The 288,358-nt window shown below is 43.7% G+C and overlaps 4 protein-coding genes across 6 annotated transcripts; 3 read left to right on the top strand and 1 right to left on the bottom strand.

Moving 5' to 3' along the window:
* The first annotated feature begins 48,981 nt into the window (after positions 1-48,981).
* On the top strand, positions 48,982-54,135 carry LOC121460057 (speedy protein E4-like). The gene is made up of 9 exons (XM_041670170.1): positions 48,982-49,072; positions 49,249-49,359; positions 50,072-50,188; positions 51,093-51,209; positions 51,387-51,593; positions 52,968-53,026; positions 53,346-53,431; positions 53,799-53,973; positions 54,076-54,135. The coding sequence occupies exons 1-9, from the start codon at positions 48,982-48,984 to the stop codon at positions 54,133-54,135; spliced, it is 1,023 nt and encodes a 340-aa protein (XP_041526104.1).
* A 17,307-nt stretch (positions 54,136-71,442) lies between these two features.
* On the top strand, positions 71,443-75,868 carry LOC121460017 (speedy protein E4-like). Its single transcript, XM_041670110.1, has 8 exons — positions 71,443-71,551; positions 72,273-72,389; positions 72,819-72,935; positions 73,104-73,310; positions 74,728-74,786; positions 75,107-75,192; positions 75,532-75,706; positions 75,809-75,868. The coding sequence occupies exons 1-8, from the start codon at positions 71,443-71,445 to the stop codon at positions 75,866-75,868; spliced, it is 930 nt and encodes a 309-aa protein (XP_041526044.1).
* Positions 75,869-92,999: 17,131 nt separating this feature from the next.
* On the bottom strand, positions 93,000-167,659 carry Anapc1 (anaphase promoting complex subunit 1). The gene is made up of 48 exons (XM_041670188.1): positions 167,399-167,659; positions 166,077-166,313; positions 164,548-164,709; positions 161,285-161,336; positions 160,996-161,096; positions 159,956-160,038; positions 158,628-158,701; positions 156,369-156,514; positions 156,025-156,236; positions 154,724-154,933; positions 152,302-152,397; positions 150,113-150,203; positions 149,953-150,018; positions 148,668-148,802; positions 147,161-147,304; positions 146,197-146,257; positions 144,906-145,093; positions 143,425-143,499; positions 142,096-142,364; positions 141,147-141,238; positions 140,076-140,224; positions 136,192-136,270; positions 135,684-135,720; positions 135,526-135,596; positions 133,656-133,834; positions 131,042-131,256; positions 128,081-128,199; positions 125,379-125,650; positions 124,230-124,464; positions 120,547-120,638; positions 117,756-117,890; positions 117,506-117,588; positions 116,479-116,557; positions 115,762-115,836; positions 112,616-112,692; positions 111,932-112,022; positions 111,769-111,822; positions 110,296-110,489; positions 108,898-108,984; positions 106,297-106,414; positions 104,997-105,074; positions 104,616-104,683; positions 103,587-103,725; positions 101,015-101,101; positions 99,672-99,767; positions 97,988-98,183; positions 96,197-96,331; positions 93,000-93,880 (listed from the first exon to the last, which is right to left on the bottom strand). The coding sequence occupies exons 2-48, from the start codon at positions 166,287-166,289 to the stop codon at positions 93,765-93,767; spliced, it is 5,826 nt and encodes a 1,941-aa protein (XP_041526122.1). The 5' UTR covers positions 166,290-166,313; positions 167,399-167,659; the 3' UTR covers positions 93,000-93,764.
* A 16,468-nt stretch (positions 167,660-184,127) lies between these two features.
* On the top strand, positions 184,128-285,647 carry Mertk (MER proto-oncogene, tyrosine kinase). 3 transcript variants are annotated; one of them, XM_041670410.1, is made up of 19 exons: positions 184,128-184,252; positions 206,328-206,715; positions 213,070-213,170; positions 214,952-215,125; positions 231,004-231,090; positions 232,883-232,998; positions 241,002-241,185; positions 247,467-247,618; positions 256,261-256,414; positions 259,135-259,288; positions 261,433-261,518; positions 263,278-263,373; positions 264,133-264,213; positions 266,544-266,636; positions 268,240-268,358; positions 273,270-273,379; positions 276,289-276,448; positions 277,713-277,849; positions 284,289-285,646. In XM_041670410.1, the coding sequence occupies exons 1-19, from the start codon at positions 184,198-184,200 to the stop codon at positions 284,800-284,802; spliced, it is 2,961 nt and encodes a 986-aa protein (XP_041526344.1). In that variant the 5' UTR covers positions 184,128-184,197; the 3' UTR covers positions 284,803-285,646. The 3 variants fall into 3 exon arrangements, with proteins under 3 accessions (XP_041526344.1, XP_041526345.1, XP_041526346.1); XM_041670411.1 differs by lacking the exon at positions 231,004-231,090 and having other exon boundaries at positions 284,289-285,647; XM_041670412.1 differs by lacking the exons at positions 241,002-241,185; positions 247,467-247,618.
* The last annotated feature ends 2,711 nt before the right edge of the window (positions 285,648-288,358 follow it).

Below are 288,358 nucleotides of genomic sequence, written 5' to 3'. Positions count from 1 at the left end.
AGTGACTGAAACAGTGAATATCTATCTCATAGACACAAGACACTATCTGCCCAGAAACTTACAACTTACATACACACACACACACACACACAGAGAGAGAGAGAGAGAGAGAGAGAGAGAGAGAGAGAGCACTGCACTTGTTAAAACCAAACCCAGATAATACAGTGGATGATTTAAGAAACTGGTACATAGGGTCTTCAGAGACCGTATGATTCTGTGTGTTTAACACACAGAAGATAGTGAACATTCACAGAACTGCACTGTCCAATTCGGTGAGCTCGGTCTTCAGCTTGTTTGATATGTCCAGGGTCCCAGTACAACTCAGCGAACACAACGTGACTTGCAGCAGTAAATGTTAGACCTTGGCCAGCAGCTTGAATGCTCAGGATAGCCACACGAGTATTGGGGTCCTTCTGAAACTGATTAACCAGGTGAATCCTTTCTGAAGATGGAACACTTCCATCTATCCTGATGTAACGAGCCTTGTTTTCGATGACTTCTTCTGTGCAAGCTTGGAGCATAGTTAAATGGTGAGCAAAGACCAGAAATTTAAGTGACTCGTTCTGGAGCAGCATCTTAATATAGTCCTTCACTGCACCTGCAGGCCAGCCAGCCTGGCATAAGCACCAGTGAACAAGAGACCCTGTCTCAAACAAGGCAGAAGACAGGGACTGACACTTGAGGTTTTCCTCTGACATGTGTATGTGCGCCATGCACCCCCATGCTGCCGCTCATAAATGAGTACCCGTCCCTAGTTTTGGTTGCTTGGCTATGCCAGTTCTCAGCAATCTCTGTGGGTGTGCACAAATTGTTTCATCCACTGGAACTGTACTCCACCAGCCCCTCACGTTTTCTTTTTGCCTGGCTACATCTACTTACACATTCCTCAGGGCATCTTTTCCGTACCCTTCTCCTGGGTGCTTCCACTGCATCTTGGCAATCGCAGTCTTTTTAAACTTTTAAGAAAAAGCTCTCATGTGGAGGGGCTGTCCCAGACTTCACAGGTCACACTGGAAGACCAGAAAAGGCTGTTAGGAGTGTCTGAATAATTCTCCTTAGGGGAATCAGCCATTTTTCTAACATGGCCTTCCCATGAGTCAGTCACATGTACTCCGCGGAAGACAGTCTTCTTTACCCAGATCTGTTGACCTAACGGCACTCTCACTCCAGGTCCCTTACACAAACATCTAGAAAGTTGGGGGAGTGAAAGGCCTGCACACCTAACACTGAGGAGGCTGAGGCAGGAGGAATCATGAAATCTAGGCTAACCCGGGGTAACAATGAGACCCATACTCCAAAGAGAAAAGTGGGGGGTAGGTGAGGAAGGGAAGCAGGGATGAGGCAGGGGTGAGGGCTGGGTAAGGCAAGGTGGACCAAATATCCAGTATTATGACCTGCAGTTTGGCCTATAAAATTAGCTACCACAAGGAGTTCTACTCAGTGATAAAATAAATTAAAAAAAAAAAAAGGCTGAGTACACACACCAAACTGGTCAGGACTCAAGGCAATTCTGCTGAGTGAAAACCAGCCAGTCTCAAAAGGTCACACACCACACGATTCCATATATGTGACATTTGAAGAATAACAAAACTACAGACATGGAAAAGATCAGTGGTTGCTGGAGGCGTGGGTGAAGGGCGCATCCACAGGGGCGGGAAGTGTCTGTGGGGATGGACTCCGTCTTGACTACAGTGGCAGTCTGGGGACTACGTGCTGTAATAACATGCCACTAAGCCTCACACACGAGATACCCGTGACAGGCCCTGGTTTGGACACTGTGCTGTGATTATGCTGGAACCAGGATAACCTGGGTGGGAGGTGGCCAACCCTCTGCACCAAGTCTGCAACTTTGTGAGAACCTTGGATTATTTCAGAACAGATGATGGAGGGGGAGAGGAGAAATTATTCCAAAGAGCCCACATGGCGACTCAGCAATGAACACAGATATCTGTTGAAACAATATGCATGTTCTCAACTTTTTTCCTTGTGTGTATGTATGTATGTGTGTGTATTTGTGTGTATGTGTGTGTATTTGTGTGTATGTGTGTGTATTTGTGTGTATGTGTGTATTTGTGTGTATTTGTATGTGTGTATGTGTGTGCATGTGTGTATTTGTATGTGTACATGTGTGTGCACGCATGTGTATTTGTATGTGTGCATGCATGTGTGTGTATTTGTATGTGTGTGTGCATGTGTGTGTATTTGTATGTGTGTGTGCATGTGTGTGCGTATTTATATGTGTGTATGTGTATGATCACACTGATGTCACAGCATACATATGGAGCCCAGAGTATGAGGATGGTCTGTGGGAGCCAATTTTTTTCTTTCCCTCACGCAGATCCCAGGGATGAAATCCAGGTGATCCAGCTCAGCTCAGCAGCCAGGGCGTCTACTCTCGGAACCATCTCACTGGCTCCTTTTCCTCTCTCATGTAAAGGGAAAACCACAATTTTTTTAAAAAAAAATGTAGACAAAAGCCTGTCTATTAAAAATGGATGCCTAGAGTCAGGTGCGGTGCCACATGTCTGGAACCCTAGACTTGAGAGGTGGGTTCGGGAGGAGCAGGAATTCAAGGCTAGCCTTGGCTACATTTTAAATTTGAACCTAGGTTGGAGCCAAATGATACTCTATCTCAAAAAAAACAAACAAACAAACAAACAAACCAATAACAACAACAACCTGGTGCCTAGCTAGGTGTGGTGGCACACACCTTCAATCCCAGCACACAGGATCCAGCTGAGGCAGGAAGACCTAGGGCATAAGGCCAATCTGAGTGACACAGAGACCCCGTAACTACTCAGGGACTAACAACTGCAGCCCCGTGGTGGAGCACAAGCAAGCATGCATGCAACCCTGGGAGTAAGTCCCTAGCAAATTACCTGCTAGAACAAGGTGGAAAGGCTGGGCCAAGTCAGATCACCTTCCACCCCATGTCAAACCACCCCTAGGGTGGCCAAGCCCCAGGAACCCAGGTCCCTGGCGGAGGCTAAAGCCCTTGCTGGTCCCTTATCCCCCTCCTCTTCACGGATCCTGAACCAGTGGAGCAGCAACTGCAGCTCACCGCATGTGGAAATCGGTTGCTTTGGAACCCAAACTTAGTTTCCATTCCCTCCTCTTCTGACAAGTTCATCTCCATCAGTACCAGCAGCCGAAGGGGAAAAAGCCCTCACTGCAAAGGTCACGGAAATCTGCACAGCCGCCCTTCACAGGAACACACTAGACCGCAGAGGTGGACAAACCCTCCTAAGCAGGTTCTTTATCTCAGACTTAATTCATTTCTATTTACAGCTACTGCTGTAATAGAAAGCCACAAACTGAACTACATAGAAACAACAGAAGACTCTTGGCTCATGGTTCTGCGGGCTGAGACGTCCAAGGCTGAGAGACCTCATCTGGGGAGAGCCTTGGTGCTGTATCATAACATGGCAAAATGATCAGTGGGAGGTGAGGTGGGGGCACAGTGAACAAGGGGAACCAAAGCCCAATCAACCAACCATACCGGTCTCACTCTGTAGCCCAGGCTGGCCTTGAACAACTCTCTGTCTTGCCACCTTCTTCTCCCAAGTGCTGAATTTACAGACATGAACCCCAATACCTGACTCTGCCCAATGGCAATTACATTTTTGGTGGGAACAGTTTGACTAGAGCGGAAACAGTTAGCAATAGTAACCGAAGAAGGGGTCAGAGCGACTGTTGAAGCTACATAGATCCATTCAATCTGGCTTTCCAGATGCAATATTCAACTTGCCTTTTAAACAGTTTTCTAGGATAAAAATAAGAACCCTGTAGACATGACCTTAGGGGACCTAAAGAATTGGCAGCCAACCGCCTTTAGCAGGATTGTTAGACAGGACAGGGCTGGCTCGTGGAAATAAAATAGTGATCCATGCTACCGAACTTCACCAGTGATGCTCCTTGGTCCTTTCCCTAGCAACCTCGCCTCCTTCTTGCTTTTCACATCTCCTTCCTCCAACCAGGGTGCTGGGAGGAAGGGGTTAACTAACCACTCTGGGGCTGGCACCTCCTGTTGGTACTTCCTCCATCGCCCTCTTGGGGTAGTAACCCTGGCTCCTTTCCTGCCTGTGGTTGTTCATGCTGACTCAGAGCGCCTGGGCACAGTCTGCAGCTCTGATGGAGCAGGCTTCACATTAGATCGTATTTCCCACTGTCATTAAATATTCCTGGAAAACAGGAGGATGTTCAGCAGTGCAAATGCCGCCAAGGCCATCTGTGTGGTTGACGCTCATCTTGAGCAAGACAGACCTCTTTGCCTTGCCCATGGAGTGGAAAAAGTATGTCTGCACCTGGCCACTGGCTGGCAGTGGGCTACTCACTGCTTCCCCAGCAAAAACACTGCTTTGAGTGTCCATTTAAACCACAGAACATGATAACTACAAGTAAATCATACATGAATAAACCCTATAGCAAAAGTTCTTGAGGCCCTGCAGCCACCTGACCGAGGGGAAATACAAACTTTCCCACATGCGCACTGAAGGATACTAGACTTACAGATTTAAAAAGACGATATCAAAGGGTCTTTGGATCATAAATCTTTTTTGCTTGTTTGCTGACTTGTTTTGTTTTTTTGAGACAGGGTTTCTCTGTGTAACCACCCTGGTTGTCCTGGAACTTGAACTCATAGAGACCCTACTGTCTCTGACTTCCAAGTGTTGGTATTAAAGGCGTGTACCACTGCTGCCCAGCTCCATAAAAATTCCTAAATAATTATTTCCATCACACAAAAGACTTCTCAAATCCACAGTTTAAAACTGCTGCGTATCTAGTGGGCAGTAGTTAATGCAGACACTCAGAACTGGTTAAAGGGCCAAGAATTAGCGAGGATAATGCCGGGCAGTGGTGGCGCACACCTTTAATTCCAGAACTCAAGAGGCAGAGACAGGCAGATCTTTGTGAGTTTAAGACCAGCCTGGTTTGCAAAGCAAGTTCCAGGACAGGCTCCAAAGCTAAACAGAGATACCCTCTCTTGAAAAACAAAAATAAATAAATAAAATAAAATAAAATGAAAATAAAAATTTAAAAAAAAAGTGAGGCTGAAGTAGTTGGCCCTAAATGGCAACTCTGTCAACCAGGCCAAGGCTCAGGGGCTATTGCAAAAGAGAAAGCAAAAGGAACGTAAGAGCTAAAGGATGGCAAATGCAACACAAAAAGACATCTTCTGGACATGACGTAGCCATCAATTCACTGCAGGTACGATTACCTGCACAAGATTAGTCTTGTCAACATTTCATCATGGGTGAGAGAGGGACCCATAAGGTCCTACTCCTCCTTGAGGGATTACTGGTAGGTGACAGTTGCTAGGGGAGGGGAATTCTTCAGTGTTGTAGTCACCAGTAAATTATCCTCACTCCCAGCAAATAATCCCTGTTCCCGCCATGTTCAAGCAAGCAACTTTGATTAAACTCAGAGAGATGTTGTGGAATACTACTTTTGCTGTGTAAAGATGAGTTATATTTGTTCATGCTGCATTTGTTTCACAATGTATAGACGCGTTGCTTTCCTGCCTAAGGAACCTGGTTAGTCTACTAAAAAGCTGAGCAGTCAATAGCTAGGCAGTAGAGGGATAGGCAGGGCTGACGGGCAGAGAGAGTAAGTGGGAGGAATAGAGGCTCGAGAGTGAAGAGAGAATGAGAGAGGAAGCGAGATGTCTGGGACCGGTCAGCCAGACACGAACAGCAGGAAAGCAGGGCACACAGAATCAAAGAAAGGTAAAAAGTTATGAGAGCTGGCAAGAAAGGAGCCTAAGCTAAGGCTGAGCATTCATAACTAATAATAAGTCTCTGTGGATCTTTATTTGGGAGCTGGTTGGAGGCCCCCCCCTCCCCAAGAAAAAGCCTGTTACAGTGAGGCTCACATAGAAATAAGACAGGAAGTGGAGGGGACCTTGGAAGAAGGGTTCCGGCTAGAGGGGGAAGGGTTAAGCGAGGGGAATAAAGGCGAAAACAACTGAAACCCATTGCGTGCATGTGTGACCTGTCACAGAATTTTAAAAACCTACTAACCATATAAAATATTTTAAAGAAGGCAGTTTTCTTCTGTATGCTGTGATGTTTAAAATAATTTACCTCGAGTGGCTCACCTTCTAGGAACGTGAGCTGGTGTGAGGCAGTTTCTAAATCCACAGGGCAGTAGTCAGGTAGGAACCTTCACACAGTCCATCTTTAGGTTGAAAAGGTACAAAAACGCCCTGTTCTGACCCTGTACCCAACACTCAGCCAGTCAAGGTCCGACAAGCACTAGCCTTGTTTAAATAGTGCATATTCAATCCCAGAACTGCAACAGGCACTTTTCTGGAAAAATTTCAATGACTCATTCCTTCATGTTGGTAACTGGGGGTTGAACCCAGGACTCGCAGATTGGCAAACCCATGGTCCACCACTGAGTACCACTTCTAAACACAATGCCAATGTTTTTTGCTTCAAACAACAAAATGAAAGTCACCTCACAGATAAATCTCAGCACTCTGGTTGAAGTCCAGAGCAACAAGTATTTCAAACTGAAGGTCCCAGAGTCCCCTGGCCCTACATGGGTGTCTCCTGGTCAGCTACCCTAAGGCCTTCATGTTGAGAAAGCCAAGATTACGTGTAGGCATTCTGGTCTACGAAAGTTCTATCTGATAGCTGTTGGGGGCGATCACCCATAGAGTTTGACCTCAGTTTGGAGGGTGGAGTCTACATTCAGCTTGCTGGGGTAAACCAAAGAGTTTCCTGGTAGATTCAGAGGGAATTAAAAGGGCACATGGAAGAGGAAGAAGAGGAACCAAGGGGTTGTGCACCCTTTCAATTCAGAAAGGGGAGAGGGGAACAGGATCATGTCTAGGTCACTCTGTGGATCTCTCAAGTCTATTCCCTATTAATTATACCTGAGTTTGATTTTTTTTTAAACGCTAAAAGGAATGAATCACGATAGGTAGCATCGACTGCCTCAGACACAAGTGAACCTTGGGAAGATTCTAAGTCTCGATGTTTGCATCATAACCTTGAGAAGCCCCAGACACCATCAGTAGAGACTGTTCAAGAAGGCTAGTACAGCTCACAATGTCACACCATATCAAGGACAACAGCAGCAAGTTTGTCAATGAGTGTTGTCGATTCTAAGAAATTTGTTATTGTTCAGGATTTATGTAAGAAAACATGCATTCCCCTGAAAACGAAGAACTTACACATGGAAGATACTTGTCAAAAATATGGACTAAATGACTCAAAGTTTGCAAATATCACAGCTCCTTAAAAAGGCTCGGTAACAGAATTTGGTTCTTCAGGCTCTACTGGAGGTTCCCAGCATCACCCCCATGCCAAGCTTTTGAAACTTCCAGAGGGGAGACCAGAGTCTTAAGTCCTGCTTGGGAAGCCATGCCTGCCCCACAGTAATGACAGGAAGAATGGGCTGTCAGGAGGAGACTGTTGGGAAGGTAGGATAGGTAGGGGCAGAAAAGGTGACTAGTGTGTGATGTAAGGAGAATTTCTAATGTCTCAAAGCACTGATGGGTGACTATGACTGATAACTGTATACAAAAGTAAATAGAAGAGAGGACTTTCATATTCCTAATGCCAAAAAAAACATGGCTAAGTGTTTGGGGTTATGCGCATGCCAGTGTCCTCGATTTTTACACATTGTATACATGCATTGAAGTGTCACTGTGTGTGTGTGTGTGTGTGTGTATGTGTGTGTATATATATATATATATATATATATATATATAGTTGGATTCAGCTATCAATCTGACAAACCTACAATCACCTATGAACAGACTCATTTGAAGAATTTCCCAGATGAGATGCCACTGACATGGCACACTTTATTCTGTGGGCATACACCCTCGATCCTGAGGACATTTGGTAGAGAATCACCAAAAATGGCTCCTTGCCAGAGCCGGTTACATAATGACTTATACAACCATCATATTTAGCACTTACTGTGGTTGCCCGCATATCTGGTAATGGTCATCTTAATTAAGTTGTTCCAGATGTCCACACTGGTGCCATGTTGTCTAAACCTTAGATTCTTTCCCTTTAGACACTGGATCCCATAAACATGCATAATTATTAGGTGCCAATCAAAGGCTCCATGCAGTTAGGGGGTGTATATTCATGGTTCTTTTTTAAGAGCCAAATAGTCCTGTTCCAGGTGTGTCCTTGTAAGAAAGAAAACAGAGACAAAAGCCCTGGCCCTTCTTCCCAGTGTCAAGATTTCTGTCACTGTGCACAGCGGCCAGAATGAGGGCCACTGCACAGGGCATGGTGATGCTTATGTCTCCTGTGTTCCCAATCAAACAAGACAGGGTTCTTCACTGGGCAGGTCAGTCAATTGCCTGAAAAAAACTGTAGTGTTGACCCCAAGGGCAGCTGCCTTAGACAAAGCTTCCTCTCAATGTGGACTTGGGAACAGAAAGAAAAATCCCACATAAGCCTGGATGAGAGAGTGGGGGATGCAGTGGGCTCACTCCCTCTCCCCTTTCACCTTGTGTCCTCTCCCAGGAGAATAGCCTGATCCACTGGGGCAATGAAAGTTGTTTCCTTCCATGGGCACAACTGCAGGAGTTGCCCTAAGAGAGGTTCTTGGTTCACAAAGTGTTCACAGAAGTGAAGACGCTCTGACACTCAAGCCTGGCTTTTCTCCTCCTGGCACCTTGGTACTTTCCAAGTACCATAGAGAACTCACTTGGTGAAGAGACGGCCTTGGAGGAAGCAGAGAGGAGAGAAACAGGACATATCATTGGATACCAGGAGAATGACTGGAAGGCCCTGAGAAACTCGCCCCAGGCATATCTTGGTTTCCATGGCAGCCAGAGGATGAGCAGGTACCAGGATGCTTCGTGGAGTCTCCCATCTCTCTGTCCCTCTTCTGAACACCAACTGCCATGACGTATTTACAAATCGAAGTGTCAGGAAGACAGCCACACGGATGCCTGGCAGCACCCTTAGCTGACTGTGTATCCTGTAGCCAAGCAGAAAAGCAAACACCATGACTATATATATAAAGACTATTTATATAAAGAACTGACCCCATCCTTCCCTCCATTCCCTAGAGCACTGTAGGCCCTGTGGAACACAGCGTTCTGTTTAGATACCTCCTCTCTTCTACCATTAGTTCAGATCCATCCTTTTGAACCTAGAAGACTTCCCTGGATGGCAGGGTGGACCAGCCTCAGGTGTGATGCAGAATGTCCTTCTGTATTCTCTGAATATGTGTTTCTCTCATTGATTGATAGATCAATCTATTTGGACCAATGGCCAGACAGAACATAGCTAGGCAGGAAACCCAAACAGAAATACAGAGAGAAAGAAGACAGAGTCCGGGAGGTTCCATGTAGCTGCAGGAGTAACACACCAGGGCATCACTGGTAAGCCATGGCCATGTGACGGTACACAGATTAGTAGAAATGGGTTAATTTAATTGGAAGAGTTAGTCAGTAATATGCCTAAGCCATTGGCCAAACAATTATAATTAATATTAAGCCTGTGAGTGGTTATTTTATAAGCAGCTGCGGGGACCAGGCAAGACAGAGAAAAGTCTCCATTTACACAGGCATTCAATAAATACTAGTGAAATACTAAGAGGGAAACCTTAAAAGTGGCTTGTATGGGTTTTAAAGTCCTTAATGCCCTCTGAGCATCAGTCCCTTGGGTCTCAGGACGTCCATGGTTCCTGTCTGCACAACAAACATAACAACAATACAAGCCCACTGGGTTAGGAGCCATCCCATGCTCCCCCCATAGGTCCCTGAGGATCAATCCAACCCATGTGTGGGAATGAAGAGACTAAGAATCTCTCATCAGCCTCAATAGCAGTATCTGGTCCAGACGAGGGCTTCATCCTGACCCAGCCCCACCCCAACCCCCACCAGCAAAAATGCAATGCAGTACATCACTGATCCACAAGCCACACTGTTGGTCATCTACAGTGGCTTCCCCCACCGAGCTCAGGCTCTGCAGCCCCCCAATGAGAGGCCCAGTCTCTCAGGCCCAATGTACTCATGAAAACAAGCCCCACTGCCTGTCATCTTCCTCCTATACCATCCCATGTGCCTTCTACAATTGCTCATGGGAAGAAGAAAGAAAACAGTCGCTAACACAGACCACGATGCACTAATTGATGTCCCTTCATGACAGGCCTGGTAAGAAAACTGCAGGACTGGGGCCCAGTTGCTTGACCACTTGCCTTAGCGTGCCTGAGGCTGTGGGCTTAATTCCCAGTACTACATAAGCCAAATGCTGTTACTCGTAACTGTAATTCTGGAAATCAGCAAATGGAGGCAAGAAGATCAGGAAGAACTCCATCCTTGCCTAGATAGGGAGTTCAAGACCCAACAAATTTTAATTTGAAAAATGCAGAGAGTCGAGCATAGTGACAGTCACCAATAATCCCAAAACTTGAGAGTCTAAGACAGGAAGATCAGGAGTTTACAGCCAGAACTTCATAGCAATGCCCTGTCTCAAAACCAAATGGACTAAGCTAGGTCTGAAGGCACAAATTCATAATCCCAGCTGCTTGGGAGGCTGAGGCAGGAGGAGGAGGCTGAGGCCAGTATGGGCTATGGTACAAGTTCCAAACCACATAGGCAGTTTAATAAGGGTGTCATCTCAGTTGGCTGGTGGTGGCCCAAACCTTTAATCCCAACACTCAGGAGGCAGAGGCAGGTGGATCTCTGTGAGTTCGAGGCCAGCCTGGTCTACAAGGGCTAGTTACAGGACAGTCACCAAAGCTACACAAAGAAATCCTGTCTCAAAAAACACAACAAAACAAGAGTGCCATCTCAAAATAACAAATATTTATTCTCAATAGAAGAATATCAAATGGCCAAGATACACTTAACATCCTTAGCCATCAGGGAAATGCAAGTCAAAACTCTGAGGTTCTATCTTATACCAGTCAGAATGGCTAAGATCAAAAATACCAATGATAGCTTATGCTGGAGAGGACACGGAGCAAGGAGAACATTCCTCCACTGCCAATGGGAGTGTAAACTTGTACAGCCACTTTGGAAATCAATATAGCAGTTTCTCAGAAAATTGGAAATAAACCTATTTCAGGACCCAGTTATACCACTCTTGGGCATATACCCAAAAGATGTTCAATCATACCACAGGGACACTTGCACAGCTGTTATGTTTATAGCAGAATCTGGAAACATTCTAGATGCCCCTCAACTGAAGAATGGATAAATAAAATGTGGTATGTTTATACAACAGAGTATTACTCAGCTGTTAAAAACAATGACATCAGAAAACTTGCGGGCAAATGGATGGAACTAGAAAAAAAATTATCCTGAGTGAGGTAACCCAGGTCCAGAAAGACAAACCTGGTATGTACTCACTTATAACTAGATATTAGCTGTAAAGTAAAGGATAACAGTAGCGCCCGCCTGTCCTGTACTATGTAACAGTACGGTACTACTCCTGTATTATGACGCCTGCACTACAGGACCATTCACGAGTCAGGCAAGGGCCTGGATATTAAACATACAAAGACACACATCCTTGAAACAAGAATGCCCCCTTTATTGTGCCCAGGGGCAGCTTATATAGGGATCCTTAACTGATAGCCACGGCCCAGTCAGACCCACCAGAAACCACTCCTCTGCCATCAGGAATTCCTGAGGGTCTCGTGCTCAGAGCACGAGGAAGACAAGTTGTTTATAAGAAATTCAGGATCTGGGGGTTCACAGCTCCCAACAGATAACCATGCTACAATCCACAGCCTCAGAGAGGCTGGATAACAAAGAGGGCCCAAAGAGGGATGCATGGATTTCCCTAGGAAGGGGAAAGAAACAGAAGAGATCTCCTGGGTAAGCTGGGGCTGGGTTGGGATGGGAACATGAGGGATGAGGCTGAAGGGTGGACAGATGGGGAGAATGAAAGAGATGACTTGATGGAGTGGCATTTCTGGGTCATGCAATGGAAACTCCCACAAATCTACAAGGATGACCCCAGCTAAGACTCCCAGAAATGGTGGATAGCCAGCCTGAAATGACCATCTCCTGTAATCAGATTAGGAACTACCTGCAATTGCCACTGGAGAGTCTTCATCCAGTAACTGATGGAAACAGATGCCGAGATCCACAGCCAAGCGCTGGGCTGAGCCCAGGGAATCCTCTTGAGAGGGAAGAAGGACTGGATGAGTGGGGGGGGGGGTCAGGCTCATCATAATGAAACTGACAGAAGCAACTGACCTGCTCATGGGAGCTCAGACTATGGACCAACAGCTAGGGAGCCTGCCTGGGACTGGCCTAGGCCCTCTACATATGTGTGACAGCTGTGTGGCTTGGTCTACTTGTAGGACTCCTGGCAGTGGGATGGGGGCCTGTGTCTAACACTTTTGCTGGCTTCCAGGAACCTATTCCCCATGCTGGGTTGCCTTGCCCAGCCTTAATACAAGGAGAGGAGTTCAGTCCGACTTCAACTTAACATGTCACGCTTTGTTGGAACCTATGGGAGGCCTGCCCCTTTCTGAACAGGGGTGGAGGAGGAGTAGATTCGGGGAGGAGTGTAGAGCGGAAGCTGGGGAGGAAATGGGAGGAGAGAGTGGACACTGTGGTTGGGGTGTAAAGTAAATGAGAAAATTAAATAAAAAATAATTGCTTTAAAAGGTTGTAGGACCAACAAGATGGCTCAACAGTCAACCACTCTGCTTGACAACCTAAATTTGACCCCTGGGTTCCACATGTTAGAGGGAGAGAACCAACTCTGCAAAGTTGTCCTCCAACCTCCATGGACATGTCATGGCACACTTGACCTCCATAGACATGTCATGGCACACTTGACCTCCATAGACACGCCATGGAACACTTGACCTCCTCCATAGACACGCCATGGCACACTTGACCTCCATGGACACGCCATGGAACACTTGACCTCCTCCATAGACACGCCATGGCACACTTGACCTCCTCCATAGACACGCCATGGCACACTTGACCTCCATAGACACGCCATGGCACACTTGACCTCCATAGACACGCCATGGCACACTTGACCTCCATAGACACGCCATGGCACACTTGACCTCCATAGACACGCCATGGCACACTTGACCTCCATAGACACGTCATGGCACACTTGACCTCCATAGACACGCCATGGCACACTTGACCTCCATAGACACGCCATGGCACACTTGACCTCCATAGACACGCCATGGCACACTTGACCTCCATAGACACGCCATGGCACACTTGACCTCCATAGACACGCCATGGCACACTTGACCTCCATAGACACGCCATGGCACACTTGACCTCCATAGACACGCCATGGCACACTTGACCTCCATAGACACGCCATGGCACACTTGACCTCCATAGACACGCCATGGCACACTTGACCTCCATAGATGCATCATGGCACACTGAGTGTGCACATACACACAGGCAGATCAATGAATAAATAATAAAGTTAAAAGGTTAGACACAGTTCAGGGAGAGACCACTTCCTAGAATCATCATGTATAAAGGATCCTGGGTTCACTGTCTAGTACCAAAGACTAAGTAATGGCTGAGCTTGCTCCTTCCAGGTGCTAGGATGCAACAGGGCAGGGACAAAGCATGCCTGGAGCTCTGCTCTTCTGGCTCAATGGACTCGGCAGAGCCCTGCTGCCCCTCTCCCTGGGAGTACACTCCATGACATTTGTCTCTAATAACACCTGGTGCAGAGTCATCCAGGCCTGGACCGAGAAGTCACTGTTTATATCAGTTTATAATATATTATATTACTTTGTTCCAGGCTTTTTTTTTTTTTTTTAGGTCACTAACCAATTCTCAGTCATGACACAGGGCTGTATTATTAGCTTTGAATGCTAGGCCTATCTTAGTCTTGTTTCTGGCTAGCTCTTTCAACTTAAGCTAACCTGTTTCTCTTTATCTACCTTTTGCCTCAGGGCTTACTACCTTTCTTCCTTCTGTATATCTTACTTCCACTACTTCTCACGTCTAGCTAGCTAGCAGCCGCTGCCTAACTCCTTGCCCCTGGCATGTCCCTCATTCCTCCTTCTCTTCATTCTTCCTTTTTCTTAACTCAAGCCTAGATTTCTCCTCCTATTTATTTTCTCACTCTGCTAGTCCCACCTATCCTTTCTCCTGCCTAGCTATTGGCCGTTCAGCTATTTATCAGACCAATCAGATGCCTTAGGCAGGCAAGATGAAACAGATGCAACATATCCTTACGTAATTAAACACACATCCTTATATTGTTAAACAAATGCAGCATAAACAAAAGTGACACACCTTTACACAGTCAAAGTCGTATTCTACAGCCTAAACAAAAGCAACACATCTTTACCCAGTCAAAGTTAATATTCCACAACATTGCTTTTGTTTTGTTTTTACTTCTTTTGTTTTGAGACAGTGTTTCTCTGTGTAGCCCTGGCTTTCCTGTAGACCAGGCCAGTCTCAGACTCAGATATCCACCCGCTTCTGCCTCCTGAATAGTGGGATTAAAGGTGTGCACCACTACAACCAGCTTTAGTTACTTTTATTGCTGTGACTCCATACTTGAAAGTGGAAGGATTGACTTTGGCTTACCATGTAAGAATCAGTATAGCCCATCACGGCAGAGAAAGCATGGCAGTGGGAGAGGAAAGCATAGTCACACTGTGCTTGAAGGGAGCAGAGAGCCGACCAGAAGTGGGCCTGGCTATAGAAGATTAAGACAAGCCTCTAGAAACCCACTTCCTCCAGCAAGGATCTGCCTCCTAGAGGTTTTGTAATCTTTCAGAACAGCTCCACCAGCTGGGGACAAGTGTTTAGCATGCCATCTTTAAAGAAGAACACTATTAGATGGCATTCTAACCCACATATGGTCCAAGTGACAGACTAAAACCTACAGAGCTCATCGTCTACACTCACAGATAAACTGAGGCAGGTACAGTGAGAATGGTGGTCTGTGGGCCAGCTTTAAATCACAGTTTGGCTCCTGTTCTGTTTTACTAGCAAATGGCAACCACTCGGAGACCCACAGTAAGGGGCCCAAGCTGGAGTCTCCCTTCTTTTTCCCTCCGTATGGAGCAGAGAAACCTCAGCTAGCATTTCAAAGGAAAGTTTGAAAGATCTCACTGAGACCTGGCAACCAAGAGAAGCAGTAGGCACCGGTGACTCCGTAGACAGTAGTTCTCAACAGTCTGTTAGTGTTGGCAACAGGAGCGTGTGCATTTAGTAAAATCAGCTGCCCAGTGTCTGAATGTCTGAGCAGATAGAAAGAAACCCAGCACAGACTTTGGACAGATACTCTAACTGTAAAGCAACAGGTTTTAAGGCGAGAGATGTTGGTTCCTGTAAGCAAGCAAAGCCATAATGAGCATGCTTGCTCACTTCTGAGGCAGGGATTTGCTTCCAGAGGCCTGAGAGGCTCCTGAGGACTGGTACAGTAAAATAGGTAATTCGGATTAATGTCTTGATCTCTTGATGCGAGCTCAATTGAGCACCACAGAAGCCTTGTTCGGTGTCTGTGCTCAGGGGTACCCCACTCCTTATCTAGGACTCATACTGGCTCCATGAGAGACTTGCCAGGTCTGGAGTTCGTGTATCTTCTCCCCACCAAACTGGGGCGGCCCCAGCACTTACGGAGACTTAGGCAGTGCTGGTTCAGACACCCAAACATCTGTTGTTCTTGCTAAGTAAAAACAAGTGACTAGTCACAGCAAAACCATGAAAGAAAACCACAAGTGACCTAAGGGTTTCTGACTCACCCTTCAACCTGGGTACTTTGTGACATTCCGCCCAGAGCTCTCAGCCACCTGCAGCAGAGCTGAGACCTGCAGCTTTGTCTCCCTGGCTCGGGGTAATCGCCCTGCCCCCAGATGCCTTTTGCCTTCAGAACAAAATAAAGAGAAACCACCTTCCCTCCCTAAGCCCAAGTGACTAAGAAAAGCTGGCAGGGACCCTCCCTCAGACCATAATTGTGGGAACCTCTTGCAAAACAATTTTCATTGCCAGATAAACTGTGTCTTTTTCCCAGCAGCCAAGTGCCACACCTCAGAGACGGGGGTGAGAGATTTCCTTTAAGATACCACTGAGCAGCTGTGAAGGGCGGGGCTCTTCTGCCCACTAGGGGGAGCTGTGCAGAGTGGCATCCAGAGCGAGGCTCCATAACAGCCTCAGTGTGTGCATGGCACCGGGGCTGCTCTAGCCAACAGCGTGCTGGAGCTCAGGCATCAGCAGCCTTTAGCTGGCACAGGGTTCGCATCGGTTGCCACTCAAGACCCTTTCTCTGCAGGATGGACGGCTGTGAGTCCCAGCTGTCCAAGGGAATATAGGAGCCAGGTGAGCGCCATCTTCACCTTAGAAACCGGGCCAGAGTGCTTTGTCGTGTTCTGCAACACACAGCACAGGTCTTTTGGGTCACATCTGACAGGACTGGGACCAGACCTCGAGCCAAATACAGTCTTTATAGATTGGATTGCATGGCTAGCTGCTCCCCAACACTACCCAATGTGGGTGACCTGTGGAGAACTGGGAACCCTGTCTCTGTCAGAATCTCCTTCACAGCAGGGACAGGAAAAAACACACTGGGCCTTCCATCACCTGAGCAGCTGGTTTCCAGAGCTCAGTTACCACAAGTGTCAGGCTGCCAACAGAATATCTCTGCTTCCTAAACACCAGCCAACGGGTGCAGTGTTAAAGGCCTCAATGCCGGGGCAGCAGCTGGCAATGCAGAGAAGAAACACAGGCGGTGGTTTGAAGGATTTGCCTCGACAGCGGAGTAAGAGGAGATGATTCCGAGCTCCGTGAGGAAGAGCAGCCAACGCCATGATCAGTGACTGGTCACCCTCTCAGGGCATCAGGAACCCTCACTGAACAAGAACAGTATCTCCACGGAGGTCTCCTCCACAGACTGAAATCCTCCATCACAGTCTCACTTCCGCTATGTTCTTTCAGTACATGATCACAGCCCTCTTAGATGCTGATGGTACTCTCAGCCCATCTTTGGAAATGTATTTCTACATGTAGGACTGTTTTGCCTGCATGTATGTCTGTGGACCACATGCATGCAGTGTCCTTGGAGACCAGAAGAGGGCATAAGAGCTCCTGGGGCTGGCATTAAAGACAGTTGTGAGCTGCCGTGCGGGTGCTGGACACTGAACACAGCTCCTCTGCAAGAGCAGTCAGTGCTCTTAACCACTGAACCATTTGTCCAGCACCTCTTAGGCTAAGAGGAACTAAATATAGTTGACCTCACAGAGCTCCAGTTCAGTCCTATGGGCATCAGACACTACATATAGCTCTTTGCTCTACTGCGCCCCCTACCTGCCTGCAGCAGAACAAGTTCTTCTCTTTCCTGAGGAGGCAGGAGAGTCCAATGTTTACCCCCAACCTCAGGGTGTTCTGGGCCTCGGACACCTCAGGAGAAGGGCTCTCACGGGATTTTCTACTCCCTGAAGAGCGATCCTTCCCACAGCCTCCTCCGTCGCTTCATTTAGGCATCACGGGCGCTGGCCCGGTGTATCCTGGCTGCAAGCATCAGGTTTTCAGTTAAAATGTTTTTATGTCAGTAAATCTTTTAAAGAGTTCTTTAAGATAAGTAAATGTGACATTTGAGGATCACAGCCTTCTGCAACACTCCAAGTCATCCTTGTGATTCCCAACTCAGAAGTCAGCAGAGGTTGGGGGGGAGTCTGAGCCTGCAGGAAAGAGAAAAATCACTTCAAGAAGCCAACACTCCCTAAGGATAGCTCCCTCAGAGTCTGTGTACTGAGAAGTGTGTGTAAGGGACAATTCTGACATTTCTCAGAGGGCGTGTCCAGCCTGGGCCTGGCTGTTCCCAAGAATCTGCTAGCTATAGATGTGATAGAGAGACAAGCCAGAAGTGACAGTGGCTGGTGTCCAGCGGCTCTGCATAGCCCCTGGGCACCACCGCTGACCACACTTGAGTGATTTATTCCCATGACTTTACCTAGTGCGTTACACCTTTGCAAACTGAATAGCCTAAAGGTGAAAACAATAAAGACTTGACTAGAAATGTTGATAAGTCAAGGAGTATGCAATGTTCTAGAAAGAGCTCCTTCCCAGGCATCTATAATTATTATTATTTCCACAAGCTAAGTCCTGAACATTCATTCATTGCCTTCCTCCTCTTCTGGCTTGGAGCTCCTTGGAGAACAAGTCCGGTCTTGAGCTCCCTCCTCACATCACGAACCAGGGGCTGTGAAAGAGGAGGGGAAGCTCCTCACCTCCACAGGCCCCAGCTGAGGCTGCTTTCTGTCTCTGGAAGAAAGATTTTGCAGAGCGATTTGGCAGTGTGGGTTAGGAGCCTGAAAACAGTTTGCATCCTTCCACCTGGCAATAGCCCGGGTCTGGAAAACCGCTGGAAGGAGTCAGTCAGAAACTTGGACTGTCTTCCAAAGAGGGTTCAATGAAGCTTTATATATAGCCGTTAAAAGCTGGCAACACCGTGTCTGCCTGTCTCACCTTATGGGAATGGTTAAGTAATTACGGGGCGTCCAGAAGATGAGATACGCTTCACGGTTTCAAGATGGCGCCTGCAAGACTATTTAACGATGTGGAGACATAGGAGAGTTTCCATGGTGTTAAGTGGGAATCTATAACACAAAGTCAAATACACGGAACAATAAAAGGACCTATGTGTGAGCACAGACAGAGACCTGGACGGAAATATAAACTGTCAAAGGGACTTGCTCTGGGTGGTAAGATTACAGCTCATTTTTCATGCTGTCCTTTGTTACGGTCTATATGCTGCCTTTATAGGTTTTTTAAGGGACTGAGGAGAAATTTCTAGCAAGAGAGGAAAAAGAATCCCTGGCTGAGATTAATAGCTTTTCTGTGTGGAAGAGCAGTTTAACATTTCGGTGAGGATCCTAAGCCCCTACCCTGGCCTGATGACTTTGCTTTGTGGAATTGAACTTGGTGTTCAGTTTCCAAGAGCACAGCGGAGCAAGAACCCCCAAAGTCTGCGGTAACAGTCAACACAAACCGCGTCAGCACCCCTCATTTTAAAAACACCGTAAAGGCAGCAAGAGGTTCTGCAACTACGGTATTTACACTGGGGGATTGCTTTTCATATGACGCCAGGTATCGGCATAGGGCAGAAGGTGCTGAAGATGGGCATCCGCCTCAGCATTGGCCGTGAGGAAGGCAGCACCTTCCACTCCATGACACAGCTCCGCCTACCTAGAGTGCTGATGCTTTGGGAGGACAGCCTGCACTGCCTGGTGTGTCCCTGGTGGTCACACACAGGCAGCACATGTAGGCGTGCCTTCCTCAGACCTGAAGACTTGTCTTCCTGCTGCCTTCGACTGCCCTCCTGCTTTCTCCCCCAGGCCTCCATGTTTAGATAACACAGGGTGCTTCTCCAATACCGTCAAAGAAGCTCGCTGCTATACACTAACATCTAGAACACAACCCACTGTTCCTCCTTTAAAAAGGGAAGCCAAACCTGGGGTGGTGACACACATCAATAATCCCGCTGCTCAAGAGGCCAAAACGGCAAGATCCCAAGTTCCAGGCCAACCTGGGCTTCTAACAAGAGCCTATCTAAAAAGAAAAGAAAAGGGAGAGAGAAGGAAAGAGATGAGGGAGAGAAAGAAAAAAGGAGACGGAGGAGGAAGGAGGAACGAGAAAGAGAAAGAGAAAAAAGATGACAAGGGAGAGGGGAATGAGGGGGAAGGGAGGGACTTACCTGATGTCACACACTTGCTGAAGTCAGAGGCTGCCCCTTCCCCTGTGCCCAGGTGACCCAGCCCAATCATGTTCCTCCTAACAGCACTAAAGATCCAGCCCTAGGAGGGTGAGGGTCCGCTTTGGAACAGCAGCGTGTGTCTCTGGGCACGTAGCAGTCACATGCGGCCTGGCCTCATGCTAGCTCAGCCTAGCGATGATTTATGTCATGGCTTGGTCTGCCATGGAGCTGACAGAACAAGACTCTCATCCAAACCATGCACTTAGAAACCGCTGCAAACTCAGCAGCCACCCCACTGGGATGTGGATGAGTGGCCTCCCACTGGGGTTCAAGACCAGCGGTGAACCCTGGAAGACAGTGTTTGATTTAACTCCCTCACAGGACGCCTGGCGAATGTAACATTTTTTTAAAGCCTATCTGGGTGCAGCTGACATATCACACAGCCTCTCCTTTCCCCAATCTTGGTTCTCTCTACCAGCAACCAGAGCGAGCGGTGTTTATGTCTTGCATAGCAGAAAACGTCCAAGCTTCTCGCAGCTCCCACGGCAGTTCTCGGACTCCAGACAGCTGCGTAAGAAATGAGGAGCCCGAGCAGCAGAGGGGGGACCAGAGGCTTGCTGAGCCGAAGCCAAGGATAGTGCAGCAGGAAGAGAGATGCGGCCAGGAAGTACCTGCCACCCAAGAAGCCCAGGCTCCATGTCTGCCTGGGACTTCTCCACTGGCCAACTGAGGCTGAGCAGGGGGAGAGAAGGATGCCTAGAGAAAGCCATCCCGCAGCACTCCCGGTGTGCGGTGGAGGTGGAAATGTCTGTGTGCATTAGGAGATCACAGGAAAGCAGGCCACTGCTCCCCAGAGCCTCCCAGGCTGGCTTGAGATGCCTTTCCTTGAAACTGTCGGGATAGCTCAACAGTCGACCTGAGCTGACTTCTCCCATTAGTAGGTGTGTGTTACCCGTGGGAACATTACTATGGCCCTTATTCCTTAGATCCCTGGCCTGTCAGGTTCATGGTCAGTACCTCTCACCAAGTGCTCACCACAGGCCCACTACTGCTTAAAATACAATCCATACCATATGATAGCGCCCGGCAGTCAAACACAGTGTCCTTACTTTGGGAACCGCTAAGCAAGTTCACTTCCAATGAGCTCACCACCCAAAGTGATTATTACGTGAGGTCATGCCTGTGTTAATTAGCCTTTCCACGGTGTATGCATACTGTAAAACAGGGCACACATGATAAATATGTACAATTTTGTCAGTTTAAAAAATAAAATTAAAAGACTTCTATAATCATCATTTAACCATGGGACATGTTGTCAATTCTGTCACTATTCAGAAGTGTATTTAGATGATATTTTTAGTACACACCTACACGGTATGTCATGAATTGACAAGCACAATCCACCAAAGACTGACCTTGTACAGATGTAAGGGACGGGTCCCATTATAAACTCCATCTCTGTCGGAGCCCGTGCGACACATCTCAGAGATGGAGAAACTGAGGCACTGGAATCTAAAATCCTTTCTCAGGGCCAGTCAGGAAAGGCAGGCTTCAAATCCAGTTTGGCTATTGAACAAGTGTTGCTAAAGATGTATCATTCTGTTTCCCTAGAAATGCTTGCTGAATAATTAATCAAGGCCATCAATCAGAGGTCCTTAGGGAACTGTATTTCTTCCTAACAGTCTAGTAAAAATGTGTCCTCGGGGCTTGTGGGTGTAGCTAGTGATAGAAATACTTGCTTGACTTCCTTGAGGCCCTGGGTTTAGTACCAGTGCCAGAAAAACAAAACAGAAAACAAATGAAAAACAGTTGGCCCAGGGCTAGGAAGATAAGAAGTGGGAGAAGAACCTGCACGGTGTGATGCTGTCAGTACCCACGATAGAGACGGCTGTTTCACCATCCCAGACAGGCGGACCTCACACCATCCCAGACAGGCGGACCTCACCAGGTGTGCAATACACTGTCAGTGGGGGGAGGGGGGCTGAATGTCAGTGTTTCTTCCTTGTGTTTCCCACATTGGATACAGTTTAACTTAATTTTGCCTTTACCAAAAAAAAAAAAAAAAAAAAAAACCTTGAAAAAATCCAAGTCTAATCCCACTCCCTCACTCCCTAGGGGTCCACCATCTTCAGTCACACAATGTGTCCAGAGCTAATGTGATGGAAAAAGGAAAGAGCCCGCCCTGAGCAGTCCAGAGTTGGCAAGTGCTTGGGCTGAAAGAGATGCAGAGAACAGGGACTAGGAGCCTGGTTTGCAGGACAGAGGTTACAAATGGACCTTACCGGCTGAGCTCAAGGTTTCTGAAAGTCTCTAGAAGGTGCGCTAAGTGAAAGGTTGGTTTGGGTGTGTCGTTTTTGTTGAACTCAAAATGGACACAGGGGCACATCACTGTTTCTTTTCTCATGAGCTAGAAAATTGCATGGTGTGTGCTTGCAATGTTTCCTGGGAAGGTCTGGATGTGGTAACAGGGGCGAGGCCAGGCTTGGCTCAGCCGTGGGAAGAAGCAAGGTGCACACATGACTCCCTCAACCAAAACACAGCCCAAGAGGTTCTGGGAACAAAAGCCACAGGTGAGTCAGCACATGCGAGAGGGGGCAGGACAGGGCACGTGGGTAAAGCCTCATCCCGTCCCAGAACCTGAGAATGTTCCAAGTGGAAGGAGGGGGAAGCTCTCCATCCCAGGTAGGAGGCAGAGGGCCAGGTCACAAGAACCCTTAGGTGAGTCCTAACTAGTACTGACCCACCCCCAAGGCTGCACAGCTCAGGCCTCAATCCTGAAGCCTGTTAGGACTTGAATTTCAAATGTCCCACACAGGCTCAACTGTTTGAACACTTGATCCCCATCTGGTAGCATTGTTCTGGAAGGTTGTGGCGTCTGGGAGGTAGACTTTCCAGGGGAAGTGGGCCACCGGTGGTGGGCCCCACTCTCTTCCAGACTGCCCTCTGCTCCCTGATCGCCAGGACAAAGAGATCCACCTCCTCAGGTGCCTGTCCCACCATGAGGGGCTGTGTCCCTCATTAAACCACGAACCACAACAAACACTTCCCTCCTTTATCTGCCTTGCCAAGTCTTTTGTCAGGGCAATAACTACGCTGGGCACAAGCTGGCCTCCTTTAGGGCTCTGAAATATCTGACCCTTCCCCCAAACAGAACCAGCCAGTGGAGGCCCCTCCCCCAGCAGCTCAATAAACAGACACATCTATCATCAATGGGTTTGGGGAGTCCAGTGACTTAGAAACAGTTCCCTCAGAGTCTGGCGCTCAGCTAATCCTGCAAGAATGAGTTCATTTTGTACCCAGCAACCTTGTCACTGGCTTCCTATTGTTATCCCGGCTGAGAAGCCGAAGCGTCAGAAAGGTTTAGAGCTTGGCTGGTGGCCACTCATGGCTAAATGGCCCAGCTAGAACCTGAGCCCAGGCAGCTCACTTAGGCTTTTTCACAACTCTGCTGTCCTGAAATGTCTCAGTAGGCTGTCACACCCTAACATCCGGGGAATTCCGTAAGGGTTGGGACCCTGGACTGAACACAGAGTCATCCGAGTTGGAGCAGCATCTCAACATTCTAAGACGTTGGGGGCATCATTCTTCGGCTCTCCCTGCCAACATGCCAACAAAGGCAGCTTCATGCAGGTTTGGTTAAAGACAGAATCAGTGTTTTCCACATCTCCAGCAAGGCAACAGCAGCTTAGACAGGATCTAAGGGGTAGGTAGGACATGGGACGGCAAGGGTGGGGCACACTGTCTCCCACTGCATGGCCAACAGTGCACTGACTAGATGCCGCTTTGTTTGGACAGTGGAGCCGAAATGACAAGTAGATGTTAAGAAATGCCAGGGTGCCCCGGCCCCCACCTCTGCCCTGAACCTCACAGCCTGTGATGAGGCAGCCTCACAGAGACCTGCAAGCAGCAGCCTTCTGGGGCCCCAACTGCTTTGGGAGCCTGGAATTGTCCCCCTTTGCCCTGGAGTTAATAACACTAAAGTCTCCTGCTGAGGATTCATAGCTCCGAGTCTCTAGAGTAAGTAGAGGGCAGGCACCAGGCACTTCCCTCAGCCAGGGGCTCTTGACCTAGATTGACAGGCCCTTTGCAGGTTCTGTAGTCCACTCATTTTCATTGATAGGCATGATACTCATCCTGGGTTTCAGAGCAGCCATTTCTGGCTTGGCACATGAGTATGAAAGGAAGGAGAAAGGCTGTTTGGTTTCAGCTCCTTCTTGCTCTCCAGAAGAGGGGAAAACAGCAGCCACAGTCACAGTGAACAGTGAGCAGCAACCTGTGGGCAGCTGTGAGCTTGTTCTAGGCAGTTTCTGGTGTAGGGGCCATCACCGGTGACATGACAGGGGGACATCGCTGACGACAGGGCCAGGCTCTCAGAGGCACCCTCCTCAGGGGGACACAGGCATACACTGGCCTGCTGCTGACTGTATTTTTATATTCATACTTCTGATTTTCTTTTCTAAATTCCGTAAGTATTCAAGCGAAAGGTAGGTCTTTCCAGGAGCCACACGAAGTCTACATAGATGTGCTAGGGTATATACAAGCCACAGGTGTGCTGTCCTGTTACTCCAGCTGTTCCAGGGGAATCCCAACTGCCTCTAACGCTAGCTGCCCAAAGGCAGGTAGAGGGGAAGCCAAGGGAGGCCGGATCTAGGGTGACAGAAACCAGAGGAGACTGGGGAAGGCCAATAGCAGGGCTACCCCGTTGCTTTTGGAGCAGTGAGGGAAACGGTGCTGACTGTACCCCCAGATCTGTGTTCCTGAACTGCTCAGATCTTGCTGAACCAAACCTTCACCTCCATTACCCATTTGCTATCGTCTTAGGAATTAATTATCCGATTGCTCCAGGCAGAATCCTGGAGCGGGAAGAAGGCCACAGGCATTCTGCAGACGCCCGCAGAGCAAGACAAGCCATGTTTGAAGCTGAAGAACAGAGAGGCCCTTAGAGGATGGATTCGGATGTCCAGCACTTGCTTTGCTCTGACTACATCTAAAATGACCAGTCCCCTGACAGAATTCACCCGTGAGACGTCTGCCAGCATCCAAGAAGTATAAAACCACTTCAAGAGGACCTCTGCCTGTAGGACTGTCTTGTGCCAAACTAAGGACTTGATTTTTTGATATCAGAGTACGTGAGAGCAAGTCAATGTATGGCTGGAAACAAAAAGAAATCTCACAGATGCAAACATCCAAAAATAAATAGGAAAAACATCAAGAGCATCCCAAGATACAGCTGAGGGTCTCTGAGCTTCTTTCATTCCGGATGGCTGCTTTTGCTTGAACTATGGAAAATATCTTCAAGACTAACTGTCCTAGAAAGCAAAGAACAGTTTTGTGTAAGTGAACTCAATTAAGAATAGGTGGTGTGGGCTAGGGAGATGGCTCACTGAATAAAATACAAGCCTGAGGTCCTGAGTTCAGATCCAGTTCCTAGCATCCACACAAAAAGTCAAGCTTGGTGCTACACACTCCTAACCCCAGTGGCAGGAAGGAGGGGAAAGCGGTGCGGACCCCTGAGCCTGTAGACCAGCTAGACTAGCTGAATCAGGGGACTTGGGGGTCAAGACGAGGCTCTGCTTCAATTTGTAAGAAGTGGGAGGAACTGAGGAAGGCAACCGATGTCAACCCGTCTCTCTCTGTCTCTCTGTCTGTCTCTCTCTCTCTCTCTCTCTCTCTCTCTCTCTCTCACACACACACACACACACACACACACACACACACACACACACCAGGTGGGGGTGGACAATAATGTGGTTTCATAGTAAACAGTAGCAACTAGAGCTTGGGAAGGGTGGGGGAAGGGTGGCCTGAGGAGAAGCTAGTTAATACAGAAAAGTAGTGGGGCAGGAGTAACTTCTTGGGTTTTATTGCATGGTAAGGTAACAATGCCTGACAATAATTACCGGTGTATCTCAAAATAGAAAGTAAAAGAGCTTTTAAACATTTCCTCAACACAACATAAAACAATAAATGTCCTAGATACAGGACCCAGCGAGTACCCTGTTGCACTCGTTACATGCTGTATTAGAACCTTTCCAACAAAGGAAACTGAAGGAAGGAAGGGTGTGTTTTGGTGTTCTGGTTTGAGGACCCAGTCAGTCTATGATGGAGGGGCAGTCGTGACGGCAGGAGCCTGAGGCAGTTGGCCACGTTGTCTCCAGAGTCAGAAACCAGAAAGAGGTGAATGCTGGTGTTCCCTGGTTTCTTCCTGTGTTTCTTTGCATTCAGTCTGAGATGGCAGCCCATGGGATGGTGCCCAGTCTTGCTACCTCGGTTAAGCTTTCTGGAAACGCTCCCCATACACACCTGGAGGTGTATCTCTTAAATGAGTCTTTGGTTGGTTGGTTGGTTGGTTGGTTGATTGGTTGGTTGGTTTGGCTATTTTGTTGGTTTGTTTTTGTTTTTGAGACAGAGTTTCTCTGTGTAACCCTGACTGTCCTGGAATTCACTGTAGACCAAGATGGCCTCGAACTCACAGAGATCCACCTGCCTCTGCTTCCCAATTGCTGGGATGAAAGGCGTGCGCTGCCACCACCGCCCGGCCTCTTAAGTGACTCTAAATCCAGTCAAGTTGACAATGATTAACCACTATGCCCAGCTCAGGAGCACAGCACTGTCACATCAGGCCCCATAAAAGTGTCCACTTGCTAGGCGTCGGTTTTCAAATTTTCAAATAGAAAATTAACTGGAGAGTAATCAGTAACAACAAAGCCCATGGTGGTAAAAGAAATGATCAAACTGTCCTGGCAGAAACGGGGTAGGGTTGACTTAGCAGAGCTGGGGGGCAGCAGAGAGAACGGGTGAGACTGGCAGAAGTATTTGGAGTGGGCAAGACATTTCAAAAGGCGAAGGAAGCATGTGTATGCATTGACTGTCTACATGTCAGGACTTTAGGAGTACTGGAAGTGTCTGGGGCAGCACAGGCCACATAGTAAAAAGAATTATTGCTCCCCTTAATCTTGACCCCCCACTTCAGCCTTCTAAAAGCCTATATTTTTATGTATCTGTGATATTAAAAAAAAAACCTGCCATGGATACCATTCCACCATTTGCATTCTGTTTAATGATGTACCATGGAGATATGTTGATAAATACCTCTCCCCCGCTTTTAACAGCATATGATAGATTCAAACTTCTTGGCACATTCACGATGTCACCCTGAACCCTGAGATCTGTAGGCGAGTAGGGAGATGATGCTCCTCAATGCTGAGTCTCCCTCAGAATAATCCAGACAGGTCAGGGAAGGGAGGCTTCATGCGCTGGCCCCTTCCAGCCATGTTCTCAGTTTCCTGAAGGATCAAAGGCAGCCGCTGTTTGCAGATTCCAGCTCCCCTCTTCCCCTAGGAGACCTCTGCTTCCTGTATCCCAAGAGGGAGTTCTGAGTTCTATGGATGCAGGGCCTCTACCTGTGAGTTCCCACAGCTAATCTTTCAGATACAAAGCCCTTGGCCTTGCATCTCACTCAGCCCTAAGTCCACCTGGAACATGTTGGCCTAGAAGACTGACTAGGAAATGCATGAAATTTAAAATCCGTAAAGCAAAAGAATTCATGGAGAACCTTCTGAGCTTATGTGCCAGCCACTGCAAACTAAGCCATTCACCCACTAACTCATTGTCCTGCATAAGAGGCTTGTTCCCCTCCCCCCATTCCTCTTATCCTCATGTGTCTATTCATGACCTGTACTCACCTACCAAGAGCTCCTGCCCCACCTGGGACTACTAGCCAGCTTGGAAACGAGGAGGCTGATGGAACTCCCGTGCCATCTCTGCCCCCCCCCCCCCCCGCAATGTTTCTGTCAACAGGTTCCTGCTTTCTCCTGCATTTTCTTCTCCATCCAGGTCTTACCTGAGGTCCTATGTGCCTATTTCAGCCTGGTGTGGCGGGGGGGGGGGGGGGGGTGGCGAGCATGTGTCTACATGTAAGCGCACATATAAGCCAGAGGACACTCTTGGGTACCATTTCTCGGGCACTGTTTACCTCTTTCTGGGGAGACAGGCTTGTTCACTGACCTGGAACTTGCCAAGCAGGCTGGGCTAACTGGCCAAAGAGTCCTAAAGATCTACCTTATTCACGGAATCTAGTTTGCAAAGCTGGGGCTCCTCTGCAAATGTTCAATTTCACAGATAGCTAGATGAAGAGCAGAAAACAGGTAACAGAGAACATGCTGAAATAAAGAACAAAACAACCCTAGTTCATAGAACTGTCTGGTTTCAAAACAATCAGGATGCCAGTGACCTTCAGCAGTGGCCTTTTGCAATCAGTTGAGGACACGTGACTATCCAGGTGGCTGTCCAGCCCATGCTGGATAGTTAATGGGGTAATATGGCCATCTCAGAGTCCCCAATAATAAGGGTATACAGCCAGTCATCACCTCCTACCCAGGCTCTTATGGTCTCCCTCTCACAGGGGATGAGGTAAGTCTTTTGTTCCTGTACCCCACTCCCCACTTTGTAGTGGTTAGGGAGGGAGGGAGGCCCTTGCTGTGGTCTGGCTTCGGGGCAGAGTAACCACAAGACAATCATACTGCCAAAATTAAACTCGCTTTAGCAGAGTTTCTGTGGGTGCTTAGGCTCAAAGGCCTTCTTTACAGCATTGAATCATATTTCAAAAATACCCAAGGGAGTGGCGGGGAGGAGTTGAGAGGGGAGAGAAATCGGCCCTGCTGCGTGGATCATATTATGTACAAAACATCAACTCCCCCCTGTGGCTCTTAAAAAGCGCTGAGTCCTCTACACCCCAGGAGAGTGTGAACTGCATGAGATCAGCAGCTCCATCTTCGTCCCTCCCAGGACAGTGTCACCCACTGAGCAGAGCAGCGAGATGAACGGGCCCATGTGCCCACAAGAGAAGCACCGTGGTGGGCAGAGCATTGAGATATTGCACAGGGTGGAGGCACCCAGGAAACAAGAGGCATATGAACAAAAGTTGCAGTACTGAGACAGAGAGAGGGGTCTGCACAGAGCGGCATAGCACACGAGTCCCCGTTACTTCACAGTGGACAAAGATAGTCCCACTCCAGGCTCAAAGTCTGTGAACTTACTTGATGCAATGGTGCACACCTTTAATCCCAGTACTTGGGAGCCAGAAGCAGGTGAACTTCTGTGAGTTCAAGGCCATCGAGGGCTACTCGATCAGACCCTGACTAACAAATGAGGCCTGTGACCCATCACATAGCCTGTTGTGTGTTGAGTGCAGTGCTATGCCTTCACGCTAGGGAGCCCAGGTGACTCCTCTGACCATGCCGGAGCCTTCCTCCTCCACGGTCCACACAAACAGCTTCAGACCAAACACGCACTATGATGACCACTCAGAAACACAGACGATGACCCCAAACTCCCTCTATAGTCAGATCCTTCTGTGGGCCGCCAGCTCACAAACTACAGAGAGATTTATTATTAATTATGCAAGCTCGGCCTTGGCTTAGGCCTGTCCCACTAGCCCCTTCACTTTTAACCTGCTTTTGTTTTTATTTATAACTGTTTTACTATGAGGCTTTTTACCCTTCTTTTATTCTGTATGTCCGACTTCCTGAATCTCCATGGAAACTCCTGTGCGCCTCCATTCATCTCCTCTTCCTCTCCCTCCCTCGAAGTCCTACCTGTATCTCCTGCCTAGCTATCGACCATTCAGCTTTTTATTACACCAGCCACAGCAATACACCTTTACATCGTGGAAAAATTCCCACAATACTATTGTTTCAATTTTGTTAAATTTTTGATGATTTCAACAAAACACTTTTGAAAAGTGTGTGTGTGTGTGTATGCATGTGTGTGTTCTTGTTGAGCACAGGTGTGTGCCATGATGCATGTGTGTGTGATATCTTTGAGTGTCAGTCCTTAGCTTCCACATTGTTTGAGACAGGGTTTCTTGCTTGCCGTTCAGGCTAATGGCCTTTGATGGTCCATGGGTATTCTCCCATGTCACCATAGGAGCACACATAGATGTGTGACTTCATCTGGCTTTACGTAGACTCCAGGGATCTCAGGTCAGGGTTCACACTTTCATGCAAATGCTCTCCCTTCTGAGCCATCTCCCCAGCTCAGGGGCCACTTTTAAAGGCCCTTAAACGAGGGAAATCACACAGGACCTCACTCCTAGGTGAAGAGCTACAGGCAGTTAAAATCCGCTGACAGAGGGAGATATGTCTACCCCATATATGAGTACCCAAGAGGCAATCCAACCCTAAGTGGTCAACACTAAAAAAGCAAACACACAAGCCACACTAGACCAACTCCACTAGGTTACATTTATACATTCATTTGTGCACATGTGTGCACACGTGTGTGTATAAGAACAATGATAATTGAAGAATAAGAGGTCATGATTTTTTTTAATTTTTTTCTTTTTTTTAAATATTTATTTATTTATTATGTATACAATATTCTGTCTGTGTGTATGCCTTCAGGCCAGAAGAGGGCACCAGACCCCATTACAGATGGTTGTGAGCCACCATGTGGTTGCTGGGAATTGAACTCAGGACGTTTGGAAGAGCAGGCAATGCTCTTAACCTCTGAGTCATCTCTCCAGCCCCGGAGGTCATGAATTTGAAAGGGAACATCGGAGAGGTTGTGGAAGGAAAAGGAGGAAGAAAATTATGTAATTATCTTTTATTTTTAAAGTATTATTAAAAAAAATAAAGGTCCTTAGAACAGAAAGTTCTCTCAACTTTTGACCTGAGAACATGAAAGACAAGCAAGCTCTGGAATGCTGTATCACCGCTCTTCCTCCAGACACGTGTTTTCAAAATGTAAGGTTGATCCAAGTCATGTGGACACCACAACTAAGGCACCTGTGGACTTCTCCATCCAGAAAAGGGGTGCAGCCCGCGTCGCTTGCTCCAGTATGGTACGGAAAAGGCAGCCATCCCTCCTCCAGTTTCCAGCGATCAGATGATGCTGTACCATTGAATCCATGTCTGCTTTGCCTCAACTGAGAAAAGCAGTCTTCCTGTGTCGCCTCTATGGCAAAGTTGAGTCTGTCAGAGATAGGAAGTGATCTGCAGCCTCTGTAGAGGTTGTGTGTAGAGGAGTAGGGACAGACAGACAAGAACCCAGAAGAGGCTGGGGACGTCCCTGGCACCAAGTCTCCATACACTAAATGTTTTTCATGTGTGTGCATGCATCTTTTGTGTGTTTTGTATGTGCGTGTGTGCACATGTGTGTATGTATTCATACATATATATGTACATGTACATATTCACACACATACTCACATATATGTATATATTCAGACACACATGTATGTATGTATGCATTCACACACACCATTGAGGAACTTTATAAGTTAGATACAATAAGAAATTAGCAACTTAGAATACATCAAAACAATGAAAACAGTGTTATGAACTTAAAAGTTATTTGAAACTTGAGGCTGGTGAGCTGGCTCAGCAGTTGAGAGAACTGACTGCTCTTGTACAAGATCCAGGTTTGGTGCCCAGCACTCACATGGGGGCTAACAACTGCCTGTAACTCCAGTTCTAGGTGACTCAACACCACCTTCTGGCCTCTGCTGGTACTGCACACCATGGTACACAGAGTAAGCAGGCATACACGCATACACATAAATAAAAATAAAAGTGTCTAATTGTTTAAGGATATTAGAGACTTATGAATTGTTCTTCTCTGGGATGTTTTCCTGGTGTATTTTCAGAACAACATTGCCCTTGGGTGACAGGGACAGGCCACTGCACAAAGCCAGGGCTAGTGCAGAACTGAAATGACTTGTGGGGCACTCAGAGAAGAATCGGTGCACAGAGAAGAAGGTGAAATCCAGCTCTGCCAAGACTAGAACACGGACCACCTGTGCTGTGACTTGCTCCTTCACAAGACCAAGGACCAACCGAGAACTCTTTAGACATGGGGGATGAACGCATCTCGGCAGAGCACGCACCGACAGGAAGCAGGCCAGAACTTGCTCCTAGATCCATTTGTAAGATCTCTCAAAATAATTTATGAAGTAAAAACTCGACGTGAATGAGCAGGGCAAAAGTGATTGGCCTAACTTAAAGTATCAAAATGACTATCACCCTCCACGCACAACCCCCATCGGCACAGCCCTCCATAAGAGATGCAACCTAAAAACAAAATTTGTATGTCGAGCCTTTGGCCTATGGTCTATGACACTTGACAGCGTATGAAACAATGGCTGTGTGCTTGGAGATTGGGCGTCCCTCCGTGGAGCCCCGGGCAATGCTCCAGGATGCGGAGCTCCACAGTGGCTGCACTTGTGCTTTTTCCTTACTGCCAGCTTTCAGGTCCCCGTTCTGAGCACGCCAAAGGCCCCGTGCTAACCGTTTGGGCAGCTTTTAGAGAGTTATAACTTCATGACCCAAAAGCCAATGACCAAGCACAGTGCAGCAGCCAACTTAACCTCCGAATCTTTACCAAAATGAGCGACATAATGAACCTGAGAGTCCAAGTTCCCCAGAGCAGCTGCACCTAGAATAAAACTCCTTCAGGTTGAGGGTGGGCTTAGTAACAGAATGCCCTGAGCACTGTGCCAAGTATCACTGTACACGTCCTGCTGACAGCTCGACCTTGGCTGACTGGAACATCGTGACTGAGGAAAAGTGAAAGGCAGGTTGTGAGCTGGTGTTACCTTGGGCTATCTTAGGCCAATTAACTTTTGGATCTGACCTAACATGCTCATGACAAACAGGTGAACCCCTTAGAATGCATCACTGAGCTTAGCAGGACTCTGCCCTCCCCAACCCTAAGGCTGAGAATGTTAGAAGACTGTCTGCCCCTCTAAAAGAGGTTCTTCCCCCATCCCCTGCTCTGCTGTAGCTCATCTACCTAGCAGCCCCGCCAATGTAATTAGCCAGTCTACTGATTCATGACTCTTTTTGTGGACTGTGGAATATGGCACTCAGAGTAACTTGAATTACATGTTCCTGGGACATGGTCATTCATATTTGGCTCAATAAAAAAATAAATAAACTAGTTTTTATTTCCTAAAAAGCAGGACAGTTCTTTTAAATTGGCAAAAACAAGCATAATATTAAACTACTGAATTAAGTCATATTCCTTTAGTTGCCATGTATAACTGAGAGCAAAATTTAAGCAACACCCAGACACAGTTCTTTTTATTCTGCCCACCAGTCAGTAGCCAATTTTACCTGGGTCTTCCCACTTAGCTTAAAGAGAAAATTAAACTCTTTAAAGGCCAGCCCATCAGTAACCTTGAGTCTAGTTACCTGGGTCATGGCTACCGAGTAAGAGTTGAGGAGCTAGGGCACAGCCTGGGGACCTAGAACAAGGACCCGGCCTGACAGTAGACACCCCACCCCACCCCCCACCCCCGAAGGCATCTGAAAGCATGTGGACACTGGATCGTGCATCTGGAGCCCAGCCTTTAGAGAGTCATCCAAAGCATGGCGAGAATGCAACCCTCTCCAGGAAGGTCCAAAGCAGAGCCGCCTCCCTCTTTCATTCTGCTCTGATGGCCCCGAGGCCATGCTTCTAACCCAGCCTTTGTCTTGTCATGCTACACTGCATAATAGTGTCCAGTGTGATAGGATCTCTGTGAGTTCGAGGCCAGCCTGGTCTACAAGAGCTAGTTCCAGGGCAGGCAACAAAACGACCCAGAGAAACCCTGTCTCAAAAAAAAAAAAATAGTATCCAGTGTCTACCTACACCAGTGCCTCACTCAGCTGATTGAATAAAGTCTCAAATGCTCTAAGCACCAGCTTGTACTGTTGCTACAGATCACTAGAAGAATGACCAAGGCAAAGTTCTTTGCTCTTCCATGGGAACAAAAAGACGGGCAATGAGAGTGACAGTGAGTGACTAGGAAAACGAAGGTGGCCGTGGTGGTGCAAACCTGTCGCTCCAACTCCTAGGAGAACTGGAAGTAAGGCTAGGCCAGCCTGAGCTACAGAAGGAAGCCATGCCTTGAGGGGTGGGGGAAAGAGGGAGGAGAAGAGAGCAGAGTGGGGAGGAGGAAGCAGCCAAGGTCCCTTCACCAAAGCCCTCACTAGGCCAGTCCCAGCCCTCACATGGCTCTGTGGGGTCCTCACGTGAACCCCACCATCGGCTTCCTGATCACACCCTACTCCTCCATTCTGCTGATTCACCTGACTATGCCATCCAAGGCAGCCGAGACTCGTCCATGCCATAGCCATGCTGTCCTGTTTGCCCACTGAGCCCACCATACTAGCTCCATCTCGGCCGGGCCACTGTCCCAGGTGCTGAGCCAAGTGTGCACCTAGCACCTGGTGCCCTGCGACAGGGGATCAGACTGTTGCATGTGTCCTGGTTTCCCTCCGGTTTGGCCCAATACCTGGCACACAGTGACTCTCCAGTTGACAGTGTTGATGCAGAGGAAATGGGCTGTCTGGGTAGAAGGGAGAGTCACCCATCTGGGTGCCTCAGGTGGCTAAGGTTCCCGAATAACCTAGGTCTGCAGGCAGCAACAAGCAAGTCTGCTGGCAGGGGGACCATGGGGAGGTGCCCTGTGCATATCTGACTGTGTTGTTTCTCACAAGAGGAGAGACACGGCTCTAGGATCTTATGTTGAAACCTTCCACTCCATGTGACAGCACTGACGAAAAGGTGACGTCAGCGGAGTGTCACAGCACCCATGAGCACCTTCTCCACCCAGAGACGTTCCTCAGAAGAAAGAGCCCTCCTCTAACTGTAAATTATTTCAAAATGGCAATGTGTTTCAGAATTGAAATAAAAAGCTTCTCCCACAATTACAGCCGTTTTGTAACTAAACTCCAGTTTCCCAGCTCCCTCTAGACCTACTTATTTTAAGACAGAGAAATCCTACTGTTTCCCAATGTGCCCCTTATTGGGTAACCTGGGTTTGTACTGTGCACTATTTATCATTCTGGGATTTCTCTGGACTGTGGGATGGGGGACAAATTAGATTATATTATATAGGCCACTGTCTTTGAAAGATGTGTCAAAAGCTGGAGTTTAAGACAGGTTAACCCTTATCGTTCATTAGCCAGGACCTGTTGGCCGCTAAGAGCAATAGAGGTAACCAGAGAAGCTGACCGCAAGGGAGGAGCTGAAGAAATGGCCCAGTGGCTGAAACGCTTGCTGTGCAAGTATGGGGACCTGAATTTGTGTCCCTAGTATAAGCCGGGTACAGTCACATTTGTGATCCCAGGACCTGGAGGAAGTCAGGGAGACAACTGTATCTCTGGAGCTAACTGGCCAGCCACTCTAGTCAAACTGATAAGTTCCAGGGTCAGTGGGAGGCCCTGTCTCAAAAAATAATGTGGAGATAGGAAGGAGAAAAATATCTGATATCTACCCCTGGCCTTACACAGAGAGAGAGAGAGACACAGAGAGAGAGACAGAGACAGACAGAGAGAGAGAGAGAGAGAGAGAGAGAGAGAGAAAGCGCTGACCCACAGGAGACCCAGCACCTGCAGTTGGGGTTGTGTGCTACCAGCTGAGTGGATATCAGGGAACCTCAAAGTGCCTTCCGACACTAAGACAGGATCCTTGGGCTTTTTTAAAGGATGTGCTGTGGGCTATAAGCTTAGGACAGGACGTGTTCTTATGCCTAGTCATTCCTCAGAATGGAAAACATGAAGGCATTTCCCCCATCCAGGCTTAGATGGAGTAAACCTCACCTGAACTTGACCCGGCTCTGTGAAGAATAAACAACATCCTTTAAGCCCACAAATCACATGACCCAGGGCTACAGTGGGGGCCAGGAGTCTACGCCTGCTGTGAAGTTTGCAAGCTTACACTGATTTCCCAGGGAGGAAGCCAAAGGATTCTGTGAGAAGCAACTACTTTGTGCTTTAAATAGTTCGCAGACTTATGAATCACCATCGCCACAGGTCAGCCAGAGTGGCCCAGCGGCTGCCCAAAGCCAAGGTGCCCAAGGAGAGTGTGGATTCTACAGACCTTGAAAGATTCAGTTCAAGTCATGTCAACAGCTCTTGCCCCCAATATTTCTCTCTGGATTGGGAGTCAGTTCTTACCAGATTGAGACACAGGGCCATCGACCCCATGCCAGAATTCACAAAAACCTTCCTTGCTCCACAACTTTCATCTTGGGTTTAAATTTGACCACGCCTTTCCCGAGAGCACATGAGAGAAAGATCGGGAACTCAGCAGTTCAGGAAGTTGAAAATGTCTCTGCCATTCATCACTTCCCACAGATAGTTCTCCCTCTGGCCTTCGGGCTTTATCTCAATATGGGAGGAACTTGAAACTGCCATCAGAGGCACGGACATAAAACTGACAAGCGAGGGCCCAAAGCACACTTGAGAGACTTGACTCACACACACACTGTGACAGGATGGATGAGTCTCCCTCAGTAAGACTTTAGGGAGCCTGGAGTTCAAAACAAGGTCACCTCAACAAGGTCTCCTCACCCACAGCTATGTTTCCATCTTTCCCCCCAAAGCTAAGTAACTTGATAACGTAGAAAATCCTGTCAGATGTCCACCACCACACAGATCGCTATGGGGTTCAGGAAGACCAGTGATACATTCTGGGCTAATGGTGTCCATGTTGATACAAATAGAACAGCTATCTTGGAAGACAAATTTAGTGAAATCTTATAGAATTTAAACATGTACCTCCATATGGTCCATTCATGAGTATCTCACTCATGAGTATTTTACCCCTCACAAAAAATAAATCAATAAAAATAAAAACAGAAGCCTCCACAAAGGCCCACTCATAAATACATTCAAATAAATGGTTCATAGTTGTCCCAAACTGTTCAAACATCCAACTTGTGAAGAGAAAGGCTGATTGTGACAGATTCCTACAATGCAGTCCCCCCTGGCCATCAACAGGGATCTACTACTAACTCAGGAGGACATGAACAACTCTCAGAAGTCGAACAGTAAGTAAAAGAAGCCAGGCACAAAAGATGACAGGCTGCTTGGTGTCGTTGAAATTCTATAAAAGGCGAAACAATAGTGATAGAAAACAGGTCCCTGATTGCTGGGGCCAAGAAGGGTGGACTACAAAACCGGTCAGGAAACTTGTGTGGGTGGTAGGATTCTGTGTGTCTAAGTTGTCACTGGTGGTTGTATGACAAGATACGTGTACAATTACCAGAATTCACAGCGTATACAGTAAGTGATCTTCAGAAATCCACCATCAATGTACATGAACTGTCCCACAGCAAAGGAGCTGACAGGCTGTGGGCATCCGCCTCAGGGTATAATACACAGCAGGCAAAGGAGTCCTCAGAAACAGGAGGAAGCCTCCATATCTGCAGCTTTAACATCTTCAGATTCAACTCTCTGAAAAATATTAAAGAAGAAAAATGAAGAAAAATCAATAAAAGTAACAATATCACAATAAAATAATAATACCACTAATTTTCATTTAGCCCCTTGACAACGTTTTACGGGGCATTTCACATCATATTTGGTATTGCAAGCCCAGAGGTGATTTAAGGTCACAGGAAGATAAGCACAAGCTATAGGCAAACACTGTTCCGTCCTGTGTAAGGACCCTGGAACCACGTCCCCCTGGACAGAGGGATGATGGTACAGCAAACATAAATGCTGAACCGTGGCGACATGGCATTCCTGTAAGATTTGCCAAGAGTCTCTTTCATCCTCTCTAGAAAACAAGCCATGACGCTGTTTCTCACTTAGAGGACAAACCCTGAGAGCTGGCTTGTTATTTTTCCAGATGTCACGCACGCACAGAGCCTGGGAAAAGTTTTGAGCAAGAGCAGAGAGCACCACAACTGACCTGTGTAGGTCAGCAAGCTGACCACAGGCTCTTCCCACCACCCCGCTCACTGCAAAGGTGTTAGCAAACAGGGGAGCCAAGGCTACCACATTACATGCCAACGGTTGGTACCAATTTCTGTGAAATAACAGAGAAACCAGCACAGACCCTCTTGAAGCCAAACCCCGAAGAGTGCCAACAATACCACAGTGGCCCCCAAATTAAAGGTTGCAGCCTCTAGTCATGAAAGGGCTCCCCTGGAACCTAGCCAGGATCCTTGGGCCCTGCTGAACGCTGCCCCACGTGCCCTCTGAAGCCACAGCGGGTGTTAGGCTTTTGCAATCCAACACTGATGAATTTCTCTGAAAACAGAGTAGGGCAGCTGATGTTCAGACGTAGTAAAGAATATGCAACCTTTGAGTTTCCCAGGGATCCTTATCCAGGGCCTGGCCCAGCTCCGTTCTTCCTTCTTCCAAGGGACGTGCTCTTCACCCCTCTTGGTGTTGCTGGTCTCCTCCGTGTGCTGCTATTGCTTAACTCAGAGGACATGAGCTGTGGAAGACAAAAGGCTTGAACTAGATAATAAACCACGCAGGGTATCTAACTTGTGCATGGTGGAACCCAGCCTGCATTTAGCCCTCACGATCTCAGTATTTTAGCTTTGAGGGAAGGTTTTCTGTTTCTCAGACTGCCTTGCATTCCACACGAGCAGATGCTACTGGGTGGTGTTTTAAATCACCCAGAGGCCAGCAGGCCAGGATTAAAGAAGTCATGGTTAAAACAAACCATGTACTCTGATGTTGATGTTGATAGTGTTGTTTGAAATGAGATCTTGGCATATAGCCTAGATTAGCCCAGAGTCAAGACTCTTATGCCTCGGTTTCTCAGATGCTGGGATTACAGCAAGATACCACTATGTCTGACCCAGGAAGTGCCAACGAGAGGTGCTGTGAGCCCATTCAAATGCTGGCTTGTGGGTGCAGGGGTGGAGGGTCCTCAAGTCTAAGGTCTGAGAGTCAGTAGTCTTACAGTGCAGACTCAGAGGATAGATGTCCCAGCTCAGGAAGAGGTGATGTACCGTTCTTCCATCTGTTTTATTTGGTGATTACTGGGTGATCCCTGTCCATGTTGGTGAAGGTAGGTCCTCTTCATCAGTTACAGACTCAAACGCTCATCTCATCCAGAGGCCCTCACAGCTACATCCAGACACAGTGTTTGCCAACAATCTGGTTACTCCCTAGCTCAGTCAAGGTGGTGTAAAACAATAACCATCACGGGGGTAGAGATGCTTAGCAGTTAAGACTGCTTACTACTCTTGCAGAGGAGTTCAATTCCAAGAATTAATGGCAAGTTGCCCTCAGCCACCTGTAACTCCAGCCCCAGGGAAACCAGCAGCCTCGTGTGGCTTCCACAGGCACGTGCACACACAAGCACACAAACACACACATTTTCACACATACATATCTACACAGAGACACATAAATAAAACAATAAAATAGAAACTTTTAAAAACGGGAATACATAACATAACACAAAATACATGAAATACCCCCCATATATGACAGATAATCTGATTCCATTTATATGGGGCACCCGGAGTAATCCAGTCCCTAGAGACAGAGAGCAGGACAGCATTGTTACTGGCTGGAGGAACTTCTGGTGTTTACCAGGTTCCAGTTCTGTGAGGAGCAAACAGTTCTGGATGCTGAACCTGAAGGCATTTAACACGACGGAACTATACACCTTTCATGTGGTGAAGCTGTCTTGGCTTGGTGGCACGTGCTTGAGATCCCAGAGCAGGGAGGTTATGAAGTCTAGTCCACATGAGCCACACTACAGGCCCCTGCCTATGAATAAATAAATAAATTAAGTTGAGATAATGGGTTTCGTACTATATGCATTTTACTGCCATTAAAACTTTTGTGCAAAGTTTCTGGGTGTATTGAAACCTTCGCTGCCCCATCGTTGGGCAGGTTTCGCCTTTTTGTTTGGCTGAGATGTGTCTCTTCTTCAGCTTCAGATCCATCTGGTGTCAGTTTCATTAATGGCAGAATAAAGTTCAAATAGGCCCTCCTCCAGAGAAAAGACAAACTACAACAAAAGAAAAGGTAAGAACGCATGCGTGGGTGGATACTGCAGGCAGGCTCACCACTCTGCTGGTGATCTTCACACCAGGCCTGGACCTGTGGGAGAAGGGAGCAGAGCAGACAGGCAGCCTTCAACCACACTACAGTCCACAGCATGTATTATCACTGGCTCCCTGGATTCTAAATGTTTCTTTTAATGAGTCACGAAGGTTGACTTGCTGTTAGATTTTTTTAAAAAACTCGCAGGGTTTTCCTTATATAGAATGTCCTCAGGAGACCTCTGGCTGAATGTTCTCTCCTTCCTCCTCCCCTGTTAGCAGCTGCTTCTTAGCATGTGTGTTTACAGAAATACCAGTAGTTATTGCATGTTCCTTGCCATGTGATTAAGCGCTGCCATAAAGCCCTGGCTAGATTAGAAAAAGATCTTCCCCCTTCTGCGAGAGTGGAGCCAAACTAGTGTCCACGATGGACAGCTTGTGCCACCTACTGGCCAATGATAGTATCACATGCCAGATGTCTACCTGCTAAAAAGAGGTAGCTAGAAAATGCAACCACAGGAGTGTGCACACTGTGTGGGCACACACACGGGCAGATATACACTCACATACAGAATCATATATTTTGACATTATATCACATAGTGTATACTTGAACATCGGGATGAGTAGAGCCTGTCCCACTGCTGATAACTTTCATTTACAGCATTGTCTATGTAGTAGTTGGCAAATATTATCTCCTTTGCTCCTTAGAAACGGTGTATGAAAGGTTAGAGAGATGACTCAGTGGTTAAGAGCACTGACTGTCTTCCAGGGGACCCAGGTTCAATTCCCAGCACCCACATGGCAACTCACAATTGTCTGTAATTCCAGTTCCAGGGGACCTCACACGCATGGCAAAACAACAATACACATGGAAGGGAAGGAAGGAAGAAAGGAAGGAAGGAAGGAAGGAAGGAAGGAAGAAGGAAGGGTGTGAGACAAGTTCTATTATTCTTATTTTAGAGGTGGGGAAGTGGGGACATGGGAAGATTTGCTCCCCATGTTAAAAGTCCTTCTGACAGGTCAATGAATCAGAAGCATCATTGGATATGGATTGGGAAGAGTAATAGTAATAATGAAATTACTATCTTGTCCCTCCACTTTTAATTTTATTATTTTATGTATATGGGTGTTTTGCTTGCTTTTCACGTGTGCTTCACACGCATAGTGTTCAAGGAGGCCAGAAGATGACATCAGACCCTCTGGAACTGGAGTTACAGACTGTAGTGAGCTTAGGAAGAGCAGTCAGTGCTCTTAACACTGATCCATCTCTCCTGGCCCCCCTCCTCCATTTTTCAAAGCAAACACACCATTGTAAAGATGTCTAGTGTACTCTGAAGAATCCAGAAGATTCTGCTTAAGAGACCTACAGCAGGGGCTAGAGAGATGGCTCAGCAGTTAAAAGTACTGGCTGCTCTTCCAGAGGACCTGAGTTCAATTCCCAGTACCCACATGGCAGCTCACAACTGTCTGTAGCTCCAGGGGATCTTATAGCCTCACACTGATACACACGCAAATAAAACACCAATACACATGAAATATAAATAAACAAACAAATAAATAAATAAAAAGTCTTACAGAAAATGGCAGCCAGTGCTTCATTCCAGGTTCATTCTGACGAGCTCACCGCTTTCTAGACCTCACACAGTGCGACAGTGGCTGTGTCCTCGCTCCCTACCTGGCTCTTGATATCCATACCCATGTGGCTAGTTCTCCAACAAAAATCAACTTTACATCACGAAAAGCTGCTGCCACTGTGGATACGCATGCTCCGAGGCACCTTCGCAAGCATTTGAGAATAGTGACAGCAAACAGGAAAAATCTCCAAGTGTCACCTTGGGAGACAAGATGACGCCTGTGGAGAGAAATGGCCTGATAAAATGGACACTTAAAAACATCAGTGGTGTCTGATGAGAACCACAGTTGGAAGTTAGGGAGAGAACCAGTTGCAATGGCAACCTCCCCAAAGACAGAGCCATCCCTTTAAGAAGAACATTCTACACAGGGCCTCTTCTCACACTCCTACTCCTTGCTAGTGGGTCGTGGGTGAGGATCAACAGCCTCACTTGCCTTTCTCTACTGAAGGGAAAGAAGCAAGACCCTCAGCTTTATCCCACTGTTTCCCCTGGCGACATTAACAGTGTGCCGCTGTCCACAGTCAGGGCAGCCTCCTGCTAGTTTGAGGTAGGGGCGATGACTTCTCCTCATAGCATCAACGTGACTGGAACACGCAGCCTGGGGTGTGGTCCACCTGCAGAGTGCGACCCAGGTCTTCGTGGGGGATGGCACTGTTTACTTACGAATTCCTAGAACTCAGGGTTCACCTAGGGAGAGCACAGATTCCCCATAGCAGAAATTTCAAATTAATGTCCATGTCAATGTGTTCAATAATTTATACCCATCAGTGCTAACTCGAGGCCATTTTCTTATTAGATGTCTATAACTGAATCTTGAAGACTGCTGTTGCTCGCAAGAGAATAAGAAAGAAGGTTGCTGGTCAAGGTTCAAGGAAATGGGATGGAGGGTCCATTTCCGGGCACCATTCTCATATTTGCAATGCTGTGTTAAAGGAAGGTGTAAGAGTCCACATCCACAAGAAATTGGAAGGCAGGGATAATAAAAGTCCTTCTGTATAATCTATCTCCCCCCTCCTCTCTCTCCCTCCCTCTTCCTCCCTCTTTCCCACCACCCCTCCTTCTCTGTCCCAGTACCAACAGAAAACCATGAAGGTGGTTCACAAGGAAGACCAGACAGGATGCTGTCTCCCAGCCCTGCTGCTCCAATGCTTCTGCAAACATCGGTGCACGGATTTTCCTGACACACAGCTGTCCAGTTTGCTTTCCACTGCTGTAATAGAGACCATAGCTGAAAGCAATCTGCGGAGGAACAGGTTTATTTCAGCTTACACATTCCAAGTCACAGTCCACTGAGGGAAGCCAGGGCAGGAGCACAGGGCAGCAATCTGGAGTGGGAGCTGATGTAGAGACTATGAAGGAACACTCGCTGCTTACTGGCTTGTTTCTCGAGGCCTGCTCAACCTGCTCTCTTATACTACTAGGACCAGCTGCCCAGAGGAGGCAACACTGGGCCCTCCCACATCAATCATTAATTGAGAAAATGTTCCCCAAACTTGCCTACAGGCCAATGGAGAAATTTTCTCAGTTGGCATTCCCTCTTCCCAGATGACCCTGGCTTGTCTCAAGTTGACAAAAAAAAAAAAAAATCTAACCAGGGCTCAAGGGAAAATAAACCAACAATTTGTTGATGCTGCAGAAAGCAATGAAGCCAGAAAATGGAAAAAAGAAAAAAAAGGTGAAAAACTCCCATGAGAGGAAGAGCAACCCACAGGAGAGAATCCAAGGCTCTACTCACCTGCCTGGCAGTAAGAGGGAGCTGAGAGGCATGGAGATGTGGTTATGCCAGGAGAGGGTGGCATGGGCAGAGCTGAACAAACCAGACAAAAGAAGACATAAACACTCAGCGATGTCACAGAGGAAGCCACATCCAGCATGGGCATTTAGAGCAAAAGCATCCACTGAAGGCCTATGAGAAACCTCAGGCTCACCCTCAGAAAAGCAGTTGTTCACTGAGTGTTTGCTGGATCAATACCTACTATGTACCAGCCTTGTAGACTAACAACACAACAAAAGTCAACCTTGTCTCTGTGCCCAAGTGGGTCACACTCAAATGGAGGGTGTAAAAAACAAGCATACAGCCATGCTCTGAGCAGAGTAGAGGCAACCCAGACCCAAAAAGACAATTATCATATGCACTCACTCGTAAGTGGTTTTTAAACATAAAGCAAAGAAAACCAGCCCACAAATCACAATCCTAGAGAACCTAGACAACAATGAGGACCCTAAGAGAGACATGCATGGATCTAATCTACATGGGAAGTAGAAAAAGATGAGACCTCCTGAGTAAATTGGGAACATGGGGACCTTGGGAGAGGGTTGTAGGGGAGAGGAGAGGCAGGGAGGGGAGCAGAGAAAAATGTAGAGCTCAATAAAAATCAATTAAAAAGAAGAAAAAAAGAACATCCAGAAAGAATGCTTGAGGGCAGAGGTCTGTCTGGGACAGGGCATCTGGACAAGAACAGCTGAGAAAGTGTCCCTGGGGAGGTGACACCTAAGAGGAGCATATATGGATGTTAGCTTGCAAGGGTGTCTGAGGCAGAAGGAAAATTCCTTGCTAAGTCTCAGATCACGACCCCTGGATAGCTGGTCAAGGAGAGAAGCCGAAAGGAGCTCGTTTGGACTTCATAATGGAAATGTCACACTGAGATCAAGCAATGGGATCCCACTGAGGATACCATTAGCTCTTCTCTTGAAAACCACTCCGGCTTCAGGTTAGACGGTGGATTGACAAATGACAGCATGAGCACAACACAGTGACGGACACAAGTCTCAGCTCTTTGGTCACCCCAGGGAAGGCATGAGGCTTTGGCTTTATGGGGCTCCTGGAAGGTAGAGGTGGGAAGGGGAAGAGTGACGGTGGGCACACGCCAGTGTGAAACTAGTAGTACTAACATAGTTGTGAATACACCTAACGTGATAGGTAAGAAGCCACTGTGGAGCATCCCAAGTTCTCACCGTATGGGTCATAAATGGAAAACAGAGCAATGTGGAACAATGGAATTGAAATGAAAGAGAAAGCAACAAGATAATTAGGGAGACCACTCCCAAGAATATTCAGCATCTGGAGTGGGGAGTAGGTGGGGGAGACCAGAAATAACTGATGTCTTTGTCTCTTTTCTGTTGATGCAGTAAAACTTCAGATCCTGAGAAACCTAGATGTTTATTTGTTTCACAGGAAATGAAAACGCTTCAACCTTCCCCAAGAAGGGAAATAACTGAGCTCCATAAATGCACCTGAATGAGAATAAATAAACTTAACGTAATAATCTGCTATACAAATGCCACTGGTTATGTCCATCTAGGACATGATGAATTCCTCTGCAGACACTCTGCCACATATGATGCTGATATTCACAAAGCTGGTATGAAATAGCCAAGCAACTGGTTCATTTATAGGTGACATAAATTAAGTTCCTGCCTATTTAACATGCAAGAAGGTGACATTTTCATAATTTTAATATGTTTGCCTACTTACACAGGTGTGCCCTCTCCAGAGGTCCTATACTGTCCAGGGATTTCCACACGGCAACTGAACTGCATAGGTGCTACAGTTGGGACACTGTCCCACTAGGGCACATCTAAGCCTCTCTAAACATGTCCCCAGGCTCCCTGAGGACCTGACAAGTACTCATGGACATTTGCAGGTAGCAGATAATCATGCTTCAGCCAGTTCTCCCAAGGACAACAGGGTAAGTGGATAAGAAATGAGACAGTTGTGTTGGTACAGAAACCAAGGATTCATGAATTCCTAGACAATGCCACATAGTTTTACAGTTATGTCCTGGGACAACAGAACAAGCAGAGCTCTACTTTCTTCCTTCCCTTCCTCCTGTCTTCAAATCTCTTCTACACAAATGAAAGAAACATTCATTCTTGCCTTTCGCACAGACTGATTATGTGAACAGAGATGAAGCCTGGTTACAGCATGGCTGTGTTCTGCCTGCTGGGTGAACTTCCAGTTAGACAGCCAGGGCCATCTACATAAGAGCACAGTAAGAATGATATATTTTAGTCTTTATGGCCTGTTGGGAGAGGCATTCATTAATGAAGGCTCCCCTGCATACCCCTGCCCGGAATTCTCTCTCCCCACTGTAACCTGCGATGACATTTCAGTTGACATATCTAGGGATGTCTCAATTGTCCCTAGAAAGGCACACTTCTCTGTCAATGGTCCTCTCTGTGTGTGCCATTGTCCACCCTCCATGAGTCAACAGTCCTCCTTGGTGTTCACAGTCACTCTTCCACGTGTAATGAACCAGGTCTCTGTAGGACACACCCAACACACACACAGTGACTCTGGATATGACTGTCCTTTTTCTCTTCCATCCACTTAGTATCACCTCACAGAGGACATATATTTGGATCTGGCTTTTCCTTCCAGTCTGGAGGTCATTCCCTGAATTTATATCATGTGCTTACTATCTAATATGAGTAGGTAGCCTACTCCTTCCTGCCTCTTGCAATACTGTTCTTGAACAGCTCTGATTAGTTTCCTTGCTATGGCAGCATATCTGAGTCACCATCAGGCTAACCTGCAAGGCTCCAGAGTCCACACACTACAGGGATGTATGAGCCTATTGGAGTCTCCCTGCCTCTTCCCTCTTCTCCCTCCAAGAAGCCAGCACCATTATAGAAAACTTGAGGGGCTACAAGACAGGACTTAGCGTTTGGCCCTTAGAGAGCCTAGGCCGCAGCTTCTGGACCTACACAGGTCCTGTCTGTGGGTGGCCAGACAGCTTTTCAGTATTGTAGTAGGCGTACAGGCAAGTGCCTCCATGCCCATCTCAGAAAGAGGACCCTGACAAAGGGGTAAAGCAAAGACAGTTTTGTAAAAATTATGCTGAACAAAATCAACTCAGACCTCACGTAATGAACTCAATCCAGGGTGGACTTAGTGGTAATCTTCAAATTTTTTGAAAACACACATATAACTCCACAGAACTAAATACATTTCATGAAAATTTACGACTTTGGCTCTTCAAAAGCCCTTACCTGGAAGATACAGACAGGCTCGGGGACAAGGGAAAAGATTGGCAAAGGACTGTATCTAGATTTTAGAAACTGCAAAAGGGGCTGGGAGATGACTTTGTGGATCAAGTATATGCTGGATGAGAAAGAAGACAAGAGTTTGACTCTCCAGCACTCATGTAAAAAGCAAGGCTTGGTGGCCAGTATCAAATACGGGAGACAGGTAGGTCCTAGGGGTTCACTGGCCTACCTGCCTAGCCAAAACAGAGAGTGTCAAGAACTTTGAGAGTTCCTGTGCCCCCAAAATGAGGTGAAGATGTAACTGAGGAACATGGTGGCATATACCCCTAGCCTCCACACATACATACACAAACATTCACTCACACTCAAGCGCTACCACTGATCTACACCTCCAGCAGTCTACCCTCTTTTCTCTGTATTCTGTGTGTGGAGGGGTGGTGGTGTGCAGTGTGTGTCTCATGATGTAATGTGGAGGTCAGAGAACATCTCATAGGCATTGGACCCCTGCTTCCATCACGTGGTTTCTGGGGACTGACCTCAGGCCATCAAGCTTGTTACAAGGGAAAAGTCATCAGGATGCTTGGCAGCAAGCGCCTTTACCAGCTGAGCCATTTTGCCTGCCCACCTACCCTCTTTTTCAACAGACTGTCTGGGGTATTTTGTCTCATTGCCAGAAGGAGGCTAACCCATGCATGGACACGTATGATCTTGGAGTGGTCGAAAGAAATTAACTATTGATTCTTGCAAATACTTAGATGGATCTAAAATGTTGCTGAGGAACAATGTTCATCCTGTGTTATAGACTTTCTCTTGTAACATAATATTCTGATAAGGAAAAATATCCCAAAATTATAGAGTTGTCAGGTCCAAAAGAAACTCAAGACAAATAGCAATCTGCAGTGCCTATTAGCATAACAAAGCAAACGGTGGCCTCCAGGTATACTCAGTACCTGTAGCTCTTCTCACCCCACCCCTACCCAAAACTTCTAAAGTTCCTGGGCTTCCTACCCTCCCTTCCTATATAACCCTGACATTGCAGGCTTTCACTCCCTTGGTCATCTTTTGTTTTCATCTCCTCCTCTCTGAAGGTCTCCACCTCCCCATTTCCCATCATGGCCTGGTCCAAATGCAGGCCATGTTTAGTCTACTGCTTTCTCTCCCTGCTCTGAACTCTTTCAGATACCTCAGGCTGTGCTCTCCCTCATCTCAACAATATACCCTTCCCCTCAACCATACCTTGGAGTTTCTGTGTCCTCACTTTATACACAGATGAAATTAATGGTACATGCATGTAAATATAAAAAACCTACATAATGTTGGTGACCAGTCTCCCCCTGCAGTACTAAATGATCATGAAAGTCATTACCACAAGAGAGAACTTGGAGAAGGGATTGTATAATCTCTAGGTGTAAGTTTTGACACCTGCATAAACCTTGTTATCAACATATAAAATTTTAAAGATGATTTGATTATGGCCAGACAGTGGTAACACATACCTCTAATTCCAGTACTTGGGAGGCAGAGGCAGGCAGATATCAGTAAGTTCAAGGCCAACCTGGTCTACAAATTGAGTTCCAGGACAACCAGGACTGTTCTACAAAGAAACTCTGTCTCGGGAAAACTAAAAAAAGAAAGATGATTTAATTATAATATGATAATAACTAAAGACAAATACACAATAAAATAAACTGGATGAGTAGCTTTCTACTACAGATGAGAGGTCAATGCTTACTCCTACGATTTCTAAATTTCCTTTCCCAGGAACATACTTTCCTTTGTAATCATAAAGGATTTGATTAGGCATAAGGTGAAATATAAAAATAAGATAGCAATGGGACAAGAGAAGATTACTTGAGTGTCCAAAAGAGATGCCTTTACTTGAGATGTCCATGATCTGTTAACTGGGGGTGTTTCTTTCAGAGACCAGAGAGTAAGTTCTGTTGGAATGGTGTGATGTCATCAGTGTCTTCAGAATGTTTGAGTTCACTTAGCAACAGCCAGTGCTCTCCTGACAGTTGTTGAGACTTGAGCTCTGGGAAAGCTCTGAGAAAGCCTTGAGCAACGAGATATTGAGAGACCAGAATAGGTGCTCACACAGGTGAGTGTCACCCAGTGCCAAGTTAGACTAAATGTCAGGGCTCAACTACCTTCCTTCAGAGAGTCTTAGAGCTGTGTCAGAGATTCCCCTGGGAGTCTCCAGAAGGACAACAGGTGATATGATAAGAATGGAAACAGGTTTTAAATTAAGGGAAACAGAGGACGGGGGAAATGTAAACAAGGGGAGATAAATAAAAACAGGGAGAATGTTTAAGAAGAATCTTGTCCACCAATGACTGCTGATAAGACACAGCCATAAGGAAGATGATGTAGGGCACAGGATCTGCATGTGTAGGGAGATTTAACTGCCTATGAATGTATAGTGGTAAATAGATATATGGAAAGAGGAATGACAAAGGAAACAGGTGTGTAAAGTCATCCAGCCTGAGCCTACTGGAACATGTGATGCTCAGTAGCCATTCTTACCATTGGCAAAGCTATAGGGGTCAATCCACAGACATGTGGCATGCACTAGGCAAGGCCAGAAATCACCTTCTCATGTCTAAATGAAGTGATTTATAGTCATTCACAGATTACAGACTAAGTAAGTAGGATCTGATCAAATGATAATTCCAAAAGGAATCAAGACTGATAGGGCAGAGCTCCATGGAAGAGTACTTCCCCAGCATGTGTGCAGTCCTATATGCAAGTAACATCACCACAAAACAAACAAAAACCGCAGCTACCGTTAACTATGGAACCATGATTGCAAACTTTATTATAATTTTGTCTTAGAAAAAGAAGGTTACACAGAAATAGCCTGGGGTTGGAATCAGATTGATCCCCTGTCTTGCTTGGATAACCAAAGAAGACAGAATTCCTTTATGTCTACACCAGTCACCTCAGACACAGCACCAAGGTTTCAGAAGCCAATGAACTGTCAAAAGAGAAAAAGACTTGGGAAAGTAAAGACAGGTGTGTATGACCCTCGGTGTTATTGCCCTGGTCCCCAGATGCATGAAGGAGGAAGCAGCATGGCCACTGAACCTAGCCCCACCCTCTTCCCCAGCTACCCTGAGTCAGCTTCCACAGTAGCATGGCAGGGTGTTTCCTGGTGAGCAGGGAGGTCACTTCTTATTTACTCTTTACAGCTATGTCAGACAGAAGATCAGAGAGGTCAGCTGTCTCTCTTAAGGCACCATGCAATCAGAATGACTCACGAAAAGAGGTGCCAGAGAATAGTGTTTGCTTAGCCGAAAAAGGTACATAGGAATTCAACCCTACACCACCTTGGTAAATAAGTGCATATTGGACTTAGGGGGACATTCCTCTTAGATATATTCACATTACACGCTAATTCTACAAGGTGTATGAGAAGGGTTGGGCCTGGCATTGGCCAAGCAGGTCTTTCTGGGCTCATGCTGTGCTCTTCTCTTCCTGCAGCTCGACAGGCCAAGAGTACTCCAGTTCCCAGAGGTGCCTCTGCAAAGGATGTCCGTGAGCAGAGATCCAAGAGGAAGAGGGGACACAGAAAAAGAAAACTGGAGAATGTCATGACTGGTTTGTGTCTGCATGCATGTCAGTATGAATGAAATAGCATGGCCACTATACAGAGTCCCTCCATCTTCCCAAACTTTCCTAAATCCACTTGTACAGGGCCATAGCAAGGGTGTCCTGGTGAGCCAGGACATCACTTCCTTGGTCACTGTTGTAGCTATGGCAGATAAATGATCAACAAGTTCATCTGTCTCCACAGGGGTGGCCTCCAGGCAGAAGGATCCAGAGAAAGAGGCAGCAGAGAGAATCTAGTGCTTGGCAAAAAAGAGCACATAGTAACTCAATTTCTAGTCTCCACTGTAGATACACAAGGGCCATCCTCCCAGATTTCTTCAGATGTCACATGGAATGAGAAGAGAACTCTGCCATGTCCAGGTTGTCCCTCTTGTGGTCACATGAGGTCTCCTCTTCCTGCAGATCCAGAAGACGACATCATTATTATCTCTAGCGATGACTCTCCAGGGGATGGTCCTGAGCAGAGATCTAAGAACAACAGTGAACAAAGAAAAAGGAAACTGGAGAATGTCATGACTGGTATGTGTCTGCATACCCGTTGGCATTCATGTCCCAGTATGAATGATACAGCATGGCCACGATGCAGAGTCCCTCCATCTACACAAGCTGTCCTAAATCCACTCGTACAGGGCCATAGCAAGGGGGGGTCCTGGTGAGCCAAGTCATTCCTTGGTCACCTTTGTAGCTATGATAGATAGAAGATAAAAAAATCTATCTCCATACGGGTTTGCTACAGACAGAATGATCCAGAGAAAGAAGCACCAGTGAGGAGCTGGTACTTGGTAAAGAAAAGTACATAGTAACTCAATTTTTTGTCTCCTTTGTGGATACGTCAAGGCCTTTCCTTTCAGACTTCTTGGGTTGTGGTATGGAATGGTCAGAAGGGAAGAACTCGGTGGTGTCCAGGTTGTCCCTCTTGTGGTCACGTGAGACCTTCTCTTCCTGCAGATCCTGAAGACATCATTATTATCTCCAGTGATGACTCTCCAGAGGCTGTCCCTGAGCAGAGATCCATGAACAATGGTGGACCAAGGAAAAGGAAACTGGAAGATGTCACGACTGGTATGTGTCTGCATGCCCCTTGACATTCCCGTCTCAGTATGAATGAAACAGCACGGCCACTATGCTTGGTCCTCCTATCTTCCGAAACTATCCTAAATCAAGTTCTACAGGGCCAACAAGTTCATCTGTCTCCATAGGGTTTTCCTGTAGACAGAATTATCCAGAGAAAGAGGCACGAGAGAGCAGCTAGTGCTTGGCAAAGAATAGTTCATAGTAACTCAATTTCTAGTCTCCTCTGTGCATGAGTGAAAGCCATTCCTTGAGACATCGTGAGATGTCACATGGGATTATAAAAAGGGAAGAACTCTGCCATGTCCAGGTTGTCCCTCTTATAGTCATGTGAGGTCTCCTCTTCCTGCAGATCCAGAAGACGACATCATTATTATCTCCAGCGATGACTCTCCAGGGGATGGCCCTGAGCAGCAGGCCAAGAGCAAGAGAGTCCAGAAGACAAAGGCACTGGGAGATGTCAAAGTAGGTATGTGCCCATCTTCCCTAGACACTGTGGTCTCTGTTTGAAGAGCCAGTTGTAGCCAAGTGACTACTTGTCACTCAGTCCTCAAAAAGAGACCAGTTCCTGGGTAATGGTCAGGAAGTGACCAGGGTTCCTGCTGTGGTTACATCCACGCTTACTAAGAAGCTTTTGTCCACACAGCTGCCCAGAAGAGCAGCCTGCAGGATTCAGGCACTGCCACCTCTGAAGCTACCCCTGGAGCTGCCTCAGAGCTAAAGTTCTCCAGAAGAAGGACAAAGAGGAGCATATGGACGGTGGGCTGTATCGAGGGGACAAAACTCACCATAAAGAAGAAGAGAAGACTCTGTTACCAGCCTGAGGACCTTGAAGCCTTCTACCGACTCCTCGGTTGGTTCTAGGAACTCGGGATTGGATACTTAGGGCCAGTTCAAAACTGAAAATGGGGTATGGAGAGTACTGGCTCGAACCTTCCCCCAGTGCTCATGGGCCCTTAGGTGACACAGATAAAGGGCCTCCTTGTTATGTGGAGGTGTCCCCTTTCTATGACAACCTCTCAGATAGAGGAAAGCAGACTTACTCATGAGTACTGATGTAGGTGCTTCTCTCCTCACCAAACAACCCAAAAGTCAAGATGGTGCACACTAGAAAGACAGGAAATATCACTGACCCCAGCCTTGGGGATGCACTGTTGGGTAGACACAAAAACTAAAAGACCCAAACATTTCACAAATAAAGATTATATTAGCTCTTGGCAGCTTCACAGGAAAGGATCTGAAGGCCATGGCACCTAGAGGTGGGACAGCAAAAAGACAGGAGATCTCTATGGCACTAGTAAGGCATAGAGGTCTCTCTAGGTGGTATCAGGTCACAGATCTGGGACCAAGTGTGGCAGATTGTGAACAACACCCAGGTGCTCTACCCAGTACAGCACCTACCAGTCACAGCAGATGTTTACTTTGTGTTAATGGAGTAAACAGACGATGGATGTTCAGTTCCCCGGTCTCATCAGCTGTGATTCTGTGTTCAGGGCCTACATGTGGCCATGGGCTGCCATATTGGATGGTAGAGGACAGGATGCCTTAGCACTGAGCACTCTCTCAGACAGTGCCCTCTGGGGGTCAGGGACATTGCAGAGGACCCAGGCTGTGCAAGCACTATTTATTATTTGCCTGGCAGCTAGTGACGCATACACAGGACCCCACCCCACCCCAGCAAGTCTACTTAAAAGAATGGTGCCTCCAGGAAGGACCTCAAAGACAAATGAGCTCTTATGGAGAAGGGGAATCTGGTCCCTACCTCAGAGGAGAGGGGACCCAAGCTATGAAGCTATGAGCTTTCCATCTTTACCCAAGGATTCAGTTATCATCCAGAGATGAGGATCTTGGTACAGTCTCAGTATGAGAAATGGGCAGACTGTGCAGTCACAGAGATCCAGGCCACACCTAAGGTTTGAATGAAGTAAAATTTAACATTGGGAGCTATGCTCAATAGAAAGTATCAAATGTCATCATTGACCAAGCTCAGGAATCAACACCAGCAAAGTACAACATGGCTGTGTCAATGACAGCGACAAACTATGTTCTTGATATGAAAGTTAAGGTCTTTTAGATAGGTCCTGCTTCCTCTCAGGAATTCAAAGGGGTTGGGGATGGGGATGACGTCTGAAGGCCACACATTTCTTCCAAAGTTTCCCCCACCATCACACGCTTGGCCCAAAGAGATGGGAGATCCAACTGCCTCTCATACTTGCTTTCTTTGCAGAGGATCCTGTGGTCCAGAATTTTTTGGCAGCTGACATTTTCTTCAGAATGACCGACAAGGTATCTGGAACCTCAGATATTCTGCAGTCACTGCCCTCGGGGATACACAGAAAACATAAGACTGGTCTAGGCCAGGATAACCCAGGACTGCTCTCCAGGACAGAGGCAACAGAGACTTGCTGCCCATCCCTATTATAACCCCCAACTTCCTTCCTGGTTTTCCAATTAGCTCACATCCACAAAGCAAATGTATTCCACTCCCCCTTTCTGTGTATAATTTGGAGTATAATGATCAGTTGCACAAGGTGCAGACCCCACTGAGATTTCTTGCCCTCTTGTCTACTACCTGCCTCCCCTCACCCAGTCTCTGTCCACACAGTACCTGCTGTCCATGGTGGTGGAGTACTTTGGCCGACTCGGGCTTCCTGGACATCTCTACAACAGGATCCACTTCTTTCTGGCCCTGTGAGCATCACGAGGGAACAAATCTTTCCAAATCCCATTCCCAAAGCTCCCCTCACTCCATAAGGCCTGAGTGGTGATCCTCAGCAATAAAGTAGTTGAAACTTTCAAGGGCCCAGAAGGGGGAAAGGGAGGGTCCTGACATCATGAAGGATCTTTACTCCCTTTAAGAAGGAAAAACAGAAGTGTCCGTTTCCTTGACTGAGAAGTGAATGGGTCCTTCAGGCTTTGTTGCAGGATGCCCTGGGGATGCTCTATCCTAGGGTGACCCTGCACAGACTGCTTTTCCACTCTATGTCTAGAGATACATGCTCCCACCTTCCTCTGACTGTCACCGTTAAGGACATGTACTTCCCCTTTCCTGTGGCAGCTACATCGCCTTTGACATGGAAGAGGATGACCCCATATTCAAGAGGAGCATCTTTCAATTCCTGCTGGGCACAGACACATGGCAGAACTTATACAAGGACTTCCAAAGGCTGCAGGGGGAGTTCCTCCAAGTCATAGATTACCGAGCTTGGCTCACACGACAGGAGTGTGAAGAGGTCTGCCAGGGATCAGCCCGGGGAGGGGGTAGACAGGGTGCTGCCCAGAGAAGAACAAGGATGGGTCCATCCTCCTGGACTCACCTCTCATTTCCCTTTCAGATCCAGAACCAGAATCCACACCACTGGGTCTGGAGCCGGGTGCGACAGAGTGCCCCTTAGGTTCCCAGGCCTGGGGACCGTCAGCAGGTTAGTGGAGGTCCTGGCCAGCCTCACGCATGACCTAGCTCTGTCCTCTGGGTTCCTGAAGCTGTATTCTGTGCTGTATGTTCATAAGAGGAATTCAATACTCTTGAATGAGAGCATTGGACATATGACCACTTCTGAGGTACAGAAAAACATTCAAATCCCAGTTCTCCAACTGAATTACATCATTGGATCATGCAGTCCATGGTGCAAAGTTTCAATGTGCATGTCCTTTTTGATGCAGTTTTGTTGTTGTTGTCGTTTTGGTTTTTAACTCTCAGAAACAGAGAATACTGGCATGTAAAAGGAGGGAGCAGGCAGGGGATTTCGAGAGCAAGTCCCAACCATGACACAGCAGGAACAACCCCGTCTAGCATAACACACCAATGGGCACCTCATTCAGTTGAAATTTCCTTTTCTATTTGGATTTACTCCAAGTGGGGAGAGAACGCCAGTAAAATTCTTAAAGGTCTCTTGTTCCTCAGTGTTTGTGCTAAAATAACCCAGTAAATATCCTGCCACGCTACAGGGTGTGACAGAGCCCCATCAGTCCAGGAGATCGCGAGTATTAGTGGAAAGATGAAATCAGGAACCCTGCGTTACAAGATAACCACATTGGGTGGAATTTTTACTTCATCCCCAGCACTTTGCTACAATGGGAAAACTCACCTCATACACACTCAAGGGACCCCGTGATTCCAAATCCAGCCGCAGTGCTCAAGGCTACCTGTGTTTTGTCACGTGGAGCAGTGAGAATTCCATAGTATTTCCCACTATGAACTTTGTGAGTGATGTGCAGAAGTTTGTCTTTTATCCTTACACTACTTTCTCTCTCTCCTTGTACAGTTGCTCCTGCCCATACCTGCCATTTCCTCCTCTCATCAAGAAACCAGAGCTTACACTCATGAAATAAGCACCCTAAGAATCCTACATCCATCCCTGGGCTCTCCTTATACATCCGGGATGAAGGATCCAGGGAGAGGACGGACCTCGGCAATGTGAAGCCAGAAACCAGCACAGCCAATGAACCTCAGGCTTCAAGCATGGCAGCCTCTAAAGGTCCCTACCTTGAAAATTCTCCATTGGATCCCACAACAGCTTGGAGTGGTCCAAGAAAACCATTTCCTTCAGTGACTGAGGACAGGGAGCTGCAATATCACACAAAGATCACGAGCCCTGGACCAGAGGAAGAAGAACTTAAGAAGCCAGTACAGGCTCTGGGGTGAAGCAGGGGACTGAGAAAGTGACTGACTCAAGTCAGAGGATGAGGTCAGGCCTGCCAGCTGAGCAAGCAATCTCTATGGAAACTGTTGTCCTAAACCCTCCCACACAGTCTACCGGGGTCTCCAATGTCGGCTTATTCACACAAGATATTGGAGAAATCTCACCAAGGGCTTATGGGAAACACTGAGACGCTGAGTACAGTTATGTGGAGATCTGAGGCCACTATCAAAATATGATAGGAGAAAAGGGATCCCGTGAAATGCAGGCTGTTGCCATAGGGAAACAACCCAGCTTGCAAATGAGGGAGGCAGAAGCAGAAATGGGTGAGGAAGAGGAGGTGAGGGGATGAGGGTCTATGGTCACCCAAACACTGGGAACAAGATGGTGAAAGCTGAGGAACAGGAAAGATGAACAGAGGACAAATAGGGCAGATCCCAGGGTCACAGTGACGCTGACAGACTAGACCACTGCAAGGCAGATAGGACTGAAAACAAGAAAAAGACCACATCAGTTCAGCACACAGCTGACATTATTCAAATTATTTTGGGTACATGGTCTTGGATACAGTGCTTACATTGATATTTTTGCTATAATAGGTTACAGTATTTTGACTATAATTTGGTTATAATATTTTGTTAAAATGCTTTCAAATTTAAATTTTGATTATATTTCTTTGGATATAATATTTTGATGTTATACATTTTGGTAATTTTACTTTAGTTATAACTTGTTTCTTATAATATTTCTACTATATATCTATTATGTTAATTTGGATATATTATTTTAGTCATAATGATTTTATTATAATATTTTATGATAGTATTTAGTATATATTATTTTGCTTAAATTATTTTTGCTATACAACTTTGGTTATTATAATTGTTTATATTATTTTGCTGATATTTTTGTTTCTATTACTTTTATTGTAATGCCTTAGTGATGTTACTTTTTAGGTTACTTTGACTATAATATTTTGGTTATATTGTTTAAATTATATTGTTACATTACATATTAAATTATATTACATATTACTCATAAAATATTTTCATTATAAAATTTTCTTATCACATATCAGTAATATTGTCTTGGTTATTTTATTTTGTTTGTAATGTTTGGTTCTAACATTATAGGACTTATATTACTTGTGTTACAACATTATTTGTACTAATAAAAATGAATTATTTGCCAGAAAGACTCATTGGCTCACAAAGCAAAATTCTTTTCTTGACTATCTGAGAGATACAAAGTGATTCTTGGCATTACAAGCAAGGTTGCAGAAGTGGGACTGGCAGGTGTGCACACCAAGAGGAGTAGGATGCACATCTGGATTGCAAAGGAAAGAAACCCAGGTTTGAGCTCCACCAGAGACTGTGAAGGACACATGGACAGATGATTCTCTCATTCTCACCTCCTGGGATTCAGGAGGATGGCTAGGCATTAAACCACATTCATCCACACAAATTCATCTAAACTAGTTTGAAAATAAGAACATGAGAGGTGATTACGCTGCCTGATTTCCATCTTCTACTTCAGAGCTATAGCAATAAAGGGCACAGGTCGATGAAACAGATGACCCACATATAAGTATACACTGATGCTTTTCTACTGCCTTAGTTGCTGTACATGAATCTACAGATTTTTTTTTTATTATTATCTATAGCCCAATGGTCCCACAGTGAGTACACTGCCGGCTACTCAGACCCCAGCCTGGCAGGTCTACAGGTTTTCGACCTGGCTCTGCAGTGGTTCAATATGTTAGTTTAAATTAAGTCTCTACCATTCTAGTTATCAACAAAGGCTTGGTAGTCAGATGTGCAGTGAAAACCTGCTAGATTGGAGAAGCCAAGAAACAACCAGATGACCTTGCTTTTTGGCTAGAAACACCACAGGAGATTGTTTATTACTTTGTCCTAGAACCAAAAGGAATCTCAAACTCTACTCCCAGCCCTTTCCTTCCTCCATATCTTCTATAGCCAAATTTCCGGTTTCTCTATGGCTATTGCTGTCGGAGAGTCACTGGCTCATCCCCCTGTTTCTAGTAAACTTTATTGACTCTGGAATGTCAGGGGCAATCAAAATATCCCACAACATTCCCTACCCACCCCACATTTATCTAAATGAAGAGGAAAAAAAATTTAATTCAAACATAGCAAAACTATATACAAAAATACAGTTATGGAAGAAGTATACTTAAAATATCAATTCCATCTTTTTTGGCAATTTCAAAGAAATTACTCCATTATCTATCTAAAGTTTTATACGAAACCATTCTCTGCCATAACTTGTATTATCCTAAAAATATCCATATAGTCCTAAAAATAACTTAAGCTTTTATGCTTCTCAACCTTATAAAATTTACAACTCTTAGGTAAATTTCTTTTCTGAATTTGGTAACAAGGAAATCTAGTGCTTATCCCTGTCAAAGACCTGAAATGAATATAATATTACCCGAGTAAACAGGAAGTGTCAAGTAAGCATCTTCCAAAACTATAGAAATGACAGAAAACCCGTCTGCCTGGATAGTCACCCCAGGTTCCTCTGAAACACCGGGGAATTCATCTTCAATCTACACACCTACATTATCTGACAGGTGTTTTGAAAAGCAGGAATTTTGAAGGACTACCTTCCCTGTCTTGGCAAAGTTCAGCAGACACTTTCTTTCATATTCTGGTTGCACAATTTGGTCCCCATACTGTCAACAGTGGAGGCAAGGCAGTTTCTTTCCTTAGTGAATAACTTTGTCACAAGGAAATCAAACTCCATGTGGAAGTTTTTCAATACCCATCAACCTCTTTTGAAATAAAATGGTACTACCAGGGGAAGTTGTATCTCACTGTCATAAAAAGCCGTAGGTCATTAAAAAATCTTAAATGCCATGTGCTGTAGGTCTCTGAAGTGTTTGAAGATCATCTATCCAAAAGATATATGTGTTTGACCTTGAAAACCATACTTTCATGACTTCAAGTTTGATTGTTATAGATAACTAACCACTAACTACTAATTTCTGAATTATCTTAAACTGATTGCAATAATAGCCATAAAGGAAGAGCATCTTACACTGCATTTTAAAATGTGCTGCATATGTACAACACACTAAACAAGAGATGAAACACATACACAGTATAACAAAATTAACATCAACCTTTTATCATTATACAAAAGTGCATAACAATGTAAAATATTTGAGAATAATAGCTGCTCTTTAGATTAAAGGTAGATTCCATAATCTACTGTTTCACTCTATCATTTCTATAATGCTGCTTTTTTATTTTTTTAGAAAGAGGTCTCTGAATCTAAGCACCTTTGTTTAGTTTCCTCCCTGACTATGACCAATAACAACTGGCAAGTAAGACCTGTAACATGACAAATATCCATCAAATAGCTAGAAACCTGAGATTCGCCCTCTTGGGAATATGAGTGTTGTGTTCTCTAGACTGCTTCCTATTCTCTAGACTGCAACAGCATCCTTAGGGGACATTGAGAACACTGAGATAATAATCAAGTTCTTCCTTGGGAAAATGATCAAGTTCTTCTGTACTATTTTTTCTTTACTCTCTGTGTGATGGGAAGGTGTAGAGCTCTTCTGAAGTCCTGAGTGGAGAGTCTGTGAGGATGGACCATCTCAGCTAGCAGTTTTAAATTTGTTCTGCATGGAACTTCAAAGAACAGCTAATACCAATACTCCTGAAATTGTTCCACACAATAGAAACAGAAGGAACATTGCCAAATTCTTTTTATGATGCTACAGTTACTCTGACATTGAAACCACACCAAGTCTCAACTAAGAAAGAAAAATACAGACCAATTTCCTTCATGAACATTGATGCAAAAATAATAAAATACTCAGAAATCAAGTCCAACCCATGGAAAAAAAACCAACCACCATGATAAGTTGGCTTCATCCAAGTGATACAGGTTTGGTTCAACATACAAAAATATGTCTATATAGTCAATCGTATAAATAAACAAAAAAAAACTATAAGATTATCTCATTAGATGCTGAAAAAGACTTTGACAAAATCCAACACTGCTTCATGATAAGGGTCTTGGAGATATCAGGGATACAAGGAACGTATCTAAACACAATGAAAGCAACATACAGCAGGCAGACAGTCAGCATCCAAATATATATAGAGAAACTCAAAGCAATATCACTAAAATCACTAACAAGATAAGGCTGTCTACTCTATCCATACCAATTCAATATAGTAGTCAAAGTTCTAACTGTAGCAATAAGGCAACAAGAGGAGATCAAGGAGATACAAATTGGAAAGAAAAAAGACAAATTTATGTTACTTGCAGATAAGACGGTATAAGTGATACCAAAAATTCTGCCAGGAGACTCCCATAGCTGATAAATACATTCATTAATGTAGCAGAATACAAGATTAACTCGAAAGATCAGTAGCCATCCTATATACAAATGAATAAACGGCTGAGAAAGGTATCAGAGAAATATCACCTTTCACAATAGCCACAAACAATATAAATTATCTTGGGGTAATGCTAACCAAAGAAGTGAAAGGTTTATACAACAAGAACTTTAAGTCTTTGATGAAAGAAATTTAAGAAGATACCAGAAAATGGAAAGATCTTCCATGTTCTTGCATAGATAGTATAAACATATGTAATAAAATGGCAACCTTACCAGAAGCACTCTACAGATTCAATGGAATCCCCATCAAAATTCCAAAACAGTTCTTCACATACCTCATCCATTTATTTGACTTGGGGAATTAGTTTTGCATTTCATATTATATCATTAAGAAAATGGTTTAATAACAGAGCCAAGAATGGGGCACTTTTAGAAATGATATAGTCTTTACAGAATGATAATGAACAACTAGCTGAAAAAATTAATACTTTTGAAAAGGTTAACATTAATTTGACAGACAAAATCCATTCATTGTTGTAGGGTACTGAGACATTATCTGAAACAATTTGTGCTATTGCATTTAACAAACAGAATCTGTTGAAAACTAATACTAGGTTAAGAGATATGGTATCTCTCAGGAAGGCAATATCCAACACCATCAAAATTATGTCTAAGAAGGAGATGTTATCATTACTGGACAAATTTCATACCTTGGAATCCTTAGAACATTAGAACAGAATGCTGAATAGGAAATTAAGACATTACACAGGGCAGGGGTAAAACAATTTATAAAGATTGGGGATATTATCAAAACTGATTAGCACGGAGAAAAGATACAAAGAAAGGATTTAGCCTCATCAGTACATGCCGGAGTCCAAGATGATTTACCCAGAGTTTTAGCTGCCTATCTGATAATATCTTCTGAGAAGCCATTTGGCACAAAGTACTTGAAGGTAGTCAAAGAATATACATGACAACCTATAGGTATGAGTGATAGAAAAGAAATTAAACAAGGAATAATATCTTAGGGCCTGCATTCACCATTTTCTAGGGAAATGGTGAAAACGTGGGCTTCAAGAAATAAGGCTTCCCCACACAATTGGCTTTAATTAATATCAGCGGTCCTAAGAAAATGGACCTCATCTGCTAAAGAAATACTTTTTGTGTGAAGAAGTAATAATTTTAGAACAACAGGGAAAAGCAAAAAGATTTGAGGCTTCCCAAGATCAAATTATTGTCAAGGGACATTGCTCTGATCCTCAGGACCAGGCTCTCTACAACGAACATACCGTGTCCCTATGTAGCACGACAGCTTTAAATGCTTGGCACAGGATTCAAACATCAGGAAAGAGGAGTGAATCACATAGCAGGGTTGAACAGGGACAGAGACAACCCTTTAGTGACTTTTTACAAAGATTAAGGCTGTACAAGTAGGAGCTACAGATCCAGAAGCTAGATGTGTGCTTATTAGATCTCTGGCTTTTGAAAATGCCAATGTAGAATGCAGAAGAAACTTGGGTCTTTAAAGGTTAGATCAGCACCAATTGATGAATGGATCCTGAATACGATGAACACTGAGACATTTGACTATAATACGGAGGCTTGGGTAGGAGAAGCAATTTCTAAAGGGATGAGGAGACATCATGCCAAGTGTTTTCATTGTGGTAGAATAGGACATCTGAAAAGGGACTGTAGACAAAGAATTCCTGAGAATAATGTCTCCTCTGGGAATGGCAAGAATAGGCAGTCTCTGTCTTCTGGAATATGTAGGAGTTGTGGCAAAGGCTGACATCGGTCCAGTGAATGTAAATTGAAAAGACAGAAAAGGCAACCTGATACCATAGGAAAACTCCTTGGAGGGCAACTCACAGGCCCCAATGTCAAATATGGTCTAGTCATTTCCTATCACTGTGGAGAGCATGTCACACCAGGAAAAATTTAAGAAGTCCAGGGCCTATTGTAAAAACAAACAAACAAAAAAAAAACCATACTTTTCTGGATGATGGAACACACATGAAGGAGGAATCAAAAACTTCAGTACGACATAGAAAATATATTATTTGGCAGACTGCTATAAATGATCACAGATCAAAGCTAAGAGTATATTCCTTGGGTGTGTTTCTTTCATAGACAAGAGAGTAAGTTCTGGTGGAATGGTGGGAATGGTGTGATGTCATCCGTGTCTTCAGAATGTTTGAGCTCACTTAGCTACAGCCAGTGCTCTCCTCACAGTTGTGAGACTGAGCTCTGGAAAGCTCTGGGAAAGCCTTGAGGAGCTAGATCTTGAGGGAGCTGAGCAGGTGCTCACACGGTGAGTGTCAACCAATGCCAAGCTAGACTGAATGTCAGGGTTCAACTCCATCCCTTCAGAGAGAATGGGAGGTGTGTCAAGATGCCCTGGGAGTCTCCAGAAGGACAACTGGTGATAGGATGGAATGGAAACGGGTTTTAGAGCAGGGACAACAGAGACATAATGTGAACAAAAGGGAGGATAAAGTGAAAGCGGGGGTGGGGATGGGGGAGTCTGGTCTACCAATGACAGTCCTTGATAAAGAGCCATAAGGAAGATGATGCAAAGTGATTCCGAAGGGTTAAAAACAATGTTGATAGCCAAGCATGGTGGTACACACCTTTAATCCCAGGACTAGGGAGGCAGAGGCTAGAGGGTCTCTGTGAGTTCAAGGCCAACCTGGTCTACAAACCTAGTTTCAGGACAGCCAGGGCTGTTACACAGAGAAACCTTGTCTCTGAAAAAAAAAAAAAAAGCAAGGTTGAGAAAGCAGCTGGCAGTTACACACCACACCCCAGAATGAGTAGGATGCACATCTGGATTGCAAAGGAAAGAACCCAGGTTCAGAACTCCACCAGAGCACCAGAGACTGTAAAGGACACAGGGAGAGAAGAGTCTCTCCATCTCAACTCCTGGGAATCAGGAGGGTAGCTAGGCATTAAAGAAGAAACCAGCTGACCTTGCTTTTTGGTGGGAGACACAGAAAGAGAAAAACGTCTCTTCCTTTGGCACAGGACCAAAAGGAAGTTCAAGGTCTAGTTCCTGCCCTTCCTTGCTGGTGCATCTTCTCTATTCAAATTGTTGGCTTCTCTGTGGCTAATATCAGCTATCACTGGTCCCTCCCCCTGATCAAGGTAAAGTTTATTAACAGTCTGGACTGTCACAATAATATCAAAATATTGCACATTTTCCCCCTTTTGTCTAAATAAAAAGGAAAGGTTTTTGAACTATAACATAGTAAAACTATATACAATAATTACTATTATCAGGGAAGAATTATATTTACAATATCAAGTCCATTTGTATATGGCAATTTCAGAGAAATGGCTCCATTATCTATCATGTGTTTTGAGTCTATAGTTTTACACCTAAACTATATTGTATCATAATGTGTACTATCATCCTAAATCTATATTTTAGACCTAAACACATCTTTTTAGATAAACAACTTAAGTTTTTATGTTTTGCAACCTTATAAAATTTACATCTCTTCTGTAAGCTTTTTTTTTCTAAATTTTTAACCAGAAAAACTATAACTATAACTATCTAGTCTTCAACCCCATCAAAGAACTGAGATGATATATTACCTGAGTAAACAGGAAGTGCAGAGCAAGTAATATCCAAAAACTACAGAAATGACAGAAACAGTTGGCTGTCTGAACACTCACCCTAGGTTCCTCAGTAATACTGGAACATCTATCTTCAGCCTACAAGCCTAGAATATCTGACAGAATTTTTTTATAAAACAGGAATTTTGAAGGAATGTTCTACCTTGTCTTCACAAAGTTCAGCAGTCATTTTCTTTTGTATCCTCCTTGTCCGATTTGGATATCATAGCGTCAGTGGTCGAGGCAATTTGTCCTAATTTGTCACAATGAAACCAAACTCCGTATGAAGATTCTTCTATACCCATCATCCTTTCTTGAAGTAAACTGGAGCTGCTAGAAGCAGCCATGTCTCACTGTTATGAAAAGCCTTAGGTTATTAAAACATCTTAAATGCCACATTCTGTAAGTCTCTGAAGGGGTTTCAGATCATCTATCCAATATGTGAACAAATGTGTGTGTGTGTATTAACTGTTTGACCTTGAAAACAGAAACCTCAAGTTTAATTTTTATAGATGACTAACTACTAATTACTAATTTCTTAATTGTTCAAAATACTTTGTAATAATAGCTTTTAAGAAATACCATTTTACACTATATTTTGAAATGAGTTGCATATGTACAATACCCTAACCAAGAGTAAAATATATACAGCATGTTATTTTTTAAAAAAAAACTTAACTTTGTATCATCAGTCAAAAATCTATGCCAAAATAAAATATTTAAAATAAATAGTTTAAGATTAAAGCTATTTAGTTTAGAAGAATATTAAAGAAACTACTCTTTTATCCCATCATTTCTATATCCCCCTTTTTAACCTTTTTAGAAAAAGATCCCTGAATCTGACCACCTTTGTTTAGTTTCCTCCCTGACCATAACCATAAGAACTTGGAAGTAACCCCCCTAAACAATGACAAACATCCATCAAACGAGTAGAAATCACACAACCCATCTCTTCGGAATGTGCGCTTTGTGTTCTCTAGACTGCTTCCTATTCTTTGGGGTCCATAGCATCTCTAGGGGACCCTGAGAAAATTGAGATAATAATCAAGAGCTTCCTGACAGATCTAGCTGTGTTATTTTTTGTTTAATCTCTGTGTGATGCAAAAGGGTAGAACTCATCTCAAGTATAGGCTTTCAAGTTGCTCTGAATGTAGAATTCTGAGGAAACTTCAACAGAGACATTCTGAGAGGCTAGATCATATTGGCTAGTTGTCTTCATTGGTGTCTAGACCACTTTTTTGATAAGACACAAACTTTTAAAGGTAACAACATCTGAAGAAAACTGAGTCATTAAGGTCTGGTCAAATACTGACTTGTGTCTTCAACATCTGTGTACCTTCCAATGTTCCTGGAAAACAACCCTGGGTAGCAGGGATTTCCCTCGCATGTCAGGAGGAATCATTCCTTCTCAAGATTTCTCCCTTCTGTGGTAACCTAACAGTCCCTGTGCATCACTGTGAATTCTGGGTGTCTATACACTGATTTGCTCACAAAGAAACCCGACACTGAAGATTTTATATTCTAGACACACTGTTGCACCATGAAGAGTTTACCTGCTGGATGGTAGAGTGAGAAACAAAGAGAGAAAGAGGGAAGAGAATTAGAACGATGAGGATAAGAAGTGCCGGTCAGAGAGGGGAGGACATTACAGTCACTGCATATGGGGTGGGCAGGAATGACCTCACTACAGATGTGGTCCTGACTCAGGCCTACTCACAGCCCTTGTAAGTTACCCCTGCCAACACCACTGTGCCTACCACAAGGAAATCTGAGAATGCTCGGTCACATGGGTGTGACTGAGAACCGGGAGCCACAGAAGCACAACTCTTCATGGCAGGACCATTGCACCCCAAGAGCCTGCCATGGAACAGCTGTCCCTCAGAGTCAACTCCACGGACAGAAACTGAAAATGCTTCGACATTCCCTAAAAAGGGAAATAACTGAGCTCCATAAATACATCTGAATGATAATAAACTAAACTTAATAAGGTGCTATACAAAAGCCACAGGTCAGCAAGTTATGTCCAACTAAGACATTATGAATTCCGATGCAGACACTCTGCCACATATGTTGGTGATATTCACAAAGCTGCTGTGGAGTAGCCAAGCAACTGGCTTGTTTATAGGACACACAGAAAAAATTCCCGCCTATTTAACATGAAAGATGGTAACATTTTTATAACTTTAATATGTCTGCCTAATCACATAGGTGTGCCCTCTGCAGGGGTCCTACACTGTCCACAGATGTCTACTCTGCAACTGGGCGGCAAAGGTGCTACATTGCTACACTGCCCCAATAGGAGCACTCTGAGTCACTCTATACATGTCCACAGGCCCCCTGAGGGCCTGACAATTTCTCATGGACCTTTGCAGGTAACAAATAAGCAAGCCAGTCAGTCCTCCCACAGACACCAGGGTACCTGGATAAGGAAATGAGATTGTGTTGTGTTGGTACAGGAACCAAGGATTCATAAATTTATATTCAATGCCAACATGGTTTTACAGTTACATCCCAGGACAACAGAACAAGCAGAGCACATTTTTCTTCCTTCCCTTTCTCCTGTCTACAGATCTCTTCTACCTTTCAAAAGAAACATTCATTCTTGGCCTTTCACACAGTTTGATGGTGCAGAAAGGGATGAAGCCTGGTTACAACACGGCTGTGTTCTGCGTGCTGGGTCAACATCCAGTCAGACAGCAGGCCCATCTATAGAAGAGCACAGTAATGATGATATATTTTAGTCTTTATGGATGCTCACTGAAGGAAACATCCATTAACTGAAGAATTCTCTGTCCTCATTGCAATCTGCAGAGACATCTCAATTGGCACATGGTCCCTAGAAAGCCACACTCCCATAGCAATGGTCCTACTTCCATGTGCCAATAGTTTCCTCTGCCAATGGTCCTCGTGATTTGACAATGGTCCTATCCGTTGTCTTCTCTGTGTCAAAGGTACTTACTACATGTGTCAGTGGTCCTTTCTCTGAATGCCAACAGTCCATCTCCTTCCCTGTGTCAATAGAACTACTCAGTGTATACAATTAATCCTGCCTGCATAATGAAACAGGTTCAGGGCCAAGAAGAAAGACTGGAAAAATTACACAGCTGACGAAGGATTTGTATCTAGATTACAAAAACTGCACTTAGGGGCTGGGAGATGTATTTGTGGACAAAGTACGTGCTCCATGAGCACGAGAAGAAGAGTTTGGCTCTCCAGCACTCATTTAAGAAGCAAGGCTCTACTCTCCCTCATATTGACAATAAAAACCTTCCCCTCAACCATAGCTTGGAGCAGCCAAGTCCTCATTTTATACACAGACGAATTAATGATTACCAGAGATGTCAGGAAAATAGAAACCTTTAAGAGAGAACCATGTTCAATGCAATGCCCGTCAAAATCCCAGCAAAATTCTTCACAGACCGCCAAAGAACAGTACCCATATCTATCACCATGCACAAAACTCAAGTCCAAATGGATCAAAGACCTCAACAATAAAACCAGCCACACTGAACCTTATAGAAGAGAAAGTGGGAAGTATACTTGAATGCATTGGCACAGAAGATCACTTCCTAAATATAACCCCAGCAGCACAGACACTGAGAGAAAAAATTAATAAATGGGACCTCCTGAAACTGAAAAGCTTCTGTGAAGCAAAGGACATGGTCAACAAGACAAAACGACAGCCTACAGAATGGGAAAAATCTTTACTAATGCCACATCAAACAGTGGTCTGATCTCCAAAATATACAAAGAACTCAAGAAATTGGTCACCAAAAGAACACATAATCCAATAAAAAAAAAAATGGAGAACAGACCTATACAGAGAACTCTCAACAGAGGAATCTAAAATGGCTGAAAGAAACTTAAGGAAATGTTCAACATCTTTAGTCATCAGAGAAATGCAAATCAAAACAACTCTGAGATTCTATCTTACACCAGTAAGAATAGCCAAGATCAAAAACACTTATGACAACTTATGCTGGAGAGGTTGTGGGGAAAAGGGAACACTTCTGCATTGCTGGTGGGAATGCAAGCTGGTACAGTTCTTTTTGATGTCAGCGTGGTGATTTCTCAGAAAATTAGGAAACCACCTTCCTCAAGCCCCAGTAATACCACTTTTGGGTATATATCCAAAAGATACTCAATCGTACCACAAGGACATGTGCTCAACTATGTGTGTAGCAGCATTGTTTGTCATACAATAGGAACCTGGGAACAACCTAAATGCCCCTTGACCGAAGAATGAATAAGGAAAATGTGGTACATTTACACAATGGGGTACTACACAGCAGAAAAAAATCTTGAATTTTGCAGGAAAATGGATGCAGCTAGAAAACATTATTTTGAGTGAAGTAACCCAGACACAGAAAGACAATTATCACATGTACTCACTCAAAGGTGGGTTTTAAACATAAAGCAAAGAAAACCAGCCTACAATCCACAATCCCACAGAACTTAGACAACAATGAGGACACTAAGAGAGACTTACATAGATCTAATCAACATAGGAAGTAGAAAAAGACAAGATCTCCTGAGTAAATTGGGAACATGGGGACCTTGGAGGAGGGTTGAAGGAAAGAGGGGAGAGGCAGGGAGGGAAGAAGAGAAAAAATGTAGAGCTCAATAAAAATCAATAAAAAAAGAAGAAAGCAAAATCAGGTTTGATCAAGGAAGACCCCCTGGGGAAATCTCCAATAGGAGCCCAGATGTCTGAGTTCTACATCCAGAACAGGTTCAAGACTGCTGCCTGAGATGATCAAGCCTCCCAGGATACTCCAATCATGACTTGCTAATAATTATAATTTTTTTTAGGTCCCCATAAGATTATCAGTGCCCCCAATCAACAAGAAGTAGCCTGAAAGACTATGCCCACATTCCCAAAAAGTAAGACTATGTTTATTTTCCTCTGTTTAGAGTGTTGGTTACAAGTTTTTATGGATAATGGTCAGGAGAAAAGCTAAACAAAAGATATTGGATTCAGTGTTCTTGTTTTTTTTTTTAAAAAAAAAGTGGGGGAAATGCTGTGAGACAATGGTCTTTTATCCTGTTACTTGTATAATTTTTAATAAAATGCCAATTGACCGGTAGCCAGACAGGAAGTAGAGGAGGGGCAATGAGAATTCAGGGAAGAGGGAAGTTTAATTCTACAGTAGTGATCCAGACTCAGAGGAAGCAAGAAGTGACTGCCTTGCTGAATAAAGTACCGAGCTACATGCCTAAAATAGACAATAATAATGGGCTAATATAAGAGTTAAGAAGAAGCCTGAGCTAATGGAGCATGCAGTTTATAATTACAAAAAGGAGAGAGAGAGAGAACCATGATGGTTCCTTGTAAAATATTCAACATGGAGGGAGTCTTAATATTAATTAGGTTAATAGCTCAGGCTTGTAACTATCTAACTCTTACATCTAAATTGACCCATATTTCTTTTTTTTTTTTTTTTTGATTTTTCGAGACAGGGTTTCTCCATAGCTTTTGGTTCCTGTCCTGGAACTAGCTCTTGTAGACCAGGCTGGCCTCGAACTCACAGAGATCCGCCTGCCTCTGCCTCCCGAGTTGACCCATATTTCTTATCTGTGCTATGCCTTGTGGATTGGTATCTAGTCTCAGTACACCATGTCCATCTTGCTTCTCTCTGAATCTGCTGGGAACTCCTGAATCCACCCTTCTTCCTCCCAGCAGTCTCAGTTTGGCTCTCCTGCCTAACCTTGTCCTGTTCAGGTATTGGCCAGTCATCTTCATTATTTAACCAATCAGAGTCATACATATTCATGGTGTATAGAAGGATTATTAGACAGTGTTTCACCATTATTGTCTAAGGTGGGTTTTAACCTTAACATGGTAAAACTATATATAACAAAACAGTTATTAAGTAGGAACAACAGTTACAATAGACAATTCATTTGCACTTGGCAAAATTAGAGAAAATTATCTTATCTTTGTGGCTTTAAACATTTATACCTAATTTAACTTTTATTATAACTACAGAAAACTTTAACTATGGCTTTTTAGTCTTCAACTCTGCCAAAGACCCAGAATGGTGAACTCTTGCCTAACACAGGGATATTTGGCAGCATGGACAGTCATCCTATGTTCTTCTAAAAAGTTGAAACATCCAACTTTGGCCTACAGGTCTAGCATATCTGACAGACATTTCTGAGAAGGAATAAATTTGAAAGGATTGTCTTACCTTGTCTTGGCAAAGTTTGGCAGGTGCCTTGTTTTCTGTCCTACTGGTCCAGTTTGGGAAGTATACTATCAGGAATTGAGGCAAGGGCAATTTCTTTGCCCAAGTGCCTAGATTTTGCCATGAAGAAAACAAACTCCATGTGGAATTTCAATGTCCATCATCATCTCTGAAATAGATTGGTACTGCCAGAAACAGACATGTATCACTGTCATGAAAAGCTGTCAGTTACAAAACATATTAAATACCATATTCTGTAAGTCATTGAAGATCAACTATTTATCTAAATATATCTGTATATGACATTGAAAATATACAAAATATGACTTTAAGTCTGACTATTATAGAAGACTATTAATCTGTATTTTTAAGTAAACATTAATTTTAAATGAGTTACATAGCACAATACACCAAACAACAATAGAAATATACATATACTACAGGAAAAGATAACTTTAAACTTGTATCAATACACCAAAATCTAAGGAAAAAGGAGAAGTCTATAAAGATGATAGCAGTGGGAAAAGAGAATAATATTTCAGTGTCCAGAGGACACACCAGTCCTATACTCAGGATGTCCATGGACTGTTCCTTGGGTATGTTTCTTTAATAGATCAGAGAATAAGTTCTGGTGGACTGGTGTGATGTCATCAGTGTCTGCAGAATGTTTGAGCTCACTTGGCAACAGCCAGTGCTCTCCTTACAGTTGTGAGACTGAGATCTGGGTAAGCTCTGAGAAAGCCTTTAGGGTCAAAAGCTTGAGAGAGTAGAGCAGGTGCTCACACAGGTGAGTGTCACCCAATGCTAAGCTAGACTGAATGTCAGGGCTCAACTCCTTCCTTCAGAGAGTCTTAGAGCTGTGTCAGAGATTCCCCTGGGAGTCTCCAGAAGGACAACAGGAGATATGATGAGAATGGAAACAGGTTTTAGATTAAGGGAAACAGAGAACAGGGAGTAATGTAAACAAGGGGAGATGAATAAAAACAGGGAGGATGTTCAAGAAGAATCTTGTCCACCAATGACTGCTGATAAGACACAGCCATAAGGAAGATGATGTAGGGCACAGGATCTACATGTTTAGGGAGATTTAACTGCCTATGAATTTATAGTGGTTCATAAATATATGGAAAGAGGGATGACAAAGGAAACAGGTGTGTGAAGTCATCCAGCCTGAGCCTACTGGAACATGAAGAAGTAGCAATTCTTTCCATTGAAAAATCTACAGTGGCAAACCCAGAGACAATGACACACACTAGGCAAGTCCAGAAATTACCTTCTGATGTATAAGACAGTCAAGTGGTGAAATGTCCTTACCTCACAGATTACAAAGACTAAGTAGGAACTTCTTTATGTAGTGATTAAATTCTAATTTCTTAAGGAATAAATAATTATGGGTTATAGTTCTATGGTAGAGAACTTCCCTAGCATGTGTGAAACCCTTATGTACAAATCTCATCACCACAAAAGAAAAATCTTCTACCATTAACCATGTAACCACTATTACAACTTTTTTTATTATTTTGTTTTAGAAAAAGGATACACAGAAACAGCCTGGGGTTGGAATCAGGATAGGCCCCTATCTTGCTCAGGAAAGCAAAGAAGACAGGATTCCTGTATATCTACAACAGTCGCCTCAGGCACCACACTGAAGCGTCATAACACAATGAAAGGTCAAAAGAAAAAAGGACATGGGAAAGCGAAAACAGGTGTGTATGATCCTTGGTGCTGGAAGCCTGGTCCCCAAATGAATGAAGGATGAATCAGCATGGCCATGACACCTAGCCCCACCCTCTTCTCCAGCCTGAGTCAAGCTCTACAGGGGCACGACAATGGTGTCCTGGTGAGGAAGAGGGAACTTCTTATTTACTTTTTATAGCTATGTCATACAGAAGATCAGAGATGTCAACTCTATCCACAAATGAGTCCTGCAAACAAAATGACACAAGGAAAGACGTGCAAGATGATAGTATTTGCTCGGCAAAAAAAGGTACACAGGAACTCTTTCTAAGCCACCTTTGTAGATTAGTGCATATGGAAGTTAGGGGACAAACCTCTTAGATATTTTCAGATGTTACATGCAAATTCCACAATGTATGTGGGAAGGGAAGAGCCCAGCGCTGGCAAAGCAGGCCTGGTTCATGTGCGGGTCTTCTCTTCCTGCAGCTCTACAAGCCAGCAGCATGAGGACTTCCATGGATGGCTCTGCAGGGGATGCCCCTGACCAGAACTTCAAAAAGAACAATGGACAAAGAAAAAGAAAACTGGAGAATGTCATGACCAGTATGTGCCTACATGCCCCTTGACATTTGTGTCCCAGCATGAGTGAAACAGCTTGCCCTTCATGCAGAATTTCTCCATCTTCCCAAACTGTTCAAAATCAAGTTTTGCAGGGCCATAACAAAGATGTCCTCATGAGCCAGGACATCACTTCCTTGGTCACTGTTGTAGCTATGGCAGATAAATGATCAACAAGTTCATCTGTCTCCACAGGGGTGGCCTCCAGGCAGAAGGATCCAGAGAAAGAGGCAGCAGAGAGAATGTGGTGCTTGGCAAAAAAGAGCACATAGTAACTCAATTTCTAGTCTCCACTGTAGATACACAAGGGCCATCCTCCCAGATTTCTTCAGATGTCACATGGAATGAGAAGAGAACTCTGCCATGTCCAGGTTGTCCCTCTTGTGGTCACATGAGGTCTCCTCTTCCTGCAGATCCAGAAGACGACATCATTATTATCTCTAGCGATGACTCTCCAGGGGATGGCCCTGAGCAGAGATCTAAGAACAACAGTGGACAAAGAAAAAGGAAACTGGAGAATGTCATGACTGGTATGTGTCTGCATACCCGTTGGCATTCATGTCCCAGTATGAATGATACAGCATGGCCACTATGCAGAGTCCCTCCATCTACACAAGCTGTCCTAAATCCACTTGTACAGGGCCATAGCAAGGGGTGTTCTGGTGAACCTGGACATGATTTTCTTGGTCACCTTTGTAGCTATGGTAGATAAAGATCAACAAATTCTTCTTCTGATAGGGGTTTCTCATAGAATGATCCAGAAAAAGAGGCACCAGAGATCATCTAGGGCTTGGCAAAAAAATAGTACATAGTAACTCAATTTCTAGTTTCCTTTGTGGATGAGTGAAGGCCATTCCTCTCAGACTTCTTCAATGTCACATGGAATTGTGAGAAGGGAAAAACTCTGCCATGTCCAGGTTGTCCCTCTTATAGTCATGTGAGGTCTCCTCTTCCTGCAGATCCAGAAGACGACATCATTATTATCTCCAGCGATGACTCTCCAGGGGATGGCCCTGAGCAGCAGGCCAAGAGCAAGAGAGTCCAGAAGACAAAATCACAGGCAGATGTCAAAGCAGGTATGTGCCCATCTTCCCTGGACACTGTGGTCTCTGTTTGAAGAGCCAGTTGCAGCTGAGGGACTACTTGTCACTCAGTCCTCAAAAAGAGGCCAATTCCGCGTAATGGTCAGGAAGTGACCAGGGTTCTCACTGTCCATCCACACTGAGAAGGTTCTGTGCCCACAGCTACCCAGGAAAGCAGACTGCAGGCCTCAGGCATATCCACCTCTGAGGCCACCCCCAGAGCTGCCTCAGAGCTGAAGTTCGCCAGGAGGAAAAAGAAGAGGAGCATATGGACTGTGGACCATATCGAGGGAACAAAGCTCACAGTAAAGAAGAAGAGAAGACCCAGTTACCGGCCTGAGGATCTTAAAGCCTTCTACCGAATTCTGGGTGGGTTCTCTGAACTCAGAATTGGATACTTAGGGCCAATTCTCAAATTGAGAATAGGGTGTAGGGAGCTGTACTTAAAACCTCCCCAGAATGCTCATGGGTCTCCAGGTAACACAGATGAAGGCCCCCTTGTTTTTTGGAGCTTTCTCCTTTCTCTGACAAGTCCTTCGAGAGAAGAAACCAGGCTCATATGAGGGTACTGAAGTAATGGTGCTTCTCTACTCATAGACCAAATCCAACAGTCAAGACGGTAGAGACTGGAGAATGAGGAAATGTCACTCAACCCTGCTTTGGTCATTCACTAGCAGGGAGACACAAAAACAAAACAAAAAAACTAAACATTTACAAAATAAATTTGCTCTTAGTGCTTGACAGCTTCACAGGAAAGGATCTGAAGGCCATGGCACCTAGAGGTGGGACAGCAAAAAGACAGGAGATCTCTATGGCACTAGTAAGGCACAGAAGTCTCTCTAGGTGGTATCAGGTCATATCTGGGACCAAGTGTGGCAGATTGTGAACAACACCCAGGTGCTCTACCCAGTACAGCCTCTACCAGTCATGGGCAGTTGTTTACTTTGTGTCAATGGAGTAAACAGACGATGGACGTTCAGTTCCCCCGTCTCATCAGCTGTGATTCTGTGTCCAGGGCCTACATGTGGCTGTGGGCTGCCATACTGGATGGTAGAGGACAGAATGTGTTAACACTTTGAGCACTCTCTCAGACAGCGCCCTCTGGGGGTCAGGGACATTGCAGAGGACCCATTCTGTGCTCGTGTTATTTGCCTGGCAGCTGGTAAAGCACACACAGGACCTCCACCCCACACCAGCAAGTCTACTTAAAAGAATGGTGCCTCAGGAAGGACCTCAAAGACAAATGAATTCCTGCAGAGCAGGGGAATTTGGTCCCTACCTCAGAGGGAGAGGAGACCCATGCTAGAGGGATGTTGGGAGGCTGTAAGCATGGAGCTATGAACTTTCCATCTTTGCCCAAGGAGTCAGTCATCATATAGAGCAGGGGAACTTTGTTCAGTCACAATATGGTAAACGGGAAGATAGTCGGGTAGTGATCTAGGCCACACCTAAGGTTTTGAGTGAAGTAAAATTTAACATTGAGAAACATGTTAAATTCCTTCAGTGAAGAAAAGTATCAAATGCCATCATTGACCAAGCTCAGGAATCAACAACACTAACATCAACACATCCATGTAAAAGCAACATGGATGGGTCAATGACAGGAACAAACTGTGTTCTTGATAGGAAGATTAAGACCTTAAGAGAGGTCCTGCTTCCTCTCGGTATCCATCTCAGGGGGAGAGGTCTGGAGGCCACACATTGCTGACAAAGATCCCCCCACAATCGCATACATGGTCCACCAGATGGGAGATCCAAGTCTCTCTCATGCTTGCTTTCTCTGCAGAGGATCCTGTGGTCCAGAATTTTTTGGCAGCTGACATTTTCTTCAGGGTGACCGACAAGGTATCTGGAACCTCAGATATTCTGCAGTCACTGCCCTCGGGGATACACAGAAAACATAAGACTGGTCTAGGCCAGGATAACCCAGGACTGCTCTCCAGGACAGAGGCAACAGAGACATGCTGCCCATCCCTATTATAATTCCCCAACTTCCTTCCTGGTTTTCCAATTAGCTCACATCCACAAAGCAAATGTATTCCACTCCCCCTTTCTGTGTATAATTTGGAGTAAAATGATCAGCTGCACAAGGTGCAGACCCCACTGAGATTTCTTGCCCTCTTGTCTACTACCTGCCTCCCCTCACCCAGTCTCTGTCCACACAGTACCTGCTGTCCATGGTGGTGGAGTACTTTGGCCGACTCGGGCTTCCTGGACATCTCTACAACAGGATCCACTTCTTTCTGGCCCTGTGAGCATCACGAGGGAACCAATTTGTCCTCACCCCCATCAGGACTAAGTGTTACCCTCAGTCACAGAGTTGTTGAGTTTCAAGGGACTACTAGGCCAGGGAGGGAAGAGAGGGTCTTGGCATCAGTAAAGTATTAAGAATGAATAAAGAGAAGGTACCTTTTCCTGGGCTGAAAAGTGAATGGGTCCTGCAGGCATTGTACCAGGATTCCGTGTGATGGTCTAGACCAAGGTCACCCTGCACAGACTGCTTTCCCACCCTATCTCGAGAACTTCATGCTCCCCCACCGGGCTTCCACTGTCACCGTTAGGAATATGCACTTCCCCTTTTCTGTGGCAGCTACATCGCCTGTGACATGGAAGAGGATGACCCCATATCCAAGAGGAGCATCTTTCAATTCCTGCTGGGCACAGACACATGGCAGGACTTATACAAGGACTTCCAAAGGCTACAGGGGGAGTTCCTCCAAGTCATAGATTACCGAGCCTGGGTCACACGACAGGAGTGTGAAGAGGTCTGCCAGGGATCAGCCCGGGGAGTGGGTAGACAGGGTGCTGCCCAGAGAAGAATAAGGATGAGTCCATCCTCCTGGACTCACCTCTCATTTCCCTTTCAGATCCAAAACCAGAATCCACACCACTGGGTCTGGAGCCGGGTGCGACAGAGCGCCCCTTAGGTTCCCAGGCCTGGGGACCGTCAGCAGGTTAGTGGAGGTCCTGGCCAGGGGCTCTACATGCAGGGACTAGCCAGGGTTCCTGAAGCTAATCATATGTGGACCTGAGAAGGAGTTTTCTCTTAGAGGGCAGCATATGTACATGTGAGCACTGCGGAGTTGCAGAAAGAGCTTAAATCCCAATTCTCCAACTGGACTGCATCACAGGACCATGCAAGTCCTGACATAAGGTTCCAATTTGCGCATCCCTTTTTCTTGTGTGTGTGTGTGTGTGTTTTTAATTAGCAGAAAAAAAATTGAACTCACGTTGTCTAGGAAACAACCCCTGTTTGAGCTCAGGTGATATGTGAAAATATATCTAGATGAGAAACACTGGAGTAATCCACTCTGGAGAAGAGACTCTCACTGTGTGGCTCTTGAGAGAGAAAAGATATTCCCACCTCTGCTCTTAGGATTTGTATGTTTAGCTCCCACATGAAGGGAGGGTCACTGAGCTGGGTCCATGACATGATCAGGCCACATTTCCACGGACAAATGAAGTCATGGGATCACTAGTCTCTGTAAACAGTGAGAGTGTTTGGAAGGAAAAGGAGGGAGCAGGCAGGGGATTCCGAGAGCAAGTCCCAACCATGGCACAGCAGAAACAACCCCGTCGGGCATCACCCGCCAATGCGCACCTCATTCAGTTGAAATTTCCTTTTCTATTTGGATTTACTCCAAGTGGGGAGAGAACTCTAGTGAAATGCTTAAGTGTCTCTTCTTCCAGGCATATGGTTGTGCTCATTTAACCCACTAAATACCCTGCCATGCTACAGCCCCATCTGTCCCTGCGGATCAAGAGTGTCAATGTAAAGATGAAATCAGGGACCCTGTATTATAAGATAAACCCAGTTTAGTGGAAGTTTACCTCACCCCCCGCACTTTCCTAGAATGGCAAAGCTCACTACATACACATACAGAAGGGGTCTCGGGATTCCAAATCCAGTAGCAGTAGTCCCGGCTACTCGGGTTTTGTCACTTGGAGCACTGAGAAGTGACATGATCTTCCCTAGTTTTCTCCACTATGAACTTTTGGTATGATGTACAGGGGTTCGCCCCTATCCTAACAACAGGTTTTTTTTCTCTTTTTCTCCTTGTAGCTCCTGCTCACCCCTGCCATTTCCTCCCCTCAACAAGACACAAGAGCTCTTGCCTACGATACAAGTACCTGTAAAATCCCACATTCCACTCCAGGCTCTCCTTATACCTTCAGGATGAAGGACCCAGGAAGAGGATGTGCCCCAGCAGTGTGAAATTGGACACCAACACCGCCAGTGAAGCTCAGGCTTCAGGATGGCAGCCTACAGAGGGCTCTGCCTTGACCATCCTTCCCTGGATCCCATAACCACCTGGAGGGCTCCAAAAACCATTATCTTCAGGGATTGAGGACAGGACGCCACAATATCACACAAAGTTCAAGAGTCCTGGACCAGAGGAGGAAGAACTCAAGCCAGTCCAGGTTCTGAGATGTAGCAGGGGTCCTGGAACAAAGAAATGACTGAAGTCAGAGAATGAGGTCAGGTCTGCCTACTGAGCAAGCCCTGTCCTTGGAAAGCATTGTTATTGACTCTCTAAAATAGTCTACCAGGTTCTGCAATGCCAGCTTATCCCAGAATATGGTGGAAAAATCTGACCAGTTGCTGATGGGAAACACTTTGAGTATAATGATGTGGAGACCTGAGGCCATTATCCAAGTATGATAGGGAGAAGGGCAACCCGTGAAATGCAGGCTGTTGCCATAGGGAAAAAAACCCAGCTTGCAAATGAGGGAGGCAGAAGCAGAAATGGGTGAGGAAGAGGAGGTGAGGGGATGAGGGTCTATGGTCACCCAAACACTGGGAACAAGATGGTGAAAGCTGAGGAACAGGAAAGATGAACAGAGGACAAATAGGGCAGATCCCAGGGTCACAGTGACGCTGACAGACTAGACCACTGCAAGGCAGATAGGACTGAAAACAAGAAAAAGACCACATCAGTTCAGCACACAGCTGACATTATTCATATTTCAGTTATATTGTTTTTGTTACACTATTTTCACTTTTCTTTTTGTTAAAATCGGTTATAATACTTTGAGTATATTTTTGGTTAAAATATTTGTTATATTTATTTCATTATAAAATTTTGTTTATATTTGTTTGGTTATAATATTTTGGTTATATTTGGTGTTTTATAATGTTTTGGTAATATTACTTTGGTTCATCATCTTGCTTATAGTATTTCTAGTACATTTCTACTATGTTTTCTATATTATTTGAGTCATATTTTTGTTTATCATTTTTATAGTATTTTGGATATGTTATTTTGCTTTTATTATTTTTGTTATACTCTTTTGGCTATAATTATATTATTTTTCTAATTTTGTTTATATTACTTTGATGGTAATAGTTTGGTTATTTTGGTTGTAATATTCCAGCTATATTATTGAAATATCATTAATATATTACATATTAAATTATGTTACATACTAAAGTTATACTATTTTCTTTATAAAATTATATTATCACATTTCAGTAATACTGTCTTTGTTATATTATTTTGCTTATAATGTATGGCTTATATTATTTGTGTTAGAATATTATTTGTATTAATAAAAATGAATATTTGCTAGAAGGACTCTGACTGGCTCACAAAGCAAAATTCAGCTCTTGAACATCTGGGAGATACAAAGTGATCCTGAGGGTTAAAAGCAAGGTTGCAGAAGTGGGACTGGCAGGTGTGCACACCAAGAGGAGTAGGATGCACATCTGGATTGCAAAGAAAAGATGCCCAGATTCAGAACTCCACCAGAGACTTAAAAAGCACAGGCACAGAAGATCCTGGGAGTCAGATTTTATTTGTATTTTAATAAATAGAACTTGAAGATCAGAGTGCAGAGCTAAGTCACTAGTAAGTCACACACACTAAGCCATTAGTTAGACACACACATATACACACACACACACACACACACACACACACAAAGCCACATAAGCTACTAGCTAGCTATACGGAACAGGCAGTGGTGTCTACATCTTTAAACTCAGCACTTGGGAGACAGAGGCAGATGGACATCTGTGAGCTCAAGGCCACTCTAGGGTACCTGAGAATGAATCATTCTAAAAGAAAACAGCTCACACCTTTGATCCCAGCACTTAGAATGGCATGCCTTTAATTCTAGCACTAGAGTGGAACATAAGACAGGAGTTTAGTGTAGTGTAAGGTTTGGTGGAGAGCATTGTAGTCTACAGTCACTTTGAGGACAGGATCAGCCCTTTGTTTGTCTGAGCCTTGGTAGAGGTAAGCAGACAAGCCCGCCCCACTCCCTCTCGTGCCACGTTTCTTCCAGACAGGCCTGAGCACTCCCTCCTTTCCCTTCCCCTAGTCTTTACTAATAAAATTCTTAAAGAGGGTTTTGCATTACTTGTTGCCCATTCTCGTGCACGGTAAATAACAGTATGGCTTATCTGAAGACCTGGATGGAGTAGTCTCAGTGAGGCTGGAGCATCTCGGCTAGCAGCTTTGAAGTTGTTCTGGATGTAGAATATGAGGAAACTGCAACAGAGGTATTTTGAGAGGCTGGGTCACTTGGGATACTTGTTTTCATTGGTGTCTGGTCCTTTCTTTTCTTTTTGAAAACACAAACTTTTAAAGGTAACATATATATCTGCATTAGCATAAGTATGGAATGTGTGGTATGCACAAATCAATTAAAGATGATTCTTAGCTCTATGTTTGAGTAGGTAAAAGATTATCTGTCAACTCTATTAGTTTGTTTGGACTGCATAACCAAACTCTAAGATAAATCTCTCTCCCTGCCATATGAAAGAATGGCATGAATAACAAGTCGTGAGGACTCTGTAGCCAACAAGATTTATCGTGCCTCATCCAGTCTCAGAGCTGTTCCCATGCAGAGGGACCAGCCATACATGTCACCTGTCCTGCAGTCTTTCCTGGCTTCCTTCCTCAGGTCTGCAGTCTAAGTCCGCAGGAGGTTTCCCCCAATCAAATCTGATATTCATTTATTTTGAAGGAATGCATAGCTTTTTGTTTCCTGTGGAAGCAAAAGCACAGCCTTCCCTTGAAGCCCATAGCTCAAATTATAGCTATAATTTTAAAACTAAGATTTTTAGACACCACACTGTGGCAGTTTGAGTGTAATTGGCCCCTATAATCTCACAGGGACAGTATTAGGAGGTGTGGCTTTGTTGGAGTGGGTGTGTCCTTGTTGGAAGAAGTGTGTCACTGTAGAGTTGGTCTTTGAGGTTTCCTATGTTTAAAATACTGCCCAGTGTCTCAGTGACTTCCTGTTGCCTGTAAGATGTAGGACTCTCAGCTACTCCTCGAGCACCATGTCTGCCTGTGTGCCACCATGCTCCCTGCCATGATGATAATGTACTGAACCTCTGAAATGGTAAACAGCCAACCCCAATTAAATGTTGCCATGAGGCATCACCATCCCTGACTTCAAGCTCTACTATAGAGCTATAATAATAAAAACAGCATGGTATTGGCATAAAAACAGACAGGTTGATCAACGGATTCTAATAGAAGACCTGATGCAAATCTACACACCTATGAGGACCTGATTTTTGATAGAAGACCTGATGCAAATCTACACACCTATGAGGACCTGATTTTTGACAAGCCAAAATTATACAATGGAAAAAAGAGAGCATTTTCAACAATTGGTGCTGACATAACTGGATGTCAGCAGGTAGAAGAATGCAAATAGGTCCAAGTCTATTGCTCTGTACAAAACTCAAGTCCAAGTGGATAAAAGACCTCAACATAAATCCAGTCACACTGTATCTGATAGAAGAGAAAGTGGGACTTAGCATTGAATAGAACAATTAATAAATGAGACCTCCTGAAACTGAAAAGCTATAAGGCAAAGGACACTGTTAATAAGACAAAATGGCAGCCTACAGAATGAGAAAAGACCTTCATCAATCCCACATCTGGCAGAGGAATTATCTCCAAAATATATAAAGAACCCGAGAAACTAGACATCAAAATACCAAATAATCCAATTTAAAAATGGGGTACAGATTTAAACAGAGAATTCTCAACAGAAGAATCTCAAATGGCTGAGATACACTTTTAAGAACTGTTCAACATCCTTAGCCATCAGGGAAATGCAAATCCAAACAACTCTGAGGTACCATCTTACACCTGTCAGAATGGCTAAAATCAAAAACACTGATGATAAACTGGGTGGTGGTAGGGCACACCTTTAATCCTAGCACTTGGGAGGCAGAGGCAGGCGGATCTCTGCAAGTTTGAGGCCAGCCTGGTCTATAAGAGCCAGTTCCAGGACAGACTCCAAAGCTACAGAGAAACCCTGTCTTGAAAAACCAAAAAAAAAAAAAAAAAAAAAAAAAACCCTGATGACAGCTTATGTTGGAGAGGATGTGGAGTAAGGGGAACACTTCCCCACCTTTGGTGTGGAAACTTGTACAGCCACTTTGGAAATCGGTATGGCAATTTCTCAGAAAATTGACTATGCCTGTTACTGCAACTTTAATTATTATTTCTCCACGAAGCAGGTTAATCATAAAGAAATACCATGGTTAGAATCAAGCTGGGTCCCTTACCTGTTTTGAGAGAAGACAGGATTCTTTTATGCTCACATCAGTTGCCTCAGAGATATCCCCAAAGCATCAGAACCCAGTGAAAAAGAGTCAGAAGAAAGTGTCCATGGAAGGTGTGTCCCTAGTCCTCTTCACCCTTGGTGTCCAGGTGAGCGGAGGGTAGAAAACCATGTGCCCTCTTCCCACGTTCAGCTCTTAAAGTCAAGTTCTAGAGGGCCACTTCAAGAGGTGTCCTGATGAATCACTTTTGTAGTTATGACACAGAGAAGCCCAACAAATTCATCTGTCTCCATAGAGACATTCTGCAGGCAGAATAATACAGAGAAAGCAGAAGCAGAGAGCAGCCTAAGTATGGCAAAGAATGGCATATAGTAAGGCAATCCCTGGCCTTACGTTCTGCAAGTGGCTAAGTGCAGGTGTGTATATGAGAGAATACGGGGAGGGGGGCACACCACTGACCATTCCTTTCACATCCTCAGAATTCACATGCAAATTCCTTAGAAAGTAGGAGCCCACATTGTCGAGCGTGGGGGGTTGCTCCCAAGAGCAACTTCTCTCACTGCAGCTCCACAGGTCAGCTCTGATGATGCTTCTGTAGAGGTTATCCCTGAGAAGAGAACCAGGAGGAAGGGGGGCCGGAGGAAAAACATGTTGGGGAATGTCAAGGAAGGTATCCAGGTATCCGCACTCTATCACCCCAAACTTCCTTGTCCCTGAAGGAAGGCCGGTATAGCTGAGTACTTCTTGTCACCTTGACTTCCTGAGGTAATGTCCAAACTTCAGAGAGGCAGTCAGGAAGCACTTACTTAGAGTTTTGTTTCTGCAGTTTTCTAGGAGAGCAGTCTGCAGGCCTCCAGCGTAACTGCCTCTGAAGTCGCCACTGAGGCAGCTTCTGAGCTAAAGTTCCCTAAGAGGGGGCAAAGAAGAGCATATGGGCTGTGGACTATATTGTGGCCCATATTGGATAAATAAGAAAAGACCCAGTTACCTCTTTAAGGACCACAGAGTCTTCTACTAACTTCTAGGGTGTTCTTTGAGCTGTGGAAATGCATAGGGCTAATTCTCAAAACTGAGAAACCTTCCCCCAGGCTTCAGAACAAACCCAGGGGGTACAGATTCAGGGTCCACTGATTCTATAAGGTGTAAGGCATTTCCTTCATGTTTCAGTGGAGTTCTCAGAACAAAAGAGACTAACAAATTACAGACAGCTACCTCTCCACAGGCAGACCCATTCAATGCTCCCACTAGTCATGGTGTTGAGGGCAGATGGTAAAGGATGAAAAGGTCCCTACTTTTCAAGTCTTCACATAAAACCTGTGCCCCCAGAAAACAACTCAAAAGCAACAGCTTCTATGCAGAGGAAAAACTGTCATTACTTCAGGCAGTGAGATGATACAAGAAAGAAGGGAGGGAGGGATAAATAAAAACTCAGAGAGAAAGTTGGGGTTCATCCTGAAGACCTGAAAAGCAAAGTAGCCATCCACTGGCTCTTACCTCGACATCAGTCATAAATGGCGACCTGCCTCCAGGAATCTCAGAATGAGACTGTGTTTGAGAGCTGTCTCCTCCTGTTTTATAATCCTCTCTAGAGTTGGGATTAAAAGCGTGCACTGCTGGAATGAAAGTCATGCAATACCCAGTATCTATGACAACTAGTATGGCTACTGGGATTAAAGGTGTGTTACCATTACCTGGTCTATAAGGCTGACCAGTGGGGCCATTTTACTCTCAAATCCTCAGGCAAGCTCTATTTATTAAGATACAATTGAAATGCCACTATAAGGGATGCTGTGGGCAGTGGGCTATGAACTCTCCATCCCTGCCAGGATATCTGTACCAGTCATCACGTAATGCATAGGGAGTCAGTCACAACCACAACATGGCCAACTGACAGACTGGTATCACAGAGACATAAGGACAAAAAAACAGGTTCTTTTAATATTTGGGAGGGGTCAAGACAGGGTTTCTCTGTGTAGCTTTGGAGTCTGTCCTGGAACATGCTCTGTAGACCAGAATGGCCTTGAATTCACAGAGATACGTCTGCCTCTGCCTGCCAAGGGCTGAGATTAAAGGCATATACCACCATCACCTGGCTAAATCAGGTTCTTGAGTTGAGGAAATTTTGTTAAGCATTGAGAACCATGGAGAAACAGCTCAAATCCCACCATTGACCATGTTAAAGAATCAACAGCAACAACATTCAACAGGTTACTTTCCAAAATGCAGGTGTCAACGAGAAAAGCCAAGTGCCGTTTGGGATAGTAGAACTGATAGTCTGCTGGAGAAAGGCAGCTGCTTCCCCCAAGAAACAGCTGATAAAGGGGTCTGGGTGCCACTTACCTTTTGCCACTCTTGCCAAAGAATCCATGGAGAGGAAAGCCCACATCTGACCTTTAACCTCCCAGGTGGGAGAATACAGTCTTTCTCATTCTCCTTCCTTTGTAGAACACTGTGTGATCCAGAGCTTCTTGGAAGCTGACATTTTCCTCAAAGCAACCAAAGAAATTTGCAACAGCAGCGAGGATGATGCATCTAAGGACTCTCTCCTAGAGATGGACAGAAAAGGAAATGCTCTGCAATGGATCTGCTCTCACGCAGAGGAAAGAATGGCACACTGCCCATCTTTACTGCCCCTAAACTCCTTCCCAGGCACAAGGCTTCTAGATCCCTCACCCCTCTAAGTGTGAAATTGCTGACATTGCAAAGGGATGGGGAAGGTCCCAGAGGCCCACTGAGATCTTTTGGCCTGTGTCCACTGTCCATTCTCCACCCCTTATGAGCCTTCTATCTGCCCACAGGACCTGCTGTGTGTATGGGTTGAGTACTTTGAGTTGAACTGGGCTGGCTGGATACAATAGGATCGATCCACTTATTCCTAGCCCTGTGAGCATCTCCTAGGGACCAGCTCTCATTCTATCCAAATCCCAACTCTTACAGCTTCCATCACTCTATCATATCATTTTGTGTTTAACATAGAACCTAGAATTGAAATGTTCAAGCCACCAGGTGGTGAGGGGAGAAAGGATCTGAGATCATGGAAGTGCCTTGAAATCACCACTAGCCTCTTATAGACTGGGCTACTTGAAGGAAGGACTTCTGGAAAGAGGACTTCCTTTTTCCTAAGGGTACCAAGTGAGCACATGGACCTAGTGCTGAGAATGCCCTGGAGTCCCTGTAGATTCAGGTCACTCTGATGATACAGCTTGCCCATACCTGGTCTCTTAAATCTCTACTTCCAACAGTGTAACCTCTTTCAACAGCCCTGCCTTAATCTAGAAGTCACGGTTAGGGACATGCACTTCCCCTTCCCTGTGGAAGCTACATCGCCTGTGACATGGAAGAGGATGACCTCCATATCCAAGAGAAGCATCTTTCAATTCTTGCTGAGCAGAGACACATGACACATGGAAAGACTTGTACAAGGGCTTCCAAAGGTTGTAGAAGAAGTTCCTCCAAGTTATAGATTACTGAGTCTTGCTCACTCGACAGGAGTGTGAAGAGGTCTCCCAGGGATCTGCCAGAGGAGTGGGTAGACAGGGTGCTGCCCAGAGAAGAACAAGAATGGGTCCATCCTCCTGGACTCACCTCTCATTTCCCTTTCAGATCCAGAACCAGAACCCACATCACTGGGTCTAGAGCCGGGTGTGACAGAGCGCCCCTTAGGTTCCCAGACCTGGGAGCCACCAGCAGGGTCATGGAGCACTGTGAGTGAGCAGGGTGAGTGGAAGTCCTTGCCAGAGCCTCCATATGCACAGGCTAGCTCTGTCCCTGAGTCCATGGAACTGCACTCAGGGCTGTGCTGTCTCCTATCTTGGCGTTTCCTCTTGGGTTGGAGCATATAGGCATATGAGCACTGCTGAAGTACAGAAAGTGTTTAAATTCCAATTTTCAAACTAGATTGCATTACAGGACCATGCAACCCATGACACAAGGTTTCAATTTGTATGTCCTTTTATTGTGTGTGTGTGTGTGTGTGTGTGTTGTTTTGTTTTTTAACTAGCAGAAGAAACATATTGTCTAGGTAACAATTCCAATTTGAGCTCAGGTGACATTTCAAAATATATCTAGATGAGAAACACTGAAGAAAGACTCTCACTGTGTGGTTCCTGGGAGAGAAAAGAAATTCGAACCTCTGCTCCTAGGTTTTGTATATTTAGTTCCTATATGAAGGGAGGTTCACTGAGCTGGGTCTCTGAAAGACATGATCAGGTCACATTTCCATGGACAAATGAAGTCATGGATTACTAGTTTCTGCAAACAGTGAGAGTGCTGGGAAGGAAAATGAGGGCACAGACAGAGAATTCTGTGAACAAGTCATAACCCTGACATAGCCAGGAACAACATTGTATGGTGTCACACTCCAAAGCACATTTTGCTTGGTTGAAATTTCCTTTTCTGTTTGAATTTACTTCAAGTGGGGAGAGAACGCTAGTGAAATGGTTAAGGGTCTCTTCGTCCGGGCATATGGTTGTGCTAAAATAACCCACTAAATGTCTTCCCCTCCTGCAGGGCATGAAGGTCTATTTTGACCCTGAACAATTAAAGAAAAGGGAGAGAGGAAAAGCAGGAACCTTGTCTTCACAAGTTAGCTAGCTGGCCAAAGATTCACTCCGAGGTTTCTTTGGAGTGTCAAAAACAACCACATTGAGAATGCTTAAATTCCAAATGCTGTAAATCTTTAAATACAAATTCAGAGCTCCTAGAGTTTTGTCTTTCATAGACAGATGAGTGACCACTGATCTCCCCAGTTCTGTTCTTCCATGTAGCCTCTATGCGATGTTTACGAGTTTGTCTTGTGCTTTCTCTTTGTATAGTTCCTAACCCTAGTATCCCCTTCCCTGACCATTGTCTTATCCCTAGGATCCAGGGGTCTGTACAATGGCAGCCACCTACCTCCATCCCATATCAGGATGGAAAGCCCAGTGTGAGCAAGTGGCCCTCAGTGAAGGCATCCCTGTCCTCTGCCTTCAAATGGGTACCAGCCTACAAAGGTCCCTGACCCCTTAGTATCCAGGGCAAAGGTCCCGCAAGGGAGGCAATCCCCTCAGAGACCAGGTATAGGAAGAGGAAGGTTACAGTGGAGATTTTGGGAGTCCTAGACTGCTGAGGAAGAACACGGAGGTAGAAGTCAATTCCACCACTGGGAAGTGGCAAGGAGAACACTAGGAAGAGACAAATGAGATGGGGAGGGGAATGACTCAGGCTGGGAGATGGAGACTTACATAGGGATGAAAAGACACTTTCTGAGTTTCTTGGGGAAGCTGTCTTCTGAGCCTTTCTGCAGTCTACCAGATTATTCAATGAAGGCTTACACCACATGGAGGGCTGTGGAAAATCTGAGATGAAGCCCTGAGGTACTGGCCTTGATACTGTAGAGACGTGAGGCTGAAAACAAAGTAAACAGGAGGGGTGAGCTTATATGCAATCACATGCCCTAATGAATTAACAAGCAGCCATTAGGACCCAGGAGGAGGAAGAGGAGCAAAGAAACAAAAGGTTGGGAGACAAGGAAGAGGAAAGAAGGATTGGAGAAGTAGAGCCATCCTAAGTACAAAGCATCCAACAGGTGTGAAAAAAGCAAAGAAAGCAGATCAAATAGAAACTTAAAATAAGAAAGTAAATACCACACATGTACCACACAGCAGACAAGCACTGTATTATCCAGGTTATATTATTTGAGCTATATTGTTTTGAGCCTGTTGTTTATATTAATAGTATTTTGGTTATATTTGGTTACATGATTTGTATTAATAAATATTGGTTTTTTAATTATTTATTACTAAAAACGACTCTGATTGACTCACAAAGTAGAATCCAGCTCTTCACTCTTTGAAAGATCATTCCAGAGTAGTGTTTTCTAATTCCATCTATTTATATGCAAAATTCAAGATGTCATTATTTTTTACTGCTGAGTAGTACTCTAATGTGTAAATGTGCCATACTTTCTTCATCCATTCTTCAATTGAGGGGCATCTAGGTTGTTTCCAGGCTCTGGCTATTACAAATAAGGCTTCTATAAACATATTGAACAAATGCTTTTGTAGTATGGTTGAGCATATTTTGGGTATATGCCCAAGAGTGGTATTGCTGGATCCTGAGGTAGGTTGATTCCCAATTTTCTGAGAAACCACCATACTGATTTCCAAGTGCTCATACAAGTTTACATTCCCACCAGCTATAGATGAGTGCTCCCCTTACTCCATATCCTCTCCAGCATAGGCTATCGTTAGTGTTTTTGATCTTAGGCATTCTGACAGGTTAAAGATGGAATCTCAGAGTTGTTTTGATTTGCATTTCCCTGATAGCTAAGGAAGTTGAACATTTTTTTTTAAAACATGTTTTCAAATGGCCAAGTATCTTTTGGCCATTTGAAATTCTTCTGTTGAGAATTCTGTTTAGTTCAGCACCCCATTTTTAAATTGGGTTATTTAGAATTTTAATGTCTAATTTCTTGAGTTCTTTATATATTTTGGAGATCAGTCCTTTGTCTTATGTGGGGTTGGTGAAGATCTTTTCCCATTCAGTAGGCTGCCTTTTTGTCTTATCTACTGTGTCCTTTGCTTGAGTGAGGTAACCCAGACCCAAAAAGACGAATATGGTATGTATTCACTCATAAGTGGATACTACCTATAAACAAAGGACAATGAACCTATAGTTCATGATCCTAGAGAAGCTAAGTAATAAAGTGAACCCAAAGAAAAACATATATAGACCCACCTGGAAATTGGAAACAAATTGCCTGACAAAACTGGGAGCATGGGGGCGAGGGGAGAGAGAAGGGAGGGTAGAAGGGGAAGAGGAGAACGGGAGGGTTGAGGAGAACTTGAGGGAATCGGATAGTTGAAATGAAGGACAGATATGAGAGCAAGGAAAGAGATATCTTTTTTTTTTTTATTGAGAAAAGGAAAAAAAAGTATCCACCTCCTACCAGCCTCCCATTTCCCTTCCCCTCCTCCCACCCTTCTCCCCCTCCCCCACTCCTCTCCCCCTCCCTCTCCAGTCCAAAGAGCAGTCAGGGTTCCCTGCCCTGTGGAAAGTCCAAGATCCTCCCCCCTCCGTCCATGTCTAGGAAGGTGAACATCCAAACTGGCTAGGCTCCCACAAAGCCAGAACATGAAGTAGGATCAAAACCCCGTGCCATTGTCCTTGGCTTCTCATCAGCCCTCATTGTTTGCCATGTTCAGAGAGTCCGGTTTTATCCCATGCTTTTTCAGTCACAGTCCAGCTGGCCTTGGTGCGCTCCCAAGAGATCAGCCCCACTGTCACAGTGGGTGGGTGTACCCCTCGTGGTCCTGACTTCCTTGCTCATCTTCTCCCTCGGAAAGAGATATCTTGATTGAGGGAGCCATTATGGGATTAGCAAGAAATCTGGCTCTAGAAAAATTCCCAGGAAACACAAAAATGACCCCAGTTAAGACCCTATGCAATAGAGGAGAGGGGCCTAAACTGGTCTTTCCAGTGATTATCTTAAATATTACCATAGAACCTTCACCCAACAACAGATGGAAACAGAGGCAGAGACCCACATGGGAGTACTGGACTGAGCTCCCAAGGTCCAGTTGAAGAGTGGAAGGAATGAGAATATGAGCAAAGAGGTCAAGACCATGAAGGGTTTATCCACTGAAACAGTTTACCTGAGCTAATGGGAGCTCACCAACTCCAACTGGACTGGGAAGGAACAAGCATAGGACCATACTAGTCCCTCTGAATGTGGCTGACAGTTGTATGGCTGTGGCAGACTGAGGGGCCACTGGCAGTGGCACTGCAATTTATCTCTACTGCATGTACTGGCTTTTTGGGATCCTATTCTCTTTGGATGTATACTTTGCTCAGTCTAGATGTAGTAGGGAGGGCCTTAGACCTTCCACAAAACAGGATTAGATGGGGGTGGGGTGGGAGGATGTATGGAGGGAATGGAAGGAGGGGAGGGAGTGGGAATTTGGATTGGTATTTTTTAAAAAACTCTATTAAAAAAAAAACAAAGTAAAAAAAATAGAAAGAAAGAAAGATCATTCCAAGTACTAAAAACAACGGTTGGGGAAGGGGAAGCAGTTAGCATCCCCAAGATGAGAGTGCCATCTGGACAGCAGAGGAAGAAAGCCAAGGTTCAGAGCATCTAAGGCCTTGGGAACCAGGAGGGAAGCCAGGCACTAAGGGTGCTTCAATAGAGCCAGTAGATTTAAAAAAGCTCTTGTCTTGCAAGCTTGATGTGAGTTTGATCCCTAGAGTATGCCACACAGCAGCAACAAGTGAGACCATACCTCAACAAGGCAGGTGAAGACATGCTCACAACTCCTCTTGGAGCTGAAGAGATGGCTCAGCTATTATGAGCACTACCTGTTCTTGCAGGGGACCTGGGTTCAATTCCCAGCACTTACACCCAGGCTCACAACTGTCTGTAAATCCAGTCCCAGGGGATCTGATGCCCTCTTCTGGCTTCTGGGGACACTATAAGCATGTGGTGAATGGACATATATTTAAACAAGCACTTGGATTCATAAACTTAAATCTCAAAATAAAAACCAAGTTACCCCCACCATGGGGTTTCTGCGGCACATGTACACCTTCACACACATGTAATCGTTTAAAAATGTAAACACGACTTAAGAATCAGTCTGACTTGGTTTGTCTTCAAGCTCACACGCAGCCCATGAACTGGGTGGACAGAAGATTTTTATTTTTATTTTATTTATTTTATTTTTTTTGTTTTTCGAGACAGGGTTTCTCTGTGGCTTTGGAGCCTGTCCTGGAACTAGCTCTGTAGACCAGGCTGGTCTCGAACTCACAGAGATCCACCTGCCTCTGCCTCCAGAGTGCTGGGATTAAAGGCGTGTGCCACCATCGCCCAGCCTGACAGAAGATTTTTAAAGAACAACAGATCAGAGTTTGGAGTGAGATGATACTGGAGACAGCACCCATGGTCTGCTCTTGGGATATGAATGAATGCATACGTGATGTGGAAAGAGGGTTTGAGATTGCTCGTGTCACTTGGAGGATCAGGAAGGCTGCAGCTTTACAGGCTACTTACAATGGGTCTGCTCCGGATTCCTCAGCTTCAGATCTGTGTCATCTATCCAGAACATTCCTGTTTAACTTCTGACAGTAGAAAAAGTAATACTGAAAGTATTTGTGTGTGTTTGGCTGGGGATAGAACCCAGGGCCTCGCATGTGCTTACACTCTATTACTGAGTCATTCACCCAAACCCCAAACATGCTTGGTAAGTGGAATAGGCACAGAAACACCCAAGCCTGAAAGGTGAGTGAGTGGTACAGCTAGCTTTGTGTGACACTTTTCCTGGGAAGACTCTCCCCACCGACCCCCAGACACACGTTCATAAATCAGTTAGGAAATCAAAGACAGACCAAAGAAATGACATTGCCAAAGTCCAGCTTAGCAAATCAATGAGTTTATTGGGACCACTTACAAGAGCAGGGGCAACTCAAAAGCAGCTGTATCACCAAAGCCACCTCAACATGGGCAACAGCTCTTCACAACTTGCAGACTGCTTGACTAGTCAGAGACTCCTCTCCCAGGCAGCTAGGCCTCCTCCTCTAAGCAGCTCTGGTGGTCAACTTGCCCCTTTCTGTCTTTTTATCATCCTCCATCCCCTACTCCTCACAAACACATAGAGCTCTATTTCTATAACCTTGGGGGAGCACTTTATGACCTTAAGCTTCAACTTTCCAAGACATGTGATGCTTGTTTAGTCTCTTGAGTTTCCCCTACCTCTTCTTCCTGGAGGGATGTTTTAATCTGAAGGAAAATACCATCAACACTGGCTTTCCTACCTTTGTGCTTGCTTTAGGGACCCACCTTCCACCCATGAGGCAACTGTGACATCAAGATCCAACATGTCTTGAGTTTTTAAAGCACACAATCTCACAAGGCAGAGACTTGAGACATCCATTAGCAACAGAGAAAAGGCTAACAGTACAGCTAAGCACTTGAGTACAAAAAGCACAGGAATTAAGGTCTGACAGGTACTTTATAAATCTTACTGAATTTACTATAAAGTTCCTGTTTTAAAATTCTAATATGAATGTTTAAAAGAAAAAAAGTTGAAAAGTACTTTCCAAAGTATCCTAAAGGAAAAAGATTGCAGTATTCAAGTTTATCAAAGCTAAAAGACAAAAGCTTAAACAAGATGCTCTATATAATGTGACCGTAGTCATAGACTAAGTCAATGAATACAACTCAGAAAAGAGACACAAAGGCCCATGTGAGTCCAAAGATGCTCACCCATATTTTCAACATGTTCATAAGCTCTGCCAATGCCAAGTCCTTTCAGCTGTTTCTGAGTCTCTTGGACTAGAATCCATGCTGGCAGCAGCAGACCAGAGCAGGGCTGGAGCGCAGTGCGATGGGGAAAGTCCAGCATGGAGAGCGAGGGCTATGTCAGAGCAGAAGCCTGACATTTGACCTCAATTTGCCTTGGCTCCCACTCCCTCGTTGGACCTTGAGGGAGGAGCAGATGTCAGTATCCTTTGGGGAAAGGATCTGAGCGCACTGTTCAGTTGTATGTCTGTAGCAGACAATACTTGTACTCACAGCAGCTACACCTTGTCTCCACTCCATGTGCACAGGAGGTGAAGCAATAGAACAAGTTCTGGCTAAATAGCCCCCACTTGAAGTCCCAGGTGCTGCTTTGAGACTAGACACTTCACTGCCAGGTTTCTCTAGCTCTTCCCTTGCGATGGCTCCTGGGAGGCTGGCTGCTGTGGATGGTGAGACTGCCTCCCATGGGATGTTTTGGAAACTAGTAAAGATAATGATTATCTGATGATCCTGGCATGCTGACTCGAGAGCACTAAAATTTATTCTTTGTGCTCATCCAGCTGACCACAGGCCCGTCAATGCAGTTTCCACTGTATCCAATCCTCTCTTTAAAGCTTACTGTTCACTCTTCTCGACACCATCATGACTATTTTTCCTCCTGTATGAGTTAATGTGTCCAAAAACTAGTCAGACACCTCTCAAGTCTTTCTACAGCAACTATTAACAACTGAGAGTGAAAATAACAAGTGCCTGAACAGTTGGTTCAATCTTGATGAAATTGAATGTTCATCACCTACCAATTCATAGCAATCTTTAAGATTTTGCTCTCAAAGTCAGCCACAAATTACCTTGATGCAGGCAGATGGACATTACCAAATCCCAATGGAGCCTCTATATTTGCTTTTTCATTAACAAATGGGAAATCGGTAGGTAGAAATTTTGCAGTTCCTACTTATTCATGGTTCCACTCTTCTGAAAGCAAGCTATGAGCACAGGCTGGAGTGAAGTGGAAGGAGCTCTTCCTGCCACGTGGGGCTGAAGCTTAGGTGCCTTCAGAAGACTATCTTGCTTCACGGGCTGTCTTGAAACCCAGAACACAAAAATACTCCCCAAATCTTCAGTTCTGATGGACTTTTATATTTAAAAATATTTTCTTAACATTCCTCTATAGGGACAATTTTATATTTTTTGGGCAGGTATCATACACTAGCCTGCACAGGCTGCTAAAACCAAATACCAGACACGACGGTTTAAGGATGACAAATTTATTTCTCATATTTCGAGATGCTGAAGTCCAAGATGCTGTCTGAGTGGTTCCCCATGAGGGAATCTTCCTGGCTTTTAAGCGGTTGTGTTGCAAATTTTCACATAATAGTGAAAGAAAAGCATTCTTCCTCCTCCTCTCCTGAGTAGGCCATCGGGTCTATCAAATTAGAACTTACCCTTAAGGTATCCTTTAACCTTGTTACCGCCCAAGAACTGCAGCCCACAGTCACACTGAGGTCAGGGCACAGTCCTGTACTCCATGCTGGGCAGGCAATTCTTCACTAGAACTCTGCTCGCAGTGATCATATTGTCCACCGTATCATAGAGAAGACGAGTGTGACACAGAAGACAACACAGGACTCTCCAACAGCGGCGGAAAGTCCACTTTCGTGATGTGGTTTTTCAGTCTGGCACTTCTGAGTACAGACCTTTCACCTGAACCACTGAAGTTCAAAGGCTTCAAAAATCAGCCTGTCGCTCTGTTCTGAAGTCCAAAGCAATCACCAATAGTTTTGAAAACAAACCAAAAAATCTTTATTTACAAAAGAGCGTCTGAAGGACTCTTACACATTGGCTAATGACATGGACAGCGACAGTGTCTCTGGAGCACTTCCAACACAGATCTTAAACACAGCGAGGCACACGCCCCCGAGTTCCACTGCTCACCAAAGAGAAATGCTGCTGCAGCTTTGCTGTCATTATGATTCTGTGCTGTGGTCATTTCAGGGAGGCTGACTACCAGATGTGGTCACATAACCATCGGCTGTGGGTTTCCAAGCAGCAAGGGAGCCAGTCTGAGCAAAGCTCGGACTGGAATCTTCAGCTGTCTAAACCTGAAGAGGAGCTCAGCAAAGTTCGTACTCCCTGAAGAGACAGAGATGCAGGAGGTTACATCACTGCACAGCCTCAGCCACACAGTCCTCCCAAGGAGCACAACATATGTATGAGCCAGGCATTCTTCCTTCAAGACAAAAGCCCCCAGAGGCAATCCCTGAATTTTTAATTTCCTAAAATACTGATAATTTAAACTTACCCATTCTGTACTTTAGAGATTCAATCACTGTGGGAACTTTTCTATGCACATTAAATTTAATTAGCCTCAATTACGATAAGTGATTCTGAAAACTGATTCTAACACTCAATTTCTGATCTGTGAGTTAGATCTTCTACCAAAAATAAAATAAAAGAGGCAAACAAACAACAAAAAACCACCACAGACTGAAGACTGAGAGTTGACCTAATGCCTGTGACTCTTGGTCCCACAGAGATCGCACATGACTAACTGGGAGTGAGGCCTGGGCATCCAGGGTTTTGAAAGCTACACAGATGATTCTGTTATACTTCCAAGATCTCAACCTGATGGAAGTATGGGGCATCACCAAGGAAGTCTTTAAGCTTCATCACCATGCTCCTATAATCCCAACAGTGCAAGTTATATACACTTTTCGATTTCCCTGCTTCTTGGGATTCTTCCCTGCCCCATTTGGTACTGTTTACTTTCTTATCTGAGTAAGAACAGGGTGGGGAGCAATAAAATAAAATAGGAAGGAAAAAAGGTAGGGAAGAATCTTGCACAGCCAGAAGCCAGGGAGAGACAGCTATCGGACTCGTGGAAAATACCAGCACCAAAGAGGAATGCAAGGGCAGTTTGAGGCAACACTAATCTAACTAATTCCTAGCCTAGGGCTGCATTAGCGGGGCAGCTTGAGGGCCTGTCAATGTAGCTGCTATTACTATTGCTATTTTCCTGAGATAGGGTCCTGTGGGCCAAGGCCAGCCCTGAACTCACACCACAGCCAAGGATGACCTTGAACTGCTTCCCCCCTCCAGGAAATAAAATCCCTGGTTGTGCTTAGGTGGTGGGTGTGGGCCACCAGGCCCAGTCTGGAGACTGTTTTTACTGTACACCACATACTAAATTCCACTAACTTGAGTGCTGGGTACTTCTGTGTTCTTGAGATACTAAGTTTTAATCTGAATACAGTTAACTTTCAAGAAAACATACATGAAGTTATGATCACAGATCACAACTTGTGTTGATTTTTTATGACTGAAGCTATATCCTCCCAAATTCTATTAAGAATTAGCTGTGGGACGGGCACCACCGGTCTGGTAAATTGTCTTGTCCATTGGCAAGCTCTTCCCTCCAGGAAATTCCTTTACCTGCAACTTCTTGGCCTGTGACTGACTCTTCTGAAACCCCAATCTCTGGCATTTTCCCCGCAAGGCTCTCTCCTCTCTGAAGCCCCGCCCTCTGCCCCTCCCCAGCCCTCTCCTCTCTGATGCCCATCTTGCAAACTCTAGCTCCCTAGGCTTCTCTGTATCCTCACCTCCTTCACACAACTCAAGGTCCTTAAGGTTCCCTTTCCCCAACACAGCTGAGAACCTCTCAAACAATCTAGTCATCAAGGATAACACCAAGCCATTACTTTATGTATTTGTCTTTCTGTGTTTGTTTCCATAGAAGAGGCCACAAAATACAAGCAATTCCTCATGGCCATAATTAGAAGTCTGTTTATAGTGTCTGAGGCTTCCTAAATTCCATAAATGAGTACTGGCATTAAGCTAAAAGTGATTAAACACTATCCAAACAACCTTCCCCTTCTCAAAAATATTTTTTCATCCTCAAAATATCAATTTAAGCATGACATGAAAAGATCAGACAAACTCAGAGCCTGTTTCCATATTCCAACTCACGTCACTCAACTTTTTATACTTCTTAATGTAAAATTGTAAAGATCTAGAAAATTAAGTACCTGTAGCTTTAAAGTTTTAGGGTAATAGAAATTGTGATTACATACAACTTTTAAAAACTAGGAAACCTTAAAAAGTTCTAAGAAAAATGAAGTGACTTCTATAAATATAGCTCAGGTTGAGTGTTTGACAGCCATGGCCAAGACCCTGAGTTCAATCCATATAAACTTAAATACATATACAGATTTCATTCATTATAACAGAATAATATACACATCTAGTTTATAGTCCTACTCTGAAAAACACTTTTTTTTTTTTAGAAATAAAAGTATATGATTTGTTGTTCTATTTTCAGAAAGCATTCTCAACAAACACAAAGCAAGACTACAGATGAGTGCTGCATTGGAGAAGGTAACTCACAGGAGTGTCTCCCTAACTAGAAACTGGTGGAAACATGTACTGAAAAGAGGGTCAAGGTGGAATTACCTTCCAGTCCCAGAGGCGGCAAGTGTCGTGGTGCTGGCATAGAGTGGTAGACCAGGAAGCAGGCCAGCATGTTTAGCTGAGATTTGTCAACAGGCTGCCCACTGAGGTAGGCATGCACAGCCACATCACCTCCCGCTGTGAGAGGACACAAGAGGAGTTAAATGGACCAAGAACCAAGAACAGAGATTAGAAAAATGGGAAGGATTATTTTTCTTATTCTTTCAAAAGTGCAGACTTAGCCCCTGGCACAAACCAGGCAGTGCTGCACAGTACAGAGGCGAGAGTGGCTGAGTTTAGAGTGCTGAGGAGGTGAGACAATATACACAAATACACGAGATTACATGGTAACAAACACCCACTGTCACTTCTTTTCCTCCAGTATAATATTCAAGGAGAATGACTTAAGGCCAGGAGAGACTATATTTACTCTTGGTTGGAAATGATCAAATTCCAACGCCTATCAGAGAGCTTTTGAAACACAGTCTGACACAGTCTGGAGTTTCTGGTGTGGTAGGTCTGGAGCACAGGTACAAAAACATGTCTGTAACCAAGATGCAGCCATTCAGTGAGACATTCTGCAACAAGGAGGGGTGGATTGAGGAATGGGATGAGATGGTCAATGCCACATTTGCTTCTGGGACAGGAATGACCCTATCTTCATGCCAAGGCTCCTAAAAGCAACTCCTTTCTCTCTCTGAGCATCATGAAAAACTGGAAAGTTGCAATTGCTGGCTGTACAATATGAGGAGATAAAGTGACCACAGAGTAGTAGCAAATGGAACTTTAGGGGTAAAAGTTGAAGCCCCAGCAATTAAGGAACCTCTTAAACCTGTCTTATCTGTGTGTTTCTAATAATACTGGCTTACTGCTAGCTTCATTATTTAAACCAAATTCAGTTCAGTCGTCTGCTACAGGCATAAGACAGACATTTGAACCAAAAAGAAAATTTGAGAAAACAAATAAGAGACCTAAAGATGCTTGGAAAACTGAATTCACCAAGTACCCTAAAGAGCAACAAGACCAACCAGGTACTATGCTAAGAATGGACTGTCATTTTACACTCCTCCGAGAATTTGATAAGCCTTAATGGCATACTTCCCAATAACAAAGGCTCTCTACATGTGTTGAAATACCAAATTTAATGGAAAGAAAACACTGACACCTATTCTATAGCATTTTCACACACACACACAAAAAAAAAAATGGTTGAGTCTAATGCCTATCAGAAACATTTCAAAGCTATACAGAAGCATCTGGTAAATGGAAGGACAGTGCTCACACAGCTGCTTTCTTCATTCACTCCCCACAAGCTGCTTTACAGTCTGTTTGTCAGAAGCTATTTCACAGGAAAGCACAGTTACTACTAGGACTAGGGTTTGTATGTACGCAAAGCAGGTCACTGTCAGCTATTTGCTAGGAAGAGCTGAATGAAAAGAAAGGGATATGAAAATCCAGGAACTGGCTGCAGTCAGTCAGCTTTATGTACAAGTAATAGATCAACTGCATTCCCACAGTCACATCACTTCTCAGAGTTATGAGTAACTTTACAGTTTCCCTCCTTCTGAAGTTAGCACTTCTCCTGGCTGAGCCACGGCCACAAGATCTCATTGACTCATTCCATAAGCCCATTCCTAAAGCAGGTAAATGTATTTTTAAAAGTCTTAAACAGGATTTAACTCATCAAACCATAGATTATGCTCAGGTTTACCTAGTTTGCCAGTGGGAACTGTTAGAATAGAGAAGCTTCAGTCGAGTGTACCCTAAAAGCACAAGGGCACTGTGTCACCATACCTTGCAGCCACTCATCCAGGGTGGCATCAATAGTGCACTTCACCACAGGCAGGAACTCAGAGTTCATAAAGAGACCTCGCTTAGGGTCCTGCTGCCTCTCTTGGTGGCTTCGGGAACTGAAAAACTCTAAAATCAACTTTATCTGCCAAAGATCAGATGTATCTGACATGTCTCTCTTTTTAAGACTTCTTATAGCCTGTGTGAGGAAACAGAAAGAACAGTTTGTTTAATGAAATGGTAGGATGTTGTAATCATGATATTTTCAGTGTTGCATTCTAGGGTTTGCTTAAAATAATGCTGACAAGATCAGCAAAAGGCTATGGTGGACCATGGGGTGTTAAAATGCAGTTGACCAAAATAAGGAGCCTTCCCTGGTGTGGCTCCACTTTCTTCAACGCGAAGGCAACTTCCAAGTAAAAGGAACAAAGGTCAAGGTCATTCAGCAGTTCTGAATAAGGAAGATCCACTGGTGTATAAATCTCTGGGGAAGAGGTCAAGTACAATGTCAACAGGATCAGACAGGAATCCCAGTGAGGCAGAGGGCTAACTATTGATCTTAAGAATTACCTATAAAGGTACCAGGGCTACCACCAGAGGAGACATTCATCCATGGAGACTGCTCGAGGTGGTGGAGGGGAGAGTTCCCGGAGCTTTAAAAAGGAAGGGAATCAGCAACCAAGAACACAGCTTAGCTACTACGCCAAGAAAGGCAGCAAGCAAAGTGCCAGCACAGCAGCAGTCACTCTCTGCAACTGACAAGAGATGGGCCCACACTGTAGCAGCCTTCTGGGCCTGTGCAACACTACTCCACAGATGACAACTTTCATGCCTGGGGAATTATCTCCTGCCTAAATGCTTTTCTACTCAGCTACCCAGCAGATCATTTTGACTATCAAAGACTATTTCTTTGGCATGAGACAGAGTCCCAACTGCTAATCTATAAACTCTTCATATTTACTGAGGATTTTAAAAACTATAGGTTCTGGATGTTGCACCGCCCTCTCCCACCCTAATTCAACTAAGTAGGTATAGAACAGGATTTGAAGATCTGTATTTTGAGATTCCCCAGATACATTTTAGTCAGGTCAGAAAACTATTGGCTTGGCTTAATTGCAAATCTGGGTCTGAAAAACTATGAGATGTGAGAATGCTGTATCAACAACAACTCTGATGGGAGGCCGATGCTTCAGGAAAGCTCCCAGGCATTATGTTCTACATGCCCCTATTAGGCACTTACAAACCATCTCCCTAAATCACCAATTCCTGGTTCTCAAACTTCCTGCAGCCTTGGCCAAGGAGGTGGGATTTCATATTCAAGCAATCACTGGGGCACATATGGCTCACCTACTGCTCATTTGTGGCCTTCCTTCCTATGAAGAAGTTTTCCAGAAAGGAGGCAACAGATGGCAGAGGAAATGGTCTCTTCCTCCCCACATCAGAAGGAGACAGAAAGGGACATGGAACTCCTAAGAGAAAGGCAGCCTTCCAGAGAGCATTCCTGTTAGCACCAGCCCAGCCTCTGTGCGATAGCATAGAGCTGTCAACTGGAAATGGTTCCCTGCTTAGATGGCTAAAAGCAAGCAAGAAACTAAAAACTGAATACATAGGAACTTCCCACAGTTAAGTAGGTCATTTGAAATACAGGATCAATCACATCAGAACACAAACAACTTTGGAACCATACCTGATCCATTGCTATGTAGGCAGGCAACATCTCTGGGGTTTCCTGAGTAACACACTCGTAGAGTACTGAAGAAAAGAGGTCCAGAATCTCCTGTTTCTATGGGGAAAAAGCACTTTTTAGCACATCAAAGCATGTTGCAAAATCAACTCAAGAAACAACTGTGGAGCAGTTACAATGCCTATTCTGCAGCTCCGTGGTAAACAGTGAAAACCAGTTACTCTCTATAAAAAGTCATAGTCCACAGCAGTCAAAACCCAGAAAAGGAAGGCGAGAAAACAGCACGTGATCTGATCATGATCAATCTAGGGTTTAAAAAAATGCTGTGAAAACACAGCAGAGAAAGCCTTCAGTCAGCTGGGAGTAGTGGGATACACATAGGAGTGTGGACCAACCAAGAGGCAAGAATAAACAGCATACAAGTAAGTGTAACAAGGTCTCAGAATCAAACCCAGCAGTGGGGGCTGGAGAGAGGAAGGAGTGGTAGTGGCAAAGGAAGGCACAGACTTTATCAGAGCTGTCTCCCTGGCCTCAAATGCACACCCTAGTCCTTACTAGCTGTGTGAACCTGGGTGTGTGATGGCTCAAGTAAGCAGTCTCCTCATCTACAAATCCAAATGATGGATTACTTGTGCACTTGGGGGAGGAGGGGAGATGGGAAAGGGGAGAGCATGGGAGGAGAGGAGAGAGGGGAAACTGGTTGGTATGTAAAATAAATGAAAATAAGTTATTTAAATAAATATAAAAAAAAGAACTGTGAGGTGAGGGGAAAGCACTGTGTAGTGAGGATGCAGCTCCTTTGCTCAGCACTCAGTGATGTTGTAAGGCAGCATCTAAACATCTTTCTGGAAGAAGCCACATCTTAGGGAGGCTGGACATTCTTCCCGAGACCACATACAATTTCAGACAACAGGCTTCAACCAGAATCACCCCACTGCTCCCTACACACTCTTCCATATCTAAACAATTTGTTGAACAAAGGTCACTAGACATCTTTGAAATTTTGAAGATAATAAGCTGTGTGAAAAACAGAAAGAAGGGTTAATATACAAAGGAGACAAAACCACTAAAAATTAACAAAACCAAGAATGGTGCTAAAACACTGAGAACAAATTCTTTCAAGAATGGACACAAGAAACATCACCCATCAAAGCTAATACCTTAGAAATTGTAACCTTTTTCTCCTATTTGGGTAGAAAGGTACTAAATTTAATTGTAACATGTAACAACGTGAAGGATATCATCAATCTCAAAGGCAGATATGAATATCACAGGTGTCTTTGGTTGTCTATTGATGAACTAATAAAAGTCTTGCCCTGAGGCCCAGCAAACCACATAATACTTACTTGACCCATGCTCACAGTTGGTTTGCAGAAATATTCAGCAAATGACAGAAGCGCCGGATCAGAAGTGAATGATGAAACTGTTTCTGGCTAAAAAAGAAAAACAAACATTTAAGGGAGATAACCAACTGCTACTCCCCTTTCTGCTCACTCTTTTCATACAATGCTCCACAGGACAAAAAGCTTCCTCTGTTAGGAAGCTGCTTCAAGAAGCTTTTGCATAAGCTAATATGAAGTGCTGATCTACCAAAACACCAATAATAAACATGTCTTCTTTCTTATAAACTGCCCGCAAAAGGCTTTCCTCCCTCCCTTCATGTCTAACTAAAGTCTGCTTAAAAGTACAAGCACTTAAAGGCTCACAGAGACCGAACAACAACCAGCTCTGCATATACGGGACAGCTGAGTAGTTTGGCTCTTGTAGGACTCCAAACAGCAGGAGCACAGGCTGTCTCTGACTCTCTTGCTGGCTTTTGAGAACCCATTTCTCATAATGGGTCACCTTGTCCAGACTTAATATGAGGAGAGGTGTTTAGTCTTATTGCAACTTGATATGCCATGCTTGTTGACAGCCATAAGAGGCCTGCCCTTTCCTGAACAGAAAGGGAGGAGGAATGGATTAAGGGGGACAGGGAGAGAAGGGGTCGAGGGAAGGGACTGGGAGGAGAGGAGGGAGGGGAAACTGTAGCTGGGATGTAAAATAGACAGACAGACAGAGAGACAGAGAGTCCAAGTAGTAGGGAAGAATAGGGAAAGAGGAATCTCACTGTCTCGCTCACCAGGAGCCACCACAAAAGGATAGATAGTTCCTATGATCCTTCATATAAGAGGCCCTTAGAAGAACTAGACTCACACAGACAAAAAGGCCAAAGGGGCTGCTGCCTAGGCTAGCAAAAGAGCTAATGTTGATAGGGATAGCTTAGGTCTGCAAGTTGTAATTCTTCTAATGATGGCTACACGTCAACATTGTATCTGCTATTGTTTAGAAACAGTTCCCATTTAAAAATAGCTAAGGCAGCCGGGCGGTGGTGGCGCACGCCTTAAATCCCAGCACTCGGGAGGCAGAGGCAGGCGGATCTCTGTGAGTTCGAGACCAGCCTGGTCTACAAGAGCTAGTGCCAGGACAGGCTCCAAAGCCACAGAGAAACCCTGTCTCGAAAAACAAAAAACAAAAAAAAAAAAAAAAAATAGCTAAGGCACTAATTTTATATGTTGTGCACTTTACTACAATAAAATAGTAGGAAAAAACCTCAGTATACCACTTAATATTCAGGACTGAAAATGGTGTATTTCCAATTTAGGTTCCTATTTTATTTTTAAACTCGTAGCAGGCAGGAGATTGAGCTTTCTTTTAATTTCTATATACTTTCAATATTCAAAAGTAAGTTATGATTATCTATTTTCCCCATAAATTGAAATAGCTTTTCATATAAGTGTCAAATTTAAAAAAAAAATAGTGCTCATTTAAGCTAAAAAACAAAACCAAACAACAACAACAAAAAAACCCAAAACAAAAAAAAACACAGACCAACTCTTCAAAATATTCCAGAGACAATATTTGATTGCTGCCAACAACAACACACTGACATTAAAACTGGGCGAGTTTATAGCTTTACAAATGGTAACTGAGAAAGGCTAAATGTCAACTGACTGCTCTCAGATCAGGTATAAGCTAAACTACAGTAATCTGCTACCTCCTAACTCAGGGACAAGGAGAGCTGTTCTGTGCCTAGTCCTGAGCTGCTGAACTTGACGCATCCTTGCTATATGAGCCCCAAGTACATCTGCCCATGAAATGCTTAAAAACTAAGATTAAATTAATTCCCAAGTTTAATGCTAGATTACAGAACACATTTTTAATGATGAAAAAGAATTCTAGAACATAAAATATATACTGACCCCTCCACAGTATTGATTTTTAACTCATACTTTTAACTATTTCTTCATTTTAAATACTACTGTACTGGTAATGAATACTATGAAATAAATTAAAAATCAAGATTCATGCTGTATCGCTTCATTTTCATCAAGATTAAAGAAACAAATGATGGCTGAAAACTGGATTCCCTACCCAGTGGAACAGAGCCAAGCATGGTGGTGTGTGCCTAAATCCCAGCACTCAGAAGACTGGGGCAAGGGAATCACGATGTGAGATCAAGGCTGGGGTTATAGTTCATGGCAAAACATTTAATCTAGCATGTATAAAGCCATGATTCAGCCTCTAGAGACAAAGAGTAAAGGGGAGCCAGGGAGAGATGGTGCCAACCTGGTCAACATACTAAAACACTGCCAAAAGAATGATAGAAGGGGGTGCGGGCGGGGAGGGGGGATAACAAATGTTATCTAGCAAATTTCTTTCTCTACTTGAGGGACTAGCAAGTAAAATAATTAAACCAAACATTGCTTGTAGTGTGGAAGTTTATTATATGTGGCACTAAATACAAGTCTTACATAGAATATTAGCAGGATGTCCCTATTTCATTATAGGTGTCACATAAGAAAGCAGTGGAAATCATGGTCGATTAGGTTTTACAATCTACAGCAATAAAAGACACTAAATGAAACGCAACACTACCTTGAAAGTCCGGGCATCCGAGTTCCTGTTAGAAACTGTCTGTGCTAACAAACTCTGCCACCCCATTGGATCTTCTTTGTAGGACAGCTGGCCTGCCCTGAGCTTTACATACAAAACTCCATCCTTAGAAAGAATGGACCTGGGGCGGAGAGAGAAAAAGATGACTTTACAGACGGTATTAATGTTAGTTCTCTGCTGAAGCTAGCTTTTTCCAGTCCACTTTCAAAGGGGGGGACATCTTCTCCATTCTCTGGCAGGATTATTCACTATGCACAAAATGAATGAGTGCATGTAAGTGAGGCTGCAGCTCCACTGCTCTGTGGAACTGGGATTCACGGGATTTTACCTGCTCAAGACTGAGCTTCTCGGGATCTTAGCTAAAATTGCGGTTCCTGTGTCCCTTGCAATATGCCTGAGACACAGGGAATACTAAAGATGTAGTAACTTCAGTAGAAAGAAAATACTAAGTAATCTAAGACCAAACAAATAGAAATTAGCTACTGCAGAATACGACGACACAATTGGGAGTAAACTATGAAACTTTTATGTGCTTTTCAAAACTTTTATGAATTTAAACAAATTACACATTTCCCAAAGTATAAAATTATTAAAATGCTAAAATAATTACTTGCATATAATTTATTTTCCTTTTGTTAGTTGTAACAATAGCTAAAGGGAGCAAGAGAAGACATCTGACGAGCATCCGTAGTTATAAAAAATCCCCTTTAAACCAAATCGTACTGTACAAACAGAAACCCCATGACTGTCTAAAGTAAGTAAAATAACATGTTCTAGTTTTTCAATGAACATATGTGAACATTATAGTTTGACTCTCGAATTAACACTTTTACATTCTAAAACAAATCTTGCTTCAAAGATATAGAACACACTGTTCAATATACCCTATATGCTGTCTTGGATGAGATCAAAGAATGACAAACAATTCTCAGACCCTAGTCTAGAATTTCACCTCCCTGAAGACTTCTATGCACTGCCAGAAAGGCAAAAGTGAGAATTCAGTATACTTACTTTAAGTGCTGTTCTCCCTTGCTTAAATCTATGAGCAGTTCCCAGTATCTTGGCCCTTTAACTTTCATCTGCAAGAACAAATGTAACATAGTCATTCAAAGCTGGCAAACCGAATATGTTTCTTAAAGGAAATAGTGACTTGGCTGCAATGAGCCACCTTTAGGTTAACAAGATCCAATTGCTTACAAAAAGGATGTGAACCATGTTCTGAAGAGACACAGACTATTAGTAAAGACCACTAAGATAAGACCTCCTCTATCCTTCATAAAAATTCCTCCTGCTGTTGCTGCTTTCTTAAATAGAGAAAAGGGGGACACCTTTACTGCTATGCAATTGTTTCAATTTACCCCTAGACAGACCACCTAAGTCACGCCAACTCACCTGCTTTAACAGATGAAGTTCTGGAAGAAGGGTTGGAGCCATCAGTTCTTCTTTGGTCTGTTCATACCACTGAGTGCCCTTTACAAAGATAAAACACAACCAGCATTGGCCAAATGGTCACCCTGTGCCTTCCCCTTGCTCATGGTCTGCACTTTACTAGGAAACAACACAACCTCTCTGTAGTAGTTTGAAAGAAAATAGCCCCCAAAGGGAATGGCACTATTAGGAGGTGCGCCTTGGAGAAAGTATGCCATTGTTGAGGGTGGGCTTTGAAAGACTCCTTTGCTCAAGCTATATTCAGTGTGACAAACAGTTCACTTCCTGTTGCCTGCAGATCAAGAACTCTCAGCAGCACCATATCTGCTGTCATGCCCTGCCATGATAACAGACTAATCCTCTGGAACTGCAAGCCATCCCAATTAAAAGTTTCCCTTTATAAGAATTGCGGTGGTCATTGTGTCTTCACAGCAAAAGAAACCCAACACCCTCTGATAGTCTTTTTGCTTGGCAGTGCTACACTAAGTCCATGATGGCCTGGTGCATACCAAGCAAGCATTCTAGGGCTGATCTATAGCTACAGCCTTAATACTCAAATCTTAAAAGACTCAAGCCTAAATTCTATTATGAAGCATTCATCACCATCAACACTTTCATTGGGCAGCAAACCTGAAGGGCTGTGCTTCTATGCCATGGGTTTAAACACATGTTGAGAACAAGTGCCGTTTCTCAGCCTAGTTTCCACTGTGACAACTGCTCCAAACTCTTCAACAGGATAAGAACACTCCAGCGTGCCACACGTCCCTCCAATTATCACACTGTTATCACTGCATCCATGCCCGGCTATTCATTTCCTTCAGGAATATGACATCATCACCTCACTTTCACATTTCAAAGTGTAGCACATTTTGACAAAAAGAAGTATTTAATAATTTGGTACCGACTACATGGTTTGTAATCTGTGTGTGCATGCCAATGAAAGATCACTAAAATACACAATTTAGGGATTTCAAATGTTCGGCAAAATCAAACTAAGAATCATTCTTAGCCAAATGACTCTGTAGAACAATTTAATTAGCCACATAAAGTTAAGAGTAACATTTCCCAGTGATCAGCTGTAAGGACAAAAGAACAGCTGATGATGCCAAAAACTACACCCAAACATGAGAGTGAGCCTGCATGGCCTGGCAGTGAACAGCAACTTGGGAAGCTTTGTTTTTTGTGACTGTTCAACTTACTATCATCACCTTTTGCTAAAATGTTTTAAAATAACCTGGCCTACAGAGATGACAGGGACAGTTACCTTGTAAGTAACTTCTATAAGGGCATAGCAGGGTGTGTTTGTGTCCACATCCACAGGTACCAGAAGCCTTGGTTCTGCACCTAACACATAGAGGTGCCGGAGGGCCTGGAGATGATACCTGAGCACAGAAAACATACAGAAGTGACAATCACTGTTGCTGACAGACTAAAAGATGCTGGGGTGACAAATACCTTCCTATCAAGAATCTGAAATGAAGATGGAAAACTGAATTAAAAGTACAGAGAAATTCTAGTTTAATTTTTTTTTATTACACTTGTGTGTATGCCCATCTGATACCTGTATGCAGAGCTCAGAGGACAACTAAAAGAGTTAGTCTCTCCTTTCACCATGTGGGTACAGGGAATTAAACTCAGGTCATCAGGCTTGGTGGCAAGCACCTTTATCTACTGAGCCATCTTGCAGGCTCCAAAGCACATAAAGAAAGTCTAAGAAACTACTTGAACTACTAAGAATTCTTGGTCTGAGTTCACAGGTGAAAAAAAGTTTAACAAGGAATGTCTTAACAAGAAAATATTTATTAATGGAGCCTGAACAATTGACTTAAAACAACAGTTCCATTCAACCATTCCTGGCTTCTCTACACAATCATCCTCGTCACCTATCTCAGGGACATGCTGTAGTTTTTTTCTTCAGGGTTGGTAGGGAAGGAAGGACACCAGTCAATTCTCAGAGGGCAAAGCTTTCTTGTATACATTCTTGCATACAAACAATCACACAACTCACTAACATGCACAGTAAAACACTGAGGGGTGAGAGTGGCAATGTGTGTATATACCTGTTTTTGAATTTTCACATTAAAAATTTTAACTTTAGGGCTGGAGAGATGGCTCAGCGGTTAAAAGCACTGACTGTTCTTCCAGAGGACCTGAGTTCAATTCCCAGCAACCACACGGTGGCTCACAACCATCTGTAATGAGATCTGGCGCCCTCTGGCCTGGAGGCATACATGGAGGCAGACTGTTGTATACATAATAAATAAATAAAATCTTTAAAAAAAAATTTTTAACTTTAGAAATTACATTTTAGAATCAAAACACAAATGCTTAATTTTTGGATACCATTATTAAAGACTAATGAAATGAGACTACAATTTTTAAAAAAAGATAAAACGAGGTTGAAGAGATGACTCAGTGGGGTGGTGAAGTGCACATGGCTTAAATATGAAGGCTTGTGTTAGTTCCCCAAAACTAACATCCTGGTGCAGAGGCATACACCTGTGACTCCTCAGTGCCAGGAAAGTGAAGACAAGTGGATCCTGGGATTCTGGGACTTGGCCAGCCAGTCAAGCTCTATAGTCAGTAGGAATCCTATCTCAAAAAGTAAAATGGAGAGTGACAGATAAAGATAATACCCAAGGTCAATCTTTGGCCTCCATATACACGGGACATGGGACACACACAAAACTAGTAACTTAAAAACAGAAACAAAAAAAAAAAAAAAAAAAAAAAAAAAAAAAACAGAAACAAAATGTCGGGCCGTGGTGGCGCACGCCTTTAATCCCACCACTGGGAGGCAGAGACAAATTGATCTCTGTGAGTTAGAGGCCAGCCTGGTCTACAAGAGCTACTTCCAGGACAGCCAGGGCTATTACACAAAGAGCTATTTTCTTTCCCAATGCACAAAAGAGGTCCCTTCACCTGAACACTTTCCTGGAGAAGGACGCGCTAGTCATTCTTGTGCTTTACATGCTCTCTAAAGCTCTGAACTGCTTGCTTCATAAGACTCCTGGGGCTACTGTTTCCTGTCACTTCTAAATTGTTTTACCTTTTTATAGGTCTCTATTTTTGTCTTTTTGATGCCATTTACACAAAACTTCTCAGCTATCATATTAAAGAAGGAATTCACATTGCCACTAAATCAAATTAAGTTTTTTTTTCTTGGAATTAAATAATCTTAACAGAAAACATAGTATATATAAATATATGATGTGGGATTCCCCTCTGTATGCTGTGAATACCATTGGTTAATAAAGAAACTGCTTTGAGCCTACAGCAGAGCAGGGCAGAACAGAGGTGGGTGGGGAAAACTACACTGAATGCTGGGAGAAGAAAGGTGGAGAGGGAGAAGCCATGGAGCCCCAACAGAGACAGATGCCAGAACTTTACCCTACGGTAAGCCACAGCCATGTGGCAATATGCAGATTACTAGAAATGGGTTAAATTAAGATATAAGTGTTAGCCAATAAGAAGCTAGAGCTAATGGGCCAAGCAGTGTTTTAAATAATACAGTTTCTCTGTGGTTATTTCAGGGCTGAGCAGCCAGGAACCAACAAGCAGCCTCCTTACAACAAATATATATATAGTAGCCAACTTCCCTTGGCTACTAAAGTTTGTAAGGTAAATTTGTACCTAAAGATAACTCAATCTGGCCTACATTTGGATTCACAAGTCTCAAAGATGTAAGAATAATCAGGCATCAGATGTCCAGAATTTTCTTCTAGTCTAATACTTTGAAAGAGATGTTTAATAGATTTAGACAGGAAGGTAAGTTCAAAAACAAAGCAATTGCCCATGAAAGCAAAACAGACTAACTACCCTCAGATAACTCAGGAAACAGTGTTAAGCAATGGACAGGACTCACCGGTTGTCAGTGCTGTGGGCTGGGAAATGTGGGTAAAGGGCACAGAGAAGAGCAGCAATGGACGAGTTAGATGTGCTCAAAGAGTACCTGCAGAGCAAATTCAGTGGGGACAGACATTATTAATTTCCATGCTTATATCTTCCAGGCATTCTTAAACCAGCACAGTGGGGTTCTGTAACAAAGTATACTTGATAAACAAAGTGTATCCTTGGTGTGGATACATCTCTTTGTATTTCCAGAATGACTACTATTCAAAAAAAAAAAAAAGTAACATTTTACAAATGTCACAATGCAACCCAGGGATTAAGAAGCAAGGTTTATCCTAAAACAACAGAGTAAGGATAATGAAGTACTTTATCATTTTGATAAATCAAAATTCAAAGATGAATATTCAGATATTAACACTAGAAACTTGGAGATTAAACATAACAGTACAGGCTGTTATAAGTATAAATCTTACAGAAAACAAAACAATTTAAAAATAAAACAATCACTAAAAGCCAATGCCAGGGGCTGGAGAGATTTCTCAGCAGTTAAGAGTGTGAGCTGCTCTTCCAAAGGATCTAAGCTTGGCCCTCAGCACCCATGTTGGGCAAATCACAACTGCCTGTAACTCAAGCTCCAGGGGAACTGACACAAGAACCTGAACTCAAGTGTATAAACCCTTCCATAGGCACACATAAACCATAATTAAAAATAAAATATATAAAAAAAAACAAAGACAGAAACAGGGATGAAGAAAAATGATCCAATCTAAAAGAAAAGCAAGTAGCCATACTAAGATAGGACTTATTTAGAAGGAAGAAATTTCAAAAATCATAAAATAAAAAGAATTTTGATAGTTAACATCCCTTTACCCATTCTTGTTGGCTCTTTAATTTTTATTGCTGTTGCAACAATTCAGAGGTTGGGTCCTGTACAAGATAGGCAAGTACTTTATGACTGAGCTATAGCTCCAGCTTTAAACATTCATAATCCTAAATTACTAGAAAGAAGCAACTGTCACAAAACATAAAAGGAAAATGCACATCTTCCTCATTATCTCTAACTTCCAAATTTCAATTTTTTTATACTTCTAAAGGAGGTGAAAATAAGCCTATATAACTCAGAAATTAGAGCAGTTGGCCAAGGTCACAGACATCAGATAAGTAAGTAAAGCTACAGATAAAAGAGAAGATGGCAAGAGACGTCAACCCTCTGCAACTGATGCAGGGTCAATGCAGTTCTAATTAATGTTTTATCGGGTTACTTACTATGAAAAATGACAAATTCCAACATTTATATGAAAAAGGCCAACAACAGAAAAATGTACTTTTAAAAGAAACAAAAATCACTTTTATAGATCTCTCTCATCAACTCTTTTTATTAAGGAAAAACAAAACAAAACAAATTCATTACCTTCCTCCTCCCAAAAAGAGAAGACCCAGGGCCATGTGATGGGCCAAGTGGAAACCATAGTTCATCTCTCCACCCGTCTTCATATGCAGATAGCGACAGAGCTGCAACACCTTCAGGTTCCCAGAGCCAGCCATCACCATGGCAAGAGACAGCAGGACAACACTCAGACAGGTTTCGAGGTTGTAGGGCCCTGTCTGGTGACACAAAAACATGACTCTGCATTAATTGTAAATGCATTTCTTAATTACCAAAGTATCTGACATTGGAAGATTACAAATGTTTGTAACTTTAAAACTAAATTTATAAAAATGAATATTCTGATTATGAAATATAAATTCAATGTAAAGAGTTGAAAAATATAGCATCATAAATTAACAATGCACCACCCACTGAGAACTGACATTATCCCTAAAGACAACATTCTCTCAGAAAATCTTCCCTAAATAAATAAATTAAAAAAAAAATGGGCTGGAGAGATGGCTCAGTGGTTAAGAGCACTAGCTGCCCTTCCAGAGGCTCTGAGTTCAATTCCCAGGAACCACATGGTGGCTCACAACCATCTGTAATGAGATCTGTCGCCCTCTTTTGGCCTGCAGGCAAACATGCTGTATACATAATAAACAAATCTTTAAAAACAAGTCTTCCCCATACATACATACATGCATACATACATTTACAGATGAAAAGCAGACACCACCACATATGCTAACTCTCTTAGTGACTTATAAGCAATTTTTATACACACAAAAAAAACATATACAGCAATGGTTCTGCTACATCCAATATGTAAGAACATATGGAAATGCCATGACTTAAATACTTCGAGAATTTCTGATATTTCTAATTTTTTCGCATTATAAAAACAACTGCGTGGGTCTGTGTTGTTAACCAGGAAATAAAATCTTGCAGTCTCTTTGGGAGGGTGGCAAATGTCTTGAGAACAACTGTATCCTCCCTAGATTTTTTTAAAATTTTTAATTTAAATAATATTTTTTTCATTTATTTTACATACCAACCAGCTTCCTCTCCACTCCCCTTTCCCATCCACCCCCTCTCCATCTGTTCTCCTCCATCACCATTCAGAAAGGGGCAGGCCTCCTGTGGGCTTGCACAGAGTTCAGTCTTGCTTCCCTAGACTTTCTGTGTTTTTTTTCCATTAAGGAAACTTTTAGTATTCAGTAACATAAAAGAATATGAAGTATGACAATCCACAAATATTATATCTCTCTTATTTATTCTCTTGTCACAAGAAATAGAAACACATTCATCCTCCCATGCTATTCAGAGTCTCAAGGGTAACCATATTCTCACCTAATTTAGTATCTTAAAACCAAAATATAAAGATGATAGTGCTTCAAATCTCCTTTATAATTCAAATAGCAAAGGTATTTGACAACCCATGAGTTTTGGGCTTATGAAATTTTCTTTGTTTACTTTATTCCCAAATAGGGGAAAGAAGAAAAAAAGACTTACTACAGAAGCATTGGGTGCAGATAAATAATTCATAAAATCTTTTGCAAATTTATGCTGGAAGAAGAAAAGAAAAATTGAAAGTTAAAAGTGGAATCTTAAGGCTTTAATAGTAAAACAGAAGGAGAGCTCACAGCACACCAGCACAAGCCAAGATATTCCTCACCAAACAGTTAAATGCTGATAAGTTTTCTGAGCCAGCAAATCGAAAACCCAGAGACAAGCAGGCTCCTGCAATTATGTAGACGTGTGCTTGCCTGAAAACAGATTACAGAAAACATAATGTTGCTATTGTCCTTAAAAAATCCATTACCACATATCCTCTTGGAATAAAAATAATAAATATTCATCTTCTCCAAAGCAATTTTCAGCTTTCTGAGAATGCTGAAGAAGGTCCTAACCTATCGGCAGATTTCTGTAGATTTTTGCAGATCATGTGACCTTTACTGACATAGCATGCCTCTTACATGAAATTCTTTCCTATACTATAAAGAAGAACAACTTTAAAAGTCTCCCCCCACCATGGAAAGAATGAAAAGGAGAAAGTACAACTAAATTTCCATTTTCTTTTTTTCTTTTTTTTTGGAAACAGGTTCTCACATGTCCCAGTGAGACCTTGAACTCACTTATATAGTTGAGGATGCCTGATCTCCTGCCTCTGCCTCCTGAGTTTTACACACACACACACACACACACACACACACACACGAGCAATCTGTGAACATCATATAAATAATGATTACAAAAATGAGGGATTCAGAATTACTCAAATCAGCCAACGGTTCTCATATGAAAGGAAACTGATCTGGCAGGTGCTAACATAGTTAATATTATGTATTACATTACTTACGACAAGGTTTCCAAATTCAAGTCCTCTGAACAAGGCAATTCAATTTCACTCAAAGAGATACTGTTTTCTCTTATAATCTGTCAAGACAGAAAGCAAGAATGTCTGAACACCACTGTTAAAGCTACGAATATGCCATAAACTAGCTGTCATGGCTGTATTTACAAAAAGTAAACTCCAAAGTGAGTGATTTATACATACATGGATAACCTGATTGTAACAGTAATATATACTAGAACTTACCTGTACCTTCATATAAGAACAGGCTATTTCTGTTTTGACAGTAGGCATGTCTAAATTCCTTTGAATTATTTTTTTAAATTGTGTATTTATTTCTCTATTTATTGTGTGTGGGCGCACACAAACGAGTCATGGTGCGTGTAAAGGTCAGAGAATTTCTTATAACCACAAGTCTCTCCTAACAAGCACAGGTTACTGAGATTAAACTCAGGTTACAGGCTTGGCAGCAAGAGCCCTTACCGATTCACTGAGGCATCTCACTGGGCCTCCTTTGGGTCCTTAACAGAACATGTACACTGGAGCTTAGGCCTGGCTTCAAAGCCAACTTTAAGGTCACACACCTGGCAGCTCTGTGACTAATCCATAAATGAACATAATGAAAGTTAATCCACTGACAGCTCTTAGAATTAGCAAGCTGCATACAGAAGTCTTTTGTGTTAGCTAGTTATTATTATACAGTTCCACCAGCCATGGTCACAACATCACATTTGATCATCAACTAAAAAAACATCACTAAGAAAATTAGTTGTAAACAACTGCAAAGAAAAGTCCTCTAGAATCTGGTTCCTTTCTTTCCCATCATCCTGCGGTCTCTTTAAATTACAAAATAACAAAAGACTTCCAACCCTTAGGTGGAGTGTGGTGTGTGCCTTTGAGTCCAGCACTCAGGAGGCAAAAACAGGTGGATTCCAAGTAGGAGATCAGCCAGGTCCTAACAGCCCTTGCTTCTGGGTTGCCCTTGCCCGTCCTATCTGGGTGATTCTGCCCAACGCCCACGTAACCTAATGCACTAAACTTCAGCAGCTATGCACTAATTATTGCAAATCTTCACAGGAGCCTGATCCATGACAGCCAGAATCTGAAGCTGCCCAGGTGCCCAACAAAAGACAACAGAAAAGTAACTGACATGTTCACATGACAGAATAAACCTAAAGAATGGAGTATGAACACACTCAGTAACAGCACGTACCATACTGAGTGGAAGGCTCACACAAAAGATATGTACTGTAGGTGACTTCATTAAAGTCAGTTCACAGTGAGCCTAGCACACGGAGTACGAAGGGGAGTGTTCAGAGAAGCACATACAGGACACAAGCTTGCGTCCACAGGCGCACCACTAGTCACAGCTCATTAAACAGTACATTTAATTGTGTGTTCCATGATTTAAAAAACTTAACATAATAGGAAAACAAATATTGATATCTAGTTAATGATACATATATTGATATTTTTGGGAGAAGTTCATTATTATTTACAACTTGCAAATATATTCAAAATTAAAAATAAAATAATGGGATGGGTAAGCAAACAGATGCGATTAAACGAGCTTCTACAGTAAAATGTTACCTATAGCATGCATCAGTAACATCACGTAAAGTCCATTCACATTTTAGTTTTGGAAGTGTTCTACCACAGGTATGGCGTGGGAACAATGCAGGACACACACTGGCAGCAGCTAGTTCTAATAAGGATTCTGAAGTCTTGTTAAAAAGTAGACTGCTGCTTTTAACTAAAATACTCAGCTCATTTAGTATATCCTAAGACTGCAAATTTTATAAACAGAATCTTAGATAAATGTGTAACTAGAATAAAGCATTACTGCTCTTTGGACTGGAGAGGGAGGGGGAAAGGAGTGGGGGGAGGGGGAGAAGGGTGGGAGGAGGAGGCGTAGGGTGAGATGAGGGTGAGGGAAATGGGAGGCTGGGAGCAGGTGGAAACTTTTTTTTTTCTTTTCTCCTTTTCTCAATAAAATATATATATATATATATATATATATATATATATATATATATATATAAAGAGTGATCCAGTTTAATTTTAAACAATACAACTTTAAAGTCTCTGAGGACAAAAGGCTGAGAGGTTTGTGGTCAATATAAGACTTTTTTTTTTACTTCTTTTCATCTGGTATATGGCATGTATACGTGCAAGCTTGTAGGTGTGTGTGTGCATGGGCGCCTGCACCTGTATGTACATGGGCACAGACGCCTGAGGTTGAGGCCAGGCATCTCCCTTGACCCTTCTTCTGCCTTATCCATTGAAGAAGGATCTCTTAATCAAATCCAGAGTCACCAGTATGTCTAGTCTCAGCTGTTCCTTCTCCCACCAGGACTTACATGGGATCTGGGAACCCTAATATCACATCCAGCACATCCATTTCAGAAAGCACCACCACATGAGCAGAGTACTCAGAGTAAGATCGGTGGGAAGACTCCAGCACCACCCATCCATCACCCATGGTGATGCCAGTCTATGCCCTCTATCAGATAGCCTGGGGAGGTTCAGAGATAGCCTGGGGAGGTTCAGAGATAGCCTGGGGAGGTTCAGAGATAACCTGGAGAGGATCTGAGATAGCCTCAAGGTTCCAACAGATCTGGGAACTAAGGGCTAGCAAGAAGAATGGGGACATCTAGCAGGACCAGGACACCACAGCCTATGACCACCCCTGCAAAGTAGGACCAGTGTGAAGGAGCAAGAACTGGATGTTTTAACTCTGGACCAATGCAAGCACTTTAGCTGCTATGCTATCTCCTTGGCTCTCAGAATGCACTTTTAAAATGAATATTCCTCTGACTTCAAAAGATAAACCCACAGGTGAGCTGGAAAGACTACTCAACAGTTACAAGAATGCACTACTCCATCAGAGGACCTGAATTCAATTCACACAACCCACTATAAGCAGCTCACAATTGCAATGTAACTCCAGCTCCAGGATGCTCTGATACTTTTTCAAGCATCAGCACTTACATATGTATGTGCACACACTTAAAAATAATAAATAACAATTTTTTTTAAAAGAAGATACCATGATTGTCTTCATGAGAAAAATACTCTATAGTATGTTGGATATCTTGCAAGAAATCACCATTTATGTTATTAAAGTTACAGTATTTATCATTTGTACCTACCTGAGGAACATTGCTGTCAACCCACTTGGAATTTGGTAAAATATCATCCCACAAAATCAGGCACCGAGCAAGTGTCTTAAAAATGAATTACAGACAAAATTAATTAGGCAAAGTTGACCTATTTCCTAACAATTATAGCAGTAAATAAAGATTAGTTCCCAACTAATGATTACTTTAAAAAACATAGACTATCAGCTAAATATATAAAGATTTAGATCTTAAAGAAAATTAAAATTCAGTTCATCATCATCAAAGTTTCAATGGTGTGCTGTGAAAAAAAAAATCACAAAGGAAAGAGCCATAGCTCAGTTTATACATCAACGTAGAGGCTTCTGTGTAGTGGCTCAGACATTAAAGAAATGCAGTACAATTTCAGACGGTACTAAACGACACTCTCATTACAGCAGTAACAGTACTATTGCATCCTTAATAAAATGAATGATACTGCTCACGAGCTGCCTTTTAGTAGTTTTTTTTTTTTAACAATAATATAAGAAACATCATCCCAAGTATTATCTATCAGGTTGGTCACCTTTCCTAGCCTTCCTAAGCTCTTTTTGAGAAACTTCAAAAGAACATTGCCAATCAGAAAAACATGGCAAGTTAAAAGTAAAAGCCTTTCATGAAAAGGCATTTAGAACTGTAAGCTAAACTTGAGGATCACAAAAAAAAAGTCCCCTTCATGTCAAGAAAGATAAAAATGACAAAACACCACACCCTAAGCAAGAGAAATTCCGGCTTCACAAAGTCCAGCAAATACATGGTATCAGGAGCTCGCAGCCAGTCGGCAATGGATCTGTTGGCAGAGGACATCAATGAAGGTTACTGCTCAAGAAAGCCAGGTAATGAAAACTCAAAAGGCATCCAATCATTTTTCTCCTCCAGTAAAGGTCTAACTTTTTCATTAGTGCTTCACACATGCTGACATAATATTTATTTTTATATCTCACTATAACATGTCAGTTCCATGAGGATATTTTAGTTTTGTCTTGTTCAATGAAATAGCTCCAGTATCCAGAAGACACTGACATAGCATCTGTTACCACTTTGTTAATTCTGCATAGAACTTTCCTAATTGAAGGAATCTCAGAACATCTTTCAAATTAAAAGAATTACGGTGAGTTGGGGACATAACTCAGAACAGACTGAGAAAGCAGAAGCTTTGGTCATTAGAAACGCTTCTAAACAAAGCATAAACCATTTTTATAAATGACAACCAAATAGAGAATAATGCTCAGTATTTCTGGCTTCAACAGAACTCACAAGGATATGCCAAACTACAGAAAGGAACTGGGCAGCTCTTTGGGCTTCCACATCTACTCGAAAGTACCAGGAGGGGGAAAAAACCTTACATCTAGATTAAACAGATGGTCTTTTGATTTTTTAATCATTATTCTCGAAACAATACAGTATTAACAACCATTTATATGGTATGTATAAGTGTATCTCATATTGTAAGTAATCTATAGATGATTTTAAGTACTAAGATGAAGTACATAGGTTACACACAAATCCCATGCTTTTGTGGGTTCTAATGTCTTTAGGGGTCCTGGGACCAATAACCTAAACACAGTGAGACAAGAGTCCTGACAATCAGCATTACCAAAGAAAACATAATATAAAGTCTACTCAGCTCCTGTTATCTGAGAGAACAGACATCAGGCTGCTCTAGCACAGGGAAGATTATATGCTGAGGGCAAAAAGGATGCCACATGTCATGCAAGGGACAGGTGGGTGCTCATACCTGTTATTGGTTTTTAAGTAGATCATAGCCAAAGCCAGAGTAGCACCTGGACAAGTCACATCCACATTTATAGTATCGCCTTCCTGGTGAAAGAAGGTATTCATGTAATAGCTCTGAATTCACCAGGATGAGCATACATGCCATCAGCACATTACTAACCGTTGGTAGGAAAACACTACTTTGAATTGAAGCTAGCCTCTTAGCCCTCCCAGCTTGTAGCATTCTGATCTCTAACTCTGATTTGACTTACTTTGATTTGGTAACTTGGAGATTTATGTTTCTCCCTGTGCATTCCAATTTGAAAACGCCTATGACCTCCAACCATGTACTGATATAGCTGCTCAGGCACATTGAGATCAGACATACCAATCAAGTTGCTGCCGTGCTGGAAAAATCAAATAACTGAGATGAAGAGAAGTCTTACAGCAGTAAATCAGTAACACACACCCATAAACCAAGGGACACTTCAGAAGAGGGCATTTTAACTTTGATGTTTCTTCCAATTACAATAAACATTTTACACATTAACTAATATCAAGTATTAATTCTCAAAAATTGTTGTTTACATTCAGATCTACATTCTTTGGTTTCATAAAATATATAAAGTCAATGATATAACAACACTGAGAGTAAGGAGAAAGACCGAGTATATATTCAGAACCTGAACTGTGAACACATGAGTACTGTTACTGCACCTGTGATCTCTAAGGCAAGTACAATAACTTACTAAATGCTTACTCAGTAACATGCTCAATTTTGTTGTATTTAATATGAATTAACTCAATTCAGCAATCCTGTTTGTCCTAGTAGTTTTGTTTGTTAACTTGATACACCTGAGAGAAAAGTCTCAACTGAGGAATTATCTAGATGAGACTGGACTGCCTTGATTATTAATGGATGTAGGAAGCCTCAGCCCAAGGGGAAGGTACGATTCCTAGGCAAGTGGTCCTGGGTTGTAAAACAGAGCTAGCTAAGCATGAGCCTATAAGCAAGCCAGAAAGTGAGCAAACAATCAGACTCCTCCATGCTATCTGCTTTGGGTTCCCAACTTGAGTTCCTGCCCAGAATAGAAATGTAAGCAGAAATAAATCCGTCCTCCCCTAAGGCGTATTTGGTCAGTTTTTTATCACAGCAACAGAACAAAACAAGGACACTACTGGATAACTACTAGTGAGAATCCCATTTATAATGAGAAGGAGGTGCAACTGAACCCAGCCCAAGGTTACCTACCTACCTAGCTGATGTGGGATTCCCCTCTGTATGTTATAATTACTACTGATTAATAAAGAACTGCGTTGAGTCTACAGCAGAGCAGAACAGAAGTAGACGGGGAAAACTAAACTGAATGCTGGGAGAAAGAAGGTGGAGTAAAGGAGAAGCCATGTAGCCATGCTGGAGACAGACGCCAGAACTTTAGCCGGTTAAGATGTAAGAGTCAGCCAATAAGAAGCTAGAGCTAATGGGCCAACCAGTGATTTAAATAATATAGTTTCTGTGTGATTATTTTGGGTCTGAGCTGCTGGGGCGGCCGAACGACCAAGTGGCCTCCCTACAACACCTAGCTACTAAATGGCAGGGCTGAATGTCACACACAGCAGTTCTGCTCAACAGTCATGGGGTTGCTTAACCAACAGACAGTAATGTAGTCAAATAATCACATTCACCATGTCTGAACCAAATTTCCAGGCCCAATTCACAGCTTTTTACATAGTACCACCTGCCTCTTTAGCTCCCACGTCAGATGTGAGGAGAAAACACATGGGCAACAATGACAGGTTTTTAGAATACACATAAGAAGCAACATGTTCCACTACAACATTTTGAATATCATTTAGTTTGATTAGAACACGACATTGGTGGGTTTTCAAGGCAATCACATACAGAGTAAAAAACAGTAATTACATGGAATGTTTTTGGTAGTTTTGTAGACATCTCTTGGATAGAGTTAGAGATGAATTAACTTGACACTGCAAAGCAAGAGCTGCTATGGCAACTGTAATACACTGATTAACAGAGCAGCAAAAAACGATTAGGGCGATTATGACAGATTAAGGCTTCTAATCATAAATATTTTCACTATTTTTCTACTCGTGTATGTGTAGAGAGAAAAAGAGTAATCATTATATTTGTGTGAATAAGCATATGTGTCTGAGTGTGGTGCATTTGCATGTGTATGCAGGTACACATACAAACATGTATGGGTACTTGTGTATAAGAATGCACAGGGACCACAGGAGGATGCTGGGTATCCTGCTCTATCATTCTCAGTGTGTTCTGAAATCCAAACTCAAGTTTTCATGCTTATACCAAGCATTCTTATTCACTGAGCTATCTCTCCAGACCTATTTTCTTCCAGAGTGATTTACCATTCTTTATCTTATTAGCTCTTGAACATTTTTCAAGAAATTTCAGGGGTGGAAAGACGGTTCAGTGGTAAAGAGTACTAGCTACTCTTCCAGAGGACCTGGATTCAATACCAACCACAAACATTGTAGCTATCTGTAATTCTAGTTCTAGGGGGATCCAATGCCATTTTCTGGCCTCTTCAGGCACTGCCCATAAATGGTGAACAGACATATGTACAAGTAAAGCATTCATATACATAAAATAAAAATGAAAGAGAAATATCATAGTTTAACTATCACATATAAGTCAGGGACAAGAAATCTTTTTTTTAATATTTATTTATTATGTATACAATAGTCTGTCTGTATGTCTGCAGGCCAGAAGAGTGCACCAGACCTCATTACAGATGGTTGTGAGCCACCATGTGGTTGCCAGGAATTGAACTCAGGACCTTTGGAAGAGCAGGCAATGCTCTTAACCACTGAGCCATCTCTCTAGCCCAAGAAATCTTAAAGTCTCACTTCACTATAATTTTTCTCCACTGCAAACTTTGGGAAAATAATCCAGAAAGAAGCAAAGGTTGGGTTCTGGGTGACACGACAGGATAGCAGAGTGGCATTCAGGGCTAAGTGTTGAGGCTGTTCCTTTCAGTACACAGATGCACTGGGTAAAAGCAGGGAAGACAGACTACTCACCCCCAAGCAAACCATACCCAGGGCCAGGCCAGCAGCTAAAGAGTAGGACTCTCTGTCAGTGCAATATTCCATTTCCGGACCAGGGGGGCGCCCTATGGAAGGCAGAGAAGCACAGGTCAAGCCAGACTATTACAAATCCCAACTGTAAAAGTTCTAGAGACCAAATGCTTAAGATAAAGACATTGTCCAAAGGGCATCCAATTTAACAGCTGATCTAAAGTTCCCAAAGGTTCTTAAATTTACCTATCAAGGCTTCTATCAGCAATGATATTCAAATACTGTGAAAACTTGGTTTTTACCAGAAAGTTGCCAAGAAGTAAGAATTATAGTTTTGAAAGAGACAATTGCTTTGGGCAGGCAGAACCTGACAATCTTGAGTGCAATTTCCAGGACACGCATGGTGGGAGAGCAACTCCAGAAAACTGTCTGCTGACCTTCCACACTAGCTTACTCCAACAACACTTTAGAAAGCAGACAATTACACTTAAAAAACAAACAAACAAACAAAAAAACTGTTTTCACCAAAAAATAAATTAAAACCATTTTAATCTGATTTTTATGTTTTCAATTGCATTCATCAAATGTGATTTAAATTGTTTAAGTACTAATAATAAATAAAACATGCACTTACTTTATGCTTTTAAGTTAAAAACTATTTCTAGATTTTTATTTGATTTTATATAATATGTGTGTGTGTGCTTATGATAAAAATTCATACTTTTAAAAGTACTGCATTCTACTAACTCTATGCTTTAGGGCATCAGTTTTCAACAGGTGCATATCAGATATTTACATTACGATTCATAACAGTAGCAAAATTAGTTATGAAGTAGCAATGAAATAATTTTATGGTTGGGGTCACCAGAACATAAGGAACTGTAGTAAAGAGCCACAGCATCAAGAAGGTTGAAACCTGCCGCTTCAGAAAACAAAATGTGTTATGTATAAAGACCTCTCCCTTCAGAAAGAAGTTTATCCTTCTGGAATTATTCTCCGGGGTGGGGAGAGGATGACATTCAAAAGAGAAAAATTACTTATGTATGCTAGCAAAACAGATTAAAAACTGCTTCTGAACGTAGCTGAAAAGATGGCACATGCTAAATCCCAGCACTTGGGAGGTGGAGGAAACAGTTCTAAGCCAGCCTGGGCTGAGACCCTACCTTAAAAATAAAGGTGAGGAGGAGGGAGCTGGAGAGATGACTCAGTGGTTAAAAGAACCTGTGCTCTTCCAGAGGACTCAGGTTTGATTCCCAGCACCCACATGGCAACAGCTAACAACTGTCTGTAATTCCAGTTCCAAGATATCAAACACCCTATTCCCTATTCTGGCCTTCGTGGGCACTGCACATGGTACACACACACACATAGGCAAAACATCCACACATAAAACAAACTAAAAAATTGCTTAAAGCAAAAAAGAAAGTTCTAACAAATTAGGTATTTTAGAAAACTTCATAAGATATACAATATTAAATTAATTTTAAAAGATACTTATGACAATGAAGCATTTTCAAAGGCAGAATATAAATACCACGTGCATATGAATCACTGATGAAACTTGCATGCAGAATATGAAGGAGGTGGGCTGTGGCTGTGCAACAGTGGTTCCATCACTGGACAGACTGTGGTACAGCAGCATTTACTTATCCTCTAGCTTACTAGTTCTCAACCTACCTACTTCTGCGACCCTTTAATACAGTTCCTCATGTCGTGGTAACTACCAGCAATAACATTATTTTCATTGCTACTTCATAATTGTAATTTTGCTACTGTTATAAATGTATCTGTGTGGGTTAAAGAGATGTCTGGGCTGAAGCGATGGTTCAGAGGTTAAGAGCACTGACTGATTCTTCCAGAGGTCCTGAGTTCAATTCCCAGCAATTACATGGTGGCTCACAACCACCTGTAAATGAGATTCAGTGCATCTTCTGGCCTGCAGGGACATATGCAGGCAGAACACTGTATACATACTAAATAAATAAACCTTAAAAAAATGTATTTGTGTTTTCCAATGGTCTCAGACAACCTCTATGAAAGGCTGAGAACCACTATTCTAGATGAACAAGCTCTAAATAGCGGTGCTAGGGACCTTCTGGGTACTTTTTTCAGACCCATAATTTATGTGACTTTATATTTTGGTATAGGAATGTTTCAATTTTGTGAATCACTTCTATCACTATGGCAGATTAAAGTTGCAGCCACAATCTTCACTGCCCTGTGGTACAACCACCTCATGAAACGGCTTTTTGGTGGACCTGCCCAATGTGGCATGACTTTGGCTGGCACAACAGCAATGGACTAAAACTTTTGTTATCGAGTCTCCTACATACACATCACAAGAGAAAACATATCCTCTAGCCTGGCTCCTAGAAGAGGTGAAGCAGAACCAGAGTAACCAAACTACAGATCTTCGGCCTAAAGCAGAGCCAGCAGGCCAATTTAACTGTCGTTCATTATGTAGAAGTGTGGCCGCAACAGTTATGTGATGCTATCATGCTAAAGGATAATGCATCCTCACTAACACACTCTAGCTCAGAAACCTCAAGTTACTTTCCATGCTTTCCCTACTGGTAGCCAACACTGTTCTGAAAACATTAAATGCCAAATTCTAGAAATAAAAATGCCCAACTTCAGTTGGGCATTATAATCATCCTATTCTAAATCTCGGTGGAACCTCCATATATTAAAAAAAATCCTAAGACAGCTATCTGCAAAAAATAAATAAATAAATAAAAAATAAATAAAAAAAGCCAATCAATCAGGTTAAACTAAACCAAATTAAAATGCCCATGTTTTTATTAAATGCGGCACTCTCGGGTGGCAGAGAGCATGGCAGGGGAGACAGAAAACCAGGAAGCACACGCAAAACCCAGGACCACGTATTCATCCTCTGGGAACCCATTTAAATACCCTTTGGGAGGGGTCAGGACCTGGCATGCTGGGATTTGGAGTCCAGACCAACCCAACTCCCAGGCCAGGGGGCTGGGATGGATGCCAAGGACTGGGGTGATGCTCCCAACTTAACATCACATTCTAACATCATTTACCATTGTTAATTCATTAATTTATAAGTTAAACTTGCATATACAGTGGCCTCATTATCTATAGGTTCTGCACCCATGGACTCAACCAACCACACACCAAAAATACTTTTTAAGTTGTACCTGCACTGAACACAGAGGCTTCCATCGTTAGTCCCTAAACAATACAAGTGTAAAAACTGTACAGCATTTACATTAAGATGTAAATCCTTTACATTTCACCAGTGATTAAAAGGTAACTGAAAGGTAAGAGGTGAGCACAGGAAAGAGACAATCACTTGGTTATTTTTCAAGTGTTTTTATCCAACAGAAGAAAACAATGTGCTATTAGGAAGCAAAACAATCTAGTCTGAAGTGCAGGTCACTGCTAGACACTGCCTTGTGTGAGATGAACAACATACTCACATGTTCCCTCAAGCTCAGCAGTGAGTTTGCCAATGTAGGTTTACCACCCACACAGCAACAAAAGCCCTGGCTACATTACTTGTTCAGTTTTTTTTTTTTTTAAATAATTATCTGGTCATTCTGTGCTAATAAAAGCTACTCTTTGTTTTCCTTAATTTTCGTAATTTATCATTTTCTATGGGTATATGTTTGAGTGGAAATGTACACTGTAAAGATTAAGCAATATTGACTGCATACCTATTTCAGCCAACAGGACTTCAGCAGTGTGTCTGTGAGCTGTGCCCTGATAAACAAGGCCAATGCCAACCACTGCAGCCACTTGGACATTGTGAGGCACATCAAGCTCTGTGGATGTTGGGGGTAGGAGAGCAGGAACGTGAATGCTAAGAAGCCGGGTAATTGACATGTCCATGGTGCCAAGTTTTGCAGCAGAAACACCAAGCAGCAATCCAATGCTTGTCATTTCATGGCCCTACAAAAGCAAACAAAATAAAGCTCAGACACTACCACAACAAATATGGCTTTCTTAAAATAGTGTGTGTGAGATTAATTTTTCAGAAGCCAGAGATTAACTTTGGATGTTGTTTCTCGGAAGCTGTCCATCTTAGTTTTTGAAGCACAGTCTCTCATCGGCACCTAAGACTGACATTCAGGTAGGCTGGTTGCCAGCAAGACCCCGAGGTGCCCTTTTCTTCACCTCCCCAGCACCAGAACTGCAAAATGCTCCACCACAGCTGGCTTTGTTATTTGAGTGCTGAGAACCAAACTCAAGTCTTCATATTTGCATGGCAAGGACTTTACTAACTAAGCCATCTCCCCAGCCCCACAAAGAGTTTTAGATAAAACAACGCCTGCTGCTTTCAATAAGCACCTTTACATGGCAGGCACTGAGTATAGTGGCAAACTAAACACATGTGGTACAAGCTCTTATAGTGTTCTAATGGGGGAAACATGCTAAATTAAAACACAGGCACCCACAACTAAAATTGGTTTACAAATACAGAGTATAGGAGACTACTTAAAGGAGACTAATAATTTTGTATTAGGAGGAGCTAGAGAATTATTAGCTATCTCTAAAGAACCTGAACATATCAGCCAGAAAAGTGGCAGAAAGTGGGACACTCAAAGGAAAAACAATGGAAAAGCAGTGCAATGGCTGCAGAAGTGAGCAGGACCACACAGGCCCCAGATGCAGACAGCAATGGGGGATGAGTAAATGGTTCTGAGCAAGGGTCACACACTGATTTACACTTCAGGAAGACTGCTTCCTGCTAAGAGATGAACATACTTAGAGGTGCAGGAATGAAACAGGGCAAGTTAACAATTAGGAGGTAGGGCAGTAGGTATGTGTTGCACAATGCCAGACATAGGATGACAGGTTCTCACCTTAGTTAAGTAGTCATGGATATTGAGAGTAGCCAGCTTGGTAAGATGACCATTCAGACCAAGGGCCATGAGAAATCCGGCGTACTCATTGGCTAACTCCGCATGCTTTGGCTTGTTGTAAACAATCCAAGCTGAGTCTATCTGGGAGGCAGGGGCTATCTTCAGGCCAGCAGCCACACCATTATGGAAGCTGGCCCAGCTTGTCATATTGGGAGGCACATCAATGTTCCCACTATTAAGATCTACAGTTGTGTTTCGTGGAGGGGCTCGCCCTAAGTAGAGAAAGAAGTGAATTAAGAACATTTACAAAATTAACTCAGGTCTTTGAAATAAGGTTGCCTTTACTGCATTCAAAACCCCTACTGGGGGTTGGAGAGTTTGCTCTACTGTTAAGAGCACTTGTTTCTCTTGCAGAGGACCCAGGTTCAGTTCCCAGCACCCAAAACCCTCTGTAACTCTGTTCCCTGGAGATCCAATGCCTCTTCTGACTCCTTCTCACACATGGTACATATACACACACCCAGGTACATACATACACATAAAATACACACACACACACATAAACACACACACACATGCATACATACATCGGCTGGGCATGATAATATGTAATTACCATGGTCATATAATCCCAGGACCCCAGAGCAAAGGCAGGTGGAACTCTGTGAATTGGAACCCAACCTGGTCGACATACATTCCAGGTCAGTCAGTGTTCGGGGTTACATAACTCTGTCTCCAAAACCAACCAACAAACCGTACGGTTTAAAATATTTCAGAGTCCATTTTGCTAACACACAATAAAATAACTGATTATCTGGTCAGGGTTCTCACTGTTCTGCAGTATTTGCAACTGCAGGGAGGCACAATGAAACTATTGGAGATCCACATCACAGTTTAACTGCATGAATAATGAATTCCAACAGATGACTGAGGACACTGGTATTCATTTCAAACATTCACTTCTATACTGTTGTCTAGATATTAAAACAAAGTAAATTTAAAGAGACAAGGACCTTCAGAAATCTGTCCTAACTGATTCATATGTCTATGCCTCAGCACATAGATATCTGTAAATATATGACACATGTTAGATATTAAAAATGCCAAATGTGGAGCAGGAGAGATGGTTGCACTGTCAGGACCACTTCCTGTTCTTTAAGAAGACCTAGAGTTTGGTTCCCAGCATCCACATCAGGTGACACACCCACCTGTAACTACAACTACAGGGGATCTACCACTGTTCTTTCACCTCCACAGGCACCAACACATGCATACACACATACACACATATACAACATTTCATTTAAAATGCTAATCCTGACATTTAAGAGGCCAAGGAAGGAGGATAGAAATTTTGAGGTTAGCCTGAGCTACTCAGCAAGACAATGTGTCAAAACAGAAAGTCTCTGTTTATAGAGAAGTACCTAGTGAATTAGAAAGGAACATTCTCTACTGTGATGGTCCACAAGAGATATAAATTAAATGTTTGTGATGTTATAAGTTCAGTCTGGATTTTTCTAATTCCTTTGAGTTTTGATACATATTGTGTACACAGACCTGACCATAGCTATATTATAAATGGTTTATGTTAGCTCAATTCATCAATGGACATTTTGAGATTGATGTGATGTTTGTCCACTGTGCCAAGATGGCAACATGATAGACATTCAAAATAAATACTGATTATTGTACAAAGCTACCAAAATCCTTAGAGCTTTGAAAACACCATTTTAAAGGTGTCTAAAACATCACTGAAAACAAATTCTGAGTAGATGAACAGTGGCTGATTTGTATCCTCTAGCCACACAGAAGAATGAGTGTCTCAAGACAACCTAAAGATTGTACAAATTAGACTTAAAGATTATTTAAAATTCAAGTTTCACATTTAAAAACAAAATAAAATGAACAGGATCTTACTGTGTAACCCGGCAAGTCTGGAACTCTACCTCCTAAGTGCTGGGATTAAAGGTATGAACCACTACACCCAGTCCTAAATTGTTTTGTTTTTATCAACAATAACTCTCTGAACTTTTTATTTTTTAAAATAATCACAATAAAACACAAAATTAGTAATAGGCGATATTTCATCTACTTTTTGGCTTCCAGCTGGTGGCACTATTCCAGAAGATGGTGGTATTTGGCGAGGTGTGGGAAGTATTGAAGGAAATGAGCCACTGAAAGCTGGTTTGAGGTTTATAGCCCCTACTGTGTGTTTCCTAATTGTTCGAATTTGCGGAAGCTCCAGTCCATAGCTGTTCCTGTCCTCATGTTTTCCTTGAAATCATGGACTATATTCCTATAAACCATGACCCAAAGTGACTCTTCCCCTAAATAGCTTGACATAGTATTTTGTCATAGCCAAGAGAAAAGTAAATAATACAATTTGCTATATGAGCATCAATAACCACTATAGTGCTATTAATGCTTAAAATCAATGAGAGCATAGAAGCACTGCTTTGGTTTTAACAAAAATAATACAAAAGAACCCCACTCGTCAGCAGGCAGTGGTGGCGCATGCCTTTAAACCCAGCACTCAGGAAACAGGCAGGCGGATCTCTGTGAGTTTGAGACCAACTTGGTCTACAAGTGCTAATTCCAGGACAGGCTCCAAAGCCAGAGAAACCCTGTCTCAAAAAAAAAAAAAAAGCCTCCACCCATGTATGACCTTGGTCCTTTGTTGATGAGTCCAGAATTTAGCATACCTGTCAAATTTAATTTAGGAATAGGCAATGGCTCTGTTGGAACAGGATGATATGAAAACAAGGTAAACATTCCTCGCCCTACTGGAAGGGCCATAGTTCGCTGACACAACTGGAGCAGTCTGTAATAAACACAAACCACACACACTGTTAAGAGAGTTCACAGTTGGGCTCTAACAGGAGGGACTAAGATACACAATCAGGTCCTCATCAAGCACCTCCGCTCCAGACATGGGAGGATCAGCAATTCCTCTCACAACTCTTACATCTTCAGGATGCTGAAGCAGACACACATTGCCTTATTTGCTTTGAATGAGACCCAATCTCCTGAGGTAGAAAATACAACTAACTACATTCTACTCTGACTGATGCTAACCTGGTGTAAAGAAAGTACATTATTTGGGTGGTTCCTCTTAGTGTTACTTTCAGCTGAGCTGCATCAGCACACACAGATCTCCTCATTCTTTATACCAACACTGCCTCAAAAACACCACTTCCTCTGTGTGTTGTACACAAAGAGAGGAAGTAAACCATCACCAGATCTACACACCAGGTATGCTCAGTTAAAATGGCTTCTGTTGCTCACACTGGAAAATTAACACCCCATGCTAGTTTCTGTATTGAATTTACTCTATATAGGCCCCTGGGACAAAAACTAACAGAAAATTTGGAAGTAGGCATTCCTACTTAAGAAAAGTTTTTAAACATTGCATTTGAGATTAAAGAAAGGCCCTTCAGAGGCTAACGCAGGGCTGACATTCTGCAGACAAAAATATTCACTAGGTGGTTTCCCCCTAATTACATAAATGCACTGCTTCTCTAGCTCATTGCAGCGGATTCTAACATTCCAATGTCCTAACATTCCTTGGAACAGTAACAGTACAATAACTAGGGATGCAGGAAATTGAAATCCATGAAGCTGGATCCCACACAATGTTTTAGTAAAAGCTTTATACATAATCCAATTCCACTTGAAAAAGTCATAAAATAAAGCAATAGCACCAATGCTGTAGCCCCTGGATGCATAACGCCACTAACAGGATGCTTAACAATCCCATCAAGCACCAAGAAAAGGCCTCCAATTAGACTAGCATCGACTGACCAAAAGATATATTCTGATTTCAGATATAATAAAAACAAGTGGTTTTCAACCTGTGGTCATAACCCCTTTCACAGGGCTCACCTACAACCTGCTGCATATCAAATATTTACATTACAATTCATAATAGTAGCAAAACTAGTTATGAAGTAGCAACAAAAATAACTATGGTTGGGAGTCACTACAAGATGAAGAACTGTATTAAAGGATTACAGCACTAGGAAAGTTGAAAACCACTATACTAAAAGACTAAAGAGAAAAAAAGAATCAACACACTGTTAGTAATGGCTGACTACAGCAGCTTTTCTATGCACTATGAAATATTTTAAGTGTTATGTAAAAGAACTGACCTGATGCCAACAAGTGATGAGGCACTCATGTCTATTACAGCTGAGGCAACTCAAAAAATAACAGGTTAAGTATCCAAGTTCATGCAGGAATGGTGTTAAGCCTTACTACAAGATCCCCATTCCTAACTATGTGCTCTATCCTCAATTTCAAGTCCTAACATGAGTCCATGTGGTGAGGAAATAGAGAGAAATTGGGATTTTTGGGAGACTGTAGTGAAGCATGAGTGATGACTGTCCTTGAAACCGTGTAAGAAAGAGAAGCTAGGCTGGTTCACACACCTGTAATTCCAGCTCCTCAAATCAGGAGCCCCAACACAAGCTCTGCCTGTGCTAGAGTGAAATCAAGGCCAGATAAGCAACTAAGAAAGTTTGATGCCAGGGGAGGACGGGAATAAAGGAAAGCGGAAGGAGAGCTGAGTCCGTCACCTAAAACTCCTGTCCCCACAGATGGAGCCAGTACAGCACCTGCCTCACACCTCCTGAAACTATGCTTCTAAGTTATGTCAAAGAGTTCTTCACAGCAACAAAAAAGTAACCAATACAACTGGTGTGAGTTTAAACCACACTAAAAATTAGCAAACAAGTACCTCAAAATCTCCTCCTGTATTACAACACAGGTCTAGTGTATGCTTCGCTGACAAATTCTCTGATTGTCTTAGATTGGCCTTTTCTGAAGTATGCTGTTATATTTCATGAGAATGAGGCTATAATTATAATCCTCAAAAACCAAAAATATTTTTAAAACATATATGGCTTACTGAAGTTGGATGTAAAATTAAAATAAATAAAAGGTAGATTTTTTAACTTCAAGTAAGTTGCTTTGCTTTAGCTTTTAAGTATCTTAAATGCAAAAAGAAATAACAACAACAAAAATTCGGTAAGTATTATAATTTCATTTCTATGGCTGTGATAAACGACCTTGACCAAAGGCAATCTTTGATAGGAAAGAGTTTATTTGGCTTAAAACCCCAGGTTACAGTTCATTATAGAAAAGGAAGTCACAGTGCAGAATCTGATCCATTTCATAGCCACAAGCAAGAGCAGAAGAGAGAATACACCCATGCTGCTCAGTGGTCTGCCTCTTGCTCAGGTAGCTCTCTTCATTCCTAGACAGTCCAGGGCTCAGCCGATGAAACTGTGCTGCCCAGTCAAGGTTGGTCCTCCTAGCAAGACAGTCTCCCACAGACCAACCTGATCTAAGTAATTTCTCAAATTAAATTCTCTTCCCAGGTAATTCTAGATTATAGCAAGTTAACATTTAAAACTAACCAAGCTGGTAAGATGGCTTAGTGAGAAAAAGCACTTGCCACTGAGCCAAATGGTCTAAGCTGGATTCTCCTGAAGCCTAGTAGAAAGAACCAACCAACTCCTCTGACCTCCACACACTCACTGCAGTGCATACACACCACACAAATACAAATAAATGTTTAAAAAAGAAAAGTTAAAATATTAAAGGAAAACAAACAAACAAACTAGTTTCAAGCGTAACACTGGACAGGAGATGAACCATTTTACCTGTTTTCTTTCTCTTCAATGAACTCATGGTCACTGAGTTCCGGGTACTGCACCACATTGACACGGACAGGCTGGGCACTCTGAAGCAGTCTTCGCACATCCTGCACCCGTAGATCTTCACTCCATATTAATGACATAACCTCATGATTTAGGTCATTCATGCCATCGTCTTCCTCCTCAGCCTCGGTTCCTGAAGACACATCTGATGAGAGCACCTGCATAACAGACTTTACTGTAGTGATTTGAAAGAAAGTTGTGTGTCTAGACTGAGAGGGCAAACGGGTTAATGGAACACAACTCTAAACTAGAGGTAAGCAAAACTGGCAGGCTTCCTGAAGTCACTCAACACTGTCATACAAGCTCAGCTCTTCCGCACTGGGAGAGCAGTCTGTCACCCAAGCTGGTCACACCCTCCTGATCCCATTATCACCCTGAGCCTACCTAAGTATGTAGTTCCTACAAATCTTCAGAGTACTGCACTGGAGTCATTCTTCATTAAACTGAAGAAATGAGTTTATATTTAGAGTTATAATCAGGGAGTTGAATCTACTAAAACAATCCATTTGCTAATTTTTTTTTCTTTAGGGAAGCCAGTTACTCCAAACAGAAGATGAGGAACTCACTATTAGTGCAGGACTGATGCCCACTTCAACATTAACGGAAGCAGAGGAATAAAACCTGGAAGGACACACCAGCAAAGGCTGACGGAAGCAGCAAAAGGCTTGGATTGTGACTGGTTTTCACTTTCCATTTCTACACCTTTTAGAAAGGGAACCTACCTGCGAACCTCACCTGTGCTCTCAGGCAGGGCTTCCCAGCCCCGTGCTTCAGTCTGACCACAACACAATCTTCTACAGTATTCTACTCTCAAGCAAAGTTCTACACTCCAGTGAAAGATTAGGTCCTAATTAAAATGCTCGAGTTTTCTTATTAGTGTGGAGGAAACAAAGCTAGCTTGGGAAAAATATATAACCAGATAAAAACTCACTTTGGTTCCTATGGAATAACTACCAAAAACAAACTATAACCATGCTCTACACAGCACTTCCTCCAAAAGCCCACACACATGACAGTGCTTCCCTAAGATAGGATCTATGCCTAGTGCCATGCTTGCACATCAGAATTGCCTAAGGAGGAATTGCCTAAGGACACATTTCTCAGAATGTCTGTCATCATTAGACAATATAACTGTATTTTAATGGATAGCTTAGCTAGAGAACATAAACCCAAACAGCGGAATCAAGTTGAAGTTTAGCCTCAAATAACTGAAGAAACAAAATTTAGATAAACTTGCCTAGGCTGCTGTTTAAATAATTTATAGATTAATATTTATAGTGTTTATGAGCTGAATAGCTCCCAGCAGCAAAAGAAATGTAAATGCCAAAGATCTTTGTGTGCATCTGTGTGTTGTGTTTTGGGGACAGGGACTCACTATGTATTTCAGGCTACTTTTGAACTCATGGTGACTCTCCTGGCTCAGTCTTCCAAGTTCTGATTACAAGCAATGTACTCCCACACCTGGATTTTCTTGGTCAAGAAAATAAGAATGGATTTTTATATATATATATATATATATATATATATATATATATATATATTTTTTTTTTTTTTTTTTTTTTTTTTTTTTTGGTTTTTCGAGACAGGGTTTCTCTGTGGTTTTGGAGCCTGTCCTGGAACTAGCTCTTGTAGACCAGGCTGGTCTCGAACTCACAGAGATCCGCCTGCCTCTGCCTCCCGAGTGCTGGGATTAAAGGCGTGCGCCACCACCGCCTGGCAAGAATGTATTTATATTTAAAACAGGACAAATACAAAGTTAACTAAAGTTGCGATTTATACATAAATTTGAGATTAGACTCCTGTGGGAACTGATTCTAGCTTAAGTCCGAGGCAGGCAACTGTTGGGTTAGGAGAGCCACAGTTACAGCACACCTACACTGATGTGCTGGCTCATAGGCTAGCAGAACAAGCCTGGTTCCCACGGTGTGCTCAGAGATGTCACACAGATCTCTGTGAGCCTTATGCCTGTCTGCCTGGTCTACAGAGAGATCCTATCTCAAAAACAAACAAAAAATGTTGCTCATTTCTGGGCTTCTTAGAACCCACTCTGAAACGGGTGTAAAGAAGGAGAGTCTTTAAGGCACCTAAATAACTAACCCTAGTGGAGAACATATTCTTCCTCATCAGGCTTCAATCTTCCTGTTACTCAGAGATTGTGCAAATATATTTATACCTATTTAAAAGGCTAAATCCAAGAATCCAATCTCTTAAAAAATATGAATGAGAACACAATTATTATTGCAGTCAGCCAAATTGAGGGTACAGAGGCTCCCGGTTTTCCTGTGTAGTTAACTGCTGCTTCCACAGGTACAAGTAGCTGAACAGGCATGGCCAGTGGCTTGCTGACTCTGTACCTGTCCTGACTCTGGGCAGAGTAAAGTACAGGCAACACAGGGCAGTCACTAAGTCCACAGCTCCCGTGTTCAATTTTAAATCTGACTTACAAAAGGCAAACTGTGAGCACAGTTACCATAATGTAAAGGTTCAAAGGGAAAAGAAGGCAGTTCCACTCTGACGTTATCTGAGGCTAAACTGAATTTGCTGTGTTGATACTCACAGATTTGCCTCTGGGTAAGTTTCCTTCACAAGCCTGCTTAGAAAGATCCTGCCGTCCAATCAAGAGGCAGACAGCTTCCGACCAGTCTGAATCAGGCTGCTCCCGACAGTGATAGATTGCATCCCTGATGGGAAGAGCAATCCCAAAGGGAAGAGTCTCCAAATCTCTTAAAGTGAAACCTTGGAGGAAAACAAAGGAAGAGACGCTTTTCAGTTAGATCCGCCACTTTCCTAATCATCCTCAAACTAGTGGGTCAACAAACACTGAAGTCCACCATCACTAAGAGCGGACGAGGACAGGAAACAGCAGTAATTCTCACCATAACTAACAGTGCTTTAAACTGGTACCATTACCCTAGGAGTTGGCAAGAAAAGATATCTCCACTCCTCTGGTCACAAAGAACACTGCGCACATGTGCACCAAGATATAAGAATAAAAATATCAAGTAGGAACTTTGTTTCATTATGGTGACTAGAAAGGGGAGGAAGGCAAGTCCCACTGTCTGTCTTCAATAAATGACTTAAAACTATATGAATCAGCTCAGGTGAACGTGGCACTTGTATGTACATAGACAAAACACTCAAATATACATTCCTAAGAAAAATATAAAGATGACTAATGAAGAAAAGCAAGGCAAAGGTCATATATAGGTAGGTGAATGGCAGCAGCCAGGTAAGTACTAGCTGCACTTGCACTGGTCACATTCTGTTTTAAAGGCAGGCGACCAAAAACCAAATTTACTTTATTATTACCCTCTATATTTACATTTCACACACTCTTTTGTATGAATATATTCATACAATATTCAATATATTTTTATTTAAAATACTTGTAATGCTCAGACCATTCAAATTTCTATTCTATTTCTTTTCTAGAAACATTCTAAACTTCACAATATTATCCATTATTCATGATATAAAAGTTGATCAATTACTGAAGCAAAAATATTTCCTTATATAGGAATAACTTTTACTAAATTTTATATAATGGACAGAATTCATCTAATATTTTTCATTTACTCATCCTATATGTACACTGTAAGACAACTATTGTTATATTCTAACAAGTCACACAGAAAGAACTGAAAACCTTCATGAGAACATACTCTGGGTAAAATAACAAACACCTGGACATCACTGAAGTACTATTTAAGATACTAAATTTGGAGAGGTCTCAATTTTTGTCATATACTCATTTCAGTAACTTTTTCCCCCAGCAAGGAACAGAATCCTAGTTAGCCTGGAATTCACTCTGTAGGCAAGGCTGGCCTCAAGCTCAGCTCCTGATTGCTGTGATTAAGGCATGTGCCACCACTTCTGGCATGGGTAACTTTGCTTTTTGTCGTTGTTGTTGTTTTTCCCAGTTTTTTTTTTTAAAAAAAACAAATAATTTTACTACATTTTTAAACCTAGGAGCAAAGGTTTAAAAGGTTTGGAGCAAGAAACAAAGAATTTTCCTCCCTTCTTGTTAGCTAAGCGTTCACTCATCACAGTGCATTTGAGAGCACTCTCTGAAGCGCTTACACGATTGACCTTAAATGATGCCAAAGTGCCCATTTCTGATATCTAAATGTAAGTCTCAGAATGGCTTCATATTTAGATGTACATTAACTAAAGTTTTTCATCTGAGACCAATTTACAAAGCTAGAGTTATTGCCTCAACCGATCCACAGGGAATGAAAATAAAGATTTCTAATGCCTCAAGATATAAAAGGCTGATGTCCCATCTACTCTTCTACAGGAAGTTGTGGATGCTCATCTTCAGCCTTTACAGACAACCAGAGCCTCGCCTCTCTCCTCATGCTTCCCCAGTCCAGGGAGAGCAGGGAAGTCATGACAACACAGTCCCAAGATGACAAAGCAGCTCTTACCTACATCGGTCATCCAGATAACCAATCTTTCTGCTAGACTGGAAACTGAAGCAGAATGCCGGAAAGTAAACCTACCGAGAATAAAATAAAACATTAAACACAAACATCTAACATTGCTACCAATTTTAAATATGAAAGCACAATCTCAAACAAATTACCTGTTTTCTTCCTGTTCTGCTTGTGACTTTTGGGGGGCTGAAAGGCAACAGATGGACACTTTATTTTGATAGACATTCTGGCAAATAACATACAGAAGATATCTATAGATAAAAATTCATTAACCAAAAACTCCTTCAAAATAAAAAAAATCAAGTAGTACTGTGGCAAGCTGCAACAGACAGCTGTTTCCTTTAGACTAGCATAGTCCTATATAGCCACACTGAGAATAGCAGCCAGGTGTGTCAGGTTTTAAGTAACCTGGAATCTGAAATTCAGTTGTGGTTGTAGACTGAACAGTATTATAAAGAATAAGATGGGTCTCTAAGACAAACACTAATGAACATTTTAACATTCTACTTGGGATACCCAAACATTGTAACAACTTACTTAAGGTTACTTTAGATAAATACTGCAAGGCTTCATCAGAAACACAACTTTACAACTTACTTAAAGTTACTTTGGATAAATACTGCGAGGCTTCATCAGAAACACAACTTTACAACTTACTTAAAGTTACTTTGGATAAATACTGCGAGGCTTCATCAGAAACACAACTCTCATCACCAAGGATATAGAGTGCAATGCTCTGAAGAGGAAAAAAAGGAATCTGTTACTTGTTTTTGTTGTTGCTTTACTTTTAATTCAGTTGTTTTGGTTATTTTTATGAAACAGGCTGTCATGTAGCCCAGAGTGACATCAAATGCCCCAAAGATCTGAGGCTGGCCTTGAACTACTGAGCCTCCTGCCTTTGATTCCCTAGTGCTGGGATTACAAGAAATGTGACCCCACACCCAGATGAACCTGTTCTTATTAACTGAAGTGAAGGAAGAAAGAAAGCACAAAAGAAAGACTCATACATTTAGGGGTCCAACACTACAAGGCTGGACAACATTATATAACCACGTGACTACTATCACTCTCAATACAGAAAAGCTGTATTGTGCCTCACACACCCCCTTGTGTTCTGTCAGCAACCCTTCTCCACAAACGTTAGAAATAACTCGCCTGCTCTCCTGCCCCCAGCCCATCTGTCCTACAAGATGTATATGGGATGGCACAGCAGAGTCTTTCCAGTTCTACTGTACAACATAGCACAGGCATGAGATTTATCTTCTTTATGCCACAACCCCTAGTTTGTTCCTCTCCACTGCTGAGTAGTATCTATTACAGAGATGTCAACTTAGTACATCTACTCGGGAATTGAAGAACATGGGCTGAAGAGATGGCTCAGTGATTAAGATCGCTGGTTGCTCCTCCAGGGGACCCAGGTTTAATTCCCAGCACCTACATCATGCCTCTCAAATATCTGTCCTATCTGTAAATCCAGTTCCTGGGCTTCTAGCCTCCATGGGCACTGCAATGCACATGGTACACAGTAAGTATACTTGCAAGCAAAACACCCACACAAGCTAAATAAAATTAATGACTTCAAAAAAGCCTTTTTAAATTAAGGGACACACAGGTTATTCCCAGCATGCATAGGTTATAAGAAAACTGATTCATGCCTTTACATGCAGGTCTTTGTGTAGCCAATATATTTCATACCAGAGAATATAAACTTGCTTTGAGTTATGGTAAATATATGTTAAAATTTTTTAAATTTTGGAGCATTCTTTTATTACCATTAGCAAAGTCAAAGTTTCATCTGCTCAATACTCAACCATGGTTTTAGTTATCCTTACAGATACCTAGTCATATCCTAACAGTACCTAACAGTAGTAGCTATTCAAAAATCTCATTTAGCCTACAGTTTGTTTAGAAACAAATTAACTCAAAAACAATACCCCCCCCCAAAAAAAATGAAAACCAATTCAAATGAATTAAGATCACACACAAAAAAATTATTTCTGTACAGTGTATGTTGGTGTATGTATGCATGCATATTCCTGTTGAGTGTTCGTATGTGAGTATGGACATGTGCATGGCACAGGACACATATAAACGCCAGAGGACAAACTCATATGCTGGCTGTTGTCATCCACCTTGTTTGTGGCAGGGGTCTTTTAGTGATGGGTCCTCTAGAAGAGCAGCCAAAAGATCTTAATCACTGGGCCATGTCTTCAGCCTCCCAAGCAGGGGCTATTAGTCACTGTTGTGTAAATCAGGGCCTGCAAGCTTCTGAGGAATCCTGCCATCTCTGCCTCCCATTTCCCTGGAGGCCCTCTGAGATTACAGATGTATATCATGGCATCAAACATTACATCAATTCTGAGGATCCAAACTAGCCATACTTCACCCACTGAGGCAACAATACCCTTATTTATAAGTATCTCCATAAATAACTCAAAACCCCAAAGACCTATAGCAGTATTCCAATAAGAGGTAAATAAATTTGGGAAATTCACAGAACAGAAGTTACCAGGGCTAAAAGGGAAGAGGAATAGGAAATTACTGTTGAATGGTGCATGGTCCATGACTGCATTACAGACAACTAAACGCCTAGGAGGCAAGCCTTTTGGGCATACTTGTAATTGTCAAGATTAAGGTTAGCCTCTGAGAATGCCTGAGGAATACCTTGATTATGTTAACTGAAGTAATTTCCGGTGGAACCATTTCCTAGGCAGAGGATCCCAGACCATATAAAATGAGAGCACAAACTAAGGACTTAGGCATGAATTCACTGGCTTCTGCTCTTGACTGTGGATATGATGTGACTGACTAGCTGCTGCAATTTCCTGCCATGTTGACCTCTGCTCAGTGATGGACTAAAGCTGGACTTGTGAAAATAAGCCCTTCCTCCCCTAAGTTGCTTTTCTCAGGTGTTTAATCACAGCAACAGGAAACTAAACTAAGATGGGGTAATGAAAAAATTTTGGAGAAAAGATGGTGGTGATGATTACATATGTGAATTAAGGGGAAAAAAAAACACAGAACTGCCTACCTAGAGCCATGGAAGACTGAGAAAGCCCTGTTCAACACGAAGAAGAACAGAACAGAAAAGGGTAAGAAGAAAGAATGTTTACAGATTTCTAACTTTGATAAGAGGGGATAAAAGCAGTAGGAATCTCTTGTATTTCTGGAAAGATCCCTAACAGGCCTATACATATACTGCCTCAGCATCAAGAAACAGAAGCATATATGCCAAGGAACTCAACTTTACTAATGCCCTCTGGTTCCATACACAAGTTTGAGGTTTGTATTAACTATTCAAGATAAACAACATTCTAAAAATATATTTCTTTGAAAAATATTTCAACAGGACTTTCAATAACCATAGGTCAACTGACTATTAAATAGGCAAAGGTTATAAAACTGTTAAGACAACTTCTAAAGAGAATAATAATGGAAAGAAGAGTACCACAAACCAATTTTAAGGTTTACTATGAAACTACCATAAATAAGACAAAGTGGAGAACACATAGCTCAATGAACCAGGTTTCCCCAAAGTTCAAACCTGGAAAAGAAGTGGTCAAACAGACTTGACAAAAGCACAAATGCAAAAAAGGGATGGTCGTATCAACAACCAGTGTTCAAAGAGCTAGCCAGCCAAAGAGGAAAATATTCTCAAGGCATGGTTAGTCAGGGGTGTAGTGTTGTCCTAGGACCATAGCAGTTGGGATGCTGAGGCAAGATCACCAGTTCAAGACCACCTTGAACTGGTCGACATGGTAAGATGCTACGAGAAAAAAACAAGAGAGAAAGGCTTTCTTGGCAGAACAACAACACAAAGTCAAAGGAAGAGACAGCAGCAGCAAACCATATTTTGACAAAAACTACTCAGCAGAAACCTCTAAACAAAATCATAGTCACTAGGAAATGCAATTAAAAAGCACAGTAAGACATACTACAGAGCAACCAGATTGACAAAAACCAAGAAGGAAAGACAAGTATCAAATAACTGACAAGAATTCTAGGCAACCTCTCTTAACACTGCTGGAGGCAATATGGAACAAACAGATACTCGGGAAAGCAGTTGGCGATTTCTGTAAAGACAGGTATATACTTAGCATATAGCCATCAGTCCCAATCCTCTGTTCTCACCCTATGGAAATGAAAACTTATGTTGACATTAAAGTCTGTGTGTGACCTTTAGAGTATCTCTATTTATAATTGCTAAAACCTGGAACCAACCCAGCTATCACATAAGCCAACTACAGGGGCAGCAATGCAGTGGACTGTCAGCAACAGAAGCCAGGATCTGGTAGCACGAATGACAACTTGGATAAATCTCAAAAGAGTAATTTTGGAGAGAGGTGCTACAAACGTTCAGTATTCTAATTAAAATGGTAATCATGAAATTATTCATCTGCTGAAATTTATAGAACAGTATGAGGGGAGAGAAACACTGTAATTTTACTTTATATGTGTACATGTGCATGCTGTTTGTTCTATATATGACAATTTAAAGAAAAATAAAACTAAGTAAGATAGTCAATACTCCAGATACATACCAAGACCACGAGCCTGCTCCTTTCGCAGACCCCGGGGAGGTAAGGATAGGGTGGCATTCCTTCGCCCTTCAGACAAGAACTCACCCACTGATAAATACTTGGCGGCTCAGACGTAAAAAACGAGGGATGATGCAGAAATCCCGATTGACCTTTAGAATACATAAATGTTTAGAAAGGCACACAAATATATAAGACAAAAACAAGGTCACAGTACTTGTCCTTTCAAATTATAAGAATTATATTTTCAATTATTATCCAAAATGAATATTTTTGTCACAGTAGATAGCTAATTATTTATAAATTTAAATTATTTCTATTTTACTCCATTATAAATAGAAATTCAGCAATATCATTTACAAACCATATACCAAGAGTTGGACAGATGGCTCAGTAAAAGGCACCTGCCACCAAGCCTGATAACCTGAGTTCAATCCCTGGGTCCTACATGGTGGAAGGAGAGAACTGACTCCAAAAAGTTGTTCTCTAAATTCCACATATATGTAATGGCACATGCACACCCATATTCATCATGTATGCACCGCCACACACACAAAATACATATAAAAGTACATTTTAAAAAATAGTTTTTAAAGAATCTAACTTTTTTTTTTTTTTGCCTAGTTCTATAAAGGTGAGAAAACAAAGGGACATGAAAGACTAAGCTCTGCTCTTTGAGTCCCTTCAGGTCAAGCCTAGACTAGAGCAGTGGAGATAAGTGGGATAAGTGGTAACTACTAGCCTTGTATGGCTACTGGGTATCTTAAATGTGGCTAGTGCACTGAGGAACTAAACTTTTACAGTAATTAAAGTTAAGTAAATCTATAGCCATGGCCTCTACTGAACAGCACAGGTCAAGGATATAGCGTTTATGACACCAGAGGCTGTTTAAGCTTTGGAATAGGTAGTGTTTTAACTACACACTAAATAACTTATGGCTTACTTCAACTCAGTGGTCAAATGCTACCAATTTAAAACCACCTGGCTAAAAAGACATCTATCCTCTGCTCTTCTCCGAGACACAACAAACACCTATGCACTACTCAGAAGACCTGCAGGGGTGTCAACACTCACCTTGATCAATCGTACACACTTGCCCAGTAGTTCTGACTAGAGTTGGGTAATCTCTGTAGTAGTGATCCATGTAAGCCTCTAATTTTAAGTCCCTATAACAGTAAGAGCATACACAAAGGTGTTACAGCAGCCCCCAGTCAGTTAACTTTTCAACTTAAAAAGCATGTTCATGAGAAAGCTTTCAGATCTGGAGTATTTTCATGTGTATCTGGTGTCACATGCAAGCGTCTGTCTAGACAAACTTCATTAAGGTCAAACTAGAGAAATAGCATGATCTTGCTCCTTCCTGTTGTTTACTAGCTGTGTGATCTGCGGCAAGTAATCTCTATAGGATCTGCAGCAAGTAATCTCTACAGACCACAGTATTTTCTTCCAGAAAACAGAGACATATCTAAGTCACTCTGAGGCTTCTTAATTTTTTGTGCTGTTTTGCTCCCCCACACCAGATAGAACAGTTTCTCTCAGACACAGTATTTCCAGCAGTCTTCCAAGCACTAGGATTACAGGCATATGCCACTACTCCTGGCTACTACAAGTTTTGAAGAATAAATAACATATGTATGGAAAATATAGGACATGGTAGCACACATCTGGAAATCCTAAAATTTGAAAAAATGAGGCAGGAACATCTAAAGTTTTAGGTCAGCCATAGCTATAGGGGCAGGTGCTCTGTATCTTCCGAAAGCCATTAATTAAATACAAAATGGCATTTGTGATGACAATGACCCGTCATGAGGGGATGAATCAGCAAATAAGCATGCCAAGTTTCAAAAGTATTTCAGAATCCCCAAGATCACAGAAGTCAGAGAACGTGCTATCATCTTAATCAAGAGGCTGAAATACCAACTTGAACTGAGAAGGGAGACTGGAGTTTTTCTAACGAGGCTCCTGACATATCACAGAAAGCAAGCCCTCTGAGGACCTAACGCAGTGTCCTAACAACATCTACCTTGCTAACTGAACAAGCAGGTCAACAAGGGAACAAATCCCTTCTCCCATTAGAGTATTCAACTTGAGTTCTTCATAGACAAGGTGAAGAACAAAGAAAATTGCAGGGATGTGAGGAAAGAGGAGAGTTGAAGAATCCAGACTAAGGTTCTGTGAAAAATCTTCTTCCTTCACCCTTGAACTTTCCAAAGCAGTCAAACATAAAGATTTGTTCAGAAGATGAGACTCAACGTTGTGATGGTAGTCTGAATTCAGTAAGTATTCCCAGTCCTAAGAAGAATAAAATGGACAATAATTAGATAGTGCTAGATGGAAATGTCATTTTAAAATAACCGCAAGGGGCTGCAGATGTTCAGCAGCTAAGAGTACATACTACTTTGGCAAAGGACCTGAGTTTGGTTCCCAGCACCCACAGCAGGTAGTTTACAACCACTTGGAACTTCAACTACAGGGGATCTGGTATCTCTGAACTCCATAGGCACCTTCATTAAAACACAAAAGAAAACACCTGGAAACAGTCTACTGCCCTACAGGAGAGCAAAGCAAACTACAATATAGTCATAACTCTTGGTAATAAAAAGAACATACAACTGATACTTCCATCACCTGGATCATCTTCAGTACATTATGCTGAATGACAGAAACCTTATGTACAGAATACAGACTGTACTATTTCACCTACGACAGACACAACTAACGAATGGTCAAAGAATTCAAGTCAGTGCTTGATTAAAGATAAGGGGGAAAGGGTTGATTACAAAGAGACAACATGGAAAGGTTCTGTGCTCTGGACCACTTCCGAATATACCATGGAATCTGAGGTATTTAAGTGTAAAGCAGAGAAATGCTACATAAAAGGGTAAATGCTGCTGGGCAATGATGGCACAGCCTTTAATCCCAGCACTTGAGAAGGAGAGGCAGGAGGATCTCTGAGTTTAAGGCCAGCCTTAAACTCCATCTACAGAGCGAGTTCCAGGACAGCCAGGAATACACAGAGAAACCCTGTCTTGAAAAAGCAAAAATATAAAGCAAAAAAGGGGTAAATGCTGGCAAATAGCTGATCAATTACCAATAAATATCCACAAGTCTACACTGAAATTATGTAAAAACATATACATTTATACTAATTTTTGTATGATGATCAAAGACAAAATTAATGACAGAAAATGTAACAGATTTTATCCTTCAAAATAATATACTCAGAAGTAAAATTAAAAAAAAGCAAAAGATACTGGGAAAACTGACAATTAATAGGAATATCAGACATGGGACATCTGTACAAGTCTCCACAAATCAGTAACATTAGCAAGAAATAACAATGAATGCTTACATCATCAGATCCAGTACCAGAAGGCCTCGCTTTTTTGGGCGCAATGACTGGGGAAAGTGATCCTTCAAAGTCGGACTGAAAAACAACCACAAAGCAGACAACAAAATCATGACATTATTATTGTTAATTAGACAGTTTAAGGATTCAGGTGTCAGTTCTGCTAATTAGAGAAACGGAATAAAGTCACTAACACTCTTCACCAGCACACGTGGTGCAAATCTCTTCTTAGTCACCACGGAGTGAAATTGTGTGTGTAAAGCATTCAGTACAGTGCCTGGACACATAGGTAGAGTAATGGTCATTTATTTTTCTACTTCTCTAATGACACAAATTATATCCAAACAAAAGAACACGAAAAATCACATAAGTCATAAGAGAGAGTCAGTAGCACTCTCTGCCATGTTATGAAAATGGAAAGAAAAAATAAAATCTGGACAAAGAGAAAATAAGCACCATGAACCCTGCTGGCTAATGAGGACCATTCTGTCCCAAGCTTTGATCTAAAAAACATGACCTAAGTTTAATGTGTCAAAGTAACATGGCCTTAGCTATTTGCTTAAATATGATAAAAATAAAAAGGTTCTATGAAACAATTTTAAGGACATACAAAATTTATATCAGTATCATGTTTATGTAAAAGGCACCATTAAAAGTGTCTACAACAGCTATTCTTGGGAATGAGGGACAATTGCTTGCTCCTTCCTGTTTTCCAAATCCTCCTCAGTGAGAAAATATACTTTCATAATGAAGAGGAAAAAGGGTTTCTGTTTTTGTTTGTTTTTTTTTTATTTTTATTTTTTCTAATGGAGTTACTAGCATGAAGCCAAAACACATAGGTAAGTACACCTGCGTTTTGGGGACAAAGGCTAAGTATATTCTGTAGTGACTGCTTCACAGTCCCAAGCATGGCTGTCTGGAGAGTGCTCTCCAAAGGAATGACCACACCCACACTGAAGGCATCACCTATGCAGGTCCTGCAGAAAAATGACTCGGAGGCCTGAGAGGCACACAGCTTTACATTGCTAACAGTGTTCTCAGACTAAAGAACTTTAAATGAGCAAAGCACAGGTCTATGAGCTCTCGGACTCACCATCTACAAGACCAAGAGTGCTATTTGTAGTCATTTTACAAAGATGAACTGAGAAACAGTCCAAACTCAGGCATTAGTAACACGTGACTGCAATCCCAGCATCTGGGAGGCAAAGTCAGGAATATGGTGAATTAAAGCCCAGCCTGGGCTACATATACAATAAGACATTAATTTAATAAAAGAAAAGAAAGTAAAATGTGCTTTAACACATTATAAAGACTCAAAGCATATTGAGTATTTGAATTATGAAGTATAAATACAATACGCCACAGTACTATTCCAAAATCATAAATGCAACATACCTGTTACTGTGTCAGTCTCTCGTGTTACGTAGTTATGCAAGCACTACATTTACAAAGGACAAATGAAGAGAGCAACTGTATTTACTTACACTTCGGGTCCATGCTAAGCGATCTGTGTTATAACCCATCATGTTCAAGAGACAGATGACAAATAAACTCCATTCTGAGTGGTAACTGGGGCCTCCTGGAGCACTGTGGACATTGTACCACTTGACGAGCATCTGAACTGCTATTTCTTTTGGCAGGATGAACTTAATTGCTTGCAGACACGTTTGTACTATTAAAAGCAAACACTGACTTCAGTATGTTTCCTATGCATATATTCTTTCCTCCTTTCAAATGCAAAGGTTTAAATGACTACTATGTCAAGGCCAGCCACCAGGAAAAGACTGTCATTAAGGAGCCAATCGAGCACAAACATTACCTCATTAATGTCAATCACTTTAAACCAACTCTACAGCTGTCAGATCCCTAATTCTGGGTTAGAAATAGGTGTGTATATAGCCCAGTTCACCCGAGATAATCTTGATTTACAACCACTGCTCCAATAACTATTCATTTTTCATTCTCAAATTGTCTGAGCTTGAATAATAAAGTTTCCTCTGTGAAAAACTTCTCCATCAATAAATTTACACAAGCCACTGATTAAAGCCTTCAGATACAACATCCACACAGGCACCTACCCATAGGAATGCTTAGGGGGCACTCAAGATGCTCTGAACGAGTGAACACTCCTGTCAACCAAAACTGCAACTTTTAGTTTCTAAAGTGGCTTCCCTCACCAACTACAATTGAGAGAGCCAAGGGTACTGCCTGCTATAAACAGCAAGGATCTGCGATCGGAAATAAATGGTTCCAGATAGTAGCAGTTTTCATTCTCATTCCCTCCCCTCCATCACTGTCACTGACTCCATCTTTTGCAGCACAACCTTTTCCTCACCAATCTGCTTTATGAACACAAACACTGCAAAGACTAGAAGCAAATGGCAACGAATCATAGAAAAACCAAGGAGGCAAGTATGTCATAGCTGAAAACAAAATAAGAATTCTTAATAAATTAAGAGAAAGAGGAACCACTACAAGCAGAAACTGGGCTGAAGAGATAACTTAGCAGTGAAGAACCCCAGCTTCTCTTGTAGAGAACCCGGGTTCAATTTCTAGCACTCATACAGCAACTCACAACCACCCACCACTCTAGTTAAAGGCAATCTAATGCCCTCTGCTGGCCTCCATGGGCACTGCACTCATGTGCTGCACAGACATACATGCGGGCACATACATAAATAACTCCTTAAAAAAAAAAAAACAGAAAACTGTCTCCACCAACTGTGTCATACATCTAACTGGGAACACACAGAGTATATTCTGACTCACACATACCTAATTCCGAGGTAGCCACTTCAGGGATAGTGATCCTAACCATGGAGCCATTACTCAGTTCCTAGTGAAAGAATGGAAACAAGGAAAACAAAACAAAACAAAACAACAGTTTATTGTTTTAAAAAAACAAAACACACACACACACACACACACACATATGTAGTAATTTATACCATCATATGTCTGTTGAAGCAAAATCCAATAAAATAAAAAACTACACTTTTCAATCAGAAATGAATGTTTCTAAACAAATATGCATTTTTGCAAAACACTTTCAAAATCTTTGTTTTAATAAAGTGTCCACTTCCTCCCAAATGCTGGGACTAAAAGCATGTGCCACCATGCCTAGCCAAGTGTCCACTTTTTATACAAACACTACGAGACACCATTATCAAAAGGTAACTTTCACCCAAAAGATAAAAGCATTGATGTGCAATTAATGGATTAAACATGCTTGTTTTAAATAAAATCATTAAATAGTTTTACTAATTACTTGAGAATTTCAGATGATGTGCTTTTAACATGGTCACTTCCCTACCCCCAAACCCTAGAAACTATTGACTCCCCACAGCAACTCAGTGAGGGGTGGGCTTCAGTAAATGTTTAGTAAAGAAATCTCAGAAAATAGAAGCAGAATTAAACAGTACAAAATGATAGTATATTTTAAAAATTATGAGATAAAGAAAGGCAAAGCAGCTCAGCAGGTAAAAAACAATTATCTTGAAAGCCTGGTAACTTGCATTCAACCCACATGAAGGTGGAAGGAGAGAACCAACTTCACAAAGTTGTCCTCTGACTACAACATGTATGCGCACCCCACATACACACATCATATACACAATAATAAATGCTTTAAAATCACTAGAAATGTTCATTTTCATACATAAGTTTACACCCTGCCCAATGTGAAGTGTTCAGACAAACAGCCGTCGGCCAGCTCGCCCACCTCTGCAGAAGGACTTACTAGAGTGACTCTGTTATGAACAGGGTCTCGCACAGAATGAATGAAAGTTCCAAGCTGCTGGAAAGTGCAATCCTCATTGTAGAGAGAATCATTAAGTTTTGTTGAAGAATCCCTCAGTTCTGGAACTGGAGACAACAGAACCACCTACAAAAAGTCACAACACAGATGAAGGACTATTTGAGAATTAAAGATAAGGACTATACTTTTGCATATGCTTTGATGATTCCAATCATTCTGCTCCAGGAACAATGAACCTGCAATAGGCCAAACTCTTCACAGAAAACTACAAAAAGCAACTGACTGACTACATACATACATACATAGCTACATTGTGACACCCCTCAAATGCATACTACTTGTCTCCAGGCTTTCTTTCCAGCCTGGTAGGCACCAGTACCAGCCTAAGTTGCTCACAGAACTCAGTCTCATTTCCCAGTGGCACCCAACAGCCTCCAAGAGCACACGGTGCTGGCCGACACACTGTCACTGACACCTCTTCAGGACTGGTACATTACCCTCTTCCTTTGCAGCATACACCACACTGAGACCCTCTTTTTCTCTCCTATATTGACACAGGCTGCACTTGGCCTTCCTATCTTGAACCTGAAGAAAAACATACTTGGAACAAACCCTGATAGGAGAAACTTCTCACAAACTTACAAAGAAGCCAGGAGAACTGCACTCAGAACACTGTCATGTCACCCATCTTCCTTCAAGAACACAGTGATAGGAGTGGCAATTCCAGTGTTATCACTTACTAGCTTCTAGCTTTGGACAACTAACTTTGAACCACTGTGTATCCAACTATAAAGTGAGGACCAAGTATCTTCCAATCAGTAAAGTTGTTATAAAGCCTTAATTAGGAAAATACTGATAAAGCAGACAGTGCCTAGCATGTAGAAATGTTAACATAAGAATAATTATTGTTGTTGTTGTTGTTGTTGTTATTCTATTATGCCACTCTCTGCATATCTATATAAGTCCCAACACTGAGAAGGAGAAGCAAGAGCTCAAGGTTATCTGACCTTTCACAGCAAGTTTGAGGTCATCCTCAGGAAGTCTTTTGCACTCTCTTCTCCTGTGTTCATGCCCTTACCCTGAATACCTACTTCTATTTACCCTTCTTACCCTCAAAGTTCAGGCCAGGAATGACATGCCTCCCAGCAATGTGTACCCCGTTCAGTGGATGAAATAGTAGCAGTTTCTATTCCTCACTTACAACTCTTGACAGACTACATTAAATTATGATTTCTTATGCAGACCACACATCTACTACATCTGGGTAAATTGTGAGATCTCTAGATAGAAAAAAAGGAACCATTTTCACTTCTCCAAATCTTCAAAGAGCACTTCTCACAGCAAAAAGAATGTAGTCACCATCACTTGTGCTTGGAAACGCCTATCTGTGAATACTAACTAAATTAAGTTAAACATGGAAAGAACTAAAACTTGACCAAACTTCTTTAAAACATGATTAACAGTTGACAAGATCTAATCTACTTCTTACCTCATCCATTGATCCAAGAAGTTTACCAAGAGGCTTGGGAGTAGTTATACCATCTAGGGGTGTACTAGGCCGAGGCATCATGTTGGACATTGTCAGGGAAGGAGCCGGAAGTCCAGGAATAAAAACTTTCCCCACCTTTGAGCAATATGGAGGAGGGGAGAGTAGTGAATAGATCATATCCTTAAGTTAAATGCTTAGTCACATGAACAAATAGTCTTTATATATACTGAAGTTCATGACCATTAAACACAACACATATTTAACAACTTCTCAAATTAGAACAGCCAACTATGAATACCTCAGTATAATTCTTTTGTTTGATTCAGGAAACTTTTTTACAGAAAAGCTGGAAAGAGATGTTAATATAGTCAAGATAGTATATAACATTCCATCTCAAGAGTCGTATTTATATAAAATACAATTTTTATAAAAACTCCAAAACAAGGAAAGATAGACAAACTGCTCTTCAATGACACACACGTAAGTGCAAAGCTAACAAAATCAAGAGGCGTTTACAGGAAAGCCAGGGTAGTGTGTTGGGGAAGCAGGTGGCGACTGCATTCAGAGAACAGAATAAAGCTACTGGCAGGCCAGGTATAAGGGGATTAAGGCAGGAGATTCCCAAGACCTATGCTTTTATTGAGACTCTGCCTCAAAAACAGGAATTTAATAAAAAAAAGTTACTGGCAATACATTTTCTTCATTATTCCTCAAACTAAGTATATAATACTTATAAACATATAATATATTTATAATACTTATATTGTAGGGTTTTTGTTTTTGTTTTTTTTGAAACAGGGTCTCACTATGTAGCCCTGGCTGTCCTGGAACTCACTATGTAGACCAGTCTGGCCTCGAATCCAGAAATCCACCTGCCTCTGCCTTCCACGTGCTGGGATTACAGGCGTGCGCGACCACGTCCAGCTTAAGTATATATTTTTAAACTTGACAAAAGTTCCAAAAGGAAGCTACAACCAACTTACATAACATTTAACATAATAAAATGTTACAATGTTGGTGCTTCCCAAAGCTGCTCATCTTTCATTCCAAAACTGGGTTTTAAGGCTCTACCTACTCTCAATAAAGGTTCCAATTTGGTGGAGACAGGTGCATAGTATCAATGCATTTAACAGGGAGTCCTCGTCCAAATTAGGACTGGCCTCCACAATTGGCTTCATTTCCCACTTAACAAAAATCTTCTGCCAAACTGCATAGAAGAATCAGAGCCAACTGTAAATGATGCAGGCAGTTCTACCAAAAGCACAAAGCACTGCTTTTGACGTACCCGAACCACTCCTGTGTACAGCACCAAGTTCCCATTGCCTTCTAGTACCAACATGGTGTCTATCTTCTGAAAACAAAAAACAAAATCTCTTGTAGTTTGAGTAAATTAATTAAATTTTCAGAAAAATCTAGTAAAGCATAATGATTCGACGTGCATTTACCTCCACTGGGGCTGCATCTTTTGCATGGACATTGGTGACAGAGCCAAAGATGAGCTGGGTCTTGTCGTTACTCTCTTGAAACTTTACACAACTAAATATGAAAGTAAAAACAGAAAGAAACTAAGTCTTAAGGGTGTTATCTGGGCCAGGCAGTGGTGGCGCACGCCTTTATTTTCAGCACTCAGAGACGGAGTCGGGTGGATTTCTGGGAGTTCAAGGCCAGCCTGGTCTACAGAGCAAGGTCCAGGACAGCGAGGGCTACATAGAGACTCGGTCTCAAAAAATAAATGCGGAAATAGGTCTGTGTTCACTACAGGCAGGGAGCAAGAGGACAGAGAGCATGGGATGGATACAGAAGAGCAGCAAATGGAAAATCTTCAGGGAGGCAAAAGTTATTTTCTATCTTTAACTGTTACAACGATTACACCAATCTGCAGATAGAAGAAAAACGCATGAATCCATATAAATATACACACACGAATGAATACATGTAAAACCAAAGAAAGATGTGTAGGTCATACTGATACCAGTTTCCTGACTTTAAAAACATGCTGCTGTAACATAAGATGTTACCACTGAGAGAACAAAAAAACCACATGGGGCCAGAGAGCTAGAAGGCTCAGCAGGTAAAGCCCGACAGCCTGGGTGTAATCCCTAGGACCATACAGTGAAGAAGAGAACAGAGATACCCTCAAACGTGCCCTTAGACCTCCACTTGAATGTCATAGGACAGAGACACACACACACGATGCATACAAAGCAATGATTAAAAAAAGAAAGGCTTAAATTAAAAAAGACTTCATGATATAGAAGGACCTCACTACAATTTTGCAACTTGCTGTAAGCTATAGTTGTTTTCAAATGAAAAGGGAAATGAGTAGACAAAACATGTGAACAGACATTTCTCCCATGAAGTAAGTGTGTGCTAGTAGCCACATGAGAAAATGATCAATATCAAAAGCATCAGGAAGGGGTTGGAGAGATGGCTAGAGGTTAAGAGCACTGACTGTTCTTCCAGACAACCACACTTGATTCCCAATACCAACACATCAGCTCACAACAATTAGTAACTCCAGTTTCAGGGGATCCGATGTGTTCTTCTACCAAGAACCTTTGTGGGCACCAGGCATGCACACACACAGTACATAGACATACATGCAGACAAAACATACACAGAAAATAATTCTTAAAAAAAAAAGCATCAGGAAAATATAAATAGAAACCACTTGACACTTCATTAGGGTGGCTGTAATCAAAGATGCTACATTCAAAACTTCAGGATAAAGAGACACGAACCTTCACACATTGGAGGAAGAAATGCAAAACTGCACAGCCTATTTGGAAATCAACTGGCCAATTTCTTGAAATATTCAACATGATTTACCAGTCATTCCAACAATTCCACTGCTGGGTATGTACCCAGGAAAAGCAAAATTACATATGCCCATACAAAGATATTTGCCCACAGGTTCCTAATTCACAGTGGTCAAAAGTGAACAGTAGGCATCGTACCACATGCCTTTTATCCCAGAGGGAGGCAGAGGCAGGTGGATCTCTATATGTTCAAAGTCAGCTTGGTCTACATCAGAGTTTCAGGACATCCAGGGCTACATGAGATAAACTATCCATCAACTGGTAAGCAGGCAAATGTGACTTATCTATAAAATGAGTACTGTACAATAATGCTGAGGAAATTCTCATACATGTCCTAACAGAGTGGATCCTAAAAGTCACTATGAAAAGTGACAAAGTAGATCACCAGAAGAAAAGAAAAAAGAAAAATGAAACTGAAACCACCACCACCAAAACCACTTTTATAGGACAGGATGTAGACAAATGCCTTTAATTCCAGAACTTGGGAGGCAGAGGCAAGCAGATCTCTAAGTTTCAAGCTAGCCAGGGCAACAAAATAATAACAACATTTAAAAAAAAAAATGACTAATATACAAGGCAGAAAGCCCCTAAAATGACTGCCTGAGGCTGGGAGCAGGGAAAGACTACTTGCAAATGGCAGAGGGTCCCTCCTTAGTGATGGAAATGTTTAAATCTGGACTGTGGGCCTTGGTGGCTACACACCTCTACAAATTTACTAAAAATCATTTAATTGTACACTTACTACAAGAAAAATAGAAAGGGAGAGTAGGAATCAGTGCTGAACTTCAGAGATAATGGGAAATAGAAATACTTACCGTAACTGAAGCTGAGCCTCCACTAAAAAGCACAAGAACTTCTGTCCACATAGGTCAGTTGTTATAAATACCTTGGTGGCATGAGCGTTTTTCTCTCTAAAGTAGACACATTAATAAACTGTCAGTATTAGTTCAAAGATCTACTTCAGTAAATTAATCTTTGGAAACATTTTACAAAAAAGTAGACTACTTCCTGGATCAAGCAATGACCACGACACAAAAACTCCATGTGGATGTGGATGTGTTCAACCATCACTTCTAAAACTGCTCTACTCTCAGACTCCCTCTTTATCCACCATTTCCTTTCTCTATAGGTGCAAAGTTCTCTTTACTTGAGTACAGCCCTACTCAAGTACCCTCATCTTAGAAGGCGAACTGTGACCTAAAAGGGATGATCTAAAGGGTTAAGTAGAGGCCTAGGAAGGTGGTAGAACTCGAAAGCACTTGTCACAAAACATAAGGACTGGGGTGTGAATTTCCAGAACCCAACTAAATGGCAGTCCTAGTATAAACCCAGCAACTCAGAAAGCAGAGACAAGGGGTCCCAGGAACAGGATGGCAAGGAGGACTAGTCATCAGTGAACTCTGGACTCAATTGAGAGACCTTGCCTCAGTGAATAAGGTATGGAAGATAGGAGAACCAAGGAAGACTCCTAATGTCAAGTCCAGACCTACACATGTATATTTCAGGTAACTGTACACACAAACACACACACCACGAGGGGGGAAAAACAAGGGGGAGGAGTCCTTCGGTCAGAAGTAAAAGTGTTGTGTGGCTAGGTAAAAAACCCACTCTTATCTTTTAAAGCAACAAATTTGGATGAAATTCACAAGACTACTTCTCATTACATAGTTCAGCGAAGGCAAACATCCCTAGGCAGCTAGCTACTGAAAACCTTCAATAAACTGATTCTTGCTTCCTCACCTCCTATTTACCTTTTGTTCCACGCTTCCCTACCATCCCTCAAGCCTAAGGGGAGTGACCATTGTGGATATACCTTCCTCTGAGGTAACAGTCAGGGCCAAACAGCACCCGGAAATACTAACACTACTCTCTTCTCGAAATGTCTGCTCCTCCACCTGACTTCCTCTCTCTCTCTATAGCAGCTCTCATCACCCACCTCCCAAACCCTGAGTCCCCAGCCTTCTACACAACTCAGTTTTAACTTGTTAGGAGGTGACAGACTAATGTGAACATTGAATGAATGTTCAAAACACCTGCCCAGGAAAAGGCCTACACACTACACATACCCACCACCATTTAACAACTCCAGAATTAACAGAATCCCTGTGAATTTATCCACTGGCCCTCTAGGGACCCCAGGAGCCTGATATACTCTTTAAATCCCAGTCCACCCCTCTTGCCTCAGTCACACCTGCAACTTGTTCTGCTGTTTCTGTTTACTATGCACACATAAGCAGACCTGAAAAGCAATCACTCAAGCCTCTTCATTCTCAGCCTGTCAAAGCAAAGTAGGAGTCTTTGGATCAGAGCTGCCTGCTGTGCCCATCTTCCCCAAGGCCTACCTGCAGAACAGCAAGCATTCCAGTATCACTATCTTTAGCTATATGTGCGACAATCACTAAACGGCCATGTTAATTAGCACACACACTGGCATGTGGCTGGATTAATTAACAAATTATCAATGAGATTATAAAAAGATTAGGGTCATTTATTTCTCAAAAAGTAGAGCTAACACCTGACATAAAGATAACATTCCCTCAAAACCGCAGCTACATTTGGTGTTTAAATGAGATTGGCCCCCACAGGCTCAAACTTATATGCTTAACCCCCAGTTGATAAGCTGTCAGGGGAGAATTAGGAGGTGTGGCCTTGTGGAAGGAGGTGTGTCACTGGGTGAGCTTTAAGGTTTCAAAAGCCCACTCCAGACCCAGTGTCTCACTCTTGCTCTGCCTGATACCTGTGGATCAAGATGTACAGCTCTCAGCTACTGGTCCAACGACATGCCTGTCTGCTTCCAATCAACATGATGATGAACTACCATCTGAAACCATGAGCACGGCCCCAAGGTAAATGCTTTCCTTTATAAGTGCTGCCTTAGTCTTGGTGTCTTTTCACAGCAATAGAACCCTGATTACGATTACAGAAATAGGGATTTGTCCTAAAACTTCAAACACCTCAATTCTCAAAGATTACTATATTAAAGAAATATTCAATGGAAAAGCATTTTTAGGATCACTTTAGTATCAATAATTTCTTCTAAAATTAAGATAGTATAAATATGTATCTCTATATACTTTATGTGTTGATACCATAACTAATGTCAAAGGACATATTAAAACATTTCACACATATTTGGCAAATACTCTACCACTTAGTTATACCACCAGGCATAACACCAAACATTTTCCAAAACGTTAGCAATATCTTTCTTTGAATATAAAATTATATCCACCAAACCTTGTATTAGGAAGTGTTTCAGTCCACAAGTGGTCAATGCACAGCTCAGGAATAATAGGCTCCGTTTCTGGTGCCAAAAATGAGTCATTAAAACTGCCACCTGGAGAATGAGAAACGCTGTGTCTCTTTGGCGACTGATTATGGCTTGAAAGGTTGAATCTTTGCACCCCTGAGAAAGAGTGCACCCCTAAGGCAGGGGAATGAGCACGGCTGCAAAATAACCAGAGAGAGGGCATCACCAGGAGCAACTTGGATTCTTAACACGTGCCAATAATTCATCTTAAATCCTATACAAGAGAAACACTCATGGTACAATCCTAGTTACATAGACACTTTCAGAAATGAACAACTACTTAAAAGATTTGTCCTAATGTGCTTTATGAGAGCCTAAATCTTTATTTACAACTCATGTTAAAATGTACTCAAGACAGGCATAGAGGATCACGCCTTTAATCCCAGCACTTAGGGGACAGACAGGCAGATCTCTGTGAGTTTGAGGCCAGCCTGATCTACATACTTAGTTCAAAGACAGCCAAGGCTACACAGAAAGATTCTGTCTTTAAAAAAAAAAAAAATCACTTAGAACTGAAAACAAATCTATTTTCTCCTTCAAAAAATAAATAGCGTACATTATTCAAAGTATGCCACTGTACTTTCAGATGTGTACAAACTAGTCAGACAGTGGTGGCACGTGCCTTTGTTCCCAGCATTTGGGAGGCAGAGTTCAAGGCTGATCTCTTAGAGTTCAAGGCCAGGCTGGTCTACAGAGTAAGTTCCAGGCACAAAGAAACCCGGTCTTAAAAACCAAAATAAATAAATAAGGTTTAAAAAAAAAAAAAAAAACTAGCCGGGCGGTGGTGGCGCACGCCTTTAATCCCAGCACTCGGGAGGCAGAGGCAGGCGGATCTCTCTGAGTTCGAGACCAGCCTGGTCTACAAAGCTAGTTCCAGGACAGGCTCCAAAACCACAGAGAAACCCTGTCTCGAAAAATCAAAAAAAGAAAAAAAAAAAAACTAGCAAAGTATTTGTAGAATTAAATGTCATCTAAGTGCTGCCCCATCATGGGAGAAACAATGCAATTTTATAGCATTCCATCATAAGCAGCTTCTAAACACAACTCAAACACAAACTACTGGGGCACTGTAGATGCGGAAGTTGTAAAAAGACCATAATTGGGTTTATGCCTAGTTCCCCTAAAAACTAGTCATCAACAGAAGCCATAAATTCTTCAAAACATAAGGGAACTAAAACAGCAGGTATCCAGTGCTTGGAATATTTGTTTAGAACAAGGAAAGGCCCACCTGAGAGCCGCCATGTTGGAGATGGAAGGCGAGCGGGAGTGCAGGCTCAGAGATGAGGCAGAGCGACTCTGGCTGTGAATGGAGGAGTAATTCTGGAAAGGGGAAGGCACGGGGGATTCGCCTTTGGAGAGGCTTCGGAGATGTGCTGTGAGGGAGCTGCTAGTGGCTGCATTCCCTGCCTGCTCAGGGAACTTTAAAACAGCATTCTCCTCCTTAAGTCAAAGTGAATGGGAAAAATGAACAATTAGAATACAAAGTGAATGGAAACTCAATTGACCTCAAAACTGTACACATGTTCAGGATTCACTCTCCCTCACAGAGGAAGCAGCCTCAGTCACCCTCACCTCTGGCTTTACTCTCCGCAGAGTCCACACGGAATGCACATTCTGAACAGCATCATAGGTCATTACAATGGAGGGGTCGATACTGAGGAACACAATCTTCACTGCAGGATCTACAACATACTGCACCCGTGATGAGCCAAAAAGACCTGAAAATCAAAATGGAAATGACCAGGTATAGAACAGTAGCTTTACCTTTAAGAATTCTTTATGAAGAAAGTTCTCATTGTTCCTAAAAGGAAAGGGAACCAAGCCAGTTAAAGCACAAAACCCACTCAATGTTACATACTGACAATGGATTTTAAATTTCCAGAGTGTCAAAATGCACTAAACATGACAGAATGACTAGTTGGTCTTGGACACACATATAACTCAAAAGTTGAAGATTCATCCTGATTCATCATTAATCTCATCAGCCAGAGGCAAAGGGTCCAGGACTCCTTCAACAGTCAACCTCTTATTCATCTTTTTTTGGGAGGGCAGGGGAGTTGTTTGTTTGAGACAGGGTTTCATTATGAGGCTCTGGCTGTCCTGCCTGGAACTAGGTACACCAGGCTGGCCTCAAACTCACAGAGATCCACCTGCCTCTGCTTCCCAAGTGCTGGGATTAAAGGCCCACACCACCACGTCCAACCAATCATCAATTTCTTTCAAGATTACAATCATTAGAAAAGTCTGATTGACTGGCTGGCTGACTGGCTTTATTCTGCCCTCCAATAATTAACTCAGAAGGAGTGAATGATGTGTTTTACTTATTAAAAATGAAAAGTTTTTCCTGCTGAGTTCAGTTATTTTTCTATAGCACTACAGATCACTTTCCATATCCTTAACAATTTCCTTCTCAGTTAAAATACTGGGAAATGGAAAAAACATGATTATTCTGCAGAAATAGAAATTATTTTATAAAGAAATAATAAAACTAGCCAGGCATGGTGACATACACCTGTAATCCCAGCATTTGGGAGGCAGTGGCACACAGATCTCTGTGAATCTGAGGCTAGCCGGATCTACACAAAGAGTTCCAGCACAGACAGGTCTACACAGTGGGATCCTGTCTCCAAAAAAAAAAAAAAGAAAGAAAAACAAACAAACAAAAGAAATAATAAAACTATTTCAGACTGCCACCATTCCACTAAAATTAGAGGGCTTTTGTTTTTAGGAGGAGGAGGAATGGGGCTGGAGATGGCTCAGCCATTAAGAATGCTTGCTGCTCTTGCAGAAGACCCAAGTTCATTTTCTAATACCCATGTCAGGCAGCTCACAACAACCTGTAACTCCAGCTCCAAGGATTCAATTCTATCTTCTGGTCTCTGTGGGTATCTGAACACACGTGCACAAACCCACACATGGATATACACATATACATAAGTAAAATTAACAATAATAAAATCTTTTAAGAGCGAGAAATAGACAATAGCTTCACTGTGTTGCCCATGCTGCCCCCAAAGTGCTAGTCTCAAGCAATCTTCCTGCCTCCGTCTCAGAAGTTGCTGGGATTATAGGTACTTACCACCACCACCCATTTCTATCAAATCAGAATTCTGCTGTGTTTAGTTTTACATATTATTCGTAACATCCTACATGATCAACAATCTTTTATGTCATTTGCTACAACCTTTAAAAAGAGAGCTGGTATGTTTAAAGAAACAGGACGGAGGTTTGATTTAGCCATGGCTATCCCACTCATGCTGCAGGAGATAAAACCTCAGCGGCCTTTGGAATGCACCAGTAAAATGACCAAAGACTACAAATGTCCTCCCAGTCCTCCACCTTTACTATTTGTAGGTGTCGATTCGTGCTTGGTAAAGCCTAAATTTAAAGCCAAGCATACAGGAATACTTTAGATACATTCAAAGTGAGGATCGTCAGTAAACTTGAACAAACTTGAACAAAAAAAGTGAAACACTAAAATGTGCCCAGTAATCAGGACCTATGTTTTTATTCTCAAAAAAAAACAAAAACAAAAAAAAAAAAAACTTTAGTTCATCCAAGTATCATTCGTTTTCTTAATTTTAAAGGACAGTTACCTAAGGCAAGTTAACAAACATCAGTATCCCTCACTGACTTATGTCTTTAGTTTTACTGAGACAACTGTTGTTTTCGCTTTCAATGAATTGCTTTCATAATAAAAGTTATTTTATAACATGCTTAAATTATCTTCTGATAAAACAAGTCACTCTTTAAATAAAATTCATTTTTATTTTTCTCCCTCCCTTGATATTAAAACAGAGCTTATATAAAAGAGTACGAAAGTACACTTACTTCCAGATTTACAAACAAGTGGAGTTATTTCATCCAGTGGGTGCAGCATGCTGAACATAGTAGGCAAAGGTTCTCTAGCAACAAACAAAGCACAAACAGTCACCAACAAGATAACTATGTGCACCCTGGTGCTGAACAAGCAACTAGAAATCTACTGTTACCACTTGAACGTGAGAGCCCTCATAGGCTCATGTTTGAACACATGGTCCCCAACTTGTAGCACTGCTATGGGGGGCTACTAGAGCCTTTGAGAAAATAGGGTCTGAAAGTTAATGCCCAGCCCTGTTTCCAATCCCTCATTTCACTTCCTGATAGGCCAAGATCCACAGAGCTTCTGCTGCACAGCCCTTCTACCACAAACTGTGCCCTGCCTTCCCTGAAGGAAGGGCTGGAACTGTGGGCAAAATAAATCCTTCCTCCCGCAAGGGCTTGTCAAGCACCCTGTTGCAGCTATCTCAAAAAGGAACCTTCTAAATTCTTCAAATACCATCTATCATAGCATCCTGTTTTAGATATATCTAAACATATCTTCTTGTAATAACTCTATACGTTCACACACAGAAAGAAATGACTGTTAGGGGGAAATCTACAAATAGCAGCCATCACACGACAGAACCCAAAGAATAGCAACAGGCTTAGGACAGTCATTCACTTATCCCCCTTAGGGGTAGTGCGACTATAGTAGTTAAGAAATTTAATTTCCTACCTTGTTCATAAAGGGTACATTTTTAAATAGAAGAAAAAAGTACTTCAAGTAATGACATTCAATTTTCAGGAAGGTGGAGGGCAAGTGCTGGCTTTCTATCAAAGCAGAGATTCAAATCTGCGAACAGCTGACGCAGGGAGCACCTGCTTTTGCACACCCTGTGTTTGTTCTGTACGCTCCTCCTCTCACTAGGTTCACAGTTTACAGGGAGGCAAGGAGTGTACCATCAGCAGGTATCCACCATGACTGAGCACTTAACAGACACTAGGCCGTCTCTGAGAGTCTGCACAGATGCCAAAAGGTAAAGCGTACCACTTCTGGAACAAATAAGGAGAGTGGCAATATGTCCAGTCGTACAGTGAAGACATGGAAGAGCTAGTAACCGAACCCTGTCACTACACCACGGATTAAGGTTAGTACGAAGATCACAGGGCAATGAAGTGTTGGATGGTAGTCACAGCTGAGCTCAAACTGGCATGAAAATGTTTTAATTCTTATGCTGTATGTATGTATGTGAGTATGGACATCATTACCACCCCAAACATTTAGGTTAACAAGTTTACTTCAGAATCAACACTAAAAAGCCCAAGAAGTAACATTCTGAAGAGAATAAATTGAATACCTAGGTAGACTTGGAGGCACCTCATGTGAAGAACTGCTTCGTTCAAACAGCAAACCATATTTAGTGGCCCAAACATTTGCCACCTATCAACATGAGGGTGCGGGAACAGAAGTAAGAGAACAAGTTTAAGAAAAGGTTTCAGTAAACATGATTGAACATTCAATTTTCATGGAATTTACTGAGAGCTTTCGAAGTAACATGATCACAAACTACAGTACTTCAAAATCTATGATTTTTAACAACCAGCTCTAAGACAAAAATCAAACCCACAGCTCAGTGTGAAATTTTATTGAATTTATTTATGTGAAATTTATTATTGAAAATGTAATAAAACTTTAATATCACTGATATCATTAAATGATGTGTTGCAATAAAAAGGCCAATATTATTCATATACCTACTATAATAAAGCCAAAATAGTTTCTTAAATATCATTAAACTGACCAACATCTCAAACTATAATTTGCTTCACTAAAACACTACTTCTGTGAAAAGGACAGACACACAGTGAACTGAAAATACTAAGTACAAACTAACACCTTCAACACATAGAGATCTTTGTAAAACCCTGCTACACATGATTGATCTCTGACAAAACACACGTAAAAGGTTTTGCTGTTGTTGTTTTGGGTTTTTTGATTTTTCAAGACAGGGTTTCTCTGTTTAACAGTCCTGGCTGTCCTGGAACTCACTCTGTAGCCCAGGCTGGCCTCGAACTCACAGAGATCCACCTGTTTCTGTCTCCCAAGTGTTGGGATTAAAGGCATGTGCCACCACCACCCAGATTCTTTAAAAAAAAAAAAAAAAAAAAGAGGTGGGGGTTTTTTAATTTATTTTATGTGCACTGGTGTTTTTGCCTGCATGAATATGTGAGGGTGTCAGATTTTGGAGTTACAGACAGTTGTGAACTGCCACATGGGTGCTAGGAATTGAACCCAGGTTCTCTGAATGTGCAGCTGGTGCTCTTAACCCCTGAGCCATCTCTCCTGCCCATCCCCTTTTCTTGAATACACTGAAAACTTAAAAACACTCAAGTTTACCTGAAATGGTAAGGAAGCTATATAATCCTTCCCATCTACGCTGTGCATGTTCATACATGAGCTCTGTAATATACATATGCATTTCTCTACTTCATGGCTCTCTGAAAGCGTACAAGATTTATGGGTTATTTTCCTGCTAAACAGTTCAATCCAAACAGCAAAAGTTCATTAATGCAGAATGAAAAACTTTTAATTTAAATTACTATGACTAAGAGTTGCTTATAAATATATCATACAGTGAGATAAATATTTGAAAATAAAGGAAATAAGGTATCATAAAGACACTTACTGTGGACCTTTTCAGACTTATCCTGTGATGTAATGAAGTCACACCACAATGCCTAAAACAGAAAGAAAATGCTTGTCTAAGAAAATTACATCTAAATAATCATCTACCAGCTAATAACATCAGTAACAATGATATTTACATAATACATTTCCTCAGCTCAATATAGGTGTAATTTTATACATGCATGTACTCATACAGTCATACTTATATACTATGGAAACAAACAAGAGTAACAAAAAAATAAGATTAGAATACTTAATGCCACATATTCTAAGATGACTTATGATAATTAAATCTTTTTTTTAATATTTATTTATTTACTTATTATGTATACAATATTCTGTTTGTGTGTATGCCTGCAGGCCAGAAGAGGGCACCAGACTTCATTACAGATGGTTGTGAGCCACCATGTGGTTGCTGGGAATTGAACTCAGGACCTTTAGAAGAGCAGGCAATGCTCTTAACCACTGAGCCATCTCTCCAGCCCATGATAATTAAATCTTAAGAGAAAGGAAAATAAAACAGTAAGACTCAGTTGACACAAGTCTTGCAATTAAAGCTCAAACATCAGCTCAGCCTGTGTAAACCCTACATCCTATAATAGCAAGAACTGAGAGTTTAAAAGTGACTCAATACTCTAAGCTCATATTTTAAAAATGTTTAGAAAGCATCTCTATTAATTCACTAAATTGAACACTTAAAAATGGTTTAAAACATAAAAACATAAAACATATAGTCTGCCACAATACTAAAATAATAAAATGCTACTAAATAATTTTAATTTAAAAAAATTTAAATTAAATGCTACTAAATAAATCTAATTTAATAAAGATGTTCTCTTTCTGTTTGTTTGCTTCTGAGAAAGGGTCTCACTATGTAGCCCTACTTAGCCTGAAACTCACTATGTAGACCAGGTTGGTCTGCCTCTCAGTACTAAAATTAAAAATAATACTCTAATATCATTAACAGTAAATCCTTCTTTTAACTTTTCCAACTCCCCAAACCCCCCCAAAAAAGGGGAAAAAAATCTTTTACCTAGTTTCTTGAAAAGTTCCTTCAAAAAGTTTTAAAAATATTGCATTTGGCCTAGCACTGACTGCCCCTACCTGTAAACACAGCACTAGAGAGGCAGAGGAAGGGGGATTGCTCATGGAGGACAGCCTGAGCTCTACACAGTAAAGCCCTGTTCAAGAAAGAAAGGAATCTGAGGAAGTCACTTTAGTGCCTACCGTTCAGGGCTTTTCCTCCCTGATTCACTTTTTTAAAGAGACCAGAATGTAAACATTTCCAAATTCTTGATTCATCTAGTTACTAATTTCCTATTTTTTCTTTTAAACTTTTTATTATGGAAATTTTCAAATATATACACAAAGTACACAAAATGTATCCCCATTCCCATCCACCAACTTTCATAATTATTAGTCATCAGCCATTCTTTTTTATTTTTATTTTTTTTCTTTAGCTTTTTTTTAATATTTATTTATTTATTACATATACAATATTCTGTCTGTGTGTATGCCTGCAGGCCAGAAGAGGGCATCAGACCTCATTACAGATGGTTGTGAGCCACCATGTGGTTGCTAGGAATGGAACTCAGGACCTTTGGAAGAGTAGGCAATTCTCTTAACCACTGAGCCATCTCTCCAGCCCTTACTTTTATCTTTTGAAACAGGGTTTCTCTACAGAACCCTGGCTGTCCTGGAAATTACTATGTAGCCCAGGCTGGTCTCAAATTCACAGAGATCTGCCAGCCTCTTCCTCCTGAGTGCTGTGATTAAGGATGGACACCACCACACCCAACCTTTGTTCTTTTTCATTAGTAGTACATTTATTATTGATTTTGTGTGCACCACAGCACACCTGTAGCAGTCACAGAACAACTTGCAAGAGCCAGTGCTCTCTTTCTACCATGTGGGTCCTGTAGATTCAACTCAGATTGTTGGGCTTAGCAAAAAGTGCCTTCATCAGCCTAGCAATCTTTCTGGCCACAGCTACCGCCAAGTAACCTCCAACCTATTCTTCATCTCATGATATTAGTAATTCTGCATCTCATATTACTTTGTAATTTCATTCCCCTAGGCCTCAAGAACAAACTGGAAGCTAGTTCTAAACAAACACACATTAAATATTTCTCAAAAGAAAACATAGCAGACATATTTTTTTCTGTATTACAGCTAGCTAGAAGTACATATCCTTTACCCCACTGTACGCTGCGCTGAACTCAATCACTTGGCTGAGCCAGACACCAAAAAAAACCTCAAGGAAAAGTTATATTTGTTTACTTACATTTAGCAAGTAAAACCTTACTGACATGGTATTATCCTTTTCTGCAATGGTGTTAATAACCACTATAACCTTGCCTGAACTGATTAGCACACTAGAAAGCTACAAATTGATTTCTACTTCTACCATTTATTTTACACTCATGGGTTGGTATTCTTCAAAAAGTTAAAAGATAAATTGCCTATCTTCCTAAAATAGTAAGTGCTTAATTTCTTCTATTAATTTTTAGAAACTGGTTCTAACGACCACTACAATAGTAGCAAATTAGCCTGAATTTCCTTTCACTATAAATCCAGTAACTTTAATGTACTCAACATCTGCAAATGAATTATAAAATCATGTACTTTAAAGTATTTTCTATGGCTTTTTTTGTTTTGTTGGTTTTTCGAGACAGGGTTTCTCTGTGTAGTTTTGGAGCCTGTCCTGGAACTAGCTCTGTAGTCTGTAGACCGGGCTGGCCTCAAACTCACAGAGATCCGCCTGCCTCTGCTTCCTGAGAGCTGGGATTAAAGGTATGCGCCATCACCGCCCGGCTTAAGGTCACATAACTTTTTGCTGGCAATAACAGACCTCGAGGTCCACATCTACTGTTAACATACTTTATCTCAGTGCTGTGTGTGCGTGTGTGTAAAGTGTTTGCCTAGCCTATGGAAGGCCCTAAATTCAATCCTCAATATTACAAAAACAATAGCAATATAAATAAAGATTGAGCCAGGTGTGGTGTGCACATCTGTCATCCCAGCACTCAGGAGGCTGGGCAGGAGGACCTCAAGTGCCAGGGCAGCCTGGGCTACAGAGACGCAGTCATGATGGATAAAGTGAGAATCTCATTTTCCTGCCAGTTTCTTCACTTCATGACATAATGGACACTGCTGGGAATGTTACACTGCTGTTGTCATTAGTTACACATTTAAAACACAACCTTTCTTCTAAAACACTTACACTACAGTTAATCAATTGTACAAACTCAGTGAGCTCACCTGCTGGACAGCGCTGTCCACTGTGAAAGCTTTGTACACGGCCAGTGCCTGGCTTTTACTCCCTTTGCTCCAGATAACCATGTTCCCAGCCACATACAGCTCTTCATCGTAGTCGGCTGCATCTCCAATCTCACTCACACCTTTTCTTAACTGCCAGCTTTCCTAAAAAATTAACACACAGGACATGCTCAAGCACTTTCTCCTTTCTTTTCAATAGACTTCAGTCTATTGCCTATGGATTAAGACTCAACACTAAGTCCTAAAAACACTGTGGTACATGGATGAGCAAAATGGGTGAATTAGCAAAGTGGTACACTGTATTAGGAGATTCTTGAGATTACTTAGAGGTGGGAGAAATGGTTCAGTGGTTAAGAGCACTGACTGTTCCTCCAGAGAACCCAGGTTTGATTCCCAGCACCTAACAAGGTGTCTTACTACTACTATCTCTAACTCCAGTTCCAAGAGCTCTGATGCCCTCTTCTGGCCTCTGTGGGCACTGCACACATATGGTGCATAGACTCACAATCAGGTAAAATACCCACAGACATAATTTTTAAAGTTGACTCAAAAATTCCCTGTGTTAAGTGTTTTCTTTTATATTTCTATGTTCCCTGTATTATTATGTCAAAAACACAGATAAGCAAAAAAGTGTGTCTTACATAAAGATCATAAAATAAAATCCATGCTTGAATGGAAACTGAAAGTATGTATTAAATATAATGTAGGGAATAGAAAAGAGACAGTGAGGCGCACATGTGGCTCGATGGGGGACTTGGTGCAGTGTAGACGTCCCTGCTGCACAGCTTCTTCCCCTTGTCCCACCCACAACATGAATGGAAGACAGAAAGTTTCTGCTTTGGAACTATGTATATTCCAAGAGCTTTGATTTCAAAAGCATAAAGATTAAGTAAGGCAGCAGAAGAGATGTACAGCTCAGTGGCAGAGCGTTTGCCTACCAAGACCATGACTTTGGCTTGGCCCCCAGAACTACCAACACAAAGAAGAAGGAGAAGCTGGGGGACACACAGAAACTATTCTGTTTGGTGTTTTGGGGCTGCTATTTTCTGACATACTTTTACATCTCATCTCCATAAGAACCACTACTTTGCCAACCACTGTGGCACACACCTCTAATGCTAGTACTCAGAAGACTGAGACAGAAGGAACAGGGTCAATCTGAGCTACTTTGAGAAGCCTATCTAATTAAAAAAAAAAAAAAAACACTGCTCTAATACTCTTATGTGACGACATAAAAATGTGTTGCAGGTAGCATTTCTAATCTCTAACATTTAGTCATACGAAGTGAAAACAAACTTTAAAACGAGCCATGACAGAGGTACTCAAGACTCACTACAAGTTATGTAGTACGCCCAAGGAGCAGCACAGACTGAAATTACCACACGTTAGCCTTTAAAGTCCAAGTGCCAACACACACACACTTATTTCTCACATGCATCTACGTAGCTTCAAATTACAAGTAGATTTATTCATGCTATGTTTCAAAAGTATGACGAGAATCGTTATAAAACCTTCTGTTTCTCATGGATTGTAACCTCCTGAAGAGATCCCACCAAGCCAGCTGCACCATCAGAAGACCATAACTCCGAGGCTGGCTGCAGCTGACGAAGTTGAAGGTTCAGAGCATTAGGGTGGTGCTTGCAGTGGTCACGACCGAAAGGAACGAATTCCTGCAAATCCCCGGCTGCAATCATCGTTGCCCTTTCTTCAGAGAAGTTCGACATGGGTTCCAAATATCAACATTATTTCTGTGCGAATCCAAACACATGCCCGTCAGCCTTCTAGTCAAAACCAGTTTGTGACTACAAAGACCTGCACGGAGCTACGGCGGAAACATGCCAGAGCACTGCACAAACATTTCCATGCATCCTTAAGCAGGGCTGGCTAACCTCCTGACGGTCTGTGTGGCATTAGTATGTAAGGTGAGTGAGGGTATGGCATATCAGTTAAATTACAATCCCCAAACATGGCTCAAAGCAAGCATTAGATAGGAGTACTATAGCCAACTGTTGAGCGTTTAAAATCACACTCAAGATTAGCAACATCTAACTAAATATGACTTGAAGTTCGTATCTGAAGTCTTTACAGCATTGGTCTTTTGTTTTTTTTCTTACAAAGACCTCCAAGTCTCTAGTTTCTATGCAGCCCTCTACAGTCACGAAGTCTTTTGTGCTGTGAATTAAATGCCATCCCTGAGATGATTACGTCTTTTTCGCCTCCTAGGAATACAGCAGTATTGAGAAGAGCTCAATCTGAAGAACCATAAATGCCTTATAAAACCTCTAAAAAAAATTCAAAATGTGGCTGGCTTTTCCAAATTCTACGCAACAAAGACATTAAAGAACTGGCAGGTTTATCCGACTTATTCTTGTGCAACCATGTAAATCACTCTCTTATAGCTTAAAACAAACCTACAGGATTATCAATTACAGCATCATTTTCAGAGTTCGATGTCTTTTAGCCCAAAAGCGTCATACTCGATGCTCTCACAGTTCTCCCAAAATTATTAACCGTGTTATTCATTACGGGCCACACAGCTGACATGCTCTAAATAAAATTGTCATTGCTGGTTACTAGAAACATATGCAAACGGCGGAACCCAGAGTTGTGTCTCTACAAAAAGAGGCTGAGTAAGCCACGCTGAGATATAGCGGCCCGAGAATCCCGCGCAGGGCGCGTCGGGCGCACCCCGGAAAGCCTATCTGAGACTAGGGTCCCCCTCACCCCAGCACGCTCTCAGGGCCCGCCCCGGGCCGCTCAGCCCTCGGGTCACCGGTTGCAGTGCAGCCCCGACATCAAGTCTCAGCGATGCGCAAGCCAGCCCGGCCCGCACCTGAGTGACTCGGGACGCGTCAGGCGCTTGCGAGCCCCGGCTGCTGCCCGGAGGCGCAGGGGCCGCGGAGGCCCGAGAGCAGCGGCAGGTCGGTCAGGATGGCTCCTCGGCCGCCACAGCTTCTCATCCCTTGTCCCTCACTGACCCCGGAGGAAGAACGGGCCGCAGCGGGGAAAACGAAGACGGATGGGCAGGACTCAAACAGAAGAGTCCATCTTGGGTTTCCCGTCCTGCCTCGCGCGCGGGCAGGGCGCCACGGGGACGCGCGGCAGCGGGGCGGGCCTAGCGCCTGCGCAGCTCACGAACGCGTCTGAGCGAGCGCCCACAGTCGCATGACGTCACCTCCTTGCTAGAGCCAGACCTTCTCGCTCAATTGTGTTACGTTGGGTAATTTTTCTAGCTGGTTGTTTTCCTCCTCATCTCAAAAAGAGATGTTTGCCTCCCGACTGAAGAATGGGAGCACAAGGGAGGCCGCTGGTCTTCTCAGGAATGCTAGCAAAGTACAGGAAATCGCACACTCCCGTCAAAAATGGGTTCTAATCCGGTAATTGCTTGATATCTCTGAGTTTAAAAAAATAAAGATGGCGGATCCTCACAGTGCCTAAGAATAAAGTTCCAGTCCCAGTCCTCTTCTTTGCCCAGAAATGCATTTATCTGGAATTTGGTGCCTTTGCATATTTGTCTGTTGTGACACAGACCTTGATATTGGGTTCATTCTCACTCCTTTACTTGGAATGCCATCTTCTGAGCTTGAGGCTGCACTCCAGCAGGAAGGAGTCTCTCTTAGAACTAGGTGAGAGGAATGACTGTTTAGCAGAGTATTCAAAATAGGCTCTCCCAGCATCACAAGTATTCCTTCCTGGGGGCAGGGCAGGCTCCTCTCAGCACTACACACACATCCACCACCATCACCCCCTACCCTAAGCCTCTCCAGCTCCTTGCTTCACTTCGCTTCCCCTTGCCTGGGTATTCAAAAAACAGTCAAATTAACAATTATAGTCCGCATGCTCAACTCCAATCTTTTATTCCTTCCCGCAAACCCCCATCATCCTACAAAGTTCTTTCTATCCCCAACAGGGCATTCTGGAAGAACCAATAGAAGAGCACACTTACGTTGCCTCTCGGAGTCTCACCGCTTCTGTTCTCCATCTCCTCTATCTCTGGCCCCACCCACCTCCGTCTACCAGCCCTATCATCCCTAAAAGTAGTCACTTGGAGTAGAAGGGTACCCTGTTCTTCATGATGCTCTGTGCAACCAGGCCATTGTCATACTCCTTGAGACTGTGGTGTCTTCCACCACTGCCAGACCTGAATGAAGAGTCCCCCTGAGGGATATGGGATTCGGCTTCTAAAGAGCCCATACATGAGAACTCAAAATGGTAGGGAGCAAACTGGTCAATGAATGAAAATGAGAACAGAACTGCTGCTAGGTATGGTTGGGGAGAAGGTTTTCATTGAAGAGATGAGGGAGAATACATCTAGGGACGATTGGAAGAGTCTAGACTGAACATGGCCAAAAGAATAGACCTGACCATGAGAGGAGGAGTCAGGGGCAAGAGACAAAGAGAAGAGAGAAGGGCAAGAAGACCAGGAGAGAACCAAGAGAATGAGGATCAATAGAGAAGCCAAGGACCAAAAGAGCTCATGGCCAAAATGGCTGGGTTATATGGGAAAGAGGAGGAGCAGGAGGAAGAAGAAGAAGCAGGGGAGGAGGAGGAGGAGAAGGAAGCAGCAGCAATTGGGGGCAGGGAAGCAAAGCTCTGCAGCTGGAGAGGTTTAGGATAGAGTAGGGGAGAGGCAGTGCTAAGAGGAGCCAGGACCCTGTAAGGAGTACTTGTGTGATGCTCAGAGAGCCTAGCAGACAGTGTCAGCTTTAATACGTTAGTAGGTACCTCAGCCTTTTGTTTAGAGTTTCTTTGGGACCTAAGAGTCAATATGAACAAGACAGGAAAGGAGATGGACTTATAAATTACTGTTATTCTCCTTCCCGTGGAATGGCCTAAAGATTTTTTTCTTTTTTTTTTTTCTTTGTCTACGTATCCTGTGTGACTGAGTGGACATAGCCATCAGTCTGCCGGGTTCATGGCATCTGGTTGTAAAGCGGCAGCCAGTGCAATATTTGTTGTGCCATCCTTCCCTGCCCTTGTCCTCTTTCCTTCATCCTCTCTCTAGGGCTAACCTCTAGTGCTCTTCATCCTTGGGTAGGCCCCGAGGAGCACAGAAGACACTACTGGCCACCTAAGATGGCGACTAGGGAGTCCCTAAAAAGGTTATCTCAAATGCCACTCCTGAACATTTGTCTCTCTGCTCAGATCTACTAGTGTGGTTCTTCATGGTTTCGGCCTAGGTGACCACAAGGCCTGCCCAGTATTTCTTAGTCCGCTCTCTACATCATCCAGGTAGTCAGGGCGAGTACCTGGAGGCAGGAACTGAAGCAGAGACCATGGAAGAGTACTGGTTAGTGGCTTTCTATTCATGGCTTATTGAGCTTGCTTTCTTACCGCCAGGACTACCTGCCCCAGGTGGCACTACCCACAGTGGTCCCTCCCACATCAAACATCAATCAAGAAAATGCCCCCACAATCTTGTCCGCAGCCCAATCTGATGGAGGTAATTTCCCCAACTGAGGTTCCTTCTTCCCAAGTAACTCTAGCTTGTGTGAAGCTAACATAAAATTAGCCAACACTGTTCCTCATGCTCTGGGCGCCAGAGCAATGCCACAGTTCCTACAGGGCAGCCAGACCCTCCATGCCCTCGGTTACATTCCAGTGCCATTGAGAGCACTTCCGGGACCCGTGCTATGACAAAGTCCCTTGAAAATCACCCTTCTGCTTCTGTCACAACTCACTCTGTCCATAGGAGCTCAAACCACAAAGCCAGGAGTTTGAAAGGACGAGGAGCCCCTGGTGTGCCGTCACCCTCCCAACCCAGCCTGCTGGCATTTTAGCAAATGCTGATCTTAGAGCACAAAGTCCCTTGTGCAGACTCCTGTGTGTCACCCATTCGCTGCATGTCCTCCAAACAAGCAGGAATTAGGGGCTCCTGAGATTTGCATTTTGAATACAAACAAGCCCAATAATACTATTGACTCTATGCCCACACTAATAAGATGCCCAAATTGCCCCTGTGTAATTTTTATGGATAGAATTGAATAAATAAAACTTGTTTTGCTATCTCTTCTAACTTGACAAAATGTATTTCTTTGTCGTTGCTGCTTAATAATATTACCACAAATACTGGAACATAACATAATAGACATCTGTCATGTATTAATTTCCATGAACGAGAAGCCTAGACCAGGTCCTCTGGAAGAGCAGCCAATGCTCTTAACGACTGAGCTTTCTCTCCAGCCCAAAACATATTTTTTTTAAAAAGAAAAGGTTAGTTATTCTTATGTAATATAATCACAGAAGTGGTGCTACTCTACCCACTTGGAGAATTTGAAGAAAGTCACATTCAAGAGAAGGAATTCCACAAGGGAGCAGGAATCATTGGGGATCAGTATATAATCCTTATTTTAAGGCCTAAAACTACTCATTTTAACCAAGAGATGACACACACACTACACTCTCACACATCCTTGCCAGCTGCCTCCCATTAATCCTTCTGGTCAGGTCTGCACAGGGCGCACCCCTATCTCATTCCCTAGTCCTAACAAGCTCAGAGTCTGAGAAGCTACTCCAAAGGCTTTTATCTAAAAAAAAAAATGGTATATAAAGGAAAGAAAGACAAAACAGGCTAGTTCTTTTTTCATTGTTTTTATTGAACTATACATCTTTCTCTGCTCCCCTCCCTTTCTCCCCTCTCTTCTTCTCCCCTCTCCCATGACCCCCGCGCTCCCAATTTACTCAGGAGATCTTGTCTTTTTCTTCTTCCTATGTAAATCCATGTATGTCTCTCTTAGGGTAGTCTAGGTTCTCTGGGGTTGTGAACTGTAGGCTGGCTTTTCTTTGCTTTATGTCTAAAATCCTCTTATGAGTGAGTACATGTGATAATTGTCTTTCTGGGTCTGGGTTACCTCACTTAATGTGATGTTTTCTAGATCCATCTATTTGCTTGCAAATTTCAAGATGTCATTAATTTTTTCTGCTGTGTAAATGTGCGGTGTCATTATTTTTTTTTCTCCATTGTGTAAATGTACATTTTCTTTATCCATTCTTCAGTTGAGGGGCATCTAGGTTCTTTCATGTTCTGGCTATGACAAACAATGCTGCTATGAGCATAGTTGTGCACATGTTCTTGTGGTATGATTGAACATCCTTTGGATATATACCCAAAAGTGATATTGCTGGGTCTTGAGGTAGATTGTTTCTCAATTTTCTGAGAAATCGGCATGCTGATTTCCAAAGTGGTTGTACAAGTTTTCATTCCCACCATCAATGGAGGAGTGTTCCCCTTATCCCACATCCTCTCCAGCAGAAGCTATCATCAGTGTTTTTGATCTTGGCCATTCTGATAGGTGTAAAACAGAATCTCAAAGTTGTTATGATTTGAATTTCTCAAAAAAGACTAGTTTTTAAATATTTGTTCATTCTTACCGTGTGTGTGTGTGTGTGTGTGTGTGTGTGTGTTTTCGAGACAGGGTTTCTCCGTAGCTTTTTTGGTTCCTGTCCTGGAACTAGCTCTTCTAGACCAGGCTGGCCTCAAACTCACAGAGATCCACCTGCCTCTGCCTCCCGAGTGCTGGGATTAAAGGCGTGCGCCACCACCGCCCGGCTTACCTTCTGTGTTCTATGTACCTGATTGACTGTGTATGTACCAGATGCATGCAGGGGCCTGTGGAGGCGACTATGAGGTGCTAAACTTGGGTGCTGAGAACTGACCTCCCAGGCTGTTTTTTACATACCTGAAATTAGATTATACTTGATTTTTTTATATAATTGAAAAAAAAGGACCAAGAGGTCAGAGGGTAAAGGAAGGAAAAGAATAAAATAAAGAATTTGCTAGGCATTTATTTGCATGATAAGTTGCTAAAAAAAAAAAGGTGCGATTAATGAACTGTAATTATTTTTATAGGCTTAATGTTTTCCAGTGTATGCATTACAACTCATTTATAAGGGTTAAGATCTGAAATTGAACTAGAATGCCCAACTGTGCCAGTTTCTCCCAAGTGGAGTTTTGGTGGATATGAGATGGTCAGCTTTAAGGTGAAATGGCCCAGACGAATTAGGATAATTAGAATAGTGGCTCTAATTTGGACTAATAAGGCATACGTTTTCTACCTATGTAAACAAATTTGCCTTTCTGGGTCCTTGAACATTAGGGAATTTAACAGAAACAAATAATAATAGTAATAATAATAATAATAGCAGGTCATGGTAGCACACGATCGGTTCCTAGCATCCATGTTTGGCAGTTCACTATTGCCTCCATGAGCACCTGCATGCCTGAAATCCCAGCACTCAGGAAGTGAGGCAGAAGGTTCAGGAGCTCATGGCCATCCTCAGCTACATAGAAAGTTCTAGCCCAGCCTGGCCTGTATAAGACCCTGTCTCAAGCACAATAACAACAGCAAGTCCATTTAAGGAGAAACAGAAAAGAAGGTGGAAACAGAGGATTTGGGGAATGACATCTTTGAGGAGATGAAGTTGACGATATTCTTGAACTGCCTATCTTGACTGGAAAGTTAATATAGTGAGGAACTGGAGCTTGACTTTGGAAGAAGTCCGAGAAGACACACAAATAAACCATAACATAGATTGTAACTATGAATAACTCTGCAAGGGAAGAGAAATGAACAAATTTGGAGTACTCAGATCAACAGATTACAAGAGGTATTTCATGTTAAACTTGGGATAACTACATGAGTGACTTGCAGGGGGAAAGGCAGGCACAGATTTTGGAGCAGGTCAAGTTGGAAACTGAATACAAATAAAATAAAGGGGGTAATAGGGTCTCCCTATACAGCTCAGGCTAGCTGCAAACTCACAATCTTCCGGCCTCGGCCTCAATGTGCTGAGGTTACAGGCTATGCCACCATTCAGTCTTTATCTCCCTATTTTTTTTTTTTTGATTTCCCAGAAGGATTTAAGTCTTAGACATCAGAAGCTATGATGCCTCAAGAAAAATCCCTCCAAAACCAGTCTCCACAATATCAGTTAAAATATCTTCCTCCTCCTCCTTCTTTCAATACTCACTGAGTTCACTTAGTGCTGGTTACGTATAAATGGATGTGGGACAGTCTACTGGCTCACGGAGAGCCTCTCAAGGGTTGCATCCCTGAAGAAAACTGACTTTGGAGGGAAAGGTATTGAGGGATATGAGAGAACTTGGAGGGGAGAATGGGGGTGGGATTGATCAGAACACATTATATGTATGTATAAATATAAATAAGTCATTTTAAATAAATAAAAATGCTTTCTTCTGGGCTGGGAAGATGGCTCAGTTTTTTGTATTATTTATTTATTTAATATTTTTGTGTGGTGTGTGTGATGTGTATGTGAGTGTGTGTGAGTGTGTAGGGGGAGCCACAGGTGTAAGGCACACGTGTAGAAGTCAAAGTTCTGTTATGGGTGCTGGGAACCTAGCGCAGGTCTTCTGAAAGAGCAGCAAGCTTAGCCGGGCGGTGGTGGCGCACGCCTTTAATCCCAGCACTCGGGAGGCAGAGGCAGGCGGATCTCTGTGAGTTCGAGGCCAGCCTGGTCTACAAGAGCTAGTTCCAGGACAGGAACCAAAAGCTACGGAGAAACCCTGTCTCGAAAAATCAAAAAAAAAAAAAAAAAAAAAGAGCAGCAAGCTTGACTGCTGAGCCATCTCTCCAGCTCTTAGAAGCAGACCTTTGCAACAGCTCCTTCATACAATGTGGAAGCTCATGCTTGCACACACAAACATACACACACACACACAAACACATACACACACATTCATTTTCTTTTGGGCTACTACTTTCAAACTAACAAGACAAATACCCCATAGAAAATTTCAAGAGATAGAAGGTACCCACAACAGACGACCAAAAACATTATTAATCAAGGTTTGTTGTATGACACCTGGCAGCTGACCAAACTGGCCAGCCAGTCCTGAGAGCTATAACAGACATGTCTCTTAACTACAACTTATAACTTAGCAAATGAAATCTTTTACAGTACCATTTTCAATCCTTCCAATAAACTACAACAAGAAGAAATTTTGCTCCCAAAATAATTTTGGCAAGTAGAAGTGTGTGTGTGTGTCTGTGTGTATGTGTGTGTGTGTGTGTGTGTGTGTGTGTGTGTGTGTGTGTGTGTGCTGGCATATATACCATCTCTTCTCCTAGAACTACAGGCAAAAAAAAAAAAAAACCTGACTACTATCTTGTTCTGGAAGCTAAATTGAGTTGCCTACTACCGTCAAGTGTAATTTTCTGTTAAATTACAGGGTTCAGTTTCCCAATAAAATCCAAAAGTCAAGACTTACGCGCTTCCTCATTTTCATCCACGTGCTGGATGGAGTCTCCCATGTCTGTCTTTTCAGTTTCCTCCACTCTTCATTGCCAGACACATGTACTTCCAGTACGGTTTTCTGCTGATTGAGATTCCTGTAAGTACCAACTTGGTGCCCCCTGAACTCTAGTGTCTAGATATTTTCATATCCCTAAGGTTGTTTATGGAGAGAGTCGCTCATCTATTCCCTGTCTCAGGTTTCCAAAGTTGCATGGTCCTTCTCCTACGGACCTTCTTACCTGCTTTAGTGTACGCTTCATCAGTTAGTCGTGATGCTCTGACTAAGGCTTGTGTATGTTCATGTCTGTAGGTGACCAGAGGTCAGCTTGGGTGTCATTTCTCACGTACAATCCACATTGTATTTTGAAACGGGCTCTCTTTAGGACCTGGGGTGCTGGTTAGGCAAGGGTGGCTGGACCTGTGAGCCCTCAGGGCCCTCCTTTCTCTGTCTCCCCACCTGGGGCTGGGATTACAAACAGGAGTCTCCACACCTGGCCTCTTAAGTGGGTGCTGAGGCTCGAACTTGGGCCCTCATGCTTGTACAACAAGCACTTTACCAACTAAGCCTTCTCCCCAGCCCCTGATTAGAGACTTTTGAAAATACTATCTGAATCACTTCCCCACAACCGCACACACTCATTTCACAAGCTGAATACTCCTATTTCCAGGCTGGTTGTCAGTACGTGGTGTGAAGTATACGATACATGCTACAGTCACCACACACCAACAGTCGCAAGAACCTGGCCTTCTACTGTACAATTGTGTTTAATGACGTAACAGTGAGTCATACACTTTTTTTTCCCCTTTGGAGTGTTTTATTTTTAACTATGTGTATAGGGACAGGGCATGCGTTGAGTGGGAGCCTGTGGAGGACAGAGGAAGGTATTAAAGGAAGAGATCAGGATGTCGTGAGGTGGGCTCTGGGAACCAAACTCAAGTCGTTTGCAGGAACAGCACATAACTTACTTACTCTGAACCACTGAGCCATCTCTCAGGCCCACCCCGCTACACTCTAGGTTGTGTGATAAATTATAAGTGTCAGACAATGGAATATCTACTTTGATTTCGATTTCATGAAAACACACAACAAACACCTCATTTTGCAACAACCAACTGTAATGCGTAGCTATTTGCATTTCTCATACTTTTTCTAGGCCACTAAACGGATTCTTCTATTGGGCATGGTGATGCACACCTGTAACCCCAGCATTTAGGGAGTGGGAGCAGGAAGATCAGAAGTTTAAGGTCATTGTCAGCACTGCCTAGTGAGTTTGAGGCTGGCCTGGGCTACACCAGACTCTGTTTACAAACAAAAATCAAAATAATTAAGTAAATTTAAGCTAAATAACCAAAAAATTCTTTTATATCCAGAACATCCTTTTCCCAAGAAACTCTACATGCTTACTGTTCTCTTCCAGATGTTCAGTCCTGTATCATTTCTAATAGGAGGGGGCTGATAGCTTTCTTTCTAGTAAATTTTTCAGCCTATCAGATGGGTTATCTTGCAGGGTGGGGCGTCAATAATCTACAAAATAAATTACCTTCATCCCACTCTCACGTTCACTGTCTTTTACTTGAGCCATTTCACTATGCAACAACTGCAGAAAGCAACTGTGCTGGGAGGATCCCTTCTAGAATGCCTGGAATTAGCCTGAGCTGTTTGCAAAACTCCCTGAATGGCCTTGAGCCCCAGTCAAGGGCGTGGAGCACGTTCTTTTACGGTGTTTCTTTTTAATCAGAGGTATGAGGAGGATCAGGGAGCTCAGTACCAACTTGCCAGCATTGTTAATTGAAAATAGTGAGGAAAATGATTTGCACCTAGACTCTATAGGCTGCTGTTACCTTAGGAATATGTATGTGCAGCCAGTAAACAGAAAAATCCCAGGTGAGCCTCCATGTTGGGATCCCTGGGTTTAAAGTATGCCTTGCATCCACCAGAGATCCTAGATAAGATGCATCTGGTCAGGTGTTTATAGAAGGCACTTCACCTCTCCGGGTCTCTTGCCCCAGATAGCCTTTGAGTATGGGGCTACTACTATGGGGTTACTACTATTGCCCACAGACAGACAGAGATGCAAGTGTGGGTGGTATTATTCACCAAGGGAAAACCTGGATGCAGTTACTGAAGGACTATAGCATGAGCTCTGGGTAGATGATAGCCAGAGTGGTCCAGGCCTTACCTGGCACCAGACTCCGTCAGATGGAGACTCCCTGCTGGAGGAGTCAGGCATTGTCTCAGCAACGCTTCCTACACATTTGTTTATGCCTGAAATTAAGCAGGTAATGGTCCATAAGTTCCTGTAGGAAGCGATAGATCTTGGAATTGATGAGATGTTGAAGACTAAGGCATTTTTAAGACCTACTCAACAGTTATACAACTATTCAATCCAGCTTATGCGCTGGCTAGTTTTACGTCAACTTGACACAAACTGTAGTCATCTGTGAGGAGGAAACCTTGAAGGAGAAAATACCTCCATAAGTTCAGGCCATAGGCAAGTCTGTAGGGCATTTTCTTAATTAGTGATTGATTGGGAGGGCCCAGCCCATTGTGAGTGATTCCATCCTTGGGCTGGTAGCCCTGGGTTTTATAAGGTAGCAGGTTGAGCAAGCCAGTAAGCAGTATTCCTCCATGGTATCTGCATCAGCTGCTGGGTCCAGGTTCCTGCCCTGTTTGAGTTCCTGTTCTGAATTCCTTTGATGATGAACAATGATGTGGAAGTATAAGCTAATTAAGCCCCTCCCTCCCAAAGTTGCTTTGGTCATGGTGCTTCATCACAGCAATAGTAACCCTAACTAAGATAGTTCCAAATGAAATTAGCCTAAGCCTACTCCCCCAAGACGTGTGTACTATACTCTCAGCATGGTGTTGAGCACATTGGATAGTCTCTTCTAGACACTACTTGGTCCTTCCAAGAAACTCCAAAATATCCTTCCCTTATGACCTTTGGCATTCTGAGTGGACTCTCTTGTTGGCATCATCCTAGTTCCCCAGAAATCTTCAAGAACATGTTATTTACATTTCCAGGGTGGTACTGAAACCACCAAGAGTTATTTATAGGTAGTGTGAAAGAAGTAGCCGTAATGCGTGGAATAAAATTTTCTAGGGAGAGGGGAGACCCAGAGATCTGTAGATAAATGTAGCAATCAGGGCTGGTATGGTTTTGTTAATCAATTTTCTAATGTGTTATCAGAGTATATTAATTACATACAATAAGGGTGTATTGTGAGCCTGTGACATGCGCACATAAAACTTTTGTATCATATTCACATTGTTATCCTCTTCTAGTCTCCTTGGAATAATCTCTTGACATAAAGTTGAAAGTCAGGAACTTTGGAGAAGAGGAACAGTGGATGATCTTGAGGTAGTAAGTCCTTTCAGGCTCCAGGACAGTAGGAATGTAAGCTTATGGTGTGATTAACAAGGAAAATCCTGGAAGTCGTTACTGAAGGACAAAAGTATGAGTTCCAGATGAGTGACAGCCAAAATGGGAAGGCTTTTTTTTCTTTCTAATGCTGCCTTGGAACACTGAATAATTTATTGATTTTATTGAGCTCTACATTTTTCTCTGCTCCCCTCCCTTCCTCTCTCCTCCCCTTCAATCCTCTCCCATGGTCCCATGCTCCAAATTTACTCATGAGAACTTGTCTTTTTCTACTTCTCGTGTAGATTAGATCCATGCATGTCTCTCTTAAGGTCCTCATTGTTGTCTAGGTTCTCTGGGATTGTGAATTGTAGGCTGGTTTTCTTTGCTTTATGTTTAAAAACTACTTATGGGTGAGTACATATGATAATTATCTTTCTGGGTCTGGGTTACCTCACTCAATATGATGTTTTCTAGCTCCATCCACTTGCCTGCAATTTCAAGATGTCATTAATTTTTTTCTGCTGTGTAGTACTCCATTGTGTAAATGTATCACATTTTCTTTGTCCATTTTTTGGTCGAGGGGCATTTAGATTGTTTCCAGGTTCTGGCTATGACAAACAATGCTGCTATGAACATAGTTGAGCACATGTCCTTGTGGTACAATTGAGCATCCTTTGGATATATACCCAAAAGTGATATTGTTGGGTATTGAGGAAGGTTGTTTACTAATTTTCTGAGAAATCGCCACACTGACATTGAAAAGTGTTGTACCAGTTTGTATTCATACCAGCAATGGAGGAGTGTTGTCTTTACCCCCACAACCTCTCCAGCATAAGTTGTCACCAGTGTTTTTTTATCTTGGCCATTCTTACAGATGTAAGATGGAATCTCAGGAGTTGTTTTGATTTGCATTTCTCTGATGACTAAGGTTGTTGAGCATTTCCTTAAGTGTCTTTCAGCCATTTTAGATTCCTTTGTTGAGAGTTCTCTGTTTAGGTCTGTACTCCTTTTTTTTTTATTGGCTTATTTGTTCTTTTGATGACCAATTTCTTGAGTTCTTTGTATATTTTGGAGATCAGACCTCTGTCTGATGTGGGGTTGGTGACAGAATCAGAAGGCTTTAACTGGTGCTAGATTCCACGAGACAAAGCATCCTGCTGGAGGAGCCATGCACTGTCTCAGCAACACTCCCTAGGCATCTGTATACCTGAAGTTAAGCAGGTAATGGTCCGTTTATGTAAATGAGCATATGGCTCTCTAGCAGTGAACGTAGATTAAGGTCATTTCATGCCACACGGTGATGTGAGCGTATCCCGGGGCCGATCTGATGTTTAGATCTCCATCGGTGCAAATAGTCAAGCAGTGTGTCACAGGGCTTAAGGAGATTAGCTGAGGGGTGTACAGCACTGGGGAAGGAACACATAGTGGAACAGAAGCAGGAGTGGATTATAGGTCACAACTAAGAACAATGCTGAAAAGAGCAGAAGGCAGTGGTTAGGAGGAAAAAGAGCAAGATTCAGGTTTAGAATAGGGTCAACGGGGCTGGGGATGGAGCTCAGTGTGCTTACCCAATAAGAACAAAAAGCCCTAGGTTTGATCCTCAGCACCACACAAAGCCAGTATAGTGGCACACATCTGCTATCCTTGCACTAGAGAAGTGAGGCAGAAGGATCTGAAGTTGAAGGTTATCCTCAGCTATAGAGCAAATTTGATGCAGGAGACCCTGTCTTGAAATGGGGAGGGCTATCATTCGTTGAAAGATGTCTTAACCTTTCATGAATGGTCTGGCATATTCCCACTGGGTCCTATAGCTGAAAATCTTCAGCCAGGCTGAAGAGAACACTCAGAAGTTAGGAACTCTGGCTGTTCTTCCAGAGGTCCTGAGTTCAATTTTCAGCAATCACATGGTGGCTCACAAACATCCGTAATGAGAGCTGGTGCTCTTTTCTGGAATATAGGCAGAACACCATATACATAGTAAACAAATCTTTAAAAAAGGAAAGTCTTCAGCCATGTCACTGATGTGTTAAACATACTTAATACTTAATAGATCTCAATTACCTTTTATGTCGGTTATTGCTTTCTACAGTTGAATCATCAGCAGCAATGATCTTCTCTGGTCCTGGATAAACAATGCTACAGCCCTGAATATTCTTTCCTTTGGTTGGTTAATAAACAGTGGCGCTAAGGCTCTACTACATAGTGTCGTTTGTCTCACATTCCTCTTCACATATTTTGGTAACAAATCAGATGTATGGTAAGTATGAAATTAATACTATACGATTAATACATCTTGTATTTTAGCTTGCTTTCATTTTATTTTATTGAGACAGAGCTTCTCTGCAGCTTTGAAGCCTGTCCTGGAACTCACTCTGTAGACCAGGCTGGCCTCGAATTCACAGAGATCCACTTGTCTCTGCTTCCCAATTGCTGGGCTTAAAGGCATGCATCACCACTGCCCAGTTTAGCTGGTTTTGCATGTTTGTGCAAGCTCTTTGCCATTTACTACGAAGAGTTTTTGGCCTGTGGCTCCTCCCCAGGAGGGTAGGCTTGACATTGTTTTCACCTCGAGAGCCACTCTGAGGCTGGGTCACTCAGGCCATCAGCATCTACCTTACTCACCGGATTGCTCACTCTTGGAGCTGCGAGCTCCCATACCAGACTTTCTCTAAGCTTGTCTAGATCCTTTGATCTGAAGCCCTTGTTTCCAAAGCATGCTGGTGCAGGCAGCAGCTATGGAAATGGACTAATCTTTAGACCAGGACTTGGCAGACATTGTAAAGGGCTGGATTATACGGCTTTGGGAAGCATATAATCTCTGATATAACTACTCAACCCTGCTGCTTCAGTGCAAAATCACACAGATGATACGCACATGAACAGCTGTGTTTCAGCAATGCTGGTGCACAAAGCCAGGCCACAGACTCCCAGGTTCTGTCTCGCCAAGGTCACTCTAGGTGCTAGCTCCTCGAAGGTTGAAGACAGAGACTACAGAGAAAAGATAATCCATTTCTGCTATCCAAATCCAGGAACCTAATGAACTGGCCAATGCTTCCTTCCCACTGCATCTATGGTAGCCTATAAAACAGTACTGTACAGGGCAGGTCTCATTAACAAAGTCAGATTTGGAGCTGGGAAGTTGGCTCAGTGGTTAAAAGCATTTGTTGCTCTTGCAGAGAACCATCTGGTGGCTCACAACTACCTGTTACTACATTCTAGCAGATCCAATATGTTCTTCTAACCTCCAAGGGTACCAGGCATACAAAACATGCAGTCAAAACAGCCACACACATAAAGAAGATAAACTAAAAAAAGAAAGGTACATACCTTTAATTTTAGCACACTGGAAGACAGAGTAAATGGATCTCTGTGAAAATGAGGCTAGTCTGGTTTACAAAGTGAATTCCATGTGAACTAGGGCTAAACAGTGAGACCTTGTCTTTCTTTTAAAAAAAAAGATTTATGTATTAATTATGTTTACAGGGTTCTGCCTGCAAGTATGCCTGCAGGACAGAAGAGGACACCAGATCCCATTACAGATGGTTGTGAGCCACCATGTGGTTGTTGGGAATTGAACTCAGGACCTCTGGAAGAGCAGTCAGTGCTCTCAACCACTGAGCCATCTCTCCAGCCCAAGACCTTGTCTTTAAAGGAAAATAAAGTGAGATTTAAGCAAGACATCGTGGCACACACATATAGTTCTAGTACTCAGAAGGCCAGAGTGTTTGCTTGAGCCAGGAATTCAAATCCCACCCGGGTAACATAGCAAGACCCTGTTGGATCTAGATAGGTTTCTGTTGCTGTGATAAACATGACCAAAAGCAAACGTATTTCAGCTTACAGCTGAAGTCCATCATATAGGGAAGTGTCGTGGCATTTCATTTGTGTTTTCATAAATGAAGCTTGCCTGAAGGTCAGAGCAAAGCACCCACACTAGTCAGCCACACAGGCTGTGCAGTGGTGGCACACAGCTTTAATCCCAGCAGCCACACTGGTTAGCCATAGAGGTGGGGTGGTAATTGTTTTATGCCTTAATCCCAGCACCAGAGAGGAATATAAAACAGGAGGAGACCAAGGCCAGCTGGCCTGGGTCTGAAAAAGCATGGGATAAAACCGGACTTGCTGAACATAGTGGACAATGAGGACTACTGAGAACTCAAGAACAATGGCAATGGGTTTCTGATCCTACTGAACGTACTGGCTTTGTGGGAGCCTAGGCAGTTTGGATGCTCACCTTACTTGACCTAGATGGAGGTGGGTGGTCCTTGGATTTCCCACAGGTCAGGGAACCCTGATTGCTCTTCGGGCTGATGAGGGAGGGGGACTTGATCGGGGGAGGGGGAGGGAAATGGGAGGCGGTGGCGGGGAGGAGGCAGAAATCTTTAATAAATAAATAAATATAAAAAAAGAAAAAAGAAAACAGGAGGAGACAGCTCTCATGCACAGTCTCATTCTGAGATTCCTGGGGCAGCATCACCATTTTGGACTGAGGTAGAGGTAAGAGCCAGTGGCTGGCTGTTTTGCTTTTCTGATCTTCAGGTTGAACCCCAATATCTGTCTCTGAGTTTTTATTATTCATGCTACAGAGAAGTCAGGCGGGAACCTACAGGCAAGAACTGAAGCAGAGACCGTGGAGGAATGCTCTTTCCTGGCTTGTTCCTCCTGGCTTGCTTAGTTTGCTTTCTCATACATCCCAGGACTACCTACTCAGGGTGCCATTGTCCCCAGTACACTGGACTCTTTTATATCACCAATCATGGGACTTTAATCCTTTATTTCCGGTTTGGTGTCTTCCTGCAGGGATAGAGATACCAGGAGCTGATTGTATCACAGTGCTTGTCTGCCTACCCTTAGTTTCAGTAATAAATATTCTACATTCATTAGGGTTGGTTCACTCTAGGCCCTAAAGCGGCCTCATCTCAAAAGAAAACAAATCGTTCTATTTCCTTTAAGAAAGCATTGTATAAAATGTAAGGTATCACTGTGGTGGCTAGAAAAAGTACCTTTTATTTATTTGCGATTTACAACAGAATTCAGTTTGCTGCTGCTGCCTGGGACCTTCCATACTTTCCCGCTCCAGCACTGTTCCTTTCCACCCTTGCTTTGCCCACTTTCATCAGACCTCATCATCTTCCTGCTTCTATAGACTCTTAGGATTCTTACAGGATTCATCTTCGTTCTCCCTAGCGAGCTTCTTTGGTGGATGTTGCAAGCTTCTGACGCCAGGGTCCGCTCTTGCTCCTCAGTAACCTGGAGGAGGATCCGGCTCAGCAGGATATACTGCCACTGTGGCCACAACAGCCTCCTGAACACGGCTGCTAGCGCCTCCCAAGCCAGGAGAGCCTGGACTGTAGGGTCGCTGTCGTCCCAAGGCAGCTGGACCCACTAACCCTTAAAGATGTGGGGGCTGCATCCTGTGCACGCCACTGAACTCTCCCTCTCCTGTTTCCAAGCCCTTCTACCTACCCCCACAAAGTGAACAAAATGAGACTCCGAGGTTGCCGGGTGGCCAGAGACCCTCTCTCTTCTCGATCATGCTTTTTCTTAGTACCCTTCCTCTCGGTCTCTCAGTCCTTGTAGCCCAAGTTAGTGGTCCTCCTTTTCTCTCTTCTAGCTTCCTTTCCTTCCCCAGCTCCTCTCCTCTAGTCTTCCACACCCTCAGGTCTGGGTGACCTGCTGGGACCGACCCTAGCTCCACTTGCTTCTGCCCCGCCCTTCCACCCTCCCTAAGGCTAAGTCCACCCCCTCCTCCAGTTCCCTCCTTCTCTCTTTGCCCTTCCTTCTTCCCGCCCCCTGCCCACACCAACCTGCTGTCCCCGCCCAGGCCTGAGCCCCGGGCCCGCCTCCCTTTTCCAACCTACAACGCCAGTGATCCTAAACTCGGCGCTGCCACTTCGGCGCCTGCTGCCTCAGCGGCCAGGACTGCGGCGCTACGGGCGGCCACCGGCGAGTTCGGGACGTTAGTGGGTCGGTGCATCTGTCCAGAGACAACTTCCAGATCCACCGCTCCGCGATGGTTCTGGCCCCGCTGCTGCTTGGGCTGCTGCTGCTTCCCGCGCCCTGCAGAGGTGAGTGCGAGGTCCCGAAGGTCTGCTGCAACTCCAGCTAGCCGTCGAGGGTCCTGGGGGATCCCCAGCCGGATAACGGGGTGCAAGTCCTAGTGGAACCAGCACCAGTGGGCACCAAGGGCTCCGCGTCACCACAGAGGGTGACGGGTCGCTTTGGGAGCACCTAAGTTAGAGCTTGTGTGGAACGCAGCACTCAGGTCTAGTATGGCATGCGCCGAGAACTTTCCCCTCAACACTACCCAGTGGCCTGGCTGCGCTTTGGCGGGATTTCTGCGAGTCACAGACCAGGGCGCCTAAGGCAATCTCAAGCCGCAAACCAGTGAGCGGCTGCGAAAGTTGGGTGTCGCTATTAGCGGGTGGCGTTGGACCGAGGCTGGTTGTCCCGCCAGGGAAAGACTGGTTTTGGCTTCTCCACCGGGCTCTAGTGAGCTGCAGGGACAGCCTGTGAGAGTAGAGGCCTGGAAAAGATCAGAGGGGGACGACACACAAGCCTTTCACCATTACTACTGTGGAGCAGAATCTGTTGTGTTTGGGTAGCTTCTACGTTCATCTCGGACCTGCTTAAGTGTTCTTACTTGCGTTTCAACGTGACACAAAGGATTGGTGAGCACAAACAAGTACGGCAGGTTTCTCCAACAGATGACACTTTGTGAAGAGGCTGGAAAGAAATGAACCAGTCTTTACCAAAAGAAATTGGGGGGGGGGGGGTGTTGGATGACTAAATCAGCACGTTTCTGGTATTGTCCTGACCTAAAAGGGCAGTCAAAATGTGGTTTTGTCTTTTAAGAATACCTGTGACGTTCGGTTTACAGTTTAGCTACAAACCTCGTTCTTAGTTTCAAAGTTCATTTGCTCAAGTGAGCATTTCTTTGTAGCACGATAATAAAAACCCAGAGACAGACATTGGGGTTCAACCTGAAAACCAGAAAAGCGGTCCCCCAGCCTTGGTAGAGGTAAGGCTTCTCTAGTGGCTTGGCTGCTCTGCTTTTCTAGCTTGCAGGTTGAACCCCAATGTCTGTCTCTGGGTTTTTATTATCGTGCTACATTTCTTGAAGAATTCTCTTCTTGCGCACTAAATTACAGAAGATTTGTAGCTTGAGGCAACATGACAATTTGAAACAAATATCAAGAACCAAAGGCAAGCAAAGAACTGAGAGGGCTCTGTTCTCCATCACCAAATCCTCAAAAATTCCTCAGCCTTTCTGCCAGGTCTATTCCTAATCTGCTGCAAGTTGGGTGTGCTTGCTGCTAGTGCTGGCCAGCCACACCGCGTTCTGTGTGGTGATGTGGTAAGCGCTGGAGGAGTAATAGGAACCAAAGCTTTTGTTGAATGCTTTTAAAACTATGCTTTATTTTCTGAATTTTGAAAAAGTATGATGAAGTTTTGTACTTGATAGATTTAGTCGGATAACCACAGACAGTCTTAAATGCACTCCAAGGAAGAATGTACGTTTCTAGGTATTTTTCTCCTAACAGAAGTGAGTTGCTGAGGAAGGAGCATTTCAGATGTTCCAATCCTTCCTCTTTGCTCTGTCCCAGATCAGAGTGGGAGGTGGGGCTGGCGGGGCAGCATAAGGGGCATCTTTCTCTAGCAGGGGAGGGAAAGAGCAAGGAGGAGGAGACTTTGCAGGTACATAAAAGTGAAGCCAGTCTGATGCCCTAGTCTGTGACTGAGAACTGTAAGCCCTGAGAGCAAACTGGGCTTTTCAAATAGTTGAATTCTTAAATTGACACTGAAAACAGATGTTCCAATGAATTTTAAACATTTCCCAAAGAGAACTCTAAGCGGTTCTGTTGTTTATAGCCATTTTTTTAAAAAACAACTTCCATTGCTATTTGGAAATAAGCAGTGTTTATTTTAATAAATGAGTGAATGGATTTTTGTAAAGTTCCTTAAGGTGGTGAGTAAGACATAATTATTTTTAAATTTACAAATTATGTTTTGAATTATTATTATTTTAAATTTAAACTGGATGGATGTTTTGCTTGCATGTTTGTCTGTGTATCATTTGCATGTCTGGTTGCCAAGGAGACCGGAAGAGGGCATTGGACCCCCTAGAATAGGAGTTACAGGTGGTATTGAGCCACCATGTGGGTGCTGGGAATTGAACATGGGTCCATTAGAAGAGCAGCCAGTTCTCTTAACCACTGAGCTGTTTCTCCAGCTTATAATTATGCTTTTAAGTCTTTCTTTTTGAAAGACTCTCTAGATAATTCTGGAAAGAGGACTAGTGAGTCATAAGAGATTGCCAGGTAGGAAAGATGAGTTGGGACATTGCATACTCATGGACCCCAGCGACTTCCCACACAACAGTCAGAATTGGACATTTCATAGCATCCAATTGCGCTGTCCCCAAATGAAGCATCCTCAATGGTTTCCTCTTCCTCGCCTGATTTCCAGAGCCTCTGCCTCCCTGTCCGATTCATATCTAGTCATTTCCCCTTGTTGCTGCTGATCTGGTCACCTCTATATCACCTTCCTCACACTGAACAACTTTTAAAAAGAGATGTGTTTATTTTTATTTCATGTCTGTGAGTGTTTTGTCTGCATGTGCGCTATGCATGCCCAGGGCCCAGGGAGGCCAGAAGAAGAGTGTCTGCTCCCCCGTGATTGGAGTTTCAGGAAGTTGGCAGCCACCCAAGTGAGTGCTGGTAGTGGAGCTGTGGTCCTCTGCAAGAGCAGGGACCTAACCACTGAACCATCTCTCCAGTTCCCCCAAAAATAAAACCACAATTTTAACAGCTCCTTGGCCAGGAGTACATTGTTTCGTGTACCTTGACTTTGAATAAAGATCCACAGTTTTGTCATAGCTCAGAATATATGACTCTGGGTTGGACTGCATCTACATGGTGGTAACACAGGGCTGAACTCTAGGAACTTTGGGGCAGCAGTTCAGTCTCAGAACCTTCAGACTGTTTTTGGGACAGTGGGACACTATTTCAGAGAGCTGTTGTGGTATAGTTAGTTTTTTTAGCTTGGCACAAACCTAAACATACCTGGGATCAAGGAAGCTCGGCTGAGAAACAGAGATTGGCCTGTGGGTATCTCTATTGGGGTATTTTCTTAATTGGTAATTGATGGAGAACGGCTCAGCCTACTGTGGGTGGAACCATCCCTGGCTAAGTGGGCCTGGGCTATGCAGGAAGCTGAGTAAGACCTAGGGAACAAGCCAGTAAACAGCGTTCCTCTGTAGTTTCTCCTTCAGTTCCTGCCTTCGGGTCCCTGTCTCCCTAGAAATCCTGAACCCATAGCAGTGGAATTATCAATGGTCCGCTGTGCTTCTGCATTCAAATTTGGGGTAGATAATTGTTCTTCCTAGACAAAAAGTGTTGAGTGGAAAGTTTTGAGGGGTTTTCCCCTCTTCCTGGAATGCTTCCTCGATAAAACCTTGAAATATGAGGGTAGAAGATTCAGCTGTAGCACAATTGTTAGAGCTCTTGTCTGGCATGTACCATGATGCCCTGGGTGCAATCCCAGCATAGCATAAACCAGAGAAGGGGAGTGGCTCACCAGGTCTCACGCCTACCTGAAGAGTGATTGGCAGATAAGGGCTGCTCCGGGAGAGTCAATTTTCTTTGAGTGTGGTTCTTGGATGGTCCCGTGTGATACCTGCAGCACTAATTAGACTCAGCAAGTTGTAAAAAGTAAATATAAAGGGGATATGAAGTTGGGAGGGTGATCCAAGAAGAGTTAAGGCGAGGAGTAGAGTAGTGGATATCAAAATACATGATATACATGTATGGAATTCTCAAATAAAAAGTTAAAAATTATACACGCACACACACACAGAGTGTGCTGCCTTATACCTACAGTCCCAGCACTCCGAGGTGTAGGCAGGAGAGTTAGAAGTTCAAGGTCATGCTTGGCTACACAGCCTGGACTACATTAGACCCATCTTCAAAAAAAAAAAAAAAGCAACAACAAAAACAGAGAGGCTATCAAGGCAGATCTGGGGCCACTCTCTTGCAGTGGTTTGGTGAAGAGGCTCTGGGTGGTCACTCTGAGTGCCTAAGTTCTTGGCTATAGCTCTTTAGTAGTTCTGCCAGCAAAACCCAACCAGGAGCAGACTTTCTCAGGATAGCCTGGCACTACCTACCCCTGCCCCCTACCTTCCGTGTGAAGTGCACAGGAACAGTTTCCTGTCATCTGCCTCACAGGAAGGCATCAAAATGAGGTCCAGTTCTGGCTCTGCTTTTCCTACATAGCTCTACACCAAAGTGGGTGGTGGGGGGGGGTTGTTTTGGGTTTCGTTTTGTTTGTTTTGGTTCCGGCTTTTTAAGTGACTGCGTCCAGGTCTTTCCTTTGGTGTCCCTCCAGAAGAAATGAGCATTGTTAATTCTATGCAGATCTGAGGGTTTGTGTGTAGCTTAAACTGGGGGAAGTGGGGAGGGAGGGAGGTCCCATGTGCCTTCTTGCTTGACTCAGTGTCAAGCGCTGTCAGAGACCTTTGCTGGCCAGGAGGAAGACCCAATCTCTCTTCCGATCTCACGCTGGGTATCCATCAACCCCTGACCTTAGGTTACCCTGTGGTTACCTCTTCACTGTGCCTGCTTGCATGCCTGCAGCTGAAATGCTGAAGATGCAGCCTGCTAGAGTGGAGCATTCGGTTCCGATCTGTAGGCTCCTTTTAGGGAACAAGAACACTAAGAAACTTGTCACCCAAGGGTGTTCTCAGTCACCACACGTTGTTTGCTTGGTTTTGTGGTCTATACCTTGGTTTGTAATAGGTGGGAAGTTCTTTACCATAGCAAGAACCTTGGTTTTGTTTCTTTACCATAGCAAGAACCTTGGTTCTGTTGAGACCCCACACTCGGCTCCAGCTGCACTTTGGGCAGGTGGAAGTCTGTTGCTCCCCTTCCCCTGGCCTCCGTCAGTAGGAGGGACACAGTGGATGTGTGGTTACCTGAAGTCCCAGACAGCCTCGTCCTGGTCACCTCCTCAGGCTCCGGTGTTTTAGTGACAAGGAAAGATGATTGCGCCTTGAGGAGACCCTTCAGGAAATCTACAGTTACCTCCAAGTATCTTTTTTTTTTTTTTTTTTTAAATATTTATTGATTTATTATGTATACAATATTCTGTCTGTGTGTATGCGTGAAGGCCAGAAGAGGGCACCAGACCTCATCACAGATGGTTGTGAGCCACCATGTGGTTGCTGGGAATTGAACTCAGGACCTTTGGAAGAGCAGGCAATGCTCTTAACCTCTGAGCCATCTCTCCAGCCCCCACCTCCAAGTATCTTATTCTTTCCTTCTTGCCTATTTATCTGTCATTGTTTGACTCAATGATCAAATGGGTTTTCTGTAAATCTTGAGGTGTCACAGGGACAGATGGTTCCGGGGTGAGAAAAAGCAAAAGCAGAGATGTTGGGTTTTGTGTAGGCCAAGATGTTTTATATCTAAAACCAAGATGTTCCATTGATTTTGGGGAGGTCAAGTCCATTTTATCTCATTAGCTCAGCAATGAATTTTTCTGGTTATTCATTTGCTCCATCTGTGTTTCTCTTTGTACTCAGAACCTTCAGAACCTTTCTCAATTGGTCTTTTCAGAAGTGCTGTCTAGCCCAGCATGATGTGATCAGTAGAGTTGGTGTCCCATTCAGTTGCCCTCTGGAGAGACTGTCTGCAGCTCACGGGCCTCAGATGTGTAATTAGGCAAACACTCTGATAGAGATCCCTTTTCTGGAAGACACGTCTGTCCTGTTGACTTACAACATCTAGATGGTTCGCTCATGCTCAGAAGACATGCAGTTGTGTTATCAAACAATCTCTCTCTCTCTCTTTCACTCACTCACGCGCGCACGTGCACACACACACACACACACACACTCACACACACACATCTACCTCATAAATTTGCAATTTTGTGTTGGGCTTCACTTATAGCTTGAGCCACATTCCGCCCTCTGGCCCTGGGTTGGATGCCCTGAAGCTGCTTGCCCTTGCAGGCTCTAATTACCTCAGCATCCGGGGACTCTGGACATGGTAGGATCTGCCTTAGCCACACTTTCTCCTCATTAGATACACAAAGGAAAGCCTTGTTTGTTTTGGAGAAAGTGTTGTTTTGCTATCTTAAGCCTTCAGGGCTTCCAGTCAAAGCTTCTAACAGCATACTTTCCTCGTTAAGGCTTTGAGGCAAGGGTTTCACGAGTAAGAACAGGCTGTCTTTGTGGAGGATGTTAGAACAGGACTCAAAGTAGCTGAAGTTGCTTTCTGTCCCCCACACTGCTCAAGGAGCTCTCTGGGAGCTGATAAATATTCATGGATTCCCCATTGCTGCGCGTGTTATCTGGTGACTGATGTTCCAGTTTTGTTGTGAATGGCCCTTGGCCTTTGGCTCAGAGGAAGTGAAACCAGCTTGTAAGCACTTTGACAGTTCTCCATGTGACTTGGAAAGAGTAGGTGAAATCGGTGTTTTTTAGTTTTTTTTGTTGTTTTGAAAGTTTTAGAGCAAAATTAAAAGGAAGCTCGCTGAATTTAGATTTAGTTAAAAACAATAAAAACCAGTCTAGGAGACCAACATGTGAGTTCGAGTCAGATTTTTGTTTTGCAGGGAAACCTGGGTTATAGTGCGGTGTCCTTTGTCAGTGGGCAGAGCAGAGAGATGAATCTGGGTAGCACACATCTCTGCCTGGAGGGAAAAGGAGATGGGACGCTTTCTTGCAACTGGACGCAGCGCTCTGAGCCCTGGCTGGTATTCTGGATGTGAGCAGCAGTCAGTTCCCATTATGCGATGGTGAAATGGGGACAGAGGGTCGAGTAGGATTTAAAGCACCAAGTGCTCAGTTCGCTCTTCAGTGTTGCCAGCTGCCATCCTGCCTGCCTGTGCTGCCCATCCCCCCTACCCAGTGAAATAACCCCTCCAGCTCTGGCTAGAGAAATAGAATAGCCTAGAAAAGCAAAGTCATCTTTCTGAGAATACTAGACTTCTCTGAACAAATCATGAGGTCTTCCCATCAAAAATGCTGGGAGAATGTGCTCTTGGGTGATGGGTGGCAAGAAGGATCCTGAATTTTCCTGGAGTAGATGGGGTGGGGCATGCCCTCTAGAGAGAACAGTAGAATCCTCAGGGTCAGAGGGAGACTGACATCAGTTTTAAAAGTCTGTTCATTTAGTGTTAGGGTGTAGTTTTTTACTTGGAAAAACCCATAAATGTACTATGCACAATCAAATGTAAGGCTCTAAGTATTTTGACTGAAGGATAAGGGTAAGGTGACTGAGGCCAAGGCCATCAACAGGAGGGGAGAGGAGATGGGGTTTTGTTGTTTTGTTTTGTTTTTGTTTGTTTGTTTGTTTGTTGAGACGAGGTTTCTCTGTGTGTTGGCTCTGGCTATCCTGGAACTCCATAGAACAGGCTGGCCTTGACTCAGGGATCTGCCTGCCTCTGTCTCTTGCGTACTTGGATTAAAGGTGTGTACTGCCACATCCACCTAGGAAGGTAAGCTTTAACCCCATCTAAAAAGTCTTTTCAAGACCCAGCTGCCCAGGCCAGCCCAGGACCTACAGACTCGATCTTTGTGGATGTGGCCCTGCCCTGTCTGGCCAGTCTAAGTCACCTCTCTAATTGCACCCCAGAGAGCCATTGTGTCTGAAATCTGATCCTTGGGGAAGGCTAGGGAGCCCAGGAGGGAGTGTTTCAGAACCTAGCCCTGAATTTAGGATTGAGGTAGGTGTGTTTATCCAAGGAAAGGGACAGGGCTTCAGCCAGAGTGAGAAACACGCGGTGGATTTTCAAGCCAGTTGTCATCGTGGTTTTAAGACCTGCAGGAGGAGGGATGAGGGCAAAGTTTCCTCTCTAAGCCACATCTCAGAAGGATGTTGTGACTAATTAGGTGAGCCAATAAATACAGTAAACTTTTTCTTTTTACCATTGCATTTTTTTCTTTTCTAATCTATTCTTTAGTCTTCATACTAAAGACTTATCTCAGTGCTACACAGGAAGTAAGATTCATCCATGTCCTTACCTGGTGTAGGAGGTCCTTCTGTCTATGTGTTGCTTTCACTGGTTAAATAAAGAAACTGCCTTGGCATTTTGATAGGGCAGCACTTAGGTAGGCGGAGTAGACAGATCTGAATGCTGGGAAGAAAAGCAGAGAGAGAGAGCCACCATGGAGCTGCCAGGTCAGACATGCTGAATAAGGTCTGGTAAGCCACGACCTCGTGGTATTATATAGATAATTAAAAATGGGTTAAATCAAGATGTGAGAGTTAGCCAATAAGAGGTTAGACATAATGGGCCAGGCAGTGATTTAATTAATACAATTTCTGTGTGGTTATTTCGGGTGTAAGCTAGCCGGGTGGCCCGGACAAACAAAGGGCCCTCACTCTCCTTGTAACACTTACCATCCAGTGTAAGAGGTCAAATGTTAGCTATACAGGTTGCGACTCGTTTAAACCCTCTTAGTCTCCCTTCATGTCAAGAACATGAGTGGCAGATGGGTTGAAATGCAGGCCTGGTTTTATGTCTCATGGTTTTAGATAGGTTCTTATGCAGCTCAGGTTATTATAGACCTGAGAATAACCTTGGACTTCTCATCCTCATACCTCTGTGCTGGGATCACAGGGGTTTGCTACCATGTCTGGCACTTACGCAGTGCTGGCTGAGTCTGAAACCCAGGGCCTCCTGCATACTAGGGAGGCGCTCTACCAATTGAGCCCCATCTTCGCGGGTACATATGTGAATCAATACATTTATTGATGTATTAATGCCAAACAATAATTTTTTTCTTTAAAAATGTATTAGAGTTACATGTATGTACCTGAGTATGGGTGTGTGCATGTGAGTACAGGTGCCTGTGGGGACCAGAGGCATCAGCACTCCCTGGAGTTACAGGTGATTAATAAGTTCCCATGCGTGGGTTCTCAGACCCCAGTCATGAGGGCCCCACCATGAAGAGGGGATGACATTTTTTAAATATTTATTTTTACTTGGGGTTTAATATTTTTTCTGTTTTGGGTGTTTGTTTACAGATTTGTTTGCAGTGAGGGCAAGCAGGCAAAGAGCAAAAGCTTTCGTCTTCTGTGTCCTTTTATATAGACTGCCTCGAGAAGGTGTGGCCCAGATTTAGAGTGGGCCTTTTTCCCTCAAATGAGCCAGTAAAGAAAGTCCTTTACAGGTATGCCCAGCTGCTGGGGTCTCAGTTGATTCCAGATGTGGTCGAGTTGACAACAGATTAAGCCATCATAACTGTAATGCCACACTGCTCAGGACCCCTCCCCCTCCTCGGCTGCCACCATCCAGCTTTCTGGTTCCTCTCATTTTCACCGCTTTAACTCTTCCATATTGTTTGTTGTTGTTTTACGTGTTTGCTTTACAAGTAATGGCCAGGATCCTTAACTATACTTACTACAGAAAGTAGGCAAAAGTTCATCTACTGTGTTACTTAAGTGGATGCTCTGCTCTCTGTCACCTAGAAAGAACTTGAACAAATTATTCTTGCAAAGGTGTCAGTCTTCCACAATTGTCTCATTTTATACAGAAATACTTTCCTTAAAAGTTTTGTTTTGTTTTGTTTCTTAAAGAGGAGTTCAGGTTTCTGTGGTCTGGAGTACAACATAGGTTTAGGAATAGCAAGGTAGAGGAACTGGCCTCGGGGGCCGAGAGTCTCTCCCAGCTTTTGGAAGCCCACCTCTGTGCCTTTGAGGGAATCAACTCCAGACCTCCATTGGTGAGAGGGAACCAGGCTTCATGCCTGTGGCCAGAAAGAATTGCTTCAGAGACTTTCTGGGACAGTTGGCAGGCTGCCAGAGGGGAAAGGATGGAAAACCCTTGGTTAAATAAACACTGTGTTCGCATTTCATTGTGAGCAGTTGAAGCGGCTTAGTCAGCAGAATTGGTTCCATATGTTTAGCGTCTCCAGGCCAGGCATGAGTAGTTGCATCTCTGAAACACAGCAGATCAGATGCTGGTGTTATGGAAAGACTCCTTGCCATTCTGCTTGTCTGTTCACGGCAGATACTGCCACGTTTACCCCCAGCACCGACTCCAGCCATCCGAAGACGGATGGAATAGCCCCACTTCATGGCTGCTCCCACGCAGTGAGTTCATCAGAACGATCACCAGAAGAGATTTCTCAAAATCGTGGTACCCAAACTGTACCTCAGCCATAAAAGTTTCAAAACCTTTCCTGGAAGACTCCAGTGTTCCACCAGGGTTGAAAACATGGTAGGAAGGTTGGGGAGGATGGTGAAAGGTGGCGGTAAGATTCTGAAATGTTCTTCCCGGCTGCATTGGTATCCTACAGAGAGAGCCTAGGAGTTGGGGGTCTGCTTGGGAAGCTGGTATTGCAAAGGACTTCTGCTGAGAAGGAGCCAAATACCCAGAGGCAGGCGGGAGACACCATGCCCTTTGGGTCAAAGGGCGAACATGTTTCTCTTTTTTTCCCCCATCCACTTTAGCCCAAAGGAATGTGTGGGGCAAAGGCAGTGGGATGTCACCCTGGTAAGTTCTTTACACTTGGGGCAGGGCTTTGGGACCCTTTCAACCCTGCAAGCCAGGTTCACAGAGGATAGGTAGCTTGACTGGTAGACTGGGGTCCCTGCCTCTTCTTCCAGACCTACTACTCTTCATCCCACTGTGACTCCAGAAGGCTGAGCTGTAGTTGCAATAGGTCACCTGTCAATAAATGCCATGGCGCTCTGGCTCCAAGTAATCTCATATGCCGCATAGTGGTTGTTTATCTATTGTTTAAAAGTTAAAGTCGCGGCCCGTTTGTCATCTGACATGCTGTGCCGACTGGGTCCATGTGAAAATCTGTCCCTGCCTCCAACCTGTTTCATTTTCTTCCCACTCTGCAGGGAATTCTGGACTTTTACTGTCGGGGCTTTTTGCCTCCTGCTGTGCCACAGCTGTGAACCCTTGCAAACACTGGCCACTCACTCCCCTCTCCAAGCGGTGCATCCCCATTCCCATTCCCTCCAGTGCCGACTCAAGGCCAGGGGCTGTACACTTACACACAAGCACAGCCCCCGAGCCTTTCTTTGGTTTCTCGAATGGCGTCTTGTTCCTGTGATCTGAGGGCAGTCTCTCTGGTGCAGATAATGCTTACCATGTACAGTTTAGGACTGGTCAGGTCAAGTGATCACTGATAGAAGCTTATATTTTTCCTACTCCTTTTCTTGAGACCGTGTCTCCCTTAACTCACAGCCAGCCTCAGCCTTTCACTATCTAGCCAAGATGACCTTGAACTTCTGATCCTCCCACCTCCGTCTCCCGTCCTGAGTGCTGGGACTACAGATGCCTGCTACCAGGTCCAGCTGTGCGCAGGGCCAGGGAACAAACTCCCGTGAGGCCAGCACTCTACCACTCAAGCCACCTCACCAGCCCCATGTTGTTATTCTTGTTTTTTAAGTCCAGAATCCTTTGTATTTGCATAAAGCCAAGCCACACCAAGTGGAAAATTTTTACCTTCTTTTTTTTTTTTTTTTTTTTTAACAAAAAGACATGGAATCCTCCCAGGTCCACAATTAGTGATACACACAGAATGGGAAGGAACTTGGTGATCCAGTTTCTGGTCCCTTCTCCCAAGGAAGGCAGGAGTCCTGGATATGTAGGCCTTCCTGGGAACAGCAGGACAACAGATCATACGACAGGGGGACCACACGGCTGGAAGGAAAACAGAGCATGCTGAGGTAAAGCATCTTATGGTCCAGTCATGCTACATCTGACCCTGCGTGTCTGTGGAGTGGACAGCAAAGAACAGCTAGGGGCTCGAGAATAAGCCGCCATTCCTGAAACCTCCTTTGGGCCTCCCAACGTTGGGATTAAATTATAGAGCCTGCAGCCGAGAAAGAGTAGAAAGAACAGGCCACAGGTTTCCCAGCCTGTATTTCAGGCTCATTGTTACTCCGCCATCTAGGCCAGGAGTGCCATTTCCAAACCCTATCTGGACCAGTAGTGCCGTTCCCAAATCCCAAGTTGCCTGGGTTGTGAACCAGATTGATGGTATCTAACACACCAGGGTGACGGTAGAGAGAGTAGGCTCACTCACCAGAATGCTCTGCCTTACAGGGCTGCTGTCCTGCTCAGCCCACAACTTAGAGAGACCTGATCCAGGAAGTCTGCTGACTGCCCCCCACTACCCACTATCCTGGGGCCTTCAGGGTCAGCTTCCTTCTTCCAACTTAGGCTATTGTCACTGGGCTTCAAGAAAATCAAAATGAGGTTCCTGTTAGGAAAATCTTGAGGAGGGACCTATAACCTATAACCCTGGGGAGATGAAGACCCCTGAAAGCCAAGAGTCTAGAGCAAAGCCTGATTCATGGCTGCCAGGTACTTGGCCATGGTACAGCATTTTGCTATGTACTGTCCCGAGTGGATCTCACTGATTGTTCTTACTTGTTTTCCCAAGACTTCAGAAATTGCTACTTAAGAAGGCCACCAAGATAGAATTCAGAGGGAAACCAATGACCAGCATATCAGGCTATATATGGAGAGTGCATCCCAACTCTTGACTCTGTGGTCCTCTCTTCCCCTGGGTTTCAGAGACATCAGTCCATCCTGCATGTCAAGGCAGTGGCAGACTAGGTGGACTTCAGTCTGCTGGAACTAGAGTGCTGAGCTGCCGGCTGACCACTGAGCAAGCATCTCTGCCCACCAGTCCTCACGCACTGTGTTCACCAAATATTCTTGGTCTTAATTGTGAGTTCCGTTAGTTCATCATGCGGAATATACATTGTTTGCCGGCATCACAATTCCAGGTCTATCTTGAGTCTTCACAAAGTCCCTGAGTGTCTGAGCCACTGCAGACGCCTGTTCCAGAGGCATGACAATCGTCCCAGCACTGCCCTCTCAGCCAAGGCAGTGTCGATGCCTGGGCTGCCTGTATTCCCTGTCCACTCTTTAGAATGCTGTACAATCTCACGGTCATGTTTCATAGAGGTTCACTGTGTATCAGCTCTAGATCACACATGATGCAGAACTCTGAGGATGCCACCTATAGCCTCTGAGGAAACCACAGGCAAGTGTGTTCAGAAAAGCAAAGTTAACCCACATGGAAAGTGGACGTCATACCTAACCAGTTTAGCAATGGGATCATTATCTATGGCTTCATCACATCCCACAGGTCTGTATCTGTACTGAGCACTGGGAAAAGGTGATGGTGACTATGGATTCTAGTCAAGGGCTAAGTGATGACTGGAAACACAAAGGCACTGGGCAGTGGGGCTTCCCTGTCGAATGCTGGGACAGGGTGGGACTGTTTGGCCACCGCGACCACTGGAGGGGCTGGGCAGCCAGTGTCGGAACTGAGCTAGCCAGAGGCCGTGGATCCAAAGCTGCATAGTAACATGCACTACAGACGAAAAGTTCCATCTCCCACGGCCTGCTTATCCAGTTCACACAATAGAACACCTCTGGGCGAAGTGGGCAGGGTGTGATTGCCTATGCAGTCACCCCAGTGACAGCCGGAGGCAACCCACCTTTCCACATGTGCTGTGTAGGGCGAAGTAAATTCACACGAAGCTGCCAGTGTGAACTGTTGCGATAGCTCTCAACCGAACATTCTTCAACAGTTATCTCCAAAACGGAAGTCATCCAATAGGCCCACATTTGCCTCCGTTTCCTTGAGGTTGACAGGAACATGTTAATGACAGTTTTAAAGGCTCATTACAGAACCTGTTCTTTTTGTCTGATCTCATCCTCCCACCATCAGGCCACCAGAAATAATCCTGATGGGATTCTACTTCTGCAGCAAATTAAAGAGGGCAGCAAAGGGGCATTCTATAGAATGCCAAAACAGCCGCAGGAGTGGAAAACTGGCAGCCGACGACGCATTCTGAAGGCTGGGGATTGGACTCGGTTGAGTGCTTGCCTAGCATGCAAGATTCTACAGTGCCACATAAACTGAGTGTGGTGCCCATGCCTGTGATCCTAGCACTTGGGAGGGTCAGAAGTTCAGGGTCATCCCCAATAACAAGGTCAGCCTGAGTTATGGGAGACCCTGTCCAGAAAGAAAACAAAAATGTACTATTCTCTTGACCTTGGGTTCGGAATCTCAGACCATTTCTGTTTTGCACACCCATTCCCTTTATCCATATTGAGGAGTGTACGTTGCTCAGTGATAGGGCAACATTTACACAGGTGGCTGGCACCACTGCTGCACCCCAAAGTTGTACAGTCCACATCTTAACCAGCCACGAAGAGAGGCCTGGCCTTCTCAAGTGTTAGACAACAGCAGAGTTTTAATTAGCTCATAACAAAAGGGGAAAATAATAGAACACTCACTGTTTACTGCGAGCCACACATGGTGATATGTAACTCATTTATTCCTAATGGCAGCCCCAGGGATACCATGTTTGCCATCCCTGTTTTCTCTGGGAGGAAGTGGTGCACAGCAGCTCAGCTAAGGCTGCCGTCGCCCCGTTAGCTTTAGGACCCTCTGCTGCTCTCTCTGCTCTTGGGGCAAGTACCTTGCTTCCTACGACTGAACTATCGGGGCAAGTCTTGATGCCAAGAGGTTGTCTAAGTAGGTGCTGGCAGTCAACTCCTTTAGGCATCTTCTGGGCAGCCACACATGGAGATCAGTGTCGTCTAGGCCATCTGGGGTATGGAGAGAGTGTGAGTGGGCTGTAACTACTGCTGACTTCGGGGTGGTCTCAGAGATGGGGGGGCGTCTTCCCCAACTCACTGAGCAGCTTGTTCAGTTACAACAGCATGGTAACAAGAGGTTATCTTCCAGGGCTGGGATTGCTACGTGGTTTCCATTTTATGTCAGATTGCTTCAATATATGTGAAAATTGTTATAACAAATTGTGGTACCTTTAAGCTTGAAGAGCTCGGTGTTAAGGGATAAACTACATAAAAGGAAGTTAATACCTATTTCTTCCACTTTTGAGTTTTGCCTATTGCGCTTCCTTTGCCTAGTGGCTGTGGATCAAGATGTGAGCTCTCAGCTCCTTTCTCTCTACCATCGTGGACTCTAACCCCCTGAAACCCTAAGCCCAGTTAAATGCATTCTTTGATCTTGGTGCTTTATCACAGCAGTAGAAAAGTAGCTAAGATAGGATCCCTTAGCCTTTTAGTCAGTGAGGTCGGGTGTTGCAAGGGAACACACAGGGCTCAATGATCGCAGCTTTTATCAGTCTTTCAATGACAGGTTTTAGTCATGACCTCCTTTGAAGGAGATGGAATGAGGTCCTGTCCTTCCTCTGCCTCCTGTGGTTTTTAGGGTGATATGGATTGGAGGGCTCTATAGGCCTCCTCTGTTTCCCTTCCTTCTTATTTCAAACCTTGAGAAAACGTCCTTTTCATGTGAGGTCAAGAGGTTTAGGAGACGTGGCTCTGCTTCTTAGTGACTGCTAGCCCATCGCCTAACCTGGACACAAAGCTCCACCCTGTTAGGTTAATCCTGGCCTCAGGTACAAATAGGAAGCTTTTCTAGTCAGTCTTTCCTGGACTCACACTTTGACTTCTTAAAAACTGAGGGCTCGGGCTCACCTTTCAACACTGAAATGAGTAGTCGCTCTGAAGGGAGTTTGAGTCCAAAGGGTTCTATACAAAGAGAGGACCTACTTATACCAGAGTTAACCAAGAGGTCATTTCTAATTACAAACAACTCTAATTAAATATAACTCTGATTTCTTTAGGTTCATTAGAGGCTCTTGGTAGGGCCCGTGAATGGAAGAAAGGAAGAAAAGCTGATGTTCTTCCGTTCAGGGGTCCCCTTTTGAAATGGCGCATCCTCCACACTTGTAGCTTTGTCATCTCCCTTATTTATGGGTTTGTTTTATGTCATTCTTTCCTGGGGTGGCCTGGTGGGAAAATCTTGGGTCTGGAGAATTGAGATTCGTTCTTTCCCTGAACACATTATCCTACTGTTGAAAGCTTACGTTTATCCTTTTGCTTTTGTGTTTCTTCATCCTTTTTTAATTTATTTTCTTTTGGTTTTTCAAAACAGTTTTTCTCTGTAAAAAGCTCTGATTGTCCTGGAGCTTGCTCTGTAGACTAGGCTGGCCTCGAACTCACAGAGACCTGCCCGCCTCTGTCTCCTGAGTGCGGGGTTCTTTATCCTTTCTTATATTCACCTTTTGGGCTTCCCCAAGTAGCCATTCTAGCCCTCTATATTTCCAATTCTCTATCTTTTGTTATTTTTTTAGAAATAACTAGCCAACTGCTAGTCCCAAAATGTAATTTAAGTATTATCTGGCCAAGGGGATTTTATTAGTTCCTTTTCTGTTTCTGCAATCAAGTTACACGGCCAAGGCAAGTTATAGAGGAAGAGTTCTTTTGGTTTATGGTTTCAGGGGTTCATATTGGCACAGTGGAGGAGGCAGGCAGACACGGAGACTGGTGCAAGATGCCCAAAGCTCACATCTTGAACCACAAGCGCAAAACAGAAAACCTACAAAAAAAGATGAACCATATTGCTCTCAAAGCCCACCCCCAGTGACACACTTCCTCCAGCATGGCTACTCTAAGCCCTCCCCAAACAGTGCCACCAACTGAGACCAAGTGCTCAACTAAGACTAGGGGAGCCCAGTGCTCATTCAGACTGCCACAGGGATCCTCCGGTTTGCTTCAGAGCATTTTCTCCTCTGTCCCATTGTTTTGCATTGGTACCCTACTGGGATGGCCCTGTGGGAAGATTTTAGATGTTCTCATGCCCAAATAACCAGCGCGACCCCCATAATCATTGTCCCTTCATCCCCTGAGGACAGAATGCTCACAATAGCCAATAGCAGCCCAGGTATAGAGCCAATAGCAGCCCAGGTATAGAGCAGGGCCCCCAAGAATGGCCTGACTGGCCTGCCACCCCAAAGCGTCCTCTAGTAAGGTCTTAGGTTCACTTTTTAGAGTTCTGGCCTCAGTGCTAGTTAGTGGGACATTAACAAGCTGGCTCGTTCCTCTCCTGGGGAACCTCCCCTATGGGGAAATAAAGTTAAGTGTTTCTCATGGAGGACTAGGAAGAAGGTGAAATTTTAGAGTTTTCTTTCACTGTTGTTCAGTTTCTCTCCTTAGCTGGGGCAGGGAGGGGTACACTGAGCAAGGTGGGGGAGCTTCTGGCCTGGTCAGAGGGCTCAGTTCCTCTGCTTTCTGCTCAGTCTGTCCAAGCAGAGGGGCTGTCAGTGAGCAAGCGAGCCCTGTTTGGATTTCGTCAGGGCTGGTCTGAGGTATAAGTGGGAGCAAGAGCTGAGGGGAGCTGTTTAGGAACCTCCTGTCCCCTTTCTTTGTGTTGGGTTCTCATCGGATAGAGGACCACAGGTCTTTTCCTCCAACAAAGGGTATGGTCAGTTTCTTCCTGAGAGACCAGACTCTTACAAATAATGTATTAGGTTAGGAGCTGACAGTCCCAGGGGCTGGAGAGTGAGCTCAGCGGTTAGAAGCACTTGTTCTTCAAAGAGCCCAGGTTCAATTTCCAGTACCCACATGGGGGCACCCCACCCTCTCAGGTACCAGGTTCACTTGTGGTGCACTGGTGACCATGGAGACAGAGCACTCAGACACATACAATAATAAAAATAAATCTAAAACAGGGTCTGGAGAGATGGCTCAGTGGTTAAGAGCACTGGCTGCTCTTCCAGAGGTCCTGAGTTCAATTCCCAGCAACCACATGGTGGCTCACAACCATCTGTAATGAGATCTGGCACCCTCCTCTGGCGTGCGGGCATACATGGAGGCAGAATGTTGTACACATAATAAATAAATCTTTAAAAAAAATTAAAACAAGTAAAAAAAAATCTCTTGAAAAAAAAAAGCCGACAGACCCAGTTTGGGGTATAAGGATAGGTTCCTTAGTCCAAATAAAACAATATTTGATCATTCCATTTTTCTTGTTGTTTCTGCTTATCTTTATTGCCTTTCCATTCCTTAAGTCCTAATTGCCTGTCTGGGAGAATCAATTTCTTTACTTTTCTTGGAGCTCAGTTTGGCCCGATTGTTCCCCCATTCTGACTCCTCAATCAAGAGTCCCTGAGAGGCTTGGCACCCCACTCCTTATCCAAAAACCCACAGGGCAGGGTTTTGCCCTCACGGTCTGTTGCTTCACCGTCTCCAGTGGATTCCCTTGCAGGACAGATCAGTAGCTCTCAACACCAGGCAGACTGCTCTAATCCCACGGCTGGATCCAGAGGCCTGGCTGATGATAAGCCTCCTGAGGTCGCTGGACAGCTACAGAACTATGGAGGGGGCTCTATGCTCAGTTGTGTACCGCATTCACTCTCAAACACCCCCAGAATGTCCCAACCACTAAGGCAGTACTTGACTTTTCTTTTTTTTCCTTTGATTCGTGACCAGGTTTGCCTGTAGCCTTTGAGCATGGGCCCTTTGTTGCTGATTTTTCTGTCTCGGGGTCATTACCAATCTAGGAAATGCCAAATGCCCAAGCTAAAAGGGCCACTGCAATGGGGCCATGGGACGTGTTTCTTCAGTGACATGATTCTGAACTTCTTTGCAGATGGAATTAGAATCCTGGGTGAGCCTCAAGTTGTTGGAAATAAAAGATGGGGCTCAAGGACCCCCTGATACTGCACAAAGAATCCATGGGCATGTCATCATTCTTTTGATAGAAAATATATGGATGCTTTTTTCCTCAAAAGCTACAGAGATAAAACAGAGTATCCGCGAGGAGGTTATAGGCATGAGCTAAGCACCCAGAAACACATGGCCACAGAGAGCAGACAGATCAGAGCAGGACTGGATGGAACCCAGTGACTACATAGGGCATGGGCCTGACTTGTGAATGAAGCTTGTTTGGCATGTCTGTATGAGGACAGAAGAAGGACCCCTTCTCTAAGGTCTCATGAATTACCACCCCTAAAACTGATTAACCCTGTCATGGTGACATGCTCATCTGTCTAGAGGAATAGGCTCACAGCTAGCGGCCAGCTGAGCCATGATGCCCTGTGTCATTTCTACCCCTATGAAGATTTCAAGCTAAGTGTAGAGAGTCTTTCGATATTAGTGGATATCAGGGTTCAGTGGGCACCTCCTGAGGGGTTCCAGGTTATTAAGACCCAGAATGAGGAACTGGAGATACTTGGATGGCAGCAGAAAACAGGGACAGTTTACTAGAAAATAATTTATTTCCAAGAAAGGAAACTGAGCTGGAAATGCTGGAGCAAAAAGGTTTAGAAGCTCAAGTAACCACAGCTGTGGCCACACCAAACACGAGATGGGGGCTTTCATGTCACATGATGCAGGCTTTGGGGGCTGTCTGCATAGAGTGGGCTTTCTCAAGCATATTGTGACATGTATTCTGTTATAGAAATGAGGGCCTGGAGAGATGGCTGAGGGGCTGAGAGCACTGGCAGTTCTTCAGGGGACCTAGGTTCATTCCCAGCACTCACATGGTGGCTCACAATGGTCTACAACTCTGGTGCCCGAGGATCTGACGCCCTCTTCTGGCCTCCACAGGCTCTACATGCGTAGCCGTACATGCAGGCAAAACACCCATTCATATAAAAGTTTAGAAAATAAATAAAAATAAAATGTGGGAATGAGAAGTCACTCCAGTGAATCTTCCCGGTGAGGAATTGCTCACGTACGTAGAGATTAATTAAGGAAGGGCTCTTTACTTACGCGCCTGGCCAGCTGGATTCACACCCAGTAAGAGTCGCCCCCAACTGAAGATCTCATTCACTTAGATACACCTCAAGCTTATGCTTTCTGACTTTGTCATCCTTAAATCTCTTCCTCAGGTCCAGGCCCCAGGTTGCGCCAGACAATTTAATGGATCAGGAGACTGCAAGTCTGGCCTCAGAGGCAGATGAGGGATGTCTCATGTTCCCAGACTGATTTTAAGTGTGCCAGTATTGTTCTTTTTCAAATAGTTGATACCCAGGGCTATCTTGCCCACCTCATGAAATTATGTATTTTCTGATGCGAGCAAAAGAAACTTAATGATGATTGTGTCCCTACGCCCGCCCCTCCCACCCCCATCCCTGTTAGAGGTATGTCTTTGATATTGGAGTCAGGGCCTAATGGCTGGTCATAAATCAGTACTGTCTCCCTTGTCCTGGGAATTAGGGCCTAAATGCCTGTCAATTCTGGTGAGTAAGTATTTACATCCTAGGTGTGTGTGTGTGTGTGTGTGTGTGTCTGTTTCTAAATACATAAATGCATCCTGCTTAGTTTGTATAATGTTACTATATGTTATCAGGATTGACCATTTAGTATAGGATATCCAATTTGTGTATTCTGACTGAGTATTTAATATGATTTGTACAATTCAAGCTTAACTGGGTCTGTCTTACTTTTCTATTGATGCTGTAAGACACCATGACCAAGGCAACTTCTAGAAGAAAAAGTTTATTTGAGGCTTAAAGTTCGGAGGGCGATTCCACAACCAAAAAGATGGAGAGCATGGCTGCAGGCAGGCATGGAGCTGGAGCAGTAACTGAGAGCTCACATCTTGATCTACAAGCAGGAGGTGGAGACTCCCCCCACCTCTGTGACACACCTCCTCCAACAAGGCCACTCTCTAATACGTTCCAAACTGTCCTACTAACTGGGAGTCACTTAGTCAAGTAGACGAGCATATGGGGTCATTATCATTGAAGCCACCACAGTATCCCCTGTTGGTCCTTCCTCCCTTCTTTCCCTTTCTCTCCTCTCCTCTCCTCTCCTCTCCTCTCCTCTCCTCTCCTCTCCTCTTCTCTCCTCTCCTCTCCTCTCCTCCCCTTCCCACACCCCTTTTTCTCTTTTTATTTCAAGACAGAGTCTCACCATGTAGCCTGGAACTTGCTATATAGACCAGACTGGCCTTAAATTCACATAGATCTACCTGCCTCTGCCTCCAGAGTACTGGGATTAAATGTCTGCATCACTAATCTGGCTTGAAGTTTTTCTGTTTTGTTTTTTAAATTACATCTATTTCTTTTGTGTGTATATGTGGAGGTCAAAGGAAGAAATCAATTCTCTCCTCCGCCTACATATGTCACTGAGATTGAACTCAGGTTGGCAAGCTTGGCAGGAAGTGACAACTCACTGAGCCATCCCAGTGAGTTAAGTACCATTCCATGCAAGCAGGGCTGGGGACTCCAAGACACTGCAAGAACCTAACATAGCATGAAATTTCGGGCCTGTGTCTGCTTTCTCACTTTCCCTCAACCATTCGCTGTCAACATATTTGAATGAATAGCAACCACAGAGAATGTATGTTCCCAAAATGTAACTTAAAGACGCTGCAAGGACAGGGAATATGAGCCTCTATTTTTAGAAATGCTTGCGGGCCAGTTGAAATGAAAATATTTCTTGGCTCATTCAATCAGGCATGCATTTGCTGGAATCTCTAAGTCTAATAGCATAAGAGAACTTTCCCTGTTGGACACAAAACTTCGAAACCCATCTCTTTGTGCCCTACAGTAGCCGTTTCAGGGTTTTTTAGCCTGGTTGTCTCTCTGAGCAGATGGGTAATAAGAAAGGCGATTTTAGACCCTCCTGTAACTGTCACTGTCTGCTCAATTATGTATATAGAACATGGAGTGAGTCAGCATTTGAAAATAATAGAGACACTTATTTTTTAAAAATTATATACTTGGTATGTGTATATGGAAGTGGGTGCTTACCCTAACATACATGGGGGTCAGAGGACGACTTGTGGGAGTCAATTCTCACCTTCCACTTTGTGGTTTCTGGGAGTGGAACTCAGATCATCAGGTTTGGCAGCGAGCACCTTCACCCACTGAGCCATCTCAGCAGCCCAGGATTCTTTCTCCTTAAGGACTCTTTAGAAGGAGGCAAGTAGACAGGTGCACAAGTTGGTGAACGGGGGATGGTTTTCATATGTGCATATAGGCAAGTTCTCCCCGTCTCTTGTCTTCTGCTGAGGTGCTAGGGATTGAACGGGGGTGGGTGGGGGGAACTTGTGCATGGCAGGCAGGCGATCTGCCACTGAGTTACACCCTAGCTCTTGATTCTTTTAAGACAGACTTTCACTGTGGTAACCCAGGTAAGCCTTGAACTCCCAACCCTCCCTCCTCGGCTTCACAAATGCTTGGATGACAAGGGTGTGCCTTTGCGCTCAACTTCTTGTTCGTCTTTTCTGAGGCCACTGAGGATGCTCCGCTTCCTTATGACCCAAGAAGTTGAAATTCTTCTTCATCATTTTAAAGGCTAAAACTCTAATATTCCGTTTTGCAGCCACTGCTGAAAAGGCAGAAGAAACCAAGCCAGATCAGCTCTTCCCAGGACCTTTACCAGGGAACCTGCCAGCTAACCACTCCAGTGAGTACCAGCTGCCACCATCCCAGACTGGAAGATCACTTCCAGCACACACAGCCGCTCCCCAGGTGACGTCTGCAGCATCAAAGCTCCTACCTCCTGTTGCATTTAATCCCACGATTGGACACATAATACTTTCGGAGCATAAAAATGTCAAATTTAATTGCTCGATCAATATTCCTAACACGTACCAAGAAACAGCTGGCATTTCGTGGTGGAAAGATGGAAAGGAATTGCTCGGAGCACATCATTCAATCACACAGTTTTATCCTGATGAGGAAGGGGTGTCAATAATTGCATTGTTCAGGTATGTGTCCTTTCTTTCTAAATGTCATTATGCTAATGCCACCCCAATAGCAGAACCCTCAAGGAAAACTCAGCCTTGTTTTCTTTTTAAGAAATCTCGATCTCTTTAGAATGTAAATAAATACTAATCTGACTGCTTGTATTGTTGATTTCTTTTTAATGAGCTTGCCCCACAGTAACTGTCGGCTAATATATACTCCAAGGGCTTAGAGGGCAGCTCCTAACTCATTTAAGGTCAGTATTAAGTCCACCTAAGCCCCAAGAGCTTCCAGGAAGTGGGAAACAGTGTGTATGGAGGAGGTGTGTGTGTGTGTGTGTGTGTGTGGGTGTGTGTGTGTGTGTGTTCATTTTCAGTTCTGGGGACAGAACCCCAACCTCGAGCATGCTAAGCATACATTCTACATCTCAACTATACCCCAACCCGAAAGAAAGTGGGTCTCTTTTGGAGACAGGCTCTCATATACGAGGTCAGTCCAGGCTGACCTCAGACTAATTATGTAGCTAAGGCTGGTCTTAAATTCCAGATCCACCCACATGCTAAGATTACAGGGCTGGATTGAGAAAGTGGTTAGTGTTTTTTGTTTGTTTTTAAAATTATTTATTAATTTAGTGTGTGTGTGTGTGTGTGTGTGAATGTATATTTGCCTGTGTGTATGGATGTGCATTTTGCATATGCCTGGTGCCCTCACAGGCTAGAAGAGGGTGTTAGAGCCTCTGGAACTGGAGTTATTGACAATTGTGAAACACCATGTGGATCATAGAACCAAACACTAGATGTTCTCTTAACTGCTAAGCCATCTTTCCAGACCCAGGAAAACAGTTTTTAAAGGATTATGAAATGATAATCAGCGGTTGGAGAGAAGGCTCAGTTGGTAAAGCGCTTGCCTTACAAGCATGAGGATGAGTTGAGTCCTCAGTGGGAGACGATGTATTCCAGTTCTGGGGCAGCAGAGGCAGGTGGCTGCTTTACTCTGACTGATCAAATCAGCTTAGCCTACCAGCCGCACATGCACACGCGCATGCGCGCACAGACACACACACACACACACACACACACACACACACACGACGATATCAGTGTTATCTTCTTGGTTATGGGAACTTCAAAACAGTGTGGCTGTCCCAGCCCTTTGGTTTACTCAGTGTCTCCTGCTCTGACCCGTCTCCTGATCTCCTGCCTTCTTTCTGCTGCTGCCAGTTGTGGTACCAGTGCAGCTTGCACCCAGAGAGACAGAAAGAAAGTTCTAGGGAGTGAGACAGACTCTCAATCACTTTTTGTTTTTATTAACATGTATTAATCATGCATATTACTGAGGTGCTTGTTGTATGTGGAATGTACACTATTCACTGATGGAATCGGGGTCATTAGCATTTCCTCCTCCTCATTGTTTAGAGTTCATCTCTTCTAGATCTTCCTAAAATAAAGACAGGTTGTTGCAAATGGCAGCCATCCCACTGTGCTGCGGAGCTCGGTGCTCCACGGGAATACATTTGGGTATGCATTCCTTTTATCAAACTTTGGTTCCTGCCTCTCTTTTTTCTATTTTCTCCCACTTCTTAACTTCTAATCAGAATTCTACATTCCAGTCACCTTCTTTTAACCTGAGGGGTTTGGTCAATTGACTAGCTGACTTAGCCTGTTGTTCCCAAAAGTTCAAGGTGAGGCGCCAGCCATTCGGAGTCAGAGTCACCTTGTCTCCTGAGCCCTGAACTCTGGAGTGTCGTTCTCTTTGATCCGGGATGTTTTCACTTTCTCTGCCCTGACACTTGGCACAATCCCATATGTGTCATGCCTTTAGGTGAATCATTTTTGTTTCCTTTCCAGCAAGCCACGTCATACTTCCCACAGACGTGATAATTTAATTTGTCAACATTTCCACCAGGTGCGATTCACTTCAGGGCAAAGGACAGACTTCCATGATTGTCTCACTTCATTTTATTCTGGCAAGGTGTATCATGTTCTTCTAGACTGTGGCCACACAGGATAGTTGACTGTATTTTTTTTTTCTCCATCTACTATAGAAAGCAGATGTCTTGCATAAACAAAGCTTACAAAGAGAAAAGCATTTTACATTCAGTAAGCACATAGTGGGGTGTTTACTGGCCTAAAGAAACAGAAGGGTCACACAGGTCAGACGTCCCTTGAAGAGGGCACAACCCTGCTGTTACAGTGCTCTATGTGACTCCGCCCTTCCTCTTCCCAGAAGTCTCCTAATCTGGCTTTTGAGCTCAATCTCTTCCTGGCCAGTTATTGGCCAATCTGCTTCTTTTTAGCCAATGAGAGTAATACATATTCATAGTTTACAAAAAGGTTGTTCCATAGCATATAGTACCTTTGCTACTTTGTGTGTCTTTGAAGACACATTGAGAGTTTAATTGCTACTCGTGAGACATTTCCCTGTATGCAGCCCAGCATTGGCACGCTGAGGGATAGAGATGCTGTATGCTTTATCCTGGGGCCAGCCCAGCCACCGCTGCTCTGGGGTCTGGGCTTCCCCAGTGCCAGGCCTGCAGCTGTGGCCAGGTGGTTCCTGTCTAGACACTATGGCTCAGTCTGTATCATTTCTTTCTGCCTCCTTGGTCCAGACGTTTCTATTTCAAAGGTTGATGGGATTTTCATACCTTGGGTGGGAGACCGTGCCAGAGCTAGAACCCAAGGTCTGGGGTTCTGCTGTGCTTGTGTTCTATAACAGGGCTACATCTCACCACCTCCATACCATATTTTCAAAAAGTAGTCATGAACAGTTATAATTTAAAAAAAATGAAAATATGTTAACACCCACAAACACATTGAGGAATAAGATTAACAAAACATGTGCTACATAGACCTAAATAGCAAATACACTAAGCCATAACTGAGAAAAAGTAATGACTAATAAAGCTGCTACATATATAATACAGTAAATTGTACATAATTTTACATATATTCATTAGCATGTGTGAAATATTTTGTAGCTAGCTGATCCTCTGGCCAAGCCTTAAATGTAGATGATGTTCCATATGGCCTCATTAAATTTACTACAGGGGAAAAAAAAGTAGGGTAGAGATGGCTCGGTGGGTGGAGATGGCTCGGTGGGTAAGGGTACTTGCCACCAAGTCTGATGACCTGAACTTGATCCCAGGAACCCACATGGTTGAGGAAAAGAACCAACTCCCCAAAGCTGCCCTCTGACTTGTACTTGTGCACTATGGCACACACACACACACACACACACACACACACACACACACACACAAATACACACATACATACATGCCACACATAGACATAAAATACATAAGATTGGAAGAAAAAAATTGAAGCAACGCGTTCCAACTGTGTAGGACATTCTCCCTCGGTCCCTGCTCCCAGTCCCTCATCATGGGGGATGAATGCTTAGGCATTTTGCAGACCTCTTCAGTCCACATGCAATCCCATGCATGTTTACATGTGTGCCCATCCCCACGATGGTGGGCCAATGGACTGTTTATTCATGGCAGTGGCAAAAATCAATGCCCAGAGTTTGGAGGGTTTTTTTTTTTTTTTGTGGGTATGGAAGTTGTGTTTCTAGCTAGCTGAATTATGTACTATGCTACAAGTATATTCTACTTCTACTTTGTAAATTCCCATAATTTTTTTCTTGCTAGCTTGCTTAGTTTTCAATTTTCCAACTATCCATTCCTCCTTCAACTCTGGAAGAAAGCCCAGTCTTCCCTCCTCTCATGACCATGAAACTCAGGACTGTACCCACCCCCCACACACACACACTTGAGATTCCTGTTCTGGTTCCCACCTCAATCTGGATAGGTTGTCCTCCAGATCTGGGTCCTTGTGCATCACCTCCCACCTTCACTGACATCCTGAGGACCCCTCTTCTTCCTGCATTCATGTGGGTTTTCCTCTCTCACTTTGCCATGCAGTCCTTCCTCTATTAATCTCTGAGACTCACATGCCTGAAAAGACCGTTTCCCACCACCCTGACCATGGGATGCTTTATTTAGATACAGAATCAAACAAGAAAAATAATTCCTTTTAGTTTTGAAGTCTTTGAACACATTTCCTAGTTGCTCTTGCTTGGTATGGTGGGGACCCAGGTCACCCTAGGTGATCTCACCCTTCCCTCTGGAAGCTTTATGATCTTGACTCTGACTTAGATAGAGCATTTCTGGTAGAAGCCCCTTGGTGTGGTTCTTCTCTCCATCTGGGCTGCCCGTTCAGGGACCTGGTTATGACAGGCCTGCCGTAGAGCTCTGAGCCCATTAAACTCCCTCCTCTTCCTCTTTTCATGTTTCTTCTTCAACTCCCTTGAGTTGTCCAGTCCCCTGGGTTTGTTATTTTCAGTTCAGTCTTTCTGGTATTGCTTGCACAGATCCCCAGCTTCCTGATTCAGCTGGGAGGGGAGAGTATTGGGAATAGCCACTCCTCTCCCTGGGCCTACCCCCCTCCCAACCTGCCTTTCCCAGGAAGCCTTGAGATAAGTGTCTAAGTTAGACCTTCCAGTAACGGTGAATGGTCTAGACACTGTCCAGGAACAGATTAACTCCTTCCTGCCGTGAGTGCCTGGAGGTGAGGCTGGGGTCATGGCTTGTGTTTTGAGTGTCTCTTTTTTATTTGTAGGCTAGATTTTCCTGACCTGTTGAGTCAGGGAACTCCAGGACACTTTACACAGTCTGGGTTCTACAGTCCAAGTGCCTGAACTGTTATTTGGGCTTAGGCCTGCATGGAGCCCCTTCTCCTCTCTCAGCTTCCTGGTCTTTGTGAAGCCTTTAGCTTCAGTCCTTGAATGTGCAAGTTCGTTATTATTTTGCCAGCTGCTTCAAAGACACTTTGCAGGATTCAGTTCTCTCATTCCAAAATATGGGTCCTGGGAATTGAACTCCGGTCCTCAAGCTGGACAGCAAGTGCTTTTACCCCCTGAGCCATTTTGCCTGCTCCCAATGCAACTTGTGTGTATGTTGTATAACTTTATGTTCGTGAACACATTGCAAAAGTAAGAAGGCAGCGGTAGCCGAAGACCTTATTTAGTTTTGTGAGAAGGTCTTGAAGTATAGCCCATGCTGACCTCAAACTTGTAATCCTCCTGTCTCAGGCTCCCGAGTGCTGGGATCACAGGCACGCAGCATTGTGCTAGATGGATCAAAGCAAAGCAAAGCTAGGACGACTGATAACAAAACAAGACAAATTTCTATGTGCCAGTGCTGGCCTGACCTTCCCAGGAGAAGGGCAAAAAGAGCCAGTCATGTGTCCCTTGTCCCCCAACCTGAGCACAGAACTTGTGCTGGAAGCACACGCAGTGAGGCTGTCAGAAGCCTGCCTTCCAGAACGATGACTGAGGTGGGGGTAGGAGAGGTGGCTCAGTGGTTAGAGCACTGAGTTTGGCTCCCAGCACTCGTGTTAGGTACCTTACAACCACCCGTAACTCCAGCTCCAGGGAGTCCATGACCTGTTTTGACCCTGTAGGCATCTTCACACACATGTGAGCACACTACACCCACCCACACCCAGAGAGAGAGAGAGAGAGAAAAGAGAGAGAGAGAGAGAGAGAGAGAGAGAGATCTAAAAGAAAAGATGGCTCTAGCACCAGAGAGTTCCAAACTAGACAAGAGCATACCAGCCCTCCATTTTCACAGTAGCTGCAACTTTAGGTAATTAGGTGAATATTAAAACTGTGTAAAATATCTGGAAACCACGCAAACTAGAATCAGGAACTAGTTTCAGAAGGTTATTTGGGGGTAGAGAACAGTTGCCCAGGACCCTAAAAATCTATGACCCCCAAAATTCCTCAGATTTCCAAATGTCTTGACAGAGAAACACCAGAGCTCTGGTTTAGAGTCCATCAAGGAAAGCAAGATACCCAACAGTGTGTGGTGTGTGCCAGCAGGGGTTCAAGGAGACAGGAAAGCAAGACGATATAGCAGTGCACGCGTGCCTGTGTGTGTGTGTGTGTGTGTGTGTGTGTGTGTGTGTGTGTGAGAGAGAGAGAGGGAGAGAGAGAGAGAGAGAGAGAGAGAGAGAGAGAGAGAGAGAGAGGATGAGAGTGAGTTTTGGTGAATTCACACTGTAATAATTACCAACAAATCTGAAAATAGTAGAGTGTTGGTTGGAGACCCATGGAAAATTGACACTGAGCTTCCTCAGGGGCCCTCAGTCTGCAACTGATTGTATGTAGTGCATATTGAAATGGATAATCTGTTTTACTCAAAAGTTAAATGTTCATGACATCTGAAAAATGTCCTCATGGCAGCACTATGGCCCAGCGATGTTGACACATTAACCGTCTTAGCACGTGATAAGTGTCTTGAAAGATTTTCTGTTTCTGTAACAGGGACTCCAAAGACAGTCACTGCAAATTTCTTTCTGTGTTTTTCTTTGAAGCATAACCAGTGTGCAGCGCTCAGACAATGGATCGTATATCTGTAAGATGAAGGTGAACGACAAAGATATTGTATCTGATCCCATATATGTGGAAGTTCAAGGTGAGCCCAAAGCCGGAGTACCCTGCTGCCCGGGAGCTGTTTAGAACTTGCATTTAAGTGTTTCCTGTGTGATGTGCAGGGTGTGGTCTGCCTGTTAATAATTCTGGAAACCTTAAGGATCCATCAGTGTTGGAATTTTACAAGACAATCCTCTTTTAGAAACTTTAGATAATGGTGTAATTGATTCAGTTTTGTGTGTGTGTGTGTGTGTGTGTGTGTGTGTGTGCGCACGCCTACGTGTGCATATGTTTGCCCAGAGCATTGTTCATGCTCAGCGCATCCTCCACCTGAGTGCTGCTCTCCATCCCTGAGGTTCCACTTTCCAAGGTGCCTTGAGTAGCACCGTCATCTCATCACCTCTTTTCCTTTTTGTCTACTCTACCTTCTACATTCCGCTCCTACTGAAAGGCTTCCCTGGTGCCCATTCCCTTGTGAACGTGAACTTAATGTCCAGTAACGCTGCAGAAAGCGTGAGCGAGGGAGGAGAAAGGGAGAAAGGAGGGAGTCAGGGAATGGGTGAATGTGGAGGGGAAGAGTCAAGGAAAACCCCTCAGATGAATCTCATAGGGGCCTTTGCTTTCCCAGGCTAGACGACTGGTACCTGGGCTATGTGAGCATCAGTCAACAGGAAGGCATCACATATGTTTGGAATTCTCTTGTAAAAGACGATCTTTAGAAGACAGTTTACTTGTCAGGATCCCAGGAAAAATGCACAAGTTGGGAAAAGTCTGAATCTCAAAAGCTTTGAAATGGGGAAAAAGGAATCCTATTATTCCCTGGGGAACCAGATTGGTGAGACGTGAGTTTATAAAGCCTGTGATTTAAGTGTCAAGGCCAGCCAGCTTGTGCTGCTAAAACTGTGGCTACATGATCCAAAACAGTAATCATTGGCTTTCTCTGAACATTTCCAAGCTCCCTTGTGGGCCAGATTTTGGAGTTTCAGTAGATTTAAGGATTATAACTATAGAACTGTGCTCTTTTTGTCTTCAAGTGAGTGCCTCTTGTAAACTCTTCAGTTTTACATAAATATGTGAAGTTGTGTGTGTGTGTGTGCGCACGCGTGCGTACTCACACATAGTGCTTAGAGCATTGAACCTAGAGCCTTATGCATGCTGAGCACATGCCTCACAGTTGACCCATGTAGAGCCCTAGTCTCAGCGGCACAGGTTTTAAAATCCATCTTCAGCCATCTGAAAGTTATGCAAAACTTGGGTAGATCTATTTTGTATACGCTCTGGTATTTATTATACTTTTTATGTATGTGTGTGTGTGTGTGTGTGTGTGTTTGTGTGTTTATGTGAGTGTATGCTGTATGCATGTGGTGTGGAGTGGATCTTGGAGGCCAGAAGAGGATGCTGGATCTCCCTGTGCTGGAGTTACAGGTAGCGAGCTGCCTGCTGTGGGTCCTGGGGATGAACTGGGGTCCTCTGGAATAGCAAGTGCTCTCAGCTGCTAGCCATCTTCCCTGCCTCACTCTGTTTGTTTTGACGAGAAACACTGCCAACCTACCAGCCAGTGCCAGGCGCTTGAGCAACACCTGATTTAAAAACTGGCTATGTATTCCCCTCTGGCCAAAGCAGATGAATCACTCCACATAGTCCCTAGAAAAAGTGTCCTAGAAAGCTGGTTGAGGAAGCCTGGTAGTCAAGAACCCCTGCGCTCTTTCTCACTCTGCTTGGAGGTGACAATTGGCTATTTCAGACCCAAGGAAGCCTCTGGTCCCTGTCTCTGAAGGCTCTGCTTCCAGTTAAGACATACTCTGCTCCAATCTTTCTCTGCAGGACTTCCTTACTTTATTAAGCAGCCCGAGAGTATGAATGTCACCCGAAATACAGCCTTCAACCTCACTTGCCACGCTGTGGGCCCGCCTGAGCCCATCAACATCTTCTGGTTTCAAAACAGCAGCCGCATTAATGAAAAACCAGAAAGGTCCCCATCTGTCCTAACCGTACCTGGTAAGTCTGAGCATTATGTTCATGTGTGTATGTATTTATTCAACTGTTCATTGCCCCGCCCTCCCACCCCCGCAACAACAGAAGAAGATGAAACTTTAGTGATGTTTGTTACAACCCAACAGTGGTCAATCAAGAAGGGTAGAAACGGGTGTGGGAGCAATAAGGGAATGGGTGCATTGGAATGGAGGTGGGATGTACCAATGCCTACCTGGCTAGATCCAGCCCAGGTATCCAGAGCCCTGCTTGCATCTCCGGGGCACTGTGGCCTTGCCTGCCTGGCTGGAATTACCCCTATGGAAGCACTTAAGTAAAGACCTAATCGAGGTTGGATGCCAAGAACGTGTATCACTCACGGGGCACTGTAGCAGGAAGTTTGTGAGTCACTGTGGGATTGTTGGTGAATTGACATTCCATGGCCATCTTGATCTCCATCCAAACCAGAACGTCTTGGCTTTGTTCCTGCTCTTGGGCTGGCTCCTGTCGGCAACGCTACTGAAGCTTCCTGTGCCGCTAGAGCCAATGGGCTCCTCTGTCTCCCCTCTGATTGCCTCTTTGAGCTCCATCTGACAATGAGGCCACACTCCATCTCTTCTTCCTTCCTCATGCATTCAGCAAATGCTGTGTGCCCAAGGCTGTTCTAGGCTTGGGATCTCAGTGGTAGACTTTTTAAAAAGCACATGATCCTGGCTTGCTTCCTTTTTCATTACATCTTCTTTGTTGCTGGGCCAGCTCTGAACATCGGGTGCCCAGCTCAGTCCTGGCCCAGCTTCTTTTCCTTCCGAGACACACCCTCCTGGCTGAGTTCCTTGGCCAGCTTCAATGCCATCGATGGGATGACAGCCTGGAACTTTACATCTCAGGCCCTACCCTCTCTACTGAGCTTCCAGCTCCTGTGACCAGCCACCTCCTTGGCTTTTCTATTTGTTGAGTATGTAAGCATTTTAAAGTGCAGTTCTAGGGCTGGAGAGATGGCTCAGCCATTAAAGGCTAGGCTCACAACCAAAATATACAATGCAGCTCCAGTTGCCTCTCAGTCTTCTGCCCCAGAATTCCCCTTACCAAATAACATCATGGGAAGAACACCCCTCTTTCCTCATTTTTCACATCGAAAGCATTAGCAATTTTGTGGATTCTCCTTCTATGACACAGCACAATCTGCCTCTGTCCATCTCTGCTCCAGGCACTGTGGTTCACACCACCATCAGGTCTTGGCAAAGCCACAGCCCCTGTCCTGTCCCTGCATCTCTCTACTGTCAGGTGGTTCATGTCACCCATCTGATGAAACCCATCAGTGGCTTCCCGCTGGTCTAGACTATCACTTAGGACCCTTCCTGCCCTTGTCCATCAGTCCTGCATGCTCCAGCCCCTGCCCAGCTCTCTACACCACCCCCAACCCTCTGTCTGTGCTCACTAAGCTCCTTTCACGCTGAGTTCCTTCCATTTCTTCCGACACACCATTTCTGCCTGCTCAGAACCTTTGCACCTCTCTCCCATTTACAGTGTTCTTCCATCTGCCCTCTGTCCTAGGACACGCTCACGTATCACTTCTTAAGAGATTCTCCTTACTCTTTCTTGACTTCCCGTCACATCATGTGTGCCTCCCCCATTGTATCAGGGTTGGACTTGTTTACTCTCAGCCTCCTTTCTTAGCATGCTCACCGAGAGCCCGGACTTGGCATTTTTGTGCACCATCGCATGCCATCCTAGGCAGGATCTCAGTGATCTTTTGAGCTGAGGCCAGGGAGGCAGATGAATTCCAGCCCCAGGCATTGTCTCTGAAGCTCCTCTATCACCCGGGGTGGGATAGGTGATACAGGGTTTTCTACCTTCATCTAAGTTTTAAGTTTCTTCAAGGAATAGATAATTGAAGAACATGTGTGTGTTCAAAATCAATTTGAATACCCCCTCTCTGGGATAATTGCTTGAAAAGCCACTAATGAAAGATATTAGCATTGTTATTATTTTGAGATATGGCTTCATGTAACTCAGGCTGACCTCACACTTGCTGTATAGCCCAGACTGTCCCTGAACTCCTGATCATCTGCCTGCATTTGCCTAGCAAGTACTGGGATTACAAGCCTGGCTGCCACACCCAGAAATACTAAGATTAATTAATGGATATTGTATATTTAATTTAAAATTATTTCTTTTTTTTTTTTTTTTTTTTTTGGTTTTTCGAGACAGGGTTTCTCTGTGGTTTTGGAGCCTGTCCTGGAACTAGCTGTGTAGACCAGGCTGGTCTCGAACTCACAGAGATCCGCCTGCCTCTGCCTCCCGAGTGCTGGGATTAAAGGCGTGCACCACCACCGCCCGGCCTTTAAAATTATTTCTACACGTGTTTGTGGGAGGCTTGTGTGTACACATGTAGAGAGGTCAGAGTGATGTGGGAGTGTCATATATCAATCTGTTGATTTCATTGGTTAAGTAATAAACAAACTGCTTGGGCTCATAGCTTAGAACATAGGTGGGTGGAGTAAACAGAACAGAATGCTGGGAGGAAGAGGAAGTGAGATAAGACACCTCAGACAGAGATGCCATGCTCCGCTCTCCCAGACAGACGCGATTGAGCTCCGACCCAGGATGGATGTAGGCTAGAATCTTCCCGGTAAGCGCACCTTGGGGTGTAACACAGATGATTAGAAATGGGCTAAATTAATATGTGAGAATTAGCCTAGAAGAGGCTAGATAGAAATGGGCCAAGCAGTGTTTAAATGAATACAGTTTGTGTGTTATTTCGGGCATAAGCTAGCCGGTGGCGGGAGCTGGGTGGCAGAATGCAGCCCCATAGCTCCCACTACATCAGAGGACAACTCGTAGGTGTCTGTTTTCTCTTTCTGCCATATAAGTTTTAGGGATTGAATTTAGGTCATCAGGCTTAGCAACGGTACAAACCCACCAAGCCATCTTGCTGACCTCAACATTTTCTTTCTTTATTTTTTTTTTTTTTGAGGCAGGGCTTCTCTCTGTGTACCCCGGCTGTCCCAGAACTTGCTCTGTAGACCAAGCTAGCTTTGAACTCACAAAGATCTGCCTGCCTCTTCCTCCCAAGTGCTGGGATTAAAGGCATGTGCCTCCACGCCCGGCAACATTTTATTTTTCAGTTGGTATATGCATTTATAACATAAAGCATTGTGTTTTGAGATGTATATGTGTATTGTGGAACCACTTTAGTAACTAACATATGTACTCCCTCAAACATACTGTTTTAAGTTTTATTATTATTAGTATCTGTGTGTGTGTGTGTGTGTGTGTGTGTGTGTATGAGCATACATGTGATGTGGGAAGTCCTTTGTATATGTGTTGCTTTTATTGATTAATGAATAAAGAAACTGCCTTGGCCTGCTGATAGGGCAGAACTTAGCTAGGTGGGGGAAAACTAAACTGAATGCTGAAAGAAGGTGAAGTCAAGGAGAAGCCATTTAGCCCCCCCCCCCCCAGACAGATGCTGGAACTTTACCTGGTAAGTCACAGCCGCATGACAATACACAAATTAATGGAGATGGGCTAGTTTAGGATATAAGAGCTAGCCATTAGAAGGAAGATTTTTTTTTTTCAGTTTTTCAAGACAGGGTCTCTCTGTAGCTTTGGGGCCTGTCCTGGAACTAGCTCTTGCAGACCAGGCTGGCCTTGAACTCACAGAAATCCACCTGCCTCTGCTCCCGAGTGCTGGGATTAAAGGCGTGCGCCACCACCTCCCAGGAGAAAGAGATTTCTCATTTGTGTGCTTTCACCTTGTGTGAGTTACCCATTCCAGGGCCAGGCAAGACCCACAGCTGCCTCTGCCTTTTTCAGCAAATTCTACTGACCATGCCACTTATATCTTAAACTAGCCCATCTCCATTAATCTGTGTATCATCATGTGGCTAAGGCTTACCGGGTAAAGTTCCAGCATCTGTCTCCGGAGGGGCTACATGGCTTCTCCTTGACTTCACCTTCTTTCTCCCAGCATTCGGTTTAGTTTTCCCCACCTAGCTAAGTTCTGCCCTATCAACAGGCCAAGGCAGTTTCTTTATTCATTAACCAATAAAAGCAACACATATACAAAGGACTTCCCACATCATTTCCCCTTTTCTGTTTAAATAAAAAGGAAGGTTTTAACTTTAACACAGAAAAATTGCATATAACAAAACAGTTATCAATCAAGAATTATAGTTACAATATTTATATCTACTTTATCTTTTGTTATAACTAAGGAAAACTATAGTTATAACTATCTATTCTTCAACTCCATCAAAGACTCCAGAAGGATATAATATTACCTAAGTAAACAGTAAGCAACTTCCAAAACTCTAGAATTGACACAGACATCTCACTACCCGGACAGTCACCCAAAGTTCTTCTGTAACATTGGGGCATCCATCTTCAGCCTACAAACCCATAGTATCCAGCAGACTTTTCAATGAAGCAGGAAGTTTCAAAAACAGTTCTAACTATATTGGTAGTTTGTCAGTCATTTTCTTCTGTGTCCTAAAGAATGTCTGGCAGGCTCTTTCATGAAACAGGAACCCCAAAGAGCCCTCTAACCTTCTTTAGGCAAGTTCAGCAGTCATTTCTCTGTGGGTCCTGCATGTCCAGCTCATCAAGCAGTTCAGGAAAGAGCAGTTTCTTGCCCAGATGGTCAGCAAACTCCATAAGGAGCCTCTTCAATGCCCGTCTGCCTCTTGAAGTAGAACCACGAGCAGATGTATCTCACTGTCATGAAAAGTCCTATGTTCTTAAACATTTTAAATACCATATTCTGTAGTCTTTGAAAGGTTTGAAGAATGGCTATCCATCTGAAATACATCTCTGTACAAATAGAAAATCTATCTAACATGACTACAAGCTTGACTATTATAGATGATTATTTAGTAACCTATATTTCTTAATTATACATTACATTTTTTAAATGAGCTACACAAACACAATACCTTAATCAAGATCAGAAATACATTTATAACAAAATTGACCTGAAATTTGTATCAATAGAGCAAGATCCATAGCAATGCAAATCTCCATAGCACACGTGTGTGGAGATCAGAGGTACCTTTGTGGAAGTTACTCTCTCTTCCACCTTTGCCTGGGTTCCAGGGATTGAATTCAGGTTTACTCGGGGAGTGGTTTACCCTCTGCACCATCTTGTTAGCCCCATAATACTTGTGTGTGTGTGTGTGTGTGTGTGTGTGTGTTAAATCATCTGCATTTAATAGCTAAAAGGGTGATTGAAGGGAAAAGTGGACATATTTTAAAGTTTGGAAATTCTAATCTCTTTCCAAGTAGACCTCACCAATTTCTAGTCTTTCTGGTAAAGCACAAAGGCACACGTCCTGTGCCATGTGCATACAACATAACAGATTGTATTTGTTGCCAATTTCTGTTTTTGTATGTGTCTGCATCTGTGGAACCTTAGATTTTGCTTTTGGTGGCCCAAAAATTCTATTTGGAAGCAAATGCCAGAAATAAGAGAAGGAATAAATTCACATAGTTTATTACAGTATATTTTGGAGACTGTTCAATTTTATTAGTAGTTCATATTGTTGATCTTTTAATGTACCTACTTTATAAACTAAACTTTATCACAGGCATCTGTGTCTAGGAAAATGACATATTTCTAGAGTCTGGCACTAAGATTTCAGGCCTACATTGGAAGTCTGGGAACGTACTTCCTACAGACTGTGTGTGGGGGGCACTTTATCTCCTTTGGCTCTCTGTGAGAGTCTCAGGGAGCAGGAACTTAAAAGTTCTTTTGGTCAGTCGTATGTTCAGAGTCCAGAAGCGATGGACAGGAAAGTGTCCAATGCCGTATTATACCTCACAGGTGTAAATATCTGATAGCCTCACCGTTCTTGAGTGACCAGAAAGCCAATGATAATGGGAAGTCTTCCTAACATTTTATAGACATGGCACGGCTTTCGCCAGCTTTTCAGAGACCCATGTCTGTAACTGAAGGCCCTTTTTAAAGCTGCTGAGTCGGCATTTCCCACCTAGTTTCTACATGACTACAGTATGCTACATTGCTCAAGCAATTCTCCTGGTTGTGAAAGGTTGGAAGGGTGGGTTCTGACTTCTCTCTCTTTCTCTTTTATTTTTGGTGAGAAAAAATTTTTCTAGAGGGTTGGGGGTGATCCTAGCCATTAAACTCTTGTACATGCTAACGGTATACTTTATCACTGAGCAATGTTCCAACCCCTTGTTTTTAAAGTTTTTTTTTAGGATTCCTGTTGATTATATCAAAACAAAATGTCAGATTTACATTAAGTCAATTCGACCAACTTAAAATTGCATCAAAATTGCAGCCGTCTACCTGCTACCCTGGTTCTTCCTTATGCAGGAAGGGGCAATATCAGGTGCCTCATCATCTCAGAATCTTATAATATTTTTAAGACTCATTTAATTTATCTTACGTGCATGAGTATGTTGCCTGCATGTATATATGTGTACCCTGTGTGTGCCCAGTGCCCATGGAGGTCATAGAAGGGATCTGATTCCCTGGAAATGGAGTTACAGATGGTTATAAGCCTCCATGGGGATGCTGGGAACTTAATCTGGATCCTCTGTGAAAGCCACAAATGGTCTGAAGAATAAAATCCTGCTCTCTGACTCCTTCTACAATATTTTAATATGTCTGATAGCAGAGACGGCATAGCTGATGCCCAGCAGTGACGACCTCTTGAGGTAATACTACATTCTAGTCAGAAGTCTGAAATCTGCCCAAATTCTTTCCTCTTTGCTGTCCAGCAGTCAGTCATCAAGTCCTGCACAGTTCTCAGATGTCAGGTGAGCGCCCCCCACCCCCACCCCAGTGCTTTTCCACAGTGGTGCCCTTAATTCATATTTTCCTGGTTCCTTGCCAGCACTGTTACCGTTGCATCCTAATTGTGACCCTGCATTCCCGGCTCTCCGTCCTCCGCCCTCCCCTCTCCCCCCTCCCCCAGCCTGCCACCTACACAGTGAGTCATTCTCTGCTCTGTCAGCTTCTCCTCCAACACAGAGCTGCTCACTCCAGGCGGGCTCCTCCAGTCCAAGTAGGTTAAAGTCTACCATTTTACTGATGATGTCTCTTATCCCTCAGGACTGCACTTTAACCTTCATCCCCCACCTTTCCAGAAGTGATGCCACCTTCTCATGGGATCTCACGAACCTCTGGCAGGTCCACGAATACAATGTGCCATCTTGCCTGGCTTCCCAAGTTGGCCATTCTATCCCAACTACTTTCTTCTTACTATCTTTCTGGTAAACCCCCTTTTATCTTTTGACCTCCAGCTCTCTGCTCCTCTCTGAATGCCTGCCTGGTCACTCTGCCCATATCTGTGGATTCAAGGTCCCCCTTACTTCTCATCATCTCAGAATCTTATAATATTTTTAAGACTCATTTATCTTATGTGCATAAGTATGTTGCCTGCATGTATATATGTGTACCACGTGTGTGCCTAGTGCCCATGGAGGTCATAGAAGGGATCTGATTCCCTGGAAATGGAGTTACAGATGGTTGTAAGCCACAATCATCTTCTTGTCAGGTCTGTAAGAGAGGCGATTATTCCACGTGATGATTATGTGAGCATTAGTAGCTAGTGTAGCTCCATCTCCTCGATGAATGGATGAATGGACCACCAAACAAATGAGTGTTTAATCTCAAGGGCTGGAGATGTAGTTCAGTTAGTAAAATGCTTGCCGACCATGTATAAAGCCCTGCATTGGATCCTTAGCGCCGCCTAAACTGGACATGGTGGAAGATACCTGTAACCCCAGCACTCAGGAGGTGGAAGTAGGAAGGTCATAAATCAGGGTCATTCTTGACTACGTAGTGAGTTGGAGGTAGCCTGGGCTACATGAGATCCTGTCTTTAAAAAGAATGAAATGTTGGACACAAACTTTTCCTACCATTCCACTAAGAAAGTGCCAATAGGGAAGTGGTTGGAAGGCCCTGGCGGTTGGGACTGCTTTGAGTGGGAGTATTTGCTTCTCAGGCTGGTCTCATTTCTGTATAAGAGCCGGGGTTAAGGAAGTACCACTCCTGGCACTTTTCTCCTCTTGACATGATCCCTCCCCACCCAGCTCTGTAATGTAAAAGTTGTCCCGAAGATGCTGTGTCTGAGGCCATTCTTCTGTGAGAACAAAGCCGGCCTAGAAGGTTGCATAGAGTCTGATTCCACTGAAATCACCTTCTCAAAGTGCAAAATTACCATGGTAGAGAACGGATCAGTTCTGTCCTTCTCTTAGGCTGGAATGTTCCCATGGGGGTGTCCTTTTTCAATGGTGGGACAATTTTGTAGCCACAAATCTGTACCTGTGATTAAAATTTCATAGAATTTCACTGTACACCTCCCCCCCCCCCAAACTGGGGTGTGGGCTGGTAAAATCAGAATAAGGTTTGAATTTTAGTGACTAGCATTGTGCCAAAGTCACCTTCCTGGTTTTCATCCTGGTGTTAGGACTGAATAAAATCTTTATCATGGAGAAATGTGGGAGGGGAGGGCACAGGAACTTGACGCTATTTTTGCAACTTGTGAATCTAAAATTACTTCGATCTGAATTTTTTTCCCTTTTAAAGAAGCATTTCGTAGGGTTCAGTGGTAGAGAGTTTGCCTACCACAGATAAAGCCTGGCTTTTTCTTTCACACTGTAAAATAAAGAAAACGCCCTGCACAGGGCTGAGGGTGTTGCTCAGTAGGTAGCGTGCTTGTCTGGCATGTGCGAGGCCCCAGGTTGATCTCCAGCATGGAATAAACCAGCCGTGGAGGTGCATGCCTGTAATCCCAGCCTTCGTGACATGAGACAGGAATAGATCAGACATTCAAAGTCATCATCAGCTACGTGGTGAGTTCAAGACCATCCTGGGCTACTAGACCCTGTCTCAGAATCAGAAAACAAAATCCTTAGCACTAGAACTAGAAATAACAAATAGATAAATGACCTTTGTCTTGGGTGACTCCAAATAATAGAACCTACAAAGAACTTTCCTGCCTGACGTTTATGGCAGGATACAGTGTAGGTAACTGACTGTGGCCTCTGGCATTGACATGTGGATTGATGCCGTCTTCTTGTTATGTGTCCCGGAACAACTTACACAACTTCTTTTAAAATTTAATTTGAGCACAATACCTATGGTGGCCAAAAGAGGGTGTTGGGTCCCCTGTACTGAAGAGATTGTTTGCGGTTGGTTGAGAGTGCTTGTTGATTTCATAGAGGACTGAAGTTTGGTTCCCAGCACTGGTATCAGGTGGCTCACAACCACCAAGAGATTCAGTGCCTTCTTCTAGACTCCATGGGCACCACACACAGGTGACATACACCCACACAGACATGTAAACGCAAATAAAAGTAAAACTTAAAAAGAAACCCCATTAATTGTGTGTTTAAATGCATAACTAGCAGATAACTAAACTAGTTTTTGTTTTCATTAGCTAGATATAGTTACGAATATTTATTGTAGTAGCCATGACAGTCAGAATTTATACAAATGAGTTCCTTGTTCTTGTAATGCTTGCCGTGAAGGTTCGCTTTCACTCCCATTGCCTTTTTAATGCCTATTTTGAAATCGGGAACCAATTTGGAACTATTCAGAAGCTGGTTTAAAGTCTTCTCCAGAGGACAGATGTGGCAGGCCTGGCACAAGCCGGGTCACGCAGTCCTCCTGGAGAGCTCCAGGCTTCCCAGGCCTCTATGGTTTTGTTTGTTTGTTTGTTTGTTTTCATTTTTTAGAGATAAGGTTTCTCTGTGTGTAGTCCTGGTTGTCCTGGAACTCGCTCTGTAGACCAAGCTGGCTTCAAACCATGGAGATCCACCTATTTCTGCCTCCCAAGTGCAGAGATTAAGCATGTGCCACACCTCCTACCCTCCCCATACCCCCCCCCCACTTCATCCCCATCCCTGGCCTGTGCCTCTCTGATAAAAGCCTCTCACCTGTTTATTTGCTAGGAATCCCACAGGCTGACCCATAATAGCAGGTTCATTCTCTTACCCTAGGCAATTCCCCTCTCAGGGGAATTTCTCAAACAGTTACCTGAAACCCCACCCTCCCATACCATCCAATCCTCTTGGTGCCCCTAGTACCTGTCACCTTCTGACAGCATTCAACTTGTCTGTCAGGTCATATGCTTCATTTTGCTCTGGGAGCATGTGAATTCTAAGGGACAGGAATCTTTGTTTTTATTCTTAAAGACATCCCAAGCTCCTGGGGGGAAATGTGTGGTACGTTGTGAGTACTCAGTATTTGTGAGTGCAATCAGGACAGACTGAGTTCTAAAGTCACGAGCCATTTCACCCATGCAGCGTGTTCTGAGTGTTGCCTTCTCTGGTAGAAAGACAAGCACAAGAAAGAAAAAAAAAAGATGAAAAAGCAGGATTGTTTATTTCATTAAATTTCAGGGTTGCTTAATCAGGAACGCAGAAACTTGGCCTGACTATGCTCCTGGAAGTCGCTTCCTCAGCAACTGTGATTGTCCTTCCCTCAAGGGAACACATTGTTCCTCAAAGTTCCTTAAAATATCTCAGGTCTGGGTCAGAGACTGCCGTTTCTCAAACGGGGTGATGAGCGGGGGAACGAGAGGGGCGTAGAATGCCACGTTGGGGCGTGGGGTGGAGACTCACCAGAACCCAGGGCAAGCCGTCTCAGGCACTGTGTCTCAGGCACTGCAGACCTACCCTGAGCTGTCAGGATCTGCAGAAGGAGGGTGGAGAGCTGAGTTTCACTGATGCTTTTCTCCCCAGAAAGCCCCAAGGGTTTGGGCTATAAAACACTCAGGTTTATTCCAACCTGGTGACTATTGTTTCTCCGCAGAGGGAGCCAGGCAAGGGAGCAGGAGCTGGTTTTTCTTGCTCATCACTCTGTATAGCTAGTCTGGCTGCTTGGGAAGTTAATGCCGCTAAACCAAAAAAGCTTAAGGGAAAAGTTACACGGGGCAAGGGTGTGGCTCTGTGGTGGAGCTCTTGACTAGAAGGAGGTTCTGGTTCTGACCCTGGCACGCGGAGAATGGACACCTTGTGGGGTGGAGGGGGTGCCCCGTAGCTCTACGTGCCTGTGTAGTTTCAGAGAGAGTTGCCTTTGTTTGGATGGGTTTCCATTTCTGTCTGCTGGCATCAGTTCTGCTTGTGGGCATCAACCTCCTGCCTATATGGAGCAGTGCTGGAGCCGTCTCTGGGAGTTCCACTTTGGTGTTGGTGCCTTGTGCTGTTGAGGCATCTGCTGTGAACTGTTTTTCTGACCCTGTGTACACTTTGAAAAAAAAATACAAAAAGGAAAAATGACTTCCTGCTTGACCTAAAATCAAGTCCCACGTTAGCCACTTTAAGCACTCTTCCACTTCTGAGGATGGGAACCGTGTGGCAGTTGCCCCTCTTCAGGGAGCTACAATGACATCCTGGATTTCAGTGAAATCAACCTGTTTTGCCGTTGGGCCGACTCTTCCTCTCTTGCTCAGCTTGGAACTGATTTTTGTAGTTCACACTCCATGTATGTTTCCTGAAAGTTTTGTTACGAGTAATTGGAATCAAAGGATAGGTGCTAGCCTGCAGCCATCTGCTGAACCCCAGACGAATGAATGAATGAATGAATGAATGAATGAAAATAGAACCCCTGTGTTTTCTGATGGAGCCCAAACTTAATTTTTCTAAATAAGAGCCAAGTGTTTGCAAGCTCTTGGGAGCTGGTAGGATGGGTGTGTCTCCTCTGGGAGATCAGAAGGTCAAGAGGAATGTTGTAGCCTGACAGTCAGAGGCCTGGCTGTGATGCGGAGACTGGCGGAATGCACCCCACATGGTGACTGAGAGGGGCCCTGTCTTGCTCCCCATTCTGTGTATTTACCCTTTCCTAACCGCAAAGCATGACTAGTACCATGCAGGTGGCTTTTGTTTGTTCTTTTGTTTGTTGTTGTTGTTTGCCACCTGCTGTTTGCCTCTCACTTCTCCCTCCCTTTGCCAGGAGGAGTTGGTGCTCCCTCCCCCACCCTCCCCCAGAATCCCAGCGGGATTATCAGCTCTCAAAGAATTTGGTGTCAGGGTTCCTTTAAGTCTTAAAACAACTTTTGGACTAGTTATGCTTTTCTGGTTACTGAATTAGAAAGATGGAAAAGATATAAGACAAAGATATGCAAGCCCATGTTCCACTGACGAGTAGACCACATGATATCACCGCATGACATCAGCCTCTGGAAAATTCCTTCATACACTCGTGAGATAATGAACATGAAAAGGGAAGCAACACTGTTATTATCAGAGTAAGCTAACCTTTGAGAGCAAGTGTCCCTGGGATCTCAAGAAACCTGTGGGGCTGACTCTGAGAACAGCTGCTGTGGTACTTTGTCTCGGGGTTAAGGACTCTCTAGACAGCATGCCCAAAGCCTTCTAGTTTGATCTGGCAAAGTAGATACATTTCTGGGGGGAAGTGTAGCTTGTCAGTCATACATGAAGTCTTGGGTGTCATCCTCCTCACTGACAAAAGAAAAAAAACCGTAATTTTTCATTCTAATTAGTTATATCCTGATAATTACTGTAAGTATAATCAACCCCAAAGAAAGAAAATCATAAGGTTATTATTCAATGATTTTCAAGCACACACATGGATGCTATTAGAGTAGACTTCCTGAGAGAAGTAGAAAATCATGGGGGAAAATTTCAACTCTTGGAAGAAGAGGGATTTCAGTGGATGAGATTGCTATCAAAATATCGCAGGTAGGTTTGGGGATTAAGTGTGCTCAAGTTCCTACATTCTAGCCTGTTTCCAAGATCTCTACCATCACATTTTATTCAGCTACTTAAATAATGAAAAATTTTCCATTGTAGACATCAGAATTTCTGAGAGACATTAGAAGCTCTACAGACACTGCACGATCCCTCACGGATGTTCATTCACAAGCATCCTTTACAGACTCAAGTGAGGGGTGTGAGATAAAATGTCTGGTTCCAGAGAACCGATTATTTGCGTCAGTCACCATACAAAACAGGAGTGGTTTCACCGTTCACCTGAGAGGAAGTGGTCAAACACACAAGGACATGGCTCCTGACCGATGCCACAGTCCTCGGTGCTTTAGATGGTCAAGAACGTTTAACTAAACAATCCGCTTTAGGAGTTCCCTCCAGAGTGAGGGAAATACTCCTTGTCTCACAAAAGTAAAATACATTCACGGTGTACTGTTTTTCAGAGAAAGGAAAAGTCACCGTAAGAGTCAGAGGGCAGAGATGCAGGGTTGATTTTTCCCTGGAGGGGCCATGCCTAGTCAGGAAAACTCAGGCACCAGGGAGAGCCTTCCTCTGAGTGGAAAGTAACAGGAATTAACCCGCAGTGTGTGTGTGTGTGCATGCATGCGTGTGAGCAGCGTGTGTGTGTGTGTGTGTGTGTGTGTGTGTGTGTGTGTGTCGGGGTGGAGAATCAGAGTTGCATTTTTTTCCCCTTACAATATCTTCAAACATAATTCTCTGCCCCATACTGACCACTTGGCCGTAGCCCTGACACAGTACTGGCCATGTGGACATCGATATTGGACAACTTTTCTAGCCTTAATGACTGCTGTTATCTTGTAGACAGTTTTGTTTTTCTGCCTCTCATTTTTCAAGTTCAGTTAATTAGTGACTAGCTGGGAATTTTCAAAACTCTGGATGGAAAATTCCTTATGAAGTAGGCCAAAGAAAACTATATAAATTTGTTGTTTTTAATTATGTATATGCCTATATGTGGGTATGTGGGCCTGTAAGTGCAGATGAGCCAAATGCCAGAAGAGGCTCAAGGATGCTCTAGAGCTGACGTCGGTGAGCTACGTGACATGGGTGCTGGGACCCAAACTCTGGTCCTCTGAAGAGTAATACATGCCCTAACCACTGGGCTATCTCTCCAGCACCCAAATTAAGCTTTTTAGGTAAAAGCAAGTTGTGGCATGCTTTTTTTAAAAAAAAAAAAAACAAAAAAACAAAAAAAAACCTATATCTATCTTCAGTTTATGGTAATACTGCTTTTGTGTCCTAAAGATATAGAAGTTTCCAGACCAACTGCATAGTACATATAGGTTTGTTTTAAAAAAAAATTTACATTTTAAAATAGTTTTAGATTGTGCAGTAAAACTGTGGAGCTGGTCAGTGGGTGAAGCACCAGCCACATGAGTCTGAAAACAGGAGTTCCCCAGCCCAGAACATCCAGACGAGGCTGGATCAATAGCACGCATATGTAATCCCAGCCTTCCTCATCATATGTAATCTCAGCCTTCCTCATCATATGTAATCCCAGCCCTCCTCATATGTAATCCCAGCCCTCCTCATATGTAATCCCAGCCCTCCTCATATGTAATCCCAGCCCTCCTCAAATGTAATCCCAGCCTTCCTCATCATATATAATCCCAGCCTTCCTCCTCATATGTAATCCCAGCCCTCCTCATATGTAATCCCAGCCCTCCTCATATGTAATCCCAGCCCTCCTCATATGTAATCCCAGCCCTCCTAATATGGTGAGATGAGACTCACAGTCAGGGAATTGCTAGCCAGGAGGGGGCTGCACAGTAGCAGAAGCAAGAGAAACTGTTTCAGCATGATAGAAGAAGCGAATCCATTCCTGTTTGTTCTCTAACTTCCGTACTTGCACTGGTACAGATATACACATCTTTGAAGAAAACGGTTAAGATAGAACACAGAATCTCAATAGACCCCTTCTGCATGTTCTCCTACTTTTAACGCCCTACAGTAGTGTGATAAATTGGTTACCATTGATGTCTCAATGCTGATACATCTTTATTAGCTAAGGTCCAGATTTTCTTAGATTTTTAACACCTGTCCCAGACGTCAGGACGTCACACTCCGCTCTACTCAGTCATCTGTGCCTGTCTGATTAGGCACCTTGTGGTCAAACTTTCCTTGTTCTCCTCGTCTTGGTGGTTTTGAAGATTGCTGGGCAGGTGTTTTATAGACTGTCCCACAACTTGGGCCTGCCTGATATTTCTCATATGAACAGAACAAGCTTTTGCGTTTCGAGAGGACTGTCACAGAACGGAGCTGCTATTTCTATCATCTCAGGGTACATTCTGTCAAGATGAGCAATCACTTCCGGGCGTGAACTTTGGCCAGCCTGGCAGAGATGGGCGTGGTCCGTTTCTGTGTCCTAAGGCTGCCCTCCTTCTCCCCTTTCCCAAGCCATGCTCCACCAGCCTCCTTAAGGAAGGAGACTCTATATAGACTACTAGAGCATTTATTTAATCTGCCATTTTTATCAATATAGAGGACTTGAAAGCTAATAAAGTTAATAACACCTAATAAAGTTTCAGGTTCTTTGTATTGCATACTTTGGGTTGTAATTCACCGTCACATGACTTTCTTGCTCTGCCAGTTCCAGCCTTAGGCATTGGAAACTCTTTCCCTTGGTTCCTGCTCCTCTTTGATGAGCCCCATCGTTGCCTGCATGTCCTTGTGTGGTGTTTGCTGTGTTTGCGACTAAACTCTGGCTGGAGGTGGGGGTGCACACCTTTAATCCCAGCACTCAGGAGACAGAGACAGGCGGAGGTCTGTGAGTTTAAGCCGGCCTATAGAGTTCAGCCTGGTCTACAGAATGAGTTCCAGGACAGCTAGAACTACATAGAGAGACCATGTCTCGACCCCTCCCCTACTTAAAGAAAAAAAAAAAGAAGAGAGAAAAGTCTAAATTCATTACCTTGACATTTAAAAATTGAACGAATGAAAGCAGCTGCCCCAGGTCCAGGATTACTCTGCTCTGGGTACCAGTACCTTCGTCTCGGGTTTGTTTTCCTGTTGCTAGCACTGTATCTTTTACATCTTTTATATATTTTATACATATTTTTAGGTTAATTTTGCACTTTAGGCTAGAAGCTATGAACCAAGAACTCCAAGGTGGCCAAGTCACAGCTTTCTAGCACAGCACAACCTCCTTCTCTGCTTCGAATCTCACAAGTGTCCTTCCACCCCAGGTCTGACCGAGACAGCCGTCTTCAGCTGTGAGGCCCACAATGACAAAGGACTCACGGTGACCAAGGGTGTGCAGATCAACATCAAAGGTGAGCAGGAAGGCCAGGGCTCTTCACCATCTCCTGGGGGTCTGGCCTGCCCACTGACTTTCTTTGTGACAGTAGACAAGTCCCTTCTCCTCTTTAGTGTCAGTGCTGTTTGGGAAAGAAGATATAGGGGCAATTATAAAGCCTACCTATTTTGAGGCTTGATGATTTAATATAAGTAGAACACGCATAGCAGTACCTGGCGCATAAATCATTGCTAAGCCTTAGCCAGTGTGGTCCTGCTTAGCACAGGGAGAAAATAAGCTGGAAGCTTTACCTGTTTTCACTTTTCCCTCCTCCACCTTGTACTTGTCCTCATTAGCCTTTGAAGAGCCCATATATGGGCTGGCCAGGGACTCTTATGAAGAGTGGGTCAACTGAGCCTGATCTGAGTCTAACAAGAGAGACTCAGAACAAGAGGGATGCCCATCTGTCTCCTCCTCTCCCTTCCCTTGTGCACTTGCGTTTCCCTAGGTGGGAGCTCACGGGGCAGTTGATTGACAGTAACAGAGTCAGAGGCAGATGTGAGCAGAGACACTGCAGCTCATCACCTGTCCTCTACGCCTGTGTAATAGCAAGTATTAAACCCAAAACCTGGAAGGAAAGGAAAACCTAGAAGCAAATTCCACTTTACCTTTATATCGTCACCCTTACTCATGGAAACGCAAACACGTTTTATGTTTTACTCTCTGATCTTTAGATAGTGGAGAATCAAGATTGGGTTTGTGGTTCTTTTCTCTTATTCTTGGGAAATCAGAGAAGCACAAGAAAAAAAGGTGGACCGTGTTGAATAAGTTAAAGGTTGGGCATGCAGAGAAGGGAACTTAAAACTAAAGCTAGAGTCATGATTTCGGTTTCAGTAAATCAACTGGATAAAGGATAGGAAATGGCATTTTGTAAGAGTTCATTGCAAAAACAAAAAAAAAACAAAACGCAAACTAAAAGTGACTCCCGGAGGAAGTGTATAACTTCCTTCCTTTCTACAAATTCCGCTCTTACAGTTTTCAAAGGCATGTTGGGAATCTCAGAAATCCACGAGTGGGTGTAGATTTGTAAAGACCTTTTACCGAGGTTTAAACTTCTTAGAGTTTAGACATGTATAAAATGGAAACATTGACGTTTATGCGTCATGCATAATCTCACCGAAAATTTCTTTAAAAGTTCAATCCTATTTCCAAAGCTTGTGGAATTCTTATGTGTTTAAGACAAGGTGACCTTGAACTTCTGGTCCTTCTCCCTTGTCTCCCCAGCACTGAGGCCAAACTTGTGTTTCTTTTATTTATTTGAAAACTTATTGTCTGTGTAACCAAGACCACCTTGGTCTAGAGCAGTGGTTCTCAACCTTGCTAACTCTGTGACCCTTTAATACAGTTCTTCGTGTTGTGGTGACCCCAGCCATAAAATTATTTATTTATTTATTTATTTAAATATTTATTTATTATGTATACAATATTCTGTCTGTGTGTATGCCTGCAGGCCAGAAGAGGGCACCAGACCCCATTACAGATGGTTGTGAGCCACCATGTGGTTGCTGGGAATTGAACTCTGGACCTTTGGAAGAGCAGGCAATGCTCTTAACCTCTGAGCCATCTCTCCAGCCCCATAAAATTATTTTTTTTGCTACCATTATGAATCATAATGTAAATATCTGTTTTCTGATGGTCTTAGATGACCCTTGTGAAAGGGTGGTTGACCCCCAAAGGAGTTGAGACCCACAGGTCGAGAGCCACTGGTTTGTGGTGCCCTGTGACTTATCATTGTGATTATATGTGTGTGTGTGTTTGTTTTTCCATAGCAATCCCCTCCCCACCAACTGAAGTCCACATCCTCAGCAGCACAGCACACAGCATCCTGGTCTCCTGGGTCCCAGGTTTCAATGGATACTCCCCATTTCAGAACTGCAGCATTCAGGTAAGTCTCCAGAATGAAGAGTGCTGTGTGATGCGCTCTGGCTTTTCCTCCTCCTCCCCAGGGTGGGCGTGGCTGGTATTTCTCCACTTCTGCTCAGAGCCCCTTCCACTCCCCTACTCAGTGTACACCATCGCAGCTGTCTCTAATGTTCTGGCCACAGTGCTGGGTTATGACCTAGGACCCAACCAGGAGAGAAACATGTCTCCAAGGACAAAGGTCATGAGGCCGGGAATAATTCTTTATAAATTACCAAGATTCGCATAAATTCCAAAAATTCTCCCTGAATGAGAGCCGGTTTGTGACCAAGGGTCCAGGAGGCTGCACACCTCCTTCCCAGTATGGCTCTTCCTAGGCAGGTATTACAAAGGACAGTTGCACCAGCCCAAGGTGGGTCACGTGCACTGATAAATGAAGCCCCTTAGCCACTGTCTCTTGGGAAACCTGGGCATTGCTGGTCTTATAGAATCTTCAGTTCCTTTTAACAGTACCTAAAGTTACTATGAAACAGGGCTGGGAAAAATATGGGTGAGTCGCGCTAAATGATACCTTGTCATGTGATAGGCTGTGCTCTTGAGTGTTCCTTGTGTGAAAACAGACATGGGCAATAGTATTATTACTTACTGAGTCCCCACTGTGGCCAAGGCATTCTGTGGATATGTATCTCTTGCTTAAAACCCACTAGCGCTGTAGGCTCTTCTGTGGGTAACCGGACCAGAATTCAGGCCTGCGAAGATCAGATGCCAACACCAGAGCTAGAGAACCACTAACTCCACAGTCAGGTCAGACACAGTGTATAGGAGCGAGTTACCAGTCACCTGGGGACTGTCTGCTGACAGTGTGATTCTGCCTTGTCCTTTATCATGCATAGGGACGGAATCGTTCTTGGTTTCCTGGATATCTGGTTTTCTCATTAAAACCAGATATCATGTTAACCTGGCCAGCGAGATGCCACACAAACCTGATAGCCTGAGTTTGATTCCTGGAATCTACAGTAGAAGGAAAGAATTGAGTCTTGGAAATTGTTTTTTGACCTCCAGTTGTGTATGATGGCACAAAGTGTTCCCCCATGATGATGATGATAATAATACATAAAATTAATGTTAAAAAAGACAAGCACATTAGCCTAACATAGATTAGTCATTCCAACTCAGTTTGGGGAAGTGACTTCTAGAGAATTTTGTGTTTATAACCAGATGTTTTTCATACCAACTGGAATTAATTTCTCTGCTCTTGGTGCCTCCTCCTCTTATCTGACAGCTGTTCCTTCTCTGAAAAATAAAAACAGGCAGTATCTCTAAAATAGTATCTGTCTTCGCCCTACCGCTCCCTGCCTGGCTTAATCCTTGCCTGACTTTATTTGTGAATCTGCCAAGCCCTGTAAGTGCTAGCCCTTCTTGTGTCTACAATCTCTCACCAGGAAATCCTCCCGATTGACTGATTAATGAACTTTTTAAAGACAGAGTCGGCCTCGTGTAGTCTATACTGGCCTTCAACTCACTATTGCCATAAATAACCATGAACTCTTGCTCTTCCTGTTTCTGCCTCCAAAGCACTTAGCATTATAGGCGTGTGCCACCATGCCTCATTGAGAGAAATTTAATATGGGCATTTATGCTGCACATCTGTGCCGCCCATTTCTCTGTAAGCATGGCTTGAGATATAGCCCCATGAGATTTTTATTTTGCTGTGTTCTCATTCATCTCAATGGGTTTCTTGCTTGTTTTTGTTTTGCCTTTTTCCTTATGATTTTTTGTTTTCTTGATTATTTAGGAATGTGTTTAAATCCCACACTTTTTTTATTATTCTTTTATGTGTATGTGGTGTCCGCACCTGTGTGTATACAGGTGCATATACCCATGCATGTGTGGAAGCCAGAGGAGGCCGTCTGGTTTCCTGCTCTATCACTCTCCATCAGAATCTCTCACTGAGACCTGGAGCAAGGCTGGCAGTCAGCAAGCCCCAGAGATTCTCCTGCCTCTGCGCCCACAACACTGGGGCTACAAGGGTCTGTGTGCACAGTCGCATTCAGCTTTTTACATGGGTACTGCTGATCTGAACTTGGGTTTCCAATCTTGTGCAGCAAGTGTTCTTACCCATTGAGCCAGGTCCTCAACTTCTTTGTTTATTTCTAACGTTCCATTAGAAGATGCTTAGATTAATTTTGGTCATTTAAAATCTATTAAGGCCGGTTGAATGACACAGTGTTATGTCCTGTCCTGGAGACTGCCAAGGACTGAGGATGACGTAAACCAGCTGTCAGGAGTGTTCTGTGCCGAATGGTTTAGCAGAGTTGGTTCATTGTCTTAGTCTATCCTGTATCCCTGTTGATCTTCTGTCTAGGGCTTCTATCTGTCTATAACTGGGAATCCTCAGGGTCTCAACTCTTATTTTTCTTCAACTTTTCTCCCTTTAATTTCATCAGTTTTGCTCTGCGTGAGTGTTAACAGAGACTGTTCTTTTGTTCCTGCCTGCCCCACAGACCTGAATGATCACACAGAAACTTTATTAATTACAATTACAATACTTCTTGGCCAATAGCTCTGGTGTATTCTTATCTAGCTCTTATATTGACCCTTTTTTTAAAAAAAAAATCTGTGTATCACCACAAGGCTGTGGCTTACCAGAGAGGTTCCTACATCAGCATCTTTCTCCGTTGGCAGCTACATGGCATCTCTTTGACTCTACCTATTCTCTCTATATATCTCTGTTCAGATTTCCTACCTGGCCTTACTCATCAACCAATAAAGCAACACACATACAGAAGGCCATCCCACATCATGTGAGTTCAGAGCTCTATTACAGAGTACAGTAAGGGGATGGGTGTTGACATTTAGTCTTACAGACATAGCTGAAGTGACAGACAGGCTTCTGAAAGGCAACAACTTTAAGCTGCTGAATTGAGGAGCCAGAGAGGGTATGACAATACCTTTCCTCTTGAGAGTGACAAACTTCAGGAGACAGAGAGAACTGCTACTGCCACCCCCACCTTGAGAGAGAGAGCCTCAGGGTAGACATGAGGTAGGTGAGACAGCGGGATGTCAGGAAGCACCAGGTCACTTTGGAAGGTGAAGAATCAAGCACCAGCTTAACCCATTCTCTCTTGACTTCGCTGTGGCTTCGCAGAGTCATGGCCTAAATGAAAAAAGCATCCCAGGGCAGACAAACGACAGGCTCCCCTTGCCCACCTTGGACCGCATGGTCCAGATGTGGTCATTCTACACTCAGATACCAGCTAGCTCAGCCTCCCTTCACTCTTTCTCGCTCCCATCTCTGGTGGAATTGTTAGACAATCAATGACACAGGAAAGCCAGCTAAGTGACACGAGCAATCTCGATGTTTACCTATCTTAAAACCTGGTTTTTATTTTTCTGAACTTCGCACTTAATAGAGTACCCTTTGTTTCCTATGGAAGCCCTGCAGGGAGTCTAGAGGCTATCTGCGGTGTGTCCCCCTTCCTGAAGGGACCAAGTACGAATTGTAGCTCATCGCCCTTTTAAACTGGCTGCTACCTATCGGGACACACCCTTTCCCTTCCTTTGATCCTGGCTATGTCTTCTTTCTTCATCCGTTTTTGGGACACACACTCCGTTTCTATTTTTAGCTCCTTCACATGCTTCTTGCCATTTTGTGCCCTTTTCCCGCCGGGTCCACAGAGGAGGACCATTTTAGAAATTCTATATTTTCCCAAGAGCCTGCCTGTAAATGCTCACACAGGGTTCCGGAAAAGGGATTGGGGCAGAGAGCCAAAGGTTTCCTCCACCTTAGTTTTAGTGGTTGGTCACCAGGAAGTCAGTGCATAGTTTAATATGAAAGAACAAAAAGTAATTTCTGCCAAAAAGCCACCCCCAAGATAAGCACATGGTCCTTGTTTCTTGAACAGTGGTGGCTTCTCAGGCCAGCTGGTACCTTCCTGTCACCCATAAGGTCTGAGTCAGAGGTGGAACTCGGCCTCCACGCCACCCTCATAGTATCCCCTAGGGGATTCCAAAATATTCCCAAATGTCTATTTATGGTCCTTATGCTAAACTGCAAACACCTATTCTGACTAAGAACACTACACCCATAGCCTTAGTTGTACCTCCCTTACTAAGGGAATTCATTCTTTGGATTAAATATTTCCCCTCCCAAAATTGCTTCTGTTTCACCCACTAATGTTCTGTCATATATATACATATATGTATATATGTATGTATATACATACATACATACATGTACTGGAAAAACCACTTCTAATCTCCCCTATAACCAACCCCATTCCCAAACAGGAAATACGCAAAATGGGATGGGGTGGGGGGGGAGGATGGGGAGTTTGGCCAAGGACTAGATTTTTGCTAAGAACCTAGGTCTCTCGCTCTGTGAACATAGATCTGGTGGACAATGTGGAGGCAATTGTGGGGTTTTGGTTGCGGTAAAGGCAAGGAAGTAAACATTTTAAGGAGATTTGAGAAAGGTGTACTGGAGGAGATAGAAACTATCCTTTCCTGTGCTTCCAGCTTCCCCAAAAACATTGCCAACTGTGCGTGCTCTTCAGGGTGAGCTTCTGTTGGAGTGGAGAGAGATAAGCAGAAAGGACCACTGGGCAATACTAAAGCAACTCCAGGCAAGAGCAGGGATCTTCATGTTATAGAATGAGAAGGACAGATGTAGGTGGAGTTTTCCTGTCCCAACTGCCTGCTCCCAAATAATCAACTTGGAGACTTACTATTAATTGCAAATGCTTGTCCAATAGCTCAGGCTTGTTACTACCTGTTCATTTAAATTAACACATATTTCTTCTCTATGCTTTGCCACATGGTTCATGGCTTGTTAACTCATTTTCTATATGTCCTGCTTCCTTGGTGGCTGGCTAGTGTCTCCTCTCACTCTGCCCTTCCTCATCCCATCATTCTCAGTTTGTATCTCGTTCAACTACTGACCAGTCAGCTTGCTTATTAAACCAGTCGTAGCGGCACATATTCACACAGTGTAGAGAAGGATTATTCCACAGCAGACAAATTTTTGCTGGGCATGATGGCTGCAAATCCCAGTGTGTCATCAACCCAGCTACTTGGAGACTGAGAAGGGGGAATGAACACAAGTTGGCCAGCAGCCTGGGCTACTTAGCAAGACTCTCAAAATAGAAACTTTGAGGAGGCTCAGAGGTGAGTGTACCTCAGTGGCAGGCAGTTGCCTAGCACGTGCGTAGGCCTGGAGTTCAGTCCCCACCTCTGCCAGGGATAACAAATCACAGGCCTTTAAAAAGAAGCGAAGCCAACAGTCACACTAGCTCTGTCAACAAGGCACGCTAAGAACAGGCGTGGCATGAAAACGAGGGGGCTTGGGAAAGGGTCGTGGCTCCGTGGGGAGAGTCCTGAGGCCGTGTTTGTAGATGTGTATCCCGCCATGAAACAGCCTGAGAATGAGATTGTAGACACACACAGAAGCCGGAAGCCGGAAGAGCAGGATCTAAAGTGTGAGTTTATGGACCTCAGCCTTGCCCAGAAGAAAAGGAGTGTGGCAGTTCAAAGGTGACAGGCTCTTCCAGCAAGATAACCTCAGTTTCCCCCTAAAATGTAAACTGCCAGATAAGAATTTTCTGATTACCTCAGAATCTTTGTTTTCTTTGAAAGACTTTGACTTTCTTCAAGACCTGCCTAGTACTTTGGAAGTCAGCGTGACTGGGGTCAGAAGTCAGATGACCGGATCTGGAATTATCTTAAACTCAAGCAGCTGGGTACACCTGGGAGAGATTGTTTTCTTAGTTAAATTATTTGAAATGGGAAGACCACTTTTAATCCAGATCTTCTGAGGTGGGATGATCCACCTTTAACCTGGGCCACACCTCCTGCTGGCAGCCTACAGAAAGGACATTAAAGAGGGAAGCTTGCTCTGTCTACCTCATTACACTCGCTCTCACCTGCGAGCCTGTTCCTGCACTGGCCTTGGAGCCGACTTCTTCAGGATTCTCACATCTACTGAAGACCAACTGAGACATCCAGCCTGGTGAACTGAAATTACTGGGTTCTTGGACCTTCTGTTGGTAGACAGCCATTGTTGGGCTAGCTGTGCCACTGTAAACCGTTCTAATAAATCCCCTTGTATATACTCTATCAGTTCTGTTCCTCTAGAGAACCCTGGCTAGTGCGGGTGGTTCTGTCTCGAACAAGGTATAGTGCTGGAAATTTTAAACATGGTTCAGTGGTCTTCCCGGCATGACAAGGCCATTGCACTCTTGAATTCTGCAGCTATGGTCACCTACACAAGACCTGTACAAAGCCAGGCCCACAAACATCCTGTCTTGGACTGAGGGTGTGTGCTTATGAGGCCTTCTTCCTTCCTTAGAATAAATAGGCAATTCCTAATTGTTAGCAGGGAGCAGCTCATGGGGCTTTACTCCTCCTTGAGGCTCTGTGGGCAGTTACTGAGGGAGGGAAAGAGGAACTCCTTTTTCAGTAGTATAGCCACTGGTAAGGTACCTGTGGTTCTGGAAATAACCCCTCACCCATGCTCCTGTCAGCAATCCTAAGGAAACTCATTTCACACACACACACACACACACACACACACACACACACACACACACACACACACAAAGCCATGACGGTGCTGGAAGATGGCTCAGGTGCTAGGAGCACTATTTACTTTTGCCATGACCAGGTTGGGGGTCCCAGCACCCACAAGAAGGCTTAGAACTGCCTGAAACTTCAGTTCCAGGGGATCTGGTGCTTTTTTTCTGGCCTCTGCCAACACCAGGCATGTATATGGTGCACACACATTCATGCAGGCAAAACATTCGTACACATAAAACAAAAAATAATTTTTAAAAAAAAATGACATAACAGTAGAAGGGAGACCAGGATGAGGAAGGGGGCGGAGGGAACAAGAGAATGCAATGGGGATTGAATATAATTAAAACACATTTATATACATGCCTGAAAATGTTATGATGAAACCCATTATTATGTATAATTAGCATATGCTCATAAAAAGCTTTAAAGAGGGACTGGAGAGATTGCTCAGTGATTAAGAATGCTTTCTGCTCTTCCAGAGAACCTCAATTCATTTCCCAGGACCCACATCTGCTAGCTCACAAGCATGGATTGAACCTAGGTCCTCTGGAAGAGCAGCCAGTGCTCTTAACTGCTGAGCCATCTCCCCAACCCTACGTTGTGAGCTTTGAAATTCATGATAAACTACACAGGAGTAATCAAATCTCATCAAAGCCATTGGTACTGTGTCAGAAGGAGTGGTAACACCGAGTCTGGAAGAAAAAAAACACAAGCATGTGACTCCTTAGGAAGTGCTGAAAATGTGCTTAGATGATATTTTGTGCTTGCTTTTCAAATTATCAAAAACAACAATGATGACAAAAGTCAAGAAATGTATCTTCTAATATGAGATCTGGAAATTATTGAAAAAATTACATATTATGAAACAAAAGACTAGATTAAGAACTCAAGTAGGGGCTGGAGAAATGGCTCAGAGGTTAATAGCACCGACTGTTCTTCTAGAGGACCTGAGTTCAATTCCCAGCACCCACATAGCTGGTCACAGCTGTCTGTAACTCCAGTTTTAGGGGATCTGATATCCTCACATAGATATACATGCAAGCAAAACAATTATATACATACGCATATATGTATGTATATATATATACATAAAAATTTTAAAAAGAACACAAGTGGATCTGGGAGCAGAGGGGCCACTTTCCATTTGAGTACAGCGTGAGTTATAATTATTAATATGTTAATAACATAATTATCACAGTAACTATCACAGTAACTATGTGTTGCCCGCCACAGTGAAGCTCTGTAGTGCAGACATTTTCCTGAGGGTGTCAGTTGTTGCCAGAGTGACATGAGTAACCCAAGTAATGCTGATGGGAAATTCTGTGTGTGTCCTGAATGAAAACAGTCCTTCCTCCAGCACACAGGAAGGGCTACGTGCATCCAGCCCTTGTGTGCCCAAGTCTGGCATTCCCTCCACCTTACTAATGCTGGTCCACATCTGCACTGTTCATTCAGGTCAAGGAAGCTGACCTGCTGAGTAATGACTCAGTCATGATTTTTAATACCTCGGCTTCGCCACATCTGTATGAAATCCAGCATCTGCAAGCCCTGGCTAATTACAGCATCAGTGTGTCCTGCCGGAATGAAATTGGCTGGTCTGCAGTAAGCTCTTGGATTCTGGCCAGCACAACAGAAGGAGGTAATTCCTGAGATATACAATGAACATTTCCTCCCAAGGGTGTGTGATCAAGCAAGCCTTCCCCAATAGCTGATGTTGTATGCACTCTGCTCATTTGGTGCATTTAGTGGGGTGGTCAATAAGATAGGAAGAAAATTGTTTCTTTGTCATTTAAGAGGCTTAGTTTAAAAAAAAACACCCCAAAACCTTATCTGTACTATGTGTATATAACATTTTCCTTTACATGGGAAGACAGGAGCATCATTCTTTCTTTTCAGTGTGTACTGGTGTTTTGCCTGCATGTATGTCTGTGTGACTATGTGAGGGTGTGGATCTTCAAGACTGGAGTTTCAGACAGCTGTTAGCTGCCATATAGTTGCTGGGATTTGAACCCAGGTTCTCTAGAAGAGCAGTCAGTTCTCTTAACCACTGAGCCATCTCTTCAGCCCTGTGGCACCATTCTTAAAGCCAGTATTATTTTCAATTAAAATATAATGCACAGAAGTTATTATTCATAACAGGCAACCCAAAGCGGGGAGTCATTTTTTAATTACATAAAATTCTAACTTCACAGTTATCTAGAGGGTTCCTAGTTAGGTTATTTGGTTGCCTGAGACAGGGTCTCACTATATGGTCTTGGCTGGCCTCGAACTCTTAGAGAACCTTCTGCCTCAGTCAGAGATCAAAATAGCAAGCAGCAGTTTGTCCCTTTATGGTTTCTGCTGCAGGTTCCGGCCGTAAGTTTTTTAGGAATTATGTCCTTCAATAACAGGTTGTGACCTGGAAGTATAAGATAAGATAAACCCTTCCCTCTACCAAGTTGCTTTGGCAGTGATGTTTGTTATAGGAGCAAAGTAGTAAATAGTACAGAGTTTTTTGGTTTTTTTTTTATTTTGTTTTTGTTTTGTTTTTTTGTTGTTGTTTTTTAAGAGGTGGGGGTTCCTGTTTTTCCTTTAGTGTATTACAGTGTTTCCCTGTTTCCTTTCTTGCTTTGTTTCCAATGTACTGTTGATGGTAAACTAGATTTTGGTTTTCTGTGTATAAGATGTATTTTGTCTCCATTTCTCCCCTCAGCGCCTATTTTGGACAATCTAACACTTAGAAACCTTAGCTTTGTTTTACTAATATTCCTTGTGCTTGAAGGTCAGAGACTTCTTACATTTCTGTGTTTGTAGTTTGTATCGCATTTGGGAAACTTCAGGCTACCGTCTTGCCCTCACAGTTTTAGAGACCGAATCTTGCACCTGGTATATTATACAAATGCTCTGTCACTGAGCAGCACATTCCCACTCCTCATATAATTTTACCCTTTTTACCTCTCCTCTCTTTTAAGGACTCTGGCTATGTGCACAACAGACCATTAGAAGTTCCATAATTCAATGATATCCTGCTAATCCCTCCCCACTTTTCTCTCCTCATTTTTCCTTTGGAGAGTTTCTTTTGTTTATGTCTTCTGATCCAGTAATCTTCTTTGTTCTTAGTAATCTTACCTAACCTGCTGCTAATTCTCACTAGTCTTTATCGCTCATGCTTTGATTCTTTTCTTCTTATATATTTCACGCCTAAACTTTTAGATCATACCGAATGTAGTGAGGCTAGTTGATTATTCTAGCATCATTCTGGGATGATTTCTTAGTTTACTAGCATTCTGGCTAGTTTTATGTCAATTTGATACAAGCTAAAGTCATCTGACAGGAGGGAACATCAATTAAGAAAATGCCTCTATAAGATCAGGCTGTAGGCAAGCCTGTAGGGCATTTGCCTAATTAGCTATCAAAGAGGGAGGGTCTAGCCCATTGTGTGTGGTGCCATTCCTGGACTGGTGGACCTGGGTACTATAAGAAAGCAGGTTGAGCAAGCCCTAATAAGCAAGCCAGTAAGCAATGCCCCCTCCATGACCTCTGCAACAGCTCCTGCCTCCAGGTTCCCACCCTGTTTGAGTTCCGTCCTGACTTCCTTCAGAGATAGATTATGGATGTGGAAGTGTCAGCCAAATAAACTCTTTTCCCCCATACTTGCTTTTGGTCATTGCACTTCCTCACAGCAATAGTAACCCTGACTAAAGACACCTAGCATGGATAATCTTTTCATGACTAGAACTGTTTGGTAGTGCCATGAGTTGGTAGTACCGACCACCTTGTTGGACGAATTTCCAATAAGTAGTGTGCTTTATTTTAGGACACAGGTGAGCCAATGGAAAACTTTTGTGGAATATTAGTTTAAGATGTGTTACATTTGTTTATGCTGTACAATATTTGTTTAATGATGCAAAGATGTGTTGCATTCTTTTATGTTGCATCTGTTTAACTCTGTAACACTGTGTTACTTTGCCTGCCTAAAACACCTGATTGGTCTAATAAAGAGCTGAACAGCCAATAGCTAGGCAGGAGTGAGAAAAAGAGAAGAGAACGCCAGGGGCCAGCCACCCAACCACACAGCCAGCCATAGAGTAAGAAGGAAAGAAAGATACATAGACTAAAGAAAGATAAAAAGCCCAGAGGCAAAATGTAGTTAGAAATGGGATAATTTAAGTTAAAAAAGCTGGCTAGAACAAAGCCAAACTGAGGCCAGGCATTCATAAGTAAGAATAAGTCTCTGTGTATCTGAGACCTGGGCGGCGGGCCCCCAGAGAGTGGGAAATCGACTACAGGAAACAATCCCTTCTTGTTGCGTTTTGCTTTAAAGATTTGTTGAGCAAGACTACAGCATTGCCCAGAATAGCAATGAATAACTCCTGTGGAGACCAGACCATTCATTCTGTGTGGTCTGGCCAGTGACCTTGAGTCATAAAGGTGTTGGGTCTGATAGATGGGGGTTACCACTGTCCTCAGGCTTAAGTGGTTCCTGAGCACTGATGCCTTTGATCCTTCATATCACTCTTTCTGTCTTCCCTTGGCGTCCTCACAGGACTCTTTTGCCTCACCCTACAGGTTTATCTTTCTTGATTTACTTCTCAGTGTCCTAGGCACTTGTTTATTTGTTTGTTCATTTATTCGTATGTGCAGGCCTGTGCCGTAGCATGTGTTGACGTCAGAAGTCAGTTTGCAGGAGTAAGTTCTTTCCTTCCACCTTGCGGGTTCTGAGAGTCAAACTCAGGTCATCGGGCTTGGCTGAGAGCATCCTTACCTGTTACAGAGAGCATCATTGTGTGCTGAACTGAACTATCTCTCTGGGCTGAGCACATTCTTAAGTGGCTTCCCAGGAGTTTTTACCTGCAGAGGTAAAAACTGTGAGGACTTCTATGCCTTTGCATAAAATATTGGTTAGTTGTTTTTCTGAATGTAAACTCTTAGATTAGAAACCTTCCCTTCCAAAAATCTTAGTTATTTCTGACGTGTTTGTTTGTTTGTCTGTTGTTTTGGTTGCTGTGGGAGATTTTCTGCATGGACTGTTCTTTTAGAACATCTTTTGTCTTTGATCCTGGTGCTGTGATAGGCTATGATGGAGAATGTGTGTCAGACATCACTGTGGGTATCTAGTGACCTCTTTAGAAGGTCAAGCCCTCTGGCCCTAAGCTTTTCCTTGCATATTTTTTCTTTGAATATTTTCTGCTTTGTTTGTTTTCCTTGAAACTGTATGAGACATTTTGGGGGCTTCTTTGATTCCTTTCGTGATTTTCTCTCTCAAGTAGACTTATATTCTTCATCTTTTTATTCTAACTTCTTGCTTATTTACTTCATTTATTTCCAGCTCTTTTATTAAGTATTATTTTGATAATCATGTTTCTAATTTCAAGTTTTCTTTTTCATTGGCTACTTTTCCTTTAGTTTCTTTTTCTTATCTTTGTACATATTGTTATCATTCTTAAGGCTGCTGACCCAAGGCCGGCCCCATGAGGGTCACCTGAGGCCTCAGTGGGTCCGCCAGGGGTGGCCTGAGGCCTCTAAGGGAGACAGACAGATACGCCATGCAGAGAGAGTTTGGGTATAGAGTTTATTTAGTGGGTTATGGAGGAGAAAGGGAAGAGGGGATGGGGAGAAGATGGGGAGAAGAGAGAGAGGCAGAAGCTTCCTCTCTGGAAGGGCAGAGAAGGAGAGAGGGGGTGAGAGAGAGAGTAAGTATGTGGGAGATCTGCTTGCCTTGGGGGAAGTGGGTGGTTGGGAGTAGGTGGGGCTTGTCTCTTAAAGGGACCAGGTACCCAGGTGACAGACCAGGCCAGCAGATTACAACATTTTTATCTTTTTCTTATAATAAAAAGGTGGGGAATTAAGCATAGCAGGTTGAAGGAATTGAGATGGTGGGTGCTCAAGACTGCTTCCTGCTTATTTGTGGGTGTCAAAGTCTTTATTGGAGGGCCTGAGATAGCTGGGTGCTAGTCACAAGTATATAATTTAATCTCTATACAGTTTAATTAATTTAAATTAATATAATTTGATCTCTATTACAGGCAAGGATTTGGTACCAATCATTCCTATTGATGCTACTTATTCCATACATAAAACATGTATTTTTTTAATTTATGAAATGGGTTAATATGGGAGCTGGGAAGATAGCTCTGGTATCTTGGTAGAGAGTTTGCTGTCTTCAGTCCCTAGCACCCACATGAAAAGCTGAACATGGTAATGTACACATAGCATCCTAGCACCGGGGAACCGGGGAAGCAGAAAGGACTGATTCCTAGGTTTGGCCATCTATCCTAGCCAAACCAGCGAACCCCAAGTCCCAGTGAGAGATCCTGTCTCAAACAGAGAAAAGCAAGATGGGCAGCTCCTGAAGGATGACACCAAGTTGACCTCTGCCTCTATCTGCACACACACACACACACACACACACACACACACACACGCATACATACCATATGCACACATATTAAAATGGATTGATATGTGCTGTTTAGCCATTTCTTCTACCCCATTGGTGTAATGTTGGCTTTTTGTTATTGTTGTTGAGTTTTTTCATATTAATATATGTAGTGTACCTAATTCCTTCAGTGGCCACATAAATTTTCCATTGGGAAATGTATCCAAGTTTATGTTAAAATTGCTCCCAGAGTATTGCATTTATTCCTTTTCTGTTGTTATTATAGTATGATGAGTATAATTCCATATGTAGATTTAATTATTAGAAATAAAATACTTAGTTATGGTATTTTATACTTAGGTGTGGTAGCACTATGGTGGTACATGTTTTTAATCCGAGAACTTGGAAGGCAGAGACAGTTGAATCTTCATGAGTTTGAGGCCAGTCTAGTCTACCTAGTGGGATCCTCACCCCTGAAAGACCACAGTAATAGTCTTTTCTAAATTTTCTAAATTACTTTATATATGCACACACCACACATACTTGGCTCTATTTATCTTCAGGATCAGCATACTCAAAATTCATGTAGCTGAGGATGAAAAATGTTTGAAAATCAGTTGCACCCACACTGAGCCCAGAAGGGCTTTCTCCTCCTCATTATTTTCTAAACAAGGCAGTTTGACAGCTTTTTTTTGTTTATTTGCTTTGTTTTGTTTTTCAAAACAGGATTTCTCTGCATAGCGCTGGCTGTCCTGGGACTCACTGTGTAGACCAGGCTGGCCTCGAACCCAGAGATCCACCTGTTCTGCCTACCTAGTGAGCCAATACTGCCTAGCATATACGAGCCCTTTTTATAACATTTTCATTGTGTTAGGTTTTATAAATAATCCAAAGATGACTTAAAGCACGTGGGAGGATCTAGGTATGTGAGCACCTGGGAACTTTGGTACCTATAGGAATCCCTTTGAGATACTGAGCAATGACTATACAATCACCTCAGACTTCCTGACTGGGTACCTCTGTCCACCAGTCGCCTGCCTCTGGACTGTATAATGACAGTTTCATTCTGAGATCACCAGCTTACCTTCCTGCCAGTCCCAGAGGCACAATGCTTACCTTCATCCAGCCTGTGACTTCCAGTGCCCCTGGTGTCTAAGGAAGGAATCCATGAGCACCAGCCTCGTCCTTTCCAGACTTCCTCATTGTTAGCCTACCCTGGGTGTTTATAACATTACTAAAACAGCAAGTGGATATTGAGGATTTAGCTTCCCCAAACCCTTATTTGTAAAACTTATATGAGAGCCAGGAATGTAGTTTACTTGGTAAGGTGCTTGCCCAGTGTGCAAAAAGCTCTGTTTTTAAGTGCATCACCACATAAAATGGGCACATGAAAATCCTGTGGCATTTCAATGGTCCTTAATTGAAAAAAAAAAAAGGTAAATTTACTATGAGTTTGGGTCTTTCATAGAACATTTGAAACCCAAATACTCAATAACCAGGAAGAAAATAAGTCTACATGGTATTTCCTTCTGGCTCTTCATCTTTCTCTCTTTCTTTTGTAGCTCCGTCTGTCACACCTTTAAACATCACTGTGCTTCTGAACGAATCTAACAGTAGCGTGGATATCAGATGGATGAAGCCTCCAATTAAGCGGCAGGATGGGGAACTGGTGGGCTACAGGATCTCTCACGTGTGGGAGAGTTCGGGGACTTCCGTAAGTCTGCACCCTAAAGCACACTGGTCATTTCCCTTGGACTTGCCGCTTGCATTCTGTTTCAGAAGCTTTCTTTTTGTGGGGATTGTTTATGATTGAGCAAGGCAAGGAGGCACCTTTCAGTGGGACACAAACAATGTAGTAAAAGTAAGAGATGACTAAAAAGTCAGAACATCCTAAGGAGTCTTTGGGGGTGTTTTCTCACCACCCCCACTTACTCTTCTCTGATTTATTGGCAGCAAATAGGAACTTATTAGCCTGTGTTCTCGTGTGTCTCTTGTCTTCAGGGAACTTAGGCTGTTATAGGAAGAGTATACTGTGGGCTGTCCAGTGATCCTAGCTTGCAGTCAGGGGGCTATAGGGCTTCGCATCCTGGCAGTTCATAGCCTTGTGGAAACTTCTGAAGAGGTTTGCCCGAAAAAGGTTGTCATGGAGCTTTCTTAGCTTTACAGAGAATAGCAAAGAGTAAGCATAAAATGGGGGAGGAGGGGTTCAGCAATCCTCTATCTACAGAAGGGCCCAGCCCACTGTGGGCAGCACCATCCCTAGGCAGGTGGTCCTAGACTGTATAAGAAAACGACCTGAGGGCTGGAGAGATGGCTCAGTGGTTAAGAGCATTGCCTGCTCTTCCAAAGGTCCTAAGTTCAATTCCCAGCAACCACATGGTGGCTCACAACCATCTGTAATGAGGTCTGGTGCCCTCTTCTGGCCGGCAGACATACACACAGACAGAATATTGTATGCATAATAAATAAATATTTTAAAAAAAGAAAAAAGAAAACAACCTGAGCATACGCCAAGAAACAAGACACTGGGTACCATCCTCCGTGGTCTCTGCTTCAGTTCCTGCCCTGGCTTCCCTCAGTGATGGCTTGTGAGCTGGAAGTGTAAACCAAATAAATCCTTTCCTCCCCTCAAGTTGACTTTGGCCCTGGTGTTTATCACAGCAACAGAAATCAGACTAGAGAAGGTGGATACATTGGTGTTACTAACAGAATTGAGTCTTCCTTACCTTTCTTAGCTGTGGTCCTGGAAATTATGCCTGCTGAGTCATCATATCCCTGTTCCATAGAACCCTGTTGGCAGATCCCAAGTTAAGCCTCTTTGTTTTATGTGATGTATCTGGGACATGACAAAGCTTCTTGAGAAGAGAGAGGGACAGCTGTAGTCCCGCTCCAACCTTTGCTCCTGTCTTTTCCAAGGTCATACCATCCAGTGTTTATAAAAATTGCTTTTTTCCAAAAGGACAACTGGGATTTGTTCTCTTTCTTTTCTATGAGAAAATAGGCTTGAGAACAGTAGGTGATGGGATGGAAGGAAAAGACAAGGGCTTGGACATCCATGTTGTTCCGCATCATGTGACTAGTAGACAAGTATCCAGCATCTGTAGCACCCTACATGAGAAACCTCTCGTTCTCTAGTCTTGTCCCAGGTGCCTCAAAGTTGACTGAATTTCTCCATGGGCTGAGCCAGAGAGTACCTGGTTCTGACAGTGTAACACTTTCCACAGTGGTGAATGCTTAGTGTAGGACAAAAGAGTGCTGATTGTGCAGTTCAGTGGGAATTTCATCTTTCTCTGGTGGCAGAAGATACCAGCAGACCCATATGCACTCAGAAACAAACCAGCATGTTTAAGCTACTCCTTCTAGTCTTGATGAAGGCTTCTTTCCTAAACGGGACTTTTTGAGCTGTGGCATTCAAAGAGCAATGGAGAAACCTTTATGAATGACTTGGCCTGAGAGCCTGATGCACCAAGTGCAGCTCACACCCATCCATGCCCTACGTTCTCATTGCCCTTTGTTCAGACGTCCCCTCCGCAGTGAGAACAATGTGGGCACAGTTCAGGCTGTGACCTTTCAGTAGCTCACCTCCTTGCAGATGCCAAGTCATCCAGTCATGAGGTCATTTACATTGCGCCCACACTGTACTTGGGGCCTTGTGGCAACAACAGGCTGAGTCGGTCACGTTATTTTGAGAGCATTCTCTGCTGCAATTGCGCTTCTGTCCCATGATTTGAACCTGAAGGCAAAGAGGGAATCGTGAAAAGGGCCCGGGGGATGGGGTGGGATCCTACCAGGCTGAAGTGATGTTTGCAATGACCTGGGCATATGTCATCTTATTTCTAAACTCTCTTCATCTTTAAAGCCACAGCGGAGACGGTGTCGGTCTCTCACAACTGTCCTCTCGTTTGCACTTTCAGCTACTTCTTCTTACGTAAGGCAGGAAACCAGACACTTCGGAAATTTCTGACTGTCTGACAGCTGTAACGAGTTGGGTTTTGTATTTGTGTAACTTCAGAGCTTTCTTGGAAGAGCTCTCTGGGTGGCCTGTTTCAGTGACATGGAAGATGAGCTTGTACCTTTGTCAATCACTATGTCAGTCAGGAGGAATTTCATGTTTGTTTTTTTCTTTCTTTCTTTTTATTTGGTTTTTCAAGACAAGATTTCTCTGTGTAGCTCTGGCTGTCCTGAAACTTACTCTGTAGACCAGGCTGACCTTGCACTCACAGAGATCCGCCTACCTCTGTCTCCAAGTGCTGGGATTAAAGGTGTGGCCTGGCTCAAACGTCCTGTTTCTTTATTGGCAGAAAATAGTGACTGCCAATCACAGACTTCTGGGTGCTCTAAAAGCCAACCAATGCCTGGTCATCCCTTCTGCCTCTGGCATGGGTGAAGCCACTCTTCTAGCGAGGCCCTTTTGAGCTGAGGTGTGGGAAGGCTGATGGTGATGGAGATGCTGTGAATGGCAGTGGTCCAGCAGTCTGCAGTGCTCAGCTGTGTTCCGTGCTCCCGGTGCCCTTCAGAACAGTGCCCTCTGCCATGAGGATGGTATGGGCAATTAGATAAAGAAACTTCTGGTCTTTACTGGCTGATATGTCTTATACCTCAGTGAAGATTTTTTTTAAACCATTTTTGCTTTATTTTTCTTGCCTTCCAAATCAGAGCTCGGCCAAAGGTGAGGGGCAAGGACTATTGTGCTCTTGTCCAGGCTAGAGTCTTGTTCATCTGTGTACTGTCTGAACACTGACCCTTGCCCTTGCTTTGTAAGGATGAGAGGTGCTATGGGCCCAGTGTGTGGAACCTGCGACACCATCTAAATCAGCTGGAGAATGTGCCTCTGAATGAGGATTTTTAGCTCTAAGACTGGTTTGATTTGTGTTTGTAGTGGGTAGAGGTTTTAGATCAGATGGAAGTCTCAACAGAGATTATTGTGATTAAGAAACAATGTGATTGGGATGAGGGTATATAGCTTAGTGTAGGATGTTTCCCTTCCATGCACCAGGATCCAGGTTTGATCCCTAGAACTACCAAGTACACACACACACACACACACACACACACACACACACACACACACAATGTGGAACCAGCTTCTTTAATGTTACAGGGGAGCTGCACTACACTAACAGGTTCCTTGGACAGAGACCTCTGCCTCCTCCTGAGTTTGCCAGGGCAGTGGAGATGTGTCTGCATATTGACACACTCCCTGCTCCCTGCCCCTTCCTTTTCTTCTCTCTCTCTCAGCCCTGAAGGGTTTTAAAGGGTATTAAAGAGGGTTTAATTTTTAGGCCTGAGAAATAGTCAACGTTCTTATGAGACAGGTTAGGGCTCTACGGCACTTCTGAAACCCAGGAACCAATTAAGAATGGTTCACTTTGGTTAAAGGAGAAGCTTGCCATGAAGGTAATCTCTGAGTGGGTCCTCAGTGTCCTGCCTTTGGAAGCTAGACAGATTAATTTCCTCCAGTGCTCTAGAGCTCACAAGATACCATGAGAATGTTGCTGAAGGGGGGCCTTGCAGCTACAGAGGAGGAAGACCCAAGCCCAGCAACTTGATGAACACAATCCAATATACTAAGAACCACCATTGATTCTTTTGTTTTGTTTTGTTTTGTTTTGTTTTGTTGTTGTTTGGGCAGACTACACACTGTTTTCTATCAAGAACTTGTTTAACTCTGCTCCATACATTGTGAAAAAGACAGTCATCTGAGTTTTCACCAAGGAATCGGGTCTAGAGGTGTCGAGTGACTCACCCAGGGCCACAAAGCTTGGAACTGGAGATCTGGGGATAAGAACCAGGGCCCAGCTGACTGTAAAGCCAGAGCTTCTCAGAGCCGCGGGTTACTTCCCAGCAGCCATTGGCTCTCTTCCTAACACATAGTTTCACACTTAGCTCCACAGTGTCGACCTTCAGACGTAATGACAGGAAGATACGGGTTTGTCACTGGTGCCTATGGAGCTGAGCACTTTTAACAAGTGACCTTTGTTACCTCACATGACACAACTTTTATTTGATACTTCTTCCCTCCTTGAAGTTACTGCTCTTGGGGCTGGAAATGGGCCATTGCTCTTAGACAGTTATCAGTTACAGGGTGTGAATTTCTCATATAATATTTGGTGATGTTAAAGTCATTTGATAATCATAAAACAAAATACATAGTTGCCCTGTCTTGACTCCATCTAAGCCATACCACCAGGAAAAAAAAGTCTTTCCAAAGACATGCTGTTGCTACTTCCTTGTCCCCAAAAGTCTATATGTCATTTTAAAAAGTAACTATGGGAAATTGTGTTCAAATGCCATAATATAAATTGGACTTCACTATCTAAAAAAAAAGTTAGTAGATTTTCAAGTCTTTATGTTGGTGAACAGTGAAAGCTCACTAAACAAATATGCAGGTGGCCCATGGCACACACCTCGTGAGCAGACCACTGCATTCTGGGAAATGGCTCTGCTTTTCACTCTGACAATTCCAAGACAGGATCTATGTGGTAGATACTTAGTAATCCAGTCTTAAGTCAACTGCAGTATACAAAATCAGAATGAAAAGAAGCATCACACTTGCCAGCCTGGACGCTGCTCCATGCACTGTTTCCAGGTTAGCTCTTTGCCTGTGCTAACTCCTCTTGGGAATAAAAGGTGGAAATGAAAAATAATTTTCCTAGATTTTCATAATGAATTATATGCCCCAAGTAAGTAGGCATTGTAAACCATAGTTGGTCTTCCATGTCTGTGACTTGCACATTTATGGATTCAATTAATCACAGATTGAAAATATTCAGAAAAGAAATCATGACTGTTAGCAAGCATTTTATCTGCCTAACCAGGTATGGTTGTTCTGTAATCCTAGCACTGAGAAACTATGGTTATGAAAACTGCTGTTAGTTCAAAACCACCCTGGTCTGCATAGTGAGTGTCCAGCCAGGGGCTACAAAGTAAGCCTCTATATCAAAATATTCACTTTCGTTGTTTTATCTGAGACAGGTCCTTGCTAGGTAGCCCTAGCTGGCCTGAGATTTTTAGCAATCCTCCTGCCTCTACCTCCAAATCTCTGAAAGAATAGATATAGATATAGCTATCACCAAGTCATTGTTTTTTGAGGCTAGAAATGTATTTCAGTGCTAGAAAATATGTTCAGAATGCACAGACCCTGGCTTTGCCCCATAAGACAAAAAAAGGTATTAAAAATATTGTTTGGACCAGGTAGTAGTTGGTGCATGCCTTTAATCCCAGCACTTGGGAGGCAGAGGCAGGTGGATCTCTGTAAGTTTGAAGCCAGCCTGATCTTCAGAGTTAGTTCCAGGACAGCCAGAACTATACAGAGAAACCCTATCTCGAAAAACAAACATTTTTTTTTGTTGGATCATTATTCCCGAAACAATCTAACAACAATAGCAATATTACATGAATAACCACACTGTTAAAAACTATAAGTAATAGAGCAGCTGTTAACACTTTATTGGATAGTGCACATGATCAAAGGAATTACACATGCCGACATGGGTTGGGGAGCTCTCGCAGAGCCCCACTCCTAGATGAAGAGCTACAAACAATTCCTGGCTGCTGAGAGGGGAAGAATCCTTTCTCTCTGGGGACAAGTCCCATGATAGGTTATCCACTGCAAGTGGTCAGCCTTAAATACATGATATGAACAACACTAAGTGGATTCAGAGGATTGTATTTGTATATAAGTGTGTGTGTGTGTGTGTGTGTGTGCTTGACAATAATTAAGGAAGAGCTTACCATTTGAGAGGGAGTGGGGAAAATGAGGTAAATACTTGTGTGAAATTCTCAAAACAATTTAGTTTTTGACAAAAGAATTTACAATGAGTTGTATAAAATCATACCGTTTCTGTGTTTGCGCACTGAGGATGAAACCCAAAGCATTACTTCAGCTAAGCGTGTACCCACCGCTGAACACAGACCTAGCCATTTTGTGTGGGGTACCAACCCTGTAGATCCCAAGGAACAAATGGACTGTTACATTTATTTCTTTTTAATTTCACTCTTGCTAGGATTTATACTAGTCTAGATATGTAATCTTTTCCTAGTTGTGTGTTTCCTTTTTTTATAGCTAATTTGTCTTATAAACGATGTATCATATTTGAGTCTTCGTGGGAAAAAACAGTATACAGCCAGATGCAGGCCCAGTTTCCTTTTTAGTATGAAGTCTTAAGCTAAAAGAGCAGTCAGGCTGAGAACTGTGCCATAGATTCTGTCTCAATGAGACCGAGCTCCGGGACTCAGGGTGTGGACTGGAGTTACACTAACTGATGATTTTCAGTTCTATCTACCCCCAAATTAAAGGCAGAGTTACAAAGTCACCCACTATCAAAATAAAACACTTCCTTTCTAAAAAGGACCAACCTAGGCTATGCAGCCCCACCGTGGCTAACTTTTCTTGTGTTTATTTAACAACAGAAATCTTTGGCACATCCCATGAGCTCAGGCCTGTGGCCGAAGGACAGGAGGTGATATCTCTCTTTTTGTTTCTTTCCCTCCTGGGACTTAAGGGTCACTTCCGGTTTAGATTCGGAAATAGCTCTAGAAGGCCAAACCAGATGGCTTCTTGGTCGTGAATGACCGGCCTGTTCTGTCCTTGAGGCTGAGCTAGCTCTATCTTGTACCATTTCTAGAAGTGACTGGCTTGAAACCCATTGAACCTAAGATGAAGTTACCAGCAGCAACCATGCCTCCAGTCCAACGATGGTTTGTGGTACCTGTACCCCACATGATCTGCTATTACCCTATGACATCTAAAGTCCACCATCCAGGGCTGAAGAAGTTCCCAGAGCCTCATTCCAGACTGACAACCACATGATTGTCCCTTCAAAACACTGCCCATTTGGTATTGGATTATCAATTGCTGTGCTCTTCCCTGGGGAACACTGTCTCTCCCACTCTGCCCTTCCTTAAGCTTGTAGTTCTTTGTGTAGGGCTGGAGCCTCGTGGGCTTTCCCCATTCACTTCTGCATGTCTATTGATGTCATCTTTATTTGGTCCTGAAAACATACATACAAGCAGAATGTCAATACATATAAGCATGTAGCAACAGTGATTAAATAAAAAACAGAGGCTATGAATGAGAAAGAGAACAAGGTGGGATCTATGAGAGGGTTTAGAGGGAGGAAGGAAAAAGCAGAAATGTGATGATATTATGATTTCAAAAATAACAAAAATAAAAACTCCAGGTCCAAATACATTTCCCACCGCAGAGAGCGTTGTGACTGTGGAGGTCTGGGAAGCCCGAGGAACAAGTCGGTTAAGGCTGTTTCTCTCCCTGGGTCTTCATGTCTCACTGTTGCATGACAATGGCTTTAAACCAGCAGCAGTGAAAGTAAACCCAGGCTTCAAATATTCTTCAAAAATTGCACTGATTGGGGCTGGAGAGGTAGCTGGGTGGTTAAGAGCACTGGCTGCTCTTCCAGAGGACCCAAGCTCCATTCCCAGCACTCACACAGTGGCTTACAACGATCTGTAATTTCAGTTCCAGGGGATCCAACACCCTCTTCTGACCTTCGTGGGTACTAGGCATGTATGCGGTGCACAGACATACATGCAGGCAAAACAAACAGTCATGCACGTAAAATGAACAAATATAAAAAGAAACAATTTCAAATCATACAAATTGTCCATTTGACAAGAAGAGGGAAATGCAACCACTTCCCCTCTCCATCCATCTAGAGACTTTACTGAGAATCCTCAGGACTTCAGGGAACAGAAGGTTGGCTAAACCAAGGATAGTTGGCAGGTGTTAGTACCCAGGGACAATGTAAGTCTGTGGCATTGTGCCAAAGGGAAGATTTTGCGCATGGGATTGCAAGAGTTCAGTCCTGCTCTTAACATCCAGATAATGGTTCTCAACCTGTGGGTTGTGACCTCTTGGAGGAACATACCAGGTATCCTGCACATAGCAGATATTTTCATTACTGTTCATAACAGTAGCAAAATTACAGTTGTGAATGAGCAACAAAATGATCTTGTTGTTGGGAACTATATTAAAGAGTTGCAACAGTAGGAAGGTTGCGAATCTCTGATCTAGAAACATCCACTACATGTTCCCTCTGTGCCAGAAGTTTCTTAAGTGACCTCTGTAGGTGTCATGCCTTCGGGATCTTAGTTTCTCAAGGCTCCCAAGGTTTGAGATTGCTCCAGCCCCTGTCCCTACTCCCAGCTCCATGATCCGTCATGTAGTGGCACCAGCCATGGCCCTTGTGAAGAAGGAACTGTGTGAAGCATGACCTCTGTGTGTGGAAAATGGGTGGCTTTCTTCAGCAGGAACTTTGGGCATGTGGGCAGCTGTCTAGTGAGGTCCCCGCTTGCCCCAGTGTTTCATTTCCCTTTTTTTTTTCTCTCTGTTACCAGAAAGAACTTTCTGAAGAAGTCAGCCAGAATGGCAGCTTGGCTCAAATTCCTGTCCAAATCTACAATGCTACCTGCACAGTGAGGATTGCAGCCATCACTAAAGGGGGTGTTGGACCTTTCAGTGAGCCAATGAAAATAAGCATTCCTGAATACAGTGAGTCAGGGGCCCCTGTTGGCTGCAGAACGTAGCAGTCTGAGCAGCTCCCGGACTGCCTAAGTGGGACCAGTGCGACGGTGGCTGATTGACAAGTGTAAAATAAGAACCAAAATGCATTGTGGCAATCATAAGGAACTTTAGAATACAATCCACAGAACCCCGACACTCCTGCCTTTACTCTTCACACTAATAACTCCTGAGGAAGCTTCATCCTTTTAGAATACTAAGTTGGACTTTACCTGTTGAATTTGCACGGCACTGTAATCTGGACAGGCAATGCTGTTAGTCCTTAGTTGCCTCTGACTGGCATGGTTGGTTTGTCACGTTTGTTTCTGCTCTGTTTGAGGCTACTGCTTGCCTTGTTTTTACCCGCTCAACCCTTGGGTAATGCGCTCAGCGACTTAGTCTGCATAGAACATCGAGTGTTTCCTCCAAACGCCATCCTCATGCAGCCCTGACTAGCTGAGCTAAATGCCCAGCCATGCATATTAGCTCTTGCCTATTGCTGGAATGTTCTTTGTCAAGGAGCCACCGTGATGCTCACGCTTCTGTAAATCAGGGGGAGCTACCTTTGTCCTGACTCCAACCCACCCGAGGCTCCGTGCCCAGCCATCTCGTCCAGCATGACTTACTCACTTGCGAGTTCTTGCCAAACACGGCCTTTGCACCCAATAGCAGTTGAGATTTGAGAACAGATGACTCATTTGTGTCTGTCTCTTTCCCAGTGATCCCCAGGCAAACTCTCCTTTTAGTACAAATTGGAGCTAGACTCCATTCCGGAGGAACATACTTTGTGGTGCTAGGGAGACCAAGGGCGTCTACCTGGAAGAAACTCAAAGACAGTGAGATTCAGCATCAGAAGGCACAGCTTTATGTAGCCCGAGTTCTAATAGGTCTTAATAATAAAAGCCTGAGTCAGATATTGGGGAAAATGCTGAGAGATCAGAGAGACAGAGGAGCAAAACCACAGCTACCTTACCTCTCTACTTGTGTTTTATTATTAAGACCTGTCAGAACTCATGCTACAGCTTCACAAACCAAGGTTTAGAACAGCAATTAAGATCACTTACTGCTCTTACAGAGGACCAGAGCTTAGTTTCCAGCATCCACATCAGGCAGCTTACAGCAACCTATAACTCTAGCTCCAGGGGATCTGATGCCCTTTTCTGGTCTCCATGGGTATCCACATGCGTGTGCACTAATGCATGCACACGTTGGCAAATACACCCATCAGTAGTGACCCATCCTTCGGGGTCGGAAATGACGACCAGAGGACTTCCATTTCCATGTGTCATAAACTGTAGAAGATTGTAAAGGTTGCCTCATAGGCAGAATCGCCCGTAAATGCGCCCATTACTACAGTCTAAATAGCACCAGTTCCCAGCAACATATTTCAAATTCCAGTTACCCACCTTTGAGAACTGTCATCACACACAACCTAACGTTGCCTCTCGTCATCTTGAGTGACAGATGCGCAGCCTCTCCACAGTAGTCTTATCACGTGTTTCCAAGCTTGCCAGTGACTGGCTCCCACATCTGTCACTCATTTCACACAGTTGGCCAAGACACACGTCCATGTGACTTCCTTGCCTCCCAGTACCAAATCTGAGTGATTTGTACAGACATGGATAGTTGACAGAAGGAATTAATGAGAACACATAAAAGGTAGCAAGAGATGAACCGGGTGGGTTGGAAGGAAAATGGTGCACCAAATGCTATTCACCAAGAAAATGTTAGGTTTAGGGCTGGAGAGATGGCTCAGTGGTTAAGAGCACTGGCTGCTCTTCCAGAGGACCAGAGTTCAATTCCCACCACCCACATGGCAGCTCACAACTGTCTGTGACTTCAGCTCCAGGGGACGTATACTCTCATACAGACATATATGAAGGCAAACTCCCAATATGTAATAAATTAAAAATAAATTTAAAAAAAAAAACAAAACTTCCTTTGGAAAAAAAGAAAGAAAAAATTAGGTTTACTAATTTTTTATTTTCTTCTGCATTTATTACCAACATGAAACAAGTTTGCCATTTGGGTTTTTTTTTAATTGACAAGAAAAAGGTGTATATGTTTGCTGAGTTCAATGTGTTGTTTTGACAGGCATATACTGTGGAGTGAGACAATAAAACTAGTCTCATTGTTTTCTTAAATTTTTTTAATAATACATTTAATTGGATCCACATTCGTTATAGCAACTGGATTTCGTGGCCTCCACGTTTAATTTTATGTGCATTGGCATGAGGATGTCAGATCCCCAGGAACTGGAGTTACAGACAGTTGTGTGCTGCCATGTGGATGCTGGGAAATGAACCCAGGTCCTCTGGAAGAGCAGACAGTGCTCTTAACCGCTGAACCATCTCTCCAGCCCTTTTAATTTTTATTTGTGTGGATTTGTGTCTGCTTGTCTGTATGTGCACCATGTAAGAGCAGTGCCCATGGAGACCAGAGGGGAGCAGTGGAACCCTTCAGGCTGGAGTGTCAAGCCGTGCAGTGCACCAGTGTAGGTACTGGGACCCGAACCTGGGTCTTCATCAAGAGCAGCCAGCCCTCCAGTTCTTCGTCGCATTGATAGCTGTAACTCTGCATCATTTCGCCTTGAATTGAGAACGACCTGCATTCACCAATCACAAAACATTAGAGGATTGCAAGCCTGTGTATCCTATGTATTCTGAATCCCTGAGGATTAGTTCCAACTAATGTCTCTGGATCTGTCCCAGGTAGGGTCGATTATGCGCCTTCGTCGACTCCAGCGCCTGGCAACACGGAGTCCATGCTCATCATTCTTGGCTGCTTTTGTGGATTTGTTTTAATCGGGTTGATTTTGTATATTTCTCTGGCCATCAGAAGAAGAGTCCAGGAAACAAAGTTTGGGTAAGTTTGTGACTTAAAAATGTTAACCTTGAGCAGGGTTAAATATATATAACCCTGTGGTATTGGTGAGGTTGTTGTGACAGATGATAGCAGCTGGCTGGCTGGGCTTCTGCCTTGTCCTATCCCGTGCAGGCCCCAGAGTCAGATGACTTCCCTTCTTAGATCAGTTCCTACAAAGTCAGCAACTGCGAGAGCCAGCTCTTTTCCAGAGACGAGCTTCAGTAGGATATGCTATGCTAACTGGGTGGTGTTGAATGAGAAGCTTTCCAAATGACCCAGTTATTGTGTGTGTGATATATGCACATGTGTACAGGTGTGTGTGCAACTGCACTTTCTCTGTGCATGCCTGTGTGGAGACCAGAGGTCAGCATCAGGTGTTTTCTCCTGTTCCTCACCACTATTAAAAATTAAAAATTTAAAAAAGGTGTGTTTTTTAACTTCTTTGTGTGTCTGTGTATGTGTGTGTACTCAATGCCACAGAACATATAAAGAGATCAGAGGACAACTTGCAAGCGTTCTCTTCTTCCACATGTGGGTCCCAGACATTGAACTCAGGTTGGCAGGCTTCACAGCAAGCACCTCTACCCACTGAGCCATCTCACAGGCCCCTCCATTATATTTTTTGAGACAGGCTCTCTCATTAAACCCAGGTCTTACCGTTTTGTCTAGACAGACTGACCAGTTATCTGGGGAAAGTTCTGTCTTTCTCTTTACCTCCAGTACTGGGGCTACAGGCACACACCACCACACTCAACTTTTATGTGGATTTGGGGGTCATATCCTCATGCTTATACACTTAGCACTTTACCACTGAGCCATCTCCCCAGCCCGCAGTTATTTCTTTTTTTTTTTTACAGTATAACCCAGACATCCATAAACCAAAAATATGACCTTTTACAAACCGGCTCAATTGGAAACAGTGCAACAGGATGCCATATTTGGAAATTTTGTTTCATGCATGATCTACCTCATGCTGTGTGTGAAGTAGGTGTGAAATTGGAATGAGCTTCATGGTTAGATTTGGTTCCAAGATTCCAGAATCTGAAAAAGGCCAGAAACTCCTGGTCCAGTCATTTCAGAGAAAGATGCCCGACCTGTATGTAGAGGGGACATAGGGACAGTTGCTGAGGTATTGGCGTCCCTGGGTGGCTGAAGGTGGCTTGACTCTTGCTTTTCATTTCTTCTGTTTCGTCCTTCTTCCTTCCCTCCCTCCTTTCCTCACCTCCTTTCCTTGGCTATTTCAAATAGAGACCATTTTGTATCCGAACATTCCAATTTAAAACCCTCTTTTCCTTCTCCAGCCCCAGTTCTGTCACTTTAGACAAGCCTTTTAACGTTGCCCAACTTCCTTGCTATTATCCGTCTCTCAGTGGACTCCAAGGTCATTACCAATTCTAACTGTTGTAAGCCTGAGTTAAAAATATTAGGTTCTGTCAGCTGAGATGCTGAGTCAGGATGAAGAGATGCTCTACAGTTACGAGCACTTGTTGCTCTTGCTGAGGACCTGGGTTCAGTTCTAAGCGCCATGACAACCACCTGTAACTACAAGCTCCAGAGGGTCTTATGTCCTCTTCTGACCTCCTCGGGTACTCACATAGATACACCCATATCCACATAATACTTTTTAAATAATCAAAACATGAACCTTAAGACAAAGGCTTGCTGGGGCTGGAGCAATGGTGTACATGCAGGCAAAACAATTGTACACAGAAAAGTAAGTAAATAACTTTAAAATGTATTATTCTTTTTTATAAGATATTTACATATATAATCATGTTTGCATGTAAGTATGGTATAGGGCTTGAATCCAGGGCCTTGGCCGTGGTAGGCAAGCATACTTGCATTGATACCCAGCCCTTTTATATGTCCTTCATGATATCTGGGCAGAGACGGTTTGCTATTACCTGGTAGAGCTAAAATAGATTCAAAAAAAGGAGTCTATTTTTCCCAGTGAGAAATGGTTTTTATGACTTCTTTCCCTGTAGTATTCAGAATCAAACCCAAGCTCTCTCCCACAAGCAGGGAAGTGTTCTGGCTGCAGAAGAACCCTCTATACACACCGGTGACACCATAACATCCTTGCAGTGGCGGCACATGGGTCCGTTACCCTGTTTTTATGGTTGGATATCTTTGTTTTTGTGCAGGGGTGCATTCTCTGAGGAGGATTCCCAATTAGTCGTAAATTACATAGCAAAGAAGTCCTTCTGTCGGCGAGCCATCGAGCTTACCCGTAAGCTGACTTTCCTTTCACTTTTTGGCAAAAGTTAAAATAGTGGAGAGCCAAGATAAGTTTCTAACGAAAGCTAAGAGAAGAGAATGGGAAAGAAAGAAAAAAGTATGTTTATGTATGTATTTTTCCAAGATATAAATATATATATGTGTGTATATATATGTACACACACATTTTTTTTATTTGTTCTTCTGAGATACAGTCTTCCTTTGTAGTTCACGCTGGCCTCAAACTCATGATCCTCCTACCTCAGCTGTATCTTGAGTGATGAGTTTACAGTCATTAGCCACTATACCGGGTGGGGTGGATAGTTTTAACATCCAGAAGCTAGCAAGGACATGACGAGATGTTGCCATATCGGTATCTCCTGGTCAGGCTACTGGAAATTAGAAGAAGTGAATCCAGTATTAAGAAACAAGTTAAGGGGCCGGGCGGTGGTGGCGCACGCCTTTAATCCCAGCACTCGGGAGGCAGAGGCAGGCGGATCTCTGTGAGTTCGAGGCCAGCCTGGTCTACAAAGGGAGTTCCAGGACAGGCTCCAAAGTCACAGAGAAACCCTGTCTCGAAAAACCAAAAAAAAAAAAAAAAACAAAAAAAAAAAACAAGTTAAGGATCCAGAATCCCATGGAACAACAAGGAAAGGGAAAACCTTGGGGGAGGTAGGAGATGGGGCAGAGGGCAGAGGTTTGAAGGAAGCCACAAAACAGTGGATATAATCTTCAGCCTCACTTCCTGTTGTCCTGGCCACTAACTCAAAGGACAGTCTGCAGAGTTATTGCAAGTTTTGACCTCTGATGAGTGGAAGTGGGGGTTTCTGATTTTTTTTGAGGGGGGAGGGTAAACAGATACAATTTCAGGAGCAATGTGCAAAGAATGTAAACATTGTCAAATCCATGCTACTTGGCAAAACCAAATAAAAAAGCAAAACAGGACATAGCCTGATGGAATACAGGCCACTGCGAATCAAAACTTATTTGGTGTGCAACAGTATTAATTACTTTTCTAACCAACTTTTTTTATCTTTAGATGTCCCTGTTCTTGAATTTAAAAATTATTCATTTAGACAGTTTGTCCCTCTGTTGGAGAAAAAATTGAGTAATTTTTTTCTAGGAGTGAACGCCTCCCTTTCAATTTTAAGGCTCATTTCTTTCAAAGGTTGCTCACGCCTCAGCTGTAGCCCAGGCTGAATCATCTGCCAGTTCGTCTTTTAACGGTTCTCCCTTCCTGGTACTGCATACCTGATTATATTCTACCTACTTGCTGCAGACGATCTTATTCTCCAAACCCCTGAAGTATTCAGTTTAGCCTGGTTTCTTAGAATGAGATGGCACACACCACATATACAAGGACAGTTTTTTCTCTGGGTATTTCCTATGTTTTCCCTGGCTGGCATGGGAGATGTCCTCATGGCTCTTTTCTAGACCATAAATGGGGATACATTATCCACCAGCCTGTGCCCGTCAGTATGCTTCCCTAAACCCCTCTAAAGTCAAAAGCGGACTTCTGCACAAATCTCAGTGTGGACAGCTGCACTTGTGAAAAGGGAAGGGAAGTGTGGCTCTCATTTTTATAGCTGTTTGTAGATGATCTTGCCTTGAAGGATTAATGTATTCACCCAATCACAGCAGAATGGAGTGTAGACTTTTTAACATGAGTACAAAGCAGGGAAAATGTGTAGCTGTGTATAGGACTTCCCATATACTTGCTTGTTTTAATGAAGAGAACACTCTGCTGATTCTACACCATCGCTCCTTTGTAGTGCACAGCTTGGGGGTGAGCGAGGAGCTGCAAAATAAACTAGAAGATGTCGTGATTGACAGAAACCTTCTAATTCTTGGGAAAATTTTGGGTGAAGGTAAGCAACTTCAAAGCACTTCTTTTTAAAATTTGAGTCAAGGAGCAGTTGAGGGTTTTGTTTTTTAATGTGTATTCATTGACTAAGATACCGATTTTATTACTTGGAGTTAAAATATAAAGAATTCTTCTTTGGAGCTTAAAAGGGGAGCATTTTTGAAACTCAGATATGACATACGTAAGAGGCACCTGTACTCCCTGGAACGGAGTAAGTTTCGGAAGTATGAATTCCCTTTCTTTGTTGCAGAGTGTGTGATTCATTAATTATTGTTTATTATTATTATCTATTGATTGGTCAGAGTTCTACACACTTTAAAGTACTGATCTACTTCGGTAGATGAAAAATATGTACCTAAATTTTAAAACTGCTTTTAGCATGAATTTTAGTATTATTTACTAAATTTGTGCTTTGGGCCGGGAATGTAGTTCTGTGGTAGTGTGCCCCCCTAACATGTATAAAGTCCTGAGAGCTCCATCCCTAGCCCTTGGGAGTAAAAAAGACAGTTTTGTGATCTTCAGTAACATTTCCATGTTTCCCTGTAAGTTTCCTGGGTCAGTTGTGGTGGTTGGTAAAGGGGCAAGCTAAGCGAAGTCTGACCACTGAAACTCACCACACCAGTGTTCACCCTGCTGTGCAGGTGTCTGAGCAGGCCCTGCCTGGTGTCTGCGGCTGAGTCGCTCCAGGACCACACAGCTCTGCATTTCTGTGGTCAGGAGGGGCGTCTGCCCAGCATCACATGGAGGTTGTTTCACTTCACAGGAGAGTTTGGGTCTGTAATGGAAGGCAATCTGAAGCAGGAAGATGGGACTTCTCAGAAGGTAGCGGTGAAGACCATGAAGTGTGAGTGTCCGGCATGGAACCCATGCTTTCAGGGTGGGCTGTTACCTCCATATCTGGTGCCCCAGGTAGAACAGGGGTTGTGCTTTGGTCTCAGTTGCTGATGGGCCACCAAGCAGTGTGGGAGCGTGGTCACCTCAGAAGCACATGATGTGCTCTCTGTGTGCACATGCCTGGGGTACTCTTCATGCTCGAAGCAGCAACTGTCACTTTCACCAGCTCTATGACTTCTCTCCCTCATCCTCCCCCACGATTTAGTACAGCTAATGATGCCCAAGTAAAGCATGAATTCCTGAGGCAGGGGGATGTTAGTATCTGACCCCAGGGATTGGTCTGACTGATCTCTAGGGTAGTGGGGTCACTTCTCAGAATAGCTCCCTCGTGGATTATATCATGCTGGTTATCTAAGAGTGTAAGGCTAGATTCTCTGGCTTCAGATTCTCCATGTAATTCAGTTTTAGAGTACTCACTCAGCTAGCCGGCACTAGGCCCTGGGTTCGATCTCAAGCACTGTGGAAGATAAAATAAAAACTAGGGCATGTTAAAGAGAGCTTATTAGATTCCTAACCAAGAGCTCTTGACATTGTGACCAAAGACTGACATTGTCCACTGGGTGACATAGTCACTCATGAGTACTGTTTTCCAGAGGGGACATCATTTTGATAATGTGGGGAAATAAATATGTTTCAAACTTACCAAAAGAAAAAGCAAGACTCGTGAGTCGCCTTTTGCCTAGGGTTGACAGGCAGACCTCCGTCCCCACCTGCTGTTGGGTCCCCTGGACCTCTAAAGCAAAGGGAAGCAGTGAGGAAGAAGGTGACAGATCTGTTATAAATATAAAGGTTTTAAAATATTTTCTCTAAGTTTTCTGTACCTGGATGAGATAAATATATAGTAAACCCTTGGAATAGTACAGACTGACCCTGGCTAGGCACCCTCAGGCTGTTTAAGTCGCTAGGTTACACCCTGGTAAAGAAATCCCTCAAGACATGTCTGGCCTTATGTTTTGTCAGTTCTTAATTATAGTAAGATATACACAAAATAAAATTTACCATCTTAACCATTTTTAAATGTGTAGGCCAATGGCATGTAGGACCTTCATGTTGCCATGGACACAGCACCACCATCCAGCTCTTAAACTTTCCCTCTTTTCAGACAGAAATTCCATACTCCCCACTCCCCTGCCCTACCCAGGAAATAGCCATTCTACTTCCTGTCTGGCTTTGTCACTCTAAGCACTGCCCGCAAATCAAATGGGATTTATTCTCTCGGGACTGGCTTGTTTTATATAGACTAATATTGAATTTTATTTTTTAAAATTTTATTTTAAATTATTTGTTTGTGTGTGTGCATGCACACACGCACTTGGACCACGGCACATGAGCAGAGATCAGAGAAAAACTTGTGGATTCCCAGGGATCAAATTCAGGTCATTAAATGTTTGGGGCAAGCCCTTTATCCACCAAGCTGTCTTGATGGGCCAATATTAAATCGTAAATAGTTCTCTTAAACTGGTTACATTTCAAAATTTTGGTATGAAGTGCACCCGGTTCACAGGCGTGATTTAACAATAGGTCATCATGAACCTAGGCGTGCATCCATAGCAAGGAGGAGGCAAAGGTAATTGGGACAGACCAGTTGAAAATCACTTTGGATTTGGGGAGATTTTTTTCCTTTAATATTCAAATTAAAAGTCTATTAAATGAACATTTTAAGACCAGTTTTATGTTTGCAGAACAACTGTACAGTCGCCCTGTGTCCCCATCCCTCACACACAACTTCTCTTTAGTGTAATAAGCAGCCATAGTTCATTAGCATATTGTACAATTGCTGGGCTCACACTGATGAATCATTGACTGAAGTTCTTTGTTTTTGCTAGTGTTTACTGCTGGTCTTGTATAGTTCTATGGGTCTGACAAGTGCATGAGTGGTCTATGATCCCCATATAACATTCTGCAGAAGAGTTGCATGGCCTAAAAGTCCCTCATGTTTTCCCTTTGGCTTTTCTCTCTCTTCTCCCAGCCCCCAAACACTATGAGGACTCTTGCCTGTCTCTATAGTTTTGCCTTTTCCTGATTTTAGGAGTTTTTATTTTTGTTTGAGAGGGGAATTTGTTTTGTTTTGTTTTGTTTTGCTTTGCTTTTAGAGACGGGGTCTTGCTATCTAACCCATGTTGGCCTCTGAGTCTTCCCACCTCAGCTTCCCTCAGAGTTAAGAGTGCACCGTGAAGCGGAGTGTAGATTTTGGTTTTACTGGACAAGAGTGCCGTTTCTGGCCCCTCCTCTAAATTGAGGACGTTGATCATGCCTTGCATTTTCCATCTGCTCCTCTAGTGGACAACTTTTCTCACCGGGAGATCGAGGAGTTTCTCAGTGAAGCAGCGTGCATGAAAGACTTCAACCACCCAAACGTCATCCGGCTCCTAGGTACCTCAGGGAGATGCCAGAGCGAGGCTGGGAGGGTTTACTTCAGGGAGATGCCAGAGCGAGGCTGGGAGGGTTTACTTCAGGGGGTTGGCAGAGCAAGGCTGGGAGGGGTTTACCTGAGGGAGATGCCAGAGCGAGGCTGGAAGGGGTTTACCTGGGGGGCGGGGGGATGCCAGAGCAAGGCTGGGAGGGATTTACCTGGGGCGGGGATGCCAGAGCGAGGCTGGGAGGGGCTTACCTCAGGGCGGGGATGCCAGAGCGAGGCTGGGAGGGGTTTACCCGAGGGGGGGGGATGCCAGAGCGAGGCTGGGAGGGGTTTACCTCAGGGGGATGCCAGAGCGAGGCTGGAAGGGGCTTTGCTGGCCCACTGTGTGCTGAGGAAGAAAAGGAAAAGTTCTGGTGTACAGAGGTTTATACCAAAAATCACAACCCTGGGTTTGTCCTGCCTTCTAAGACTGAGAGTAAAAATGGGTTTGTGTTTTCTGGATGCTGATAGAATTAGAGATAGTGAGAGTGTGCACAGGAATTAGAAGATTGTCAGTTAAAATAGCCCCCGGTGACCCAAAGGCAAGACACCAGAGCTAGTAATGTGATAGTCTTTGTGGGGTGGAGGCTGTCTGTGAATTGAAAACAAGTGAAGTAATGCTATGAACCTAGACATTTCAGTCTTTGAGAAATAATTTATGAGCCAACTTGTGAATCATGGCATATTGACTATTTCATAGACACAATTAAAGGAAATTTGGTTTTATATCAATGTTAAAAAAAATAGGTATCAGTACATGATATGCAAGGGACACTATTCTGAAATAGAGAAACAATCTAGAAATACTTGCCTTTTTCTTCCCTGCTTTTGCCCGGGCCCGTAATAAATCTTTTAGTGATCTTTCAACATTCTATATGACTGACACTGTAGAGATGTAAAAGTTAAGGTTTGGATAAAATCGAATGTCAAAGAAGTAGCTATTGTTTGCAGTTAGTGGCTTTACCAGACAGACTAGAAGAGACATTAAACTTTGCTTGATATGCTACACTTTGTAAGCCTAGGATCAGGTGACCAGCTCATTCGAGAATTCCATGCTAAGGCATTGTAACTTCAATCACCGAAAGTTCAGAAAGAGGGGTTTTACCTACAGGCCCTCAAAAATACTTAATAACTTTAAGCATCTGGTTACAGTAGACCTTTTCATAGGAGTATTTAACTAATTTGCCCTCAGATTCTCTGAGGCCTGTACCCCTCAGTGATTTAGTCTAACAAAAGCAGAACACAAAATTCCTTGGTTTCAAGTTGTCTGTTCTTGTAACAGGTCGAGTTTTGAGAGTTCTCTTGCAAACGCTAGCCTAACCTGAAAGAAGGGAAGGAAAAAAGAGAGGGAGGGAAGGAAGGAGGGAGGGAGGGAAGGAGGGAGGAAGAGAGAGAGAGAGAGAGAGAGAGAGAAAGTCCTGCAGCCTGCAGGTGTTCCATATGCTAGAATCCACTGTGAGAGTTCTGAACCTTTGATTTTTCACCTCTTGACCTGGTAGCACATGGCTCCGATTTGGCTGGTGGCCTCCAGGTCTTATGTGTTCATACCTAACAAGGGCTCTTTGTTTTCAATTTCAGGCGTGTGTATAGAAATGAGCTCTCAAGGCATCCCAAAGCCCATGGTGGTTTTACCCTTCATGAAATACGGAGACCTGCATACGTTCCTGCTATATTCCCGGATAGAATCAAGACCAAAGGTAACAGGCCACTTGTGCTGCCTCTTAACTGTTCCTGACGCTTTTATGACAACTGGGACAACCTATGAGTCTCTGAAAATGCAGAGGAGGACACTGGCCTTGGTTCAGAGTTCTCTGTGCACCCAGGGGTAAATTATGATCTCCATCCCCTCACCAGGCCTATGAGTGTGTCTTTTATCCCTGTTCATGGTAGGAGGAGGCCGGGTGGTCCCACAGTCTTGGGCCAAAGTCTTGACTGCAGGTTTGTGTGCCTTTACTCATTGCAGGCTGGTAAAGAACACATCCTAAAAGATGTGTTTTGTTTATTTGAGATAATTTCGCATTATAACCCGGGCTAGCCTCCTGGGTGCAGGGATCACCCATTTGTGCCACCATACCCAGCTCCAGCTCTCCTAAAGTAAATCTTCCAGGGCCCTCCTTAGAGTCATGGGTTTCAGCCTTTGAGGTGGGAAATATTCGATTGTGAATGCATCAATTCGTGATCCTCGCTAAAATGGGTTGCGGGAAGATCCGGTGAGGTGAGAGGCTCAGCTGCCATTCTTGTACCTTATTACTGCCTTATGCCCTAGGGACTGACTGACTGCACAGCCCTGGCAGTTGGGGTTATACCCAGAAAGCTAGTGATGAATCATCTCAGAGGTTTGAAAATATGAATTTAAAAGCTTGTCCTCTTTGGGGTCAGTTTTTACTTTGGACGTCAAAATTGTAGATTTGGGGATCCTATGATGGAGACATTGCTGTGGGCCTCCTTGTGAAGTGAGCACCGTGTCCCCCTCTCAGGAAAGACCCATGCCTATGAGTCGAAGCTGTGGTTTGTGTTCCTGGCGTTGTCAGGCTGGTCCTCGCTTCTCTCTATCACTTCTCTGTCTAAGATGGCAGCATTACTGCAGGACACCCACAGTGGAAAAACATGGGACTGATTTCTGTCAGGAATCACCCTATGTTAGAACAGGATTTGCTGTGGGCCAATGGTGCCCTAAGTCATTGCTGCCAAAGAGTGCAGGCTGCAGGAAGGAACGGAAACAATCGCTAAAATACCTGGGCATTCTCTAACACAGGCACCTCTGTCCCCTTAGCTGCCACTAACAGCAGGACTCTGGTGAGTGCAATTACAGGCATGTGTGTCAATTTTCTCTTTCGTGTTTCATGTTTTGGCTGTTGTATGTGACAACTCTTTACTAACCCCTGATTTAATTTTTTTTCCTGTTGCTTTCTAAACCTGTTTAGTTTTACATGATCTGTTTGAATCTCAATCCATTTTGAGTCAATTTCTATAGAAGGCCTGAAATTCAGTTCAAGGCTTCTTTCTTTCTTTCTTTCTTTCTTTTCTCGCTCTCTCTCTTTCTCTCTCTCTTTCTTCTCCAGGAAATCTTGTAGCCCGAGCTGGCCTCAAATTCACTATCTAGCTAAGGATGCACTTTAACTTCTGAGCCTCCTGCCTCTGTCTCTGGAGTTCTGGATTACAGGCTCCCACCACCATGTCCACTTCCTGTGGTGTGGGGATCGAGCCCAGCTCCACTTGCATGCTTTATAACACTCTACCAACCAAGCTACATCCTTACCCTAAGATTCCTTTTCGGTTGGTTGGTTTTATATATAACTGTTTAACATTTATGAAAAGGCCACATTTAATCTACTGAATTGCTTTGACACCTCTATCAAAAACTTGACAGGCTGTACACGATGGGTCTATTTCTGAGTCCTCCATCGGTTCGATTAAATTATCTGTTCAAAGTCGGGCGGTGGTGGCACACACTTTTTTAATCCCAGCACTCAGGAGGCAAAGGTAGCAGATCTCTATGAGTTCAAGGCCCACCTGATCTAGAACAGGTTCTGACTTCCAGAACAGCCACGGCTGTTACACAAAGAAACCCTGCCTCAAAAAACAAACAAACAAACCCTATCTGTTGATCCTGTATTCCTACCACATTGTCGTGAATACTGCAACTTTTCTGTAGATTTTAACCCTGTAGAGTGTACTTCTTCCCTGCCATCCTGCTTTCTCTTACACTGCAATCCCCCCACTCCCATCCCCCACCCCACACCCAACAACAGTTTTACTTCATCTGGCTAAAGTTCTGCAGTAACAATCTTTTATTCTTTTAAACAAGCGCAGAGTATTTTCTTGACTGATTATTTCCCTTTGAAAAGCACAAGGGTACCCTCAGTGGTGGGGAATAACTCCCCAGCGTTACAGAGATAAAAAGGAATATATTTTTACATTTTGATATTTTGTAGCCTGTGATAACGATGGAAGACACAGAGTTCACAGAGTAGCTGGAACACCGAGATTTTATTCAGGCTGCTTCTTTGCTTCCTGCGCAGTCAGTTCCCAAGGCATAAAGACCTTTTGTTCCAACTACCGTCATCCGAGATTAAGTCTCAGGGTTTGTCAATGAGCTTCTGAACAGGGCCTGGATTCTGGGCTCCAAATGTCACTGTCCTCAGCATGGACAGTGTCCCTGGAGGTTGGCAGGACAGACAGGCAGATGATAAACACCACCTCAGCATCTCCCAGAGGATGGCAGCTGGGATGATACACATCAAGCAGAAACGTGCATCTGCTCTAGAGCCTTGGGGAAGGAAGAGGTTCTGACTGGAGAAGCTTTAGTAGTCCATGCTGGTATGGTGGAAATGAAACAGGGCAGGGAAGCGTGCGACCAGGATGGGGGCGAGAGACCAGGGAGCACACATGTTGGAACCTCAGGTTCTCTCCAGAGACAATTATAGAGACTGCAAGTTTTCTCCAGGGGCAAGAGCAAAGCACAGGAGGATGGACAGAGAGACACTGCAGCAGGGAAGGATGGCATTTTGGTTTCATGTGTGCTATATAAGTGGCGTATGTCATGGTTAAGAAATAGGTCTTTAAAAACGTAATGTTCAAGCTTATAGCTGAATGGTAGAGAACCTAACACAAGGCCCTGAGTTCCATTCCCAGTACCACTGGAAAGGCAAAACCAAACCAAACAAAATGCAGTGCCCTTGTGAATACCATTTTCAAAAACTGGCAGTCCCTGGAAAAGGAGCCGTGACAAATCTGATGCCACGCGATGGCGTGGTGGGGTGGAAGCGGGGACCACGGGCAAACCACTCATGATTCACGATTGCTAGGAACTTGTAGTCAGCCTTTCTTTAGTGCCGTGACTGCAATAAAGCATTAAATTACTACTTGGAGATCTTCATTAGTCATCCTTATAACCAATTCTAAATGCCTGGAAGGCGCTCTCTTTCTCTGCATCCTCCCTGTCTCCTTGCTTTCCTTTGTTTCTTTTAGGAATGTTGTTGTTGTTGTTGTTGTTGTTGTTTGTTGTTGTTGTTGTTGTTGTTTTGAGACAGGATCTTATTTTGTATCCCAGGCTGGCCTTGAATTCTTAGAAATTTTCCTGTCTCAGCTTCTCAAGTGCTGTATAAAAGGAATGAGCCCCAACACCTGATTTTTTTTAAAAATCTCTCTCTCTCTCTCTCTCTCCCCCCCCCCCTGTGCGTGTGTGTGGTGGGACTGGTAGTGCTGGGGAGTAAACCCAGGGTTGTAGGGTTGTATGCTGCATGAATCCTCTACCACTGAGCAGCATCCCCAGCCCCACCGGTGCCATGTTTACTCACATAGCAGTTTTGCCTGATTTTTACAACACAGAGAAAACATTAGACAGCTGACGCTCTAGGAAGGTCCTAGAGAAAAAAATAAATAAAATTTCTGAGTGCGTACTTGTATTTTTCTACAAAGATAAGGGGCGAAGACTTGCCTGATTGTTGCTGTCTAGAAGAATAATATTGTGTTTCAAAACATCTCAAAGTAAAATGGGCTTTCTTAGTCTGTGTGGGGCCAAGAGATCAACAAATAGAAAAAAGAGGAGGAGAATATCAAGAATACAGAATTAGAAACAGTTCTTGTTAAGTTGTTTTTTTTTCCCCCCTCTCAAACACCTGACCCTTTCCCAGAGTATCTCCTCTTCCCTCGTTAGATCCAGGCACTTGAGCCAGTGAGATGGCTCAGCAGGCGAAGTTCCTTTCTACAAAGGACAACCTGGGTTCACCCTGGGACCCACATGGTGGATGGAGACAACTGACTGTCACAGCTTGTCCTCTGGCCTCCAAACGTATGTGGTGGCACAAGTGACCCCTCCCTCCTTCACACATACAAAGTAAATAGGTAGATGTAAAAGAAAATTCAAAACAAACAATGAGGCCGTCCTCCCTCGTCCTCTCTACCTGGCCTGGGTCTATGTCCCGGTACCTCTCGGGATGTGAAGTCTCCTCTTTGGCTCCCCTTTGGCCTCAGGATCAGTGAAAAGATACAAAATATTTTTCAACTGAAATGCTTTTAATAGCCAAGAGATTGTAGTGTTTTTCAAGAAGTTTTTAGAGGGTTTCCTCTTTATCCCTGTTTTAAAGCACTGTTTGCACTATTTCTGAGCCAGGTTTGGTGGCTGTCATTTCCACACTAGGGACGCTGAGACAGGAGGATCTTGAGTTGTAGTCCTGCCTGAGCTATATAGAGAGAACTTTTCTCAAAACAGAATATCCATTTTTAAAAATTAACGCTACAGAGAGGAAAAATCTGTTTCCCTGTATCACCATGCTAACTTCGGGAATACGAACACTGTTTCCAGGACTGCAGAGACAGCTCAGCAGTTAAGAGCACTGGCTGTTCCTGCAGAAGACCCAGGTTGGGTTCCCAGCACCCACATGGCAGCTCACAACCAGCTATAATTCCAGTACCAGGGGATCCGACACTCTTTTCTGACTTCCTTGGGTACTAAGCACACACACGGTGCACATACATGCATTCAGGCAAAAATGCTTATACACATAAAATAAAAATAAATACATCACTATTTCCCACCTGGATGAGAGTAACTTGCCCACTTTTCCTTCTAAGCCATAATGTCTCCTTTTGTTTTCTCCCGTTAGCACATCCCCCTGCAGACACTGCTGAAGTTCATGGTGGACATTGCTCAGGGGATGGAGTATCTGAGCAACAGGAATTTTCTTCATCGGGATTTAGCAGCTCGAAACTGCATGTAAGAACCTAGACCATCCTGGGGAGGCAGGGTCATTAGACTTTGTGACCTTGAGTTTCATAGATGATGGAGGGCAGATGGCTTAGGGATGGGATGGAATGCCTCACTTTGGATGGAATTTCTATCACTCTGATTTTGACTGGGCTCTTCGTTGAGGTTTCTCTATGTCTCTGCCTTGAAGAGCTGGCTAGCATCCAAAACTGTCTTACGATTAGTGTGTTTCTTCTTGTCACTCATCCTGGTGCACTAGGCGCGATCTTTGTGGTCTTTTCCAAAGGCCATCAGCTAGCTTTGGTCCTATATCTAAGCCAGCTAACCATAGTTTAACTCTAGTGACAATAATGGACACCCTAAAGGCTGTTTCATCAAGCCTTTCTTGACACACAAAGCTCTTTCCTCCCAGAAAGCAAGAGATAGTATATGCTAGACCTAAATATGAGTGACCATGGCCTGAGAATACAGATTCCACTGCCTCCAATATCATATTCCAAAGTGGTAGCTGTTTTCAGGTTTTTACATTAGCATGACAAAGAGAAGCATAAATCACCACACTTTCAGACATGTTGGAAGCATCAGGTAGGTGGGTTACAGCCACGTAGATGAACTTCTGCTATAAACCTCAGATGCTATCAGATGAGACTTTTGGCGTTGGTTGGTGGAAAGCTGTTTGCTGAGTTAATACATCCAGAGGTTTGGTCTGATAATCGCAGGACATTAGGTCAGACACAGAGGTGGGCAGAGAATGGCAATTTAGTGAGCTAGAGATAGCTCGAGATATATTGTAACGAGACCCTGCCCTGCGACATTCCAAGCCCTCTGCAATCACTGAGCTTCTAGCCAGATAATCAGCCTTCTAGAAGAGTCGACGTGAGGCACAGTTTCTATCCAGGAACTTGCAGTCACATCTACCCCACACCTGCGATAAAATTGGTGCCTTGGATACCTAACAGCTTTTCTGTCACAGCATATGACAGATGATAAGAATTTACATAAGAATTCTGGACTTGAATTCTCTCCATTTCTTTACTATGCTTCAACAGAGCCATCACCTGATGGCAATCTTTAAACACCATAACTGTTTCTTGACTTTAACTTCCCCGTTGTGAGAAGAGGGAGTGACCCATGTGTGTTTTTCTTGGTCACAGATTTGACAGTAGAGATGGCCGCTCACACTTCTCAACCGCATCCCCTTCCCCTTTTACTTCAGTTTTGAAAACTCCAGGGGATTTTGGGGTTTGTTACTGCTTTTCAACTATGGCTAGAGAATCATGAGATGTTAGTTTTCTTTTAACATTTCCTTCATGTTTTTCCTGCCATGTAGGAGGACCGTCTGTCTAGTTTGCCCTGAACTGAAAGTGTGGGACTTCAGGGTGTGCATACCTGTACTCCCCACACTCAGAAAATGGAGATGGGAGATCCACAGTTCAGTCATCCTCAACTGCACAGCATGTTCCAGGCTAACCTGGGCTACATGATCCTCTGTCATTAAAAATAACAAAGTTAATGTCAGGCAAACAAGTAGCTCAGTCTCCTCCCTTCCCTGTCTCCTCGCTGTCTTCTCTCTCTTCCTTCTCTTCCTGCTTGTTCAGGACCTGTTTTACTAGATTGAGCTATGGTTGCAATTTATTTCCCTTCAGTTTTCCAGTTTGTTCCTCCAACAGCTGGCCACATTAGCAAGAAATCCTTCAGCTGCATCTTTCATTGTGTGCTTCCCACACCTCCCAGGCTTCACCTCCTCTTGTGTCTCCCCTCCACAAGGCCTTGCTTAGTCCACAAGGCCAGTGCTGCTTCCAGACACGAGGCAGGATGGCCATGGCATGATGCCATCCACAAAAGGACCAGGAGGAGATGATGTTTCTTCTACACCTCTTCTGCCACTTCTCTGTCCCCCACCCCACCACCAGTGCTTCCATCCACTGTGCCTGGGTGCCTTTGCTGGACCAGCCTCACACAGACCAGAGTAATGAAATACAGAGATGTCTAGTCCCTATTATTTGCTGTGTCTTTGATCTTTTTTTTCTTTTTTTTTATTTATTTTTATTGAGAAAAGGAGAAAAAAAAAAACAAGTTTCCACCTCCTCCCAGCCTCCCATTTCCCTCCCCCTCCTCCCACTCTTCTCCCCCTCCTCCCACCCTTCTCCCCATCCCCCCACTCCTCTCCCCATCCCTCTCCAGTCCAAAGAGCAGTCAGGGTTCCCTGCCCTGTGGTAAGTCCTAGGTCCTCCCTTCTCCATCCATTTCTAGGAAGGTGAACATCCAAACTGGCTAGGTTCCCACAAAGCCAGCACATTATGTAGGTTCAAAACCCCCTGCCATTGTTCTTGGTGTCTCATCAGCCCTCATTGTTCGCCATGTTCAGAGAGTCCGGTTTTATCCCATGCTTTTTCAGTCACAGTCCAGCTGGCCTTGGTGAGCTCCCAATAGATCAGCTCCACTGTCTCAGTGGGTGGGTGCACCCCTCATGGTCCCGACTTCTTTGCTCATGTTCTCCCTCCTTCTGCTCCTCAAAGCAGCCCCTTACTCTAAACTCATGGGCTCCACGTCTTCTCCTTCCTTCCTTCTTCGTTCCCTCCCTCCCTCACTCCCTTCCTCCCTTCCTTCCTTCTCTCTTCTTGCTCCTTCCCTTCCTCTCCTCTTCATGAATCCCAGGCTGGCCTTGAACTTGCCAAACAGCTGAGGATGACATCGAGCCTTCTCTCTTCCTGCCTCCACCTCCCAAGCGCTAGGAGTAAAAGTATGCACCACCATTCCCATTTGTGCTGTGCTGGGAAGCAAAGCAAGCACAGTTAGAACTGAACCGCATCTATAACTTCCCTATGTCTTTAGTTGCTTTTCATGCATTTGATGCAGACCTGGGATTAAATGCTCTCCTCCTGAGGTTGCTGAGGACCTGAATTCATTCATCACAGGTTACGAGATGACATGACAGTCTGTGTGGCAGACTTTGGCCTCTCGAAGAAGATTTACAGTGGTGATTATTACCGCCAAGGCCGCATTGCCAAAATGCCTGTGAAGTGGATCGCCATAGAGAGCCTGGCAGACCGAGTCTACACAAGCAAAAGTGACGTGGTATGTACACAACTTTATTTGACAAAGGTGGGGACACACTGAAGGCAATGGCTGAGAGTGATGATTACGTTCTGATAAACTGAGGGTTGGCAACATGCTTTATTGTAACTCATCTACTCATTTGTTTGCTTTTTGTGGTCCTGGAATTGACCCTAGGACCTCGCACATGCTATGAGAACTTTCTAATATAATTTCTCAACCTCGCTCTTCCATACGTTTAAGACTCAATTTTATTTTAATTATGTGTATAAGTATGTGTATCTGCACATGTATGCAGGTGTTCTCAGAGGCCAGAGGCATCAGATGCCCTGGAGCCTGAGCCAATCACAGGTGATTATGAGTCAAAATGGATGCTCTTAACCACTGAGCCATCTCTCCAGCCCCCTTTACTTTTTATTAATTTTTATATGTACGGATGTTTGGCCTACGTGTATACCTGTGCATCATGTGTGTGCCTAGGGCCCATGGAGGCAGAAGACTGCCGGATCCCCTGGAACTAGAATTACTGATGGTTATGAACCCCCGTGTGGGTGCTGGAAATTGAACCCAGGTGATCTAGAAGAGCAGACAGTGATCATAATCACTGAGCCACTTCTACCGTCCTTTATGCCTTTGTTTTTTTGAAGCAGGATCTATCTATGTAACCTAGAAAGTCCTTGAACTCCCCATCCTCCTGCTTCAGCCTCCTCAGCAGCTGGGATTACAAATGTGCACCATTAAACCTGACTTTTATATCTAGTAGAAGCTTTAATTCCAGCACAGTAGATTGTGGTGAAGTGCTCATGAGCATCTAGAAACCTATGCTCCACATATGACCTGCAGAGATTGCCCTGTTTCTTTCCTACAAATGAATGACTTGTTGCCCATAACTAAGATAGTCACATTAGATTGAATGAGTTCATTTGGCGGCCTTTGGAACCCATCTGCTCTATAGAAGATGCTGTGTAGTTGTACCCTTGATCCAAGCTTGGGGGAAGAAAGCACTTCACAGCGAGAGGATAACAGCGAAACGAGCAGTGTTGATATGGGATGGGGTTCTATCTGCCTTTAGCCAAGTTTCCCAGAATAGCGTTGGTACAGATGGGGAACTACGGGGCTTCACCCCCCTATGTTGTTGTGTTGGGAGAACAGTGGGCCTCAGGCATAATTACCAGCTTTGTGCTTCGTCACCAGAGCTTTAAGGAAATGACCTTTCCCCATGAAAACATCCATTCAGCCTTCGTGGAAAGACTTCTGTCCTAACTTCTTGTGGCTTTGTTCTCAGTGGGCTTTTGGCGTGACCATGTGGGAAATAGCCACACGGGGAATGACTCCCTACCCTGGAGTCCAGAACCATGAGATGTACGATTACCTTCTCCATGGCCACAGGCTGAAGCAGCCGGAGGACTGCCTGGATGAACTGTAAGTGAGCATCCGTGTGTCATCGGGCTTTCTGCGTGGGAGCGACTACCTGACTGTGCAGTGACCCGGGAGCCACAGGCATGGCTAGGGCAAGTAGGGCCCACTGTTAGCCAGGAGAGCCCGTGCAGAGAACACCGCTCACGGAAGCCTCAGGCCAGCAGGCATTCCTGATGCAGGTGGTGGTGTATGCCCAGCTCCTGTGAGCCCACTGTGGCTCACTTATCCAAAAGGTCTCAACCTCCATCAATGGGCACAGTCAAGACAAGGTACCAGTATATGTTTCCAAACAACCAAAGAACCACTAGGAAGTAGATGCTGCCAATAAATAGGCTTGCTTTATAGTATATGAGGTACTGGGATCCTTTAGCCCTTACTCACTTTGAACCTGTCCTCCTTTTTCTCTATGTTCTCAAACATACTGATCACACTCAGGAACCTGGACCAGGACCTTTGGGAGTAAACTGGCCCTTGGAATGGCTTGGGAAAAATTCTGCCAATGTAGTTGCTTAGCCTTGTGTTGGCACAAAGTGGACCTAGAAATTCTGTGTTTAAAATGTTCCCTAGAGACCTGTGCTTGTTCAGGTGCGAACTGTCCCAACTCCCACCACAAAGCACAGCCGATCAAGACAGACCTCTCTATCTTCAGTGCCATGCATCATAGAAGGAGACTAAGGTGTTGGAGCTGGACACACATGTATGGCCACAGAAGCTGGCTTAAGCTCTCTCTCCCTCGTATCATGAGCAACATAATGTATGTTCTTCGGAGAACTGTGGCTCTTGACAAAAGCAACCAAAGTGGGGAGGGGTTTATCTCAGCTCACAGTTCAAGGTACTGTCCATCGCGGTAGGGAGGTCAAGGCGACAGGACCTTGACACAGCTGGTCGCATCACATCCACAATAGGGAACAGAAAGTAGGGAATTCTTGCTGTTCCTCAGCCCCCTTTCTCATACAGTCCAGGACCACCAGCCTAGGGAATGGTTCCACCCACAGTTAAGAAGAATCATCCCATGCCGGTTAAGGTAATCGATATCATCTCTCACAGCCGTGCTCCTAGGCTCATCTCCCAGATGATATGGAGTCTGACAAGTGGATAACACTAACCATCATGGTGCGTTTGCATGTGTGGGGTGTACACCTGTGTGTCATATACATGCGCATATGTGGAGACTGAGATTGGTGTCCTCCTCAATTGATCTCCACTTTTATCTACTGAGGCAGGGTCTCTGGCTGAACCTGGAGCTCAGGGATTTGACTTGTCTAGCAAGCTGGCTTGTCCCCAAGCATCCCGACTCTTCACATTCTGATGACTGGGAATGTAGGCGAGCCACTTCAACTGTAGGCATGCTGAGGATCCAAATTCTGGTCCTCAGGCCTGTGACGCAAGTGTTTTATCCACTGAACCATCTTCCCAGCCTTGTCATTCCAGTTTGATCTCCCCAAGCACTCTGAGCTTTTCAAGACAATGTCTTGCAGTGGTGACATACAGGGTTTTTTTTTTTTTTTTTTTTTTTGTTATTGTTTAGTTTAGTTTTGTTTTGTTTTGTTTTTTCGAGACAGGGTTTCACTGTACTTTTAGAGCCTGTCCTGGAACTAGCTCTTGTAGACCAGGCTGGCCTCAAACTCACAGAGATCGGCCTGCCTCTGCCTCCTGAGTGCTGGGATTAAAGGCATGCACCACTACCACCTTGATGGTGAGGTTCCTTCAAGGACCATGGGCTTGGGATATTCTCATCATATTTAGTAAGAACATTATAAAAACATAGGCCTGAAGTAGCTCTGTCATGGAACAGCATGTGGGATGCTGGTGCCAGCGAGTATATGCAAGACCCTCAGGCCCATCCCAAGCTCTGTCCCTGCTGCCCCATTCTGCACACAGGGCTAGATCACCTTGTACACAACACCCTAGGTCCATCTATGGCTCAGACTCGAAACCAAACACAAGGAAGATTGTTTTGTTCCCAGCCACAGCCCGCTTTGTGGTTGAAGAAATCTAATACTGAGCAGAAACAAAGGCTGTAAGTCTCTTGAAAACATCTTAAAAGTCCTGATTCGATTCGTTCTAGGGTTTCACGGTAGTTTTATAAAGGGCGGTGTTAATGAAATGTTGGCTTCTGGAAACGAGGAAGCTTTCCTATGTAGCCACACTGCCCAGGAAGTTTTGTTGTGGTTTCTTTCTGAGCCATCCCCCTGCACCAGCAGAAGCTGACATTAGCAAAGGTCAGTCTGGGTCTGAGTGAGGTCTAAGCTGTGTCACACTGTGGTTTTTATGTGTTTCACTTCAGACTAAAACAAGAGACTGCTGAGCTGGTGTTCTCTGAGAACATTTTTAGGTGGCAGAGACAGAGTCAGCTCCCCTCCTATGGCTGGGGGACCCAGGTGGTTGTGGCAGGCTACAGTCCCCATGTTCCTAATGGCTGCATGCCCCGGGCTTGCAGATGCGCTGTCTGGTGAAGCAGGCTTTATTCCTGAGTCTTAAGTGTATGCCGGCAAGCAACAGCATCTCCCAAAGAGGCTTCTGTGCTTCCTGTTCTGGGACATTCTTTCTTTAAAAGAAAACACAAAATGAATATTCTGAACTTCTCAGAGTCCGAGCCTGGCTGGGATGAATGCACTCCTGTGTGCAGCTACTCTTTGGCTTCTTTGAGCTATCCGAAATGTAGCTACATCAACTGGGAATGTAGTTCAGTGGTGAGGGAGCTCGCCTAGCTTGCATAAGTTCTTATGCTGTCTCCGGTACTGTAAAATAAAGAGATAAGAGAGTGAGGAAAAGATCCAGGAAAGGAAGGAGACGCGGGGTTGGGGGTAGACAAATCTCAGTCATAGAGCTCCTTGGTCCCTACTCTCCAAGCCTGCTCCTCAGAGGGTCACCTCTCGTCACACTGTCTCTTCTGTCATGGAGGGGGACCAGAATGTCGTCAGTCTTGCTTCCTGCTACCCAGGATGCCACTTTCTGCTATGCTTCGATCAACTTCTATAGGACATTTCCCTAAGCTGAGCTCTTTATGACCTCCCTGGCATCCTCAGAGCCTTCCTCACCAGCTGTCTACAGTGCTCCATGGCACGAGAACCCTTCCTTCATCCTCTGGCCGTCTTCTTCCCCACAGGATCCTGTTGGCCAGCAGTTATTCTTCAGAATCTAGAATTCCTTTCCTCATTGGGCATGGTAGCACACACTTTTAATCCTAGCAGAGGCAGGCTGATCTCTGAGTTTGAGGTGAGCCTGGTCTATATAGTAAGTTTCAAGATCCAAGTACTACATTACAAGAACCTGTCTTGGAAAAAAAAAGAAGAAAGGGAGGGAGGGAGGAACGGAGGGAGGGAGGGAAAGAAAGAAACAAAAACAGAAGGAAGGAAGGAAAACAGGGCTGAAGAGGTATCTCTCACCAATTACACTGGTTATTATAGAACAAAACTGCTTATTCTTCAAGGGGACCTGGGTTCAATTCCCAGCACTCACATGGTAGTTAACAACAGTTTCAGGGCATCTGACACCCTTTTCTGGCTTTTGTGGGCAGTGCACACATACAGTACACAGACATTCATTCAGGAAAACAACACCCGTATGTTATACCTATAAAGTGAGAATAAATAAAGCTTTAAAAAACAAATAAGCATCCCCATCTCCTTTCTCTCCCATTGCTGGCACTGACATCACAGAAACCAGGGATTTCATTCCCATCAAGATGACATCATAACATAAATACAGTGTACAGGGCAGAACCTTCAACCCCCTTCCCCAAGGGTTCTCCTCCATTGCTTAGACAGCAGCCAAAGAGATTCTCAAATTTTATAATCACAAGCTGGGGTACCTCTGTGGTAGAGAACTTGCCTAGTATGCACAGGCCCTGGTACCATCCTAAGTACACAGACAGATAATTACAATTATAATCTGGTAATGGATTGCTTCTGGATACCATCTTCCTGTGGTCTCCTAGCCCCTTATCATATCTTTGAAAGTCATATTTAAGATGGGCATAGTGAGGTATGCCTGCTCAGGAAGGTCAAAAGTTTGAGGCTATGCAACAAGGTCCTTCTCATATATCCTATATATACATACATATATATACATATACACACATATATATGTAATATATATCACACTTATATTCTCATAAAGTATTAGACATGAAAAGGAAAATAAATTTCACGATAGCACTGCTACTTTTCTCTATAAAGATGGGTCACTTAGCACTTTCTTCTAAGACGTGGAGTAAGAGGAAGGGAATTAGCCAGTATGGGAACAGTAATGAAAAGGATGTTATGTCCCTAAGGACTGAATTTCTCAAAGCCCAGCTGAGCAAACAAGTAAGTCCCTCTGTAAAATTGGGGGCCTGCAAATTGATGGATGGTGTGAGAACCTCAAACACAGGAGCAAAGGTTGTTTGCCCCGTCTAAGTGACTAGCTACTGAGAACAAGTTAGGGAGACTAAAAGGAACTCCTGAGGCAAAGATGGAACAGGACTGTGAGGGAGACGGGTGTCAGGGTGGAGTTCTGGGTTGAGGTCCCACTCTGGAAGTTTCCACATTCCAGAAGCAAGTAACAGTCCTGGTAAATAAGGTTGAACTAGACCAATAAAAGGTCATGTGTGCACGGATGAGATCTGTGTGCTGTGTGTGAGGACTAACACTTTCTAGGATTAACCCAAGGATCTATAGATTATATGTAAATGTAAAAATGGGAATCACATGTTTCTATTCCTGAAAAACCAGTAATCGGCATGAATCAGATAATTTAGATTCTGGTCAATTTCCTTTTTTTCTTTTTAAAAATTTATTTATGTGTGTATTGTACATATTCAAAAGAGGGCATCAAATCCCATGGGACTACAGTTAGAGATGGTTGTGAGCTGCCATTTGGGTGCTAGGAGTTGAACTCAGGACCTCTGGAAGAGCAGTCAGTGCTCTTAACCTCTGAACCATCCCTCGGGCCTTCAGCTCAATTTGCTTGTTCAGTGATATTAATATCAATTTCCCAAAGCAGGGAGGATCAAAATGAAATGCTGGCATGACTCTTACACAGCCCAGTAATTTCCAGTTGTCATATCCTTCCCATGTCCCTCGATTGGCAGAGAGGAGCGTCCCCTGGAGAACTCAGCAGTCTTGAGGAGCACTTGTGTGATGGACTCACCCAACCCGACCCTCATTTCTCTGCTTCCCTCTGCTACCTATGAGCCCCGGGCCTGTGCTTTCATTTATTAAGTGCAGTGGCAGAGCTGTCAGGAAGATCAGAAGGGAGTGACACACACTACACACCACTCAGTCACCCCTCGTGTGCCACACTCTAGCTTTGGGTCTTCTTACTTAGTTCCCTGCTCCAACTAAACCAACCCAACTAAATCAGCATTCTTGGTCACAACCCAGTTTAATGGTATAGACGGGAGATTAGCAAACTTGTTTGGTATGTGTCTTAGCTACTTTTCTATTGCTGTGAAGAGACACAATGACGAAGGCAACTTACAAAAGAAAACATTTAATTGGAGACTTGCTTACAGTTTTAGAGATGAGTCCATGACCGTCCAAAAGCATAAGGCAGAGAGAGAGAGAGAGAGAGAGAGAGAGAGAGAGAGAGAGAGAGAAAGAGAGAGAGAGACTTGCAACTAGACTTTGAGTCTCTAAGCCTACCCCCAGGGACACTTCCTCTATCAAGGCCACACCTCCTAGTCCTTCCCTTTAGTCTTCCAGCTGCAGACTAAAACATTCAAATAGATGAGCCCGTGGGGGCCACTCTCATTTAAATCACCATAGTAAAACACAAATAGTAAATAATTGAGGCTTTGAGGGCCTTTGTAGCCCCCACTCAGTGCTACAATTGTAGCAAAAGCAGTCACAGACAGCAGCACATAACTCGGCATGGCTGTGTTCTAATAAAACTTTATTTACGGAGCAGATGATTAGTTTGATGGACATTAATCCCTTTTATTTGCAAAAGTGGATATAATTGTGAGGTGCATCTTCTATTTTTAGAAACAGAATTACTGGTTTTTGACAAGGGGCTGAGGAGATGACTTTGTAGGGAAGAGTACTTGCCCAGCACCCATGTAAGAAGCTTGGTATGGCTATGGTCCACCTGAAACCTCAGAGCAGTGACGGGTAGAGACTTGTGGATTCCTGGGGCTCACTGGACAGCCAGTCTAGCCAAAACAGCAAGCTCCTGGTTCAATGAAAGACCCTCTCTGAAAGGAATGAAGTAGAGAGGGAATAGAGCGATATACCAGGTATCCCCCAGCCTCTATATACACATGCACAAATACATATCACACACATGAAACATTCAAAAAGTTGAATAACCATTTCTCTTCACACAAACCAAAACTCGTTTATTTCCATAAAAGGTGGAATGAATGCTGATTAAAACAGAATGGAGTTAAAGCCTAGGTGAGGAGGAAGGGATGATCTGGGTCTGTCCCAGGTGGCACTCACTCGTCTGTCATCCTCAGGTATGACATCATGTACGCTTGCTGGAGTGCTGACCCCTTGGACCGACCCACCTTCTCAACCTTGAGACTGCAGCTGGAAAAGCTCTCCGAGAGCCTGCCTGATGCGCAGGACAAAGAGTCCATCATCTACATCAATACCCAGTTGCTAGAGAGCTGCGAGGGCCTGGCCAACGGGCCCTCCCTCGCTGGGCTGGACATGAACATTGATCCTGACTCCATCATTGCCTCTTGCGCTCCCAGTGCCACCATCAGCGTGGTCACAGCTGAAGTTCATGAGAACAACCTCCAGGAGGAAAGATACATCTTGAACGGGGTGGGTGAAGAATGGGAAGATGTGGCCTCCACTCCTTTTGCTACAGTTCCCCCTGGAAAGGATGCTGTCTCGCCAGAGGACAAACTCAGCAAAAATGGGATCTCCTGGTCTCACAGCAGCACGCTCCCCTTGGGGAGCCCACCACCAGATGAACTTTTGTTTGCAGATGAGTCCTCTGACGACTCTGAAGTCCCCATGTGAGGCCAACTGAGTGGAGGTGTGACAGGACCAAGCAAATACTGCTGCGTGAGACCTGGTTGTCTTAGCTACTTTCTTATTGCTGTAATCAAACACCATGACCAAGGCAACCTAGAAGAGAAAGGGTTTAATTAGGTTTACAGTTTCAGAGGGTTTGAATCCATGCTTGCAGAAGGAAGGCATGGTGGCAGAAAACAGCTAAGTGCTTACATCTTGAGTGGCGAGCAAGAGATAGGAAGTACTCTGGGAAATGGCACCGCTCTTTTGAAGCATCAAAGCCAGTGACAAACCTCCTTCAATAAGACCATACCTCCTAATCCTTCCCAAACAAGTCTACCAACTGGAGACTAAGCATTCAAACCTACAAACCTAAGGAGCCATTCCAATTCAAAATGCCACACTGGTTATACCTGATGTTTTGGTATTTTTTTTTCTTACTTACTCTACTTGTAAAGTCCATGGCCTGACAGTACCAGGTGAATGCTGTCAAGTCAGTTTTCACTATAAACACATAACCAGGGCCTAGAGAGATGGCTCACGGGACTAAGAGTGCCTGCTGTTCTGGCAAAGGACCTAAGTTGAGTTGCCAGTAACTAAATCAGGTGGCTCACAACCACCTGTAACTCCAGATCTCTTGCTCACTTCCAGCCTCTGAGGGCACCTACACACATGAGACCTGCAGTCACATATAAATAAAAATAAACGTAAAGATAAACAGCAGGGCTTGCAGTGTGGCTCCGCAGCTAAGTGTGTGCTTCACCTGTGGGCTGCCCTGTGTTCCATCCCAGGGCCCCCAAACAGGACAGAATAAAAATACAGAGGCCGGGGGGGGGGGGGGCGGACAGGGGGAAAGCTGAGTTTGTAAAAGCCTTGACTTATAAGCACGAGGATGTCAATCTGTTCCCCAGAGCCTATGGAACAAAAAGTTGGGTGTGTGGCACATACTTGTAATCTCAGTGCTGGGAAAGTGGAGTCTGGTGGATTTCTGACACTCACAGGGCAGCTTGCCTAGGAGAGTTTCAGGCCAAGTGAGACCCTATCCCAAAGAAAAATGGTGGACAGCACCTGAGGAGTGATACTTGATGCTGTCCTTTGACCTCCACACACACACACACACACACACACACACACACACACACACACCAGAACATTCATAAGCATGTACACACAAGAAAATATAAATAAAATCATAATATATTTATTTAAAGAGTGAACATATTTGTATATGGTGGAAAGAGACAAGGATATTATATTTTAATAAAAGATGACTTATTTCACTGACCTTGCAGATATTAAACTATATTCCTCAGTGTTAACATTTGTATGGAATCAATGATGCTTTTTTATAGTCGTTTTCTTTTCCACAGTATTAAATGTAAAAGTGTTTGTAAAAGGAAATGCCAGACTTGACTTCATTTTTGACCTTCATGAGAAGCCTGGTATGTCTCCATGAATCGTGCGTCTGATAAAAATGATTTATTTAATGTTTAAGGTTTTTATAACTGATCGTCTGATATGACTTCCTAATAAAATACAAATCAGGAAGGATGTGTCCAGCATGCTTCTGACTCAGAAAGACAGCCGTCACCAGCAGCCCTGATACCTCTGCAAAGGAGCTCCCTTGATGCCGGCCCTCACCACAGTTCCTATGCCCATTCTTAGTATTGCCTCTGAGAGAAATGGAAAAACCATCTCAGAAGTCTATAGATGATGAATGGCCGGCAAGAAGGCTCAGTTGGTAAAGGTACTTGTTGTCAAGGCTGATGTCCTGAATTTATATCCCAGGACTGACATGGTGGAAAGAGAACCAACAAAGGTGTCTCTGACCTCCACATAGACACCCACACACACACACACACACTAAATAAATTAGTAAATAAATAAATGTGATTTTTAAAGAGTACATAAATGAGAAAAATAATAAAGGATTCAAGATGATCTATCCTGAGATTTCAAATCACCTGTGGAAGAGTTTGACAGGTTAGTCGTGTTTCGGTTGGGGAGGTGTCACTCACAGGAGGTGGGCGGGCAGGACCAGGGCACGGGCTGTAGAGTTCGGCCTTCGCCCTCACTTGTGGAGCACTTGCCTGGTTCCCAGCCTTGCATATGCCCGCTCTCTTTCCTGTGTGTGTCCCTACACCATGGGTTCCAAGGTCATCATGTCTAGACCAGGGCACCAAGGCTTGGGAAGACTGGATAACTTGCTTATGGCCATGTCTAGAAACTGTGAGAGCCAGAATTTAGAACATTTAAATGAGCACATGGTTTAGAGGTTGTTCTAGTAAGTTTCATATTACAACTAAACACTGGAGCAGTGGTTCTTAACCTATGGGTCATGACCCCTTTGGGGTCAAACAACACTTTCACAGGGGTCACCTGTTATGATTCATAACAGGGGTGGTGGTGGTGGCGCACTTCTTTAATCCCAGCACTCGGGAGGCAGAGGCAGGTGGATCTCTGTGAGTTCAAGGTCAGCCTGGTCTACAAGAGCTAGTTCCAGGACAGGCTTTGATGGAGGAAGGTCATTGGCTAATAAAGGCACTGCCCTGGCCCATTTTATTGGTTAGAGGATAGGTGGGAGGAGTAAACAGAACAGGATACTGGGAGGAAGAGGAAGTGAGCTCAGAGACTCCACAGCTCTCTCGGGAGCAGACGCCTCAGAGAGAGACGCCATGCCCCGCTCCCGGGATGAAGCTCCGACCCAGGATGGACTAGGCTGGAATCTCCCCGGTAAGCGCACCTTGGGGTGCTACATACAGATGATTAGAGGTGGGCTAAATTAATATGTGAGAATTAGCCTAGAAGAGAATGGGCCAGGCAGTGTTTGGAGGAATACAGTGTCCGTGTAATTATTTCGGGGCATAAGCTAGCCGGGCAGGCGGCCGGGGGTGCTGAGAATGCAGCCCCGCCGCCCTTATTACTTCAAGGCTTCAAAGCTACAGTAAAATCCTGTCCGAAAAAAAGCAAACAAACAAAAAAAAATGATTCATAACAGTAGCAAAATTACAGTTATGAAGTAGCAACAACAATTTTATAGTTGAAGGTCACCACAACACGAAGAACTGTATTAAAGAGTTACAGCATTAGGAAGGTTGGGAATTACTGCACTAGAGGCAATTAACTTAAAAAAAGAAGAAAAGATAAGGTTTAGCTAACATACAATTTGGAAATTACAATCCTAGACAGGCAGCCCCTTGGCTCTGCCTTTGGTGAGGATGGCAGATGGTAAAGGCTGAAGAAACACATGCCTGTGTGCTAACCATTAGCCAGGAAGCAGAGAGGTCAGGGTCCCACAATTACCTTTGGGAGTACTCTTCCAAACACTGAAGGACCTCCACAGATCCCACCTCCCTGGGAACTGTTGTGAAATATTTAAGATGTGTTACATTCATTTATGCCATGGAATATTTGTTTAATGACGCAAAGATGTGTTGCATTCTTTATGTTGCATCTGTTTAACTCTGTGAAGCTGTGTTACTTTGACTGCCTAAAACACCTGATTGGTCTAATAAAGAGCTGAACAGCCAGTAGCTAGGCAGGAGAGAGAAAAAAAGACGAA

This window comes from Microtus oregoni, unplaced genomic scaffold (genome assembly GCF_018167655.1).
Source record: "Microtus oregoni isolate MIOR12 unplaced genomic scaffold, Mior012 000020F_ref0000438, whole genome shotgun sequence".
In the NCBI taxonomy this organism is placed as follows: domain Eukaryota; kingdom Metazoa; phylum Chordata; class Mammalia; order Rodentia; family Cricetidae; genus Microtus; species Microtus oregoni.
The sequence above is the reverse complement of the archived record's forward strand: the minus strand, read 5'-3'. Positions and strand labels throughout refer to the sequence as shown.

Bases quoted from the DNA above. Each gene is read 5' to 3' on its own strand.
- Mertk (XM_041670410.1), top strand. From the start codon at position 184,198: ATGGTTCTGGCCCCGCTGCTGCTTGGGCTGCTGCTGCTTCCCGCGCCC. The intron at 247,619-256,260 runs GTAAGTCTGCAC...CTCTGTTACCAG, and splicing joins GGGAGAGTTCGGGGACTTCC to AAAGAACTTTCTGAAGAAGT. The intron at 256,415-259,134 runs GTGAGTCAGGGG...GATCTGTCCCAG, and splicing joins AATAAGCATTCCTGAATACA to GTAGGGTCGATTATGCGCCT.
- Anapc1 (XM_041670188.1), bottom strand. From the start codon at position 166,289: ATGTCGAACTTCTCTGAAGAAAGGGCAACGATGATTGCAGCCGGGGAT. The intron at 133,835-135,525 runs GTAAGAGCTGCT...TTTTCCTCCAAG, and splicing joins TATCTGGATGACCGATGTAG to GTTTCACTTTAAGAGATTTG. The intron at 117,891-120,546 runs GTGAGTAGTCTG...TGATTTTTCCAG, and splicing joins TGGGTATGGTTTGCTTGGGG to CACGGCAGCAACTTGATTGG.
- LOC121460057 (XM_041670170.1), top strand. From the start codon at position 48,982: ATGTCTACACCAGTCACCTCAGACACAGCACCAAGGTTTCAGAAGCCA. The intron at 53,027-53,345 runs GTATCTGGAACC...CTGTCCACACAG, and splicing joins TCTTCAGAATGACCGACAAG to TACCTGCTGTCCATGGTGGT. The intron at 53,974-54,075 runs GTCTGCCAGGGA...TTTCCCTTTCAG, and splicing joins CACGACAGGAGTGTGAAGAG to ATCCAGAACCAGAATCCACA.
- LOC121460017 (XM_041670110.1), top strand. From the start codon at position 71,443: ATGTCATACAGAAGATCAGAGATGTCAACTCTATCCACAAATGAGTCC. The intron at 72,936-73,103 runs GTATGTGCCCAT...CTGTGCCCACAG, and splicing joins ACAGGCAGATGTCAAAGCAG to CTACCCAGGAAAGCAGACTG. The intron at 75,193-75,531 runs GTGAGCATCACG...TTTCTGTGGCAG, and splicing joins ATCCACTTCTTTCTGGCCCT to CTACATCGCCTGTGACATGG.